The following is a 288358-nucleotide window of genomic DNA, read 5'->3' on the forward strand; positions in this document are numbered from 1 at the left end:
CAAATTTAATCTTTAATCAGGCAACCAAAGCTAATCATGAGATCTATGTTGAAACATCCTAACATGTGATTTTAGTTAAATCTCCTAGGTAGAGTAGTCCTAGCAGGCTATTGTAAATCCTTTAACAGGGTGACATTCCAAGTCAATGTTCTAAATTCCTTTATCTAGACACACTTCTAACAAGGTGTTGAAATCCTCTAACAAGATGAGACTTAGTAGTCCTTATAAGCCTTTAACAAGGTAGGCCTTTCACAGAGCAGATCATGTTTCATGGTCAAACCATTGTAATGGCCTTAATTGGCTACACTCTATTGCTGCAGTAGTGAAGATTTGTGGGCGTCATCTCCACCCTAGTTTTACCTTCTCTTTGGAGGGTTTCTAGGTAATCATATATGGTTTTAAGTGTGTGTGTTCAATTGTTTGCATGTTTTAGATACATTTACTTTTCATGTTATTTTTAGTTCATATACTACATGCATCTAATGAATGGTGAAAGTTTTAATAGTTGAAGTTTGAACTTCTAATTCACCACCCCCCACCCCCAACAAAAGTATATGTTTCCCATTTTTAATTCCAACAATTGGTATTAGAGCCAAGTTCTCAAAAGAAGAAGCTTTGCTACTTAGGGGAAAGATCCTAAAATAGAAGTCTATGAATTGGGAAAGACCATTGAGAACCAGGAGATTGAAATAAATCTCATACTACATCAACTAAATGAAGCCAGAGACACTTTGAAGAGTTCCTTGAAAAGAAGGAAAGAGATTGCCATAGCAAAAAATGACCCACAATACAAAGAGATTGACACCACAAAGCTATTTGCAAATGGTAACTCTAGTGAATTTGATGCATCAATTGTAGATCAAATGGAGAAAAATAGAGACAAGCTAAAGAAATTAGAAATCTCAAGTTGGAGCAAGAATCACAAGCTATATTGCTATGTGAAGTGATTGAAGAAAAGAAGAAAGATATAGAAGACAAGGCCATGATTGACGAAGACAAAAGAATTTTGGCAAATAGATTGGAATAAAAGTCAAAAAAGTATCCAAGATCTGAAACATGCAATTAGATACCTTGAGCCAAATGATGAATGCTCATCATGAGTTGAATTTCAAGGACATCAAGATAACTACATTCAAGTTATAGAATGAACAACTGCAGAATGACTTGAAAAGAGAAAATGAATTTGCTAAAAGTTTCAACAAGCCAAATGAAGCCATCAAATACTCTGAGAAATTACTAAAATCCCCTAGATCCAACAAAGATACATCAAGATTGGGCTACACAAGCACTAAAGAAGGAGAATCACCAAAGTAGTTGAGGAAAGGAACAACAAAGGTAAGAATTCCAAACCTACTTGTCATCATTGTGGAAAGAAAGGGCATACCTCTAATGTGTGTAGGAGCAGGAATACAAATTAGAATGCTAAGCCTAAGAACATGGTCCACTATCATAAGTGCAACAAAAAAGGTCATCAAGTATATGAATGCAAAACTAGAACCATGCATGCACCAAAATTTGAAGGATATTGCTACAACTATCAGAAGTATGGACATAGAACTTTTGAATGCAGATCTAAGTCCAAATGGTCATCAAGCAAGCCAACAAAGGTAAGAAGCTCTAGAAATTTTTATAATTGGGATTACAATACAAGATATAGCTATCACTATTGTCAGAAATATGGACATGTACATGAAAACTACATTAGGACTAACTTCAGTGGTAACTACAAGAGGTGGTTGAGTCAAACTACATGTTTTAGCTATTTGAAGATTGGTCACATCAGTAAACATTGTCCAACTAGGTCCAAGGTGCTAAGTTGTGAATTTGATAAAGGTAAAGGCAAGGCAGATGTTGAACACATCAAGAATGAGATGAATAAGACAAAGAAGAAGAAAGATGGTTGCAGTACATCAAATGGAGAAGGGATCATGTCACCCAATGGGTCAAGTGGTCACACCTCATCAAACTAAGCAAACAAGAGGTATGTGGGACCGATACTTAAAGTTTTGCATTATACATCAGTTCCAAAAGAAGTAAGTACTAAAAGGATTAATTAACATGAATAAAGATGCAAGAAGTTGTAGAAAATACAAGGTTAAATCTTCAAGTTTTTATGTTGTTTCCAAACATGAAAAATTCTTTGTGTATGCCAAGTGAAATACTAGTTAGTGTCAAGCTACAAAACTAAGTTAGTTGAGGTTGAGCTTATAGTAGCTGCCAAGTGATGGTCATGTTAGTGGATGCCAAATGAGATAGAAATCATGTTGATGCCAAGTTTGAAGTTGTATAAGCATTAAGCATTAAGTGTAGAGTTTTGAAGGGTATAAGGTCAATATTCACTAATTTTTTGTCATTTCAAATTTGAGTGAATACAAGGAGAGTAGAAGGAAACTCAAAAACCAAGTTCAAAGCATTTGCATAGATTCCAACAATGATCCAACATTAGTTCATCAAATTTCCAAGGTATTCCTCATAAGCCGAGTCACACAGTTTGAAATTTGTATAAACCTAGCTTGTCAAATGGCATCCAGTTCAAGGAATGTAGAGGGTCAAGAAGTTTTAAATGTTCAATTAGTTAGCAATGAAGTGAATCAACTAGATTTTAGAGCAATTCTAGATGTTGTATACAAACAAGACCCATTATGTGCACTTTCCATGATTCCCTTGAAAGTCATAATGGTCCAAGACATTAGAAAATGCTACAACTACAAGTAGGAGCAATAGGTGACATGGAAATAAGACAAGCCTATGACAAATTGTGTGAAAATGGCATTCTAAAAGAAGAATTTAAGATTGTTGAAAGGAAGGGTTTGACCTATGCCCTAGATTTTCTACAGTGTTCAAAATAGAATGGATCAAGATAGTGTTGAGAAGAATACATGATGGATGCTTATGGCTGGAAGATGGTCCCATCAAAATTTCAAACAAAATAGTCCATAGGGTAATTGTTTTTCCAACCCTAGATTGGCCAAAGACTCTGTGAAGCGATTCAAAGGAGATCATTGAGAAAAATGCAAGAGCAAAATGGAACAAATGTGGAATCACTATTGATACTATCACAGACCCACTACTTGACTTTGCCATAGGGGTAATTTCTCATAAGTTTTATCAATCAAGCAAACTGAATAGTGTACCCTGCATTGTAATAGATTTGGGCTACAAAATTGTAAAAAGAGATCATACCTATGATCTAGTTGAACTATAATTGCAACAAATAATGGAAAACCTAGGTGCATAAGAAAAACCAAGAGTGCACAGTGTGAGTTTGGAGCAATCCTAATTTGCATATTTTTCTATGTTCAGGACACATTCCCATCTTTTAGCAAGGTGAGTTGGAAGACAAACAAATTAGTTGTAGTTCAAGTCAATGAGTATATTGAGCAAATGGGAGATAACTTTCAGACTATCATGACCAGCTATTTTGAAGACTTCAAGAAGTCTATGAAATAGAGGATGAGAATACTAGTTTCTTTGTGTAGTGCCTGCCCCTAGTTCGCATTTTTGCTATCATGGTCAAACTCTATTAGACTAGTTTTGTGTTGATATTTAGTAGCATTGTTTTGATACTATCAGATATTGTGCTATGGATTCAATTTATTTGTGATGAGATTATTTAGACTTTGCATTTCATGTATGCATGATGCTTATTACATTATTTCAGTTATTGATGATGATTAGTTAGATGGTTTATTATCACACGTGTTTTCTTATGGATACTTACCCCATACTTGCATTTGTATGGTGTGCATGTTGTTCTCTTTATGTATGGCATTTCTGATATGGTTAAGGAAGGGAGTCGCAGTCACCTGCTAGTCAAGATCTACACAATGCACCACTTATTGCCATTGCCTGTTTAGCTTAGCATATATAAATTGTATGTACATCCATGGATTTTATGCAGGTTGCAAGTACCAGATATCGACTTCCTTGAATTTTTAGGATGAGCATACCCTATCGCACTATCTCAATGGTAAGAGAGGGGAGATAAATTCTCAAGTCCAAATCCTAAACCCTTAAATCATTTGTCCTAGAGAGCTAGGACAAGTATCTAGATATTTTACCTTCTGAATGTGTCGAATGACATAATTCGTGATTTTTAACCCTTTAGACTGATTTTGTATGGATTTTTCTATGATGGGTTTTCATATTTTATCTTGGAGGTCTATGGTGAATTTTCTATTAATTAATTCTAAAACTAAAGGATTTAATTAATAATTTAATTATTATGGAAAAATTAATATAATAGCATGATCTCTAGATATTTTGATTTTAATTAATTAGATGGGAATTAATTGAGAAAAAGAATTAAATAAAAGAAATTAAAATTTATAATAATAATAATAATAATAATAATAATAGAAATAAAAAAAGAATTAAAATAAAAGTTATAAATATACCTAGGAGTAAACACACCTTTTGATTTCACGTATGTCAACAACACAGGAGTTAGCACACAAATTAAGCACATGGTGTCTACAACCTTGTGATTCATCCAGAAGGTTGGAAAAGACTCATGCTTAGTTGTTAACACCTTCTGGTTGTTTCTAGAGACATTCTAGGTGCTTCCTGAGAGTTCTTTATATTCAAGCACTCCTAGAAGCTTAGGGAGCGTGTTTTGGAGGACTCGGGAATGTTGGAGAAGGAAAGAGCTTGCTCTGCAGTTTCTGAGGAGAAGTGATTTAGTATCAGTGTCCAGGTAGACACTCATGATTTTTGCATATGTCATTTTTGCCCCTTGTACTTCATGTCTTCTTCATGTCTTCTAAATACTTTATGAGGATTCCATGTGTGAATGTTCTAGTGTTTTAATCTTGTCATGGATATCTAATTTTCGATGTGAGAAAACCCCCTCATGTGTAGATCTGATGAAATTATGAAACTAGGGTTAAAATGTTTATGGGCAAGCCTATTAGAAGAATTAATTAAGGATATGTTGCATACATACCTCAGAATTGATTTTGATCTCGATGTATATTTATACATATGATTAAGGAGTTAATTATTAATTTTTGAATGAAATTCCATTTACTATACATATATATATATATATATACATATATATATATACATATATATATACATACATATATACATACATATATACATACATACATATATATATACATACATATGTATATATATATATACATATGTATATATATATACATATGTATATATATATATATATATATGTATATATATATATATCTATATGTATATATATATATATATGTATGTATGTATATATGTATGTATATATATATATATATATATGTATACATATGTATATATATACATATATACATATATATGTATATACATACATATGTATATACATATATATATGTATATACATATATATGTATATATGTATATATATACATATGTATACATATATATGTATATATATACATATGTATGTATATACATATATATATGTATATACATATATATATATATACATATATCTATATCTATACATATATATAAATATAAATATTTGATTGAAAATGAAAATTGGAAAGTGATATATACAAAGAATCATTTTCTTTATAAAAAAAAATTTACAAGAAAATAAATTTTGGAGGTGGGACGAATCGTACCCCCCCCAACCTATACTTTGGCGATATTACAAGTGCATGGTACTCGCAGGTACCTGCACATCACAGAGTACCTGTGAATGGGGTGGCTCCCTTTAAATTAGCTGCACACCATTATACTGCGCGGGCAAGGAATAGTGCCAGTCAGCGGTTTTGATAAATGGCAAGCAACTTATCAAACTCATAATGAATGGGGTCATATATCATACTTATCCCCCCACTGACTTTGACGTCAGTTCATAATGATGGGTTGCAAGGTACCTGCGTAAGCAGTGTACCCGCGATGGTATTTGGTATCAAATTTTTACATTTTGCAAATGTTTTAATATTAACAATAACATTATTAATAAAGATTTCAATAAAACAATATTATTTAAGGATTTCTGATAACTAATAAATATTTGTATTAATATAAATTAATAAATAAATCATTAAATTAATATTATTAGGGGCATTTTGAGATAGGAGATTATTAATTAATTTAATTAAAATTTACTTAATTATGATTGATTAACAATGAAAGACATTTAGTAAGGAATAATTTATTGTTATATCAAATGAAAACCAATAAGTGTTACTTCTCTGAATATTTTGAGAAAATTTGACTTCAATCAAAAAAGGATAATTTCGTGCATATCGCTATATTTTCATAGTGGTTAATTAGATTATTATTTATTTATTTAATTCAAGGAATACGCTTCTTGGTATCAATGGTTTTCTTTTGATTGTTTTAAAATAGCAGAGGGATAGTCCTACGTTAATTCAAAGAGATAAATGGGTTGATCTAAAGATTAAAGGAAGAATCTTATATACTTAATATCGAAAATTGAAACCTCCAAACTTGATTCAACTATGTAATTTTAGCAAACCAAAACATGTGCTTGCATTTTGTGTTTTCTCTATGCTATCTATTTTGGGTTTTTGGGTTGGCTAGTTGTTGACCAGTTAGGATGTCTACCAGAGGCTTGGGGGTTATGATTGTGATGTCATGATGATGTCTTTTGATCTTGATTCTTTATAAACCCAACCATGGTAATATGATGGTATGCTCTATGAGATGTTTGTATTTACTGATTGTTATTGCTCATCAGTCTTCTTGAGTGAAGCTGAGTTATATGTATCTGAGATACTTGACTTAACCATTTTTGAGTCATCGATTAGTTATCCTTGGATTACTTTCCAGTCACCATGATGGGACTGAAGTGTTGATTTATTTCTTGATGATGTCATGTTGTGACATGTTTTGACTAAACCATTTTGGAGTCTTTGATCAGTGTTACTTAAGATACTTTTTGGTTGCTTGTTGAGAACCAAGGATTATTATGATTATTAGTGATACCTTCAGTTGCCAATAGAGAACTATTGTGGTAATGATTGTCTATGGATGCTTTTATTTTTCTCATGGAGATTTGATGCTCTTATTGTGGATTATCTTTTGGTATTTTTTCAGTCGCTTGTATAGGACTATGATGATTTTGTGATTTATGATTCCATGATCTTAGGGTAGGTTATCTACTTGCAGTGTCAGGAAGTGGCTTGCAATGGGGGTCAGGGCCCTAAGAGGCTACCAAGGTAACTCATTGTAAGTTGTTTTAATAAGTGAAAACATTACACCTAATACTAACTTAAAGAACCTAATAAGATAATTGTGTGTTCTCACCCATGCCTTGAGTGCTAGTACAGACTAGGATGGGAGTAGAGAGAATGCTTGGTTGTGACCTTGCATTCTGTAGTATGCCTCATCAGTATGAGAGAATACTAGTGGCTGCATAAGGATCACTAGAGGGTTGGGGTCTATTGGGAGACTACTAGGGTAACTCTAGCGTGATCCATGTGATGACACTTTCTTGCTTGCATAGTAGGTTTCTTACATGTCTTTATTGTGCCTCTGGGAGTAGATGTCAGTTTGTGATTGGAACCTTTGAGTTAGTATACTTTTAGGATTCCTGGACTTAGAGATTATTTGTGTTATGTGATTTGATAACTTGTTTGGGACTTGAGATTATCTCCTCAGCATGGTGGGAGTGGACCATTTAGGTTCCATGCAGTTGGGTGGTAGTGTTTTTTCACTCTTATCATTTGAGATCCATCTTAGACACTGTGGCTGATGCATTCTTTGTTGGCATCTATCTTCATTCTATTCATGGATTATGATGGTGGACACATATCCTTATATTGATGATTTGTATATGTTATATGATGTTATCTTATGCTTTATTTTGCATGTTAGATTTCTTTCTGCATATGATGTAGTATGTTTTTAGGAGTGACATTCCTACTTGATATTACTGATGATCTATTCAGTGATTTGGAATGTTACACATAGAGGGATGGCTAGGACCCACGATGGTCTAATGATGCTATTTACAATTGGGAGGAACCCTGCGCTTAGATAATTATGTTTGTGATAAATGGTTAACTTTTATGATGGATGTTTATATCTTCTATGATGATGTACCATGTATGGTATTTGGTTCCATTTACTTTGTTGCGTAATGGATTAGAATTAGCATGATGATGTACTTAATTCTCACATATGTATATTCTTTTAAAGCCTTTCATACCCTGTGGCATGTACAGTGGATGATCAAGCAATCGGGAATGTAATTTTAGAACATTACACTTTTCATTATTATTTCATGTGGATGTGGTATGAGATGGAATTAATATTAGTTGATTTAGATGTAATTCAATGTTAAGGGATCCTTAAGGAATATAACCTATTATGTATGTTATGTATACTTCCAGTTAAATGTTGTCATTGCTTCCATTACTATGTTATGAATGGTTTTACTGTCATGTTTTAAAAAAAAAAAATGCTACCAAACTTAGTGAAACTTTAGGTTAATTCTTTGAATCCCTTGGCGGGGCATTACACTTTGGTTGAGTAGTATTACAATGACATATGCTTTCTTGTTTATATTGACTATACATATGTATAGGCTTTCGTACCTAGGGTAAGATGGCTAAGACCCTTAGACTATGAGATTAATATTGATGAAGCATCAGTTGCCATCACAGAACTTCTTGCTAAAGAAGTTTATAAATCAGCTAAAAATTTTGGAAACTAATATGTTATGAAGTCTAAAGTTAGATGGAGTTGAAGATAGCCTCCACATTGAAGAAGAAAGACAAATTAGTGAAGAAAATAAAGGCCCAATTTGGTGAAGGTACAAGTTAAGAAAAACAAGATGATGAAGAGGATGAAGAGGAAGAATAGAAAAAAGCTCAAGAACCTCTTGCATTAACCCAAGGATTGGGAGAAGATAAGGATGAAGAAGAGGTTAAATGTGCCAAGGAAGAAAAGGAAACAATAGTACAAATAGAACTTAAGAAGAGAAAGGCCAAGGCATAGCCTATGGCAAAGAAAAAGGCTAAGAAGATTGCTAAGCCAAGCCTAGCAAAGCCAACAACACCAACATCTAGGGCAAGCACACAGACCACGATAGAAAAGGCCAAGGAAAATCTGAAGAATATTCTTGACCAATCCACACTACAAGCAAGATTATGTGATAATTCAGTATTGGTCAGTGTAGATGAGCTTTAGAAGGTAGTAGCTAACATCACAAGGGATAAGGTGAACACATAGGAACCACCTTTTGCCATCCCTTCAACTGCTAGTATCCAACCCTTGATTTGAACAACTAAAGATACATCTGTCAAGGTTGACACAAGTGTCAAAGAAGACACAGTTGAGTAGAGGCAAACTGCTAAAGAAGAGGAAAAGGTGATAAAAATAGAGAAAATAGGATAGATAGATACATATATACCTACAACACAAGCACAAGGTGCAAATCCAATCATTTTGATTGACTTGAGTAGATCTGAAGAGAGTAAGGATACACCAAAGGAAAAGGAGCAAGAAGCTATTCAAGCATTGGTAACATTACCAACATCAAGCACTCCTACAAAAATCTTTAAGAAGCTGAGCATAGAGGTTGTACCACTATAGATTTTAGCACCAAGTTCATGCTCTACAAAAGTTGACAAGGTAACTCACTATGGTGATGTAACTTTAGATGAAGAAATAGTGATACCTTGGTTTGATTATGCAACAATGACACTAGAAAAATAGACATGTTGCAACAAGCTTTAGAAAAGAAGAAACACCAAGAAATAATTAGAAATAAATTTAGGCAAAGGCAAGCATCACAAGACATCAAGGAAATATTCTTAGATGCAGTTAGTCTACCTGCAGTTAGCCTACCTACACCTAAAGAAACAAAGCCTCTATTGGAACAATTGTTAGAAATTGTTGAGAAGGTCAATAATGAAGATATTAACACAAGTGCAAAACTTCTTGAGTGGTTAGAGAAGAAATTTTAGAGTAAAGTAAATGAGAAAATAGCTAGTGAGATTGCACTTACTCAAGTTGCACTAACCACAAAGGTTGAAGATGTGAATAAGGTATTGGAGAATATTTTCTCATTATACACTAAACTATGTGACCCAGCACTCTTCACTCAAGAAACAAGACATAGAATTTTGAGTGGAGAGAAATCTCAATGTATCAAGTATGAAACTACCTCAAAACCCAACTTAGACTGAGAAGCATTTTCACACATTGCTTCAATCACAGAGTCAACTAGTTGTGTTAATAGCAGAAGAGGCTAATATAAGAGCCAAGTTGACACAAATTTAAGCCTCTCTCACCCCTCATATAGAAATACTCCATAAAGAGCTAGGATATGCACAAAATTTGTTAAAGAAAGATCCTCATCTTTCTACATTAGATGGACTAGCTTACCTAGCAGTCGAGCTGGCAATCCAACTCAAGTCACTGGACGTTGCATGTGACATTTGGGATGCAACTTTGAAGATAATTATGGAGGTCCATAAATCCTTTTTGGACAAATATAATCTAATTGTATAGACCCTTTGACATAAGTGTCAAAAAGGGGGAGATAAAGAGTAAAAAGAGGAGATAAACCAAAGGGGGAGAATAATGAAAAGGATAAAGGTGAATAAAGCAAAAGAGGAAGCATGAACAAAGGGGGAGCTAATAGCTAATTAGTTTTTGACCCCAGTGATATACAATGTAGAAATAAGAAATAAAGTAGAGCAGACATCTAATGACAGAGCATCGGTATTAATTTTGAAAAACTTGGTAGAGAATAGTAGAATTTGAAAATAAATGACATTATTGATTAAACCTAGTGAAACAAATTAGAGAATCCACACTAGCCCAAGTAATGCTAGAATTGTCAAAAGGGTAGATTATCAAAGCCAACAAGAAATGTGGTGGAAGGTTTGCAGCAAAATACAAGTCATTCAACACTCTTCAGAAAAATATTAAAGATGTTGTGAAGAAATCAACACAAATGTGGAAATTGATTTATGGATTGACAACTATTAAAGAAGGATAAGAAGATCCCTTTGAGGTAAGAAATAATGGTGATGATAATAATGATAAGGAGGATGACAAGGAGAAAGAAAAAGAAAAGGATAATACTGAGGAGGAGACACAAAAGAAAGATGAAGACATGGCTACAGCTGAAGAGTAGCAGGAAGAAAAAAGTGTGCAAGACACACAATTCCAAGTATGAGCCCTCCTCATGACACTAGTATACCTATAGAAACCATAACTGTTAAGGATGTTCCTAATAGTTCAGCTCAAAACATCAATTCTTTAACTGTAGAAGATCTGAAGAATATTCTTGACCAATCCACACTACAAGCAAGATTATGTGATAATTCAATATTGGTCAGTGTAGATGAGCTTTAGAAGGTAGTAGCTAACATAACAAGGGATAAGGTGAACACATAGGAACCACCTTTTGCCATCCCTTCAACTGCTAGTATTCAACCCTTGATTTAAACAACTAAAGATACATCTGTCAAGGTTGACACAAGTGTCAAAGAAGACACAGTTGAGTAGAGGCAAACTGCTAAAGAAGAGGAAAAGGTGATAAAAATAGAGAAAATAGGATAGATAGATACATATATACGTACAACACAAGCACAAGGTGAAAATCCAATCATTGTGATTGACTTGAGTAGATCTGAAGAGAGTAAGGATACACCAAAGGAAAAGGAGCAAGAAGCTATTCAAGCATTGGTAACATTACCAACATCAAGCACTCCTACAAAAATCTTTAAGAAGCTGAGCATAGAGGTTGTACCACTGTAGATTTTAGCACCAAGTTCATGCTCTACAAAAGTTGACAAGGTAACTCACTATGGTGATGTAACTTTAGATGAAGAAATAGTGATACCTTGGTTTGATTATGCAACAATGACACTAGAAAAAATAAACATGTTGCAACAAGCTTTAGAAAAGAAGAAACACCAAGAAATAATTAGAAATAAATTTAGGCAAAGGCAAGCATCACAAGACATCAAGGAAATATTCTTAGATGCAGTTAGCCTACCTACACCTGAAGAAACAAAGCCTCTATTGAAACAATTGTTAGAAATTGTTGAGAAGGTCAATAATGAAGATATTAACACAAGTGCAAAACTTCTTGAGTGGTTAGAGAATAAATTTTAGAGTAAAGTAAATGAGAAAATAGCTAGTGAGATTGCACTTACTCAAGTTGCACTAACCACAAAGGTTGAAGATGTGAATAAGGTACTGGAGAATATTTTCTCATTATACACTAAACTATGTGACCCAGCACTCTTCACTCAAGAAACAAGACATAGAATTTTGAGTGGAGAGAAATCTCAATGTATCAAGTATGAAACTACCTCAAAACCCAGCTTAGAGTGAGAAGCATTTTCACACATTGCTTCAATCACAGAGTCAACTAGTTGTGTTAATAGAAGAAGAGGCTAATATAAGAGCCAAGTTGACACAAATTTAAGCCTCTCTCACCCCTCATATAGAAATACTCCATAAAGAGCTAGGATATGCACAAACTTTGTTAAAGAAAGCTCCTCATCTTTCTACATTAGATGGACTAGTTTACCTAGCAGTCGAGCTAGCAATCCAACTCAAGTCACTGGACGCTGCATGTGACATTTGGGATGCAACTTTGAAGATAATTATGGAGGTCCATAAATCCTTTTTGGACAAATATACTCTAATTGTATAGACCCTTTGACATAAGTGTCAAAAAGGGGGAGATAAAGAGTAAAAAGAGGAGATAAACCAAAGGGGGAGAATAATGAAAAGGATAAAGGTGAATAAAGCAAAAGAGGAAGCATGAACAAAGGGGGAGCTAATAGCTAATTAGTTTTTGACCCCAGTGATATACAATGTAGAAATAAGAAATAAAGTAGATCAGACATCTAATGACAGAGCATCAGTTGCAAATACATTGAAGGAAAAGAGTATCAATCAGCAGAGACAAACCCACTCTGAATGGAGAATAGATTTTTGATACAAAATAGGAAAATTAACTCGAGGGGGTTATAAATTTTGAGGTACATAAGTTATTGCAAAATTTTGAAAATTTTGAAGTTTTTTATATAAGCCAAGTTGTGAATATGTTATACTCAAGAAGATTAGATTGATTATGTATAGTTAAGTGTTTTTGACAATCATGTCAAAGGGGGAGATTGTTGATCTTAGATTGGTTTTGACAATTGAGTGTCAACACACTTAAGACATTTACTTAGTTTATGTTGAACTAGTAATGCATGTTTAGTATAATATGTTAATACAAGACCATGTTGAGTTGCAATGAGTATTGAGTCACTCATGTGATGAGCAGTCGAAGTGTTGAGTGAACAGTAGATGCTAAGCAGCTCAAGTGTTGAGTGAACAGTAGATGCCAAGCAGTTTAGATAACGAGTTAGAAATAGAATTATAGTATGTGTCAAGCATCCATAACTTCAAGTGTTGAGTAACACAGATTGGACATATTTGTTTTTTATTGCACAAAAAACTATGTAAACCATTTTCAAGCCAACATAAGGATAGATTTAGATTCCTTAAAGATAAGGACAAATCTATTTGCAGAATCCCTATGTGTTTGCATGTAGCCAATTGGAAAATAGGAAGGATTAAGTGGCAAAAAGAATGAAACTCAGCTATAGATTCATACCTAGCCCTAAGCCACCAAAGTCTTTATAAGGAAGATGAAACCCCAAACAATAAAAATGAGTTGAGAGAGTGCAAGAGATCATGTTACAAGAGGTAACAAGGGGTGAATGATTGAATTTGTTTACAGAGCATTCAAGGTGACTTAGCAATGAGAGTAAATTGCAAAATCAATTGGAGGAGAACAAGAATAGAAGGATACAACAATTGTTATGTTAGATCAAAGAGGATCAAGAAGGACACTATACGGATTTGATCTTTAATTAGGCAACTAGAGCCAATCACAAGATCTATGCTGAAACATCCTTATAGGTGATTTTAGTTAAATCTCCTAGGTGGAGTAGTCCTAATAGGTTGTTGTAAATCCTTTAATAGGGTGACATTTCAAGTGGATGATCTGAAGTCCTTTAGCTAGGCACACTTCTAATAGGTTGTTGAAATCATCTAACAAGGTGGGACTTAATAGTCCTTGTAAGCCTTTAACAGGGCAGCCCTTCACAGGGTAGATCATATTTCATGGTCAAACCATTATAACCTTAATTGGCTACACTTTATTGCTGCAGTAGTGAAGATTTGTGGGTGTCATCCCCACCCCAATTTTACCTTCTCTTTGGATGGTTTCTAGGTAATCATATCTGGTCTTAAGTGTGTGTGTTCAATTGTTTACATGTTTTCGATACATTTACTTTTCATGTTATTTTTAGTTCATATACTACATGCATCTAATGAATGGTGAAAGTTTGAATAGTTGACGTTTAAACTTTTGATTCATCCCCCCCTCTTAGAAGTATATGTTTCTCATTTGTAATTCCAACATTGTACATCAAATGTACCTTATCTCATAAGTTGACAAAATATTTGGATAGTAAGATTCAACGAAAGCTAAGTGAGTTGGAAGCTTTAACTAGTCAAATATAGCAACCCTCTTGCAAAGTTGATGAGTTTGAAGGACAAGTTGTCAATGTTCACATAGACATCAGAAGATTGCAACTTGAAAAAGAGAATGTTTTGAGAAGACTATTAGAATTCAAAGAGTTTATTGCTCTGAAGATATCAGCCACTAAGAGATAGTTGGAGGAATGTGTCAAAGCAAAGGACACTTGTTCCAATTTCACGTACTTTGACCTTAATGTAGTTGAGATTGCATCATATGCCTTATGTACAATGCTCACTATTGTCAAAGTAGAAAAGGACACATAGGAGAAAGGTATGAATACTCTGAAGGAAAACTTTGATGATTGTATGAAGATAATAGCATCTTGAGGCAACAAGATAGAAATTGTGATAGTTTTTTTAAGTATTTTTAATAGTAGATAGACAGCACTTTTTGACATTTTTTTGGACATTCTAACCTTTGTCATTGATGTCAAAGGGTGAGAAGTTATAGAAGAAAATTTTAGTAAGTTGTGTATATAGTAAACATATCAAAAGGGGGAGCATTTGTAATATGAATTATATGTAATAGATGATAAGTATTGAAAGTTTTGATAAAGTTTTTATTACTTAGCCAACTTTCCTTATTTTATTGTCATCAATGCCAAAGGGGGAGATTGTTGACAATTGGCTATATGTAGTGATGTAATTTTTGTCATTAATGGAAATGCATGATGTACATGTTGTAGAAAACCTCGTAAATAAAGATACTTAGCCTTTGGTACTCAAAAAATTGTCTAAGTATGAAACTGGTTTATAGAAACGTATCATTTTGATGTATAATTTATTTATATGATGTTATTTGCGAAAGAGAGGTTATATGGAGATAGTATACATGTTGATAATGATGTGTATAACCTCAAACATCAGTATAGATAGTATGGAAAAGAGTTATGTAAGATTTACAGAATAGCAAAAGTAAAGGTAAAGGAATTATTTTGTTTACAAAATAATTACTTGACCAATTAGGGCCAACATCCTAGATGTTTTACTCTAAGTTGGAAAAGTATATTTTGGTCTTAGCTAACCAAAAAAAAAATTGTGAAAAGGCATGGTATTTATGCAAAAACATCTTGCAAGATTATTGGGAAGTGATTTTGTAAGTAATATGCAAAAGTTGTATATGTGAAGTTTTGTATCATATGCAAAAAAAAAAATTGATAACCTGATTTTGTGATCCAAGATCGAGATGAGGTCAAAGATTAGCTAAAAGAAGGTACAACATCCATACTTCTATATTCAAGGAACTTTAGTTACTTGTTTGGGCAGTGAACTCTTCTTGCAAACATTGTACCACAACTCCTAATAGGATTGGAATCTCTTAACAGGGATTCAAAGTCTCCTAATAGGGACTCACATGTATTGAATGAGTTTATAGACTCCTAACAGGGTCCATAGTCTAGCAAGGAACATTTATATTAGTACATCATCTAGTGTGTATCATCCCCACCAAGGTTTTCCCTTGGCCAAGGTTTCCCTAGTTAAGAAAATATGGTATTATGAGTTCTCTCAATGCATGTTTACTTTTACTGTTTAGAATTACTTGTTTACTTTCTTAAGCATGGTTCAAAGTAATAATTAATATCTACTTAGAGAAAAAAAAATTATAATATTGATTTTCCCCCTCCCCTAGTATTCCCTATTTCTAACATTTCTTTTGTGGCTCAGCAACTGGAGTGTGGGAAGCCCTAGTTCTCTATCTAGTTACCCTTGGTGGGGTGGGAGTAAGCTTGGTTACCATCTTCTTTAGATTTCTCTTCACCTTTGGGTCAACTACAATAATTTATTTTCCTTTGTTTGTCTTGGACTTGACAACTACTAGTGCTTTGCCTTGATGCTCTTCTTCTTCTTTATCTTCATCTTCCTTACTACTCAAATCCTCTCCTTTTCCTTGTCATATCATCAATGGTGCATCACCAAGTTTACCTTCTAAGTCTTGAATAATTTTCTTCCTTTTCCTATCCATTTTAGGAACCTTTGATTGCATCATCATTTTAATCTTTGTTGTCTCATATGTGTCGAAAGGTTTAGCATTCTTGTCTATCTCCTTAGCTAACAGTGTTGTCATAGTAGTTGATAATTCATCAATATTCACCTCATATTGGAGAGGTCTTAACCATGTCACTCTTGGAATCATGGCTTGAACTTAAGTACAGTTTTTGTCAACTAGAAAACACAATTGATCATGAAATTGGTCTACTACCAACTTAGGTATTATAAATGTATTATTCATTTTCTATTTGAATTTGTCAAAAATAACCATCCATAGTTGTTTCAAAATTTTCACCTATCTGGCTAGTAAAATCACTGATGTGTTGGGTTATCGACCTTTTTTTTCCCATGCAATATCTCCAATGATTGGGAAAAAAATTTGTACATGAAAGAAAATGCAAACAATTAGGGAATCAAAATTACAAGAGTTGTTCTTTGCCTTCCTTATTGCACCTAGGTTCTCTGCAAGTTGATTTAGCTAAAGCTTTGCCAAATTGTAGTTGTGATCCTTTTTCACTACCTTATATCTCATGTTAAATGCAATGTAATGCCCTACTCAGGAACCCAAAAGAAATAAACCTAATATGTTACAAAGTTTACTGAACTGTTTTTTTTGAAGTTTAAACAACATCAAAGTAACAATAATGCAGAAGCAATATATACATACACATCAAACACACATAAGCAATTAAAAATACAATTTCAATTCCTGAAGGGTTCCTTCATGTTGAGTCACATTTAAGAAAGTTTTATTAATAAGTTTAAGTCTCAATTACAATGTACATAATCATAAAATGAATAAACAGATACATAGTCATATAAGCAAATGCATGAGTATGACTAATAATATGGAACCACTTCTAATGAATAACATTCATTGCACATGTCACAAGGTATGTGAAAATAGATACAAGTACATCAATATACAATACAATATCTCATAGGATCTCAAAACACATGATACATAGATACATCAAATGAATAGAAGTCTTCAAGATAAGAGGAAGAATGATAATGGTACCACTATATCAAGGAGCATCCAACATCTATCAATTTGAGGGGGGCCCAACTGGTAATAATACACTACCTCTTGACCATGTGATTGTCTAGTCAGGCTCCCACTCCACCATGCAAGGAAGATAATGTACAATCCACACACAGATAATCAAATCATAAAATAATCTTAGGCAAGGAATCCTGATAGCCAAAACTACCTCAAGGGTAACATAAACTACTCAAGAAGAAGAGATAGTCAAAATTGAAGGGACACTCATTCCAATACTAATGTCTCATACCAAGTCACCTTACAAATACCAAGACCAAAAATATACAACCACCTTGAAATCAATGTCAAGTGTCACAAGCACAATGAACAAAAAATAACAACTATTATCAATAAAAGTAAACTACCAATCACTAACTCCAACAATAAAAACACCACTAGTGAATAACTAATCATTCATTAATAAAAGTTAATTGTCAACAATAAATGACATCCAATCAATGAGTAACAATTCACAGATAATACACCATCAAAAGTAATATCCAACAAGTACAACACTAGAGGAAATATATATAAAAAGCCATGAAGGAGACTTAGGTTACATATTATGGAGTGTCATCACATGAGTCAACTCTAAGGTTACCTTAGCAGTCTCTCAAGACCCTAGCCCCATAGTGACTCTATGTGGAACTAGGATATGCTCTCATGAAGATAAGGAAACTAGTCATACCTCTCAAGGTATCATCTCCATCTCATCCTTAGTCTATACAAGCACTCAAGGCATGGATGAGGAAAAATCTCTATCTTTTCAATGTATCTCAAGGAAAAGGGCTAGGAAAGATATTTTAATTACTATGTTATCACTTGTTAGACAACTTACAATGAGTTACCCTAGTAGTCACTTTGGGCCCCAGCCCCCATTGTAATCCACTCCCATAGACATGCACCTAGACTACCTTCCCAAAAATCACAAACCACAATAGTGTACCATACCACAAGAGTACAATATTGGTCGAATTTGGTTCCTTAATAGGCAACGCAAAAAATAACATTGGTTCTCAAAACTCAAGTTCTCATAAATGCTTAGTAGTATAAAGCTCATAAAATGTAAATCTCAATTCAAATCATAAAGTTCATCACAACATCCAGTCAAATAATCATAAAAGAAATCTCAAAAATGCCTCTAGTACACATCCTAACTTGGCCAACTAAACAACCCACAAAGAAAAACTATCAAAAAAATAAACATCACAAGACTATAAATAGAATATTAGAAAACACATAATTTTCAGCCACATGATTTAATTTCACCAATTTCTCTTGTTTAGTTTAGGTCATAAGGATGTGTTTAGAAATAAAGTAAGAATATACATGTTAATATAAATTGTTATGCAAATATACTTATTAAAGGCTTATTTGGTAACCCTAGTTCTATAATGAAGGACATCGACATTCTTAAACATAAAATGGTGTTGTTGAACAAAGAAATGGAGCATCTTAGGAAGATGGCTAGAGGGGAAAGAACATTAGGTCAGCATATTGACAAGCTCTCGGAGGTCATAGTTAATGCGGAAGAAGTGAAAAATATGATGCATAAGATTCCTGTATTGGAAACCAAGCAGAAGGTGATGGATAAGGACATTAGCAGTATCCAAGGGAAGGTGTCTAAATTTGAAACCAGGCTGGGTAACATGGATAAACAACTCAAACAAGTAGGGGATAACATAACCAGCTTCCTGAAAAAGAATGAGGTAGATAAAAGTTAGGTTTCTCCCCTAGGGGTAGACTCTCAAGGTCCTAGCAAGCATACTCAGGCCAATTCAAAGAAGATGGAGGAAACCACTAAGAAGGACGAGGTGAATGTTGTTGCTGAGACTATGCATTCTCTAGTGGACCAGGTTGTGCATCTGATTAATACTCCTTAGCTGATCAGTTGTTGTTCCTTAGCTAGTCTTTTGCTATCTTTTCCAACAATGTTGTCTATGACCTCTTTTTGTTTTTTGAGGTCTGTTTCATGTTGTTTGTTTGTTCTCTTTTCTTGATACTTTCTTAATACTCTGCTGATGTAAGGTTTCGGGTCCTTTAAAACCTGTTTTTACTTAATCAAAAAATGAATTTATATTATTAGATTACATGCTAATATCAATTTTATTTCTAAAATATTAATTTGACTTCTATTTAAGTCTAATATTAATATTTACTTTTCCTTTAATTCATAATGCAACTAGAGATAAAATTATAAATTTAATTTAATTATTTACAATTTCTCTCATAAAGTCAAATAGTTATTAACTAAATGATTACAAAGTGAACTCTAACACAACTTCTCTTAAAATATAATAAAATTCTAAATATTTATTTATTAACTTCCCTCTTGCATTAATAATTATAAAATCATTTATATGCAACTAAGAGTTTAATTAGACTTAAATAATCACTAATACTAACATTCACTTTAACTAAAGGAATAATATTTATTTAATTTTAAAAAAATTATTTTTTTTATTTTTTTTAAATAAATAAATCTAAAAAATTAAATTATATGAAATAAAAATACACATGCAATTAGTATTTTTGCATGTCTTTGATCTCTCAAATCATGCAAGTATACTATACTTAGTTTTTCTATTTTTAGCATATTTGTTTTCACATGCATGTAACCATACTATACTTAGCTTTCTATTTTTAGCATATTTGTTTTCACATGCATGTAACCATGTTATACTTTGCTTTCTATTTTTAACATATTTATTTTCACATGCATGTAGCCATACTATACTTAGTTTTTATTTTTAGTATATTTATTTTCACATGTATGTATACGTTTAGTTACAATGTGTTTGTCTCTTAATTAATCTTTTGTTTTCTAAATAAATATTGTAATTAAATTATTTTAGATGTAAGAAGAATATTCTATATTTATAAAATTCCTTATAATCACATCGTTCTAATGGAAAAATTAAAGTTGAAACCTAACTATTCCATTTGTTATTTTCTTCCAATTTTCTGTAATCAAATTTTCTCTATATAAAAAAGGGGTTTAAAAGAATACAGTCATAATAATTTTCTACAATTTTTCTATAATTTTCCTCAGTTAAGTTTTCTTTTTTCAAATATACAACATAATTATTTATTCAACAATCACTATAGTAAATTAATAAGCAATATGCAAACACCTAGGAAGACACGAAGTAAACAAATCTTTCAATAAAATTCTACAATGGGTTTTCAAACCCTACCTCAAAACCATAGCTAAAATCTGAGACAATCTATGAATGCATGCAAATCCAAACCCTCCAAAACTCTCAACAATTCTTTTGATCCAATTCTGAATTTTGCTACCCAAAATCTCAAAACCACAGCTAAAATCTGAGACAATCTATGAATGCATGCAAATCGAAACCCTCTAAAACTCTCGTCAATTTTTTTCATCCAATTTTGAATTTTGCTCCGAAAACCCATGTAATTGCAAAATAAGCTATAGATCTTTGATAAAGAGTTCTCCCCTAAATTGGGGCTCTGATTGTGCAATCATAGGAGGAAACTCACTGATCAATTACTCTTTATTACTTTATTACTGTTTACCTTTTCATGCACAACTCTTTTGGGTGACCACACATTAGAGAACACACTATTCTTGGCCAAGGCCCTTAGAAGTCATAGGGCGACAACTATATTACAAAAATATCTTAATTTAAATAATTAGCTTTCTCTCTTTAATTAATTTTCAAATCATTTTTAATAATATATGTAAGAATTTAATTAATAACATTATTTAGAGTTTATTATTAAAATAAAACTCCTAAATAATTATCATTAAATTAAATAAATATAACTATGCCACAATTAGAGCTATAACTTAATCTTTAAATTTCATTCTTTTATATTTTATTTTCTTCTAATTTATTATTTAGTGCAAGCACTAATTAAAGCATAGTTTATTATTTAAATTAATAATAATAATCAAAGCTCACTGTTTAAGTGCAACACTAATTTAATTATTATTAAATAAATAATTATAATAAAGTAATATTAAATATTTAATACTTTAATATTTTAATTCTCTTTTTGTCTGACTTCTTAAATTAAACTTTAAAATTAAATCCTTTAAATTGAAGTATATATTTAATTAATTTATAATTAATTAAATATCATCATGTTCTAATTTCTCTTTCACCAATATTCTAAATCAAGACTTTTAGATTAAAACACATATTTAATTAGTTAAATATTCTCATGCTTTAATATTTTCTTTTTAATCAAATAATACTTAATTATATGATTAACCCAAATATTATAATTAAATCATTTACTAAATAAATCACATACCGAAATCCACATAAAAGAAACATCACCAAAATAGACCGAAACTAAAAATCAAACAACACAGACAAAGATAAACTCACAGGTTTTAAAAAGGGTGAAAAGTCAGTTTTTGAGTCCTCCTTAGAAGACAAGTATTTAGGCTATGCCTAGGATTGAACTTGAACATTATCTCCCCATTCTTACCATTGAGTTATTGTGGTAGGGCATGCTCATCCTGGTAATTCAGGGAAGTCAATGCCCAGTACTTACATTCTACATAAAAGACAAGCATGTACATGTATATAAATATATCTAAACGAAACAAGCAATGGCAGGGAGTGGTACATCGTGTAGATCCCAACTAGCAAGTGACTACAACTCCCTCCCTTAACCACATCAAACATGACAAGCAGAAAGATAAAACAGACACACACACCATACACATGCAAGTATGGGGTAAGTACCATAATAATTATAAGTCAAACATAAAATGCTCAGATAAAATAATGCATCATTACAAATATGAAGTAATCATCATTAAAGCATCATATGACATTGTTATGAAAGGAATCACATTTATTAACTATGAATCATTAAAGCATCATTAATGCACTAGTAACCATAATTATTAAACAACACATGAAATATACTCAACTAAGTAATCATCATTGATATATCTCTAGTCCAAGTTATGAAATGATATCCTTGAAACTAATACATCCATGAAATAGGCATAAAAGAGTTTAGTAAATATAATGGAAAAGCAAACTATAGGTGGGCACTACACAACACACAACATGTTATTTAGTCAGCTCAACTTGTAGAACTTGTGTGTAATGACTCTTATAGTGAACTCAATCACATATTCTTCAATGTTATTGATTTACATTCCCCTACCATTCCATTTCTCCTTTGTATCTGTAGATGCTCAAAAATGGTTCGCATCTACAACCTCATCACTTCTTCATACTAATTTGTCCCATTTTCTCATTCTACTAACTTTGATCTTTTGGCCAGATTGACCATATTTTGTCATTTATATCCCCTTTCACATCAATTTCATATCAACTCGAAATCATATCAAATCAACTCGGAATCATATCAAATCAACTCGAAATCACCCCAAATCAACTCGGAATCACCCCAAATCAACCCAGAATCACTCGAAACCAATCCTAATCAACCCGAAACATATCAAACATCCCAAATCAATCATCATTTATCTACTCCTAGGCATTTTTATGGCTTTCAGTGCCTTGGAAACCTATCAACTTATCAATCTTATCAATCTGACATTAGTACTATCATGGCTCTCAGTGCTAGGTCAAACTATCATTCATGTCATTCAATATTTTACATTTTTGAGGCTTTCAATGTCAGATCATGGCATCATTAACCATTTTAATAATATTGACAGTTTCCATCAATGTTATTATGATCAAACCTTATCAATCAATTTCAATCCTGTAGCATTTACAATGTCGGTTAAATGTTACATATCAACCAATTCATGTCATGTGTCCTTGGCATGTTATCAACTTCAATCAATCAATTTGACCATGGCTTTGGTCTACCTTTTCATTATCTTATTCCATATCCATCATTGTCACATTTTCGTCAAAGGATACGGTCGCATTCATTTAATCAATTTGGCCAATTATCTACTAATTTTCTCTATAGGATTAAATAACCCATAATTTAATCCTATTCTTTCTAATTATTCTTCCTAATTATCATCCTCAATTAATTAATTTTATTAATTAATTGGTTTATTATTTGCAAACCATGAAAATTCTTAATTTCCTAAGTTCCATTCTCCATCATTAATTCCATTTTCTACTAATTCATATTTTGTGGAATAAGAGGATTTTTTATTCAAATATTCCATCATCATGACACTTGGATATGACACCTCGTGGATTCTCCTTTGACACTTGGCTGAGACTTGTCATAATCAAATATTCTTATTCTCTTACGCATGTCTCTATTTGGCTTCTTTGTCATAGATTCTTGGCTTTAAGTGGGTTGAGGTGTCTTATGACGCGTCATAGATTCTCTTCCACATTTAGCCAAGTTTGAATTGCATCTGTCATAGAATATCACAATTGGCATATTTTGTCATATGTTTCATGGATTCTCAAAGGAATCTCTTGCCACATTGCATATCTATGGGTGACAAATCCAATGCCCTCACTCTGAGTGTTGATTATAAATTGGACACTCTTTCTCTCATTTTTGGTCCTTGTCTTCTTGAAGTCTTGGAAGCCTTTAGATCCTAATTTATTTTAGATTTCTCATTCCATCTCTCACATTCAAATTACAACTTCAAGTATTCTCATGGCATTATCCACATCATAGACTTTTGCTTCAATCTTGTGTGCACTATAGAAAAATTGGAGCTACAATCATTTGGAGAAGAAAGAAGGACATGGGAGCTACAAATAGAAAAGGGAGTTTTTTATTGTGTTTGCTTTCTTTTTCTTAGTTTGGCTTTCATGGTAGACTAGTGGATGCTAATATATGTTGATTGAGTTTGTGATTTGCTCATAGTATGTTATGCATTTAACCCATTTTTCTAGTCCTACAGTATCATCTTCAATTGCATCTTTTACATGGCATCCAATAGTTTTAACCCTATCTCTAATAGGATATCTTCTAACATGTTGCACAACTACCTTGGTGATCTTTATTGGTTCATTCTCAAGCCATAAATTCATATCATAAATATAACTCAAAACAATCTTTCTCCATTCCACTTTTAAATTCCTCATACAATCTAGGGCATGTGTTAACCCTTTCTTAGCCACTACCTTTTATTCATCTTTTAGTTTTTCATTTTCCTATAATATATCATATGCATTCCCTATCTTGAAGTCTCCAATTTCTCCTATCTTGCACATATAACATGACCTCACATCATGTACCATTATTACTACCAGTCGAATCAAAGATAATGCACCTGAGGAATTGCCTTTCAATGTAACATCTAGATATTCCTTGAACTTCAATAGAAGGCATGCTTCATTGATTTCCAATTGGTTGTTGCTTCCCTTCAGCATAGATTTCTTCTCACATGTAGATGCAGAGGATGTCATTTCTCAACTTAGGGTTTGAACTTAAAATTCCTGCACAACTTGGTGAACTACAACTTCCTCACACATCTCAACAATTGTTGATAACACACTTTGAATCTCTTTGTAATCTTTGTTAAAAGCTCACTAGATACTTGAATTCACTTTATACTCTAAAAACTCGATTGCTTGGTGCTCAAAATGACTTTGAAATTTCACTATATACCTTATAAATTTGATTTTAGGGCCTAATAAATACTATGTACAAATAATAGATGACATACAATTATCTTGGCCAACTCTATGAAATTCAGCACTTATATTACCACTCCTTTTTCTTGGTCATTACCTTGACTCGGTTCATACTATATTTTTACTCATCACTCCAATCTCCACTTGGTCATATAGTAGCATGGTCCATGCTACAACTCAATCATGCAAAATTTTCAACTTAGAACCAAAAAATATTTCTTCTTTCAAACTTTAGATTTGTCCTTATGCATATTCTACCATGTGAATTTGGACTTACATGCATATAGTATTAGGAACTAATGTATGATATATCAATTTGAAGCATAGTTACATATATGCCTTATCATTTAGTTTGAGGTGAGGGAATTGCCTAATCAATTGGATTCAATAATCACAACTTCACCATTAGAACTATTGCTTCTATCAAACTCCTTCCTCCACCTTTGATTCATTTCATTTCTTACTTCTTCAACATTGACCTTTTTCTTTGCATTGTTCACTTCAACATTGGGTGTTGATGCTCGGTTCATACATTCCTTTCTTAGGTGATTGACCTTATGACAGTAGAAACATACTGGTCCAAAATTTCTCCAATTTTGAAATCTTCCTCAGAGATGTATCTTGGCACAATTTGCTATGATATGTCCATATTTTTCATAATATTGACAATTTACCCAAGTATTGCAATCCCATTTTACGGTATATCCTTTCTTAGGTTCTTTTCCTTGACCTTTAGGTGTCTAATTGTTCTTTTCTTTAGATCTACAATCTTGTGCCTTGTGACCATACTTTTGAAATGTGTAGCAGTAACATTCAAATCTAGAAGTAGTTGGTGTCTCATTGACCTTTGTTCTACGCTCATGTGCTTGATGACCTTGTTTATTGTATTTAAAGCAATTAGAATTGAATTTGGGTTTAGGGTTTGACTTACCAACCTTTCTCCTACTAATATTTTTTGCATGACCTAGTTTTATAGAGTGATAGCATGTAGGCTTCTTGTTCTTTAGTTGTCCATTCACATTCCTTAATTCTCCTTGCTCAGCAACTAGTAGGAACTTTGCATAGCCTATTCCAGAGGTTTGATGAGGTCTCCTTGGTGCATTCATCTATTCATTAAGAAATCTCATATCCTCTTTAGGTTTGTTCAACCTCTCAAAAAATTCATTTCCAGCTTTCAACTCATTCACTGATCTATCATTCTCAAATTTTTGATTTGCAATCTCCAACTCCTTTCTTTCAATCTCATGATTTGCACTTAGTAACTAATTGATCATGTCAAATTGATTATGGGTCAGCTTCTGTACATATTTTATCCTTTCATCAAGTCTTGTAGCCATCTATCTTTTGTTTTCACCGTTCATTGCTTTGTCTTCTTTAGCCTTTTCTTTATCTCCCTCCACCTTTTTGTTTTGTTCGGTCACTTCACATGTATCTCATGTTCTCTTTGCAATAATCTTGGCTTCTTCATTCAAAATATTGTTCCTCTCCAATAGATCTGCTATCATTGTATCAAATTGACTAGAACTTCATCAAATAGTTCTTCAATAGTATCTTCTTTGTATTGGGTGCCATTTTGTTGTATTTCCATCTCTTTTCTTCTTTTCAAGGATTGTCTTAATGTCTCCCTTGCATCCTTGACTTGTTTGTATGCAATTTGAACATCAATCTTCTGATTCTCAATGATCTTTTCTAGTTTGTATGGTTCCATCTTCAATATCTTTAACTCCCAAGTGGTTAAACTTCTACTAAGAGTACACTACTCTAATACCAATTGTTGGAAATCTAATAGGGAAAGTATGATACTGAGAGGAGGGGGAATCAAAATCTATAAAACTTTTCACACTTCAAACATGCAACAAATTTGATATCTTTACATAAACCCTCATTTGATCATTAACCTTACATCAATGTAATCATTCACATCAACATAATGTTAAATCTAACTTCTAATTGCATGAATGAAAACTCATAAACACATAATATATGAAAATGCAGATTTGGTGATGCAAAAACCCTCCGAGGCAAAGGTAAAACTGCTATGGGGATGACACCCAAAAAATCTTTACTAGTGCAGCAATAAAGTGTGTCTATTAAGGCTAAAATATTTGTTGGAATTACAATGGGAAAGGTAAACTTCTAAGGGGGGGGCGAATCAGTAGTTTAAACTTTAACCCATAAAAAATTCACCACACATCCATCTCATACATTTAATAAGTAAATTGAAATACCATGTAAATCATGTAAATAAGTAAGCATTCACACATATATGAAACCAGATATGATTACCCAGAAACTCTCCAATGAGAAGGTAAAACTAGGGTGGGGATGACACCCACAAATCTTCACTACTATAGGATAAAGTGTATCCAATGAAGGTTGTAATGTTTGATCATGAGACATGATCTACCCTATGAAAGGTTTGCCTTGTTAAAGGCTTACAAATACTATTAGATCTTACCCTATTAAAGGATTTCAACACCATATTAGAAGCATGTCTTGTTAAAGGACTTTAACCCACAATTAAGTAAGCATCTTGTTAGAGGATTCCAATATAGCCTATTAGGACTACTTTGTTAGGAGATTTAACTAATTTACCTATTAGAATATCTTAGCATTGATCCTACAGTTAGAACTTTGTTGCTTGATGATAGATCACCTCTAAACTGATGTATTCTTGATCCTTTCTTGATCAGATGTCTCTCTATTGTATATTATTCCCTTTCTTTAATTTTGCAATGAAATTTCACTTCACAATATCTTAGCCACCTTGAATGCTCTATTTACACATGAAAACTTCTCTCTTCACTCCTTCCACACACATATGAAGTTTAGGTTTGTCCTTGTTAAGAAAATCTAGGTGACTTAGGGTTAGGTATGAATCAACGGCTGTGATTCATACATTTTTTCACTTAAAATTTCCCTTTTTCTGATTGGATGCATGTAACTCATAGGGATTCCAACTTAAGATTCATCTTTATCTCCAAAAATGGTTTACATAGTAGTTTGTACCATTTTAAACAACTATGACAAAACTGTCTTACTCGGCATCTAAAGTCTCTGATGCTCGGCATATACTATTTTCGATAATGTGACTCGGCATCTGAATGACTCAGCACCCACTACTTAGCTCCTATATCACTCAACATACACTATCTACTCAACACTTGAGTGACTCGACACTTGAGTGACTTGGCACATGAGTGACTCGGCACTCACTGTGGACTTGACATGCTCTATCTAATATATGTCGTGCTCGACATGTACTACTTGTTCGGCATGAACTAAGTAAATGATTTAAGTTTATACACACTCATTAGTGAAAACCAATCTAAGATCAATAATCTCCCCCTTTGAAATGAGTGTCAAAAAAACTTGGTCATGCATTAATATCCTAATTCTTAGGAGCATAACATATCTTTTATTTGGCTTATGTACAAAACTTCAAATTTTTAAAATTTTGTAACAACTTATACCTTCTCAAAAACTTATAATCCCCCTAAGTTGTTAGATCTGATCCTATAATCAAAATCATCTTACTCCTGCTGAGTAGATATGTCTCAATTGATACTCTTTCATATTTCATGCTATCTATGTTGTTCAGTGATACTCTTTCATGCTCTTATGCTAACTTTCTCCCCCTTTGGTGAGTTCTCTTTCTCCTCCTTTTTACTATCTCCCCCTTTATTTTATATCTCCCACTTTTTGACACTAATGTCAATGGGATATACATTGATGGTGTGTTTTTTCAAGAAAGATTTATGGACCTCTAGTATAATCTTAAGAGTTGCATCCCAATTTTCACAAGCCACATCCAAAGACTTAATTTGGATAGCCATCTTGGCAGCAAGGTGAACTAGGCCATCTAATGTATAAATATTGGGGTCTTTCATCATAAGAGTTTTTGCATAGCCTAACTCCTTGTACAAAATTTCCAAGTGTGGGGTTAATGTGTTTTGGATGTTGATTAGTTTGGCCCTTATGTTGGCTTCTTCTATAGATAATGTTGCTAACTGACTCTAGGCTTACAAAGCTCTAAAATGATTCTCACCTTGAGCTAGATTCATAGGAAATTTTGCACCTAATGAATTAACTTGACTTTCCAATCTCAAAATGTGGCTCCTTGTTTCTTGTGTGAAGATTGTGGGGTTGTACAATTTGGTGTACAGTGAGAAAATATTCTCAAGTACCTTCTTCACACTCTCTACCTTAGTTGCCAATGCAACTTGTGTAAATGTTATGTCACCTAATATTTTCTCATTTACTTTACTTTGAAATTTCTTTTTAGACCATTCTAATAATTTTGCATTTGTATCAAGGTTTGCATCACTTACCTTTTTCACTAAATTTTCTCATTATTCAATAAGTGGCTTGGTTTCATCTAGAGTAGGCAGATTCAATGCATCTAGAAAGATGTCTTTAATATCAAGCAATGCTTGCTTCTACCTATGCTCCCTTCTGAGTAGTTCCTAATGCTTCTTTCTAGCTAGGCTTTCTTGTAGTATGCCCATCTTCTCTATTTTCATTGTGGCATAATCATATTTTGGTAAAATAATTTCTTCATCAAGGATTACATCTCCATATTGTATTACCTCTATTGCCTTTGATGAACTTGGACTCGGCACTAAGAATTGCAAGGGTGTTACATCTATGCTCAGCTTCTGAAGAGTGTGATTCAAAGGAGTTCCAAATTTTGGAAAAGTTATCAAGGCTTGAATTGCTACTTGTTCCTTCACCTTGGTTGTCAACTCGGTCTCTTCAAACTTGTCCTTTTCTACCACAATACCTTGAATTGCACCTTGAACTTGTGTTGGAGGTGTAGATAAGTCTATTTGACCTATTTGACTCTATGTATTAGTCATGGCTTGAGTTTCCACTGTGTCCTTTTCAAGTGTATCAACCTTTTTTGGTGTAGCTTCTGGTACTTTATCTAAAGGTTGTAAATGAGTGACTTGAGGGGTGATGGTAGGTGGTTCTTATGTTTGCACCTCTTCCCTAGTAGTGTCAATCATTGATTTCTAAATTTCATCTACACTCACTAACATAGAATTATCACACAATTTAGGTTGTAGTGTCGATTGATCAAGTATGTTTTTCAAATCTTCCTCTATTAGGGAATTGATGTTTTGAGTAGTGAGATCGGAAACATCCTTTATTTTTATTGTTTCAGTGTTTCCATTTGATATTTGTTGATGGCTAACATTAGACAATTGTGTATCTCGTACACTCTGTTCTTCTTGCTGCTCTACCTTAGCTATTGCCTATTCATCTAAATTCATTTCTATACCTCCCTCAACTATTTTTTCATTGTTGTGATCTTCTTCATCATCTTTAACCTCAATAGGATCATGTTCTCCTTCTTTTATTGTAGCTAACCCATCTATAATTTTCCACATTTGTGTTGTCTTCTTTACAAAATCTTCAATATTATTCTACAATACATTGAAGGCTCTATATTTTGGGACAAATCTAACAGCATATTTCTTTACTACTTTAGCAATTTGTGCCTTGCTAAGTTTAGGCATAACTTGAGCAAGTGATGTCTCCCTAATCTATCTTTCTAGGTTCAAACAATAATGCTATTTCTGCTCCACTCTTTCATATAAACTTTTAGGCATAGAGTTTGCAACCTCTAGAGGGGATTTCTTAAAATTTTCCATCATGGCATATATTTCCTCCTCCACTTGATTCTTTTCAAGTTTTCCAAGATTATCAAAACCAATGTGAAAAAATCCTGATAAATCTACACTATTTCTAACATTCTCACAGAGATTATCTAAAACTAAAGTTGGATTGTGATGCACCACTTGGAATTGGCTATTTTCATCAAATTCTATTCTTTCCTCATCAGATTCAGCTTGAGCAATGTACTTTCTCCTTGGTCTTTTCAATGATCCTCCTTCCTACTCTATAGATTTGGCTTTCTCTTTAGCCTTTTTGTGGAGTGACACGTGCACTAGCCCTTGTGGTACATGTTGTAGGTTTGGGTTGGCTTGGTTTAACAGTCTTCTTGGATCTTGTCACTGGTTGAGCCTTAGCCTTTCTCTTCTTCTTATCAATAGGAGTAGGTGCTTCCTTAGCTTATTCTTCCTCAACACCTTCTGTAACTTCTATCTCTTCCTCTTCCTAATCTTCTCCTATTCCCTATGTTAATGCAAGTGGTGCTTGGATCTGACTATCTTCTTCCTCTTCATCCTCTTCCTCTTTATTCTCTTCTTGCTCGGTATCTTCACCAAATTTAGCTTTTAGTTTCTTTACCAATTTTTCCTTCTTCTTGATGATAGAAGAAGTATTTAGTTCCATGGTAATCTTAGATTTGACCATCTCATAATTACCAAATGCTTTGGCATTTTTTTCTATCTCTTCTACAAGTAATGCAGTTATTGTTGTAGAGGCCTCATTTACATTTATTTCATAGCCTAATGGCCTTAGCCATCTTACCCTTGGAGTTGCTCCTTGAAAAAATGTAAAATCAACATCAACTAGGAAACAAACATCATCATAATGTTTTTCCACTAATGATACTTGAATACTCAATCTTTTCTTCATAGATTGCTTGAAGTCGTCAAAGTAACTTGTCATTACTAACTCAAAACTCTCACCTAGTTGTTCAATGAACTCTCCTATTTGTACTACCACTAACTATTTGTACTACCACTAACCTATTTGTTTTCCATGCCATAGTGTCAAATGTAGGAAATGTGTTTTGAACATAAAAAAGATACATATCGAGATACATCCAAATTTTTGCTAAGCACTCTTTGTTCTCCTTATTGCTCCTAGGTTTTCAATAAATTGCTATAGTTGTAGCTCAACAAGATCATATGTGTGATCCTTCTTCACTATCTTGTAACCCACATCCACTACAATATAGGGAACACTATTCAATCTGCTTGATTAGTAAAACTTATGTGCATTTACCCTTACTACAAAGCATATCAATGGATCTGTAATGGTGTATATTGTCATTCCTCTCTTATTCCACACAGCTCTTGTATTCTTCTCAATAATTACTTTTGAATTGCTCCTCAAAGTCTTAGGCTAATCTAGAGTTGGATACCCTATTACCCCATGGATTATTCTTTTAGTTATTTTGACAGACCCATTATCTAGCCAAAGTGAACTATCATGAATCCTACTAAATACAATCCTAATCCAATCAATTTTGAAAATATTTAAGAAATTTAGGGCACAAGTTAACCCTTTCTTTTCTACAATTTTAAATTCTTCCCTTAATGCCCCATTTTCACAAAGTTTATCATATGCTTCTCTGATCTCTATGTCTCCAATACTCCCAATCTTATAGTTGTAATATTTTCTAACATCTTGAACCATTAAAACTTTCAGTGGTATCATGGATAATGCACTGAAGGGATACTGTTTGTATGCAATGTCTGGTATGGCTTTAAAAATTAGTTATTTGACCTCATTGATAACTAATTGAACATTCAAAACCTCTTTACCCTCTACACCCTTTGAACTCAATGTCATTTTATAAAACTAGGGTTTACAAGATTTTCAAATAGTGTAGCTTAGCACATGATAAATACCTTGCAAAATCTGACAAAATGGTGTTGGATCATTGATCAAATCTTTTGCAATTTCTTTGGATGTATTTCAAGATTCCCTTTTGCTCTTCTTACTCTTTCTTAATTTTGAAATGACGTAAAATGAGTTAAAATTGATCAAATACCCCTTCAAAGTACTATAATTAATTTTGAGTGCTTACACAATTGTAAGCTCAGCATTAACCAATTTTAGGCTCACTCAACATCAACTAATCTTTTCATTCATTCAGAAACCATTACAAGCCTAGCAACAACTAGCTAGTTTGTTAGCTTGGCATCCTCTAGCATTTCACTCAATAGTCATAGGGAACTTTTCATGCTTGATAGTAACATGAAAAACTTTAAGATTTTTCTTTGATTCCTAATAACATCTTGCATCTTTTTTCATGCTAATATAAACTTTTCATAACTAAATCTTTTGGAACTAATGTATGATATAACCTTTGAATATCAGTCCCACATACCTCTAGATTGTTTAATTTGATGAGGTGTGATAACCTGACCCATTGGGTGAATTGATCCCTTTTCCACATGATGTGTTGCAATCCTCCTTTTTCTTTCATGTCTTGCTCATTTCATTTATGAAATTTTCAACATCTCCCTTGCTTTTTCCTTTATTGAACTCATAACTTGGTGCCTTTGACCTTGTTGGACAATATTGACTGATGTGACCAATCTTCAAATAGCTAAAACATGTGGTTTGACTCAACCACCTTTTGTAGTCACTTCTAAAGTGTGTCCTAATGTAGTGCAAGGCAGGAGAATCACCAAAGAAGATGTCCTAGCCCCCATAAAATAACCACATAGTGGAAATAGAATAACAATGAAGAAATAATGCAAGATCTGATACCAAATTACAACTCTTTATTTATAAAATAACTGTTACATGCAATGTGTTGGGCTATAAGGCCTTCCCGGTTATAGCCAAATACAAAGAAAGTAATAGTTCTACAAAATCCCTCAAGATCCAATCCAAACACTAGCTAGTCTAGATCCACACTCTGGTAGAAACCCCCAAGGAAGATCTCAAATTGTGCTCTCAAGCCCACCAAGCAATCTCCTTGTTTTCCAAGCCGCAACTACTAGCTCTTCTCCAAATTCGCTCCTCTACCACCTCCTATTCTTCATGATGGATGAATAATGGCTAAAGACTTCCCCACAACCCATACTTATACCAATCTAAGCCACAAGCTGGCCCAGAACACAAATTAAATAAAAATACATAAATTAAATGCTACAAGTTGGCCTACAACAACAATTAAATGCCTAAAATTGATATTTGAGTAAAATCATGATATCTCCTAGCTTTGATTGAATTAAAACTCACACTTCAAACCATAGTTAGTACTCTAGGCCCTCTTCAATCTTTCAAATTTTCATCCTCTAACTCATTGTGGAAAATTAGTTACATGGCCTACAACAGGCATCAGAAAACATATCTCTAGAAGCAAGGTAACTAGACCATGTTGAGCAACCATAGACCATGCTGAGCAACCATAGACCATGCCGAGTTCTTTGACCATGTCAAGCAACCATAGACCATGCCGAGAAACCAAAGACCATGTTGATTTTGCAAAGCATGTCGAGCACTAGTCCTTCTTCAACTGAGTACTAGTCAAAGCACCCTCCAAAGCAACTATCGAGCCTCCTCCCATGAAATCCAAAGTAGTCACCAAGAAAACCCAAGATGCTCCTGCATCAAACTCCCTAGGTAAATAGAATAGTGTGTCCCACACTTTGATGCCCAAAGAAAGATCAACAACCAACTTCATCTTCACCAAAGGCTTCCACTCCAACAAGGACAATAAAACTAATTTGTACATCATCTACACCTATATCATTCTATCAAACACTAGAATCTCAACCATCTGATCAGCATGCTCACACCCAAGAAAAAATTGAACACAATGCTTCAACAGCAAACTTTCATCCACATTAGCAACTTGTGAATCCATACTAGCAGCAACAAACCCCATATTAGTAGCAAAAAACTCCACATTAGCAGCAACATGTAGATCTCCATCAACACATGCCAAACTCACAATACCAACAATCTCATTACTCACAACAAGATGCTCTACAATACATAACTCACCACCAATAACAACTAGATCATCCACAACCAAGCACTCTAAAATTTCCATGTCTAACTTAGCCAACTAATCATGAAAACCAACCTTTGTCTTAGCATCAACAAGGATAGGAATATCTTTAGCAACAACCTCCAACTACTCTACAAGTTCTATATCAGACTCCATAATCTAATCACAAAACCAACCTCTTCCACCTCAACCTTGTTATGTGATCTTCTCTCTCTAACAAGTCCCTTAATTAGCCAAACAACTCTCTTTCAGATCAGTACACTCCAACTTCACAAACATCCACAAAATCCCTTCATCACCCCATCCTTAACTTGATCAACCAAGCTACCTTCAAACCAAGTAGACATCTCAGAAAACCTCCTCTCCACCACATCATAGAGATTCACAATCATCTCAAGGTCCAATCCTCTTGGAGCCATCTTCCAAGATCTTTGTAAACCCTTTGAAACAAATCATTTCTATGCTCCTTGTGATAAAACTAGATTGTTTGCAAGTCAAATCATAACCAGCTACCTCAGACAAATAATTAGGAACCAAATCACAAGTCCAAGACCACAAATCTGCAATCCACAAACTCTCCACGATCATGCCTCAACAAGATCAGTCTTCCATCTTCACATCCATTGATCCATCTGCAAGCTCTTAATAATAGCAATTCAAAACCATAATTTTACACCTTGAAACCAAGAGATATAGGACTCTAGAAAGAACAATACACCACCAGATCAAGATATATGCATATCAACATCTCCAACCCAACTCCTAGTGCAAACTACCTCAACTTTGGCAATATATCTACACACTCAAGAACAACTATGCTCTAATACCATCTAATGCAATGTAGGGTAGGAGAATCCCCAAAGGAGATGTCCTAACCCCAAGTGAATGACCACACAGTGGAAATAGAATAAAAATGATGAAACAATGCAAGATCTAATACCAAATTACAACTCTTTATTTATAAAATAACTATTACATGTAATGTATCGGGCTGTAAGGCCTTCTCGATTATGGCTGTAAGGCCTTCTCGATTATGGCCAAATACAAAACAAGTAATAATTCTAAAAGATACCTCAAGATCCAATCCAAATACTAGCTAGTCTAGATCCACACTCTAGTAGAAACCCCCAAGGAAGATCTCAACTTGTGCTCGCAAGCCCACCAAGCAATCTCCTTGTTTTCTAAGCTGCAGCTACTAGCTCTTCTCCAAATTCGCTTCTCTACCACCTCCTCTTCTCCACAATGGATGAATAATGACTAAAGACTTCTCCACAACCCCTACTTATACCAATCTAAGCCACAAGTTGGCCCAAAACACAAATTAAATACAAATACATAAATTAAATGCCACAAGTCAGCTTGTAACAGCAATTAAATGCCCAAAATTGATATCTGAGTAAAATCATGAAATATCCTAGCTCAAATTGAATTAAAACTCGTGCATAGAATCATATTTATTTCTCTAGGCCCTCTTCAATCCCTAAAATTTTCATTCTCTAACACATTGTGGAAAATTAGTTATGTGGTCTACAATAGGCACTAGAAAACATATCTCTAGAAGCAATGTAACCAGACCATACTGAGCAACCATAGACCATGTCGAGCAACCATAGACCATGTCGAGCAACCAAATACCATGCTAAGTTCCCAAACCATGTTGAGAAACCATAGAACATGCCAAGAAACCAAAGACAATGTTGAGTTCCCAAAGCATATCAAGCACCAGTCCTTCTTCGACTGAGTACCAGTCCAAGCACCCTACAAAGCAACTATCGAGCCTCCTCCCATGAACTCCAAAGAAGTCACCAAGAAAACCCAAGATGCACTTGCCTTATGTTCTAATACAATTCTCAGAAACATGTCCATACTCTTAATAATAGTGACAGCTATACCTTGTATTATAATTCCAATTATAAGAGTTGTCATTGTTCTTTACCTTTGTTTGTGTGTTTAATGAGCACATGGGTTTAGGTCTATACTCAAAAGCTCTATGTCCATACTTCTGACAACTATAACAACATCCTTAAAATCTTTGAGTGTGCATGGTCCTATTTCTACATTCATGTGCCTAATGACCTTGTTTGTTTCACTTATGATAGTGAACCATGCTCTTATGCTTGACATTCTGATTTGCAGTCTTGCTCCTACACACATTAGCAATATGTCCTTGTTGAAATTATAGTCATGTTTGTTATTAGTGGCATACACTTAGTCATATTATAAGTTCATGCCAAGAATTCTAGTTTCTATTGAGTCGTTTGGATAGATTTCAGTTTATGTCGAGTAGTTACTACTATGGTATTGACCAACAGTATAAATTGAGCATCTTAGTGTATTTCAAGTTTGCCAGTGCAAACCAAGTTGTGTAGTGCTTACCAATTTTTTAGTTGATTTGATGTGAGACTAGTGTTAACCATGTGATTTATTTTATACCAAGCTCAAAGTGATAGCATTGACCGAGCTATGTAGTGTGAATCAAGTGATTTAGTTTATATGTCGAGTTTCACAGTATTCCCTGAGTCACTAGTGCAAACCAAGTTCAAGACTACTTGGAAGTGATTAGTATGGATTGAGCTTCTATGTCTACTAAGTTCATGACAATGTTGAGTATTGATAGTGGATGTCAAGTATTAGAACCTCACCAAGTCAGTCTTCATAACCCGAGTTTCTACACTTTGGCCAACTTTGTAATATTTGTGTAAACTTGTATTGTGGCCGACATTGTAACTATGTAATTAGATTGGTATATATGTATTGTATTGTATCACCTCAAAATAATCAAAGAGAAGTAATGTAATCATTAAAAGAAGAGAAAAAGAGTGAATTACAAAGGCTATAGTAGTATATTTATCTATCACAAGAAGGTGATTTGTACACACAGAGGAATCTCATTCAACAAACCAAGTTATAGATCAGAGATAAGCTACTGCTTCATCTTAATAAGTGGATTAGTCAAATCTTTTAACAAGGTAGACCTAACAGTCTTGTGTAAATCTTTTTACCAAGTGCATACTTCATTGTATGTTTGTAAATCCTTTTGCAAGGTGGACCTAGCAATCCTTATTGCTCTTAACAGGGTAGATCATTAGAAGTGATCATTGTAAGCCTTAATAGGCCAAATTTATACTACAGTACTAAAGCTTGTGGGTATCATCCCCACCCTAGTTTTACTTTCTATTTGGAAGGATTTTGGGTCACCAAAATTGAGTGTTAAAAGTGTTATATATGCTCTAGTGTTTTCAGTTTCTCATGCATGCAATTAGATTAGAATATACATGAAGGATTAATTGCTAATTAAGGATCAAGTTTTATAAATTACTAATTCACCCCTCCCCTCTTAGTAACTTAGCCTATCATAATATTTCCAAAAATTGGTATTAGAGCATTGTGGTTCTTAGATAAAAGTTTAACAGCTTGAGAAAAGGCAATGTAGGTATTTAGACTTCATAAGGCTATTAACAATGAGAAGCTAGATTTGGAACTGGCTATTAGAAAACTCAAGAAAGAAAAAGAGAAACTCTCTCAATTCATGAAAAGAAGAAAAGATCTTGCAATCTAGATGAATGATCCACTCTACATTGAAGAAATAATTGAAGACATCCATTCAAGTGATTCAAATGAAGCTGATGAAGCAATCAAATAACTATTGGAAAAAAAAGTACTCTTTAAGAAGAAGTTAGAAAAGTAAGAAGAGAGCAATAAATTTAGTCAGTAAGACTGTGTGAAGTCATGGAAGAGAAAAACAAGATAAGAGAAGAGATAGAAGGTAAGAACAATGAAATTTAGCACCTATTTCTTGAGCAAGTAGACTTCATTGATTACCTCACCAATGCAAATGAAGAAATTATGAATCTAGGATCGAAAAATGAAAGATTGCAGAATGATCTAAACATTGAAACACAAAGCAATGAAAAAATGATGAAATCTCAAGCAGACATGAATCAGTTGAATGAGCAAAGTCATTATAGACAAAAAGGAAAAGTAGGAATTGGATATGCAGAAGAAGGTGAATTGTACAAGCAAGGAGCTCAAAAGAATAAACCTACTTGCAGTTGCTATGGTAAGATAGGTCATACATCAAACAAATGTTGGAGCAATGGGAAAGCAAAATTCAATGGGAAATGCTACAATTGTAATCAGCATGGTCATAGGGCAAATGAATTCAAAGAAAAACCTAAATTTGAAGGTAAATGTCATAAATGTAAGAAGCATGGGCACAAGTCATTAGAATGCAAAACTAAGATATTGAATCCAACAGAACAAATTGTAAAAGTTATATTTGGTTAGGACTACAAAACTTGGTGCAGATTTCATTACTGTGGAGAATTTGGACACATTGGAATGAATTGTGAAAAACATCACTTGAGGAAAAGAGATACTACCAAAAGATGTTTCATTTGTATAGAACTTGGTCATCTTGCCAAGAACTGTATGAATACTGGAAGAATTGAAGATGAAAACAAGGAAAAAGTTGATAACATCAGCAAGTAGATGAAACAACAATGGATTCCAAAGTCTATCGAGAATGCAAGTCTGAGCAATGATGATCAAGTCACTCAAGAATTGGGTTACTCCACCCTTTCCACCTGATTTCTCAAAGAACTAGAACTAGGATACTAAAGAGGACATCTAATATTAGTTCTCGTTGATAGGATGAAAGATCCATATCAATATTTTGGATGCAAAGGGATCACTAAGTAAGAAATGGTAGTCATCACCAAGTTACTATTCTTGTTGAGCGAGGTCAGGTTACAGACTCTATCGAGCAAGGTCAAGAGTAACTAAGCTTTATGGAGTTACCAAATCATGGAAGACTCTACCAAGTATTCAATGCAAGTGAAGTGGAGGACAATCTATCACTTGAGAAAACATTTGTACCAAGCATTTATGATAAAATTTGATAAAAAGGGTGAAAACAAAGTCATTTCTCACTATGAATTTTTGAGAGCTATTTGTGCAGATCAATCTTTCAAGAAATCAAGCAATCTGAGCAACTTATGACTGAAATTTTTCATATTTTCTCAAACCCTACTGAGTGAAGATGGCATCCACCAGCAGCAAAGTGAAAAGAGGTTCAGACATGTTGGTTTGTGGTGTAGAATGGAAAGAACTGGATTTCAAGTTAACTCTTGCAGTTGTGGAAACCCTAGATCCAAATGGAGCCCAATCACAAATCCCTCCCAAGGTATTGTTAGTTAATGATATCCATTCAAATTTCAAATGTGTAATTCAAGATATTGGTACACTAGAGATGGATGAATAAATTTGAAGGAGTTATGTATTGATGGTGTGTTGAAACTTGGGCATCAACATCTTAGGCAAAAGGTTTAACTCACATTCCTCAAATGCCATGGGATTTCCAAGTAAAATGGATAAGATTTATCCTTAGTTGTGTGCATAACAATCAGCTATGGTTGGAGGAATCAATTTTGATAACTAAGAAGATGATCCATAGGATCACTGGTCTCCCAATGTTGGCAAAAGCTAAAATGACTAAAACCCTAGGTTGGGTTAAACTAGAGAAGAAAACCCTAGCCGAGTGGGATGGAAGGGGAATAAGATAAGTGGTGTCACTAACATGGAACTGAAGTTCAATATTCATTTCATTGCCCATAAAATCTATAGTTTGAGTAGATTGAATACTGCATCCTTCAAAGCAGTTGATTTGGCATATAAGGTAGTCAAGAATAACCTTTCCCTTGACCTTGTCGAGTTATTGTTGAACTAGTTCAACAAAAACATGGAGAGCATCAGGACTTCAAAAAATAATCAATGTAAGTTTGGTTCACTCTTGACATGTTTATTTTTCTATGTTAATAAGTTCTTCCCATCAAAAGGTAATATTGTTTGGAGAAAAGATGTACCAATCCTTTATTAGATTAATGAGTACATTGTTGAAATGGGAGAAAACTGTGCAAGTCTCATGCACAATTATTCTAATGCATTTAAGGAGAAAATGTATAATAGATTTTGGATTCCAAGGTAATTAGTTGAGGATTATAAAGATGATTTTTTTTTCATGGTAGATAGTAACAAGGTGTATATTCAAGTAGTTAGGCCAAGAATTGCATGGGTAAAACCTTTACGATATGAGGTGAATATTGATGAAACCAAAGACATAATTGAGGTATTAATAAATGAGCCAGTGGATCCCAAGGCTAATTACTTTGGCACCTGTGATGAGGCAAAGGCCAAGATAGAACTAGAAATAAAGCTTCCTCAGGTAGTTAACAAGGGCAAGAAGAGGATTGCCAAACTAAAAACTAGTTCTACTCTTCTGTTAACTAAAGGAAAGGGTGAGGATAAAGAGGTAGAGGATGAAGAAAAGTTAGAAGAAGAAGAGCCACTAAAGAAGAAGGGTAAGGTAATCATTACCAAGCCTCCTAAGACATCCACTAGTGTGTTCACAAGAAGATCATCAAGGAAGAAAATAGATAAAGGAGGAGACATAATCTTCAAGAGGTCTCCACCCACATTTGATGAAAGAATGAAAGAATTTGAATTAGGTTTTAGAATTACAAACTTCAAAGCACTAAAATATGAGACTAGGACTACTAATGAGTAGAAGCATATAGAAGATATATTGATATCCAAGATGGGTAAGTGAAAATACTAACCTGATTAGCTTACTTGGCAGATTCCTAATGCTTTGATGGAAAAGATTAAACCAAGATGGGATCATGCAATGCAAAATGCAAAAGATATATATGAGCAGACCTTAAGGAAACTCATGCCAAATTTGAATGAAAAGGAGGTGAAAGAATCTTTGAAGAAAAATGAAGAAAAGTTAACTTTAAGATTCAATACTTGTCTTATTCTATTGAAAGAAATTGAGCATGTTGTGAAGAATGCTACAAACACGTGGAAGAATGTTTATCACCTTCACAAATAGAGTGATTTTGTTGTTAGTATAAGTGATAAGGATGATGATGATCGGGAGGAGAAAGATGAAGAGAAATATGATGAAGAGGCAACTCATTTTCATAGTATAGATGATGAAGAGGAACAATGGCAGGAAGCTAAAGAGGAAAATGTGCAAGATACTAAGGAGACTGACCCAATAAAGATTGTTACAAAATTCATAGCCTCACTTCCTCATTCTCTCAGCGTAGAGATAGTCTCAATAGGATTGATTATGACCAACATTGAAAGCACAACCACTTAGTCAATCTCTACACCAATCCAGCTCAGCACTTCATTGATAGTAGTGCCAAGCACTTCATCTTCTGAGTTGCAAGCTCTTCCCTCTACATTAGTTTTGGCTACATTAGGTATTCCTACTACTAGTATTTCAATGAGTGCAAGATCCATTTTTGCAGCAAGTCCTACTATTTCAACAATTGTTTCCATTCCTAGTACATGACCAATAAGTGCAAGGATAGTTGAGACCAAGCCTCAATCGATCACAAAAATTTTGGGTAAAAGCAAAGAAAAGGAAGATGATGAAGATCTTGATTAGGAGATTGTCATTGTTAAATGGGACATCTCAAATCTAAATCAAGATCATATGCAAATTTTTGGAGAACTACTTCAAAAGAAAGCCAAGTAGAAAAGGCTAAGATAGGAAGGAAATAAGGAGTTTGAGATAATTGAGGATGCTAAGAATATTCTAGCACAGGCTCTAGGTATAGAGGTTGATACTTCTCAACCAATTTTGTATCAGTTGGTAGAGGCAGTCCAAAAATATAATGAAGATTTGGATGGATAGGACAAATTACTAGAGAAAGCTGAGAAAAAGTTAGAGAATAAAATTTTAGAGCTTATTGCTCAAGAAATTGTCATTCATCAAGTAGAACTATCTATTATTTTCATCTCTCTAGAGACCTCTTGCATTAATGTATCTTTACTTTTTGGTAAGCTATGTGATACATCAATTTTCACAAAATAAATAAGAGATAAATTATCAAAGACTGATGAGGATCTTAAGGCAAGTACACAACAATTGCAGCTTGACCTAATTTCTACTTATGCCCACTTTAATAAGATCAGATTTCTGATAGATATGCAAGCAAAATTGCTCAGAGAAGAAGCGAGAATTAGATCAAATTTGATAGATATTCAAGATATGATTCTTCCTAACATGGATGCACTCTAGAAGCACATTGTACATTCAAAAATGCTCATCCATGACAATAACTTCTCCATTGCAAACCACATGATTGAATTGGAAGTAGAAGTGCAGATTGCATTGCACACATGCAAGGTCTTGCAAGAGAATTGGGACAAGACTTTGGCACTCATCCTGAAGGTAGATTCAAACTTCTTGTCACATTTTGGCATTTCTATGTAAATGAATAGCATAAAACTTTGGCATTAATGTCAAAAAGGTTGAGAAGCTATAAGAAGATATAAGGGGGAGAAGATTGGATAAGGTGTAAGGAGAAAGGGGAAAAAAATTGAAAGAAAATTGCAGATTGTAGAGAAGATGTATATTGTATGTATAGTATATTGTAAATTATGTATGGGGGACCATTACTATATACAAAAATATATCTCTTGCAAAACCAATTTTGAAAAATCTCAAAAACAGTAACCTCTACCGAGTTGGAGACACAAGATGATGGATAAAAATGTTGTTGAACATTCTTGAATTTAGTTTTGATTGATAAGTGTTTTTGTCACTAATGCCAAAGGGGGAGATTTTTGACATTCTAGTCATTTTGTTATTAGTAACATACACTTAGTTAGATTGTAAGTTCATACCAAGCATTCTAGTTGCTACCGAGTCCTTTGGATAGATTTTAGTTTATGTCAAGTAGTTACTATTATGGTGTTGATCAGCAGTGTAAACCAAGCATCTCAATGTATGCCAAGTTTACTAAACTTATTGTGTAGTGCTTACCAAGTTCATAGTTGATATGATGCAAGTCTAGTATTAACCAAGCTACTCAATGTTAACCAAGTGACTTAGTTTATATTGAGCTCAAAGTGATAACATTGACTGAGCTATGCAGTGTGAATCAAGAGATTCAATTTATATGCCGAGTTTCATAGTATTCACCAAGTTACCAATGTAGACCAAGTTCAAGACTACTTGGAAGTGATTAGTATGGATCGAGTTTCTATGTCTACTAAGTGGATGACAATGTCGAGCATTCACAATGGATGCCAAGTATCAGAACCTCATTCAGTCAGTCTTTAGAACCCAAGTCTCTACACTTTGGCCAACTTTATAATATTTTTGTAAACTTGTATTGTGGCTAACTTTGTAATTGTTTAATTGGATTGGTATATATGTAATGTATTGCATCACATCCAAATAATCGAAGAGAAGTAATGTAATCATCAAAGAAGACTAGAAGAGTGAATTACAAAGGCTAAAGTAGTATAAGGAGCAACAAAGATTTATCTATCATAGCAAGGTGATTTGTACACACAGAGGAATCTCATTCAACAAACCAAGTTATAGATCAGAGATCAGACACTACTTCATCCTAACAGGTGGATTGGTCAAATCCTTTTGTTGACATTAAGTCAAGTTTGTTATTAGTGACAACACTTATTCAGATTTTGTATGGTTACCAAGCTCATTGAATAGACTACAGTGTTTTCCATGTAATTTAGTAGCCACCAAGCTTTACAGTTCTTATCGAGCAGTTCAGTGGTTACCAAGATTTTTAGTTTCTACTGAGCCATCAGTTCATGTGAAGCAAAGTTAGTGTTAACGAAGAAAATGTGATGATTAGTGTTTACCAAGTACAGTCATGGTAAATGAGTAATTCAGTTTCTACCAAGTTATACAATACCTACTGAGTCACCAGTGCAGACCAAGTTTGAGACTACTCTAAGATGATTAGTATGGACTGAGCTTCTACTTCTACTGAATGCATGATGATGTTGAGTAATGATAGTGGACACCATGTATCATAACTTCACCAAGTCAGTCTTCAGAACCTGAGTGTCTTCATCTAAGTTGACTTTGTAATATTGGTGTTAACTTGTAAATTGGCCGACTTTGTAATTTTGTAAATTGGATTGATATATATATATATATATATATATATATATATATATGTAATGTATTGTATCATATCCACATAGATAGATGTATGTATGCATAAATGAAAAGTGAGAGTGAAGAATATAAGAAGCATGTGAATGTGAATCAGCAACTAGTGTATTGTAAGGCCATATCAGCAAAGGAGCAGCAAAGTCATATCTATCACATAAAAGTGATCAGTACTTCAAAGAATCTCTATCAAAAAATTAGTTGTAAGTCAAAGATCTATTGTTTTATTCTAACATGTGAACCAGTCCAAAATCCTCTAACAAGGTAGACTTAACAGTATTTTGTCAAATCTCTTTATCGAGTGCATACTTCATTGTATGTTTGCAAATCCTCTAACAAGGTGGACCTAGCATTCCTAATTGCTCCTAATAGGGAAGATCATCAGAAGTGATCATTGTAAGCCTTAATAGGCCAACTTTATGTTGCAATATATAAGTTTTGTGTGTATCATTCCCACCCTAGTTTTACTTTCTATTTGGAAGGTTTCTAGGTCACCAAATCACTGTGTTCATATACCATGAATATTTATGTTTTCAGTTTCTCATGCATGCAGTTAGATTTGATTTCATGAATTAAATGATTACTGGATTATTTCAATTAAGATCTGAATAGGATAAAAATTTATGGTTACTGATTCACCCCTCCCCTCTCAGTAACCTAGCATAGTCTTGAATATTTCCAACAATTGGTATCAGAGCATTGTGGTTCTCAAGATAAAGCTTGACAGCTTGAGCAAAGATCAAGGAAAATGTAGATATTTAGACTTGATAAAGAAATTGACAATGAAAAGATAGATCTAGAAGTGGCCATTGCACAACTCAAGAAAGCTAAGGAGCAACTCTCCCAATCCCTGAAAAGAATGAAGGAACTTGCAAATCAAATGAATGATCACTAGTACATTCAAGAAAAGATTGAAGATCTTTTTCCTTCAAGCAAATCAGATGAAGAAAATGATGCAATCAAAGAACTCTTAGAGAAGAATGGTTCCCTATAAGAAGAAATAAGAAAGCTTAAAAGAGAAGAAGAAATTCAGTCAGTAAGACTATGTGAAATCTTGGAGCAAGGGAACAAGATGAAAGAAGAATTGGATGGAAGAAACAATGAGATCCAAAACCAATCCCTTCAGCATGAAGATCTTATAGATCAAATCTCCACTACAAATGAAGAAATCATGAGTCAAAGACATATCAATGAAAGATTAAGGAATGGTCTAAATTCAGAAAGACAAATCAATGAAAGAATAAGAAGTGAGCTGAGATCTGAAAAGAAAATCAATGAAAGATTGAAAAATGATCTAAACACTAAAAATAAAGTCAATGAGAGAATGATGAAATCCCAAGTAGACATGAATCAATTGAATGAGTAGAATCTCTATAGACAAAAAGGTAACGTAGGAATTGGATCCAAAGAAGAAGGTGAATCCTCCAAAAAAGGTGCTCAAAGGAATCAGAAACCTACCTGCAATCACTGTGGTAAGATAGGTCATACATCAAACAAATGTTTGAGTAATGGAAAAGAAAAATTCAATGGTAAATGTTACAATTGCAATCAGCATGGTCACAAGGCTAATGAATGTAGAGAGAAACCAAAATTTGAAGGCAAATGTCACAATTGCAAGAAATAAGGTCACAAGGCATCAAATTGCAGAACCAAGTCATACAATCTAGTAGAGCAAATTGCGAAAGTAATATTTGGTTAGGACTATAACACATAGTGCAGATGTCATTAATATGGAGAGTATGGATAGATTAGCATGAACTATGTTAAACATCACACAAGGAAGAGAGATACCACCATAAGATGTTTCACTTGTATAGAACTTGGTCATCTAGCCAAGAATTGCATGAATATAAGTAGAATTGAAGATGAAAAGAAAGAAAAAGTAGATAACATCATAAATCAAATGAGGTAGCAATGGATTCCTAAATCCACCAAGGAAGTTAGTCCAAGAAATGATGGTCATGTCACTCAAGAAGTGGGTGACTCCACCATTTCCAACTAAGTTCTTAAGTAAGAACTGGAACTGTGTTATCATGATCACATCTAAACAATTCCAAAATTGAAAGGAAGCAAAGATCCAAATCAGTATTCAAGATATAAGAGGATAACAAAAGATCAGTATTAGTTATCACTAAGTAAGGTTGGGTCATGGACTCTACCGAGCAAGGTTGGGAGTAACTAGTCACACATGTTTGGCTACCAAGTTATGAAGTATTCATCGAGCAATCCGAATAGATAGTGGATGATAGCCTGTTGCACATAATGATGTCATCATAGCTACTTTTGTATTGAGCATTAATGGAAAATTTTTATCAAAATGCAAGAAATTGAATTCATTTTTCACCAAAATCTTAAAGTCTTGTTGTGATCAAGCAATTGTAGAGCAATCAAGTGATTACAAGTGAAATTTGCAATAAAATTCTTTGAAGTTTTCCATAACCTACCAAGTAGTCATGGCAACATCAAGCAATAGTAGCAAGGTAAAGAAATGGTTAGAAATGTTGGTCTGAGGAGTCAAATGGAAACCACAAGATTTCAAGCTTGTACGAGCAATTGCAAAAACCCTTGATCCAAGTGGAGCACAATTGTAGATCCCTCCTAAGGTACTACTCATTAATGATATCCAAACTCATTTTAAGTGTGCATTTTAAGAAATTGGAACCCTAGAGATGGTTGATTCTCTAGGAAAATTGTGTGTGAATGGTGTTCATAAACCCAAGCATAAGCACTTGGAAGATAAGGGTTTAACCCACATTCCCCACCTACCCCAAAGTTTCCAAATCAAATGGATCAAATACATCCTAAGCTAAGTTCATAGTGGTCAATTATGGCTTGAGCAACTAGTTTTGATCACTAAGAAGATGATTTATCATGTGAAGACCAAGGTTGAAGATGATTGAGACTATTATTAACTTAAAAAATACTGCATTGGTAGCATAATTTGTATATTGTATGCATCTCAACCTAGGAAAGCCTTTAAGAGTATTTTTTAAAAAATTCTCTCCAAAGCCAAAGCTACTAAAACCCTAGGTCAGGTGGAGTTAGAGAAGAAAACCCTAGCCAAATGGGATGGCAGAGGCATGAAGATTAGTAGTGTAACAGATGCATAACTAAAATTTGGCATATATGTGATAGCTCACAAGATATACAATTCTAGTTGTCTAAATAGTGTGTCATGTGAAGTAGTAGACTTGGCATTCAAAGTCATGAAGAATAATCTATCATATGATCTTGCAGACTTATTACTGAGATAGTTCAACAAAAACATGGAAAGTATAAGGAAATCCAAGAACAATCCTTGTAAATTTAGTTCATTGTTGACATGTCTATTTTTCTATGTTCAAAAGTTTTTCTCTTCTAAAGGTACAGTTGTATGGAGAAAGGATGTGTCAATTTTGTATCAGATTAATGAGTATATTGCAAAAATGAGTGAGAACTTTGTTAGAATAATGGATAACTACTTTGATGTCTTCAAGGAGAAAATGAATAATAGATTCAGGATTCCCAAGAAATTGGTTGAAGATTACCAAGATGATGTTTGTTTCATGGTAGACAGTGATAAAGTCTACATTTAGGTAGTTAAACCAAGAGTTGTATGGGTAAAACCTCTTCCCTATGAGGTGAATATTGATGAAGCAAAAGACATAATTAAAGCCTTGATGAATGAACCTATTGATCCAAAGGCACCACACTTTGGAACATATGATGAGGCCAAGGCTACAATAGAACTTGAAATCAAGCTTTCACGAGCAGTTAACAAAGGCAAGAGGAGAATAGCAAAACTCAAATCCTAGACACCTCTTTTGTTGACCAAAGGTAAAGGAGAAGATGATGATGATGAAGCAAAGGATGAAGAAGAATTAGAAAAGGAAGAAGAGCCAATGAAGAAAAAAGGCAAGGTAATCATCACCGAGCCACCCAAGGCATCCACTGCAATGTTTACCAGAAGATCTAGAAAGAAAGGTAGTGAAGTTGTGTTTAGTAAGCCTCCTCTCACCTTCCAAGAAATATTGAAATAGATGGAAGAAGGTGCAGGCATAACCAAATTCAAATCATTAAATTATGAGACCAAGACAAAGGCTGAGAAGAAGCAGATTGAAGAATTGGTGCTAACCAAGATGGGAAAATGGAAGTATTCCCCTAATCAAATAGCCTCCTAGATTTCTAATGATCTATTAGAGAGATTAAAGCCAAGATGGAACTCAACCATGCAAAAAAAAAAAAAAGATATCTATGAACAAACCCTAAGGCAGTTGTTACTGAGCATTACCAATGCTGAGGTAAAAGAGTCTATGAAGAAAAATGAAGACAAGATGACTCTTAAATTAAATACTTGTTTAATTTTGTTAAAAGATATAGAGCATGTAGTCAAGAATTCTATAGGTATGTGGAAGAATATTTATCACTTGCATAAACAAAGTGAATTTCTAGTAGAAGTCAAGGATGATGACAGTGATGATGAAGAAGAAGGAACAAACTTTGAGACAATATAGTTTGACAATGAAGAAGTTGAAGAAGATAAAGAGGAAGAAGCTACCAAGGAAGTCAAAGAAGATGATGAGGAGACTGATCCTATGAAGATAGCAGTAGCAGTCATTGTCTCACTTCCTCATTCTCCAAGAAAATTAGTAGCTACATCAAGTTTGGAGTCAGCTTCAGCAAGTCTGATTTTCACCACAATAGATACATCAAATGTCCAATCACTCTTCACTCCCTTATAACTCAACACATCACCAATTGAAGTGTCTACCACTTCATCTATGGAGCTAAGGCCTCCCTCTTCTTCAGTTCCCAAGTCAACATCATCAACAATGAGTATAGCATGTTCTACAATTTTGTGTTCTTCAGTAGTAAGTATAGTTTTGAGTTATACAATTTTGGATTCTATAGCTTTGAATACATCTATAAGTATATCAGTTTTGGATTCAGTAAGCATTCCAGTCAGTATTCCATCTGTTGGTACTATCTCAATTTTTACTACTAGTCCTACTATCTCTACTATTATTTCTATTCTAGATTCTAAGGTAGTATGTACAAAGGTAGTTGAACCCAAGGCTCAACCATATATAAGACTTTTGAGTGGAAAGGAGATAGAGGAGGATATTAATCTAGATCAGGAGATTAATATTCTAAAGTGGGAATTTGATAATGCCACTATAGATCAAATGCAAATAGCTAGTCAACTCCTCCATAAGAAAGCAAAACAAAAGAAATTGAGAGGAAAGAGACATAGAATATAATATCAGAGAGAGAGCTAAGAATATTTTGACTGAGACAATAGGTGTTGAAGTTGATACTTCTCAACACATTTTGTTTCAATTAGAAGAGGTAGTCCAGAAGTTTAATGAGGACTCTAGTCGTTAAGAAAAATTGATTGAGAAAGTAGAGAAGAAATTTGATAATAAAGTGCTTGAGCCCATTGCTTGGCAAATTGCTATTCAGCAAGTGGATCTTTCCTCAATTTTGACCAATCTTGAAAACTCTTGCACAAATATAACATCACTTTTTGGAAAATTATGCAATATTACCAAGTTCACAAAGGAAATAAAGAGAAAACTGACAAAGATTGATGATGATCTAAAGGCTAGTACATAGTAGTTGAAACTTGACCCTAGTTCAAGCTCTGCACATCATATGAAAATCAGATTCTTGTTAGATATTTACGTAGAATTGTTGAGAGAAGAAGCAAGGATCCGGTCTTCACTGATAGATATTCAAAATATGATCCTTCCCATCATGGACACAATGTAGAAGCACATTGTTTACTCAAAAATATTGATCCATGACAATAGCTTCTCAATTGCAGATCACATGGTAGAACTCTCTGCAAAAGTTCAAATTGATCTACATACGTGCAAAGTTTTGCAAGAAAATTAGGATAAGACTTTAGCACTCATACTTAAGGTATATTCTAAGTTTCTTTCTTATATTGGTGTCTTTGTATGAATAAGTTTTGAATAAATCTTTGGCATTATTGTCAAAAAGGGGGAGAAATAGAATATATATATGAGAGACAGCATGTATATATACTTAGTATGTATATTATATGGGGGAGAATCATGCAAAGGAAAGGAAAGGAAAGTATATACTTACAAAGACAAATTTTGAAAAATCTCAAAAACAGTATACCAGTATCGAGCTAGTATCACACTGTATATAAGTTTTGGCTAATAAGTGTTTTTGTCACTAATTCTAAAGGGGGAGATTGTTGACATTAATTCAAGTTTTTTATTAGTGACAACACTTATTCAGATTCTATATGGTTACCGAGCTCATTGAACAGTCTACTATGTTTGCCATGTAATTTAATAGCCACCAAGCTTTATAGTTCTTACCGAGTAGTTCAGTGGTTACCAAGCTTCGTAGTTTCTACTGAGCCATCAGTTCATGTGAAGCAAAGTTAGTGTTAACTGAGAAAATGTGATGATTAGTGTTTACTAAGTATAGTCATGGTAAATGAGTAATTCAGTTTCTACCAAGTTACACAATATCTACCGAGTCACCAGTGCAAATCGAGTTCAAAACTAAGTTCTGAGATGATCAGTATGGACTAAGCTTCTACTTTCACCGAATGCATGATGATGCCGAGTAATGATAGTGGACATCATGTATCAAAACTTCACCTAGTCAGTCTTCAGAACCCGAGTGTCTTCATCTGAGTTGACTTTGTAATATTGGTGTTAACTTGTATATTGGTCAACTTTATAATTTTGTAAATTAAATTGATATATATGTATTGTATTGTATCATATCCACATAGATAGATGTATGTATGCATAAATGAATAGTGAGAGTAAAGAAAATAAGAAGCATGTGAATGTGAATCAGCAGCTAGTGTATTGTAAGGCCATATAAGCAAAGGAGCAGCAGAGTCATATTTATCACATAAAGGTGATTAGTACTTCAAATAATCTCTATCAGCAAATCAGTTGTAAGTCAGAGATCTACTATTTCATTCTAACGAGTGAACCAGTCCAAAATCCTCTAACAAGGTAGACTTAACAATCTTTTGTCAAATCTTTTTACCGAGTGCATACTTCATTGTATGTTTGCAAATCCTCTAACAAGGTGGACCTAGCAATCCTAATTACTCCTGACAGGGCAAATCATCAGAAGTGATCATTGTAAGCCTTAACAAGCCAACTTTATATTGCAATATTGAAGTTTTGTGGATATCATCCTCACCTAAGTTTTACTTTCTATTTGGAAGGTTTCTAGGTCACCAAATCATTATGTTTATATGCCATGAATATTTATGTTTTCAGTTTCTCATGCATGCAATTAGATTTGATTTCATGAATTAAATGATTACTGGATTATTGCAATTAAGATTTGGATAAAATTTTATGGTTACTGATTCACCCCTCCCCTCTTAGTAACCTAGCATAGTCTTGAATATTTCCAACACCTTTAACAAGGTAGACCTAATAGTCTTGTGTAAATCTCTTTACCGAGTGCATACTTCATTGTATGTTTGTAAATCCTTTTGCAAGGTGGACCTAGCAGTCCTTATTGCTCCTAACATGGTAGATCATTAGAAGTGATCATTATAAGCCTTAATAGGCCAACTTTATACTACAGTACTAAAGCTTGTGGCTATCATCCCCACCCCTGTTTTACTTTCTATTTGGAAGGTTTCTGAGCCACCAAAATTGTGTGTCAAAAGTGTTATACATGCTTTAATGTTTTAGTTTCTCATGCATGCAATTAGATCAAAATATACATGAAGGATTAATTGTTAATTAAGGATAAAGTTTTATAAGTTATTGATTCACCCCTCCCCTCTCAGTAACTTAGCCTGTCATAATATTTCTAGCAGTCCTTTGTTACCACAATTATGATAGGTAGGTTTGGAATTCTTACATTTGTTGCTCCTTTCTTCAACACTTTTGAATGACTCTCCTTCTTCAATACTTGTGTATCCCAGTCCATATGTATCATTATTGGATCTAGGGGATCTCAATAATCACTCAAAGTATTTGATGGATTTACTTGGTTTATTGAAACTTTCAACAAATTCTTTTCCCTTTTTAGATCATTATTCAATTTCTCATTCTGCAACTTCAATGTTGTTATCTCAATGTTCTTGACATTTAGCTCATAGTTGGCATTCATCATTTGACTCTAGGTATCCAATTGCATGTTAGAAATCTTAGTTAGCTCTAATGATTTCTCTTTCATTCTATTGATCAAAACTCTTTTTTCATCTCCAATCATGACTTTGCCTTCCATAGCTTTCTTTCTCTATTTAGTCATCTCACATAGTAGTATGGCTTGTGATTCTTTCTCTAACTTGAGATTTTTGATTTCTTTAGCTTGGGCTCTATTCTTTTCTATTAGATCTACAACTAATGCATCAAATTTATTAGAGTCTCCATTAGAAAATAGCTTGGTAGTGTCCATCTCTTTGTATTGTGTGTCATTCTCCTCAATAGCAATTTCCTTCCTTCTCTTCAAATATTTCTTTAAATATTTTCTTGCTTCATTCAGTTGATGTAGAATGACTTGTATTTCAATTCCTTGATTCTCAATGATCTTTCCCAACTTGTAGACTTCCATTTCCAAGATCTTTTCTCAAAGCGGCAAAGATCCTCTTTCAAATAACAAGGCTCTGATACCAATTGTTGGAATTACAATAGGAAAGGTAAACTTCTGGGGGGGGGGGTTGAATCAGTAGTTTAAACTTTGACCCATAAAACATTCACCACACATCCATCTCATACATTTAATAAGTAAACTAAAATAACATGTAAAACATGTACATCTAAATCATGTAAATAAGTAAGCATTCACACATATATTACACTAGATATGATTACCCAGAAACTCTCCAATGAGAAGGTAAAACTAGGGTGGGCATGACACTCACAAATCTTTACTATTGTAGTAATAAAGTGTATCCAATGAAGGTTATAATGTTTGACATGAGACATGATCTACCTTGTGAAAGGTTTACACTGTTAAAGGCTTACAAAGACTATTAGGTCTTACCTTGTTAAATGATTTCAATACCCTATTAGAAGTGTGCCTTGTTAAAGGACTTTAACTCACAATTAAGTAAGAACCTTGTTAGAGGATTTTAATATAGCCTGTTAGGACTACTCTATTAGGAGATTTAACTGATTTGCCTATTAGAATGTCTCAGCATTGATCCTACGGTTAGCACTTTGTTGCTTAGTGATAGATCACCTCTAAACTAATGTATTCTTGATCCATTCTTGATTAGATGTCTCTCTAATGTATACTATTCGCTTCTTCTATTCTCCTTTAACTGATTTTGTAATGCAATTTCACTTCACAATACCTTAGCCACCTTGAAAGCTCTATTTGCACATGCAAACTTCTCTCTTCACTCCTTTCACACACATATGATGTTTAGGGTTTGTCCCCTTTAAGAAGATCTAAGTGACTTAGGGTTAGGTATGAATCAATGGTTGTGATTCATCCATTTTTTTGCTTAAACCTTCCCTTTTTCTAATTGGATGCATGTAATTCATAGGGATTTCAACTTAAGGTTTATCCTTATCTCCAAAATATTGTAATTCAATCTTTAAGTTGGCTAAAGAATAGTTTACATAGTAGTTTGTACCATTACAAACAACTATGACAAAATTGTCTTACTCGACATCTGAAATATCTGATACTCAGCATATACTATTTTCTATTCTATGACTTGACATCTGAATGACTCGGTATCCACTACTTACTCATCTCTTGTATCACTTGGCATACACTGTCTACTCGACACTTGAGTGACTTAGCACATGAGTAACTCGACACTCACTATAGACTTGGCATGTTGTATCTTATACATGTTGTGCTCAGCATGTACTACTTATTTTACCTTAATCTAAAACATAGCTAATTTACATGAGACATGTGATGAGGTCAATGAGGTTAAATGAATGGGGTAAAATTAGTTAAGGTATGAGACAAATTTATTTAAATGAATTAATGGTAGTTGTAGAATAATTAGGACATGAATTATATAGTTACAAAATTGTATAATAGAGGAATACATCAATTACTCAATCAAATAAATTGTTAGAATTCTTTAGAATAACTAAGAGGGGGGAGGGTGAATCAGTTATTCAAGGTCCAAATGCCCTAATAATACCTTTTCACAACTTATAATGAATCCATACACTTTTCATCCATCCAAACTTAAATCAATCATCTTAGCAAATTACAGTAAATCAATATGCAGCAATAAAACATGCAAGATCAACACATGACACAATGATTTACGTGGAAACCCAATTTGGAAAAAACCACCAGTAACATGCTACTTGATTTTCACTCTTCTAAAGTGATGCCCTATTAAAAGCCTGCCCTGTTAAAGGCTTACAACACAATGTTAAATGTTACCTTGTTAGAGGATTTCACCATACTGCTAGGAATGGGCCTGATCAAAGGACTTTAGAACATTCACTTGGAATGTCACCTTGTTAAAGGATTTACAACTTGGCTATTAAACCAACCTAAGTCCATAGGATTTAAACTATCTGTTACAATTGCTAAAAAGTAACAATAATGTCTTTTTTTATTTGATACAACTTACAACATACTTTGCAGATTTCATATCACTCTTCAGTTCAGTCCTTTTGCTTGGCTTTAATCACTTCAGCTCGAACAGCTTGACATCTCAAGCTTCATCTCCTTGAGTCTTCTTACTCATCATACCAATGCAATCATATTTGTGGTCATCTGTTGAAGCAGAGTAAATGTGCTCTCTTTCTCTTTAGCATCTCCTTCAGCAATTATGAATTCATGCTTGACCTCCTCTCTCTCTTATTGCTTCGTGACCTTATGACTCCTTAAATAGAAATCTGATTTTCCTTTGCTGCTCGATTCTCCCTTTCCAATTTTAAGGTTTCAAATGGATTAGGTAGGATACAATGTATCTACTCCATATCTTCCTCTTATCTAGAAACTTTGTCTAGAGTCTATTTGTAATCTCCAAAAATGTTCTACATGGTGTTCTGTGCCACTAGCTCATCATTTTTATCTTCCATTTCATTCACAAACTTCTAGATAACAACCTTGTCGGCTTAGATCTGGAGAATCTTTGATTTTCAAAATAATGCAGCAACTCGGCATTATTGGTTTACTAATGTTCGGCACCTCTGTGTTACTCGACACTTGTATTTGCTCGACACTTGATTTTGCTCGGCACTTGATTCTGCTCGGCACTTGTATTTGCTCGGCATCTGAAGTTCACTCAGCACTTGAAGTTGAACTTGCTCGGCTTCAACTAGGAATCTATTTGGCACCTACTAGCTTGCTCGGCTCCCTCTCTCTAATGAACTTAGTTGGGCTTTACAAAAGACTTAACTAAAACCTTACATCTTTGATATGTTTTAGTGTGCCCATTCTCCGTGTCTTAGAGTATGTCATCAGTACACTATTTCATCAATGACTTAGTTGATCCTTGTACTTCATTACAATATCATAACTTCAACCTTTGTCTAGGTGTTCTAGTTAGATCTTATTGATTGCCTCCTCCTTGTCAATCAACCAATTAATAGTATTTGGATCACTAAAGCAATTGTCATTCCTACAACTAGCAAGTTTGACATCAATGACAAAACATTGATTGAGAACATTCTTTACCAGTTCCATATGATCATTTCCAACAATCTCCCTCATGATCTTTTCAATCATTTCCAAAAATCTCCCTCTTTGGCATTGATGGCAAACCAAACTGATCAATTGATCAACTTAGTTACCACCAAGATTGTATACGTTGTCTACTACTTTTCTTAGTTGTTGCATCCTTACTACTGATCTCTTATATCTCCCTCTTGCTTTATATTGATCAATTTTCTGTATATTTCTCCCTCTTTGACATAAATGCCAAAGATGTAACATCTTTATCATGCAAAATATAAACTTTGGCTTCTTGATGTCTTCTCGCTCTGTCACCATGCTTGTGACTGATTTGGAGTTTCTGTTCTTGCTATCATCCTCTGCATCATTCTTCTGATATTTCAATGATTTATTCTTGTTGATGCAGGGCATCATCCTTATTATCTTATACTGCTTGAGTTAGGGGTATTACCCCCAACTTGCCTCTAAGATATTCATAAGCATCCTTGGGCAATGGTTTGGTGAAGATATCTGCAATTTATTCCTTTGTGTGAATGTATTCCAACTTCACTTGTTTGTCTTCTACCAATTCTCTAACATAGTGATACTTTATTGCAATATGTTTGGGTTTTGCATGCATTACTAGATTTTTGGATATGTTTATAGCACTTGTATTATCACAATACAATATCACAGATTTTGTTACCTCTTCTTTCATTCCTTTCAATAGATGTGTGAGCCACACAATGTTTGTGCAATTGACTGTTGCTGCCACATATTTTGATTCTGCAGTGGACTAGGATGTGCATGTTTGTTTCTTGCTAGTCCAAGTAACTAGCCTTTTGCCTAAAAATAATGCACCTCCACTTGTGTTTTTTTTGTCATCAATGTTGCCTCCCCAATCTGCATCTGTATATGCATTGAGCTCAAACTTTCCATTCTTTTTGTAGTATAGACCAAAGTTATCATTTCCTTTAAGATATCTCATTATTCTTTTTACTACTATGAGATGATTTTCTTTGGGATTATAAGAGAATCTAGCCACTATTCCAACTGCTAATGCTATGTCTGGTCTGCTATGTACAACATATTGTAGTTTTCCAATCATGGATATGTACATTGTTTGATTGACTTCAGCTGATTCATCATTTTTGGATAGCTTATTTCCTATTGCCATTGGTGTGCTGACTGGTTTGGACTCCTCCAATCCAAACATTTTAAGAATCTCTTTGATGTACTTTGATTGTGTCACAAATATGCCATGTTTTAGTTGATGTACTTGCAATCCAACAAAAAATTTGATCTCTCCAAACATAGACATCTCAAATTCATGTTTCATTTTGTCAGCAAAGCCTTTGCAAAGCACTTCCTTTCCTCCAAACACTCTGTCATCTACAAAGATTTCAGATACAATAATATCCTTACCTTCTTCTGATTTGATGTACATGTTGTTATCATCAGTTCTTTCAAATCCTATTTGTACTAGATACTTGTGAAGTCTCTCATACCATGCTCTAGGTGCTTGTTTCAAACCATAGAGTGCTTTATGTAGCTTACAAACCATATCCCTGTTGTTCTCATCAACAAATCCCTCTAGTTGTTCAATGTAGACTTCTTCTTCTAGTATACCATTTTAAAAAGTAGACTTTACATCCATCTCATAGACTTTGAAATCTTTATATGCAGCATATGCAAGTAGAGTTCTTACTCCTTCCATTCTAACAACAGGGGCAAATGTTTCCCCATAGTCTAATCCTTCTTCTTGAGCATAACCCTTGCATACTAGTCTAGCTTTGTTTCTAGTAATCTCACCATTTTCATCTAGCTTGTTTCTAAATACCCACTTGGTGCCAATCACATTCTTGTCAACTGGTCTAGGAACCAAACTTCAAGTTTTGTTCTTCTTTATTTGATCAATCTCTTCTTCCATAGCTTTATACCAGTCATCATCTTGTAATGCACCATATACTGTCTTAGGCTTAGATTTTCTAATCAGACATGATTCATGTCTTAGACTATTCCTTGTCATTGGTCTTGCATCTTTGTCACCAATTATCTGTTCAGCAGGGTGATGTCTTTTTACATATTTGGATAATCTTGGTTCTGTTCTTGTTTCCATGGTTGATCTTTCTGATTCAGGGTCACTATGTACAGAGTTGTCAGGTTTTTCTTCTTCTATTTCATGTGTACTGACTTCAATATTAGATTGTACATTTCCTTCATTCTGCAACTTGGCTTCTGAATGCAACTCGGCATTCACTGGTTGTGACTTAGCTGAAACTGAAATTTGTTGTTGAGTTTCAATTTGATTGACATCATCCTCGTCAACCGTCATTGCTTCATAAGAATACACAAAGGTTTTGTATTCATTCATTCTTTTTGATTCATTAGCTTGGACTTCTGTGTGCTCATCAAAGTTTACATTTGCACTTTCCACAATTTTGCTAGTGTTAGTATTCAAACACTTGTATGCCTTACTTCTAGTGGAGTAACTAAGAAATATGCCTTCATCACTTTTTACATCAAATTTTCCATTTCTGGCATCTTTCAAAATAAAGCATTTGCAACAAAATACTTTAAAATGTTTTACATTAGGTGAGTGACCATACCATAATTCAAAAAGTGTTGTATTTGTACCTTTCTTGACTTGTACTCGGTTTAGTGTATGAACAGCTACACTTACAACTTCTCTCCAGTATTTTAGAGCAACAGTTTTTTCCATCATTAATGTTCTGGCACAGTCAATCATAGATCTATTTCTTCTTTCAGAAATTCCATTCTGTGGGGGAGTTCTAGGAGTTGACGTTTGTCTTTTGATTCCTTTGTCGTTACAAAATATCTCGAATTCATTTGATGTGAATTCACCACCTCTGTCTGATCTTAGGCATTTCAAGCTCTTTCCTGTTTCCTTTTCAACTCTAGCCACATACCACTTAAACATTTGAAAAGCATCATATTTTTGTTTTAAGAACATAATAGTCATCATCCTTGAATAGTCATCAACAAACGACATTATATACTTATCTCCTCTATAGCTTTGTACTTCCATTGGACCACATAAGTCAGTATGAACTAACTCAAGTACTTTTTTAGATGTATAGTTTTTGCTTTTGAAACTTGACTTTGTCATCTTTCTTAGCTGACATTGTTTGCACATGATATTATTAGGCTTCTTCAATTTTGGTAAACCTCTGACTTTCTTCATTTTACTGATATTGACCAGATTGTCAAAATTGACATGACATAGCCTTCTATGCCATAACCATTCATCATCAAATTTTGCAACAAAACAAGAAACATCATCCATATCAAGGTAAAATAGATTACTCCTTGTTTGATCTCCTTTTCCTATCAGTTTACCATCAGTATCATAGATTTTTGCAATCTTGTTTCCAAGTTCTACTTTGCATCCTATATTGCCTAACTGTGAGACACTTAGTAAATTGTAGTTTAATCCTTCAACATAGTATGCATTATCACATGAAATTTGTTCTGTAAGCTTTATGGAACCTTTGCCTTTTATTTGACATGGAGCATCATTACCAAATCTAACACTATTTCTATCATACTGAGTAAAGTTAACAAACTTACTTTTGTCTCATGTCATGTGATGTGAGCATCCACTGTCTATGATCCATCTGTCATTTTTGTTCATACATGTTACCAGTGCTATAGGCTCTTCTTCATCAGATTGGTCCTTCATGGCTACATAAACAACTTCATCATCATTATCATCAGAATTCTCTTCAACAATATAACACTTCTTGCCTTTGTCTTTGTAATCTCTCTTTTCATCTTCTCTTTTGTACTTGTACTTGTTGCCTTCCTTATAATCCTTTTCCTGTGTACATCTTGTAGCAATGTGTCCTACTTCATTGCAATTGAAACAAATTATAGGCATCTTACCTTTGAATTTTCCTTTACCTCTGTGAAATCTCCTAGCTAGCAAAGCTTCCAATTGTTCCACATCTTCCTCATCAGTGCTACTGTCACTAGATACATATTTCATTTTTCTTCCTTTCTTTGATTTCACCTATTCAGCATCTTTCAGTGATAGCTTGGCCTTGAAAGTAGATTCAACGTTCTCAAGTTTGTAGTTGTCAAAGTTAGATAACTCAAATGTAGTGAGTCTACCCACTATACCTTCAAAACTTAGATTGTTTCCTGGTACACATCTTAGTTCTTGTATTGCTAATACTCTAATAGCATAGATAGGGAGCAAGGTTCTTAAGAACTTACTATTAACAATATCTTCATTCAATTGACCATTCAAACATCTTATTGCACTTACCACTTCCTTTATTATTGCGCCATACTGAGCAACATTCTCATTTTCCTCCATTTTCATATCATCAAACTTTCCTCTGAGGCTTTCTCTTTTTGCTCTTTGGACATTCTAATCTCCTCCATAGATGTCTGATACGGCTTTCCACATTTTGAATGCAGTGTCACATCCTTTGATATCATCAAATTTAGCATAGTTGAGTGCAGAGGCAATCTCCAACATTATCTAATTGTGTTCCTGTATGTTTTTCAAATCTTCTACAGTAAGAGTGCCGATTGGATCAACATGTTCAATAACAATTGAATTTTGGGCATAGTCTCCTATGGATCCAAGATGTAGCTTCATCAAACTTTTCCATGCAACAAAGTTGTCCTTGTTGAGCTTGGGAACTTCTCTCTTAGGCATTTTGATCTTTTCTGCTTATAGTCCCTTTTAAATTGAATTAGTAGTTTAGCTCTGATACCAATTGTTAGAAGGGGGGGGAGGGGTGAATCAGTTATTCAAGGTCCAAATGCTCTAATAATACCTTTTCACAACTTATAATGAATCCATACACTTTTCATCCATCCAAACTTAAATCAATCATCTTAGCAAATTACAGTAAATCAATATGCAGCAATAAAACATGCAAGATCAACACATGACACAATGATTTACATGGAAACCCAATTTGGGAAAAACCACTAGTAACATGCTACTTGATTTTCACTCTTCTAAAGTGATGCCATGTTAAAAGCCTGCCCTGTTAAAGGCTTACAACACACTGTTAAATGTGACCTTGTTAGAGGATTTCACCATACTGCTAGGAATGAGCCTGATCAAAGGAATTTAGAACATTCACTTGGAATGTCACCCTGTTAAAGGATTTACAACTTGGCTATTAAACCAACCTAAGTCCATAGGATTTAAACTATTTGTTACAATTGCTAGAAAGTAACAATAATGTCTTTTTGATTTGATACAACTTACAACATACTTTGTAGATTTCAGATCACTCTTCAGTTTAGTCCTTTTGCTTGGCTTTAATCACTTTAGCTCTAACAGCTTGACATCTCAAGCTTCATCTCCTTGAGTCTTCTTACTCATCATACCAATGCAATCATATTTGTGGTCATCTGTTGAAGCAGAGTAAATGTGCTCTCTTTCTCTTTAGCATCTCTTCAAAAATTATGCTTTCATGCTTGACCTCCTGTCTCTCTTATTGCTTCATGACCTTATGACTCCTTAAATAGAAATTTGATTTTCCTTTGCCGCTCGATTCTCCCTTTCCAATTTTAGGGTTTCAAATGGATTAGGTAGGATACAATGTATCTACCCCATATCTTGCTCTTATCTAGAAACTTTGTCTAGAGTCCAGTTGTAATCTCCAAAAATGTTCTACATGGTGTTCTATGCCACCAGCTCATCATTTTTATCTTCTATTTAATTCACAGACTTCTAGATAACAACCTTGTCAGCTTAGATCTGGCGAATCTTCAATTTTCAAAATAATGCAGCAACTCAGCATTATTGGTTTACTGATGTTTGGCACCTCTGTGTTACTCGGCACTTGTATTTGCTCGGCACTTGATTCTGCTCGACACTTGATTCTGCTCGACACTTGTATTTGCTCGGCATCTGAAGTTCACTCAACACTTGAAGTTGAACTTGCTCGGCTTCAGCTAAGAATCTATTTGGCACCTACTAGCTTGCTCAGCTCCCTCTCTCTAATGAACTTAGTTGGGCTTTACAAAAGACTTAGCTAAAACCTTACATCTTTAATATGTTTCAGTGTGCCCATTCTCTGTGTCTTAGAGTGTGTCATCAGTATACTATTTCATCAATGACTTAGCTGATCCTTGTACTTCATTACAATATCATAACTTAAACCTTTCTCTAGGTGTTCTAGTTACATCTTATTGATTGCCTCCTCCTTGTTAATCAACCAATTGATAGTATTTGGATCACTAAAGCAATTGTCATTCTTGCAAGTAGCAAGTTTGACATCAATGACAAAACAATGATTGAGAACATTCTTTACCAGTTCCATATGATCATTTCCAACAATCTCCCTCATGATCTTTTCAATCATTTCCAACATAAATGAGTGTTTTATTGCATTGATTTAATGTGCCCAATTTTACATGTATATACAACCATATCACAAAAAGTTATATTTTTAGTTTTATATTTCTATTGACAACCAATAAATGATTTTTTTAAATATTTAATTATAATGACACATATTGTACATGTGGTTGTATGTTGAAATTACATAGGACATATGAATTGGGTAGTTTTTAATTAAATATATTGATCTTGACTATGAAATAGTTCTTTTGATCAATATAAATCAATTATGACCACCTTTTGTTCACTGCCATATATAGAAAGAAAGAGATACAGGTACAGGAACACCTAGGATAGGCTAGAAGAAACCCTAAGTCTCCTAGGTCTTTTTGGCTTATAAGTGGCTCTAGCCAAGTCACTAATAAATATGGATAAAATAAGTGTCCTATTGATGTGTTTAGGTTTTTGGGATGTCAAATAGGTGATTTGGAAAGAAGTTGTCAACTTTTCACATGAAATTGCCAAAATTGTCAAAAAGTTGCTAAGCTGCAACTAGGTATATAACTTGGATCTTGGAGCCTCCAAATGGTCTATTTTGACCATAATTCATCGAGTTGGGAGGTCCAAGATAAGTTAGTGGGGAAAATGCAAAATGTTGTCAAAGTTGTCATTGATAATATTACAATTTTGTAATATTGTCATGACAACATTTCTTGAAAAGTTGCAAAATGACCTTAGGTGGTTATGGAACAGTTGAGGCTCATGGCATTATAGGATATAAGGACATCTAGGACATGTTCTGAGTGTCATTCATCCATTTTGGTGAACTTGAATAGTAAAGAAACAAAAATTTGTGCATATTTTATCACAATTTATCTTGCAAGGTGAGCATTTTGATTTTGATGGATCGATCATTAGTTCTATGTATGGTAGTTAGTTACAGTAATGTAAATACTTTCTTTTCATGCTTTCTTAGGATCATTTATTTCCATTTGCATTAGTTTTAAAAATTCTTCATATTCTAGCTAGTTCATTGGTTTGATCAGGATAAGGAAGCCTAAAATGCCTCTCATAAAATGCCACAGTGGAATCATCATGACCTATTGGGATATGGGAGGGCACTCAATTTATAGTGTACATACCAAGTTTGGTGGCCTAAAAAGTTAATTTGCTATTTTTTGCATCTTTCCCTAGGTGAGGCAGGAAGCACCCAACTAGGAGCAAGACGTAGAACAATGAGCTTGAATGTGGATGGATGGATTGGTAAATGTGAAACCTTAATGTTGAGCTATAGAATGGTCATGTTAGACATTGTGGGTGGATTAGTCAGTGTGGTTGATACAACATCATTCATGAACAAGAGTAAAAACCCCTAATTATTGCTATCCTTAATGAATTGGGTCAATTTGGTGTTAGGATTGTACAAACACCTAGGGCACCCAAAGCCTAAAAAATCTTGAAGAGTTCCCAAAAGGGTATCTAGAGTGGTGATTTGTTTGAGGTGTCCTTAAGGATTTTTTGAAGAAAACAAGCCAATGTAAGGATATAAAGACATTAGACAAAACTAAACTTGTGGCATCAAAGAATATAAGGACATCCATGGAATGTTCCAAGTGTTGGTCATTCATTTTGGTGATTCTAAATGGTAACATAATAAAAATTTGTGCATATTTTATCACAATTTATCTTGTAAGTTGATCATTTTGATTTTGATGGATTGATCATCATTTTTGTGTATGGTCGTTAGTTAGATTAATTTAAATACTTTCTTTGTGTTCTTTCTTAGAATCATTTTTTACCATTTGCAATAGTGTTAAAATTTCTTCATATTCTCGCTAATTCACTGGTTTGACTAGGATAAGGAAGCCTAAGATGCCTCTCCCATAAAATTCCATTATGGAATCATCACAATATATTGGGATATGGGAGGGCACTCAATGTATAGTGTACATACCAAGTTTGGTGGCCTAAAAAGTCAGCTTGCTATTTTTTGCATCTTGCCCTAGGTGAGGCAGGAAGACTAGGAGCAAGACACAGAACAATGAGCTTGAATGTGGATGGATGGATTAGTAAATGTGAAACCTTAATTTTGAAATGTAGAATGGTCATGTTAGACATTGTGGGTAGATCAGTCACTATGGTTGAGACCACGTCATTCATGAACATAGTAAAAACCTCTAATTGCTTCTATCATTTGATGAATTGGGTCAATTTGGTGTTAGGATTGTACAAACACCTAGGTAACCCAAAGCCTAAAAAATCATGAAGAGTTCCTAGAAAGGTATCTAGAGTGGTGGTTTGTTTGAGGGGTCCTTAAGAAAGTTTTGGAGAAAACAAGCCAAAAATAGATTTGGAGACCTAATTGGCTAGTAGATCTTGAAGCCCTATTTTATAGGGATTTGAAGAGATCAAGTAGAAGCAAAGGGGTAGAGGCAAAAAAACCTATCCAATATTGTTGAAAATAAGAACTCTAAGACCCATCCATCCATGAGAATGTTGAACTTGGAATTGTGAAGACTTGGAGTGGCTTGAGGGTATAAAGCCTATAGAATTACTAAGGAATCAAACTTGATGGAGAATTTCTTGTGAATAGGATAATATAATTGAATTTCCTAAGGTAGAGAGTGTCTAGAGTGACCCCTAGGAACTCTAGAAGAGGACCTAGTATAGAATTATAAGAGAGGGTCTAGTTGAGAACCCTAAGATCTGAGTTTTCTTGGAATCTCCCCATTAGATACACATGTTATAATGTAGTACTTATATGGAACGAGGGGATTCATTTTGGTAACCACTCATCACATCTTATTAAAAATTATTGAATAGACATAACATGATTACACATTGACCTAATAGTTAATGTGACACTTAATGAAATTTTCTTACCTAATTTTGTATATAACTATTGTTATTGCAATAGAATTAGTTTCATGATTTAGAGTGTGGCATTTTCATTTTTAAAGAGTTTTCTTTAATTATACTGTTGTGTTATAGTTGTAATAGTTTTGTAAGTTGAACATATATTACATGTGTGATTTTGTCATTGAAAATATTTTGAAACCATTAAAACTATTTAGATCTAGGTTTCAAAATATTTTCTTTCCTCACAAATTTTTGTAGGAAGTTTTTTCACACCTATCTTGCTTGCAATTGTGTGATTTCTTTGCATTCTACCTTATCACCACAACACAATCTCACACAATAATGTGTATGATTAATTACACATACAAAGATGAGGGCCAATAAAGGAGTTGATGAATCCTTAACTAGTCTAAAAACAAGATGAATAAGGTGTGTATGATTAATTTAGATAAATAAAAATATTTATGAACACATATAGACAGATGCAAGGACTAACAATATTCCAATTATTGGCTAATTCTTATATTATCACATTATCATAAATAGGCCAACCCATCAAACTATCCATTAGAAGTTCCAAACTAGTGATACACAAATATCCATGACTCTATTATAAATTTATTTATCGTAAAAGTAAATATCATATTTCACAAAACTGTTGAAAATAATTGATCAATTGTATATTGTCTTTGATGCTACACAAGATGTCATATATTTACTAGTCAGTGTCTACCAAGCTCACTTGGGCAATGAAGACAGTTTCTTGTGTCTGTCAAGCATTCTAGTGTTTACCAAGTTCAGAAGACAATGTCTACCGAGTTTACTTGGGCACCTAAGAGAAGTTCATAAAAGTTTAGTGTTAACCAAGCTCACTCGGTTAACAAAGGAAACTTGAATGGAACTAGTGTTAACTAAGGTCACTCGATTATCAAAGGAAGTTTACGAAGATGCAATGTTAATTGAGTTCACTTAGTTATCATAGGAAAATCATTTCAGAGTTAGTGTCTACCGAGCTGGGTCGGTTAACAAAGGATTTTCTTATTTTTGCATATTGAGTTTAATAGATTTGTTTGTGGTTCTATCTAACTAAAGATATGATTATTTATTATTCTAAAGTGTATACAAACCAACTTGACAATGTATATGATGTAAGTATAAGGTCAAGTTGAGGATTGAAAATGTGTGAATGTTTGGAAGATAAGAAGATGCTTAGAGGAAGTGAAGTGGAAGGATAAGTAGAATATCCTTGTTGGGAAGAAAAGATTAATCTGATCAGGAAGGATCAAGTATTCAAGCTAGAATTGAGATCTAAAATCAGATATACAATTGCATCAGCAATCAAGTTGTATCATTGTTACTCTCTAACCATTGTATTAGTGTATCGAATCTCTTAATAGAGTTAGCCTAATAGCTATTTGTAAATCTTCTAACAAAGTGGAATTTCTAGATTGAAGTGTCTAAAGACCTCTAACAAGGCCACTCCTAATAGAGTGATTAAATCCTCTAATAGGGTCACACTTAATAGTGTGTTTTGTAACCTTTAACAATGTTGGCTCCTAATAAGGCTCACTTCAAGAGAGTGAAAAATAGTAACTAGTTGCAATTGGTGGTTTTTCCCAAATTGAGTTTCCATGTTAAATCTTGGTGTCACTTGTATTCATGCTATTTCTTTTATATGTATTCTAAGTAATAGTTGTTATTACAGTGCTTCCTGAGTTACAACATATTGTTAGTGTTAACAGAGTGCCTGTATGTTAACCACATGACAATAGTTTCAACAGAGTTAATGTTTTGTACTAACATTTAGGGATCTGGGATTTATTTTTAAGGTAATTAATTCACCCCTCCCCTCTTAGTTACTCCTCTTATATTTCCAACAATTAGTATTAGAGCTTTTGGTGCTTGTAGAAAAGGTTTCAAGAACCTAAGCTAAAGATCAAGATCTCTTACAGAAGAGAGATTCCCAAGTTGAACAAAGATAACTTCAAAGCATGGTAGGAACTTATGAAGCTACATCTAGCAACCATCAATGATTCAATTCTGAAATATTTGAATACCCAGTATAAATCTCCTACTGAAACTTTGACTATGGAGGAGATAATTGAAAAGAAAATTTTTAACATTATGATGATTGATATTTCATCGACTCTTAACTATGCTGAATTTGATGAGGTCAAAGGATGTGCTACTGCTCATGAGTTGTGGACAAAGCTTAAAGATATCTATGGAGGTGATGATAATGTGAGAATAGTTGAGGCAGAAAGCTTAAGAGGTCAGTTTGATTAGATGAAGATGAGGTAAGATGAAAACATTGCAAAATATGTTGAGAGAATCAAAGCTAGTGTACTTGTGCAATCAAAGCTTCTACAGGAAAAATTGATGATGTAATAGTGGTCAGCAAGGTACTCATAACCCTTCTTCCTATCTATGCAATTAGAGTATCAACTATTCAAGAAATAAGATGTGATCCAAATAATGAGATAACCTTGGATGCTCTAGAGGGAAGGTTGACAACATTTGAGTTTGATAACTATGATAATTATGTTACTAGTTCTAGCAATCTTGAGTCTGCATTTGAAGCTAAGTTGTCACTCAAGAAGAAAGATGCAAAGTCTAAAGGCAAACAATCTAAAAATGAAGAGGAAGATGGTTTTGACAGTGATCTTGAAGCCATTGAAGCCCTACTTACAAGAAGATATCCCAAAGTCAAAGGAAAGTACAAAGGTAAAATTCCTCTAATATGTTTTTCTTGTGAAGAAGTTGGTCACATTGCTACAAGTTGTCTAGACAAAGAAGACATAGATGAAAAGAAGAACAAGTACAAAGGAAAGAAGGATTTCAAAAACTACAAAGACTACAAGGATAAAGGTAAGAAGTCTTATTTCATGGCTAAAGATTCTGGTTGTAGTGGTGATGATGAAAGGGTTTATATTGTTGTAAAAGATGAATACGATGATGATGAAGATTAGATGGCACTTATTTCTCATGTTAGAAAAAATGATACATGGATTATTGATAGTGGTTATTCTCATTATTGATAAGTTTGAACATATGGAACACTATGATGGTGGAAGTGTAAGATTTGGAAATAATGAACCATGTTTCATAAAAAGGAAAAGGTTGTATTTCACTAACCAATGAACTCAAATGTGACAATGCTCATTGGGTTGAAGGATTGAAGCATAATCTACTGAGTGTGGCTTAGTTGAATTGGATTCAAGGTAGAATTCATGAATGGAAAGGCCAAGTTTCTAGATGGAAAAGGAAATCTAGTTGGGTCTGGTAACCAAACAAAAGGTAACTTATTCTACCTAGATCTAAGTGAAAGTTCATGTTTCATTTCTCAAGTAGAAGAAAGTTGGTTATGGTATAAAAGGTTGTGTCATGTGAATTTTGATAACCTGATCAAGATAAGCAAAAATAAAAGAGTGAGAGGTATTCCTAATTTGAGGAAACCTGATATGGGCCTATGCAAAAATTGTCAAATTGGTAAGATGGGCAAGACAAGTTTCAAGAGAAAGAACTATCATTTTGAAGAGCTCTTGGAGCGAGTTCATACAAACCTTTATGGACCTATTGGCATAGAGAGCTACAATAGCTCATAGATAAGTATTTTATTTTATTTGTTCATGATTATTCTAGGTTGATGATAGTAATGTATTTGAAAGATAAGTCTGAAGCTTTTAAAAAATTCAAGTGGTATCTAGCTAGAGTAGATAAGGAAACATGAAAGAAGCTAAAAATGTCTGAGATTAGATAGAGGAGGAGAATTCATTAGAAATGAAATCAACGAACTTTGCACTGAGAAAGGAATCAAAAGTCAAGAGTTCACACCTGGTACACCTTAGTAGAATGGTATAGAAGAAAGATGGAACATATCAATTATGGATTGTGCAAGAATTCTGATGATAAAAAATAACGTTGCAATCAAATATTGGAAGGAAGCAATCAGTACAACAATTCATACCCTAAATAGAGTACAGTTAAAGAAACACTCCAATCAGACTCCTTATGAACTATGGTATGCTACAAACCTAATGTAAGTTACTTGAAAGTATTTGATAGAAAAATGCTATATCTTAAAAGAGACTAGGAAAGGTAAATTTGATGTCAAAAGTGATGAAGGAATATTGCTAGGATACCCCAACATAAGTGAAGTATAGAAATGTTTGAATCTAACTATTCATACGATCATAGAAAGTGCACATGTGAAGATTGGCGAGTTTATAGAAAAGAGTGAAGAAGAGAGCAATAAAGAACCTGAAGACTAGATAAAGTTTATCTACTTTGAACCTGATACATTGCCTAATCCAATTGGAAGTCAACAGACTTCACCTCCCGAGTCCCCAAAATCTCTTGAAGCACCCAGGTTGCAGCGAGTGCAACACAAGTCATAGTCTGAAGGACTTGATTTGTAGTCAAAAGCTATCGAGTTGCAACCAATGCAACCCTAATCTGAGTCTGAAGGACCCAAGTCATAGATAGTGGGACCTGAGCATGATAAAGAAGATCATGGTGAGGTAAGTGGAACAAGCTCTAAATCCAAAGTACTTGTACTTGCAAGATATGTCAGAAGGCACCATGCACTTGAGAAAATCATTGGAGATAAGTCAAATGGTACAATGACAAGGAAAAAATTAAAAGGTACATGTTTTCTTACTAAATTTGAACCTAGAACAGTTAAAGTTTCTTTGGATAATGAAAGTTAGATCAAAGCAATGAAGTAAGAGATAAAATAGATAGAAAGGAATAAGACTTGGACTCTTGTTCCTAGACCCGAGGATAAAAATGTAATTGGCACTAAGTGGGTGTTCAGAATTAAGCTGAATGAAGATGGAGAAGTTTCAAGGAATAAAGCAAGGTTAATCTACAAAGGTTATTCTCAAGAGGAAGGTATTGATTAGGGTGAAGCTTTTGCTCTTGTTGCAAGATTAGAAGGTGTTAGGACCTTACTTTATTATCTTGCATATAAAGGATTTAAAGTATATTAGATGGATGTGAAGTCTACATTCCTGAATGGAATTCTAGAAGAAGAAGTCTACATAGAACAACCTGAAGGTTTTGTAGATCCTAGCAAAAAGGATAAGATTTGTAAACTACACAAAGAATTATATGGTCTCAAACAAGCAGCCAGATGGTATGAAAGACTTCATAATTATTCAATGAAGATTGATTTTCAAAGGACAAATGATAACAACAACCTATACATTAAAGACAAACTAGACAAGAAGATTGTGTTGGCAAAAATCTTTGTGGATGATATATTATTCACTAGAAATGATGATTTGTGCAAATCTTTTTCATAGGAAATGAGTACAAAATTTGAACACCTATGTCTACTAGACATAAGCTTTCCAAAAATGATGATTCCAAGGTGGTAGATCATACCACATACAGATAAATGATTGGTAAACTTCAGTATGTAGTACATATTAGGCCTGATATTGCTCTTGCAGTTGGTATGGTGGCAAGATTTTCGGGTAATCCTAAAGAAAATCATATGATGGCAATAAAGAGAATCATGAGGTATCTAAAGTGTATTGAAGATTATAGATTATGGTACAAGAAAGGAGGCAACTTTGAATATAAAGCCTTCATTGATGTTGATTGGGCAGGAAGTGTTGATGACAGGAAGAGCACTAGTGGTGGAGAATTCTTTCTTGGTAAGAGACTAGTGTCTTAGATTGTAAGTAAAAAGAAAAATTGCATCTTTTTGTCTACAATAGAGACATAATATGTTGTAGTAATAGTTAATTGTTCCAATATTGTTTGGTTAAAACAACTGTTGGCAGGTACGAAGGTAGAAATAAAGGATCTAGTGGTTATCTTATGTGATAAGTGATAACACTAGTGTAATCAATATATCAAAGAATCTTGTGATGCATACCAAGACCAAGAACATGGCAATAAAATATCATTTTCTGAGAGAATTGGTGCAAGACAAAAAGGTGAGATTGGAATATGTGAATACTAAAGAACAAATTGGAGACATATTCACCAAGCCATTACCTAAGGATGCATTTTTGTATCTAAGAGGTAAGCTAGGGGTTATTTTCCTAGCTGAAGCTCACTAAATGAAGTTTAGTGATGCATCGACCAAAACATGTTGAAGATGTGTCGAGTTGATGCAATAATGAAAGGGAAGACTGCATATGAATTTGTACATCAAGTACATTGGAATTCACTAAATATTGTCTTTGGCATAAAATGTTGAAGAGGGAAATTATACTGTCATATTACAAGAAATTTGTGTAAAGATGTCAAAGAGGGAGAACTTGGTCTGATATCAAAGAAGGAGAGTTTGCTATCAGAAGAAGATTTTTATGAAGAATAAACTTGGAGAGTTTTCTCACAGAGGGAGAAACTAAAATTAGAGGGAGAGATTAAAGTCAGAGGGAGTTCACACTAATAGAGGGAGTTCTCATGGATGAGAATCAAAATGAAACTAAGGATATTATCCTTACTTTTATTTCACTCTAAAATTTCATTGTTGTATTGTCATCAATGTCAAAGAGGGAGATTGTTGAAAATAATTGATCAATTGTATGTTGTCATTGATGTTACACAAAATGTCATATCTTTACTAGTTAGTGTTTATCGAGCTCACTCGGTCGATGAAGATAGTTTCTTGTGTCTATCGAGCATTCCAATGTTTACCAAGTTCAAAAGACAGTGTCTACTGAGTTCACTCGGGCACCTAAGAGAAGTTCATAGAAGTTCAGTGTTAACCAAGCTCACTCGATTAGCAAAGGAATGTTGGATTGAACTAGTGTTAACTGAGCTCAATTGGTTACCAAAGGAAGTTTGTGAAGATGCAGTATTAACCAAGTTCACTTGGTTATCGTAGGAAAATCATTTTAGAGTTAATGTGTACCGAGTTGGGTCAACTAACACATGATTTTCTTGTTTTGGCATATTGAGTTTAATAGATTTGTTTGTTAGTTCTAGTCGACTGCAGAGATTAATATTAATTATTCTAAAGCGTATTCAAGTTGACTTGACAAAGTATATCATATAAGTATAAGGTTGAGGATTGAAAATGTGTGAATGTGTGGAAGATAAGAAGATGCTTAGAGGAAGTGAGTTGGAAGGATAAGTAGAATATCCTTGTTGGGTGACAAAGATTAATCTGATCAGGAAGGATCAAGTATTTGAGCTAGAATTGAGATCTGAAATCAACAATACAACTACATCAGTATTAGGTCATATCATTGTTACTCTTTAACCATTGTAGCAATGTATCAAATCTCTTAACAGAGTTAGCCTATTGACTATTTGTAAATCCTCTAACAAGGTGGCATTTCTAGATTGAGGTGTCTAAAGACCTCTAACAAGGCCACTCCTAACAAATGATTAGATCCTCTAACAGGGTCACACCTAATAGTGTGTTTTGTAACCTTTAACAAGGTTGGCTCCTAACAGGGCTCACTTTAGAAGAGTGAAAAGCAGTAACTAGTAGCAATTGGTAGTTTTTCCCAAATTGGGTTTCCACGTTAAATCTTGGTGTCACTTGTGTTCATGCTATTTCTTTTATGTGTATGCAACTAAGTTAATTAAGGTTAATCACACTTAACATCTTAAGATCTGCATGTTCAATATTTGCCGAGGAACAATTGTTATTATAGTACTTGCCGAGTTACAACATATTGTTAGTGTTAATCGAGTGCCTGTATGTTTACTGCATGACAACAGTTTCAACAGAGTTTATGTTTTGTACTGACATCTAAGGGATCTAGGATTTATTTTTATGGTAACTGATTCACCCCTCCCCTCTTAGTTACTCCTCTTATATTTCCAACAAAAACATATACAAAAAAGTGGAAATTTACACAAACCTTCTTCAAATGTTTGAAATTGGTTGAGTGGAGCACACATTATGCAATTTTTTGTGAAACTTGTTTATACGCAATCAAAGTTGAAACATAATTCTGAGTTTGTTTGTGAACTCACTAAACTTTCAGATGTTGACTAATGTGACTAAGACATCAATCATTAATTCATAATCAACATAAGATTGTTGTCACATATTAGATGAGAATAGTTTTGCAAAAAGAATTTTGAATTTTTTTGTAGACCTATTTTCATTGTTATAAATGCAAGAATCTTTCATGATATTGACTGATTACATTGAAAATTCAAGATTATAAATTCACATTGAAAAATGAAAATTCTAAATTAACAAGTGAATATTGCTAAAATTTCAAGAGATACTTAGAAGTTGAAAACACCATTTAAACAAAAATCTTATACATTTTTTTTAGTTTTAGTAGATTTCCAAACATTCTTTATGATATAGAATACGAGCTAGCTTGTATATTTTCCCACACAATATTAAGTTTGAAATTTAGGGATTCATTTTGTATGTGATTTTTTATTGGTTACATGTTAACACTAGAAATAATGAATGAATGGATGGATAATTTTTAATAATGTCCATGAAAAAAAGTAATATAAGAAACCAATGAACACAACAATTAACACAATTTCAAGTTCTCCATAACATCATTTTTATGAATAAATGGATTTTATTAATAATGCTCATGAGACTAAGTAATATAAGAGATCAATTAACAGATTTTCAAGTTCTTCATTGTATCATTTTTGCTATTATAAATCTCAGTAGATGAAATTATCACTTTTCTAAGACCTTGACACCATTCACACATTAAAAGATAAAGTGACATTATATCTAGTCACTTCTTTAGTACAAAATAAAATGAAAATCCTTTAAATCACTTCTTCACTACAAAATAAATGCAAATCCTTTCAATCACCTCTTTATTGTATTTATCATTGGCAATATATTGTATTTGTCGTAGGCAATACACTATTACAATCACTTGCTCTTAACCCATAATTAATATTTTCTATTTCAACCAATTGAATTTAAGCATTTTTGGTTTTATTTTTACTTTTATAAATTTGTAATGTTTGGATGCCAAATTTGTAATTTTTTAAAGTTATTTAAATTATTTTACATTAACTTGATTGGTTCATATATTTTGTGTCTTATAGGAGCAAAATTCTAGGAAGCACTATCCGTATTCTAGGGTAAAATTTTAGGATTCATAATCAATTACAATTAGCCTTCAATAAAACTTGGCCGAAAAAACATTACATTTAGAATTAAATTAAGGATGGAAATAAATTGAGGAAGGTTCAATAAATATTATGAAAGATAAAATATAGTTTTGATTTTTTACCTTTCTTTTTCGAATAATTTAAAGTGAAAAATTAAAACTATATTTTATCTTTCACTACTTTAACTTCAATAAAATTAATTACGAGTCAAGATCAACTACAATTAGGCTTCACTTTTCATTTTCTAATTTAATTTTATTAATTTTATTGAACTTTCCATCCTTAGTTTAATTCTAAATGTAATGTTTATTTTGGCCAAGTTTTATTGAACCCTAATTGTTGTTGATCTTGACTCGTAAGTTTAAATGATTAGGGTTCGATCAGGGATAACATTTAATTAAAATTATTATCAAGGTTATGTTTTTTTAAACTATACAAATTGGAAAGAATATGTCTAACACTATTTAAGTTGGACTTAAAAACTAAGTGGGAAACCAAATTTTCTTTAATATTTATGACTAAAAATAAAATGGATTTAGAAATAAAAATTAGAAAATATAAAAATAATTCTAAAAAATCAGATTTAAGACTGTGCATATTGTCTATTAAGAAAACAAAGGCTTTTTTCCTAAACTTTGAAATTGATAAACAATTATTTTCCTTAAAAATCACATGTAACACACTATAATTCTTACTTTGTACTATATTTGTATAAAACAAATTAAACTACGAACCTAGTCTACATCAAACAAAACACTGATTAGAGTAGTAATTAAAAAATAATAGTAAATTTTCCATTTTCATTTTTAGAATTGTTTATTTTACCTACTCATATAATGATCACATTTTCTAATACATATTATTTTTTTAGCAATACTAATTTATTGATTTCAATTATTCTAGTTTTTTCATTTTTTGAAATACAAAACTAAAAATGGACAATTATAAAAGAAGAAGAAAAGAAAGTGAAAAATAAAAGAAGATAAAAGACTTACACCAAACTACCATACCACTCAAAATCTAAAACGATCCAAATCAATAATAGATTTTAAAAAGGCTTTGTAATTAATATATTTCCATTTCTAACTATTAAGATATCTTACAAACAAGAACAATTAAGAATGTCTAGTCTTAAGTACAAATAGATTCTATAAAGCTATCTGAAACACTTACACTTGAAAAGAGATTTTAGAAGAGCCAAAATATATTAACTACACTTTACTAAATCACAAGAAATAACAATTTCTTTTCAATTATTCTTCTCATGTTCAAGAGTTGTTGTGCAACCCTAATGGACTCATTAGCTGACAACTATACAATTTGAGGTCGATTATTGCATTGTACATATTTAAAATGGTCTTTTCTTAAAGCCCTGGATGTACTTGAATTTGGAATTTGTGTAATATATTGTTGTTTGAATAGATGTAAACTCCAGTGATTGTTATGCATTATAAAATTATCACTTTTTGCAAATTATAGAGGGATTAGACTGCAAAGAAGTTTAGTAATAATTTTTTTAGTTTTCGTCAAGGCGGAATACTTATGCATTCATGTCAATCCAAATATGACATTAAGACTCACCAATCAAATCCAAGAATTTAAAAGATTATATGAGATTTTAAATGTTTATATCTTTTTCTAATTTTCCATTAATTTATAAATCACATTTTTCATCCATTCTATTGGTCCATACTATTTTTGGTGGGGGAGAAAATTAATTTTCTTCAACAAAAAATATAAATATTTTCTAACAACTTTATCTTGCATTAATGAATGTATTAATTATAACTTTATCTTTTCCATATTTGTGACAAGTTGATAGATTTTATTTTTCCAATTATTTTATCTTCCACCTCACACAAAATGTCTTATTTTAAATATATTTATTATTAGTTTTACATTGATGTTTATTTTTTACTATTTAATATAACTTGTTCCTAAAACTTCATGTAATGCATAAATTCAAACTTTATATATATATATATATATATATATATATATATATATATATATATATATATATATATAATTTCAATATGTTATATCTTTGTATTTGAATTTCTAATTCTTTTTAAACTTTTCTTTTTTTATTAAAAGTAGTTAAATTATTACTATTATTTTACTTTTATAAAAATAAATTAAACAATATTATCTTTTAATTATATTTTATAATAGTGTTCAGTGTTACAATTTTTAAATTATATTATTTATTATTATTAATATTTTTTATTTAAACAATTTATCATTTAGTTTAAATACATTTAAAATTTAAATATATATTTTAATATTAAATTAATCATTATATTCTATATGAAAAAACATACTAAAAAATAACCACAAAATATAAATAATTCAATTCTAAAAGATATATAAATTATTATTAGGTTTTTATAAACTATGTATTAAAATAAAATAGTTATATTTTATTTCTTATTTATTATATCATATTTATTCATCAACATTAAATTTATATGTATTACATCTATTTATTATTTACAAATGTACATATTAAATTATATAGATATTATTTCATAATTAAAAATTACTTAATTTTATGAAAAAATTGGAAATACAAAACATTAAATAGTAAACCTTCTCTAATTGTTTAAAATTAAACAATTAGTTTTACTTATAAAATATTTTTATAATCCAATACATTTCATTTTTCTTATAAAAATGTGAGTTTTAATATAAAAATTAAATTCTTAGTTTCATTAATTAAAATATAATATATTTTAATTTTTTATTATAACCATGATTTTATTTTGACTATTTATTTTACTAAGAAAAATAATTATATTTAATTATTTTTCTCTCACACACAACTTATGTTGGTATCACTCTATCTTACTATTTTATCTCTCTTCCTCTTCGTCTCTATTATCTATCCTCTTTTCCTTTGCATATATGTTTATGTTATTATTGTTGTATACTACTATTTATCTATATCTATATCTTTATCCTAGTTTTTGTCCAATGCTAATGATTAAATAAAAATAGCGTGAGTTCCATTTGATAATCAAGATGAGAATAATACATAGTTGGGAGAGTTGTTCCAACTACTTATGGTTGTCTAGTAGCATGCATGGTATGCTTAAACATATAATGTGATACTCCAAATGCTTCATCACTCTTCAAGTTCTATAATTCAAATATTGGTATGGATATCTTTCCTCATTGCACATAATTTAAGTTGTCAATGTAGAAGGTGCAAATTTGTCTAAAGCTTATGTATTGATCAGAGGATGATATTAAGTACTTAATGCCATATTAGGGACTTTGGCCTCTTATTCTTGGGCTTAAATGTCCAAAGATATAATAATATAGCACGAGAACTTAACAACAAAATATAAGCCATCCTATCAGACCACAAGCGCATTTCTAGGACAAGAATTTAACAACAAAATATGAGCAATCCTATCAGATCACAAGTGCATTTCTGGGCAAAAATTAATGCATTCATAATGTTAATTTAGGTTCTCACTCATCTACACCTCTACAACCATTATTCGTTAGGTAGGAACTATGACGCATTGCGTCTCTTGTTTATTTTTAGAATTCAGATATATGGTCTTGATATCTTGCATATTTGAATATAATTATTTTTTTAATAGCTAGTATAAATATTAAAATTACATATTTACAAAAAAGGAATGGACATATTGTAATAGTAGCACTATACTTATATGGTAAATTTTATATTATAATTTTTATATATTAAAAACTATTATTTATTATGTAAAATTCTATCTAAAAATGTTAAATATTAATATTAAAATATTAATTATTTATACTAAACATTATCAAGTTTTTAACTTTACTATTCTATTTAATTAAACTTATGCCACTACGTGGTAGTTGTTACAAAGTTTCAAAGTGGTCAAGAAAGGAAGTCACTATCTTCCATCTAAACTATAAAATTGACCAATTTATAAAAAATCGAAAATATTATAGATTTGTATTTGATCTTCATGATTTACATAGTTTGTAGTCAAAAACAAAAAGTCACTACGTCTTTGTCACTCTAGGAAAAAAAGAAGTTTAACTTTGTTTTGTCTTTGATACTTCTTTGATAGAGATTAGCTTGTACCGTTAAACCATCTCATCCCTTTTTTATTTATTGGATTTAAGAAAAAAAAGAGAAAATATCAACAAAAGACTTTTCAAAAGATAGACAATAAAAGTTTAAGAAGTTGTTTTATAGTGTACCAATATAACTGTTATTCTTTGTAACTTTACCTTAATTCCATATTAAAATTTTTTTTTTTAAAGAAAAATTTCATATACTATAATCACAAGCACGTGCGAAGACTATTAAAGATGCCCAAAAACACAATAATATCTAATTGTATTTTCCTGTCCATCAAAATTAAACGGGAAAGTTATCCACACGATCGTCGGACTGGTCACTAAATCGGTCGGCAGATCGTACTATTTCTTTACATTTGAGTCAGACCAATTTTGTCATTTCATTTACTTAGCTTTCATTTGGAGGGCACTGAAGTTCTGCAACGTAAAAACTAGATGACAGAAACAGTCTTTAATGGGGCCTTTTAAACCAATTAAAGTGGTTTACGCTCAGCTTCCGATTTTATTTTCTATTTAGTTAAATCGCCTTCGATCATTTTCAGTTACATACGAGGTAATTGTTATAGATTGATTACTAGTTTTAAATCTTCTGTATTAGCGTATATGGACTCTGTTCGCGACCTTCTCTTCTTTGACCAAACTCGCTTCAATTTATGTTGGTACAGTGTAAATGCTTTTGTAAAATTTTCGTTGAATAAGTTGACCTGAACTGCCGTTTGGGTGCGATTTGGGTTTTTAGGATAGTCCGAGAAAGAGCACAAATGGTTTACTTTTCCTCTCCCACTTGATATTTGGTTCAACATTGAATTTTGGGACCGAGATCAGCAATTTCTGTGCAAGAACTCCTTTTGAAACGTCCTCGTTTGCTCTGAAGCTGTGACGGGAGTTTTGCAGCGGGCAATATGAAAAAGAAGGATGTTAAGCAGTTGAAGCTATCTGTGCCTGCACAGGAGACTTCTATGTCAGAATTCTTGTATGTATAATCTGCAATTTAATTTATTTCATGTATTGATAAGAGCTAGTTGTTGCTTCAATTATGTATCTTTAGAAGAATTCTTCTGGAATGTCTGTGATAGAAACTAGTTTACATCAACGTTTTGGGACATCATCATGAAGAAGGTGCGACTAGAAAATACTAATGCAATCTACTTTCTAGCTAAGGTTTTCCATAAACCTCTTTTAATAGTTTTACCGACTGTCGGAGCTTAAGCACGCAAATATCCAAGAATAGCTTTTCCGTGCACAATCCCTTGCACACACAAGTTTTGCAGTATTAAATGTCAATGTTATTGCTACCCGACATACCAGTTTAGTGTATAATTAGACACCCCCTTATGGAAGCATTTCACAAGGGCATTGTTTTCCACTTACCTTATATGTTTTGTTCTAATGAGGTGTACAGCCCTACCCCACTCTAAAATTTTAACCTGTGCCCTCCATTTCAGAGTACGCAGGCTTTCACCACTAGGTCAACTCATATTTTACATGCTAAAGAGTCATATCATGCTGCCTGCAGAGAATACATTAGACGGCAACGTTTTTTGTTCTTGGGGATGAAAGAAAATGTTTACGTTTTAAAAAGAGAAATTATGTACCAAAAAATAGGTCACAGACGGACAGAAGAAAATATTTCCGTTTAAGTGTGTGTAAAATTTGGTTACAGGTTGGTACAAATAGGTCTTGGTCTCCTGTCAGTGACAATAAGCTTGAAAATATATTCTGGGCTTACGTAGAACAAGCCTTCCCTGTTTTAACCTATCTCCAGATCAAAATCAAGAATCCCTGGAAAGGAAAGAAAGCAAAACTTGAAATTAATCTGGAAACAAAGTTCACGTAGGCGTAATTTTTGACCTCATTTGCACCGTTGTGGCATCTAGGATGGGTTTTCATTAGGATGCCTATTCCTTTGCTTTTCCAAGCCACTGCACTATTTTCATTTCTGAGATTCGGGAAAAAAAATACAAAATAACAAGTTCTTATGGTTATAGAAGAAGCTTGAGAATGGGAGGTCAAAGCTTATTTTGATAGATTTTCATCCTTAATAATAATTTATTGTGTTTCTTGATGGTATGTATTTGACTCCAAGAAATATGGGCAAATGGAAAAGCTTTAGCGGAAAAGCTAATTCAATACTATTGTATGCTGAAAACAGACACACTCAAAGCAGTTTATCTAATAACAGGAGAATACAGGAACCAGAAGACAGTATTGCAATTTTACTGGATAGAAAATGTTTTGCACATTGCAGTCACACATTGTGGAACTTCACCCTACACTTTTGCATGACAACTGTCTCTAAATAGTAAAATATATCATGGTTTGTGTCCTATAAGACTGCAACCTAATTTAGACCCCTCTTTCACTTTCTTCATCAAGAATGTGATATTCTTGGCAACAGCTTAAGTGAGTGCAAATGCCACTAAAGGATCTGATGAACTTTCCATAGAATCTTGTCATCCCATGGAACTTTTGGCCCGTGTCTCTCTCTTCTTTGTTTTGGCCACTCAATGATCATCTAGACCTTGTCAAGATCCACAAACATGATAACTTTACTGGTGAATATTCGCCAAATGGTGAATTTAACTCATTGGGGACCATGAATTTGGCAAAAGAAATTGCACTTTTGGGGTGGCGATGTCGCCCGCACTTTATGAAAATTATGCTTAGACCAATCGCCAATAATGATACATAATTATTTTTATTTTGGTGATGACTTCGCCAACAGAATCTAATCTTTCAAATGGTAAATTAAATATTTTCACCTACAATTTTCGAGGCTTGTCTTATTCGATGGTCACATTCGCCAATATGTGGTAAAACTTTAAGTTAGGTTATATGTTAAGTACATATAGTTGACATGTGTCTCTATTCCGGAGACTTTCCAAGTAAGTTTTTATCCTTTTATTCTTTGGCCCTAAATAGATTTGATTGTGGACATGTGTCATTATTCTGGACATTTTCTCTAAAACTTGTTTTCCTTTAACATTTTGGGCTGAAATAGGATTCATACCGTTGATTTAGGATCATCTAATGGGTATTAAATGTTGTTTTTCTAGGATCATTTCTGTAAATGTAGTACCATTGCCAATGTGATTGATGTCTTCCAAATGCAGATTTGAAGACTCATAAATATGAGAGGAGGAGACATGTCTCTATAGTTAATCATCATTAGTTAATAAATAACTATATGTATAACTCATCTTTAAGCATATATGTAATATTAATATATTAACCATATATGTAATATATTATTATATAGTAATATATAATGTATAATATATATTATATTACATATATAATATATGTTATATTACATAATATGTATATTATATATATAAGATATTTATCTTAAAGATGATTTACCATCAACAAGGTATCTTATGATAAAATCAATCCGACAGAAGCTACAACCTTAACATTAAAATGGGTTATTGTGTTTTAGATATAAAAATATGGTTTCTAGGTATTTGTACTTTTGGTTGTGGGTTTATTCAATAATTAAAGATTCGCTAGGGTTTTACAAAATTTTTGCACGACAGAAACAAAATCGCCAATAAAATTAAATTTTTTCCTAGTTTGAAAAAAAATCTCCAGCAGAAATTAATTTTTCCCCCTAAAATAATGTTGGATTCACTAAGATTTTATACTTTTTTCCAAAGTGGGGTTCATAAAGTTATCCCTGTTACAAACCTCAAGTTGGTCCGCTTCTTCCTTACAAAGCTACATTGCTTTAGGTTGATGTGTAGGTCGGATTAATGACTATAAATCTACGAGAGATGGTTTCAGAACCTTATACATCAACTTCATAAATGTGCTTTGGGTGTTCCTTAACTCAAAATGGGATACTCTATCCCCTATTGGGACTCAACTTGATTTACTCTATAAGCCCAACTAGGGTTTTGATTTCACTTGGAAACGACAAATTAGTTAGTCTCTGTAATGTTCCGTACTAAGCAGTTGCCAATTCCCAATGATTAACATACATCACTGTGCATTTAGTTCGAGTTGAACTAAGAAACAGTAATGATTCATAATACATTCAATAGTTGGCATACTTAAGTCCCCATTCGTTTCTTCTCTCCTAAACATCAACCTTAAGAAGGATGGGGAATTGCTTGTCATTGGGGTGCTAGGAATCAATCTACAAGCAGGCTCTCTCAAAGTATTGGGAATGTATGTTCACCCCCGTCTAGGGACTTTCCCTTAAGGCATTGTAAATACATGTTCTTACCCATCTTGGGACTCACCTATCTTGTGAGGAATTACTCCGCCTCTTTCTGACAAAACCAGCCTATCGATTACTCATTACAGACACACACATATACCATAAGAGTTCCTTAAATTGAAGTTTAAGGGTTTCTTAAATTGAACTTTTGAGAGTATTTTGAGGATGGGACATGTGATGGAATATTTAGTAAGCTGGCTCTATCTTTGAGAATTCGCTTGATTTTTTCAGCACCGAATTGAGCAATTGGACTCTACATGGTGAAGAAATAAAATATAATCATATCTAGTTTTACATATATTCTGGCTGCTTTACACTTTCCGCATTTACCATCATTATGGAACCATTGATAAGGTTGTTGGCAATGAAGTTGGCATCATTAAGCCCTTATGGTCAACAATCCCTTGTAGTTGACAACTTATCAGAACATTGGCACTTGCAGGGTGCTTTGCAATAATTTTTTCCAACGGGCCAGTTTTTGCAATCTTTTCATGAATCTGAGATGAATTACTTTGTTTCCTTCCAAGAACTGTGATTGATTAGTTTGGGCCATTTTATAATTTGGGTCTTTTCTACCCCCTTGTGACTTACATGATGTCCATGGCCATCTTGTCTACTTGGTGATGTCACCAAGTTGAAAAGAAGGCCATTTGCATAGGTGAGATGGGCAACTAACTCATCAACAATCTCCCTTGATTCAATGTTGATGGTCCTTTCAAGGGGCTCATTCCTTTTGATCTCTTTTATAGTAGTGGATAGTTTCTTCCTCTGAAGAAGTTTGAGCTGGTTGAAGGAGAAAGGATGTAAACAGTGCAAGCACAGACTGACAACTGCATCTGTAAATGGTCTTCCAGAAACTTTTCTTTGAAAATAATATGTATATGACATGTCCATGAACACCACATCCACCATGTCTGCTTCCATTTGCTCATCTACAAAATCAAAAGATTGAACCAATGGAGTTCCTAAGTTGCTGAATTGTGGAACATTTCTAGGCGTTTCTGGGTACGAAATGTACTGGAATCTGATGTTCAAACAAATATCCTGTGGGTACAAACCTGGGATTTTTGTTTTTAAGTCCCAAAATGTTTAGTGTTTCTAGTTTGATTTTTTAGATATTTCTAAGATCTAGACTGCTGATTAGCGAACTCTGAACTTATCTATCATGAGATTCTGGCTGGAACTTTATAATACAGAAACCTGATTTTAAATTAGAATGATACGTTTCAAAATTTGAAATTTGAAATTGTTTTGTTTAGCATATGTACATGTATATGACATTCTAAACTTAATTCTAAGATAGAGAGATAGATAGATAGATAGTACATACATATACATACACATACATACATACATACATGTATTTGTATGAATGTACTAGAAATGTACCCTACTCCCTACAAAAAATTCTACTGTACCAGCATTTTGCACCCACCTACCCATACCCTGTTCCCATTCTCGATTCAGCAACTTTGTGGAGTTCAAAACAAACAAATGCAAATGAAAGATTAGAGTCAAAAGAAACAACCTAAATATCTTTGAACCTTTGTTGCAGGGAGCATATTTCTAACCCCCCAGGACATGTTTCCTGTACCAGAAATGCATGCAGAGACATGCGTGCTTACAGGAAATGTCCCGGCCTTGCTTCCTTAAGTTTTATTTTGATGTTACGATAAGAGGATCTTGGTTGATGGTAGTGTTAAGTTAGGTTTGGATATATTTTATCCTCTAAAGAGATGTGCCAGCCGGGAAACATTAAGCAAGCACTGTGATGTTTTTCGAAACTTCTTGGATAGGTGATTTTCTTGTAGCATTCCAATATTTTGGAAAATCTTCTCTTGCATTTATATATTAGAAATGTTTAATGCAAAATAGATGCGGTATATCTTTGTTACCATTCTTGAGCCCTCACATACATTTCGCTGCAGAATTCCATTACCTCCACATCCAATTATAATACTTTTTGTTGGTTGCATTGATAGGCTTCACTGTTTTGTGCATGCATGTAGATTGGGTGTCCTGATTGGTCCATGACTTTTCTGTAGTTGCAGGTTTTGTAATTTAATTAATCTCAATATTGTCCAAATCCTTTCATTTAATTCTGAACTCGTCACTTTTCCTTTTATGCTCTTTATTCAGCTGCAGAGCCAGTAATTTGGCTCTTTGGCAAGCCTGTCAATATTATTCACTGCTTGTGTTAGAATATGCAGGATACTCTTCCAATCAGAGACACAGGTTCTTTGTTATAGGCCTTTCTGGTTTACAGGTATTCTTTATGATATTGATTCATCATTCAAGAAAACCTTAAAATAATGACCTCATATTGCATAAATAGATGGGATCTTCCAATTAACTTTAGTATTAAAATAATTGGATTGGGGACAATCTTAATTGTCAGGGATCATTGACACAGAAACTCTGGTGTCAGTTAAATAATATATCTACTAGCACAAGGAAACTTTTCACAACCACTTGCACCAATCAAACAAGACGTGTATTGAGAAAGGGAAGTCATTGCTCGAGTCTTGATGTATCGAAATCATGTAAGAAGGTTGAGGTGTTACTCTATTGTGTAAAACTGTTTGAAACCAAATATATCAGTTAGCAAACCAATTTCTATTGTTATGTGTCTCAAAAAATAAGAAAAATTGGTTGAAGAGGCTATCCTCTGATTTTTTTGTCTGAAAAATCTTACCTTTTTAATAGTGCTTTTATTCCAAGATAAAAACAGTTATGGACAATCTGCAATGAGTATTGAGGATACAATTTTGGCCTCTTACCATTTTACATTCTTGTTTATGCTTTTATTCTTTTGTTTTCATGTTTGCATCTTTGGGTAAAGGTTAGCTATTATCAAGGAATAAATTCGGCATATATTTTTAAAGACATTTTGAGACTAGTATTTTCAACTTGATTTCCATTGTCCATTAGTGTGAAAAGCTATTGTATATCAGGGTATTCTTCCATAGCTTGTGGCAATCATTATCTAATATATGTATGTTAGTTTGATCTTTCTATTTATGATCATGGACAATGAAACTAGGCAAGTTTTTGTCCAATGTTTATTTACTGTTAATTGATTGTCTATGAAATGCCAATTTGGTACAATGGTATTTGGGTTCATGTTACATATTTAATTACAGTAATGATTAATGTTCTTATTAATCTTTTGGGTATTGAATAGGACTGCAAGTGGTACATTTCAGGATGGTGACCTGCTTTTAAATACGCAGGGTTTACGGCTTGTTACACAAGAAAATGTTGTGAGTGGTACTTACTTTAAAATAGATTCTAGGGGTTTTAGAGGTATGCATTTCAATGACCATAATTTGGTTTGGCTGAACATTTATGTTGTTGTTCCATTATATGATTGACTTGGCACATTGAGGCAGCGATAATTCTATACCAGTGAGATTGCAATAAGATGTCTGCTTTGTTTTCATGTTATTGTTTAAATATATGACAAAAACATTTCCCATCATGAGCAATCTCTAATTTTATGTCTCCTTTTTTGTTGAACATTTTTTTTGATATTTATTATACTTCCTTAAAAGAGCTAAATATCAAAAAGATAATGAAAAGATGAAAAAAAGTTCCATTACAAGACACTAACTTTATACAGTATATTTCACTTTGACTGATCACTTGGAATTTGATGAGCCCATAAATGAGTTACACAAGTAGGGATAGTCACCTATCTAGCATAGTCAGATATCAAGTCAGTCAGAACCCAGTACCTTGAAGAGTAAAGTGGAGTAGTGCACAATATACTAGGGTGGTCAGTTGTAATGGATAAGATACCTTAGTACACTAGGTGATCAATAAATATGGATCTAGGCTAGGATGAGATGAAGCCTGCTGCAGTTGAACCTATTACTATGTGATAGGTTCAACTATGGCCAATCTTGTTGGCCATAGACTGAGTTACTAGTTCTGGTATGGCTACAATGAACTGATACGGTGATATGACAAGTCCTTTTCCGTGGGTCTGGGTATGAGATTATATATATATATATATATATATGTTCAAAATCATAAATTATAAGAACAGTGATACTCATAAGTGTCAATAAATAGAATATTTAAATAACTCATATTTATAATTTGCAACTATGAAAATACAAGTCTCAAAATGTCATTACACAATGAAAATTCAAAATTACAATCAATTATAATAGTGTTCATATTATTTTTCATCAAGAGCATCAAGGTCAACAGTTCGTTCAATTTCATTTGAACCACAATAATCATAGTACTACTCCCACAAGTGCATCATGTGCAAAAGTTACCTCAAGGTTGTGTAGGTGCTTGAGAAACAGGAAACTCCAGGGTGAAGCACCAACTTTAGAATTGGGGTATGGTGTGCCAAAGGTTGGTTGAAACCATAGATTGATTTGATGGAGCTTGATATTGTTATGGTAAATCAATGTTGTATTTAACAAAGGAGATGAAAGCTCCTTATATAGATTTACAAAGACAAATCTGCCGTTTACGCCCTCATGGCTAAAAGACTTGCAGATCATGTAAAATCCTCCACCTGGAATATTGATTTAGGTGCCTGCCACCACTTCACTCATTGCCAGGATTGGTTCATAGCTTTCCAACCTTTCTCAGTTTCAGTTATTTTCGGAGGAGGAGAAGAGTACACCGTTGCCAGTAGAGGCAACATACAGATTTAGTCAAAAGGAAGGAAATTGATTTTCCTTGATGTGTACTATGTTCCAAGCATGGAACTAAATCTTCTCTCCATTAGTCAAAATCGGAGACATTCTCATTGGCTTGATGTGACCTCTAGTTCATACAGTGCAATATCATTGATCGGGAAATTCAACCCATGATTGCTATTGGTGTTGAAGATCTTGGTCTGTATAGACTTGTTGATTTTGGGGATTCTCAGGAGCTTTCTATGGTAGCCCATCGCTCCTCTATCAATACCCTCTGGCAGTAGTGGTATGGGCACTATCTCTTTGTTTGTTTAGGAAGATCTTGTCATTGGATTGCCGATAATTCAGACCTAGAATCTTGGAGTTTGTAGAGCATGTCAGGTTGGGAAGCAACATCACACTCTAACCGTTTTTTTAATTAAAGCTTGTTCAATACAAATATATTTCTTAACGTATACTATGTTTTGATTATTAATGGTTTTTGTTATATTAACCAATTTCCTACTTAATTATGATATGAGTATAGATACTGACAAATAAACATTAATCAATATTAATAATATTAAACAATATAATATTAGATCTAATATGAATAAATATTATGATCGATAATGCTAATCGATATGTAATTTTAATCAAACCAATAATTTTGATAGATAACTAATAATATTGATCAATATAACCAATTTGATACTAATCTATAATATAAATTAAGAAAAGTATATTAATGAGTAATTAACAATATTGAGCGTCAAAACAACAAGATCACCAAAATGGTCCGGTCTATGCGTGAACACGATCAGGTTCTACATAAATTTGGGGCTGAAGTTTTCCACATTGTCATCTATCTTCTCAATTGCTTTCCTACAGTGGATGTCAAGACGCAATCTTTGGAAGAAGCCTAGTTAGGCTGTCAGCCCAAAATTAATCATCTCAATGTTCTTGGCTTTACCATATTTATCTAGATCCCTAATGTTAAATGCACAAAGTTAGATACCAAGAGCCATAAAGTCATGCTTACTGGCTACAATGATAATCACACGACCTACTACCTAGTTGACATCGAGACTAATCATCTCATTTTCAATCGTGACGTGGTATTTGATAAGGAATGAGGGCCATTTCAGCTCTCTCCTCCCGTTGTTACGAAATTGAAGGATCGGTCTCTCCAAGCTCAAGACTTGGATATTTGTCTACCATTAGGTCCACTTGATGGGAGGGCTTCAACTAAGGAGGCTCTAACTGTTCCCATTCGTGGCTCTCCACCAATTCCCCCTCTTGTAGACTCACTTAGACATGTAACCACATCACTTGACTTTTCTCAGTTTTCACCTAATCTTTTGTTTGATGATGACGATCCCATTGCACCTCCTACTTTTGATGTTAGCACTTCAACTCTCCGACTGAAATGATGGGCTAAGATGATTGGTGATCTTCATGGTGATGAACTCATCAAGGGTAGAACTGCTCGAAAGAAGAGCAAACTTTCTGACTCTGAAAATTTTGCTTTCATGGCCAATATCCAGAGTATGATGAATCTCAAACATATATAGAGGAAATAGGGATACATGTGTGGGAAAAAGCTATACAGATTGAACATCATAGCCCATTGAAAAATAACACTTAGGCTGTGTCGGATCTTGTTCTTGGAAAGAAACCCATTAGATGCTAATGGGTCTACCAAGTCAAATACAAAGCTCATGGTACTTTAGATAAGTACAAGGATCGTTTGTTGGTAATGGCTTCTCTTAGCGGGTAGGAATTGATTATGAAAATACCTTTGATCCCACTGTAGAGATCAACATCATCAGATTAGTCCTCGCCATGGTGGCTCAATGTGACTGGAAGGTCCATTAAACGGACATGAAGAGTGCTTTCCTCAATGGTGAGTTATAGGAAGAAGTGTACATGGCACAACATCTTGGATTCTGTTGGTGTTTTAAAATGTCGTGATTCAAAAACCCAATGATGAGAACAGAATACATCTAGGGGCAGCTACTTCCCATCTACAACATACCCATTCAAACATCGGGGCCAACTATAAGGCTATATCCTTTTTCTACTTCAGGCTTTGCAAAACCTAGGCAGGTGTACCTTAGATTCATTCATATGGTACCAGTGCTAAAGCATACACTTGAATCTAACAAAGCAGATAATACCCTTAATCTTCTAACACTTATACAAACAATCATGGATATGAAATAGCTAATGACATAACACATGAATTTGACAAGCTAAGTGGGGGTAACTCTTTTCAGCTCTTAAACATTTTGATTATAAATTTGATTTCAGCATAACCAAGACATGGACAACACAACACATCGATCCTATAGCTGATCAATGCCTTATCTATTGGGCAATTCCACAAATCACTGACATACATCCTTGGAAATCATTGAAACATTTCATGTATTAGGACTTCCAGATCTATCCATTCACCTTGTGAATTAGACATTTGCATCTCTTTGAATCTCATACTCAACTTATCCCTTCATGAAATCTGCAACCCCATTATGGTAAATCAAGCATTTACATGACTCCTTGAATCATAAGCAAAACATACCACAACATACAACCTAAAACAGATCGCAACTGGACTTGTGCTCTTTGTTCGCAAATCATAGAAGATTACTAACAGCATGAATAGGAGACAAGAAATCGGACTGAAGATTAACTTGCTGTCACAATTTTATTCATTTCTTTGAAACAAATACATAAAGGATGCATGAAAACAACTTCTGAAAATGCTGAATAAACTAGAACTATTTGTACTCATTACTTGTTGTTACATGAGAGAAATGCCGAAGAATGGTGGAATCACAGTCATGACAGAAATTTCAACGTAACTAGAACCATCCTTGTGGTATCACATCAGTGAAAAATGTCTAAGAACTGGAACCAACATGTGGTATCACAGTCGTGAAAGAAATTTCAACCAAACTAGAACCATCCTTGTGTTATCATAGCTATGAAAAATGTCCAAGAACTAGAACCAACATGTGGTATCACAGTCGTGAAAGAAATTTCAACCAAACTAGAACCATCCTTGTGGTATCGCAGCAGCGAAAAATGTCCAAGAACTGGAACCCCTTCCTCCACATCTTGGAAATCCTTATAAAGAGAAGGATTGCAACAAGCTTCAGATGGGAGGACACATGTCAAAATTATACAAATACAGAGATATTTCTATATTGTTACATTACAAACATTCTCTACATTCAGATAAAACTAGGAAGGTAGTTGCAAAGTTGGCAGCAGGTAATTATTGCAGGAGTATTCAACTTAATTCTGTTTGTCTTCTACTGCCCTTAATCATGTAAATCTCTAACTACTTTCTACCAATAGAGTATCTGATTTTATTTGAATATCTCACTGCTTTACTCTCCTTGAAAATCCGATCACCATTAAAATTGTGCAGCGTGAGCATCAACTCATCCATCTGTTCGGTGCTGACCTGTGCCTTGTTCTGTTGATGCACTTTAATATTGAAACCCCTCGTATTCTCGTAAGTTGAGAAACTGGTCTTTACGACCTCATGATTACAACCCTATCACAACATCAAAAGCTTTTCTCTAATTGCTCTTGCAATCTCACGATCTACCTTCTTACATCCGATCTTACAGGCCATCGTAAGTCATTATCTTTACCTTCCCGAACATACGATTGGCCTCTCGGAGCATGCCACGTGGCACCCTTTGACTGGTCATATTCACCACCTTTCTTACTACATCATCAGGTTATCGTACATGTCGTCTTCTCGCGACTTCGTGGCCCTAACTCGTGACCACACTTTAACTCTAGTGACCTTGTGACAAACCACCTTTCATGTCGTCGCACCTGATTATCCTGACCACGGGTTAAGAGCTGTGACCATGCGATTCCTTGCTTTCGCACTGTCGGAGCTGCATTTGCTAACTGCCAGTTTGCCTTGCAACCACGCGAACAAACGTTCTCTATGTGCTCTTATCATTTTCACATAAACCACAAACCTTTGAACCCTTAAGGTCCCCACCATGCGAACACAACCAATCGCCCCTTCATAACTCAAAAGTCATTAACTGTCAAATTGCCCGTGAAGCTGTGATTGCTTCGTCCTTAATTGTTAGGATACCTGTTCGCACGATCACAACTTAAATTGTTACTGCATTTTAAACCCCTGCGACGGCGGAATGAACATTTCTTCTGATTGCCAGATGCTTTTTGCAGCTTTGTAGCTTGCAATCTTTCTTCATGGCTCAATTGTGTGACCATGCGATAGCCTTTTAATTTGATCACTTTCTCCATTATCATCGTTTTGCAACTGAATGTGCTTATTGACCATATTGACCTGCGATTCACTATGCTTGAGCTACGATGATGCGTAGCCTTGAACATTAACTGCCTTGAATCCATTTCGCAAGCTCGCAACTTAATCTTTAACTCAACCATTAAGCCTTGCAAACATGCAGTGACAATGCTTCGATTTTTCGTTGCTCAGACCTTAGGTTGTCCTTAACTCTGTGTGAAGATGCGATGAGTCAAACTTTAATCGCATTGATCACTATTTGCACATTCGCAACTTAAGAACCCTTCAATGTTTTCTAACTTGCGATTGCGTGATGACCACTTAAGTTGACTGCTACTGCCTTTAGCATCATCGCGACTTAAAATCCCTGAGCCAAAATTAGGCCATGACGATGCGACTTCATTGGATTGCTCCCTCGCAACCACAGAACTTGAACTGCAGCTAAACCCTGTGATAATGCAATTTTAGGCTTTCGCCATTTGCAACCATAAACTTGGGTCACCTTTAACCACTTGCGACCTTGCGATAACTGTAAAACTTAACTGTTGCTGCCGCCTTTAATCGGGCCCACTAATACATGTCTTTACTTCGAATCCTTGCTTTGTTTAAACTTTGCACGACTTCAGAATGGGGGATACGCCCATCGTCGATCTTAACATGATCAACGGTTAATGCAAATTGTAAAATTTCTGCTATAGATCTAGTTAGGAATTGAAACAAACATACAGGAAAAAAAATACGGAAGAAATACAGAGCTACCGAGAATAAAAAATGTATTGATTACATTGTATTCTCCATAAAAAATCATTACACTATTGCATGATTTATATAACAAATCAATGCATAAACTTAGGAATCTAAAACTAGTGCTTAACCGTTTGAAGGAGCAATTGTGATAAAATTAACCCACTTGTCTTTGAGTTTAAACATGCAAAGAAGACTAGAGACTGTGGTATCACCGTTCAAACTGGAGCTCACCGCTAAAAACGTTGAGTTAGAATTAATAACATCAACAACCCCCCTTAATTCTAACTAAGGAATATAGATGTAAATTGAAAGAAATGAGATAAGAGGGAAAATCTACAAACCCCCCCTTTAAAATCTACAGAGAGAAATTCTTCTGTGACATGAAAAATATTATGGATATCTGTCAAATCATAACCGCCAAAGTGCTGAATGAAGAACCTCCTTTGAAACCAAGATGAAGATGAAGATCAATCTGCATGAGTGCCCCTAATAACACTACTCGAACAATGAACATATGACAAACAAAGGCAAAACATCTGTCAATTAAATCGAAGCTACAGTAGACAATAATTTGCATAGTTCCCCCAGACAATGGATAGATGACGAACATAGGCAAAACATCTACCATTGAATGATGCAGCTGACACACGAGTCTATACGAGTGACCCTAACGACACTACTCAATCATGCATGAACAAGTTGCTGATTGAAAATACAGGCGTCAATTGTCTACAAATCTAATCAACTATGGAAGCAAAGGAAGAATTCACACCAAGAGGCATGATAGATCCACAAAAACAATGCATCACTAGAAAGAAAATAATGGCAAGATCCATGCAAAGAGAGTATGATCTTGACCTATCTCTGAATCAGGTCTAACCTTTGATGCCGTAACATTTCGATGTAAGCCTTTGCTTGTGGGCCTAAGTAGAATTGTGTGGCATCTGCTCGAAATAATTGAATGGCATGATAAAGACAGACGCTGAAAATTCCATCTTGGAAAACTCGATCTTCAATACTTGCAAACAAAAAAAAACATTTCTTTTCCTAGTAGCCTTAGCTCTGATACCATGTCGAAGTTGATGAAAGATCAACCACACAACTCCCAAGAATCACTTGCATGCAAACACCTGTCACAAATAGAGAGAAGCGAAAAAGCTATGGAGGCTGAAATTACCAGATCCATAGATGAGACATTCCTGATGAGCAAAAAGAGAAATTGCTATTATCAAAAGTGAATGAATAAATTACAAAGAGAGATCGTCCTTATAAAGGAGATCAAAACCCTAAAAAGGTCTAACCTGGGTTGCCTAATAATAATTAATAAATGAATTAATTATTATATGCCTAAAGTTTAGCTTAAGTGAACTAGAGTTAATTAAGAAATATCTAATTACTCTAACACAAATAACTTTCGAAGGGTTAGGAATTTCAAAAGAACAGGCGGGCTGACCTAGGGCAAACCTAGTGTAAAAAAGGAATCACGTGCAAGGTTAAAGGATTTTCATGGGAATATTAAAAGAATGGGCAAAAAACATGTAATAAAGGGTTTTTTGAAAGGTATTCTAGGGCTTTATTTAATAACTTTCTCGTGCATATTTGAAAACGCGAATAATGTTAACCCATTTTCAGGAACCTAGGGCACAAAGAACACTATGGCAACAATAATTAGGGGTTTTTTATGAGGAATGACAAATTTTCAGAAACCCTAAGCAGTTGACACCAAAATTCTTCCTGATTTTCACAAGATTTCACAATTTTTTTGGGTTGGGTAAAAAATCAGGCCAACAGATTCAAGGTTTTTGTTAAAGAACACTGGATATTCAAAAATTGTAAGATCCCTTTCCTACTAAGCAAAGTCACATCATCAAATGTGCGAGAAATGCAGAATTCAAAAGATGAAACCTAGTTGACTATTCAACCCTTCAAGTAATTAAACCATAACTAGGAGTAACAAGTAGTTATCCATTTCATTAGCCAAAAATCAAGATAAACAATAATACTTATTAATTAAGCAATTAGAATGTCAATTCAATGAAGTTGACCTACACATCATACATCCATGACATAACAATAAAATCCATATGTTTGATTGTACAATATACCAATGGATGCATTAGTACATAATTACATCCCATCAAAATGATTAATTACATCAATGACATCATATAAGATGATTTTATACATTACATCACTTGAAAGTGCAAAACAAGTTGCCTCAAACATGTGTCCATCTGCAAGTCCCGGTTTGCACAGCCATCGGACATTGTCCATTTGCTATTTGAGACGGGAGTGTGGCCTAGGTGCTTTAACCATGCCAACCGCAAAGTGTTTAGCTCCCCCCGGGTTGTCCTTGACACGGAGAATGTCCCAACCCTGGCACGAGAAGCCTAGCAACTCGCAACAAGAGGATCAGATGGATCTGGTGTGGCTGTGAAACATACTACTTTCCACATATGTCTAAGTAGCCTAATCACGGAATGTGGTAGGGAAAATAACATAACAACATATCTACACATATGCATAAAAAAAATTGCTTTAGCCAAAGCACTTTAAGATCTATATTTAATTGATAGAAAGAAACAAAACATACTATATCCATTTCTAATCAGAACTGGCAGATAGAAAGAAACAGAGCATATTGTATCCATTTCTATCCTTCCCCAATAGCCACAGTACACCCAACATAAAGGAGTCTAAAAAGCATTCAAATGAAAATCAAGGAGTATGTATTCAATTTAAGTTCAGAATTTTGAATTGAATGGTTTCATATGCACTATCTACACATAGGCATGTGATTCACATGATTATTGTAAACATGAGCACTTATGTAATTTAGCAATAGGCATTCTTATATACGAGCCTACACATGAGCATACACATCATGACTCATTTGCTGGAATAAGGGCACAATTTAATCTCTATGTTGTACACACAAATCATATTTTGTTTGCCAAGTTTGCAAGGCTGCGCATTTATAATGAAGTCGACAACAATTATACAACAATATATTTGATTCATTACAAGTATTCAATCACTCAGGAATGAACTAATGCCTTAGCCCGTGATCAACATAACTAAGTTTTGGTTCATTAACTACAAAATGAAGCATTCCGGCTGTAGCTTAGAGCCTAGCATTCTCTGTACATACAACAAGGAGAAAAACATCTGTTATAAGTTATAACAATCTCTATGTTCTCACCATATCAAGTTTTACATAATCGGTTTGGTATTGCATTTTTAACTTAAAATTCAAATTTAAAATCCAACACTTGATCTTCTATTCAAAATGTCTCCTATCATATTTCTTAGAAATTTATATACTTAGAATTTTTCATTGATTACAGTGGGGTGTGAATTGGTGATCATTTAAACATCGAAATCCATTGTTATATGTCGCACGTAACGCTTGTTTACACTCGCATGGATCAAGAATTGGAATACATCTATTTATGTTGCCAAGGATTAATAACAACTGTTTATATATGTAGCCCTCAACAGAACAAGACATGCACTCACATTCAATTTGTTAGGTGTTAAAAAATTCTAATACTTAATCTAGCTCATTACTCTTGCACATAGAATGTAAGAAGTCATTTCACCTATTCCTTACAGATATACCAATGAATTCCAAGATAAATGTTGTAACATCTAGTACTTCGAGTTAACACTGCTTTAAACATGCCAACTCTAGGAATCATTCAAAGGTGGTTTGCGGCATTTATTGGCATTAGCTTTACAAACATAACCTGGTCCAAGTTTCCTAAGAACGCGAGTCGAGGCATCTATAAAGGGAGAACCAGCTCAACTAGATCAGGAGGTGTTAATGTTTCAGTTTCTCAACTTCTTGAAGGGCTCTTGTTTAGTACCATATGGTGTTTGAGTGTATCGGCAAAACAAACATCCTACAATTATAACCTCTGCGGCATAATTTATCATTTCAAGGAAAGATGTACACACTCTTACTAAGGGGATCCCAATTATGATATTTAAGGTTTAATGATAATGTGCAGTCCAATTGACCCAGTTATGAACCGACATGTAGAGGAGACGATAAAAATGGATTGGAGGCAAGAAGGAACAATCGTATACGGTATGCAGTTAACTTAGTTGAACATCTTGTCAAGTTTTTGCAGTTTGCATAGATGTTATTGGGTGAGGCTGCGGTTTTAGATTACTACTCATTGAATATTCTGGCGGCATTTCCTTAATAACACTCGTAGTAACTAGAAAGACTTCTATATGGAAACTTGTTGTCCACAGCTTAACCAAATGCCCATAGTTTTTGGAATGGCTGGTTTTGTCAAGGAAAAGGTGGAGCAAACAATGAACGCGAGGACTCCATTTTAAACGAGGATAACTCTATTTCGAACAAAGATGTTTTTAGTTGAGGTTCAGAACGATTTCACTCAGAGGTTGGACTGCTAGGAGCTCATTTCTCTACTTCCCCAATATATTGGAGATTAATATTAACACAAATAGGGTTCAACCATAAGTCGTCTCTTAATGAATTTCAATGCTTATCAAATTGGCATATATTGCACAACAGATTAAAGAATATATTCAAGTAAGGATTTATCAGTATTTAACACATTTCCTTACAAACTGCTTAGAACGTAGTAAGCTACCAAAGACAAAGAGGAACCTGGTAGTTTATGCTCGCTTTCCAAGCTTGGTCGCTCTTTTTCCTAGTTCTTAACTGCCTTCCTGCTTCGTTCTTGCTTCCAGTTCTCCTCCCATTCCATATCCCTTTCCCCAAGATTTATAACTGTTACAATAGTCGTAATCCCCAATTCATAACTGACCTAATTACTTTTTCCTCTTTGGTAAATTAAAATTATATTTGTATTGATTTAACTCGATTTTGCCAATATCATGTAACTAAAGAAATAAGTTCTTTTAATGAAATGGAATATAAGTAACTAGTTCACATGCACAACAATTTATCTTCAAATTTGATTAGTCAAATTAAGAATGTCCCATTTTCTACTAGCAAGTGATTTATGTAACATTTCCTCATTGATTGCCACACACAATATCCAGTTAATTAGTTATATCAATCAACATTGATATGTGTTATCTCTATTTCAATACATATTACCATTTATTGGTTAGGGAAGAAACACAACACAATTTAATCAAAATTTAGAATAAATGGTGTGTGGGCTGCTTGGATATTTGACCATCCCCTTCCAAGGAGCTAAACTCCTCTATCTCAACCACACTCTCGTCTCGACATCCCTGCAACCACTCAGACACTCAAACAAGGATTGAGTCTGTGCATCGAATATTAATACACATAATTCATAATAATTGCTAATGAAATTTTAATCATTCCCATTAATTACCAATATCATGATTAGATAATGTCAAAGACATAAAAGCACTAGTCATTAACATAACATCCATGCATCATTTAGATTCATCAATTAACGAATTAAAAAGTATCTTAAATATTTTCATCAATTAACGAGAAATTAAGAGTAGTTAATTATTTAGCTTAATTAAGATCTATAACATGGTTTGATCTAGTCAAAGGTTGACAAAATCGCCACATAGGCAACATATCAGAAACATCAAAAGACGGGGTGTGACAACTGCTAAGAACACTCTTAGGCATGGTACATAAAAATTGATAAGTACCTCACAGATCAGGGTTTCCAAAGGAGTCCTTCTATTCCAAATCTGTTTGTCAAGACTACTGGCAGTGATATCACCATTTTGGTTTTATATGTTGATGATCAGATTATCATTGGCAGTTCTAAATCATTGATTCAGGGAATGAAACATAATCCTTGTCAGTCTTTTGACATGACCAACCTTGGACTTCTCCACTACTGTCTAGGTGTTGAGATTTGACAACAGTCACATGACATCTTCATCTCTCTGTCTAAGTGTGTAACGGCTCTACTGGACAAATTTAGAATGTGGGATTGTAAATCTGCATCTACACCTATGGAGCTTGGTCTTAAGTTATTAGCCAAATTTAGTTCTCTTGTTGAGAATGAATCTGCATTTAGATAACTAGTAGGTAGTTTGATCCATCTCACCACCACTAGACTTGATCTCAACTTTGTAGCGAGTTATACATTTCGCTTAATGACAACTCCCACCTCATATCATTCGGCTGTAGCGAAGCACATCTTGCGCTATGTCAAGGGAACTCTTGACTTTGGTATCCTCTATGGACAAACCAAAGATGCTCGACTTATTGGTTTACACAAACTGGGATCAAGAGGTTCATTTGATGACGAAAAGTCTACATCCAGGTACGTCTTCAGTTTGGGGAACATGTGCTATTAATTGGACCGGTAAGAAGCAGCAAGCTGTATCTCTTTCTTTAATAGAAGTTGAATATCCGAGAATAGTCAAAGCAATTTTTTCTTCGTAGGATGCTTTCCCACATCCATATGCCTTAGGACGAATTGGACATGTCTCTTCATGGCTTATTCTCAATCTAAATAAGAGGTTGTTGCCATTTGGAAATCACATACTGGACATTATGGCAGTGCTATTACATCTGCAACGGTCCAAAGAAAAACAACATGATATCGGAGCCAACCTGCAAATGTAATTTGCATATTGATAATGTGGAATGCACATAATTGTTTGTGGAGGAATCAATTAAATACATCAAGATTTGTGACAGAACATTGCATCAACAATACAAAGATTTCAGTGCTGAGATTGATTTGAATGGAATTCTAGAGAGATATCTTTACTAATGTCAACCAATAACCTTTGTCATGAAGAAAACAAACCATGGGAATGTTATAAAGCTTATCATGGAATATAACAGGAAAAAGGACAAACTCGTGGAAGCAAGGAATGCAGTCGTAGTTTAGTCTGAAATAAATTAAAAATACAGAAAATCGATGATTGAGGATAACGACTCAAACATTAGCAGTTGACACAACATTAGTGAAGTAAATGTATGATCTGAACAATTAATATCAGAGGTGATCAGCATGGTGGTATGATTAGGTTAATAATTGATTCTGAAAGGAACCATTTTATATATTATAGACAGTGAGCAGGTCTTAGTATTGATTAAAGGAAATTCCAGAGTTCTGATAAATAAAAACCATTTGATAGACCTCCTGTCAGATATTTGGAATCTCTATTTAACGATCAGATTGTATCCATCTATGGACATAATAATACCAGTAACTATCAGCACTTGTTCATTTCGAATATCTAATTAGAATTTTTTAATGTCAGCACACATGCATGGATAAGTCGTACCTATTAGTATTGCCAACTATGGAATCTCTGGAAAGATCTTAGACTCATAATTGAGTTAGTTGGGAGGAGAACGACACTTACATACTTGAGGGGGAATAATTACTATCACTGGCATTACACTACAAAATTTGATCAGTGATGAACACGTGATAATCATATATGAAAACAGATAAAAAGGAGTCCTAAATTATGACAATGGGCAATAACAAATGTGCGAATCAGCTTAGTGTCATCAACATAGATCAGTCCATTTCTATTCAATGATAAATATTAATTTGAGCATGATCTCATGGTATATCATCTATGACATCTGGTGTTTAGTCGGAAAGTTTTTATGTAAGTGCCTTAGTAATCACATGACTTCATTATAAATAGAGACAACAATCAAGTAATTTCATCATGGACAACAGAAGTCAAAGATGACCTTGCTGCCACTTAGTGAATGGTCAAACCAGGGATCAGACACTGACTGGCCGGAAAGTAGAAGATGAAAAATCGAGAGTTTGAAAAGGTCAGAAAATACAATTTTCAAAAGGGAGACATAAAGGTAAGCTAGTAATATATTATGTTTCTTTGATATTTATATATTCTAATTCCCTTGTACTATCAGTATGTTAATATAAATGATAGGTATTTAAATTATGAAAAATAATTATCATGTTAATGTGTTATTTAAATATAATAATGATATGTGCAATTTAAACTCTTTTGATATTATCATCAAATAATATGTTTAAAATATAGATTAAAATATATATATTGAGGATTGAATATATGCATATATGTTCAAGCATATATTTGAGTTAGATATTTATCTATATTTTATTGGAATGATCTTATATAATTATGGGAAATTATTTATTATTCTTGGGTATTATTGTAGTCTTTCTCATTCTTATCTGAATACATACTATAAGAGCTATGTGCCTTGATCTTTTCTTTCGAGAATGTTATTGCAGGAAGAGGGAGTTTGACACATTCGTTTGAAGGAGCAGATAGAGAATATGTTTCAGTTGATCTTTGAAGATCTTGATCATACCAGTTTCAGAGGGAGTATGACACTTCATCAAAGGCAACTTTGGTTGAGGAGCTTATATGATTGATTTGCAGAGGGAGTTCAAAAGTCCCTGTGTGTGACTATACGACCTTAATGGGCCTATCCCTTGTGTGCATCACAAGGAAGTGATGACTTCCAAATGATGTCACTTGTATTTGCAGTTCTTATTGAAAGCTGACGATCTTGCAATACCTTAATTTTCTATTCTGATGGATAACTTACGATGTCTATGCAGACCATAATGGATTATACTTTGCATGGTGGATGTTTATATGGTAAGCATTATGAGAATGTGTGTGCACATACCTTATAAACATTTTTTTTTAGTACATGGTGAATGTTATGTATATCGATATTTTGGAAGACCATTACACAAAGTACTTAGTGAACATCATGCGTCTTGATGTTCTAGAAGGCCATTACTCAAAGAGTACTTGGTGAATATCACACGACTTGATGTTTTGGAAGGCCATCACTCACAATATTTGGTGAGTATCTTGCACCTCAACATTTTGGAAGGTCATTACTTAAAGAGTATTTAGTGAATATCATTGATATTCTAGGAGGTCGATACTCATGATATCAGATGTGATATCAAACATTGTTGAGTAATTGGTGAATATCATATATTCTAGGAGACCAATACTTAAGATATCAGATGTGATATCAAACCTTATTGCGTATTTGGTGAATATCATATGTTGATATTTAGGGAGACCAATACTCTTGATTTCAAATGTAATATCACAATGATAGATATTTTCTGATCAAAGATATCCTTAATCTTGCTAACTTGATATTACTTTGAGGTAATACATGTGTTTATCCCCCCTAGCTAAGAGGGAGTGTTGATGTTTGGTAGCTTCTGTTGGATAAACTTATATATAATTATATATGAGATATAATTTATATATATAAGTTTATTATTATATTAAAAATATATATGATTAAATTTTTATTATATTAATTATCTAATTAACAAATAGACATGTCCCATGAATGAGACATGTCTTTTCATGGCTTATTCTCAATTTAAATAAGACGTTGCTGCCATTTGGAAAACATGTACTGGACATTATGGCAGTGCTATTACATATGTATCGTTCCTAAGAAAAACAACACTTCAATGGTCATAGTCTAACTACCATGTAGAAGATTGTACATGTCTTGTGGTCCTAAATTCTTCAAAACATTTTGCTGCTGCTGAAACCCTCTTTGGATCTGCAAAATGTTAATGACCAAGAAGTCATCTGATTTGATGTTGGGTAACAAAGGTATTATCCCTATAGGTAGAGACACAGAGGAAATTGAAACTATAATTTTGAGAAAAAATTGGCGAACGCTACAAACTATTGCTGATGAGCAGGATGCCCCAAAATAGACTACAAGATACTATGATTTGAAGTTAATAGAAAAAATCGTAAAACATCAAAACAAAAATCCTTGACAAAAAAAACTCACGTGAACTTCATGAATTACAGGAAACAAAATTGTTTTTTGAGGTTAAAAAATTAATCAACACCGAAAAATAGAATCTAAGACATGGACTAGAGTATTCAAAACTTTGTTTTTAAGGAAAAACAATAAAACCCAACAAATTTTTTTTGAAAAAAATTATTTAAAACCCAACAGATAATTTTTCGTGGAAGAAGTTATTTAAACCCAATATGATATTTTTGAGGAAAAAATTATTAAAATGCAAGAACTTTTTGAAGTGAAAAAATTATGAAAATCCATCAGAGAAACCTTCATGTGGCAAAACACGAGATTTTTGCGTGGTAAAACAACACATGCAAGTACATGCAAGCAACATGCAAGAACACGTGACTTGCATGCAAGTACATGCAACGTTTGAAAATTAGAGACTTTTGCTTAAACTAGAAAATCATGCAATCAAAACCCTCCATCAGACTTGCAATTTTCAGCAGCAATCTTCGAAGGCAAATCACAAACTTTCATATAATACCTCCAATGCCTTTTATTTTAAAAAGTCAAAAATAAATTTTTGGAAAAAAAGTAGATTAGAAGAGCGTCAAATTTTTCTTTAAAAAATTGCCGAATTTAATGAAATCCCATCAACCCACTCTGATACCATGTTATGGTAAATCAATGTTGCATTAAATAAAGGAGGCCAGATTTCTAACCTTGGTTGGGCTTTTGTTCAAAAGGAGGTCTGATTTCCGACCTGTCTTGGGCTTTCCTAATAAAATCAGTTTACTTAGCTTTGGAAATGAATATTAGATATTTGCCATATTTTGGATTTCCTTTCAATGCTAATCAGATTTCCCATCCTCGAGTTACAAATGTTAATTGAAGCTTGGATGATTGTTTGCACAAGTGCATGGCGATCAGATTGAGTTGCTTGAATGTTTGACAATTTCATTGATAACAACTAGACCAAGCCTTTCCCTCAAGCCTCTTCATTGATTGTTAGTTGAACTTAACTTTCCTGTGATTTTGTCTAGAGGGAGGTCAGGTTTACTACCTCTCTTGGGCTTTTACCAAGGTTGCATGGGTACGTGGGTACGGGAACGGGAACGGGTACAGGAGCGGGTACGGGTACGCATATTTTTCAAAATAGGGGACGGGGGTACGTGTGTAAGCCTAATTTTTTCTATATAATTAATATTTTATAGAAAATATAAAAATCAAAATATCTGTCATGAGTCATGACATTGAGCATTCAAAACAAGAAATTTGAAAATATAAGCCATAAGTCAAATATATATATATATATATATATGCTATTGCTGAATGTTTAAAGTATTTTTCATAATTGGGGATGGAGGTACTTGGGTATGTCAAACTTAAAAATTACGCTTTTATATTTATAAAAAATCTGATTTTATGAGTCATGACGATGGTTTTTCAAAACAAGAACAGTGATAAAGTTTGCAAATGTAATGTACTGTTTTCAGTTTCAGATTTGCTATATGTTTGAAATAATAATACATGATAAATGCTTAGATGTATAACAAAGAAGGCAGACTTTAAACATGAACAAGAAGATCCTAAACCATATGACAATGACATATTGCAAATGATAAACTTTTAACTTGAACAGTGATAAAGTTTATTGTTAATGAGTATCAAAGTTTCAAACTGATTTGGTATTGAATTAAGTTTGATAAACAACAAGCTAATACAAAAACAAAAAACCAAAAAAAAAAAATCAGAATCTTAATCAAGGTCCTTAGCTATGATGCTCTCCACCGAGTACCCGGTACGTGGGATACGTGTACCCGGTACTTGGGTACGTGGGTACGAGTACCAGGGGTGTGGGTACGAGTACCCATGCAACCTTGGCTTTTACATTAAGAATTTTTTTTTCACTGTGTTGGAAACAATCAGATTTTCATAAGATATTTCCTTTGCTCAACTAGGTTGGAAACCATGTCGTAGTTGGGATTGTACACTTGCTATGATTTAGCTCTGTTCTTCCAGGTCGAGATCTTAAAACTTGTTGGGACAAATTCTCATAAGCTGCTCTTGATGCTGGACTAAAATTAAGCTCTTCTTAGGAATCCATTTCTCAATTCAGTTTGAAATTGGGATGTTAGGACAAAGTTGGCCCTCTGCTGGGTGGCAATTTGCCACACATTGGGAAAAATTTGTCTTCTCAATCAGGTCAGAAATCAGGTGTTTGTTAGAAATTTGTTCACACACTAACTTGTAATCATCAAATTTATTGAGAATTCCTCTCAAGGCTGAGGGAAAATCCGCATGTTCTTGGTATTTTCTTTGCAATGTAAACCAGATGTGAGCAATTGATTGGAATTTCCACCAAACTTGATCTACATTTGTGGAAATTCGATCAAAACAAAGACTAGCCTTGGCAATCCACTTGTGCAACCCCATCTTGCAGGTCAAAATCTCATGACTAATCAGACAAACCACTCAATAGAATTGAAAATCTACGAAGTACTTAGATCATGGCTTGACAATTGAAACCTTTTACTCACTCGGATTTCCTGTCTTGCAACGAGGAATTGACTTGCATCTCAATTGTGCTCAAACTTTTAGCCTTATCAACCTCTGAAACTTTAACTTGTTGCCACACTAAGAATAAACTAACAAACTACTAACCTACCAAGCAAAATATGGTGTCCCATATGCGATGGAGCAATTGTGTGAAAAGGTTACCACACCTTCCAAATTACATCTCCTCATAACACAAACAAATCGTATCTCTCCTTGTATACTTGTCAACCTTATTTAATCACACCTCTTCATGATAGATTGTTATGGCCTTAACCACACCTCTCCATCATAAATTGATTCCCTTAACTCAATTGCACTCCTCTCTTATTGCTGGTCAACTTAATTGTCCTTATACGCTTTGTCTGATTGTTATTATTAAATCCTCTCAATTGCTGGGGATTAGATATAGTATGCAATTATAACTCTATTTTATTGACTAATCGTTAATAGTCTCTAATGAATCTTATCAATTTTGCATCAATAATAAGTTATACCATCTCCCTCCATATGATCATTCCATTTGGTGTTGATTGTGCTCTTTTGGCATAAATTTTCATTGACGACAATCCCTTTTTAGCAATAGTCAATAATAATCGTTGTTCATCTTATCAATGACTCCTCATGCACAATGGAATGCAGTGGCATTAATGCCTTTGATGCTCTTTTAGTATGCTTTCCAAATAATTGATTTGATGAGTTTGTTAGTTGGTAGATACAAATACTGAGCTTCTGTGAATACTAGGTAATTTGGAGCCATGACTGTCAAGGAAAGTGACCAGCGATATGGAGGTCCTCTACTGTAACATCCCTTTTTTCCAGCCTTAAATAACAACTATCATATCGTTGAACACAGCTACTTTTTCATATTCATGAGCATGAGAAGGCAGTTATAACAACTATTTTTCATGTTCATATGAAAGAGATCAACAGTTTTAACAGATTAACTGAATTACCTTAACTAACAATTGAAAGAGCATTCATATATGTATATATATCATAGCTAACCATTACTTAATGGAAAGAGAGATCATTTTCTACTAATAAAGATACATTACTTTTCATAATTACATCATGAAGTTCTACAACTACTTTACATATTCAGAGGGAAGAGAATCAATGCTACAACAGAATAATCAGAAAGAAAATAACTGATTAAACAATATTAAGCATCTAACATTTCTTCAACCTGAAATTGCAAATTCATAAAAGTAAAATATTTGAATACAGATCATATCTTCAATACTCGTTACTACAAGATATTTGAATGCAGATCATATCTTTGTTTTGTGCAAGCCTTGGCATTTGGTGGAGAGGAGAAGCATTCTCAGGGGCTTAATCTCCCAACTGTAGACCCTTAAGTATCTCCACACAATCTCAACTGAGAAAGGCCCTCCCTACCTCGGGATTAGGCATGGGACACTGCTGTCTTGCCACTGAGCGTCCTAGTGTTGAGTGTCAACCCACCGCTCGACTAGACACCAAGAATTGTACCATTGGTTCACCATGAGCTGTCTTAGTGTTTGTTTTGTCTATCATTTGTTTATTTTCTTTTAATTTCTTCTATTATCTTGCAGGTATATCCCACTATTCATTTTCTATCAACCCACACTCTTCATCTTGACCTTGCTGCTCATCTTGGATGAATTCTGATGTGGTTGCCCATAACATCGATCAATCTTTGTTTATCACAATTACAACTCTCTGCCCAGTACGGGCTTGTAACAGACATTTATAAAGTAGTTCTCTAAGTTTTCATAACAGTTGCTTGATTCTATAAGAGTGCCTTACTTTATTTCAAAGGCATATGGTAAATGCCCCTGTATAAGTTTGCATTGGATTGGGATCCTTTCAATTTAAATCAAGATTCTAGAAAAAAATATGTTCTCACAGAAGCAGGGGAGAATTCAGACTTCTTATGCATTACTCAATCAGATGAATGAGAAAATGGCAGTTCATATGATGAATTCAATGCTTAATCACGGCACTATAAAAACAACGATAGCTGGTGCATAGAAATTTCAAAGAAAAAGTGCGTGGCTAAATGCTGCTATAGATGGTAGAATGCAGAGGGAGTAAGCCGAAGGTAAGTCAAGAAGAGTCTGCTTGGTATCCAACCATCTCATATAATGACTTGTCTCTTGCAAAAATGCATGCTCGGTTATGAGCAAGAAGAAAAGGTGGCATCAAAATAAGTTACGCTCAAGAACCTTAACAAGGTGGCTGATAAAGTAATGGCTCCATAAAATAGGCTGCTGAAAATGTAATGGGTCGATGGCACAAATAATAATTATACAATATTGCCAAGAGTTGCAATTAATAATTAAAACATTGACATAGGTTGGAAATAAGAATAACTTTATAAAACGTTGACATAAGGATGAAAATAATAATTAGGTCATTGACATGAGGTGGAAATAAGAATTTTACTCTTTATATTTTATTATGTTGATACCCCTACTATATAAATTGCAATTGTTCTTAGTTCGTTTTGTGCTCAAGTGAATAATTTTATTATTTTATTAAAGGTGTTGACCCGGTTAGCTCATGGTCGTCCAAAGTATACTCTTGGCTTGCCTAGCTGTTTACCCTTAGCCACGGTGGTTCAAGACTCATACCTATTTTGCCTAGTGATAGGTGGTGCCCCCTGATAGAACTCTAAATTTAGGCAAAATTTAGAGTCTCAAATACCATGGCACATGGAGAATCTTCAGATCTTACCCACTATTTATATTGGAACAATATACGAAAAGTCATCATACAGGAAAAAAAACAGAGGGTTAAGTAATTGCAGTAATAATTTTGAAAGAGTAATAAAACAAACAATATGGTATTATGCAAAAGGATGAGAAGCTTAAAAAAAAAGAGTGCTGAAGACACTTCCAAATGTTTATTTTTGCAAAAAGAAATTAATTTTGACAGCAATTGACAGGATGAATACACATCAGAGGGTCATGTGGTATATTTAACATGCTCAATGATGGTTGCAGAAATATATAATTGATGGGAAGTTGCTATTGATGTCAAAATGTTGTCAGATAATGTTGTGAGAAGTTCATTGACGTCAAATGTACAGGATTGGTAGAATGTGTATTGTCAGGATTATTGCCATCATTAATAGCAGACCAAGAGTTCTGAAATGAATGGATAGCCTTGGATCAATAGCAACTTAGAAAGACATCAATCTTAGTGTATTCCTGGTTGAAGTAAACGTGAATAGACAACTGCAGAAACAACATTAGATCTTCAGGTATTAACACCCATATGTATAACATCCAGAAGAAAATTGATAACTATAAAGAGCTTTGATATGTTCAAAGACAAAAGCAAACCTGTAGATGGAATAAATATGTTTGAAATTATACAAGCAGCAGTATGAAAAATCAGAACCGGAAGAGTTGTTATTCAAATCTATAGATGCCATTTGTAAATTCAGCGATGCTATTCTACAACTTGTGCATATTAGAGTTTAACAGCAGAAATAGTGATCTTTTTCTCACAGCAATCACAGGATTAACCATTCATATTCAGGAAAGCTTGCAGTTAAAATAAAATTCAATAAGACGTGAATGAAAGCACTCAGAAGATTTGATTTTAAATTTCACATAACTATAGTGAGAAGTAAAAATAAATTGCCGTGATTGGAGGATTGGAGAGTTAACGGCAGGTAGAAGAAAAAGCACCAGCAAATTTGTAATCGGCAATCATTAAATTGATGAAAATCATTCATGGCAATATTTTGGACATTCTGCAGTATCGAGATTGTGCCAATCTCAGATGAGTATGTGCAATTGATTTAACTACAAAATATAAACAAATACCATCGTGTAAGGACAAAAAGTATATATACATGGCAAGCAGGAACTCGCATCTAGACTATTATCGAATGGAATGGAGCATATAGATAACATTCATATATGTGTCTCAGGCTGTGAACTGGGATGAAGATCAAATAAGGCTCCCACGGCATTTAAAGGACAAAATTACACAAATACTATCATAATTATCTGGATGGTAATTAAAAAGGAAAATATATAGTAGTATGGAAGGATAATTAAATGTTGGTCAGGTGCAAAAGTTCGAACACTTAGCAGGAGTTGTGAACCTTAAAACAGCATCTTGCCTATATGCAATGGACAGTACTCGAAACCTCTTCATTGGAATAAACATGAAGTACGTCTTTGTCATCGTTGACGTGTTTTTAATGCTTTGATTACCTGAATGGACGCTACATTTCATAAACAAGTGGAAAATGAAAAGGTCTCGATTGTAATTAGTTATTAAAAAGATTGCAGCGGAGAGACACATTTGTTCACTCCTGTCCCCTTTGTGGATATAAAAACATAAGCATTGCAAACAAAGAAGAAAAAGACATTCCAAAGAAGAGATATTTATATAAGCGATGGCAATACTTTAAACCTCTTCACTGGGATAAACATGAAGTACGCCTTTGTCATTGTTGATGTTGTTTACCGCATAGGTTAATTAAGAAATGCACATAGATAATAGACACGAACAACATAACTCTTTAGATTATTCGCATATGCCAGAACATTACATTATGCTTGATAAGATAAGATAGAAGATGAGATACAATGATCCCAGACGGGATATAAATACTATCCACCGAATCTTTCCGAAGGAGTCCGTTGGCCACAAACATTATGTCCGCTACAAACTATTTACCCGTCGGCTACAGAGTACAAAAACACCGACGACAATCACTCCGTCGGCTACAAAAACACCGACGACAATCCAGTTGGCTGACACCATCCCCCCCAAAAAGAAAAGTCTTCTCCTGATGACTAACAAAATATATTAACGGACTGATTACAACAAGATAAATTTGCTTCTGACACATCATTTTCACCTTCGTCCCATGCCTGTAGCCTCTGCTAACACAATACTGCCTCCTTAAGCTGACCTTGATAGCCACCTATGCTGCTTTCTTTGTTTTCAACTCCTCTGTATCCTGAGCCAAGTGTCACTGCACTGCCTCCAACTGGATGATCAGCTCCTCCCGAGCTCTCCATGCATCCATTAAGACAACTTCACGCCAAACACCTACTCCAAGTGCCACCTCTGACACACATTGTCCATGCCTGTAGCAGCTCCAGGTCTCATCAACTGGTCACACTTCCCACGATTGATATCCACAACGATTGGGGGTCTAGGGGCAACGCCCCCGGCGGGGTTGAGGGGCAGTGCCCCCGCGGGGTCCTGGGGTAGTGCCGCAGGTGCGCTCCCTGTCGCAATACAGGGCAGGGTTGAGGGGCAGTGCCCCTCACCGCCAAGACCAAATCCGCACTTCGAACCTCATACAAAAATGCACGGAACACACTATTTCTGGCAATCACTAAGACTTCCCCTTCCCTTTGGCATTATCAGTTACTCATTCTGAACAATTTGAATCTGTCATATTTTTTTTTTTTTAATAGAAAGCTTCTTGCCACCTTCCCCTGCCAAACTCAACACACCTTCGAAGCATAGAGTGTAACCTTGTAAGAGGTTCATGGAATAAACCACCTGCGGAAAGACTGTGATGGGAATGACCTGCAGGGACAATTGATGCCCGCGGAAGGAAGACGCCTATAGAAGGAAAGATGCCGGTGGAAAGGTGAAGAGAAATGCTGGAATGAAGAACTCCGCTGAAGACAACAAAAACAAAGGGGGGTCTACGGGATAACATAACACCTGCAGGAACTGTGGCCTTCTCCAAACATGCCCACGGAAGACTTCCCACGGAATGCAAGACCAATGTACAACAACAGTCCTATTCGCGGACGGTCAAAAGCATCCACGGAAAATAGAAAAAAAAAACCCTCTACGGAAAGATGAAAAACGGCTATTCCACGAGAAAAACTCCGGACTCATCTGCATAGGTTAATTAAGAAATGCACACAGATAATGGACACGAACAACAAAACTCTTTAGATTATTCACATATGCCAGAACATTACATTATGCTTGATAAGATAAGATAGAAGATGAGATACAATGATCCCAGATGGGATATAAATACTATCTGCCGAACCTTCTTGAAGGAGTCCGTCGGCCACAAACATTATGTGCGCTACAAACTATTTACCCGTCGGCTACAGAATACAGAAACACCGACGACAATCACTCCGTCGGCTACAGAAACACCGACGACAATCTAGTCGGCTGACAGATGTGTTTCTAAGGCTTTGATTACCTGAATGGATGCTACATTTCATAAACAAGTGGAAAATTAAAAGGTCTCGATTGTAATTAGTTATTAAAAAAATTGTAGCGGAGAGACACGTTTGTTGTAATGTCCCCGTTTTGGAGGTAATTTGATTTAATTAATTAAATTAATTATGTTGTCCAAAATAATGAATATTTTATGAGGATGACTAATTAATTATTTTAATTAAATAAATAAGTGGTATTAAGTTAATTATTTATAAAGTTATCAAATAAATAAATATAAAAAGGTAACTTTATATTTAATTAATTTAATAAAGTGACTTGAATTATAAAATATCTTATAAAGTCGCTTAATAAATAAAATAAAATAATGTTCTAGAAGTTTCTAGTGAAAGTGGAGAAAAAGAATAAATAGGCATCCTGGGCTTCATTCTCACCATCCAAATTTGTCGTTGTTGATGTTGATGTTTGATGGTTGTGGACCCTAGGGTTTCTGTAGTTGTCTTTGGCCTTTGAGAACGAAAACTCTCAATTGATGCGCAATTTTGAGGGTGTGAAATATCACTTGAATTATTGCAGTTGGGAGAAAGTTACTTTAGACTTTCTATTTGAGCTCCATTGTTAAAACTTAGTGGCCTTTGGCCAAGTTTTTTTGTATGATTCAATTTAGGGCTTTGAGGAGACATTTTGGTGTTAAGTCTTCCGCAATTTTGGCATGAAGGAGTTTGATTGCATGCTCAGATTTTTATACCAGTCATTTCCGGAATTTCTGTCTTCATATCATCTTGTGTGAGAGGTTCGATTTTGCTCATAGACACTTTATCTTGGGACAATTTCATCTAGGAGTGGAGGCGCTTCATATTAGAGGTCTAGGCGATCTTGTTGGAGGCTTTGGTGGCAACCAAGAGGCTGCATATTATTTTATATCTGCCATTGCTTCAGAAACAGGGGCGGCAGCATAGGTGGCTCGATTTGGGTTCATGAGGTCTTCATCTTTTGAGATAATGCTTGCTTCACCATTGGAGACTCAAGTCAACTTCAAGCTACAAGTTCCTTGAGGATTTCATGCTATCTACGTGTCATTTAGATGCATTTTATAGAGCTGCTGTAGGTAGACGATGTAATCAGACTTTGGCATTTTCAGTTGGGTCATGTTGTAAGTTAAGAGTCTTGGCATTTCCATGAAAACTTGTGTAGGCAATTGCATTTCAATAAGACATCATCTTTGGGAAGTCTCACATAGTTGTAATGTTCATTTGAATGTGATATGAAGATGTATGCCAACTATTTGACAAATTGTCAATGGCTGTAGATGTTCTTATCAACATATAGATTGCATACCAACTGTTTGCTAAAATTATCAGTTGGCTGTATGTGCATGTTTTGCATTTAGAAGTCATATATGAGCATTGTTAAAGATGAAATTGAGTCATTGATGCTTCTAGGTTAGAGTTTATGCATTGTAGTTTGATTTCTGAGCGTTTGGAGTACTTTGGTTTCTTCTACAAGCATTTATATCAGTCTGATCACATAAACCAGCAAGCTGAGAGGTTGCAAGTGAATTGTTTGACGATATTCCTTGAGTTCCTTATCAGCATTTTGAGATTAGATTTGAGTAGAGTCATTACATTTGTTCACTCCCATTCCCTTTGTGGATATAAAAACATAAGCACCGCAAACAAAGAAGAAAAAGACATTCCAAAGAAGAGATATTCATATATTCATTTGTACGGAGGGATAAGGAGCAGAATATGACTTTGTAATACATTCTAATATTATATTTCAATGATTTATAAAAGCTTGTTGCTTTTTGATTCTTTAAATGACATGGAGAATTGAATTGTAGTTGATTGGTCCTTTATAATCATTTTTTTAATTCTATAAACAATTATAAGTAGACGAGGTCACTTATGGCATTTTAAGCTTAATCATCACAGATATTGTGAAATATTTAATTGTTTCCACATCTGTGTCTAATTTGTCTCTCCGACTTAAGGAGTTAAATTGCAATCTGGGCTAGTTTAAAAGTGCGTATATATATATTTGATTCGTCACCTCTTGATTATTAAACTATTTATAGTTCATATGCATAGACCATTATAAAGTTGTATGTTATAATTTTCATTGTAGTTGACTCTATTGTCTGAATAAGCTAAAGCACTGGTCTTTTTATTATTGAAGTCAGAAAATTTATAACTTCGTTCTTACAAACCTCAAATCCATTGTTAAAAACTTTATACAAAACATTCATTTCAAACTATCACATAACTCCATATTAATCGAGTTCAAAGACCTTGCTAGTCGGAGAACTCTAAAGCTTAAATTTGCTATAGAAAAATCTTGAATCAAGCAATCAGCGTTTGAGGTAAAGGTCTACCTGCCTAGGTGTAGTGGAGCCTAAAGTGTAGGGGAATCAAGGCGATTCTTGTTCGTTGGCCAGAACTGATTGCTTAATTCCGTTGTAGAATTGGCAAGCTCGTGGATTTCCAATCTACTGTTTTGGGAACCAACACCTCTGTGCCCAATTCTTTCTTTGGCAATGCTTCCCCTCCTTTGCCGCGTTCCTGCAATTGAAAATTTATCATGGTAACAGCATATTGCTCATCATTTTACGAAGTCGAAATTATCATAGTATATGATCATATTAGCCATCCATTTCCAATTCATATATCATCATAACCAAAGTAATGAGAATTAGAAACGGATCGGAATCGGCAAGGCCGAATTGAATTGTGAATCAGCCATGAATTGGCTATGAATCGGCAAATTTAAAAAAACCCTTTAAATTTAGAGATTTTAACAATTTAAAACTTATTCCATGCACCTTTTATTGAATATAACTTTAAACACACTATGACATCATCAAATAGAAGTTAACATTCAGGTGATTTAGGCAATTTCATGGCGATTCTTCAGATCATAGAATGACTCCAAATGCTGTTGCAGATTACATGCAGCTTCCACGACGATGCAGAAATATCCCACACTAGAGTGCGTATATTAGACAAAAGGTAAGCACCCAAGAAATGGCACACAGTCCTCTCATTATAGCCGCCCAAAACTCAGATGAATTACGCCACAAGTAGAAGAGTAATGGTGTGAAACTGTAGATGATTAAGTGCCCCAACAACAGTCAAAAGCCACATCCAGAATACAGATTTAAACACCCAGTTTGGGTGCTATTAATTACAGCCCTGTAGGATAATTTTACCCTCCGAATATGCACCTCAATCCTCTAAAATAATCACCTAGAATTGCTTAATACCACAACACTAAAATACTGAATAGATGCTTGAATATGCACATGTTTCAACAACAAATTTCGAGTGAATAAACCCTCAATGGGAGCAAATATACTTGACACTAGATTATAACAATAAAATTCAGAGATAAGAAATTTTCTTTGCAATTGTGTATGAAATGTACGATCTCCAACAAAAACCAAATGCCGATTCATGGAGCCAATTCAAGTGATTTTTTCCATGAATCACATGAGAAAAAATCGGCTGATCTGAATCACGACTCATGAAAAATCGCCCAAGTTGAATTGAATCGCCAAACTGGCGATTTCATGGCAATTCTCGGAACTCTGATCATAACAATTGACCAATATTCCATTTTTCCATGAAATCATAATGAATAGCCAACACTCCATTTTCACATGAAACCATAATGAATAACTAATTTAACAAATCACTCAACTTTGCATGAAGCCTCAATAGCTATAAAGGAACATTTGAAGTTGAGCCAAAAATTGGGATTTAACATCTGCATTCATCATTTATTGATGAAAATTTATGGTCACAAATGAAGAATGATTTTTCTCTTATTTCTATAATTGATAAATTCTTTGCATGTTTCATGTAGTGTAACATTGACGCTTGGGTATGTTGGGATGATTTCCAGAACAAAGGGACAACAAGCCTCAATTCCAGCCTATGTACCTCGGGGACGTGTACCCGGCCAAAAAAACTCATGTTTCTGAGATGGGGACGGGGGGATGGGTAGGGGACGTCCCCTAGTCATCCCCAAAACTTGCAAATCAAAAGGGGACATCTCCAAAACTCGGGGACTTCTGGGAAAGAAAAAGCCATCCCCGATATGGAAAGGGGACGTCCAGAAGTCCCCTAACCATACTGGGGACAACTAGCTGTCCCCGTTTTTTGTGAAGCTTGAAATTCTCTTTTAAAACAAAAAGCTTTATTTTGTTTGTCCTTACTTGGTTGTCTACTGGGCTCTACCTCTCCAAATGCCCTTAAAGGTCAAAACAGACCACATTGTGGTTGTTTTGTCATTTGTTTGGTTTTTCTTGTGAAGTTGGAGTGTGTTGTAGCTGCTTGGGGTTTTCATTTTGCAAGAAGAGGTGATTTTTTTGCTTCAAAGAGTTTTCTATATTTTGTTTTCTATGTTGAACTTGAACATGATGATGAAATTTTATGATAGCCCTATAGCCTTTGAGCATATTTAGATTTCCAGATTTTTATGATATTGTTCACTGCTAAAATTATATTTAAATATTTTTGTTCACATATTGATATGCATATTGACAATTAAGTACTGAAATTGGTTATTATTTCTTGGATGGCATTCAAATGGTGTATGTTAAGGTTTTATAATGTTTAACTGACATGCTTTGTGCTTAGTTTCATATAAATGACATGTATATTTACAATTTTCAGTGTATATTTTAAAATTTCCCTATATATATAGCCCTCCCCATTTGCCGTACCCCCTCGTCCCCAAAATCACCAAAAAAATTTGCCATCTCGGAAACCCGTCCCATCGTTCCCTGCCGTTCCCGTCCCGGAAACTGAGGGGGACATAGAAATTTCAGCACAAAGGAGGGACGACAACAAGGGCAAGATGGGGTGCAACTCTTAACCAGCTCAGCATAAATGCTCCAATCAGCCTTAGATAGCTTGAAGAAGAAGTAAGTTTAGTATAACTACTGCCACAAATTTGGTCACTTGATAAAGGGCTCTTAAAATCAGCTTTCTTTGAACAGTGTGAGCAGGGAGGGTCTTGGGGGGTGTTGTATACTATACATATAAAACTTGAAATGATGTTTCAATATAACATACCAAAAAATACATCAACATAGAAAAATTGCAACATGAACTAGAACTATTGGACATTCAACATAGCAACATAGTAGATATCCCTGCTTACATTGTTAAGAAGAAAGTTGATTCTAAGAGCTTATTATCAAGGGACCAAATTTGTGGCAGTAGTTATATTGAACTTTCTTCTTCTTCAAGCTATCTAAGGCTGAGTAGAGCATTTCTGCTGAATTGGTTGAGATTTGCCTTTATCCATGTGAAAGGATTTGGCTGCAAAGGCTTTGTTCAGAGGAGGATTAAGTGGCATTGCTACCAAACTATTGTTTCCAATGGTCTTGTTGCAAAAGTTTGGTGCACAAGTCTAAAAACTATAACTCAACTATACATATAAAACTTGAAATGCTGGTTATGAAATGATGTTTCAGTGTAACATACCAAATTGAAATACTTGAACATAGAAAAACTGCAACACGAACTAGAACCATTGAACTTTCAACATAGCAACATAGTAGGTATCCAATAGTTACATTCAAAAATCAAAATTCAAATAGAAATTCAAGTACCCATTTTGGTGGCGGAATGACAAAGATCGGGGTACTTGAGTGCTCCAAGTACTTGGTGTGGTGATGGGCACAAAAAGGTTCTGGTGGGGAGGGGTTGCAAGTCATTGGATTTCACTGGTTTCATGAAGGTGCCAGATGGAAAATCGTGATGTCTTACAAGTAAGACGGTTTTCTATAATGTCCACAATGAACTGGAAGTGAATTATTTAAATAAATTTATTGAGTGGTCTCACATCTAAATACTATCATAAGGACTATTTTAACTAATTAATTTAATTATAAAATAAAGAAACAAAATAATAAATAAAATTATATCGGCCTATTGTAACGTTCCAGATTCTTCTTAGAGCCCTTTATGAGGAGGTGGTTGGTATTGTAGGCAATCATCATGGAGCTATGTTTTCTCGTTTACTTGTGATTCCAATTGGAATTGAGTTCTTGTTTACAATTTTGAAGGTGCAAGACCCCCCCTAGTCTACAATTGTAGTTTCAGTGGTTAGCAACCACCCTAGTTTGCTGCTTGGAGTCTGCTCATTTACACAAGTTTGTTAAGTCTTCACTTGAAGGCTAATTCGATGTAACTTGAGAAATATCTTTATAATCTAAAGCACAAATTGTTTATTCTTTGCGACTCATTCTAGTTGATGGCATGTGCTTTGTGGTAAGTTTTATTCATCAACAATGGTATATTTGGCATTTGTGAACCATATAGTTGAATCATGTCAATTGAGATTGTTGAGTGCCGAAGTAAACCAAATTTTGAGTGTTGAAAGTTGAGTGCCATAGGGTATTGAGTGCTGAAGGGTGCCAAGTGCTAAATGATGTTGAGTGCAAAGGTTGCTGGAGGTTGTTGAGTGCTGAAGGATGCAAGTGCCAAAGGGTGTCGAGTGTCCGAGGATGTCGAGTATTGAAGGCTGCTAAATGTTGAAGGGGGCTGATGGGTGAGTACCTGAGGGTACCAATTGCTAAAGGGTGGTGAAGAATGTTGAAGGATGAGTCCTAAAGATTGAGTAGCAATACCTAGTATGTTTTTCCATACAGGTGTGTAGTTGGAGTGTTGACAGACCATTGTACTATTGTGATAGTAAAGAGTGGAAGGGCTATCTCTGCATTTCAGTGCTAAGTTTATGATTGGTACATTATAGTGGTATCAAAGTCGGTGGTCTTGCCAACCTATTGGGAATCATTAGATGCAGGTGAGGAGATCCTAATCATTGGATAGGATGGGGGAGTCAAACACGAAGATAATAACATTGTTATGAGAGTTAGCAAGAGGACAACTTAGTGAGACTTTCACAAAAGGACAACGACAAATTGGTGTAACACTTTGACTCTTGGTAGAAGGAAGGTCAAATGGAAATCATAATGGAAACAATGATAATTCTGTTGATTAGAGGTCCCATACAAAGCATTCTGACACATGTCCATTGATGCCAACGTTTCCTCAGAGGACTGAACAATGCAAAGAACAATAGAATACCTTGTTCAAGTTGCAAGATTAGTTGAGACAAGATTGGTTAGATGTCGAATTTGGAACATGAGTGCTCTTGAGGGACTACATAGAATTACAAATGAGTTATTCTAAGAGCCATGACCATCACAATAATGACATCAAGTAGAGGATCAACAAATTGAACTTATCTACTTTTGATGGGCTTGGAGAGACATTAGCAAGAGCATGGGTGTAAAAGGTAGATACCTATTTTTAGCTGAATCCGATGTCCACAGATGAGGCAATCAAAGTTGCATCCCTACACTTGGAAGGAATTGCTCACAAATGGGAGCATCGGGATGGTCTCACTTGGTCATGATTGGGTCACTTCATGTGCCGATTTTACAGAGAGACTCATTAATCACTCTGATGGGAAGGATCTAAAACTCAATCTTAACACAATTAAGTAAGACCAAACCAATGGAGAATTACATCTTATAATAATGAAGGCTATTAGTGTTGGTTACTAGCATTTTCAAGAGGAGATGTGTAGTATTCTTCATGGATTGATTGATGGAACCCTCAAAGGGTTGGGTCAAAGGTTTCAACCCCAATACCCTCATGACAATGATCAAGAAGGATGCGACATAGCTACATCATGCTATTCTTCCAAGATTCGCACGCATCCCTAACCATCTCTCTCTGAAGGACAATGAGCCATTTCAGAAGAAGCCTTTGATGGATGAGGCCACTTGTCAAGAGCTCTGGAGGAAGAAGCTTTTTTCGCTAGCAAGGAGTCTTGGGAATCAGGTCACCGTTGTCTTGGCAAGGGAAGATTCATTACATTGGGATGGAACCTGATGATGAGGAAGAAAGCAAAGAACCCAAAGTGCAAGAAGAAGAGACTAATCATGCAGAGAGGATTGCCACACTTATGCGAAAGGGAGATTCCATTGCTACACTTTCTAATGCAGGAGCATCTTGTGTTCTTTAGCAAGCTTGCATCGACCAAAAATATTTCCAGTTTTCCTGTACCGGTCTGTTGTTCATGGGACAGCCCTTGCTGTTTGTGTTCTTCCTTCCCGCACAATTGGTTACTTAATGAATACCTATCAGGAAACCGTCTCCTATGTTTGCGGAACATAATTCCATCTTGTTGAAGAGTTCTTCCTTTCTCCAGGCGTGTTCCTTCCTGACACATTGAGTAGTGTGTGGTTTTTGGCTTCTTTAAGGTTCGTGTAATTTCAGGGCTTTTTGTGGCCTTGCGGACATCTTCTTGGATCACCTGTTGACCTATCTTGGTGCCCGCAGATGTTAGTCTTCTTTTTTGTGCTGTCACTGACTTCCCCTTTGGGGCAGGACCTATACTTCGTAATAATTGTATTTGTCAGGCCGACTATGGTCTTGATGACTATAATTGAGATCTAGGACGAGATTAGGCAGAATGAGGAAAGTTAGAAGAAATATAGAAGTATTTTGGCTCAGTAAGCCCGAGCTTCCAAGCTCGCTGATTGTAATTCTGATGTTTATGGCTGCAACCAAGTAGGCCTTATGCCTCGCAAATTGTAATGAATTGTCTCAATATATCTGCATTGGAATCAAGTGATTGTTGTTCTTCCATACCTTTTTGGTTGTTCTTCCGTGTGTAACTCTAGCAAGGTGGTTGGTGAGTGCTCCCTTGGTTATTTTAAAGAAACTAATATGAAATTTATTAGAGGAAATTATAATTATAATTATAATTATATATATTTGATATATTTTATAAATCATATTAAAACTGTTCACTTATATTATTCACATTAATGCTGACTTATATTCCAACTGAACCAAATGAAATTTGCTCGAACAATTATAGATCAAAGGAATTCATGTTAGTGGGGTTGATTAAGAGAAGGGTTATGTGGAGCCATGTCCATGGAGTGATATGTCTGTACGTAATTTGAAGGCATGTCCTTCCGTGGACATGACTCCACAGGTCCACTGAGATCCAAATGTAAGTTCTCAGGTCGAAGAGATTGAAGACACCGCAACACATATATATTCAGTCTTGAAGTGTCTTCTTCGAGCTCAACAATATTAACATTGACACCAGTCTTAGGTTGCAAAAGTACTGCGCAGTCAGTACTCATATGGAGAATCAGGAAAATATTTAAATAATTTGAACAGGATAATATCTGAGATATATTATCAGAAGTTTATCAATAATAAAATTAAATTCCATCCACAAATAAATCTGATAAATTTCACAAAATTTTTTCATTAAGGCTATTGTCTGATTATGCATCAGAGACCAATTTGGAATGATGCAGTTGTTTTGCTTAATTTTCCACACTGTCAGAATGACCTCAAGTCCTACAGATGCAAATAAAGGAGAATGGAAAATAGAAAATTATGGTTAGCAAAATCTTACATCCTTTAGTTCAAATAAAATGCATCTTAGGTTAGTTTAAATATAACTATGACTACATTCACCTAAATGGGTATTTGTAAATAACAAAACAGCTTAACATACGTATAATTTAGATGTTATACATATATGCAAAGTTCTAATATTGGATTCTGAATTGATCTCTAAATATGTAAAGAGTTTCCTTTTTGTACTGGTATATTGTGTTGTAAAGGTTGAATGTAGTGATCAGCTTCAACTGACTAGTGTCAAATTGTGCATGAAGCATATATGGTGCAACTGTGCATATCAAGATTTTTTAATCTTGGGGAATCTAATAACTTTTAATTGATGTAATATAGAACTGCAGCTTGCACACCTTACTCTTAAGGTTTTGTTTTGCGTATCCATTCTCACCTTCTAGGGGTAGCTGCATGCAATGGCTAATTGTGGAATGTGTTTGAGGATGTCATGTGCTCGATCAACAGTTCTTGTTTTTTAGTCTCTTTACAACTGTTATTGCTGTTGACTTATTTTATTTCAGTGTTATATTTGTAGCGTCCTGAAACAATGAATTTAAGTCGTTTTATTCCCTGATTCAATTGCTGCTATTTTCTTATGTATGGAATTTGGGATTTTATTTGAAACGTTCTTTCTGTTTCTTTATCACGGTATTTCCAATCCTTCATGATATTGTTGCTGACTGTAAATTTTGTTTTTTTTTTTGGAAAATTTGGCCCAGCCATCTTCATTAGAGCCTCTGGATAACCAAATCACTTTGGCTGATTTAGAAACAGTGAAGGTCATTGGCAAAGGAAGTGGTGGAGTTGTTCAGCTTGTTCAGCATAAGTGGACTAGTAAAGTGTTTGCCTTAAAGGTAAGCGTTTATCATGCACACAAGACTTCTTATTTGGTGTTGTGATGGAGTGCTCTTGAAAATAATTATCAGCCTTTTAACCTGTTTTATGGATATAAACATAACATAAAGTAAGATTGTTATAATACACGACGCAAACCTTCATCAACCCTTCCTTATAAATAACATCAAATCAAATAAACAAGGAAAAAGACTCCCGGATATGGAAGACAGATAAAAATCCAAGCATTACATTGCATGCAAAGATAAACAAAACGGTGCGTTTGGGCTGCAAATCCAAACATTAGTTTATACACAAGAGCAAACTTATAAGAACAAGTGAAAAGGGCAAAGTGAATGTATAATGAAATTGCTGACTCATATGAAAGGTTCAGTGCTTAAAAATTCTCAGCTTATTCTTCAAAAAGTTTAATAAAATGAGCACCAGAATGATAATGGATTTTCTCTTCAACTTGACTTTTAACAATGCTAATCACTGAATCACAGGAAAACAATTACAAGTCAGTACATTGTAGAATGTACAACAATTCTTTGTATGTATTGCTAATTCACCTTCTTTATATATGTAAATATAATTATTTCTTTAAATAATTTTCCAGCCACTTTGTTGCCACCGTATTCTGCTAATGGTCACTATTATTCTCATCTAATTTTGGCACTAAGACCATTTTAATCTTTATATTCATTGCATTTGGAAAGAGGGTTTAGCTTTTCTGTTTGTCCTATTATTACTAAAGTTTGTAAATTTTGGAATATACAAAGGGGTGTTTTAGACTTTTATGAACCATGTTATCTAAAGTTTGTCTTGGTTTGATATTTTTATGGGTTATATATTGGAGTCTGAAAACTTAGAAGTATAAGTTATGTTAGAAAGGTATGTAACAAAACTACTCAAGATTGACCTGGAATGGAACACCACTTCACAAAGTTGTTTCTGAAATTTAACCCATGAGGGTTTAGGTAGACTATATTAGTAAACTATATTAAAAATGCATTATAAAAAGACAAAATTCACAATAATGCACAAATTTGATGTGGTTCACCCAATGCAGGTTACACCCACAGAGACAACCATCCACTTTCTTTTTATTATCCAATGAAGAGAAAATTACAATATGATGATATTCTCTTTCTACAACTATTGATTTGTCAAGCCTTTTTGGCTCTGTTACCGGATTCATGTATCTAGGCCATGTATCACATTCAGATTTGAATTGGATCTGGATTCGCGAACTGATTCGTGCTGGATTTGCACAGGGTCCGGAGTTGATCCTTTGGGCACATTCGGATCAGCAGATCGTCTGGATTTGACCTTGTGGGTTCATTTTGATCCACGGTTCCGGACGGACCCAAAGGGTCAAATCCGGACACTATGCAAATCTAGCACGAATCGGTTACGAATCCATGCTGACCTAGGGGAATCTGATACAAATCCACATGGATCCCGAGGGACCTGCATGCCAAACTTGGAAGTACACACAAATCCATATATAATACATATACATACATACATATATGATACATATACAGACATACACACACACACACACACACACACACATATATTTATTTATTTATTTACACACACACACACACACACACACATATATATATATATATTTATTTATTTACACACACACACAAATCCATACGAATCACAATGGAATTTCTTTTCATGAATCCATGAGTCAATGGGAATTTTTTTTCACAAATCCACATGTCATAATGGCAATTTTGTTTCATGAATCCACGAATTGGATTTTCGTACCTAATCCCGTCCCCGAACTGATTCAACAACTTAGCTTTTTGGTGGTTTACAAGGGTCAATTTGCATACCAAAATAACAGCCGTCTCCTTTATTGAACAATGAGCAATTTTCGCTTTGGGCTGCCCCTAGCAACCCTGACTGGAGGCATTGCCCTGAGATCCCTATAGTAGGTCCCATCCTCAGGCATCCATTAGGCTCTGCAAGAGGGCCTTTGCTCCCTTGCACTCGTCTTTTTTGTGTGGAGGGGGAGTGACTAACAAAGTCACCAAAATTTAAGCCTAGCAACATGATCAATTACCACATACCAACAATCTCCTACTTGGAGATTGATTCTAAAGGAAGATTCCTGCACCTACCTGCACCTATAGTTTCCCCTGGATTGACACTCTTGGACTTGGGTTTCTTTACATTCCTACTATTATCATACTTGAAGACCGACAAAAACTAAACAGGAAATCAATTCTGTAGAGTCATTACTTTGTTAACACATCTGTATGATTTTGGCTAGTGTATATCTTTTCCAACTGCAATTGTCCATCCTCTAAATTGATCATATGAAGATGAAACTTGAGCTGTATATATATTTAGTCTTAGAATGAATGGCTGATTTCTTTGCAAGATGAATGTCTCTTTGACTATAACTGTACAACTTGCTGTTCTCCTATGACTTTCCCAATTTCTCTAAACCTTTGTGTAGGAGAAATCAACCTCCCAAGATCCACGAACAACTATAAACCTTCTTGGAATGTGTACCAAACCATATATGCTAACCTAAAGAAAATAGAAAAATAAAATTTCTCTTGCGACTGAAAGAAATATGCTTTAACAACATAACTGAGTAACTGTTTTCCAAATCCCATGAAAATGAATATGAAATGTTTTAACTAACTAAAAAGGAAGCTAACAACTAATTCACATGAATCAGATGTTAAATATCATATTCTGTTACTATAACTCTATATAGAGTTCAATAAGTAATGTAACATGTTCTTCCATAGAAATGACTATCATTAAATTACTATGAGATGTAAACAATAGAATAAATTACTAAACTACAATACATAGAACCTGAAGTTGTTGGTTCAATCTTTTCTATGCTTCTTTAGCTTCCAAAGATGTAACAACCTGCCTTGTTCTGTTATTTTAATGTCTATTTCTTCCTGTAATTTTGTCAAACAATTGTCTTGCAACTAAATTTCTTATAGGTTTCAGCTTGATGTTGATCAATGGTTTCTCAAGATTGTTTGTGTTTTATATGAGATGCAAATAGGAGGCAACATAGAAACATATGTAACTAATAACAATGACCATTCATTTATTTCTTGTTTCAGATTATCAGGAAATTACAACTACCATAACAATCATATCTTCTCATTAAACTCAACTCATTATATCAACTATAAAGTTCAATGATGGTCCATACCCATTGCGGTTACAACAATGTTAATAGTTCTGAAATTGCTACAGTAACTTGCAGCTACAGTGATCCGGACTGCGACAGTAACTTGCTGCTACAGTACCGTGCTACAGTGATTTGGATTGCTACAGTAACTCGCTGCTACAGTGATTCTAACTGCTACAGTAACTCGCTGCTATAGTGATTCAGACTGCTACAGTAACTCGCTGCTACAGTGATTCCGATTGCTATAGTAACTTGCTGCTACAGTGATTCGAACTGCTATAGTAACTTGCTGCTACAGTGATTCGGATTGCTGCAGTAACTCGCTGGTACAGTACCGCGTGACAGGAACTTGCTGTTACCATGTTGAATCTCAAGACCATATCTTTCAATGGCGTCAAGATTTCCAGCTTGAAGGGATTTCGTCCTTCAAACTATTGAGATATAATCTCCAGAATATTACCCAATTCCTTTTGATATTTCCAAGTATGCTAAAAAGAAGGTCTTCCATTTCTTTTATAGTGTTGTTACAAGAGCTCAATCCTTAGTTTTCTCAATGTGGGATAAAACATAACTCCTTTTATGTAACTTATGTCTCCAATGTGTTATAAAATAAAGGGGACTCTTTTAATTTAAATATTTCTCACAAACTATAGTCTATGCATTAATAAAGTTAAATATTTAAATTTAACTTTATAAAATAGTTTTATCAATGCATAACAAATCTTATCAATGATAAACAAGTCTTCTTGTCGATTTTAAACAATTACCGTCGACATACCACTGCCACTGGATGTCCGACCATATCCAAGATGACTTACTATAAATAGTAAGTATGCCCAAAGTTGCCTCAAACCCCTCAAGAAGACTTGCAATTGAAACTATCTAGGCCAAATGGCCTCTAAGTCCCTTTAATGTTTTGGTTAGCCTACGGGACTGTGGGGAAATAGGCTAACGACAACATCATGCTATGAATGCTAAAAAGGGGACATTACAGTCCGCCCTTCCCAAAATTGCTTGTCCTCAAGCAATTTCAACTCTGGATGCTGTAATATCTGCTCATTTTCCCAAGTAGCATCCTCCACTGGTAGATTCCTCCACTTGACCAAGTACTCCTTGATGATCCGCTTGCGAAGCAGCTTCTCCCTGGAGTCTAGTATAGCCTCAGGAACCAAGATAAGCTTTCCCTCATCATCAAGAGGTGGCAATACTACTGAAGGCACCACATTGTGGCCCAATGCCTTCTTAAGGCGTGACACATGGAACACATTATGCACTTTATTGTCTGCAGACAACTCCAACTCATAAGCTACTTCGCCCACTCTCCTGATTACTTTGAATGGTCCATAGTAGCGTGTTTTCAATTTCTCTGCTCCACTCTTCTTGAGAGAGGACTATCTATACGATTGTAACATGAGGTACACCATGTCTCCTACCTCGAAAGACCTCTCAACCCTGTGCTGATCAGCATATTGCTTCTGCTGATTTTGTGCCTTTTGCAAATATTCCTTCAAGGATCGCATAATGTCCTGACACTTCTGCAAAATATCCTTGGGCTTAGGCACCCTACTGTCCCCAAATAGCAAATCCAGAAAATTAGGAGCATCATACCCGTACAATGCCATGAAAGGGGACATTTGAATAGACATATGGAAAGAGGTATTATAGTAGTACTCCTCTAGATGTAGCCACTTCACCCAAGCCTTCTGCTCTCTTGCAATGTAGTTTCCAAGGGACCCCTCAACCCATTTATTCACTATCTTTGTCTGCCCATCAGTTTGGGGGTGGTAACTAGTACTCGGAGTTAGCTCTGTTCCACACAACCTGAACAACTCCTGCCAAAAGTGGCTCATAAACTTACTATCCCTGTCGCTGACTATGCTCCGTGGCATTCCATGTAGTCTAAATACCTCTCGAAAGAATAGCTCTGATGTCTGTATTGCTGAATATGTGGACGAAATCGCAAAGAAATGCGAAAATTTCGTCAATCTGTCTACCACAACAAAAATACAATCCCGACCCTGTGCCTTTGGAAGGCCTGTGATAAAATCCATGGAAATGCTATCCCACTTCTTCTCTGGTATAGGTAGGGGCTATGGTAAACCGCTTGGAAAGGAATGTTCCTGTTTGTTCTGCTGACACATTGGGCGCTCCCTAACGAATTGTAGCACTTCTGACTTAAGCCCCTTCCAAGTGAAGTGCTCTCTCACCTGCCGATATGTCTTAAGAAATCCTGGATGTCCTGCTAATGGTGAATCATGAAATGCTGTCAAGATCTTCTGCTTCATGGCAGACCCAGGTACCAAATAAATCCTTCCCTTGTAAATGATCAAATCATTTACAACAGTGTATCGACTATCTTGAATAGCTCCTTCAATAACACTAGATGCCCAACTATCCTTGGCATACTCTGCCAAGATCAACTCTCTCCAATCATCCATGACTATCCCAACAAGCAACAAATGGGGCCTTCTGGATAAAGCATCTGTGACAATATTTTTCTTCCCTTTGACATAGACTAGGTCAAAATCATAGGCCTGTAACTTACTCACCCATTTCTGTTGCTTGTCATTAAGATCCTTTTGTCCAAGGAAATGTTTCAAGCTGTTATGATTTGTTTTTACTGTGAGTCGGTTCCTTGCTAAGTGTTGCCTGAACTTAGCTAGCGCGTGCATGATTGCTAGCATTTCTTTGTCATAGATGCTGGAAGTTCTCTCAACACCTCGTAATTTCCTGCTCTCATATGCGATGGGATGTTTGTCCTGCATGAGGACAACTCCTACGTCCTCTCCCGAGGCATCACATTGTAGCTCAAAAGGCCTGGTGAAATTTGGAATGGCTAAAACAAGACATGTACTCATCAGCTCCTTGAACCTGTCAAAACAATCTTGAGCCCTTTCTGACCACTTGAAACTGTCTCTCTGTGTCAAATCTGTAAGTGGTGCTGCTATCTGTGAAAATCCCTTCACAAATCTGCGGTAGAACCCGCAAAGCCCAAGAAATCCCTTGAGTTGTGAAGCGTTCCTCGGCGGTGGTCAATCCAGAATGGCCCTGATCTTGTTTGGGTCAACCCGAACACTTCCTGCACTAATAATATGCCCTAGATAGAGCAACTCTGTCATCCCGAACTCGCATTTACTCATCTTGGCTTATAATGACTCCCTCTTTAGAATGCTGAGCACTGCATCAATATGCTTCAAATGTTCCTCCCAAGTACGGCTATATATCAGTATATCATAAAAAAAAATCAACACAAACTTCCTCAACTGATCTCTGAATACTCTATTCATACAGGGCTGGAAAGTGGCAGGGGCATTAGTCAACCCAAAGGGCATGACTAAGAACTCAAAATGTTCGTAGTGGCATCTAAAAGCTGTCTTCTCCACATCCACCTCTCTAACCCGTATCTGGTGGTAGCCAGATCTCAAATCAATCTTAGAGAAGTAGCATGCACCATGCAATTCATCAATAAGCTCATTGATGCGCGGAATAGGGTATCGGTTCTTGATTGTCTTCTTGTTTAGCTCCCTATAATCAATGCACATCCTCATTGTACCATCCTTCTTCTTCACCAATACTATTCAAGAAGCGAAAGGACTCTTGCTTGGTCGTATGTGCCCCATGTCATTCAACTCTTTGATTTCCTTTTCTATTTAATCCTTATATCTCTTTGGATGGCGGTAGGGTGTGATGATGACTGGCTTAGCCCCTTCCTCTAACTCAATAACATGCTCGATTCCCCTATCCGGGGGTCTCCCTGGAGGTATCTCACCAAACACGTTACTATATTTGGTTATTATTTTTTGTACATCAGGTGGATACTCCTATTTATGCTGCTCTGTCACCTCAGGCATTACTCTGAACTCTGTTGTCCACTGCACCTGGTCGTGTCTGAAGAAATTCTGGATCCGCTTGAGTGACACCACTCGAAGTCTCCCATCTGACAAACCTCTGAGCACTATCTTCTTACCATTTGCCTCAAACCTCATTTCCATTTTCTGGAGGTTAAATGTAAACTCTGCCAGAGATTTCATCCAATTCATCCCAAGCATCATATCCTGATCACCAATGTTGACAACAAAGAAATCTCCCACCATGTCATAATCTCCCAAACGAAGTTGCAAGTTGGAGATTTTCTTGGTACAGTCGATTTTGAAGCCATCGGCAACCATCACCTTAAATCCCCTATGCTCTTCTGTATGTAGCCCTCTGCGTGACACAAACTTCTCATCAATGAAGTTATGTGTTGCCCTTGTATCAATGAGTGCCACAAATCTTTGTCCATCCAAAGTTCCCCCAACTCTGAAAGTGATGACCTCCTGTATACTGGATAACTGAGCTATCGTGCTATCACTGTGTGCTTCCTCATGTGAAAAATTATCATCTCCATCTGATTCTGATGACTGCTCTGAATCTCCATCCACTGACTCTTCGGCTGAAAAGTACTCCATCTGCTTAGCTTTTGCTTTCAATGGACACTTATGTGACAAATCCCAAGGCTCCCAGCAATGAAAACAAAGCTTCTTCTTCCTGAGATCATTAAGTGTCTCATTGTCCAACCTCTTACTTTCCTTCTTAGGTGGCTGAGCCTCTCTATGAAAAGGTTTACTGTCCTTATCTTTCCTCGGAGGGAAACTCTTTGCCTGGAATTTATTTTTAGAAGCTGAAGAGGAATCCATGTCATGAGCTTTCTTAATGGCTTCCTGCAAAGTGGGAGGGTTGAGAGCTTTAATCCACCCTCTCAACAGATCAGCTAACCCATCCATAAATAGAACTAGTATCCTTCGTTCAGATATATCTGTTACTAACACTGCAAGTTTCTGAAACTCTGAAATGTATGTTTCCAATGATCCCCCCATTGTTTAAGCTGAGCTAACTCCTTGAAATGGAGTTCTGGATCCTTCCTATGAAAACGTTCAATCAGTCTCTCTGTAAACTCCACATATGAGGTAATGTGTGCATGACCCATAGTGACCATACCATGATGCCACCACTCGTGTGCTAATCCATCCAGATGAATTGCTGCATACTTAATAGCTTCTTCCTCAGGCATAGGGTTCAATTGAAAGTATGGTTCAAGCTTTTGAACCCAAGCTCTTGCTGTGGACTTCCCCGAGCCATCATAATATGGTAATTGAAGTTTCCCTACTTTCTTTCGTAGCTCATAGCTCTGGTTCCTGTCATGTCTGCGTGGCATATTTTTCATCCGCACATCCATATACTCCCTAAAGGTAATTGCAGCAGTAAAATTTGAACCTCCAGCTTCCCAATCTCTTCTCAATTGGTCCTGTATATCAGCGATTTGGGGCTTTGGTACGGGCTGCTCTGGGGCTCTAGGAGGAAATGTAGGAATCATGGGCCTTGAACTCACTGTCCTAGCTTGCTGGGGTGCATGATCGAAATTGTTCCCAACTTGTTCACCTCCATTATGTGTCCCATCCTGATTATTCCCATTCTGATTGTTACCATTTTGATTATTACCATTCTGATTATTTCCTCCACCCACGTTAGCATTCAACCCCATTTGACGAGCCATCATCTGCATCATAAGCTCCAATCTCTGATTTTGTTCTTGTGCCCTTTGTTCTGCTAGTCGCTGTCCCTGTGCCAAGGTCTCTAATAACTGTAAGAATCTTTCCTCTCCAGGATCCCGAACATTCCTGTCTCCTATATTGCCAATAACCTGTTCACCTGTATCAATATGATCCTCTAGATTTCCCTGTTCCTCTTGTCCTATGTTTAGACGAGCCCTGATTCTTCTTAAATTATAGTGATGAGTTAAAGGTTGAACACTCCAATCTGTCATATCACCACCTGTTCATTGTGTTTGTACCCACTAGGATGGCAAGATAAACAAGCTCTGATACCACTATGACAACCTGCCTTGTTCTGTTATTTTAATGTCTATTTCTTCCTGTAATTTTGTCAAACAATTGTCTTCAACTAAATTTCTTATAGTTTTCAGCTTGATGTTGATCAATGGTTTCTCAAGATTGTTTGTGTTTCATATGAGATGCAAATAGGAGGCAACATAGAAACATATGTAGCTAATAACAATGACCATTCATTTATTTCTTGTTTCAGATTATCAGGAAATTACAACTACCATAACAATCATATCTTCTCATTAAACTCAACGCATTATATCAACTATAAAGTTCAATGATGGTCCATACCCATTGCAGTTACAACAGTGTTAATAGTTTTGAAACTGCTACAGTGATCCGGACTGCTACAGTAACTTGCTACTACAGTACCATGCTACAGTGATTCGGATTGCTACAGTAACTCGCTGCTATAGTGATTCAGATTGCTACAGTAACTCGCTGCTACAGTGATTCCGATTGCTATAGTAACTCGCTGCTACAGTGAGTCGAACTGCTATAGTAACTCGTTGCTACAGTGATTCGGACTGCTGCAGTAACTCTCTGGTACAGTATTGCGTGACAGGAACTTGCTGTTACCATGTTGAATCTCAAGACCATATCTTTCAATGGCGTCAAGATTTCCAGCTTGAAGGGATTTCATCCTTCAAACTAGTGAGATATAATCTCCAGAATATTATCCAATTTCTTTTGATATTTCCAAGTATGTTAAAAAGAAGCTCTTCCATTTCTTTTATAGTGTTCTCACAAGAGCTCAATCTTTCATTTTCTCAATGTGGGATAAAACATAACTCCCTTTATGTAACTTATGTCTCCAATGTGTTATAAAATAAAGGGGACTCTTTTAATTTAAATATTTCTCACAAATTATAGTCTATGCATTAATAAAGTTAAATATTTAAATTTAACTTTATAAAATAGCTTTATCAATGCATAACAAATCTTATCAATGATAAACAAGTCTTCTTGTTGATTTTAAACAATTACCATCGACATACCATTGCCACTGGATGTCCGACCATATCCAAGATGACTTACTATAAATAGTAAGTATGCCCAAAGTTGCCTCAAAACCCCTCAGGAAGACCTGCAACTGAAACTATCTAGGCCAAATGGCCTCTAAGTCCCTTTAATGTCCCGGTTAGCCTATGGGACTGTGGGGAAATAGGCTAATGACAACATCATGCTATGAATGCTAAAAAGGGGACATTACAAAAGACCTTAGGGAAAAACAATATCATCAGGGTTTTTTCCCACCCCATCTTTGATCTTACAATTGTGACCTAACAATCACCCACACAATGTCCTCATGGAGGTGGTCCGATCCTTCCCAAGGGCATGTGAACATGGTTTTAATTTTCTTGCCATGGGAGACTTGGTGTAGAACCCACAACCACCTTAGGTAGCCAACCTATAGACATCTTCACTTATCATGGTGACCTTTTTAGCTAGACATTTCCCTATTGGTTCTGGTAGTACCACCTTGCTTAAATTTTAAAGGTACAAGCACAATTTTCTGTGTAAGCAATGTCACCACTAGACTCATTAGGAGTCATAAAGAGCTCTTAATTCACATATCCTATCCTGATGGACTCGTTTGTATGAAATCATGTTTTCTCAACATCTTGGTCATTACATATTATCCTGCCCACTAGGCTGACTAATTTTGTTTATATGATTCAAGTGGACAAGAAATCAGTTGGTATTTTGCTGTCCTGCAGGCATGCAGACCCAAGATTTCACCCAAATAGGTAAGTCCTAAGGATAGAAGTATAATATGACTCATAGATTATGTTCAGTGATCACTATTATAAAAATATGACCAGATTTATATGAAATTGATGATGTGCAAGCCCAGCCTCAAGAGAGGTTAGACTATCATGCCATAGTTTTATGGTTCATTTAGGATCTTCTTGTAAGCAAATTATGCAATTCATCCAACAACTCATCAATCTTTAGAATGGGATATCTATTTTTAATTGTTTTTTGTTCAACACACGGTAGTCCACACACATGCGCATCGTCCTGTCCTCTTTTTTGATCACTACCATTGATGACACGAAGGGGCTAGAACTGGGACAGATCCATCCTTTCTGCAACAGTTCCTGAATAGTTTTTTTGATCTCATCTTTGAATTTCTTGGGATGGCGGTAGGGTGTGGTTATGATCAGCTTGGCTCCAGTTTTTAACTCGATAGTATGTTCAAACCCTAGATGAGGCGGTATGCGAGGAGGAATGTCAATAAAAACTTTATCATGTTTACTCAAAATATTCTAGAGATCATCATCCTAGGGAGGTGTTCATTGCCTTTTATAGGTTTCGCCGAAACAAAACAATGTGCAGCCCACACAACGTCATCACGCCGAAAAATTGTCTCCATATGATGTGCAGAAACTTCCTTCGGACCTTCATTTGTCATTCCACGGAGAACAACCTTCTTTTCATCAACAACAAAAGTGAAGTCCATCCGTTTGAAACTCTGAGTGTATTCATCAAGTGTTTCCATCCACTGTATGCCTAGCATAACCTCCATAGCATCAAGATCCACTATGAAGAAATCCTCAGTCACTGTGTGATTCGCCATTAAGATACTTAGCTGAGGAACAAGGTGTGTGCAGGGTAGGAGAGTCCCTCTGGCAACCTTGACCTGAAATACTACGTGTGTCTCTGTAGGTAGACCTCTTCGTTTCACTAGAGAAGGGTTTATGAAGTTCAGAGTGGCTCTGCTATCCAGCATTACCATAACCCTTTGTCCTTGAAGGGTTCCCTGCACACGAAAAACCGTGCACCTTGGGCTACCGCCTAGGGCGATAGTTCCTCTGCGCCGTACCAAAGCTGCAATTCTTTCCATACAGTTCAAACTAATCTGGTTGGTTTCATTATGATGTTGGTTTTCTTCGGAGGGTATTTCTTCCTATCTGTCCTCATCATCGGACACGACCTCAATGTAATGGATCTTTCCTTTTTCGAGGCATCTGTGGCCAGGCTCCCAGGTGACCTTGCAGTTGAAGCAAAGTTTCTTTCTTCGGAGCTCCTGTCTGGTGGCTTCGTTCAATGATGGCTTCTTGGGTGGAGGTTTATTATCTTTGCCCCTTAGAAATACTAGTGGTTTGGAATGGGAATAACTTCGCGAGGATGATGCGGATGATGCTTCCATACTCCGTGCCTTCTTAATGGCCTCCGACAGGGTGGCAGGATTGAACCCTTTTACGCAACCTTTTAGTGGTTCTGTCAGTTCGTCCATGAAGAGCACTATTTGTCTTCTTTCAGAAATGTCCATGACCAAGATAGAGAGTTTCTGAAATTCCTCAATTGTTACATCCCAAATTTTTGCCCAAAAACTTTAAGTTGTTATATCATGTTAGTTCCAGTCGTTATTTAGTTTTCAAGTTCATGTGAAATTGAATCATTTAATTTTAGCCATTGCATCAATTTGATCGTGTTCATGTGAAATTGAATTAGTTAATTATAGCCGTTGTATTGATTTGATTATTAAATGAAACTAGTCAGTTAAATCTATATGTTGTGTTCATGTGAAATGGAATTAGTTAATTTTAACCGTTATGTAATGAGATTTCCTAATGATCATTTGATGATTTTGCTTAACAAATTATGAATCTTGAATTGATATTTTGGCAAGAATATTTTTTGAAAATGTTTACAAGATAAAGATTGGAGAAAGAGGGGAAGCATTACGAAATGAGGTCATCCGGAAATGGGATAATCATATGATCTAGTTATCAGGAATATCAGGTGTGATCTAAAAAGTCGCCATGGCAAGATTGTTAGGGCTTAACAATAAATTCTAAGTGGAAAATTGCATGAGCTAAAAAAAAAAAAAAAAATAATTATTAAAATAAAAACAAAATTCTTACCTAAATTGTTTTTTATTAAATAATAATATCATTTAATATTATATCGCTCTCTTGATTAAAATCACAAATAAATATTTGCAAAGTGGCACTATTATATTAGGATTTATAATACAATAATGTCACCTTGTAAATACTTAATTATAATCTAACCAAGACAATTGTATAACATTAAATAATATTAATAAAACTTTTCATTTTCACCTTTGTTCCAATGTTTCATCTTTCCAATCGATGGAATTCAAAACGCATATGAGTCTTGTAATGGCAGGAAGCCGTAAAGCGATTTCAATATCTTTAAATATGATTGTCTTGTCGTTTTCGGGACACACCAAAAGATATCTGTCTATTCTTTACTCTGCCATAGTCTTAGAACTCTTACGACTCTGCAACCCAAATTCATACATCAGAGGAAGTTTATCCGCCTTGTTACTTGAGCAATACTTCTCTGTCTCACGAATTACTATTCCCGTGAAAGCAACAAGCGACGTTAGCCAGTATTAATAACCTATCCACAGGACAGAAAGTCACGTAAGGAGATATTGTTTCCTTTCAATAATTTTGCTTATTTTCTTTCCATCTTGTGAACTTGTAAGTAGAGTCGTATTTCCTTAAACTTATCAATGAAATACTATTCGTTTCGAAGCAAGTAATCATATCGAAGAATTCTGTAAGCATTGAGCCACGTAAGAAAACATTTATACATTTTCCTTATATTATTAAGCTGAGTCGGAAGTTAATCAATATGTTCTCCAATCATTAACAAAACGAGTTGAAATATGTATACACTTGTATCTGTACTTATGTCTAATTCATAAGAAATAGCTGACTTTGAATGATGTATTGGTTTAATATAAACTTATCAGGATTAACTAATTGCCATAATGTAGAATCTCTTGAAAATAAGATTATTCCATCACCATATATACACATTAAAAACTCTGTAGATTTTTCGTGAAAAGTATTCTTCTGATTTAAAGATTAATGATCCAAATCTGAGATAAGTTCAAATCCCAAATATAGAAGAAACCCATAGGCTGCAAAACTAGAATATTGTGAGTACATGCATGTTGAAATTAATGGTTCAGGCACTAAAGATACACTGGCTTGATGGCTTGTTAATGGTGAGGAGGTGTAGATGAATCTGTTAAAGAAAACAAGAATAAAAAGAATCAGTAACCAAGCAATTTCAAATAATCTAATAACTTTAGCTCATGCAAAATCCACTTTCGAAGTTAGTTGTCAAGCTTGAGTGGTGGAGATCGGGTTAAAAACCCACATCATGAAATCCTTGGCCAGGGTGATAAAAAGACATACTTGCCACAACAAATTGATCGTGTTGTTGTCCTGATGCTTCAGTTATTCTTCTGAATAGCTGTTGGGACCTCAACCCACCTAAATACTCCGATGGGTAGATCAATGAACATGCCGTGCTCGACTTCGGGGTAGGGAGGGCCGTTCTATTAACTTAGAACTTGTAGGGATAAGTAAAAAGGTCCGCGGTTGGGAGGTTAAGCTTATGATAATGCTTCTCCTCTCACCAAAGTCAGAGCTTGAACAACCAATCAGAAAGATTTTCAACTAAAAAGTAAGTTTCTTCTCACTTGAAAGTATAGTAATTTTCATTTCAAAATTATAAGTTTATTTTACTTAAAGGGAAAAATATTATCCGAAAATCTAGTTAGATGTTTATTTTCATTTTTAGTTATTTATAATTAATTTAGATTTATTTTCAGTTAATTATATTAATTAAATTGACATTGTTAAACTTGTTAGAATAAAAGAGCAATGTAGATTTAACTTTTAGATTTTCAAATAGTTTTTCTTGATTTCCATGTCTTGAGAATAGGGAGTTTAAATTTGATAGATAATTGATGACATTAGTTAGTGGAAAAACCTGTTGTTACATATGGTATCAAAGCGCTGGGTTCAACACTAAACCTAGGGCACATCACCTTCCTAAAATTTACTAAAAATTGAAAAATATATAATACATGATGCTAATACGAAGAACACCTCGCAAGAAAACATGTCATCCTATTTTTCCTTACCTTATCAAGAATATGACTAAGTACGATTATTCATGCTGGTCCGAGCCTCAAGATGATGAAACATTGAGTCAAGCCATTCAATGTATGAAGAAGGAAAGAATTTGCTGGACCCCTGCCAAGAAGGTAGCATACAAGAATAAACTAATTTTGGAGTAGAACGCTTAGCATAACAATTCCCTCCTCCATTTTCATAGATCGTGGATGGTACGAGACATGTACCAGGAAGAACCAGAAGCTGAAAAGCAGAAAAAATAAATTTTAAAAAAATAAAATAAAAATAATAATAATATATATATATATATATATATTCTATGGATGTAAAACTACCTCAATAGAGGAATTTTGTAAATAATTTTTTTTTTTTTGCTTTGATGAGCAATGGAAATGAAAATTTTGCTTTGTTGAGCAATGAATCTAGTTTGTAAAAAAAATTGCTTTGTTGAGCAATGGAAATGAAAATTTTGCTTTGTCGAGCAATGAATCTATCCTTGTAATAAAAGATTGCTTTGTTGAGCAATGAGCAATGGATATAATCTTGTGAATCAAAATTTTCTTAGTTGTAAATCTTGTTATTGGCAAATAATGAGAAATTTTAGAAGTGAAAATTTTTCTTTGAGCAATGAAGAACTAAAACTATAAATTTTAATTGTGTAAATTAGCAGGTGAAAAACCTGAAATACAACATGAGTAACAATGAGAATGCAGAAAATCGAGAGATAGTGCGTGAGAATCATCAATCTTCTAACAAATTACTACTTCAAATTCTACAAGAAACACAACTAAAACTGGAAACTATGGAGAAAAGAATGAGTGAGATGGTAGCGCAAATGGAGCAACATCGTGAGGAAATGTAAGACATACCCAGAGTCGAGACAGAAGTCTCAAGTCATAATAAAACTCCCTCCCCAATACAAGATGATAAACAAAAGAAAAAGGAAATCGTGGCTGACTTAGCAACAGATATTAAGAAAATTAAACCCCCCAAGTTCTCTGGTACTGAGTCAGGAGAAGAAGCTGAGGCATGGCTGATAGAGATGGAACAATACTTCGAGATCCAAAACTTTTGAGAAACCTCAAATGCAGTTTGTGTATATATCAATTCATTGGAGAAGCAACAACTTGGTGGGGAAACACCAAGGTGGAACTAAATATTAAATCCACTGACATTACATGGGAAAAATTTGTAGACATATTTAGAACATGATTGCTGCCTCAAACTTTCTTTGATCAGAAACTCATGGAATTTCAGAATTTGAAACAAGGGGATTTGTCAGTTCATAGATACTGGGAGAAATATACCAGGCTACTTAAATACGTACCACCCTCTCAACAAGATATCAACCTAAAAGTAAGAAAGTTTATTATGGTATTGAATAACAGGATAGGGGGAGCCGTAGATGTCCTTGCATTGCGAACCATGGAAGAAGCCTTGGAAAAAGCTGTTCGACAAGAGCATAAGATTAAAAAGGATGATTCTATTCGAGACAGTAAGAGAAAGACCAATTGGAATTACGAGGGTACTGAATCTGGACCACCAAGAAAACAATTTAGGGATTTTAAGAACAATAAATCTGAAAACAAAAGCAGCGGAAACAAAAACATTCAAGGAAATTTTCATGTGGTCAAAAGTGGCAAAAATAATGAAGGAAGAGGACCACCGGGGGGTTGTTATATTTGCAAAGGGAACCACTATAGAAGACAGTGGCCTAATCTCAATTAGTCACAACGCACACCTCTGCCACAACAACAGTAAGTATTTGAGCAAAGAATACACGCAACCTTGGATAACAGACAGGCAGAGCAACAGTTAGGTCCCATTGAGACATCGGGTAAGATTTATGGAAACCCTGTAACTATACTCATTGATACCGAAGCAACTGAATGTTTTATATCACCTAGATTGTTAAGTAGATTTCCAAAAAGAACTGGTTTTATGGCAAACCCATGGATGGTTGAATATGCAAACCAGTCAAGGGCCAAGGTAGAGGAATGCCTGTTTGAAGCTCAGGTTGATTTTCCAAACTTCTCCACAGAATTGAATTTATATGTAGCTCCATTGGGGTCCTATGATATTATCATTGGAATAAATTAGCTTAGTGAACATAAGGCTAAAGTAGATTGCCTTGCCAAAACCATCAATTGTGTGGATGACAGAGGTAGACCCACAAGTATATCAGGGATCAAACATTAAATTAGAGCCCAACAGATTTCAGCAATGCAACTTAAGAGATACGGAAGGAAAGGCTGTGAAATATTTGCACTAAAAGTTGAGGATACAAGAGAAAGCACTTACGGGGATGATTATATCTATGAAGATGGAGAAATCAAGCAAAAATTAAAAGAATCATTCGAAGAAAAATATCCTTACTTGAAGAACTATCAAGATGTATTTCTTGAGGAACTTCCTGGTTTACCCCCTTCTCGGAAATTTGATTTTCCTATAGACTTAATACCGAGAGTAGAACTTGTATCCAGAGCCCCTTATAGGATGACCACCACAGAGTTAATGGAATTGTAGATTCAATTGCAGGATATGTTGGATAAGAAGATGATTTGACCTAGCGTCTCACCATGGGGAGCCCCTGTGTTATTTGTAAGAAAGAAGGATGGAACCATGAGATTGTGCATAGACTACAAAATGCTTAAAAAATTCACTATCAAAAATCGATACCCATTACCTAGGATAGATGATCTCTTTGATCAAATGAAGGGTGCGACTGTGTTTTCAAAAATTGACTTAAGATCAGGTTATCATCAACTGCAAATTAAGGAAGAAGATATACACAAAACCGCTTTTAGAACTAGGTATGGACATTATGAGTTCACAGTGTTACCATTTGGGTTAACTAATGCCCCAACAACCTTCATGAACCTAATGAATAGTATATTTCATGATTGTTTGGACAAATTTGTGTTGGTATTTATAGATGATATTCTTATATACTCTAAAAATGAAGAAGAACATCAAAGAGATTTAGAGATAGTATTACAAAGACTTAGAGAACATAAGTTATATGGAAAATTATCAAAGTGTGCCTTTTACCAGAAAGAAATACAGTATTTAGGGCATATAATTTCAGCGCAAGGCATAACAGTAGATTCATCTAAGATTAAAGCAATTGAGGACTGGCCCATACCTAGAAATGTATCTGAAGTCAAGAGTTTCATGGGGTTAGCTGGATTTTACAGGGAATTTGTCAGGAACTTCTCAAAAATAGCCTATCCCATCACATCACTTTAGAGAAAGGGGAAGAAATTTGTTTGGACAGAAAAATGTCAATCAACTTTTGAGTTTCTGAAAGAAAAATTGACTACTGCACCTATTTTAAGGGTACCTGATCCACAGAAAACATTTGTAGTAATCATTGATGCTTCAGGTGAAGGATTAGGGGGCGTGTTAATGCAAGAAGAACAAGTCATTGCCTATGAATCTAGGAAGTTGAAAAATTATGAGCAAAATTATGCATCTCATGACTTGGAATTAGCAGCCATAGTAGATGCTTTACAAATGTGGAGACATTACCTAATTGGAAAACCCTTTGAGCTCCAATCCGATCATCAAAGCTTAAAATATATTTTCACTCAACAAAATTTGAATGCAAGGCAGAGGAGATGGTTAGAATTTTTGGCAGATTATGAGTTTGATATAAGCCACATTAAGGGAAAAGAGAATAGGTGGCTGATGCTTTAAGCCGAAGAAGACATATTTCAGCAATGACTAAAATAAAATTTCAATTGAGGGATCAAATCTTACAACATTTAGAGCATGACAAATTTTATGAAGAAATCAGCATGGCCCTTATTAGAGATCCGCAACACCCCAAATATTCAGATTTTAATTTAGAAGATGATGGACTGTTGAGAGATGGTTAGAATTTTTGGCAGATTATGAGTTTGATATAAGCCACATTAAGGGAAAAGAGAATAGGTGGCTGATGCTTTAAGCCGAAGAAGACATATTTCAGCAATGACTAAAATAAAATTTCAATTGAGGGATCAAATCTTACAACATTTAGAGCATGACAAATTTTATGAAGAAATCAGCATGGCCCTTATTAGAGATCCGCAACACCCCAAATATTCAGATTTTAATTTAGAAGATGATGGACTGTTGAGATATCACCACAGAATTTATGTACCAAATCATCCTGAGTTGCGAAGATTGATTTTAGGAGAGTATCATTCAGCTCCATATTCAGGACATCCGGGGGTAACAAAAATGTTATCTGACATAAAACCCTTATACTTTTGGAAGGGAATGAAAAGAGAGATAATTGAATTTGTAGCAAGTTGTTTAGAATGTCAGAGAGTAAAGGCGGAACATAGATACCCAGCAGGATTGTTGCACCCAAATGAGGTACTTGAATGGAAATGGCAAGTAATATCCAATCTACTTTGTACAGAGATTGCCTATGACTAGGAATCGACATAACACTATTTTGGTCGTGGTTGATAGATTAACTAAGGTTGCACATTTTATTCTAGGGAATTTATCCGATGGAGCACCTGAGATAGCCCATAAATTCATAAAAGAAATATTAAAATAACATAGGGTTCCAGAGAAAATCATTTCAGATTGGGACACAAGGATAACTTCTAGATTTTGGCAAACATTATTTTCAGCCATGGGTACTAAATTGAATATAAGTTCAACTTATCATCCTGAGACAGACGGTCAGACAGAACGAGTGAATTAGGCACTAGAGGACCTTCTAAGGGTTTATTGCATGGATTGACAATATCAATGGGGAACATACTTACCTTTGATTGAATTTGCATATAATAACTCATACCAATCTTCGATCAAAATGGCTCCCTTTGAAGCCTTGTATGGTCATAAATGCAGAACCCCAATAAGCTGGAATCGATTAGAGGACAGGGTCATTGTTGGGCCAGAAATGCTACAAGAGATGGAAGAACAAGTATTTTAGATCCCCCAGAGATTGAAAGAAGCAAACAATGGGCAGAAAAGTTATGTTGATGCAAAAAGGTTACCTAGAGAATTTTCAGTAGGGGACAAAGTGTTATTAAGAGTCAAGCCTCAGAAGAGTACAATTAAGTTTGGGAAGAATGCTAAGTTGGTCCCCAGATACGTAGGACCTTTTGAAGTTTTGGAGATTGTTAACCCAGTGGCCTACAAGATTGCTTTACCTCCTGCCCTTGCCAGGATGCATAATGCCTTCCATGTGTCTTATCTTAAGAAGTTTGTTAGTCACCATGAGCACATCATTGATTGGAAATTGTTGCAGGTATGAGAGCCAGGGGTGGTAGAGGTAAAACCACGTAGAATACTTGAGGTACGTAAGTTGCGCTTATGGAATCGAGAGGTAACACAGTGCAAGGTTCAGTGGGACCAGTATTCAGAAGATAATGCTACATGGGAAGATTATCATGATATTTTTCAGAAATACCCCTACCTATTTACAAAAACTGGAAACTGAATATTTCATTTCTTTATTTTAAAATTTTGATATTATTTCATCGTGGACGATGAAAAACCTAAGGGGGTGGGTATGTTAGATCCCAAATTTTTGCCCTAAAACTTTCAGCTGTTTATAGCCATTATGTAATGAGATTTCCTAACGATCATTTGATGATTTTGCTTAGGGGCCCGTTTGGTAGCTGGAATTAGAATGGAATCGGCATTCGGAATTCTAAAAAAATTCTAATCCATTGTTTGGGTCGGCACAATCGGAATTGGAATTGGGGAGAAGTGGAATCTTGTATCCCCATTTGACCCCAAAAACAAGGATTCCAAATTCCTTCAAAATACTTGTTATTTGGAATTCCCGTTTTAATTCCCATTTTAAATCCCATTTTTTGAAAATGAGGATTTTAACTAAAGTAATATTTAATTGGGTTTGACTTCCGGATGCCCATTTGGGGCACTTTTTTTTGCACTAATTTTTGAAATTTATTTTTTTAAAATGGGGTGAAAATTTTCCGCTATTACTTGCTCATATATTTGCCACTGTTGAGTAATTTGTCAGGCTTTTTCCGCCTGATCCGCCTCAGTAGTTACTGCAAAAAGGTTTGGTGAAATAACTTTTTCACATACATTGTTTCTCAGTTAAATGAATTGTATGCAGGACAAAAACAATCTACTCTATTGATTTTTTTTTGGCGTAAAAGTGTTTCCAAGTAAGATTTCGTAAAATTTTAATATAAACATTTAGACTTTGCACCTGTGAGTTTGAATGTTGTGATGATCAAATTATTTATTGGATCTCTACAAATATATATTTTTTAATGGGATGTTTCTGACTCTTATTTCATCAATTCTTGTGATTCGGATTCATTCAACGAGACTTGAACAATATACATATTTCATATTAGTAATTATGTGAATTATAATCAATGGTATTTTTTTTATAGAGCAAGAGTCATAAAAGTTTTAGTATCCATTAGTACAATCTTGTCCTCATCCGTTATGATAATGTTTACTTCCAACATGACTTAATCTTTTTATACTTGTTAAAAATGTTTGGACTTCAACAAACCAAATAAGTATTGAATTTTTTTGCATGATGATAATGCCACAGCTGGATGATAATATTTTGCATGTTATTTTGGCTAGTATTCCAATTCCACAATGTGCAACCAAACAGAGGAAATCTGTATTCTCACAATGAATTCTTGGTCAACCAAACAGTCCCAAATTGGATTCCCTAATCATAATCTGGATTCCAAGTTCCAGAATCCCAAAGCCAACATTTCAAATGCCAATGCTTAATTTATATTCCAGCAACCAAACGGGCCCTAACAAATTATGAATCTTGAATTGATATTTTGGCAAGAATATTGTTGAAAATGTTTACAGGATAAAGACAAGAGAAAGAGGGGAAGCATTACGAAATGAGGTCATTCGGAAATGGGATAATCATATGATCTAGTTATCAGGAATATCAGGTGTGATCTAAAAAGTTGCCATGGCAAGATTGTTAGGGCTTGACAATAAATTTCTAAGTGGAAAATTGCATGAGCTAAAAATTAAAAAAAAACAATATAATTATTAAAATAAAAACAAAATTCTTACCTTTATTGTTTTTTATTAAATAATAATATCATTTAATATTATATCACTCTCTTGATTAAAATCACAAATAAATATTTGCAAAGTGGCACTATTATATTAGGATTTATAATACAATAATGTCACCTTGTAAATACTTAATTATAATCTAACCAAGACAATAGTATAACATTAAATAATATTAATAAAACTTTTCATCTTCACCTTTGTTCCAATGTTTCATCTTTCCAATCGATGAAATTCAGAACGCATGAGTCTTGTAATGGCAGGAAGCCGTAAAGCCATTTCAATATCTTTAAATATGATTGTCTTGTCGTTTTCGGGACACACCAAAAGATATCTGTCTATTCTTTACTCTGCCATAGTCTCAGAACTCTTAGGACTCTACAACCCAAATTCATACATCAGAGGAAGTTTATCCGCCTTGTTACCTGAGCAATACTTCTCTGTCTCACGAATTACTGTTCCCATGGAAGTAGCAAGCAGCGTTAGCTAGTATTAATAACCTATCCGCAGGACAGAAAGTCACGTAAGGAGATATTGTTTCCTTTCAATAAATTTGCTTAATTTCTTTCCATCTTGTGAACTTGTAAGTAGAGTCGTATTTCCTTAAACTTATCTATGAAATACTAGTCGTTTGGAAGCAAGTAATCATATCGAAGAATTCTGTGAGCTTTGAGCCACATAAGAAAACATTTATACATTTTCCTTATATTATTAAGCTGAGTTGGAAGTTAATCAATATGTTCTCCAATCATTAACAAAATGAGTTGAAATATATATACACTTGTACGTGTACTTGTATCATTAATTAAATTGACATTGTTAAACTTGTTAAAATTAAAGAGCAATCTAGATTTAACTTTAAGATTTTCAAACTGTTTTTCTTGATTTCCATGTCTTGAGAATAGGGAGTTTAAATCTGATAGATAATTGATGACATTAGTTAGTGGAAAAACCTGTTGTTACATCAATGTACTATTTCACCGATCCAGTTTGCCTCAGTTGTGCCAAATCTTTGAAATTGAGTTCCAGATATTTACCACCAAATCGATCTATCAATCTCTCAGTGAATTCCGCATAAGTATTTATTTGATCATGACCAAGTGTGATGGTGCCATGATGCCACCATTCATGTGCAACTCCTTCCAAGTGTAGTACCGCGAATTTAATTGCTTCTACTTTTGGCATAGGATTTAGCTGGAAGTAAGTATCGGCCTTCATTACCCACACTTGCGCAGATATGGAGCCAGATCCATCAAATGGAGATAGATTTACTTTACTCAACTTTCTTCTGAGATCATCGTTAAAATATCCTCAGTTTCTGCCTCCTGAATATCTCATTCTCAGATCTGCGTAATCTTTATAGGATATATCTTCCTCAAAATTCACATTCTTCTAGTCTTCTCTCAGTTGTTCTTGCATCTCTTCAAAGGTTGGTTGTTTCCTTCTGTGTGGTGCCTCCGTCCGTAGGGGAAAAGACAACATGGAAGGTCGAGAATGTGCTGGATGAGGGTTTGTTTTACTCAACACCGAATCTGCGCTGTGACTATTTTGTTCTCCAAATATTTTATTGTTTGCCAACTTCTTGAGAGTCTCTTCCATGAGTTGCTGAGTATCATTGATCTGTGCTTGATTCCTTGCAAGTTCTTTCAGTATTGCCACGAGTATGGCAGCTGTGGGTTCCGATTCGGCAACCATTCTATCAACGGAATATATTCTTGTTCTTTTCCGGCTATAAACTCTCATTCATTGTCCATAGGCTGGCAGGATCGAAGCTCTGATACCACTGTAGTGTTCCGACCCACACAACAACTCTTAACAATCTTTCTCTACGATTCTGGAGGGTAGTACGGTAAGATTGGAGTTGATGTACAGATGTCAACTGGAGGCCGTATGGTGTCTGTGTGACTGTACAGAATGATGGAGTGGAGATGGCAGCCGGCCGTACACCAAGGATGGGAAGGTCATATGACATGTAGTCACTTGTGCGGTGGATAGTGGAGTCCGTACGGTGGAAAGGCCGTAGGTGGGGAAGGGCACAATGGCAGTATGGAGGAGGGAGAAGTAGCAAAATGGCCGTACGGTGGATGCAAATAGGGCCGTATGGTGGATTCTCGAGAGTCGTACGATGTATGGTATTGGTGTCTATGTCCAATGATGTTGTGCGGATGAAGTCAGGTGTTGAATGGTGATCAAATCACTTAATACAACCAAGAAAACTCAAACAAGAAAAGGAGAGTGAACACATAAAACATTCAATTAATATTAGCAATATGATGGTGATCCGATTTGCCAAATCTGAGTGAAGAATTACAAGCGACGGAATAGGGTGAGGGTTGAATCCCACCAAAACTAGAATAGCTAAGTAAGGAAGATCTTTCACTTGCGAAATGGCGGACAACAAAGAATCCCAACTGGAATTCGCAGTACAAAGAAATAATCCAAAAAAGCATACCCTATGACTACCTACAAGCCGTGCTTAAATACCCATCGGAAAAACTTTCCGAGGGTGTACAAAGGTAGCCAACGACGACACAAACTACAGAAACAAAAACAAAAATGGGTCCAAGATATATTAAATCAATCGACCCATTAAAAATAGTTTGATTAATGATTTATTTTATAAAGGGAACATTACATAGGATATGTTGCATTCATATTTTCTAGTTTCCATTCAGTTGAGATATTGTGGACGATACTTTCCTTCTTTCTGTTGATTGCAAATTACTCTAAAAAAATTCTGCGCCATATCCTTGTGAACTGTTGGGTGTATGACACAGTCTGGGCTGATGTTTGAGTGCAGTGTAACGTGTGTCATGATTTAGATCTTGAAGTCCCGTTCCCTATGTTTGGCTAGCATTATACTCCATTTTAGGCTGAAATTACTTCTTGTGGAATATCTTGGTTTGCACTTGTTCTCTGTCATTTGAAGCTTCGTTTCTTCAGACATCTGCAACTTCTTAGATCAAGCTGGCAGCAGTAGAAAAGGTCTCTGTATTCCTATGGTTAGTCGCAGGTTGGATTTTTATTTCAGAATGTTGCATATATTTGGATTTAATGCAAAATACTATATCACTTATACTGCTTTTAAATGAGCACTTTTGAAGCTTTCCTGTACTGCATCTAAAGTTTGGGGTATGTAGATATTATTTTTTGCTTTGTTTTGAGTACAGTCTCCACAAAAGCTCTAGATTTTATTGTTTTAATTATCCTTTGTAAGATCTTCTCTATCCATATATCTGTGGAAATGAGGTAATATTTGACTGTTTCTGTTAATGTTTGCAGGCCATTCAAATGAACATTCAAGAGACTGTACGTAAACAAATCGTACAAGAGTTAAAAATAAATCAGGCCTCACAATGCCAATATGTTGTAGTGTGTCATGATGCCTTCTACAACAATGGTTTCATCTCTATAGTCCTCGAGTATATGGATGCTGGCTCTCTTGCAGATGTCATTAAGCAAGTCAAAACTTTTGCGGAGCCTTATCTTGCAGTTATTTGCAAGCAGGTCAGTTTCTGATGTATTAGTTTCTTGCTTCCAATAGACATTTTTCGTCACCTCCTTTGATATGTATCAAAATTTGTACAGGTTCTCAAGGGCTTGATATACTTGCATCATGATCGACATATTATACACAGGGATATAAAACCATCAAACCTGCTGGTTAATCACAAAGGGGAAGTGAAGATAACAGACTTTGGTGTCAGTGCAACATTAGCAAATTCTATGGGCCAACGTGATACATTTGTTGGTACCTACAATTATATGTCGGTGTGTCCTTTAACCATCCTATATGGGCAGAGTTTTACATAAATTATTAATTCTACAAAAACAGATTTTCTTATTTTGAAATTTGAAGTTCTATAAATATGACATTTTAACTATAATTGATGACTTCCTGCATCATTTCATACTTTTCAAGATGCTAATAAAAATAACTGCAAATCAATGTTATTTTTAAACTCATCAGCCAGAACGGATTAGTGGAAGTACATATGGGTATAGCAGTGATATCTGGAGCTTGGGACTGGTTGTGTTGGAATGTGCTACTGGTCATTTCCCATACTTACCTCCTGGACAAGAGGAAGGGTGGCTCAACTTTTATGAGCTTCTGGAGACAATTGTTGAGCAGCCACCACCATGTGCTTCACCTAACCAGTTTTCACCAGAATTCTGCTCATTTATCTCTGCCTGGTAAGAGTTCATTTTATTTAACCATTCTATGTTTTTTTTGGGAAAAGGTTCAACTTTAGTAGTGTTTTGTGTGGGGTCCTTTATATGAGCAAGTTTGGACTTGGTAGACTATAACAGGAGATTTTTCCTCCTAATTTAAGGCTTCGTACAAATACTTCCTTTTCTGAACATCAGCCGTTCAAAGATGAGAAAATTCCTGATGATACTTATTGCTTGCTCACCTGCTATACTAGTTGGCTTTTTAGTACATATTCCCAAATCACCCAGTGGTAAAAAATTATTATGGAAGATGAATGTTTGAATGTGTAAATGTTTGTGGATATGGTACACTGGTATGGTGGAAATTCATTTTCAGGCTAGGTCTGGGTGCATCTGTACAAGAAAACAAAAATCATAAATATTCATATATTGGCAACTCAAAAATAGTGATTAAATTCAAAATGCTACATATTATGCATATGCTAAACAAAACTGTGATAAGTATCACAAATTTAATATTCAGTATCGATTTGTCAAACTTGAATGTTGTGATAGACATTCATTGTTGAATAAGAAAATAATATAGTCAGTAATTAGTGTCATATGGGTCACCATGAAGACCACCAACACCACCAATATCATAAACATTAGATGACGTAGGTAGATTAAAATTGACTCAATTACCACATTCAATGGTTGATGAGAAACAAGCACACAATAAATGATGAATGTTCCACTTTTCCTAGAGCACGTTGTTTTTGGTTGAATGTAAGAGGGGTTTCTATGCTGTTAGTACAGGCTTGTGGTGTGTTGCACACACAAATTGCAATCGATGCATTTTTTTTTTGGGTTTTGTTTACTCACAAAGGGAACTAATTTGATAATTAGAGTAACCAATATACTAAAACATACTATGCAAGTATACCAGAAAGAAAGTAACTATCTTAATAGCATGGTAGAGAAGTATGATTTTTATTTTCAATTATAATGTTTACAATCCAGACAATGCTATCTCCAGAGAGAACACAAGTACATATATAGTGCAAGGTGGTTGGTTAAACTTAAGAGTTTCAACTGTCAACAACTGTCCACAACTAGTTTGTAATGTCCCCATTTTAGCCAGCATCGAAGTTTGAAGGCTTAGCCTATTATTGTGATCCTTGTAGGCTAATTATTGTGGATAGAAGGTCTTCTGAGGCAGTGGCTTGGCTTGGGAGGGTCTTGTCTTCTCCACAGTTCAATAAGCTATAGGTTGGTCTTTGTTCGGCTCAAATGGGACTTTGTTTGGGCTTAGTTTTGTTTATTTACTATTTGTGGTAAGTTGGATGTTGATCGAGATGGACCTTTTCTATTTTTGGAAATTGCATTTGGTCATATAGAGAAATAATAGGCATGACTCTTATTTCAGACGACATATTTAAATGATGAGTATTTTGGGAGTTATTATATTTTTAGTGGCCAAATTATTATATAATAATAAAATGGCTTATTATAAAGTTATAATTTAACTTTATAATTTCACTGAAGTTGAAGGTTGAATTATCAGTGGAAAGTGCCATTTATTAATTAGTTAAGCCAAGTCAAGTGAGAGAATCTAATGGAAGCTTCTAATTAATGTTGTGTGGTAAAGCTTTTTGAGTGAAGTTACATTTTGACAACAAAAAGGAATCTGGAGGTTATAAATACAAGCCCATTTGTTGAGAAAAACATGCTTGAATATTTATTTTCTTTTGTTGCCTTTGTGGCTTTTCTGAATTTTGATTTTGTGTGCCCTTGCTGAAGTATAAAGGTTATTCTGAGAATTACTCTTGCAAGTTGTGCTGAAGTATACAATTTGCTATTCTCCTACTGTTCAACGGTGTCTAAGGAGAATTTGCTACTGTGATTTATCTTTTGATTATCTCTTGTGAGGGATTCTGAGTTGTGAGTTTCCATCCATTGCTGATGTATAATGGATTGGATCTGAGATTGTGACATCTCCTTACTATGTCATTTGTGGCTGGGAGAAGCGTTTGTTAGTTAAGAATTTTGGGCTCAATTCTAAAAAATCTGGGAGTAATGTTTATATATTACTAGCTTGTGTATACTGGTTAGAGCTTGTTGTGCATTCTTGAAGGCTGCCATATTCTCCTGTAGCAGCATCTGGTGTTATTTTTCATGCCTGCGATCACTTTTGACGGATCAACAAACACCAATTAGGGCTTGTGTTTATCTTCAGACATGCTGCAATTGTATTGGGAGAACTCACATTGACTTTTGTGACTTGCATTTCAAGTTGAGAGCTCATGTTTTGCTGAAGTGGGGCTGCGTTCAACATCTAGAGGTTTGCAATTTGATTTTGGAACTCCACTATCCTATGTGAGGCTCATGTAGTAGACACTGGAGGCTGTAATTTGGTTTAGAATTCAATTGGATGCTCTATAACAGGTTCTATGTTTTCAATTGATATAAATAAATGAATCTACAGTTTATTACTGTGCAAAGACACTAAACGAGGAAATTGTTCTTTGGTTATTGCTAAATTAGTATCATAATTCAGCCAGTAGAACTTTTGCAAATGAGTTGGAGCTAATTAACAAGATTGCTACTTGGGAGTTTGTAGTTTGTGGATTAGTTCAGCCCATAGCAATTTTAATCATATGCTAGTATTGGAGAATGCTTGCCAAGTGTTTGACAAAATACTGGATTGTTGATTAATGAAAGAAATTGATGTTTTGTTTAAGCTATAACCAGACAGGGTTATTACATAATCATGAGTAATACACTGTTAACTAATTATTCCTTAAGTAACATGTTTATTTGCAAAACTTGACAAAATTGTTGACCCCCACCCCCCCAACCTGCCAAAAAAATATATCTTCTAGATGATGAAAAACAAAATGGGACCATGTACATTAAAAACATCACAAGGAAGAAAGGTGAAAAGATGTCCTTGGACTAGGAGAGGATGTTGGAAGAGATGTGTTTTCGGAGGTAGAGAGCCTCTGTCGGGGACATTGCACTTGCTTTGTTTAGATAATCTCAGTGCTACCAGTTCTTAACCACCAAACCTTTTCACCATCTGCATGGCTTCCATCAAGTCTTTCCTAGTTTTCTCCAACTCAGTCTTTTGCTATTCCAGCTGATCCCCCTTTGCTGCTAGGGTGGTCTTGTGGGCTATTTGGAAGAGATGTGTTTTCGGAGGTAGAGAGCCTTTGTCGGGGACTTTGCACTTGCTTTGTTCAAATAATCTCAGTGCTACCAGTTCTTGTCCACTAGACCTCTTCACCATCTGCATGTTTTTCTTTCAAGTCTTTCCTAGTTTTCTCCAACTCAACCTTGTGCTATTCCAGCTGATCCCCCTTCGCTGCTAGGGTGGTCTTGTGGGCTATGCGGTGATCCCCCTCTAAAGTGGTGAGGTTAGCCTGCTATGCAAGATGCTCCTAAGAGGTGCATAAAGGCATATAGCGCATGCCGAGTCACTTTTTCTTGGCATAGTGCAGATGCCTTCTCAATCTAGGGATTTTCCAAAGAAGTGGCTGTCTTTTTTATTTGATGAAATGTATCCCTGAAACATGTTCCCATATTGTGCAGCACAGTATAAACTCTGCCATGTTTACCCACTGCAGTGGTGCATGCTGGATGCTATGCTTCCTGCATCTCAAGAGCTTAGTAGCCATCCACCTTTTAAATCCAAAGCACTGTGTGAAATCCCTGTAGCCTTCCTGCATAAACCTCAAAACCTTCTCCACCTCGGTGACCACCAGTGGCACCAAGCCAGTATCCAACTACTGAGGAAATTTTATTTCCTCTCAAGTGACCAAGGCAATATTTTTGGACTTACAAAGTATCTTTGTACTGTACCCAAAGCATCATTGGCATTTGGTTTTGAAATTCTGATGTGCATATGTTGGGTCTCATCTCCTTGGGACTTGTTTTGAGGTTTTCATACCATCGCCAGGCCATTGCAAATGGGGAGCCCCTCTTTTTGCTTTGTAGTGGGGTAGTTGTCCCAGGGAGTCAGTTTTGTGGTAATTGTCAAGTCTTGGAATCTAAGAGGTTAGTTTGAGCAACTTTGTCTTGCTAGGGAGTCAAGTTAGTAAGGATAGGAGTGAGAGCTGGGTCAAGGTACTTAAGGATGTGGAATTGAAGTTGAGAGATTCATAATGAAATGAACTAGAACTCTTGAAAATCCTTTCTTTAGTATCAAATTTATCTTAGAAAGTCAGAAGAAGTTACAGAAAAAAGCACTAATGGAAGCATGCTGATTTTTGAAATTTTACTGGGTCTGGAATTTTTTAGGGTTTTCTGTAATCTAGAATCTCCACTATAACTCCTAGAGATGTGAGACCACTTTCAAACATCCTGACAGTCACTTATACTTAAATTTTATATCTTACATGAAACATTCCGCCCTCCAAGAAGCCAGCTGATGCTTATAAATTTTTTGACCCTTGGACTTCAGCCCAAATTCAGACCTCCTTTAGGCTCATTGAGCCCGAGAAAGGTCAGAATTCCAACCTGCATGGGGCTCCAAGACAAAGCTTTCACTTGAACACCCCTCCCTTTCCTTGTGCTTTGGATGACTTGCTTACCATTTGAGCATTAAGGAGTTTGAAAGATGTGAACAATGCATGGTGAAGATTGAAAGGATAAACAGCTGATTGGAAGGTCAATAAGTGCTGAAGATGAAATGGATTAGGACCAACTTCTTGCTGATGACGAATAGCTGTAGTGTGAAGTCAATTTGCTGATGAAGATGGATTGAAATGAAAATCAGTTTGAACATGAAAAAGTAATTTGCACTTAGCCATTTATTGGAAGGCTGAAGTTGGGTGGGCCCGAATGAGGTTGACATTCCGAACCTTGGGGCTCCTTGCCTAGTTGTTATCTCATACTCGTCCAGCCTCAAAGACAAAACCGAAATGCATGGAAGATGTTGCCATCTGCAAGGTAAAATCTGAGCTTTGAAATGACATCTTAAGGCAAGAAATCAGTGCTAGATGTTGGATGAAACTGAATTCTGAGATTAACCAAATTGAAGATGATGAAAGTGGAATGCATTTCTGAATTGAAAATTACAAGAAATGACGAAAATCTGATTGAAATTGAGTGATAAGATAAGATAAGATAATAATATTAATGTCCACGAAAAACCAACACGGTTTATGGGTCTGAGCATACAAACAAAAGAGCCGGCCAAAGTAGAAGCACCAAACGGTGATTGAGAGGAAACAAAAGCAAGAGACAAAACAAGAAAGAAGACAAGGTAAAAACTAAGGGTCCTTCCATGTCACAAAGAAATCAGTATAGAGGGGTAAGCCCGTGTACAATCCACAGTCTTAGGATGTTGTGTAGAACCGCTGTAGGACTGTCGTTGCCTGGAGAGACTGGTGTAGAGTTTGATCGATCTAGGATGAGAAGTACTGGAAGGGCTTTTTAGATCTCGTGGAGGAGACAAGGGAGAGAAAAAGGTAGTAATGAGCTGATCTGAAGTACGCCCTTGAGGTATAAAAGACTACAGGGTAATCTCTTAAAGATGGGTGGCCTCCTGAACATAAAGTGCAAGACACCGCTGATCAATATAGCTGAAGAACATCAAAAGAGAAGAACAGTCTCTAAAAAGGTAGTAAAATCTCCCTCTGATCTCATAGTAAAGAGGACATCGAAATATGAAGTGGATCTTAGTCTCCACCTTTGCCAAAGTACACAACTGACATTTTTGATCAGCCCAAGCCATATGGTGGTCGGTTTGAGCCCCGAGGCTGTGAGAACCAACTCTGAAAGAACCTAAAGAAAAGCATAAGGCATGATTCGAGCGCTGATAGAGATAAGCAGGGCGAGTAATAATACCATCCTGAATCTCAAGAAAATGCTTAGCATAGAAGGCCATCCTCGGTCGCAAACTTTGGGGTATTACTCTAGTTAGTGGTAATATACTGTCTATAAATATCCTGTCTGACATGCTCATTCAACTCTTGGCGTGAGGGGGAGAAGATGAGCAGGAGCATCCAACGAGAACTGTGAAGGAGGAAGAGGATCAATCTCAATCCCGGTCGAACCCAATAAAGAGGTGGCTTGGGCGTACCAACGACGAGACCTAGTAGAAGTGTCAGATCTCATAATCTCCATATAAGAACAGTATGTCAGATGAGAGTATCTCTGTCGGTCCACACTCATCTCCATAAGACCACGAAGCTCATGAAGAAACCAAATCAAGTCAAGAATGGCGGCAAGTTTGAGAGGATGAGCTCCAAACTCAGCCAAGACAATGCTGTGGGGGGTGAGTCTGTGACATCTTATGATACGTTGTAATAGCAACGTTTGAACCCGCTTAATAGAAGCCCAATTAGAAGTAATAAGAGAAGTCCCCCAAACAACCAAACCATAGAGAGTTGTCAGACGAACCAAGGAGTCAAAAAGGGACAACTTCGACAAAATACCCTGGAAATGATGCCTAAAGCATTGTCTTTCTAGCAAAGCCAGGGAACCCATGCCCTTACTAACTCTAGACTGAATAGCTGGTCTCAAGCTGAAGCGCGGCCCTAAGAACTTCACACCGAGATACATATAAGAGGGAGTAATCTCAACCTCCTGGCCCTGAAAGAAGAAATGAAGATGAGAGGTCTTTAAATAGTTAAAGACCATAACGAGTCTTAGACAAATTGACCACAAGTTGCCGCTGATCACAAAAAGAAGCCAGACCATCAAGGAGTCTCTATAAGCTGTCGGGAGAAGAGGCTAAGAGAACCACATCATCAACAAAGAGGAGAATGGAGATCAAGGCCTGATGCAAATGACACCCATCTCTCGGTTGGGAGGAGTTTTGAAGGAAATCCTCCAACTCATCAATATACAAACCAAATAGTGCAAGAGAAAGAGAACAACCCTGCTTCACTCTGGTGGTGCCCTAAATCGGAACAGAAAAGCCCTCTGGAGTCCAGCGCCTATTGGTTACCCTCTCATAAAGTCTCATAATAGTAGTCTGCAACATATCTGAAATCCCAATCTCATGAAGCCACTGCAATAAGGCCAACCTAGGAACATAATCGAAAGCCTTACAAAAGTCCACAAATAATAATAAACCTTCTGAGAGCGGTGTCTAGCCTCCTTAATGATAGCCCGCAGCGTGAAAACATGATCCATAGTCTAATAGTTTGCTCGAAAACTAGCCTTCCCTTTAGCTCTACAACCTTTTCTATCAAGCTCACTAGATAACATGGTTTTCAAAGTAGTGGCATAAAGTTTGACAAAAGTATGTCCGATCATAATGGTTCTATAGTTACCCGGATCAGAAGCAGGCCCAGACTTGTGAATAGGGTAAACCACGTCTAGACTAGGATTTAGGAAACTCAGTGTAAGAGTATAGGAAGGTAAGATCCAAGAACCGAAGCACCAAGTTTGAGAAGTTCTGCGTGGAAACCCTCTTCGTTTGCTGCTCTGTTGCATCTCAAATATCTGATGGCCTCAATAATACTGGAGTAGGTGAGCAAGCAGTAGTAAGGAGGTGGAGTGGATTGGAGAGGTGGTTGCCCAGGAATGTCGTAAAGCATAATGATATGGGAGGTCAGAGAGTGGTAGTCGAGTGTGGAGGACGGGGGTGAGCAATGAGGGAAAAGGGTATGCCAAAAGATCTGGGGATTTTGAATAAGTGTGGAGCATAGGGTTCTGCATTGAAAGGAGGCAAAAGAACGTTTCTTGTGGTGAAGAAAATAGAGGTATGAAAGGTGTAGATGGGTGAAGGTAGGAGACTGAGTCTCAAAGGCGATGCAAACAGAGCGATGGAAAGCTTTGCAATCAGCATCAAACCATTTATTCATAGGACAAGTATTCCGATGCTTAGCTCTAAGAGAGGGAGGGGAATGGTGGGGGATAGAAAGGAGAGCAGAATCCCAGATGGCAGAGGCAAGCGAATCAAACATGTTAGAGGCTGCAAGCGACTCATTGAAGCTAGCAGGTGTTAGAAGTCTCCTAAGGTGATAAGTAAAAAGCTCACCATCGCTCTCAAGGTAATGAAAGCGAGTAGGAAGGGAGGTAGTATCAGCTAGGCAGTGAGAGGATTGAGGGTGGGGTGAAACACAAAGAGAAATGCTAAGAAGAGCATGATTAGCTAAGGGGAGATGCGAAATGGTGAAATTGTGAATGGAAGAAGTGAAGGAATGAGAGGAAATGACATAGTCAACAACACTCGCACCACCATAGTGCGGGCAATAGGTAAAGAGGTCCGATCCAGGAAGGAAGGATAAACCGTTCAGAATCAACAACCTAGAAGACTCAGAGCTGGAGGAGGTGATAGCCATAACTTGAGAGCAGTCCAAAAGCATCCTCTAAGGTGCGCTGTAGGCCCATAGTAGTTAGATCTAACTCAGAAGTGTAGTTTGAATTAGAGCCATGATCATGCAAAGGAATCTGAAGATCCTTGGTTCAAGCGTTGAAGTCTCCAAGAATAATAATATCACCCAAAGCCTCAAACTGTGAAATACTCTCCTGAAGATCACAATAAGGATCTCCATTCTCCGGGTCATGAATGGCATAAGGAGAGGAGGTCGGAAGAAAATAACAAACAACAATAAAAATATCTCTATTAGTATTTCTGCCGACCAATTTGGACCCACATAAATTTGGCATAGGTGTCAGAGTGAACAATTGAAGTGAAATTGAAAATATCATCTTGAACCAAGCAAGCAACACCCTAGATCCGCGAACCCCACCAAAAGTCCGAACCTCATCCCTGCAAATTGACAGCGACTGATAACTAAGATAACCTGGAAGAGGGCGCATAGGGCTCTCATGAGTCTTAGTAATGGCCAAATATTTGAGGACCCCACCGCATCTTGAAAAAGACCAGGTAATGACCATAAAGAGCTATTACCATTCCACTAGTTGACAAGAAGAGAAGGGAGCTTCCTCTTGTCAGACTACTGTCGGGACTGTCATGTCAATTTGGAGGTTGTCCTCTCTACCTGACCACTAGGAGGAGAATCATGAACCACTGCTCTAAGATTCCTAATAACAGCCCATTTCCCAGTACGCCTAGCATCTGGCACAATTCCCTGAGCATGTTTGAGTTCTATAACCTGTGCCTTAGTAAGATCTTCGTCCAGATAAATTTTAGAGGGGAGAGAAAATAACTTTCTCTTCGCTCTAAGGGCACAAAACCTATCAGGAAAAGAGATGAATTTGATGAAAAGGGTGTCCCCTGTACCAAACCAGCATCTATCCAAGGTAATATTCGAGATACCAAGTTGATCAGAGAGAAAGGAATGTCCAGCAATAGCAGGGTCGGAAGTGGGTGTAAGACCACAAACACGCAAGTTGAGCTCACATGCACGCTGCACCTGCTTGTCATCAATCTTACCTTGGACAATCTTGTCTATACTCAACCTCGGGGTAGTTGTAGCTGTATTGGTGCAAAGTGAAGCCCATGATTTCACCTTCTGTTTCATTTCCGCAATTAGAGAAGAGTGTATTGTTGCCATTTCGGTTTGTTGTTCTTTGATTTTGTCTAGCCCTTCTAGCTGTTCAATGACAACCTCTATGTTGGATTTTAACCTAGCTGTTTCAGAGATGAAAGTATTTGAAAAATGTTGAATATTCAAGGTGTTCGATTCCGTGGACTAGTTGAGGTTCGCAATTTCTGCTGTCAATTTAAACACTTGTTCTTTTAGCAAGATGTTATAATTCTCAAGCTTCAAAACACGATCACATAAACGTTGGTATGTGATGGTTAATTATCGCCAATAGTCATTGTTTGGAGCCATACAAAAAGCCAAAGGCCAGCTGGATTAATAGCAAAAACCCACTAGTAGGAACAACTAGATTCACAGTAAACACTGGGGACTCACACTCATTAGCAGGAGGAACAACGAAACCCACCAGTAGGAGTAGTCAGATTGTACAGTAAGCAGGAAAAATCCATGGCCATTGAAGGAAAGATGGAAAATCGCAGAACTAGTGTCGTTTGCAATAGTCAACACAAATGAAGAAGATCGGGGGTAGTCGTCCACTGCAAGAGAATCCCGCATTCACACAACCCGTAATGAACAAGATGTCTGAAAATCCGTCCGAAAATCCGATTGAAACACAAACCTGTGAACACTCGTAACAATCACAAGTAGAATCCACCAAAAATGAGAGAAGAAAACCAGAACCTAGCATAAACGGAAGGAGGGAAGGCCAAGACGGAATGAAAACCACGTAAAACAAGAACTCTAGGCTAGTAATCTAACGCACGCAAAAGCACAAGAAACCCGTTGTGTCCGATCTCCAGTCGCGAGAGAGAAGTGAGGAACGCCAACGTACAACACAAGAAAACGAAGAAGGAAGGTCGAAAAGGTTGAACGATGGAACACAGAGGGCACACGAGCACAGAAGGAACAGGAACAGATCAGAGAAGCCATGCAGATAGGGCACCATGATACAAACAGCGGCAAGTAGTAGGTTTACCATCGCGTGAAGATGTCTTTGTGAAGAAAGCATGGAGTTGGGAGTGTTTAAGTGCATGATCGAGTATCTCCCTTCGACTTGAGCCCAAGAGAGGTTGGAATTTTGACATCCTCAGGACTCAATTTGCTCAAGTGAGGTTGGAATTCTGACTACTCTTGGGCTTCAACATCAGAACACTCAAAACCTTTGTATTCTCTCCTCCATATTTGATGTTGCAAGCTGGCCTCATGAATTTATATGTTGTTAAATGGAAATATGATTATTTGCTAATCATGAAGTTGCAGTAGTCATGATTGGTCAGATTGAAGAGGGCAAGTGATTTTATGTTTAAAATTTAATGGCTTATGGAAGAGGTTTGCCTAGTCCTAAATAGACATGCCTTCCCAATCCCAACACCTATATAAAGGCAATCACAAGACCATTTTAAATTTCAATGCAAGTAATTCAATCAAACAGACTAGATCACTACTAGGTAGAATGCTTTATATTGTTTATGCTCATAATTTTGTAAATTTAATGCAAATATCTTCTTGTTTATGCAATGTGGGAGCTGGAATCCATGAAGATGGCGAGTGAGCATGTTTTTTGAAGGTCTAAGCATGACTTAAAGTGAGTTCAAAGTGAAGACTTAAGTATCAACAAGTTGCAAGTCGTTCATCAAGGAGAAAGTGAGATGGTGTTGAAGGTTGAGGTTTCAAATGAAGACGGTCATCCGAGTTCAAGGTCATCAGAAGACTTGCAAATTTTGAAGATGGAGAAGTGAAATTGAAACAAAGTTTGCAAGATAAGAATGCCGATGCGGTGCCTATCCATTTCCAACCAATCAGAAAATTCAAGTTTGCATGTGCTAAAGATCAACCAATTATACTATACCAAATGTACATGTGGAGGGCATCTAGTGCTTCTACCTAACCTCTTTTCTGATTGGTCAATAGAAGTAATGTAATTTTTTTATTGGTCCACAAGAGGGTGCATTTTTGTAATTGGCTAGCATTAAATGTTTGTAGTTGGAAACTCTAATTAGGGTTATGTAGATTGATCTTGGTCCTTTATTGCAGTTGAACAACTAGAAGAGGCCAAGGTGTTCTCATTTGTAGCTCATTAGATTAGATTAGTTAAGAGAGACTTGAAGAAATCGTTGCTATAGTGCTATTAAAGTAATCACTAATTCATTGTTGGTCTTCATAGTTTCTACATTTCCTCACTTAGATTAGGATTTCATTTCATGTTGGTTAGAAGTCGTGTTTAGTTCAATGAAAGATATTCTGGATGCATCTTTTATTAGCTCGTTTAGATCAAATCACTAGCTGTTTTCTGATTGTAAGTTTGCCTTGCATAGTCAAATGACTTATGAGCTTTATTTTGATTATTGCTTGCACATTGATATGCATCGATGGATGGTGCTAATGAATGGTGATAGTTTGAAAATATTGCATCTACCTTAGGAGATCAGGCTTGCTTGGTTGATGTCAATAGCTAAACTAAGTCTAGTAGAGTCACAATGACATTCATCATCTCTTTCTTTATAGGGTTAGAATGGACTATCTAAACCCTTTCCCTTTGCGGTATGTTTGTTGGAAGTGGTCGAAATAGTTGATATCCATTGATTGAACTATGTAAGTCCCTTTGTGATACCCAACATATCACACCATTAAAAGTTAAGTAAAATTCCCCAACAAGAAGGAACCATGGGGTTATCTCATTTGATCACGCAATCTATTTACACTCTTTAGCATATGAGCATTTGGAATACTAAGTATTTGATTCTATATGTTGTAGTGGCATAAAAGTTTCATCAATAAGAACCATTTGAATCCTTTGGCACGAGAATGTGGGCCTTGACCTTAGTTGCAGTGGGTTGAGAGATAATGGCGATCTCATGCTCACTAAGTTGCTCATTGGGCTCGACAACCTCTTTGTTGTCTTCACCAATTCTATACACAAAGGCTCATCTTCTATTACTTTTTGTTCTCCTTCATGCTCTATCCCTCTGCTTCTCCTTTTGCTTGTACAAACTCCACTTCGCCTAAGTTGCTGAGTAATGGAAGTATACGGTGGAAGGTGTTTCTTTAAACTTCCTTAGCTAGTCAACCACCCTTGTAGCTTCACTTCCTTGTTGGGGTGATGTATTGGCAATGATATTTGTTGGAAGGCTAGCAACTGTCACATTGACACTTTGCATGCTAACATCTAGCACGGTGGTAGGTAGGGCAAACATGTTGACGATTAGCATGGTGGTGCCTAATACCAAGATGGATACGATGACTAGCATGGTGGTGGATGACATAGTGGAGGGTATGGGATTGAGATGGTGGAGACTATGACAATTGGCATAAATGTAGTTGACATAGTGGTAGCTATAGAAATTGACATGGTGACCACTCTAGGGGGTAGTGGTTGGCATTATGACAGGTATAGAAATTAACACGACAGTGATTGGCACTATGGTGACTATGTCAAGCATGGTGGTTGGCACAATGGTAGGTATGCCAAGCATGGTAGTTGGCATGATGATAGGTATGACAACTGACATAGTGGTGGGTATGACAACTAGCATAGTTGTAGTTGTCATTGTGGTAGATATGGCAATTGGTGTTGTGGCAGTTGGCAATGTATCCTCTAGTGGAACTGCTAATACATCTAGACCTGGATGACAGGTGAGGTGATTGGTACCTCTTTGTGTTGGCAGCATTCAAGGTTCTATTGGAAAAAACTTCCACCTCTAGTAGTACTTTTGGCAGAATTGCAACCTTTGGCGTGTTATTAGCAGAATTGCTACCTCTGGCTGTGCTAATACCAAGCAATTTCTCATAAGGTATTGCTAGGCTTCTGTCAAACTTTTCTTGCCAGGGTACTGCCTTGTTTCCAAACTACTTCCAAAGCACTGCTATGCTACCAAGTCACTTCTAGAATGTGCCAAGCCCTTCACCCGTACAACTACTTAATGCACATAGAGAGCCAGACATTGTATGACCAACCTCAAAGTTGTGTTGTCACAAAACTCCTTTGTACACCATATGGCCAAGTTGCTAACTATTATTTCGTTGAGAGTTTTCGTACACTGTATAGCAAAATTGGTGCCAAGTTGAGAGCTATGTAGTACAATAATGGTGGTGTAGAGTGTCATATGTTGGTTGAGAGGGTCCATATGACATACAACAAACAAACTTATAGGTAATTGCGGGGCCGAGTCCTTACACCATTTTGGAAGGGCTGTTCATCATACATAATACTTGAAATTCCAAGGAACTGATATGCGAAAAAATCTAGGATCTGGTTTGTAAGGAACACATGACCTTGTATGATAAGAGGATCCCATATGACAAGAATACTTCGCCCATGATGTTGAATATGAGCAAAAACTACAGTATCTGAGTTCTGTGACCATTGCAACATATAGAATAAAATACCAAGTATCCTATCCTCTCTTGAACAAGGAAGCCTCATATGCTAAATATTATGGCAATTGTGTGCTCAAATAAGGCAACCCCAATGTTTACATTACGGACTAGTGACTTTGTGTTGGATATAATTCAGCGAATGTGATTGATTTTCTAGTAACCTTGTAAAGTTGTAGGGACTTACACTATTCATTCATGAAATATCAACTTCCTAAGTGATGAATGATTTAGCAATGTGAGCTTTTAGACTGCTTCTAACAAAATAAAGTGCAAAAAGGATTGGGTTTACCTCTAAAATATATCAACGCAAGTGAATATTAATAATATGGAGTGAACTAAATTAGTCTTTGCTTTGCCAAGTTAAATTGTGCTAAGGAGGGTGCTATCTTCCAAAGGTGCACGTATGATTTTCAATCACTTATGCTCATCAAAACCATAACTATGCAAATCAATGAACATCAAACAATTGAAGTGAAGTACTTGCAATCAACAAGTACCATAAGGTATGAACACAACTTTCCTCATGATTCACCAACAATATCTTTTATTATCTATTCAACTAATTAACTTAAACTACTTTTACTAGAGAAAATTTGATTTGATTTGAGAAGCGAGAAACCATGCAACACTTCCAAAACAACACAAGTATTCACCACAAAACAACAATGTATTAGGAAGTATTTTAGCAACAATTTCGTCAACTCTCCTCTTTTACAAATGATTTGAGCAAAAGCCTTATATAGAGGCCTCACATAAAACAAATGACTCAATTTGATCCAAGATCAACGACCCAAACTAATATGCATAACCCTAATTAGGCTAGTTACAACTACGACTAACAAGCATTGAAATGCTACCGCATGAGAAAATTACATTGCTTTTGATCACACATCCTTTTGGGGATGGACCAATGAGAAAATTCAATGGGAGGATTACATTAAATGCATTTCACATGACAATTTGGAACAACTTGATCAGTTGAACTTGGACACAATAATTTCGAATCCTCTGATTGGTTTAAGATGAGTGAGCACCACCTCATAATGCTTATCTTGCAAGCTTTGTTTCATGTCCACTTGTTTGTCGTCCTTTTAGAAATTTACTCATTGACATGTTCTTGAACTTCTACTTGAAATAATTCATATCTTGATTTCTTGGCCTTGATCTTGTTTGCACCTTGACTTTACTTATTCCATGAGATTTGTATATTTGCATTTTGATCATGACCCTTGGTTGGGTTTCCAACAAATCTGGATAAACAACATTGATCATCACATCAATGATGCCCTCTTCTTTCATGTTGTTTTATTGTTGCCATGATTTCTCCTTTAAGCCTTGGTATTATCGATTGTGCACTTGCACTTCCATTTTCATTTTCATTTCCGATCTTAAACCTCTTTCCAGCTTGATGAGCGATTGGTGACTTTCCTTGTCAATGTTTCCTTGCTGTCCTTGATGTTGTAATCATGAAATGTTTAACTATGTTCAACTCCACACCACCTTGCTTCCTTGTCATCTTCATCTTGAAGGTCACCTTGACTGAATTTTGAGTTGTCCTTTCTTTGTGCATTCACTTGAGCATCCTCCTCATTTTCTTGCAAAATAAAAGAAAGCCTTGTGTCAAAGTAAAACATTTGTAAGAAGAAAATAATTTTAATGAAAGAATTTGTGAATTGCACCTGATTTGAATGTTTGCCTTTTAAAAACTCTTAACATTTATGTGTCAATATAGTAATATACCAATTTCTGTTTTTTGGCTCAAGTCTTGATTTCCTAGGTTTAAAACACTTTATTTTTCATCAATCATAAGCATCAAACCATTTAATTCAATCTGGATTTTACCATCACATGATCAATTTGACACTCAAACTTGACTGAAACTTTGAAAATCCTGAGTTGTTAAAGGCACAAACTTGCAACAATTCAGACTTCTTCTTATAGCTAGGAGGTATCTTGATTATCAACTTCAATCCCTCAAACTCCAGCAAGTTTGATCTTTGTTGAATGCCAAAGTTTGATTAGTTTCCCATTCCCTCTCTGTGATTTTTTGTACTTCCATCCCTATTCTGCACTTTCGAATCAGCAAAAACTTTGTAATATCACCTTTTGGCTCAAGCTTGACAAAGATACTAATCTCCTTAAGCATTTAGTTATTTGACATTTTGTCAAACAATTTGCAATCAAGTTTAAGCAATACTGAAAATGGGTCAAAAAAAATTCTACCGCCTAAGTTGATAGATAGCAAATACATATATTTCCCTTTTTGCTTGTGCTAAATATTTGTGTTCAATTCCCTTGAATTCTTTGGTAATAATGATTATTGGAAGAAGCAATGCAACGCTGAAGATTAAATCTTTTATTTCTCAAATCCGAATTTGCACAAATGACAATACCAAATGCAATTTATATAAATTGAATAGAACCTGGATAGAGTAGATCAAATGAACAATAGAATACCCAGTCGAGCTGATAATGGCAGATTGTAACTCATTTCATCATGAGCGTTCGGTAGGTAAAATGCCACAATTAATCTCTGGACCAAATTGCAGCCACCAATCACTGTTGCGTGAGCCTTATACAAAATTTTGGAGTTCTGAAATCAAATTACAGGCCTCTGGAAATGATTTGCAGGCCCTTGCTAATAATTGCAGGCTGTAAATGATACACAAACTCTGCTGTAGATTGTTATCCCAGTATACACAAATACCAAGACTTCTCAATTCGTAACTGAATTTCAAAGCCACTCCCAACACAAATAGATTGAAACCCTATCAACTTCAGAATTCCAACCACCATAACAATGAACACCAACTTCTCATAAGGAGCATGCTACAATAGAGAAGTAACAATCACTATACCTTAGCTGCAATTGCATAGATAAATCAAGGAGAATCAGTCCCCATGCAAGGTTGCCAAACCCTTATACCTCAGCAAGGGCAAAGGAAAAACAACTCAGAATTTCTTCACAGGCAGCAAAAACAAATAATTAATCGGATGCTTTACTCATCAAATGGGCTTATATTTATAATCTCCAAATGGCACAAAGTTTCCCAACTGAACTTTACTTAAGAAGCTTCCCACACACAACATTAAATTATAATAAAGTGTCATTATAAACTAATTTATTAATTGCTTTTGGCTCCGAAAATGACCTTTTCCACCATAACTTCAAATTCTGACACGTAAGGCCACTTTTTCTTGTTCCCATGATTTAAAACTTTTTGTCCCGATTCCAATGAGCTATGATACTGAGGTGGCCAACGAAGAACACCAACGAAAATAGCAACCTCAACGTTTTTAGATGAATAATAATAATAATTCACCTATCTTGCAAAAACAACTGAAGAAGCATCAGAATCGAAATCTAACAACACCAAAGTGATCTTGATGATAAAAGACGATGAATGAACCTGACGGGGTGACTTACTATAAATAGACACTCCCTCCAAGATTCTTGGAGCCCAAATTGGAAGCCCGAAATAAAAACAGAGAGCATCTTCCAACTCCTTTGACTCAACTAAGCTCATTGAAACCAACAGATTGACTTACTATAAACAGTAAGTCCCTTAAACAGAGCCAAAACACACTATAGGCTACTGGAAAGCCTATAACCACACAACTGAGACCCTCAAATCCTACTGTCAGCTCATGAGGGTTGCAATGGTGAACTGACTTGGCCAACTACAGGAACCTGCTAAAAATGGGAGCATTATAGTCCTTCCTCCCTAAGATTGCTTGTCCCCAAGCAATCCTGGAGCAAAATGGACATCACAATCCACTTGGATCCCAAAGGTAGAATTGCGTATTATCCCTGTTATGTACAAGCAATTCCTGTAGCACCAACACCCAAATAACGAGCATCAATATTAGAATCATCTCAAAACTGACCCAAGGCATTAATGAAGGTGACAACTCATTGGAACTCAACCCAACTGAAATACCAACTCTGTCCACACCTAAGTCCCCATCAAATTAACACTCACACCTAATTGCACTATGGAGATGGTAACAACCATAGGTACTTGAAACACTACCACCAACTCCAACCTTTGCCAAACTGTCCTGGGTGTGTAGATACTGCAAGGGGTCTAATTTGCAGCTATCAATCCCATCTGCAAAAGATGTTGCTAACCCATCCCATAATGGATGGCATGAAACTAGAGCCAACCCACAGTGACGTGAAACCAAATCCTCTACCTGTGGGTCAAAATAAAAGTGATGAGTAGTCCTTACAGTGTAATGTTGATAAAAACTCCCAATCTCTGTCAAGGGCTCATTAGTATCAGTCTACGAATCAAAAGATGGCTCCAATCTCTAACTCTAAACTACTGGTCAGGCAAGATCCTAGGCAATCTTCTTAGCAAACCCAACCTCGAAATCCTTGTGGGGAAGAATGATAGACAAAGTCTCTACAATCATTCCCACCAACCTCCAAACAATATGAGAGCTAGGATGGGAGTACCCTCAGACACTATATGAATCTTCTTGTACATTCGAACTGTCCAAAAGATACTCCTTGAAAGACTCTATACAGTAGAAATTATATGTGGAAGCATCAACTTGCTCCCCTGCAACCCATAGTTGATCCCTCTGAAAATGTGGTATTGCCAACTGTCTAATGTCATTAGTTGTACGAGATGAAGAAATAGATTCACTTCCAACAGTAGGAAGCAAATCAACATGAGAGCTCGACTCCACTAATACTCTTACCTCATCCATACCTATTGCACCCATATCTTGGATGGGTGTGTCCGCCACATCCTCACGTGCCTCATCCCCAACCATGGAGGAAAACTCACCACCAACCATAGTATGTAATTGAACAGGGTCTGGGGTTGGTGTCGACTATCCTCGCTCTAACTCCACGATGACTTCATCCAACTGTGACTGTGACTCTTGAAGAGCCAAGTGAGTATGCTGAAGGGATTCCACAGTCACCTCAAGCTCTTGGCTAAGCTCAACCACCTCCTCCTCTTTCCCTAACAATGTCTTATAGCAGGTGCTACCCCACTCCAAAAGGTAATCCTTGTCAGCAACCATCTGAGAGTAACTATGCTTCAAGATCCTAACAGCCTCTCGAAGCGCATGAATCTTTGCTAGGGAGACACTACTATCATCGTGCTCATCAGACACAGGAATAACACAACTAGTTATAGCTAGCATCTGACGGATAGCATCATAATGCACAAGAGCCGAAGAAATGTCACTATCTCTCACCTTCAGTTGATTGGTCACATGATGCCTCCGTAATCCTTGATTCCTATGCAAGCTCTATGTTTCACTAACTGCACTGTGATAGGAAAATGAATTTGAATTGTCCACCACAAGATTGCTTATGTGTGCTATCATTCTCGCACAATTTTGCATCCAAGATATAACTACTATGTACCTCAATCAACTCCTCATCTGAAGAAATTAAAGCCCTCGCAATATCAATATCCCCGTACGTCTTAGCTTCCACTTCAAAAGATAGATGCTATAAACATTGATCCTAGAACCCATCCAAAACCTCCTCATAGTCATTAGCTAATACGTGGCAAGGGATATCGTACCCGGTGCAACTCATAGCATCATCAAATGTATCATCCGATGTGTCCATACTAATTGCATCCACATCTCCTAATAAAGCCTCAATTGCTGACACTTGACTCTACACACATGACTCAAATGTCAGGCTGTACATCAATAATGTTGGAGCATGAACCACCATCTACTGACTCCGCTATAACACCCAAATCACCAACGTCATAGCTAGGTGACTTCGTGCATGCCTCAGTCCTACCTGAGGAAGCAACTACCTCCTGCATTGGAGCAACACTATGATAGCTCACATATAAATCTCCAATAATAATCTTGTCCTCGAGAGAGGCTGAAGTATCAATGGTAACAACTGCATCAACTATCTCTGCACTAACTGTAGCAACAGCTTTGGGATCGTCAACCTGTTGAAGCTCAGTGTCGCTATCCTTCGCTGCCACTGACACGACCACGTCCCTGTGAAATAAGTCTATCATCAATATTGCAAATTGGACTAGCAAGTGCCATACTAAATATAGGTATATTTGTATCGTGGACACCTGTCAAGGAAAACTCAAGCCTCGTTCCCGCCGACCTTCTAAAGGTAGAGATCATGTATCTCGTGGCTCTCTCAACCGTTTTAGGATTCGACAAGCTCTCTGCCAACCTCTGTTGATGAAGCTGAAATTTCTCCATACTCTCCCTCAAGGCATTTAATTTCTTGCTATCTTCCTCACTACTCTGCCAGCTCTCGGAACTACTAGGCCTCCTGTATCTATCCATAGATTTAGAAACAACAAGAGTGCTGATCACTCCAATCACAACAACAGCTCTGAAATAAATAATATTTTCCTAACCCACAGGATGACAGGAAACCGCTCTGATACCCCTGTAATATCCCCTCTTGCCTCAAGCTCGACAAAGATACTAATCTCCTTAAGCATTTAGTTATTTGACATATTGTCAAACAATTTGCAACCAAGTTTAAGCAATACTGAAAATGGATCAAAAACAAATTCTAGTGCCTAAGTTGATAGATAGCAAATACATATATTTCCTTTTTTGCTTGTGCTAAATACTTGTGTTCAATTCCCTTGAATTCTTTGGTAATAATGATTATTGGAAGAAGCAATGCAGTGCTGAAGATTAAATTTTTTATTGCTCAAATCTGAATTTGCACAAATGACAATACCAAATGCAATTTATATAAATTGAATAGAACCTGGATAGAGCAGATCAAATGAACAATAGAATACCCAATCGAGCTGCTAATGGCAGATTGCAACTCCTTTCATCCTGAGTGTTCGGTAGGTAAAATTCCTCAATTAATCTCTGGACCAAATTGCAGCCACCAATCACTGTTGCGTGAGCCTTATACAAAATTGTGGAGTTCTGACAAATTGCAGGCCTCTGGAAATGATTTGCAGGCCCTTGCTAATAATTGCAGGTTGTAAATGATACCCAAACTCTGCTGTAGATTGTCATCCCAGCATACACAGATACCAATGAAAGAGTTCTCAATTCATAACTGAATTTCAAAGCCACTCCCAACACAAATAGATTGAAACCCTATCAACTTCAGAATTCCAACCACCATAACAATGAACACCAACTTCTCATAAGCAGTATGCTACAATAGAGAAGTAACAATCATAATACCTCGGCTGCAATTGCATAGATAAATCAAGGAGAATCAGTCTCTAGGGAAGGTCACCAAACTCTTATACCTCAGCAAGGGCAAAGGAAAATCAATTCAGAATTTCTTCACAAGCAACAAAAGAAAATAATTAATCGGATGCTTTACTCATCAGATGGGCTCATATTTATAATCTCCAAATGGCACAAAGTTTCCCTAATGAACTTCACTTAAGAAGCTTCCCACAATAACATTAAAATATAATAAAGTGCCATTATAAACTAATTTATTAATTACTTTTGGCTCCAAAAATGACCTTTTCCACCATAACTTCAAATTCTGACATGTAAGGCCACTTTTTTTTGTTCCCATGATTTAAAACTTTTCATCCCAGTTCCAACGAGCTATGATATCGAGGTGACCAACGAACAACACCAACGAAAATAGCAACTTTAGCGTATTTAGATGAATAATAATTCTAATTCACCCGTCTTGCGAAAACAACTGAAGAAGCATCAAAATTGAATTTGACAACACCAAAGTAACCCTGATGATGAAAGACGATGAATGAACCTAACGGGGTGACTTACTATAAATAGACGCTCCCTCTAAGATTGCCCAAACTGGAAGCCTAAAATAAAAACAGAGAGCATCCTCCAACTCCTCTGACTCAACTGAGCTCATTGGAACCAACAGATTGACTTACTATAAATATTAAGTCCCTTAAATGGAGCCAAAACACACCATAGGCTGCTGGAAAGCCTGTAACCACACAAATGAGACCCTCAAATTCTACTGTCAGCTCACGAGGGTTGCGATGGTGAATTGACTTGGCCAACTGCAAGAACCTGCTAAAAATGGAGACATTACAAACTTGCAACAATTCACACTTCTTATAGGTACGAGGGTTTCTTGATTTTCAACATCAATCCCTCTATCTCCAACAAGTTTGATCTTTGTTGACTGCCAAAGGTTATCTAGTTTCCCACTCTCTCTCTCTGATTTTTCATACTTCCATCTCTTCTCTGCACTTTCAAATTAGCAATTGTGTTGTATTGTGATTGCGAATGAGGCATTTGGCTTCTTTTTAGGTGGGCCTTTCAAATGACATTTCCGCTAGAGGATGAACATGGCCGACAATGATTTTAATTCATTAAACACTTGCAATTCATCTAGTTATTGTCAATGACTGACCGCGATCTTGTAATTTAAACTTACCCTTCAATTTAAGACCGATTCTTTTCTTGAAGGCATTAAATTGAACTCCAAGTCTCTAGGCAGAAATCAGACTCTGCTTGGGCTTGAAGTCCCAAAATACCAGCATCAATTAGTACTTGCTCGGGGTCAAATTCAAGTTTTGAGCAGAAGTTAGTTTGTCCTTGGGTGCGAGCCCCAAATTTTGAGTGGAATTTAGCCCTTGGCTTTCACCACCATTGGGCAGAAGTAAGGGCTCTCTTGTACTCAGGCACTTGAATTGACTCCAAATTTTTCTCTAAGTGCTTGAAAAAATCTCTTTTCTTACTTTGTTCTTATTTTGCCGTGATTCAAATTACGAGTGTCAGGAAAATTTGACAATCCATATTGATATGTTATACTTCTGGATTCCGGTCACACTCTAAGATCCATCATCAGAACAATAGAGCTTAAGTAGACGATCTTTATTTCATCTCCTTATGCTCTCTTGTCCCAATGATGGATCATAGAGTGTGACCTGAAACATTGACTAGGAAATTCTCTCATAGTAAAAATCCAGAAGTATACTACCTATGATTCAAATGATGTCATCTATTATTCTGATTTCACCCATGAACAAACTTGATATCGTTTTGTGTTTCAAATACCATGGTTTTGATGTCAGTGGGGATTCTCCCTTGGCTTAGGTTTGGACCCCTAGGCAGCTTGGAAATCCGACCTTGCTTGGTCTTGGAGTCCCAAGGAGGGTTGAAATCTGACCTAGCTTGAGATTGGATCTCCGAGGAGGTTGGAAATCTAACCTTGCTTGGGCTCCTCCCAAGTTCAGTTTCCAGAAAAATGTAAAGTATTTACCAACTTTTTAACTTTGTGATTTGTCTCATCTTATATACTTGCAATTGCAAATCATTTTCATGATTTTGTTGGAATCTTGCACATGTTTTCTGAGATTTGTTTGGGAAATATTCAGCTGAGTCTGAGGCAGAGTCTCATTGACACGGCAAGCCTGACTTCCTCAGATGTGCCAAGTCTTGGTGAGTTTGGGTAAGTCTCTTGACTATGGAACCCAAAAGTGGGAACATTACTCCTAGGGTGGGGCAACATGGATGCTGCCTTATGTTTCTATCCACTTGAGACTGACTAGGGACCAGCTTGCTGGATAAGGGGGAAAGGTGGGATGGCTTGTGGATGAAGAGAGCATGGAAAGGTAGGAGATCCTGCAATGCTAATATGTAGTGGTTTAGTTTGGTTTGCATCTACCTCATGGTGATTCTTTGTGGGTGCTGTGTTTAATACATGTCATGCCCCTATGGTGACGGAGTTCATCAAACAGTTCAAGTATGGTGAAGTCCATCAATACATTGGATAAACAGACTCATAAATTTAATGATAATACCATTATTATATCAAAAATTAAAAATTGGCAGATATGATCAGTTATTCACACATTAACAAAGGTCAAATCAAAGTTGTCATTGATATTAAACATGAGAAGCAATATGGTCAGGAGTGTGTTATACACATCATGTTTCAAGTCAAATGTATGATGGCCTTTCAGCTTACGAAGAGAAAGCTCAAGGTCTTATCTTAATAGAGGAGGCTGATACAACTGGAACCAAATGATTTGACGGTGAAAGTGAGATATTGTGTGTTTATAATGAGCAGCAATGAAATAGGAATTTCTGGCGACGAATGTTTAACAATTCACAATGAGCATTAATGTTAAGAAAAATAGTGACTATATTTTGGAGAAAGTCTGCGATGTTGAACAACGATAATATTGGTTGAAGAAATATAAGCAGTGATGATGAACAGCAACTCACATTACCAAGCAGTGATTATACTTTCAAAAGATCGATGAAAGTATTAAAGAATAAAAATAGTAGATGGAGCGATTTCAGTTTTAAAAACGCTGCAATATAAGTCAGATTCATATAGAGATAAGTCAGCAATAAAATGCCATGCAAGTTAACAAAAAGAAAGGTATGAATGTTATTCCAAAAGTCAGCCATTAAATCTCTTAAGTCGGGGATTACATCAGTCAAGATATATGTTTATACTGAAGGCAACCGTGATAGTAAATAAAGTTTTTTTTTAAGGCAGTAAATGGTGGTTAATTTTAAACCATTGTACTATTCATGAAAAGCAATGATCAAGGGAAGCTGCAATGGTAAAAGATGCGTCTCTTAGTGAATAGGTATAATGGAGAGGCATAAAATATGAAGAGATAGAATAAGAAAATCAGAGGGGGATGGTGGGGGATAAGAAGCTTATAAAAAGAAAATCAGATAACAAAAATTGAATTGAGTTTTTATGAAATGAAAAGGATAAAAAAGGAGGATAGTAAAGCATGAAAGGAGTATAAAGACAATGGTGAAGCAGAAGGAATATAATTTAATTTAGAGCAGATAAACATCAGAATAAGAATTTGAGACCAAGCAGATATAAATACATATCAGCAGATCTTAAAAGAAACAACCATGCAGATATATAAGAAAGTCAGTCTATGCAGGTACTTTTGTGCTTTTAATATACAATAAAGTACACACACACACACATCAGAGAGAGAGAGAGAGAGAGAGAGAGAGAGAGAGAGAGAGAAGAGTTTGGAGCAGAATGTGAAGAGGAGATTGTGACCTCTTTACTGCATAATTGTGATCAGGTTTATAGAAGCTTTAAAGGTGGTATAAAGACTTCACTGTGAAGGGAATTGAGCAGGAGAAGGTCTTAAGATAGTTGGGAATCCTTTAATCTTGCTAGTTATGATCAGATCCCTCTTGTGCAACTTCAAGCCCGTATAGTACTTTGCACATATATCAGCATGCTCATATCTATCTTATATATAAGTAATTCATTGCAATTACATTCAATATGCATATCAGTTCCACAAACTAAGGTTTACCCAATCGGTATTGATTGATTATAGAAGCATAATGGACAAATCCAATCCTTGCAGATTATCAAGATAATTGACATTAAATTTGCCACTCTCTCAACTGGTTTAAGATTGATAGAAAGAAGACTCTTGCAATTGAAATTTTGAAGAAATCAGTCCCAATCCTTAAAGGACTAATTGCAAGACGTTACAATGTATTAAGAGTGTAATCCCACCATTTTGTGGAAGGTAGTGAACGCAACCATATCATCGGAGAAAAAAGCGCTAAGCAAATATGAAGGGACAAAAAGGGATGATAAAGAATATGTTCTCTCTCTTTAAAGGACAGTGGGGCATAGGACAACAATGCCAAGGCAAGGAAGCCCTCAACAAAAAAATGAAGTGGGGAAGAAAGACTTATGTTTCAGATGCAAACAACCATGGGAACTGGGAATAGGTGTGGGAAAACGAGTCAAGCACACATAATTGAAGAAATACTCAACAAGGAAACATGATGGGTATACCAAAGTATAGGATAACTGGATTGTTATATCTTATTGCCCTTCCAAATGTGCTCTATGTATATTTGTCTCTCCTTATTTTCCTCTTCCTTTCCTACCAAGAGGTTCAACTTCTCATATCTATACCTCTCGGAAATTGTGTCTCACCATAATTTTTTTATTTCAATTGTGCCTCTTATAATTTTGATCATAATATCATCTATTATGATGTCTTTTTCAATCCCCAATTAGATGCGTTTGAGATTCTAGATAATACAATTAAGGGATATCATTATTAGTGCGTGAGTAAAGATGGTTTCTGTAAAGCCTCGTAACAATCTCCAAATAAGCATAAATGTACAAGGATGAGAATAGTTATGGGCCATTGGATTGGAGTCTAAATGTGTTGCAGGAGAGACGATAGTCTTGTTCCATTATTCAATCCTCTCTTCAATCAACTCGATAACTAGTATGACAATAGTGAATGCCGCTATCATGAAATATTCACCGCCAAATTCCAATATTATTCTTAGGCATCCCTGCTTACAAAGGATCGATAATCTCAAGGATGCAAAGCAAAGGAAAAGTCATCGTTCTCCTTATACAGATCATGTTGTCGATCATTGTTTAGTTGTTTGTTGATCGGTTTATAGTTTGACATTAATTTTTTGCTACCTATGCACCACTTAGCAGAGTCAACAAGCCATGTCATCATTTCCAATCCCAATTCAATAACGGGGTCCACTCAAGTCAACAACTTTGCTATGTGCATGTAATGCCAGTAGTCTAGTGTGAGCCATTGCTCATAACTTTATACTTTTAACGTGATTAATATCAATATCTTTACTATTTATTATTTATTCATTGATGTTAGAATTATATTATATTATTTATTTATTTTTATATTTGAATATCATTTTCTATTTATTATATTTTATTTTATTATTATTTGTATAATAAAATCTTTTTATTCAATTATTATTTATAAATTATTGGATTTTCTTTCCAAAAGTGGGGAACATCACAATATGCCTAAGTATAGGTTATCGATAAGGCATGGGAACAAATGAGGCGTAATGAGATGGTTAATTAGCTTTAAGAGCCATTTTAGGTTGACCATAAAGGCGACTAGAGCCCTAGGAGGCCCCTACCTAGGGAGTCAAATAATCTGATTATAGTCTCTTCCCAAGGATTGAAGTAAGAATGAAGAGTGGTCACAAGATGCCGAGTTGAGTTGAGAGCTGTGCAGAGTAACCTATTTAGGACCTGGTGCAGAAATGGCTCACGACAAAGCCTCCCTTACACTAACCCTTTTTAGTTGAAAGAATTTTTATATTTCCTTTATGTACTTGCTATTTATATATGTTTGTATAGAATTTTTTTGACTCATGTCCATGTCCATCCATTGAGTGTTATTGTAATGTCGGCCAAGCTCCTTACTACTTGCGTTGGTGCCTAAATTTTGGCCCCGAGGGTTTTTAATGACAGACATAGTGAAGGAATACAAGTATACTTGTAGAACTCACTCACAATGAAAGATTGGTATGTTGGAAGCATGAATGCTGATGATATCCCTATGGGGGAATATTGTGGCTGATGATATGTTACATTCATGACTGAGTTTGTCATTGATGTCAACATAGCAATCTTCTGTGGTATCTGACAGAAGAACAACAGAAAGATCAAGTTGGTACGGATGGCTAGTTGAGTATTCTCACTATCTGAGGTTATGGGAGATACTTTTGAGTATCTAGTATATGCAGTTAACGTTGGGTGAAGATATGTTAAGTCTGGAAGAAGTTATGTAAGTTTTGGTGATGTTTGTTCTTAGATAGAGTTTATAGAGGCATGTTCTGGTAAACTTGTTATATCTCTTAGCAGAAATGTTATTCTGAGAATCGAGGTTGAGGATGTAAAGAAGACATGTTGATGATGACGAAGCTATGCTTGCTCGTCATAATATTGCGTATACAGAAAGTTATTTAAGTTGCAAGGCAAAAGATTAATGTTATCGCTAAGTGTAACGTGTTCTTAATGTGGTCCTATAATAGTTAATTGAGAAGGTATAACAACCATCTCAAGGAATTGTTTTATGGATTCAGTATAAAGGAAGGACATTTTCCTTTATCATGAGTATCAAAGAGAAGTGATTGTAAGCAGCACAAAGAGCGGAATGTGAAGTTGAGCAGAGTAGAGTGGAAGTGAAGGAAACTTCATTTTCAAGGTTTTATTGAGTGATCCGAGGTTTGATATTTGGATTCAAGGTTCATGACCTGGTCTACAAGGTCTAATAGTGATTGGTTTAGTTGACAGAACAGAGGAAAGAGGAACTTAACAGTAAATGACTTGCTTGGGCAGTGAACTCTTCTTGTAATTGAAATTGCATGTTTGGGTAGTGGGTTCATCGTGCATACATTGTACCACAGCTCCTAACAGGGTTGGAATCTCCTAACAGGGATTCATAATATTCTAACAAGGACACTATGTACTAAATGTTATAATAGATTCTTAACAGGGTCAATCCTCTAACTGGGAATATTTATATTAGTACATCATCTTGTGGGTATGATTCCCACTGGGGTTTTTTTTTGATCAAGGGTTTCCCTTGTTAACATATTTAGTGTAATTGTCTACGTGCATCTTGTTATGGTTGTTTACGTTGGTTGAATGGTTAACTTTATTTAAGGTGGATAAATGTTTTAATTATTGGATAACTGATTCATGTTTACCGTACAAGGTAAACGGTTTAATGCATGCAAACAATAGACAAGAACATGTAACACAGAAGTATTCCTTTTATTATTCGCATGTATACAAAAGATACTACAATATTCGATATGATTGGTTACAATGATGATGCTTCCAAGTCCATTACGGACGGTGTACATATACCTTCCCGAGGGGGTGACTCAACCATCACGCGCCTGTTCGGATATAATTCTACCCGTTAGTTGCAATATAGAATTTACTGACAACATCATCCCCCCCAAAAAGTAAAGTTGTTTCTCGACGACAATTACAAAAATATCCAAGACAGATTAGCAAAATAGAATACACTAACTGTGACTAACTATAACAGGATAGATCTTTTTCCGTCACACCACTTTTGCATTCATCCTGTGCTTGCACCAAACTGATATCCAAAAACACGTTGCATCTGTAGCCTCTGCTAACACAATATTGTCACCTTAGCCAATTTGACCTTGATAGCCACCTGTGCCGACTTCTCTGCTTCCAACTCCTGGGTACACTGAGCGAAGTGTTGCTCTACTGTCTTGAACTGGATGGTCAGCTCCTCCCGAGCTCTCTATGCATCTACCAAGATAGCCTCCTGTCCAACACCTACTCTGAGTGCCTCAAAGCGTAGCAACCCTCTCGAAAGGCTTGCGCCAACGCTCTCTCCACTTCTGGCAGACAAACACTCCATGCTTGCAGCAGCTCCAGGTCTCATCAATTGGTCACAGTTCCCACAGCTGATAATTGAAATGACTGGGGGTCTAGGGGGCATCGCCCCCAGCAGGGTCGAGGGGCACTCTCAAACCCACACAAAAGTCCATGGAACACACCATTTTTGTGGTTTTCTTCCAATCCCACACTCTTTCTGCCAACCGCTTATGTTTCCTTCATTACCTGTTTATGCTTGTCCCTCCAGTACCATATGTTTTCCATTCTCAATTGTTTTGATTTGTCGTCATCTTTATATATATATATATATAGAACCTCCTATTACCCTTCTTTTGTGTTTGCCGATGTACTGCAATCTGCTTCACTTCAACTGAGTCTGTATGGTGATCTCAAACTTTTGTGTTATGTTACAACCTTGCTACTAATACCGTACAGTTTATAGCTACACAATTTACTACCTTTGCAAGTAGTCTGTAACGTCACCACGAAGTATGCTAATCAAGGCCGTACAGCAATGTTTGTCTTTTATAGTTGGTCGTATTGTTTTCTTCCCAGGCCGTACAGATGGAATAATGTTCTCCCAAGTCTCTACAGTAACTCTCCTCTTGTAATCTTCTTGGCCGTACGGCGTATGACAAAACCAAGAGGTGTTTGCCCATGGTCATACGGCTTTTCCTTCTTGAAAAGTGATCTCGAATTTGCCTTCACTAAGTTTGTAGCTCCTTTTTGCCAGGCTGTACGGCTTTATATATTCTTCTTTCCTTAGTCGTATAGGTTTTATAATTCCTTCTTTGTAAATGTCGTACGACACTTCCTTTCCTGGTGATCCCCTGCTAACCATATGGTATGTCTTCTTTCTTGCTCTCCGTACTGTCTCCCTTCCAGTTTGCCTGTACGGCTGTACGGTATCTTCCCAGTGTTCAATGCTCTTTGTTTTGGCCGTACCTTTTCCTCTGCTTCTAGTGGCCGTACGACTCTCTGGTTTGGCTGTACAGTGCTTTGCATGGGCTGTATGATGCTCTCCAAGGTTACCGTATAGTGTAACAGTCTACCACATTCTACTCTCCAAGGTTCTCCTCTACTGTACAGTCTACCGCCTTCTGCTACCCTTTGAGTTCCATACAGTGATGGCTTCCTTCAGTATTTCTGTACAACCTTTCCCAATGCAACTTTCCGCCGTACGATCCAAGCTCTCTCTTTGTTGTGTGTTCGTACAATCTTCTCTCATCATACAAAATGTTGTACAAAGTTAGATGCTTCAAATGTGTTTTAGTCTTTTTATGTATAGTGCCTCTCTCCCTTTGTCCGTACGGCCATACGGTCAAGCCTCCTCTTTACACATGTCCGTATGGGAGCTTGTATGCCTTCTGTGCTTTAAATGTTCTCAAGACTGTACGCTTTGAGTCCATATTTCCTCATTACACATTAATATTTATCTCTTTGCTTCAGCTTCTAAAAAATTTAATACTCTATTCTACACTTTATTTTACATATATACACCAATATTTATTATTTTTAGACTATCTCTCAGTTGCTCATCCACGAAGGTGCACTATTTCTTTCATGATAGACTTTCAGCTTCGATCCATTCACTGCATCGGTTACTTCCTTTCTGTCAAGCGTCCATAATTCTATTGCTCTGTTATCGCCCACTTCGCGGATTTTATATGGCTTGACCCCCTTTATTTTAAATTTTCCTGATTTGATCTCGTTGCGCCCATTATACTTCAACACTAGTTGTCCCGATTGAAATCTGTTCAACTTCAAGTGCTTGTCGTGCCATGCCTTATGCCTGTTCTGTGTAACCTTTGTGGCCTATACCATGAATTCTGTCAACTGCCACTCCTTGTCCTCAATAACTGTATTCTTGATTTTAGAACCTTCACTCCGTACTACTGAAGTTTTTATTACACCCTTCCTCTTTGTTTCTTGTGCAGATCGTACAATGTGTTTTCCTTGTTGGTACCTTTCTACTAAATGTGTGGTGTGGCATAACGTTTTCTTTCTGCGCGGTCCATTCACCGTGTACCGTACGGTGGAATCTTTCCTTTTGTTGCCTTCAACTTCAACCGTAATCGCCTCGTCTCCCAAGTTCATTATTTTCACCGTAGGCTCTTCATACTTCATTAGTTTATCCTCACTGAACGTATGGGTCGGTGTCTCATCCACCTGCGCTTCTCCCTCCTTTATTTCCCTATACTCCTTCGGAAACTCATTTCCTTCTTTTTCTTCCTTGACACCCAACATGTTGTAGCTCAGGAAGGGTTCATAATCCTCCATCTGCCAATGGAAAAGGCCGTTCACCGAGTCTAGGTCCTCATCATTCGACCCACCTGTCAACTGTAGGACTCCTTCCTCATCCGGTTCCATTTGCTTCTTACCTTCGTCCTTTGCTTCTTACAAAGTTAGATGCTTCAAATGTGTTTTAGCCTTTTTATGTATAGTGCCTCTCTCCCTCTGTCTGTACGGCCGTAAGGTCAAGCCTCCTCTTTACACATGTTCGTACGGTGAGCTTGTATGCCTTCTGTGCTTTAAATGTTTTCAAGACCGTACGCTTTGAGTCCATATTTCCTCATTACACATTAATATTTATCTCTTTTCTTCAGCTTCTAAAAAATTTAATACTCTATTTTACACTTTATTTTACATATATACACCAATATTTATTATTTTTAGACTATCTCTCAGTTGCTCATCCGGTGCGCTATTTCTTTCATGATAGACTTTCAGCTTTGACCCATTCATTGCATCGGTTGCTTCCTTTCTGCCAAGCGTCCATAATTCTATTGCTCTGTTATCGCCCACTTCGCGGATTTTATATGGCTTGACCCCCTTTATTTTAAATTTGCTTGATCTGATCTCGTTGCACCCATTATACTTCAACACTAGCTGTCTTGATTGAAATCTGTTCAACTTCAAGTGCTTGTTGTGCCATGCCTTATCCCTGTTTTGTGTAACCTTCGTGGCCCATACCATGAATTCTGTCAGTTGCCACTCCTTGCCCTCAATAACTGTATTCTTGATTTTAGAACCTTCACTCCGTACTACTGAAGTTTTTATTACGCCCTTCCTCTTTGTTTCCTGTGTAGATTGTACAATGTGTTTTCCTTGTTGTCGGTACCTTTCTACTAAATGTGTGGTGTGGCATAACATTTTCTTTTTGCGCGGTCCATTCACCATGTACCGTACGGTTGAATCTTTCCTTTTGCTGCCTTCAGCTTCAACCGTAATCACCTCATCTCCCAAGTTCATTATTTTCACCGTAGGCTCTTCATACTTCATTAGTTTATCCTCACTGAACGTATGGGTCGGTGTCTCATCCACTTGCACTTCTCCCTCCTTTATTTCCCTATACTCCTTCGAAAACTCATTTCCTTCGTTTTCTTCCTTGACACCCAAAATGTTGCAGCTCGGGAAGAGTTCATAATCCTCCATTTGCCAGTGGAAAAGGCTGTTCACCGATTCTAGGTCGTCATCATTCGACCCACCTGCCAACCGTATGACTCCTTCCTCATCCGGTTCCATTTGCTTCTTACCTTCGTCCTCTCCTTTTGAATCGGACGATCCAACTTCTTCTCCCACCATTTGTGTGTTTAAATCAATAATAAATCTCCGTCCTCTGCTCTCCATTGATAGTGTATTCTTCTTCCAGTCATGTTTAATCTCTGCTTTTACGAGCCATCCTCGTCCAAGAATGGCGTCATATCCCTTTCTTTTTAGTGGGATGACTACAAAGTCGAGCAGGAACGATTGTATTCCAATAGTTACTAGTTGTGCCATCAGGATCCCTAGAGGCCTAATGCCATGTTGGTCTACAGTTAGCAGTTGGAATGTGGGTGGCCACAACGTCGGTTGGCCCAACTTCTTCCAGGCATCTTCTGGTAGGACATTTACTACCAAACCTCCGTCCACAATTGTGTCTGAGAGGATCGTCCCCAATATACCCATTTCCGCTAGATGCCTTCCTGATGTGAGGGCTAGCAGCATTGGGTTTGTTGCACTTGTTCTGCTTCTCTTCTCCTTCCTAGGTTCTTCTGGTAGTTTAGCAGCCGGAGCCATGTTTGTGAGCGTCGTTCGTAGTTGGGGCATTGTGAGGATCAGATCATTTAATTTTACTGGCACTTCAGTTTGTAATATCCGTCTTATGATGTTCTATTTTGCATAGTTCCTCATTGAGGTACCCGCAGTGTCCCCCTTCTCTGTTTGTAGTTTCTTTGTCTTGATCGTATTTCTATCTTTATTAAATGTCTTCGGCATTCATAGCACCTGGTCCTTATAGGCAACGATGCCAAATGTTTACCGTATAGGGTAAACAGTTTAATGCATGTAGACAATAGACAAGAACATGTTACATAGAAGTATTCCTTTTATTATTCACATGTATACAGAAGATACTACAATATTCGGTATGGTTGATTACAATGATGATGCTTACAAGTCCATTCCAGACGGTGTACATAGACCTTTCCAAGGGGGTGACTCAATCGTCACTTGCCCGTTCAGATACAATTCTACTCGTTAGCTACAATATAGAATTTATCGACAACAATTCCCCCCCCCCCCGCCCCTTCCCCCGAAGTTATCTTGGTATCAAAGCATCAGGTCCTTGAAGATAAAGTTTAAATACTTTGGGAGATCCATGGCAAGCATATTTAGGAAAGATAGTCCGAAGTTCGATGGAAGAAATTATGATAGCTGGAAGGAAAAGATGAAGACACATTTGTTGTGTATGGGTCTCGGGTATTGGATCTTGACAAAAACATCAAAGACAATCATTGCTGAAAAAGATTTGGAAACTTGTACCGAGGAAGAAAGAGATCTTTTTATGTGTGACATTAGAGCTAGAGAAACACTATTTACTGCACTTCTTGAAATTGAATACAATTAGGTAAAGTCACTTGTTACTTCACATTTGATTTGGAAAGCTTTGGAAACTAGTTTTGAAGGTGATGAACATTCTAAGAAATTGAGGCTACAAAGTTGGATTTGTGCATTTTAAGACGCTAAAATGATGGAAGATGAATCTATAAGAACATATGTAGGCAAAATATTAGAAATTATTGTAGGTATTAGATCTCAAGGAGGAACCAAAGAAGATGATGAGGTGATATGGAAGATACTGAAGAGCTTAACACCACCGTTTAAGTTAGTAGTTCAAATGATACAGTTGTTGATATCTTGTACCAAAGATTTCACAAACGAGACATTGCTTGGAAGACTTGAAGCAGTTGAGAATGAGTTTAGACAGTCCAGAGAATTGACCAGAACTGAAACAACTTTCAGTGCCTTGAATATTCAACTTGGTCTGTCAAGGAGCACAAGTGCTAGAGGAGATTTTGCTAGCAGTAGCAGATCTGATGAGGACAAAAAGATTGGAGGAGTAGCCCTTCTGGTAAGAAGAAAAAAGGTGGTAAGAAAAATTTTAAAATGTTGGACTTGTGATGAATATAGTCATTATGCATCTAAGTGTTCTAAAAGAGAGAAAAAGTATAAAGAAAATTTCAAACCTAGAAGAGATAGAGAGTGTTTGTATGCAAATGAAGAAGATGATTCTGATGAACAAGCAGTAAGTGCTAGTGATGATGAAATTGGATTTGTAGCTGTTAAAGAAGAAAGTGTAGAGAAAGTAGCTTTGGTGTCACAAGTTGAAAAGAAATTTGATTGGATAATTGATAGTGGTTGTTCACATCATATGACTGGTGATATGAACAAGTTTGTTGACTTGAAAAGTTAGGATGGAGGCATTGTCAGAGTTGGAAACAATGCAACTTGCCAAGTTAAAGGCATTGGATCTATAACTCTTGATGGTAAAACTAACACTGAGGATGTATATTTTGTTGATGGTTTGAAGCACAATCTTCTGAGTGTTGGACAACTGGTGGATAAAAGTTATCAGTTGCAGTTCACAAAAAAGACATGCATGATTAGAGACAAAGATAGAAAGGTAATTGGAACAAGAACCAGATCTAGAGGTAATGTATTTCAGTTGAATCCTACTGAAATGACATGTTTGGTTGCAAAGGTAGATGACAGTTGGTTATGGCATAAGAGATTTGGTCATATGAACTTTGACAGTATTGTGAAGACTAGTAGTATGTTTGCAGTTAGAGATTTGCCTAAGATTGTAAAACCTACTAACACAATTTGCAAGAATGTGTTTTGGCAAAACATAATAGAACTTCTTTTCCCTGCAAGAAGTTTACTACTATAACGAAATTGGAGATTGTAGACACAGAGCTCAGCGATCATACGAAGACTAAAGGATTCTATGGTGAAAGGTATTTCATGATTTTAGTTGATGACTTTTCTATAATGATGTGGGTTGCATTTCTTAAAGAGAAATCTGAGGCATTTGATAGGTTCAAGATATTCAAGAATGGAGTTGAGAATGAGTCAGGCATGAAAATTAAATGTTTAAGATTAGATAAAGGAGGAGAGTTTACTTCAAATGAATTTAACATGTTATGTGAAGCTAATGGAATCAAGCCAGTTATCAGCTCCAAGAACCCCTGAATAGAATGGTATAGCAGAGAGAAGAAACAGGTCAGTTACAAAAGCAGCAAGAGCTATGTTAGCAGAGAATGATGTATCCAAGATGTTTTGGAGAGAAGTTGTGAATACAACAGTCTACACTATGAACAGAGTACAGGTCAGGAAAAACACAAACAAGATCCCTTATGAACTGTGGTTTGGTCACTCACCTACAGTTAAGTATTTCATAATTTTTGGCAGTAAGTGTTGTATCAAAAGAGATGATGATATTGGTAAGTTTGATGCTAGAAGTGATGATGGTATGTTTCTTGGTTATTCATTGAAAAACAAGGCTTATAGATGTTATAATCTGAGAATTAAGACTATTATGGAAAGTGCAAATGTGAGAGTTGATGAGAAATTCAAGATACAAGAAAGAATAGTTGATTGCAATTCAGATGATGGCGTTGTTACTAAACCGGGGAATGATGAAGTATTCCTTGAGACTAACAATGATTTGTAGAATGAAGGAGAGCCAAGGCAGGAACAAAGCTCAGATACTTCAACAGAGCCAAGAGTTGAGATAACAAATCCTACTTCGGGAGAATATGACAAAGAATCATCCACTCGAGCAAATCATCGAAAACAGAGACAAAGGTGTGATGACAAGAAGCAGAGTCAATGAAGAACTATGTTTGATATCTCAAGTTGAACCTAAGAATGCAGATGAAGCATGTAAAGATGATCATTGGAAACAATCTATGAAAGAGGAATTGGATCAGATAGTAAAGAATGAGACATGGGAATTGATCCCCAGAGCAACAGACAAGAATGTGATAGGAACTAAATGGGTATTCAGGAACAAGATGAATGAACAAGGAGAAGTTGTAAGGAACAAGGCAAGATTGGTATGTAAAAGTTACTCACAGCAAGAAGGAATAGGCTATGATGAGACCTATGCTCTTGTGGCAAGAATAGAAGCAGTAAGATTATTCTTAGCACATGCAACATATAAGAAATTCAAAGTATATCAGATGGATGTCAAGTCAACATTTTTGAATGGAGAACTTGAAGAAGAGGTATACATTGAACAGCCTGAAGGTTGTCCTTTAACAGATGACAAGGACATAGTATGCAGACTGAAGAAAATATGGTATGGCTTGAAGCAAGCACCTAGAACTTGGTATGCAAGGTTGGGAAAGCATTTGACAAAGCTTGGATAGAGCAAAGGTATGGCAAATAGCAATCTCTATTGGAAAGAAATTGATGATGGATGGATGATTTTGGTAATATTTGTTGATGATATCATATTTGGAGAAAATGGTGATGAAAGTGACAAGTTTGCAGAAGAAATGAAGAAGGAATTTTAAATGAGTATGATAGGAGAAATGAAATATTTTCTAGGATTACAGATTGTGCAGAATAAAGAAGGAATTTTTATTTCTCACACTAAGTACTTGAAGAATATACTGAAAAGGTTGGGTTTGGAAACATGTAAACCTGTTGGAACACCCATGGTAACTAGACACAAGTTATCTACAAAAGATGAGACACTTACTGTTGAGCAGAAGAAGTATAGATCTATGATTGGAGGATTGCAATATTTGACTCACACAAGGCCAGATAAAGCAAATGCAGTTGGAATTATTGCAAGATTCCAAGTTGATCCCAAAGAAGCACATTATGCAATAGTTAAAAGGATATTTAGATACCTAAAAGGAACACTAGAATTCGGATTGTGGTATGATAGATCTAATGATTTCACTCTAAGTGCTTATACTGATGCTGATTGGGCAGGTAGTATGGATGATAGAAAGAGCACCAAGGGTGGAGCCTTCTTTCTTGGAGGAAGATTAGTTTCTTGGCTAAGCAAGAAGTAGGATTGTACCTCACAAAGTACAGCGGAAGCAGAATATGTTGTAGTAGCAAACAATTGTAATCAAGCTGCTTGGATGAAACAAATGCTGAAGGATATAAGGATAGAATTTAGTGAACCTATTGTCGTATATTGTGACAACACAAGCACAGTAAATATGTCTAAGAATCTAGTGCTGCATTCTAAGACTAAGCACATTTCTATCAAGTATCACATGTTGAGAGAGAAAGTTGCAGAAAAGGAAATTAGATTGGAGTATGTAAGCACTAAAGAGCAGATTGCAGATATATTCACTAACCCTCTTCCCAAAAAGACTTGAGTATTTGCGAGGTATGCTAGGGGTTATGCCCCTTCCTACATCAAAGTAGAAGATGCAAGAGTGCATCAATTCAGTGTAACAGAGCACTATTGTTTGTCTGCACTGAATGTTGATGCTTCCTGTATGGGAGAGTATCTTTGATGGACAAAGTCATCTAGGACTCTTGTTGGATGTTGTTTTTGAACAGTGTCTTTGGACACTTGAGCTAAGTAAGAATCAGTTGTTGCAGAGTTTTGATGGTTGCTAATACCTTTGACATTGATGTCAATGGGGAAGAAGTTAGTCTGGAAAACAAAAGTTAGCATGAAGAACAAGTACAACATGTTCAGAAGAAGTACAAAATGGAATGATAGTTTGATGGAAAGCACATTGAGGTATATCAATGGGGGAGAATGATTGATTAAGAGGATCTGAAGAGAAAGATTAACAGTTTTTAATTGTTGGTATTCTTGGAATTAGATTTTTTCATCTATGTTGTCATCAATGCCAAAGGGGGAGATTGTTGGAAGCATGAATGCTGATGATATCCCTATGGGGGAATACTGTAGATGATATGTTACATTCATGACTGAGTTTGTCATTGATATCAACATAGTAGTCTTCTGTGGTATCTGATAGTAGAACAACGGAAAGATCAAGTTGGTACAGATAGCTAGTTGAGTATTCTCACTATTGGAGGTTATGGGAGATACTTTTGAGTATCTAGTATATGCAGTTAACGTCGGGTGAAGAAATGTTAAGTCTAGAAGAATTTATGTAAGTTTGGTGATGTCTATTCTGAGATAGAGTTTACAGAGGCATGTTCTGGTAAACTTATTATATCTCTTAGCAAAATTGTTATTCTGAGAATCGAGGTTGAGGATGTAAAGAAGACATGTTGATGATGACGTAGCTATGCTCACTCGTCATAATGTTGCATATACGTGAAGTTATTTAAATTGCAAGGCAAAAGATTAATGTTATCGCTAAGTGTAACGTGTTCTTAATGTGGTCCTATAATAGTTAATTGAGAAGGTGTAACAGCCGACTCAGGGAATTGTTTTATGGATTTGGTATAAAGGAAGGACATTTTCCTTTATCATGAGTATCGAAGAGAAGTGATTGTAAGCAGCACGAAGAGTGGAATGCGAAGTTGAGCAGAGCATAGTGGAAGTGAAGGAAACTTCATTGCCGAGGTTTTATTGTGTGATCCGAAGTTTGATATTTGGATCCAAGGTTCGTGACTTGGTCTACAAGGTCTGACAGTGATTGGTTCGGTTGACAGAATAGAGGAAAGAGAAACCTAACAGTAAATTACTTGTTTGGGTAGTGAGCTTTTCTTGTAATTGAAATTGCATGTTTAGCAGTGGGCTCTTCTTGCATACATTGTACCACAACTCCTAACAGGGATTCAAAGTCTCCTAATGGGGACTCTATGTACTAAATGTTGTAATAGACTCCTAATAGGGTCCATCCTTTAGCAATAAATATTTATATTAGTACATATCTTGTGGGCATCATTCCCACAGGGATTTTCCCTCTAATCAAGGGTTTCCCTAGTAAACATATCTGGTGTAATTGTCTATGTGCATCTTGTTATGGTTGTTGTTTACTTTGGTTGAATGGGTAACCTTATTTAAGGTGGATAAATGTTTTAATTATTGGATAACTGATTCACCCCCCATCCCCCCCTCCCCCCCGTTCACAGTTATCTTGGTGGATTATTGTTTCTAACATGGTATACGGTGAGCATTATCGAGAAGCAATTTTGGAGAGGGGAGGACCGTCATGTCCCCTATGGTGATGGAGTTCTACCACTCTATTGTGTCGGCTTAGAGGTATAGAAAACAAATTGCCATGTCTTTGTATTTCAAAGAAACAATATTCCAATGAAAACCTTGTTCAAGAAGTTTCACATGCTTGAATCCAAACCCATATCTACACCCACTGAATCAGGATTGCAGTTTTCACCCATCTCCTAACAACAATGCAACCCTCTATTGACAGTTGATTTGAGGTGTGATTGACCTGATCCACACTAGTCCAGATTTCAGCTATGTTGTCAATTTATTTCATGGTTCACATCCTAACTCAATTTTGTGTCTCGTGGGAGAGACAAAATTGCAAAAGGATAAAGTTATAAACAGTTCAAAGTATGATGAAGTCCATCAATACATTGGATAAGCTTAATAATAAGATCATCATGAATGATATAAGATTGGCGGATATGATCACTTATTCACACATTGGCATAGGTCAAATTGAAGTTGTCATTGATATTAAACATGAGAACAATATGGTCATAAGGAGTATGTAATGTCCCCATTCCCAAGATGGATTTTAATAATAATAGAGTTTAAATACATGAAAAAATAATTAAATAAATAGTAAAATCTTATTATTTAAATAATAATACCAAAAATAGAGAAATAAATAAATGATACGATATAATTAAGAATATAAAAATAATGATATAACAAGTTATCTATTATCAACATAATCAAGAAACAAATATATTATATAATATAATTATAATAGTAATATAATAGTAATGATAGATGATAAAATAAATAATTAAAATTAAATTATGCTTTAAGCATAAACAATATAAAGATATGTATAAACAAAGGGATACAGGCCGTACCAAAAGGAGTCTATGAGATATATGTAATATGATTTGAATTCTTTCTAAAAGGATATCACCGACAGATTAGAAGAATATGTATTTATCAGATTTGAATAAAACTAAAGAGGGACATTATAATGGTATCAGAGCATGATCTTGCCATCCTGTGAAAAATAGTGAATGTAAACATATGATGAAGGAGAATAAGGAAAATTATAGATGAAAGTGGAAAACCATTGAAGTACAAGTAAGGGAGTTGGAACAAATATAGTATGCTGAATGATCACAGAGGATAGAGGATACAAATACTTCAGATATAGATTATTTCAGATATTGGATCAACAAATCAGTTGAAGCATTCAAATAGGGATTCACTGCTTCTTATAAAATATGGTCTGCCTGATATAAATTTTAATCAGCATTAGCAAAGGATACAAATTAAACTAAGAGTCCAGATTTTGGAGAGTATTTCAGATGAGAATCACTAATGATCAACATATAAATAAAGGGATAAGCAATCAGATTCAAATAAAAGAACAATATGAGGCTGGATAATTCAGGAAAATAATAAGAGAATGATATTCCTCTATATGAGATCTTAATATTATGGGCATAAAGTCTCATAATTCTGGTCTGCAGGAATTTGTGATTGAGATAGAAAATCGAAGGAACGACATTCAAATGGTAGGGATGTTAAATTCTAGGATCTCTGCAAATGTAATAATATTGCCGTTATAATTGATATGTTTCAAATGTAGATCCCAAACTCTTATAAATATAAGAGTAGGAGACATGTCTCATGAAGAGACATGTCTTTATGATTAATCATTTTTAGTTAACATATATTACAATATAACATATGATATATATATATAATATCAACATTGCATCTTAAGATTAAATCAATCCGACTGTAGCTATAATCTTAACACTCCTTTTTAGCTCAGGAGAATTTGTTATAGAGCACAATATGCTCTCAAGTATATGGAGATATATCATCTCAATGTGATATTTATGGATATCAACAAAAATCCATCAACTCACACATATATTAACATATATTAGATATGGAATTTGCTTCAATTTACTATGAGGCTAAATTTCTCAACACTCCCTCTTTTTCAAAGAGAGATTTAAAGCAATTTGATTACAAGATTTGGACACCACCTTAAGTGTGGTCTATGATAGATTTAAGTTATGGTGTCCAGCAAGATCCGGCCCGAAGAGCCATAACAACTTTCACGGTGTCCGACAAAATCCAGCTCAAAGAACTATGATAAGTTGGTTATCAAGGTGTCCGGCGAAATCCAGCCCGAAGAACCATGATAACACTTGCTCCAACACATTTTGGTGTTAGGAGATAGGTCTACTATTGATAAGATCATCACCTTTCAATAGTTACCTTCTGTTCATTATCATAACTCCCAACACTCTGGGACAACAACTTAATGTAATCTGTTATGATAACAGTTCCAACTATTGATAATATCGTCACCTTTCAATAGCTCCCTTCTAAATATATACATCAATGAAAAATTGTTACCTTTCATGACATAATCACAACAACATCATGTAGTAACTCACATGATAACCACCATGAACCAAGTCAAAGGGTGGACCCACCATAGCTGCTACTAGAGGGTGGAACAATGGTTTTCACCTCAGACTCTCTCTCATAGAGGAGAGTGCATTACAAAGAATTTCTCTTAGAACTTCTCCTCATAGAGAGATATCATCCATAAAGGATTGCATCTCAAAATTTATCCCTCTGAACATCGATCCTAAGAAGTCAGGTTTTTTGGTTACGTCCTCAAAAACTCTCTTCCCCAAGGATTCTTGTCTCCAACGTTACCTTAGAAGAAGTGTCATACTCCCTCTTCATGTAGAAGGATCTCATAATTTCAATCATCAAGGATGTTTGCTTCAAGAGCCTCGCTTCATCCATCTTGATCATCAAGGTCTTTAGAGCTATTATCATTAGATTGAGTTTGCACAATATTTGGTTGCATGTGTAGAGTATCAACCTTCTTTTTTGTTAAGAACATCCTCAAACATAAAGGAAAAGATCAAGGCAAATAACCTTTATAGTATGCATAAAATTACAAATGAGAGACTACAAAGAGTAGATAAAAGTAAAAGATAAAAATACTTATCTACACATGAAGATTCAAAAATTGTCTTTTTAGATTATCTGAGAATGGAACAAGTGGGATGGAACATTGACTATTATTCACACCACAATGTAAAATTTCCACTCATTCTTATATTGTTGAACAATTTTGTGTCAAATATGACAGCTCCTTTTTTAAATTCCAACTTGCTCTTTTCGTCCATAGAAGGTCCAAACATTCATTTAGTTTAATAGTAGAAGCAAACATGTCCTTCCACTTTATCAAACTCGTCCACAATACACCAATATCTTGATTAAGTATAATTGTGCCACATGAATGACTATACAACTCATACGTCAAGTTTCATTCATCAAGGAGAGACTCATAAATGGTTCAAATGAATTCTTAACGAATTCAGTAACATCTCACAACAACTCAAATTACCTTACAGTAACTTTTGCAAATAAAAGTGCCATCATTTAGAAGTCATCACTTCCTCATGACGTACATAGGGGGTGGGTGCATCAAAATCACAGTCACAAGGTATATTCATGAATCACAGTCCTCTTGACTGCTACAATTTATGGATCACTAGAGAATCCATCTTAATATGGTTTACTCCCTCTGAATCAATATGACTGAGATCATTGAAGGTTGACAGAATCACACTCTCTATCTTCTCCCTCTCTTTCTAGGTTGCCTCTACTGAAATGTTAGTCTGCCTTTGAATCTCAATTATTTGAGCGCCTCATCTAATGATGCTTCTGATGAAGCATCAAACTCCCTTTGAGGTTGATATCAATCCTCCTTTACCTGTAAGAACATTCTCGGAGGAAAATATCAAGGCAACTAGCTCGTATAGAAATATAAATAAGAGAGAGACAATTAGATAATATCCAAGGATAATAATAATATTAAGAATAATCAATTATTCATAATAATCACAACAATGTAATATTGTCTCTTCCCTCTAAACAATATAATTATTTTAATGTTCGAGTGACATTCTTATTTATAACTAATCATATTCAATATTTATAATTTTACTCAAATTGTGTTCTATTTTATATTCTCGTTAGCAATATTATAAAAGTCACAATATTACTAATAATTCAAATTCAAATAACTATTAACATAGTTCAAATTACCTTGACGGCGGGTCCATTTTTATGTGTTGTGCAATCTGTTACATTATTAGTGGTTGACGTGGACAACACTTATTGAGAGGTGAAGTCAAAAAAAGTACAATACGTTCTTACTCATCTCAATAACTTCATCTAGATAACTGTATGGAAGATATAGTTTATTTTCCTCGTAAATCCTTAAATCACTCAGTAAAACTTATAACTCTTGGTGGCTCCACCATCAACATGGTCGCCTTGTTTCAAGCATTCATAATAAATTCTCCATCATAAATAATACTTAGCCCCCTAAATCACAGATTTGGTGGTGCCCACGTGAAGTGTCAATCATTTAATCTTACACCATATCATACGTATCCTTCATTCCTTTTCATAGTCTGTGCACTTGCTGACTATATTATAATTAATTAGCCGATAGGCTTTCACCTGGGCGATAGCCCATCGGGAATTCCTCACGCTGCAGCTTGTGACGGCCGGGAAATTCAGTTCGCGGCTCCGGTTTCCGGCTCACTTTTTGATGAGTGGAATGGAAAGCTACTGAGCGGTGGATGACGTGGATGGGGTCTTGCACGTTGCCGACTTTGGCCGACACCGAATTTCTTGGGATGCCAACTTACATTTATCAGCAAACTGTATTCAGATCAGAGCTAAAGCTTTGCATCCATGAAACTAGATCTTACTTAGGAACAGCTTGTTACCTTCTGGGAGTAACAAGGAATGCCCGGATCTGAATATGGGTGACTGTAAACCTTGACACAAGCTCTGTTTTGAAATCAACAGCTGTAGTTTTTTCAGTGCTGTTAGGTCCAGTTTAGCTTGGGCCTTGTCATATGGAAATCAGCAGTAGAGAGGAAAGCTCAATTTCTCCCTTGGAAGTTATGCACTGCAAACTTGTTCTAAATGAATGCCCAACCTTCTGTACTACTCAAATTCTCAAGTGCATATTCCGCCACAAAAGAGAAACCATTAAACATATTTTCTGGACTTATAATTATGCACAGCAAATCTGTCATGACTCATAATAGGATGATTTCACTTCCTATCATAAAACTAACCTGGAAATCTACATTTTCATTGTGGATCCCTGTCTCTGGTCAAATAGCACTACACATTAACTATTTGGGAAGATAAGTGCTAACATATTTGGAGGGGGGATCTATGCCTCTGGTCAAATAAAAATACACATTACGTATTTGTCAAGATAAGTACTATACCCCTGTACCAAATAGCAGTACCCATCAACTACTCATGTATATGGAGTGAATTAATACCTCAGGCCAAATATCAGTACGCATCAAGTTTTTATATACGTGGAGTGAAACTCTACCCCCATACCAAATAGCAGTACACATTACTGCTTATGTATTTGAACTTTGGAATGAATCTCTATACCAGGGCCAATAGCGATACACATGAAATATCAGGTAAATGTTCATGTCTTTGAGTGAAACTATACTCCACACCAAATAGTAATACACATTAAATATATGGCAAGTTAGGCGCTTATATATCCTTGTGCTCTTTGTGTATCCCCTGCCTTTTGACATTTGATTGGAAACTTGTTTAGGCCTCATCTGGCGTGCTCTCTGTAGAACATGTTCTATTGGACAAGAATTTGTGACTGCATTTTGAGAGAGAAAATATTGCACAACAAATTGTGTGCATCAAAAATAATTTTTCAACCAAGCCCAGCAACTAAAGAATACATGTCCATCTGGAATCATCATCAAATGTGTACAGATATGTATTTTAGTCAATGAAAAGTACACATGTAAAGATAATACTATTGCTAAAACACTTATGATTCAATCAATTTAATGGAAGACAACCTTGTGGTATTTTATGTATTACCAATTTCTTAGATCACAATGTAAGCTTAATCAGACAAGGTAATTCCTCTTGTAAGTACTCAGATAGATTTCAGCATTGGCATTATTCTTATTTGCTGATCTACAGTTCATTTGGACCAGTTAGATTTTGAAATAAAAAATTTATGCAACTTGTTCCAGAATTTTAAAGCTGCTTTGCAATCCCTCACGCCTATCGGCTATACACTTGCACCCTGCCCCGGTGCAAGCGCTAGTATACGCCGTTTAGGATATAAGTTTATCTGCAGGATCGTTTCTTTGATAGCCTTTAAATCGCCATCACATTTTTGTCTATCGCTGCTCTTCCATCCTGACAACCTATATTTTTCTTTTCATAATTATATTTGCATTGAACTTTATAACTGTAGATTGATGTGTATGTCTTCCAACATTATCAGGTGCTCTTAAATAATATTATTCCCCAACTTGTGCACTCCATATCTGACGAGGAACTGTTCATTGCTGTGGATATAAACTCCATTTGAATCCTTTTGTTTATCGATGACATCTGGCACCATCAATCTTTGCATTGAATATGCTCTTGATATGAGCCCTTGTTGCATTGAAGCTTTTGTCGTATTTCTAGAAAATGGTATCTATTGCAAGTCTTAATACTTTAGTCTTGTAATTGTTTGGTAATGTCTACAGTATCACTGTGGATTCCTTTAATGGTATAAAGATCTGCACGGCATCGCTCCTTGCCATTCTAATATTCACACTTTTTCACATTAACGTTATTGATGTTGATTAATTCACTGACTTCTAACCCTTGTCATTTGACTTCTATTCATAATTGTTGCTATGTAGATATTTATTCAAATCAAATCACTACATCCTTATAATGATCTGTCCAACAGTATGGCAAACTTTGTTCTTCAATTTGTTTGTGACGTGTCTCAATCACCAGTACATTTCTTTTAATATATTTGCTATTATGTATGCAGTTTTTAGAACTTATTTGCTGTGTATTATTTGGCCTTTGTGTAAGGTCATAATAAGCATTTAAGAATGTGTTGCCTTTATTTGATTGATTGATTGGTGTATTGTTTCAGCGATGTCTCTGTTCAGGATAATCTATCTTTCAATCTCTGTTACAAGATCCTTGTACACAGCCTTCATAGTGTTTATAATACCAGTTTTCTTTGAATCTTTATTGATGTCCTCATTTCTTTTATGCTGATTAAATTGTCTGTCTTTGCAATCTCAAAGTGTTTGATGCATATTTTAGTCCTCAGACTAACTCAAGTTGCTACATGATAATATAGATGATTACAATGATTTTGATAAATCTGTTTCTTCATTCCCACTGATCAATATATATATTTTCTCTAAGACTTTTGTTAAAGATGTGTTGTCAATTTATTCAAGACTTCTGATTCTATCTGCTGCATACTGATTTTTCATGTTTTGTCATCATGATCCTATCTTTTATTTGTTGTATCCACATTGTTGTTTTCCTTTGGTACATTTGCAGTTGGCTCTGATACCATGTTAAATTCTAGGATTTCTGCAAATGTAATAATATTGCCGTTATAATTGATATGTTTCAAATGCAGATCCCAAACTCTTATAAATATAAGAGTAGGAGACGTGTCTTTATGATTAATCATTATTAGTTAATATATATCACAATATAACATATGATTTTTATATATAATATATTATATATATATATATATATATATATATATATATATATATATATAATACATATGTATATATATAATATAATATAATATATTTGTAATCATATGTGTGTGTGTATCAACATTGCATCTTAAGATTAAATCAATCCAACTATACTTGTAGCTATAATCTTAACAAGGGAAACTGCAAGGAACATAAAATATATTAGAAGGATTATCTGTACGAGGAGACTGACAAATTTAATTATGTCTGCAAATTCGTATGCCATTTTAAAATATTCTCAGACTTAGTAATAAGGGAGCATCTATAAAGTTGTCCATAGAGAGAAACGTGGAAGAAGAAGTGCTAGCAAAGAGCAACAAAGAAATACGTAGACATAATAAAGTATACAGATAAAAACCAAACACCAGTACTGATATAAATTTCAGAAAAAGGAGTTTGGGGATACGTATGATATAGATGGGTAAGGCAATGACCTTGGAAACCTTCTGAGCGTACCCGAGGAAGCCAGGATTTAAATTATAGAGAACCGGTAATATTATTCAGGAATGGATATATTAGAATGGGTATTCTAAACAGTCAGCATTAGTGAACGGATTGGAGTCTTCATTAACTATTTCCCATTTTCTTTTCTGAAATTATATGGTGACTATTATTAAGAGCTAAAAAGAAAATATACGCAGCCAACATAATACATTCAACAATTAATACAGTCAGCAATCACATATGTGGGTAAAAAGACAATCTATCAATGAGTACACATGTTGATAAATAACATCATCCATGGCATTTTGAAGTTATCATCACATGAATTGAGATAATGAATTCAGTGGAAAAAAAGTGGTTTATCTTTGTGAAATTGTTGGTCAAACCCTCCAAGCATATGAGTAAATGCAACCAGCGATTTAAACCATACATCGGGATTGTGTTTTAGAATAGATAATAATAATATTCTAGGAATAAGATGCATTGGTTTATATTAAAGTCATCCTAAGACTGTGATTAAGGAGATAATAAACAACTATAAAGGAGCAAGTTTCAGTTAGAGTTCTCACAAGGGGATTGGTCAGATTATTGTTTACTGATTAAAACAATACATTACAAAGACTATGCGACTATCACTGAGTAACTGTAATTATATTTTCAAAGGTAGCAAAGAAAAGGAAAGAATTCAACACCCACCAGTATACAAAGAATATATAATTCTGCTATGCAAGAACCCATCATTCAAGTGCAAGGAAGCTGATGAGAAATATGTATAAGAATTAGAATGAAAGGTGGGACTTGAATATGAAGATGTAGAATACTAATTATATATAGGATTAATTCACGTGTATATTTAATCATCAAGTTTTAGATACTAAAATATTCTATTAAATATATAAAAATGATAAAAATATATGTTTTAGTAACATCATCTTTGGATTGGATAAGTTTACAAGAAGATCAAATATTGAAAATTATATTATTTAGAGAGAATACAAGGTTGTTGTCTCAATTCTTCTAAACCAACTTAGGAGGGGACATTATGATGGAGGAGAAGATAACCTAAATTTTAAACCAAATAGTTTTAAGAACAAAACATGATGGAAGTTGATAGCCATGTCGAAAACATAAGAATATTATGTCAAATAAATAATAAGTACAAGGCATTTGTTGTATTTGCAAATGTAAGGGAGTATGGTATTAGTTTCAAACAATAAGCATGAAAAGAACAAGAACAACCATACAAGGATAACACTTTGGAAGTCATTGATGAGGCATATAAGACAATATCACACTCTAGAAAAGGAATATCCAAAGACATGAATGGTAACAAAAGTTTATGACATGAAAGAGGCAATAAGGATTCAAGAGGATTGTATGACACTAAGTAACTATGAGACTTGGGAAGAGATAGAGTCTCTTTCAAAAAATAAAAAATAAAAAATTATAGAGATGGATAATCCTAAAGGGATATCCATAGAGGCCTTAGGACGAGATAAAGTCTCTCCTAAGGATTGCAAAGAGGGATAGTTCTAAAGGGATATCCATAGAGGCCTTAGGGTGAGATAAAGTCTCTCCTAAGGATTAAATAGAGATGGATATGCCTAAAAGGATATCCATAGAGACCTTAGGGTGAGATAAAACCTCTCCTAAGGATTAAATAGAGATGGATCGCCTAAAAGGATATTCATAGATGCCTTAGGGTGAGATAAAGTCTCTCCCAAGGATCTTATAGAGATGGGTAATCCTAAAGGGATACCCATAGAGGCCTTAGGATGAGATAAAAGTCTCTCCTAAGGATTAAAGAGAGAGGGATAATCCTAAAAGAATATCCCTTGTGATCTAGAATGAGACAAAGTCTCTCCTAAGAATCACAGAGATGAGTACATCCTAAAGGGATACTCATAGAGGCCTTAGGGTGAGATAAAGTCTCTCCTAAGGATTGTAGAGATGGATAAATTCCAAAAGGATATATAGAGGCCAAGGGCGGGGTAAAGTCTCCCCTAAGGTTTACAAATACATAGCAAAAGAGGGCATCCATAAGATTTGTGAAGAGATAAAGTCTATGCCAAAACTTATAAGGATTACTCATCATGACTTGTCATGGGTCAAAGAAAGGCAAAGTAAGGAGTGGGAAGTACACAATATTTCAAGATAAGTTTCTCCTTTAAAATCATTCTTAGTAATTTAAATCTAATCTTGTGATATTTAAATTTATATTTATAACTATTTAATCCCAAATTAAAATCGTTGTTGCAAGACTATTGATCAAATCACAAGGATCAAATATTGAATTGCTTGAGGACAAGCAATTTTTGGAAGGGTGGACTATAATGTCCCCATTCCCAAGATGGATTTTAATAATAATAGAGTTTAAATAAAAGAATGAAAGAATAAATAGTAAAATCTTATTATTTAAATAATAATACCAAAAATAGAGAAAGAAATAAATAATATGATATAATTAAGAATATAAAAATAATGATATAACAACTTATCTATTATCAACATGATCAAGAAACAAATATATAATATAATATAATTATAATAGTAATATAATAATAATGATAGGTGATAAAATAAATAATTAAAATTAAATTATACTATAAGCATAAACAAATTAAAGATATCTATAAACAAAGGGGCACAGCCCGTACCAAAAGGAGTCTATGAAATATATATAATATGATATGAATTCTTTCTAAGAGGATATCACTGGCGGATTAGAAGAATATATATTTATCAAATTTGAATAAAACTCAATAGGGACATTATAGAGTATGTTATAGAGACCAGGATTCAAGTTAAAATGTATGATGGCCTTTCAGCTCACAAAGAGAAAGCTCCAGGCCCTATCTTTATAAAGGAGGTTGATACAATTGGAACCAAATGATTTGATGGTGAAAATGAGATTTAAAGAGTTTATAATGAGCAGCAATGAAATAAGAATTTCCAGTGATGAATGTTTAGCAATTCACAATGAGCATTGAAGTAAAGAAAAAAACAGCAATTATATTTTGGAGAAAGTAGGCTCTATTAAACAACAATAATGTTGGTTGAAGAAATATAAGCAGTGATAATGAACATTAATTCATATTGACAAGTAGCGTTTATAATTTCAAAATAATGCTGAAAGTGTTAAAAAAGAATAATAATAGATGGAGCGATCTCAGTTTTTAAAAAGGCTGCGATATAAGTCAGATTCATATAGAGACAAGTCAGCAATAAATTGCCACGTAAGTTAACAAAAAGAAAGGTACAGATGTTATTCCAAAAGTCAGCCATTGAAATCTCTAAAGGCAGCAATTGCATTAGTCAAAGATATTTGCTTATATTAAAGGTAACAGTGATAGTAAATAAAGAAAAATTACAAGGCAGTAAGCAGTGGTTAATAGTGAACTTAATACTAAACAAAGGGAGTGACCCATGAAAAGCAACAATAAAGGGAAGCTATGCTGGTATAAGATGCATCTCTTAGTGAAGAGGTATAAATTGTGAAGAAATACGGAACAAGAAAAGGAGGGGAGAAATAAAAGGTTTATAAAAAGAGAAGTGGATAATAACAATTTGAATTGAGTTTTATGAAATGGAAAGGATCAAACATAATTGTAGGAAAGCACGGAAGGAGTGTAAAGACAACTGGGAAGCAGACAGGAATATAATTAAATTTAGAGCAGATAAACAACAGAATAAGAAATTAAGACAAAGCAGATATAAATACATATTGGCAGATCCCAAAAGAAACAAATGTGCCGATATAAAAGAAAATTTATGCAGGTATGACTGTGTTTAATATACATTAAAGGACACACACATGTATACACAGAGAGAGAGATTTTCCAGATTTAATATAAGAAGGTTATTTCAGATTTGAGCAGAAGAATATGAAGAGTTTGGAGCAGATATGACTGTGTTTAATATAAATTAAAGTACACACACACATATACAGAGAGAGAGAGAGAGATTTTCCAGATTTAATATAATAAGGTTATTTCAGATTTGAGCAGAAGAATATGAAGAGTTTGGAGCAGATTGTGACCTCTTTGTGGCAGAATTGTGACCAGGTTTATAGCAGCTTAAAAGGTGGTATCAAGACTTAACTGTGAACGGAAATGAGCAGAAGTCTTAATATAGTTGAAAACCCTTTAATCTTGCTTGTCATGATCAGATCCCTCTTGTGCAACTGCAATCCCTTATAGTACATTGCACATATATCAGCATACTCAGATCTGTCTTAGATAGGTGATCCGTTGCAATTACATTCAATATACATATCAGATGTCCAAATTAAGGTTCATCCAACTGGTATTGATTGATTATAGTTCTCACCATCTTTACACAAGCATAATGGACAAATCTAATCCTTGCAGATTATTAAGATAATTGATTACATTTGCCACTCTCCCAACTGGTTTGAGTACAAGTTTGGTAGAAAGAAGACTTGCAATTGAATTTTAAAGAATGCAGTCCCAATACTGAAAGGAATAATTAGGAGACATTACAATATAGCATTTAGTGGCCGCAAATCACCTTTCACAGCACTAATAGGTAATTTATTTTGAAGCTGATCCAAACAGACATTCTTTGTTTTCTTACTTTAATCACTTATAGCCATGTTAACCATAGTCGACATGTGTTATGAAAGGCAAAAAAAAATTTAAGTTATTGAACTTCCATCTTTGAAACCTTTTGTTTTATCGACAATGTGTCTCTTTACCCGGCCATTTATAGAGCCTTGGGGAGTTCTATGTGAGCCAAGCACCTTTACTAGTTGAACAACTTATATTTTTTCTAGTCTTTTAGTAATTGATATGTTGTATTACAATTACTTGATTATGATACATGTTTGCTTGCTTATGAGGTGTGTTTGGTATATGGCAGTGTTCAAAAGGAACCACGGGATAGAATGACAGCCACAGATCTATTGGTAATAAATACTTCCTGGATATTTTTATAATTGTTGATTCAGTAGCTTTTAAGTACTTTTACATTAGCAGGCTACTGTTAGGGTATATTGTTTTGAATTAATCTACATACTATGGGAAATTGCAACTTGATTGGATGTTATCTTTTTTGTTTAAGGCAACTTGGTGGTAATTGCAACTTGATTGTATGTTTTTTTGGTAAGCTGACTTAATGTGAATTATTAACAGAATCACCCATTCATCAAGAAATATGAAGACCAAAATGTTGATCTTGCAGCTCTGATTGGCAATCTATCATCACCTGCATAGTTCTTGCATAATTCACCAAATTGAACGTTTAGTGGTTCCATAGTAAATATGGACCCAGAGGATGATACTTCCTTAATAAAACAATGTTGTAACTTCTAGTGGAGTACATCTTAATGTGCACAAATGATTACAGATATTCTGATTGTTTTTGGCACAAGCAATTATTCTACACCTTTGATATCATGCGGGTGAAGAAATTACATCATTCCCATGGTCTTTATTTATGATTCTTGGAAGAAAGTCGCACTTTTTACTAAAAAGATGGTTTCAGATTGTTATTAACATTTGCTTTTAGAGGCAAGCATGCCTGAGATGCTATAAGATAGTTATTTAAGAAATCTGGGCAAAGCCTTCCCTATTTAGTTATGGATAAATTCTTTTTCCTGTGTGCAAGATTGCTATTTTAGCTGATCCAGCAAAGGGTACTCTTCCTCTGTGCACGTTTATGTATAGTCGATACAGGCTTCAAGTCAGAGCCAACCTTCAAAATGTGAATTTTCTATGGGTGAGTGTGTTTATATGAAAATTTGCTCTGTCTTCTTTGAATGGTGCTTGAATTTATTGTTGATTTAATTCAGACATTAATTCCTGAGAATGTACTAGTAGTCTAGTATGATAGTCAACTTATGTTGCTCAATAACATTCTGATATCAGATTTATTTCTTATTTTTTGTATTTCTACGCATATTTCTTCATGCCTGAAACCTTTAACTATCAATGAAACATATTGCATAATTGCTGAAACAGTATCAAATGAAGCATGCGGCCAGCTGGGATTTTTTATGCAGGGGCATCGTCAGGAAAACTTGATTTATCATATTTGTCTAATTTGGCTTGTTAAACTTCAGTTTGAAATTAGTTTAAGGACTAGTTGCAGAAGCTGGAACAGAATGAGAGGGATAATTGGGCACAAAGAGAAGGTATGGGTAAGACAGGAGAGGCTGGAAGTTCGAGACAGTGATGTTAGAAGACCAGTGCATAACAAATGAGTGTAAGAAGCACACAAGGGACTAAGGAACTAGAGAACGATTCCTATGAATATAATGGAGGATAGAGTGTGCATAGAAGAAATAAGAAGAGGAATCAATAAATGAGGCAGTGTAAGGAAGTGAAGGAGGGGATTTGAATGTAGAAAAGGCAGGCTGCATAGGAGGCCCAACTTGGAGAAGGAAACCATTGACTGGTAATGATCGATGGTCTGAGTTTTGCAAGTTTTATATGTATGTAGCTGTATTTCTGAAGGCTATTGAGTGTCTAAGTGTAACTCTGCATAATTGCATTGTATGTTGAAGACTAATATATAAACTAGTGTTTATTTCAATTTGAATTGTTAACAGAATGTCCAAGGGATGGTAATGTTAATGACTGTATAAAGGTGCTAGCTCTTATAAGAATTGGCCATAAACAATGTACTAGTAGAACAGCTAGAAGCCCACCTCAATAGTGGGTGCAATGTACTAGCAAAAAAGAAAGTAGCCCACCTCAAGAGTGGGTAGACAGTTCAACCAAAATGTGGGGAGGAGATTGAGGTGACGAGAGAATTTTTCCTATGTTGTCAGACAATTGTCTCAACAATACTATCACTCAGACCCCCACCACAAGGGGGAGCAAGTGATGAGACTCTATTGGAAAAAATGTCAGCACAAGGAGTAGAGTGTTGAGAAAGTTGTCCATCGTCAGCTGAAGATTGGAGCAAAGCAAAATCAAAAGACATAGAAAGGTCCACATGGGCTGAGGGGGTTGCATCAACAAGAAGAGTAGAAGGATCCATAAGGACTGTAGAGGCCAAGTCAGGAGCATCATCCAAATGTGCAATAAGAGCTTCATGCAAAGGGAAATCATCATCAACTTGTGATGTGTAGTCAAAGAAGAACAAAATCGAATACAGTTAAATTTTCACTATTATCATCTAACAAAAGCCAAGACTAGTAGAGAAGCACCAATGACATTGAAACGAGAGCCTGTTATAAACAGAGAAGCACCAATTTCCAAAGCTTGTTCACAAAATCAAGTATTTTTTACTTAGAAATGCATGGGTAATTTTTAAATGAGATTCGTGCATAAATATAAATTGATATGTTGTGGTATTTTATAAAGCTATACATTTTATAATGGGCATAAAAAAAATCATTTTGATAATATTGTTGTTGGGGTTGTTTCATATGACACTTTGATCCTTGTGATCATGGGGTGGGTCTAAAACACAACATGCATGGTTGAATGCAAATGCCATTAAAATAAATCATAATAAATGTCAAGCTAAAAGTATAGATTTTTTTGCAAGAATTTGAGATCGTAATATAGTTGATAATTTAGTTTACATCTCGCACAATCAAATTCTACTCAGAGCTAATAGAAACAAACAATTATGGAATGTTTAAAAGGTAATTGTATTATTGATTCCTCATATTAGATTCTAGCGATGGGGTCATTTTGACCATTCATGTTTGGTTCACTTGTAGACCCCTAGGGGCTAGATCGAACAAAGTGACGTCCTATGCTTGCATTAGTATCTTGTGAGCAGTTTTGACCTCTTTTAATCATCTTTCATATCGGGTACATAATATTCTTCCTTTATTTTTTTAATTGTAAATTATTTATTTTTCATATATCTTAGTTTTATGTTTTCAATAGTTTTTTGGTATCCTATTAGACAATTTTACAAATCAATTGTTAGTAAATGTTAGAAAACTCTATTTAGAAAATTTTATAAATCTTTAGCTATGATACCAAGCTAGAAAATTGTTGTTAGGAAAATCACTTAGAAAACCCTAGTTAAGAAAACAAAACTAGAAAACCCTAGATAGAAAACATTTAAAAAAATGTTATTTATTTATTTATTTAGTTAGATATATTTGAAATTTTTACTTTATAAAGGTGTACAAAATATTTTGTATGTGTGTATTTAGAGTTAGATAAATGTTTGTAAGTTATTTTTTATATTGAAATGTTATATACATATGTAAGAATTTTTGTTATATATTTTTACGAACATGTACTGTTAAACTAATGTTTGAAAATATTCGTTAGAAAATGTTACAAAAGCTTATTTAGAAAATCCTAGATAGAAAATGTTATAAAGCTCTAGCTAGAAAACCCTAGTTAGAAAGTTTTAGCTAGAAAATCCTAGTTAAACAACCCTAGTTAGAAAATGTTAATTTTTTTATTTTAATAACTATACAAAAAATGTTTATTTAAAAAATTGTACTCATATATATTTTAGATGTTTAAACACAATGATTTCTTTCTAATATCTTGAATTGTTATTTACGTGTTATAGATGTTTTCATTTTGCATGTTATCATATTATCCTAGTTAGACATGTTAACATATTATCTTATGACACCTTAAGTACAAATTCTAAAACCTTATAAGATACCTAGGGCCTCTTAAGACACCTATAATCGTAAACAATATTCTTTTACATAAGACTCATTATGACATAAAACCTTATAGGACCCCTTACTAGGACTTGTTATGACATAAGACCCATTATGACATAAAATGAGCTTTAAGAGCCCTTGGTAGGACCTCTTAAACCACATAGGACCACTTAGACCCATTCATAGTGTTACCAATTTAGCCTACCTTCTAAATTGCTATGTTAAAATTGCTTATATATTGCACTATGTGTTTTAAATTGTTGATCATGCATATTATAGAATGGTTTGGATGTAGAATGTGAAGTAAAGATATCAATAAACAAGAGAAATTGAATATTTTTATTCAAGTTACAAGTACTAAAATAATACACTTTTATTGAAATATATTTTAGAACTATTTTATAAAGTACAAAATGTTCAAATTTTAGATAGTACTTGATACAATGCATTCAGATACCACACAAGTCATGGCAGCTCCTAATACAATATATGAATGAACACATTGCATAAATAAAAAAGTATTGGAAAGATAAGGGGAAAAGTCTCCATTGCCTAAATGGAAGGTCGTTGATCTGAATTTTGAAGAGGATTTGAGCCCGCATCTCCATCTTTGAATACACCTGTAAAATGTAAAGAGGGGGGTCAGTTCATATGAACTAAGCAATGGAAACCATTCCAAATATCTTTGCACTACTTAGTGTTCTTACAACATGATCATTTAGATAAATGTATTAAAAGATGCAAATGCAAGAGAAATATTTGAAAGCAAAACAAGTTTTATGATAACAAGTTTGCTCCATGTGCAGATTCAGGTATGAAGACCAAGTAAGTTGTTGAAAGAATACACATACATACAAGTGTGAAACTTTTTGACTAAAGTCATGTAGAGACAAATATTGATTAAGGAGGTTGTATAGGGGGCATACATATATTATAGATATGAGACCTTCCAATTGAATTAATAGAGTTGTAGAAGACTGGCTATTGAAGGCACATGAAAATGTGTCGTGAAACCTTTCGGCTTAATTTATAAAACTATAAAGTTTTTATTACTACAGGAAGTTTTGATTGCTACAAGTAATATGCTATGGTAAGAGCATTGCAAGGAGACAGTTCATATATTGTATTATATCCTTGAATATGAATTAAAGGATTGTTTTCAACTTTTACTTACAGGAAAGAATAGTAAGAGGGAAGCAAATTTCAGAAAATGGTACAATTACAGAAAAAAAGATTGATATTCATAATGGTAGTTCATAGATAATGAAGGAGAAATCACAGGTATATCAAGTTTATTACAGACATGGCATCTTTCAAACAAGTCCATGCAACTTGTAGGAGCAACTGAATAGAGAGGAATATGTTGCCAAAACCCAAACAATGAAATACTGAATGAAGAACTACCCAAAATTACTGAAGTAATTATCAAAGAAGCCATAGTTTTATTTGCGAATTTAACTACCAGCTATAGCAAGAATAATAAAGTTTGGAAGTGACAAAGATACAATCACATTTGCATTCAAACTCACACGGTAGTGCAACCAAATCAAGCATCCATGTGAAGGAAAATAAAGATCCCATGTTTTGATGGAATTACATAGAATTATCTTTCAATCACAGCATAGAAAGTCATAACAACATTCATAAAAAAGTTTGTCATCATTCAATGGGAAGGAAACAATCAAATGAAGTTTAAAGATCTGAATCAACATTTTTTTTGAAATAAGATTTGCAAATTTCAAATAAGAACAAGGGAATGGTGCAATTTCACTATTATGTTTCAAGGAATTTGTAAAGAATTATAAAATGGCTCTCGTACCATCAAAAGAAGATTTCATAGCAAAATACACCCAGAATGGCTGAGATCTTGGTTTGTCAAGAGAATTTTACACATTAAGGATGCTACGGTCAGACAATACCCAAAAGAAAGAGTGCAATGAGTTACTAATGAATGACTACATAAAGGAACAAAGTATGAAGTTGCAATCAGCAAGAAAATACAGTCATGTTGTGGGGCATTTTTTGGGCGACTGAGAAGGAATCAAGACAAACACCATCTAGGTTTTGTGCAAAATGGGCCAAAATAGGCCTCACGCAGGAAGACTCTTTAGGAGAGAAACAAATATATCAAAATGAATGTAAATAGGTAACGATCTATTGCAAAATGGTCTGGCTATTTTTTAAACTTTCATACTTTTTTTGGTGCTAGTTTCTTCTTAGATCAAATCAACACTAAATCAAAACAATGGAGATTCTTTATATACAAGAATTTTTAGCTCCAACAAATAAATTTAAACAACATGAGAATATCCATGAATTGTTTCAGGTAAAAGAGTAAAGCTACATGGAAATAGAGTCACTCCAACAAATACTAAAGAAAAGCATAGCTACAACAGAATCTTAGCATGGATTAAAAGACTATATAGAAAACTCTTTGTGATCCAGATCATAGCAACACTCAAGGCCACCAACAACATATCTAAATACTAGCTACGAGCAACAGATAGGGATTTATGGTTGTAAAAGACAAGCTATCACATAATGATTTAATTGAACTTCTACAACAATATTTTACCAAGGTTTGTATGGATAAAACAACAACCAAAACAATGATTCTTTATTCTTGATATGTGCAAATTCAAGCAAATACAATAGAAAAAATGATGAAGAAGTTACAACATAAACTAGCAAGGAAATGAGCCAACAAAACACTAACAATGAAGCAACAAACATACCCTTACGACAAGAGAAGCCACCCATGAAATTGTCAGTAGCAAGTCATAGTCGGCAACCAATAACATCATGGCATTCACAACAAACCAATGAAGTGTCTTGAACGAAATAACTAGAGCATTCACGACATCAACAAAGAATGAACCAGAATCATGGAAGATGTAGAGAAATTTGTAGAATGCAAATTGGAGCGACTAGGGTTTCAACAAGCCCTATTCCTTCTTTTCCCCCCTTCCATTGATCATAGAGAATGAATGAAAATGCTAAAGTTTTGTTATATTTTCCTTATGAAATTTAACACAATATATTTCGGGTCTGCATTTTGCTTGGTATAGGAGAGTGATATAAATTATTAATTGGAATAATAGTATGGGACTTATCTTTTATAGTCGATATTGTTATCTTTATTAATAATTTTTATTACTTGTTTCATTGCTATTTCATTATTATCAAATATTATTATTTTAGTTGATGAAATATTAAAACCAACTATTTAATAATAATTATTTTAAAAATGCAACAAGTAATAAAAATCCTAATCATGCTATTTTTGGACTTAAGTGTGTTCAAGAGGGAATTTGTATGTTCTAATTCCTAAATGTGAGGGATTGGAGTTTAGTAGCTATTTTTGGACTCACAGTTTAGACTCAAGATTGTAGAGTCAATTATGGGGCTATTTTTGGCATGTTATTGAGCAGTTAAGGCCAGTTTTGCATGTTGTTTATTTTGGGAGGCATTTTAATGCATTTTTGCATGGTTATTAGTAAGATTGACATACCATATTTTTAGCTTGACATTGAAATCCAACTTAGGGTTTTGTGCATGCTTTTGAGAAGATAGAGGCAGTTTTCTAGTTGGCTAACAATTGGATAGGTGGTTGAGAGCAGTTTTCAGGGGTTTCTTTACAGTTTGGATAAGTTTTGACTCATTTTTTCCATGCATATTTCTGATATCTGAATTAGGGTTTTGAGCTCTATTTATTGTACATTCACCTCATTATTAGGTATCTTCTTTTGGGTTCAGAGTTTTTGCACATTGTAAATTTTTGAGTTGATTGTAAGAGCAATTTGAAGCAGAGATTTTTCAGCATTGGTTATATAGATTCAACTATTCCTTCTCATTGATTCTTTTTGCAATATTGTGGGTTCTTTGCTTTTATGTTGTGTCCATCCTTCATTAAAGTTGTATTCTTATTGTGTGTTAGAATCTCAATACTTGTAATTGTAGGTCTTTGTTTGTGTCCTTATTCCATTTGCAAAGCAAAAGATTCTAGGTCCTTGCATAGAATCACTCTTGTATTTACATGCTTGTCTAGAAATTGTGTCTCATTTGTATCTTGGGTAAATTGGTGTTTATTATAATTGAATTTGCATACAAGTCATTGGTGTATCACCTCATTTAGGTATAAGTATCCATTATTTTCATTCACTTCTCATCCTTTATCCCACATACAATTTAGGTTTTAGGTGATCACTATTTAGGAACTAGCCTAGCTTCCAGAGATTCATCTCTCATTTTAGGACATTCCACCACTCGAGAGAGTTTCCATGTTTCAATAGGATAGCTAGATTATGCATCTCGCTATAGGCGCAATCCTGATTGACAACAAATATATATTAGGATCTATTAATACATAAAAGGATCCATTGTCGCACTTGAGAACCCTTAAAACATTTACTGGGATCCATTAATTTAACATAGGATCTCTTAGGTCCACTTATGAAACATATGACCCCATAAGGCATTCTAGGAACCCTTATCCACCCCTTACGACATGTTAAGACCCCTTAGGACCTCCAAACCCAACAATACATCTTATCATGTCTTAGGACCCATTAATATATCTTAGGTTTCTTTAATACATTCAAGGACCCATTGTTGCACTTAACACCTCTTAAGACATACCAGGATCCCTTAGGACCATTTGTGACACCTACTACTTCTTAAGACATTTCGGAACCTAATCCATCCCTTATGACATGTTAAGACACATATGACCCCCTAGGACCCCCAAGACCAATTAATGTATCTTAGCATGTCCTAGGACCCATTGATGTGTCTTAGGTTTCATTAATACCTACGAGGACCCATTGTCACATTCAAGTACCCTTAAAACATACTTGGATTCCTTTGGACCATTTATGACACCTACAACCCTTTAAGACATTCTAGGACCCTTATCCATCCCTTATGACAAGTTGACACATAAGACCCTATAAGATCCTTAAGACCCATTAATGCATCTTAGGATGTCCTAGGACCCATTGATGTAACTTAGGTTTCATTAATACATATGAGGATGCACTGTTGCACTCAACACCTCTTAAGATGTACTAGGATCTCTTAGGACCATTAGCGGCACCTACGACCTCTCAAGGCATTCGAGGACCCTTATCCACCTTTTACAACATGCTAAGAACATATGATCCCTTAAGACCCACAAACCCCATTAACGTATCTTAGGGTGTCCCATAACCCATTGATGTATCTCAGGTTCCATTAATACACACAAGGACCCATTGTTGCACTCAATACCCCTCAAGACATCCTAGGATCCATTATTGTAATGTAGGATCCCTTAAACCTACTTATGACGCATAGCACCCCTTAGGAACCCCAAGACCCATTAATGTATCTTAGAAACATTCCTAGCATCGTTTTCTTTACTATACGATGTGTACTTGTAAATTAAAAAATGTATGCCTTTAGATTTAAAAACTAGTAGCCATTATATTTTAGATTATGGATTGACTTAGAGAGTCCATCAATAGATTTGAGGAGGGGTTTTATAGAGTTATTTGTACTTCTATTTTGAGGAGTCTTGATGACCTCACCATGCATTTCATATCACATTCATCATTTTAACCACAAGTTATTGACCATATTTTTTGGCCGAGTTGAGAGTTGAGGTCTCCTATGATGTATTCATAGAGTAGGTTCAGAGCATTGTCTAAGGATGTCATGAAATGAGAGGTCCTCCCATTTTACAAGGGGAAGGCCAAGGTAAGGGGATATCAAGTTATTTGATGTGCAAATTCACAGATTGCATGTGTAATATACCCTCTATTCCTTGTAGTACATGGTTGTTATCCTAATAATGACCAAATTTCATTATATTTTTCCTAGCAATTGTACATTGGGTTCCATTTGGGGCTCAATGTCAACTATCTACATCTTTTGGGATGTTTTGGTTAGAGGTTGGATGAGGTTGTTGATTGTGATTAGTAGGGTTGATCGAGTTGCACCTTCTCATCAATAGTTGGTGGGTCGAAGGACTTTAGTAATGACACCACTGATGGTTGCTACTACTGACAGAGTTGTCATTACTTCTTAGAGAGAAAAAATTGATAGGAGAGGAAAAATCCCATCTACAACCAACAACATTATTTTGACACACTAGGTGGATATATTATGACTAGACCTTGTCGACCGAGATCGTCTTTTGAGGCATTATCTAGTACTGCAACAACACCAAGAGATGAGGGCTATAGAGTTGGAGGTCTTCCTACTTGAGGAGATATACGTGGGTTATTAGAGATCAAAGACACATGGATATGACACTTTATTTTCTAGATGATTTTCTATATTCATATTCCTACATTGCAGATTTGTAGAGGATATCGATAGAGTGCCAGAGATATCATTAGAGTTGCACCTAGCCCTACATTTTTAGTGACTTAGGACATGCCAATGGGTCATGTACATCATGGTACACAAAACTTTGCACAACACTTCACTCATCACTCTACACAACTCTACAACACATAACACTCTACACAACTCTCTACTCAACACTTAAATGCACAATGCTTTGCTTCAACTCTAGATGTAGGGATACCAGTTGGAGATGTTTGCATCACAACTAATGGACTAGTTGCTTAGTCATATCAATGTTGATGGTGATACAGGATCATATATGGATATGTTATTACATCCTTCTGATGATACACCACTCCCATCTCAGCTCCTTACGCTTTTGCAATCTTTGTTACTAAAGAGGATTGAGAAATATGGAGATGTAACTTCTGTCAATGACACCATAGTGCGCAATAATGATCCTCTTGCTCCTCAAACTGAAGTATCGCATTTAAATTTCTTTTTTACAACAATGTACACATACTAATTTTTTATCTTAAATAATAAAAATTAAGTGTAAATTCACACATTTACTGATGTTTGTACATATGTAATATCTTTGTAGGAACAATTAGTGGGGCACACTACTTCTAGTGTTGGTTAAGATTGTGTTGGCATGATAGATTTTGTGGATGAGACACTTACTAGTGCTTAGGTGACTTATAAATGTGTGTACATGTACAAGTATGCAAATTTTTATATTTTAAATAGCATTCAAAACAACATGAGACTTACAAGCTTATGTGAGCTCTTTAATTGGAAGGCCTAGAGTCATAACTTAGAACTTGACAAAGATGTTTGAGTTACTATTTAAAATTGATTTTGGAACTCGTAACCATTTCCAATGGGCCAAGTTTGTTTCCAATAACACATTTAACTATTTTGGTCACCTTCCTACCCATTTGGGAATCAAAGTCAATGTTTGGCCCACTTTACCAAATTAAGAAACTATTACAATGTCATGCCAACCTTGATAACTTTTAGACAAACTTGTGCCTATGACTAGCTTGATCACCTAATAACCTAAACAAACACTTGGGACTATAGGTCTCCACAATAAGAAGCCTAACAGTACCTTAGGACCCAATAACAACTTAGAATTTCATAAAGATCCCTATGCTAGGATTTGAACCAAGGTCTCCACAATGAGAGCTAATTGCTTCAACCAAGTTACACACACACACACACACACACACACACACACACACACACACACACACACACACACACACACACACACACACACACACACAGAGAGAGAGAGAGAGAGAGAGAGAGAGAGAGAGAGAGAGAGAGAGAGAGAGAGAGAGAGAGAGAGAGAGAGAGGAAAAAAAGATAACCAATTAATGTACAAAATTTGCAAAAGTCAATTGGTACTTCACGACCAAATGATGTTCATGAGTCTTGATCGAAAAGTCTTTCTATTTATATTTGATATTTTCAGTCTATCATACCTTCCCAAGGCATATTTATGATTCAACAACTATGTTCTTATGACATTATAATTCATATCATATTTCTATGTTGGTTACATTTATGATTTCACATTATATATGTGTTTATGATTGACATCTAGACAATTTTATTAGATGATTTTACTCTAGATGACCCGATTAAATGATTCTAGATGATTCAATTTCAATCTTAACATATCAAATCTAATTTTTCATATCTAGATCAACTAAAATGTACATATCAATTAAGTAACGCGTATATAGATTAACAATTAACTAAAATTAAGAATAAATCAAAATGCACATATCAATTAATAATCATCTAAAATTTACATATAAATCAAATAACATGTATATAGATTGAAATTAACCTATAATACACAATCTTCTTGAACAACATATAATTTATAATTCAAAATGTGCATGTTTGTCAAACAAGAAATCATATCAAACTTGAATAAGTAATTGACATTGAAATAGATGTTATCACTTTGCATGTATAAAATAACAATAAAGTAAAACACACATCATATAAATTTTGATTCAAAAAATGTATGTATATTAAACAAGTAACATCTATATTTAGATAAAACAAAATAAATTATATTGACTCTAGTAGAATCCATGTCATATATTAAAGTAGATCAAGTGCTACAAGATGAAACATATCCATGTCATGTATCAAAGTAGATCAATGCATATAAGTTCTAGAACATGACATATATCCATGTCATATGTTCAAGTAGATCAATGTAGATAAGTTTTAAAACATAAACTATATCTAGATCAATCTAGATAAGTCCTAAAACATGAAATAAATCCATGTCGTTTATTAAAGTATATAAATTTAGATCTAAGTCCTAAACCATGAAATTTATCTATCATATATCCATTCTAAATGTAGATCAAGTCCTAAAACATGAAACATACATAAGTAATATTTAGATCAATTCAAGTGGTTCAAAATGCTCATTGAGAATATTTAATATTCTCCAATGGTCCTCGCTATTTAGTCTCTACTTAAAATGTCCATATTGAGATTTAAGCGGATAGACAGAAAGGGAGATAACAATTACTAGGTGGCTATACTGAAAGACCATATTGTTAGGTTAATAATCAACAAAGTAGGTTCTATTTTGCACTATTTTGATTTGCTTGAAACATGTTCCCTCTAAAACATCTGAACTTGTGCACCACAAATGTTACAACATAATTAACATAAATTCATTATTTGTTATCTATATATTTGAAACATAAAGAATAATTTATAGATTTCTAAAGCATGCACAAACAAGTAGGGAATAACATTCCATCACTTTCTTTGGGTTCAATTAACTTCATCTTCTTTGCAGTGCTATATAATAAATAGTAATTAACTCCTACATTTTCAAGCTCAACAATCATTGTAATGACATCTCCTACACAAAAATATGAACATACATGAGATAAAATACTTCAAAAGTTTCAAACACACAAAACAAAAAATAAACAATTAAATACTTACCAATTTTTACCAATCCAAAAATATGATCATAATTAGCACAAATCAAAGGAATGCCATCAAAGTTTTCATCTTCAACTCCATCAACTCTATAAGTCAACAACATGTGACACCAAATTCCATGCACTTAGAGATCCATGTTCTTGGTTGATGTATTCGAAATAATTTTTAGCAATGTAATGACAACAAAAACACGAGAAGCCCCTAATTTATAGTGCCCAATTGTGAAAATTGGCACCCATAACTAAATGTAGAGATTGTGTCTTTTCTATTCTCTTGCAACCATGCACACTTTTTCTATCCTCACCTGAACAAATATTTAACATAAAATGAGACGAATTATGAATTTTATTTAAAAAATTTGAAGAAAGAACATGCAAAATTTAAACAAGAAAACATATATGTTATTAAAACTACGTGTGCATACCTGTTATCTCCCAAATTACTCTATAGGTTAACCCTTGACTCATTTTTGTTGACGTGCTAACCTCGTTTGATGCAAAATGTCTCTTGCACCATTCAGTAACATCATATGCATTGTTTATGTGAACTCCCTTATAATTCATTTGATACTTTTAGAGCACATTTGGTGCAAGCTCCGACACCATCATGTTCACCTTTTCCATGTCCACTATCAAATAAACTCCACACATGTATGTTTTCATTATGATGATTTCTACTAGCTGCATAAAATGGTCTGGATGATATGAAATGTGATATATGCCTATCTAACCAAACATAATCTTTATCAATATTTAAGTCTCTTTCTTTCAAATTCAATAATAGTGATATTCGTTCTCAGTGACCTGTACTTCAAATGTGCTATGAATACCATCTAAATCTAACTATGCATGAAGATAACACACTCGTTCGATAATAGTAACTTGCTCTGAGAAATGACATTCTGATTGAATGACCTTTTGATGAACAAAAGAATAGTTTTCTACAAAATCAACAACAAGTAGAATAGTTTCAAGTGAGAAATTATCTCTTAGTGTTTGATAAACATATCTTCACTTATCAAAGGGAAAAGGGCCAAATCAACATGTCTCACATATTTCTTTTATGCAATTTATTTAACTAACTACATCATCTATTTTGTCATATAAAATAGATAAGATGAAGGAGGAGCATTTTGAAAATCAAAATTATCCTCTACAAACTTGTAGAAAACTTGATAGTTGAGATCAAGTTCAATATGATAGTGTCAACAACAAGTTTCAAACACTTTTTTCCTCATCACATAATATGGTTTTAATCTTTCAAACAATGTTTGCAAAATCTTAATATAGGATTGAAAAAAAGAAGAAGACATACATTTCATGATGTGGTGTGTCCAATGAATGTTTTGTATGATGTTCATATTGATTAGCTCTAACCCCGTGTCTAATAACATCTCTAGTTTCTGATGATGTATATTATTACTTTGAAATTGTATGACCAAATTCTTCATTGTCTCCTCAATCCTATCAAAATGAGGGTCTCCACACATAATTACCCAATTTTCTTCAAAAGTGCTATCGTCCAAAAGCATTCTCCTCTTAACATATTTTGATATTGTTTTCCTACTAAAATTAATATCAGATGAAGCTGAAGATATTTATCTATTCGGGGTATAGTGTTACCTATAATGGATGTCAACATAACTCTTCTTGCGATGGTCTTATCTTTAGTTCTTCCCTACAAATCTCAAACCTCTACTAACATTTTCAATAAAATCACTTTGCATGATATAATTTTTTATGTTGTGCCCACACCAACAATTTTAACACTTCTTATAACTTTTTTTTTTTTATAAGACTAAGAGAAAGCAATTGGAAATTTAGTCATTGTTTCTCTTGCTATCTTATTCAAGATCTTTTTCATATAAAGACTTAAGGGTTTAATATTAGCAAGTGATCTCAAATTATCTATATCCATTGCAAGTAAATAATCTCTAAGTTCCTATAGTTAATTTTTTAATATAGTGTGAGCTAGTTTTATGTGTTTATCCACACCAATAGGAGAAACTGATATTGACTCTTCTCCAACTTCCACGAATTGAGCTTCTGTATTGTCTCATCTCAATCCTTCTCCAACATTCATTTGTTCAACTTGGTTTTATTCTCCTGTAGAAGCTTTTGCTTCATCTTGTAATTGTTGGTTGCGAGCTACATGCATGAAAATGAATCAAATTAAAACATTAAAGAAAATTGAAAATGGAAACATATAAAACTCGTGCACATATGAATTTATAGATGCATGCCTTAATCTTTTCTATAATAATACGCAGATGACACTTCACAATTTTTTTGTTCTCTACCAGGGGATCTTTTTCTTGCAGATTTAGTAGTGTCTTACCTTCATATTTCCCATATTTGTTCTTCAAAAAATCCCTTCAAAAAAATTGCCAAATACAGTGCACTTGCATTCCTTTTAAAATTGTTGTTTTAAATTTCTCTTCGAAAACTACAAATTTAAATTATTTTTTTATTTTTTAAAACACAAATAAATCATTAATTTATACCCAAAAAAGAAAAGAAAAACAAATGGCCAATTGGGGGGTTCGAATGAACACCCCTAGCCTAAAAATTGACCACATCAAATCTTGTCAGTTTTTGCCAAGGTGGGTTCATTCGAACCCCCGTTTACGCAAAACCTTTTGGACCCCTTCAAATGAAGGGGTGTTCATTAAAAGGGATTAACAATGTCAAATTTGGCTAAGGGCATGAAAATTCAGATATATTCTTCCCTTCAGAGGGCTCGATTGATGGCCAAATAAGACCATATTCTGAAACAAAAAAATTAAATTTTTTTTTACTGTAAACAAACTTTCCAATGACTATACTTTTAGTATATATTGTGTTTATTGCAACTTTGTATTTTTTTTGGTTATATATAGGTTGTCTACCCATTTCACAAACTCTTCAAACTCTTTGTTGGTTACTATGACAAAATATAAAATTAGAGATAGGTTTTTTTAGAATATGTATCCTGTAGATATTTGTGTTACCCTTTGATAAAGGAAAACAATTTTTTATTTATACAAATCAAGTTATATTGAACCCAAACATATGTCTAAAGTACAATTAATGTCACTTCATAAATCAATAACATATATAATTTTGAACCAAATGGAATGAAACAATCTATATCCTCTAGGTATCGATTTTACAATTCTAAGCTTGAAATAATTTTGTTAGTGTCATTTGAAAAAATTAGTTATGTCAAACTGAATAACAATCACTCTTTTAAAATGCACATTTTTATACATGAACCACTTTTCAGAGGAGAACGAAAAAGGAACAAAATCAATTAATTTTTTAAATTTATAGTTAGAAACTATAAAGAAAATGCTCAAAATTACTAGCTTAAATCATCTTAGAAATCTTTATGATTTTTTAGTAATACAAATATGAAAGTGAAGTTCTTTTTAAATATTCATTTCACTATCAAAGTTGGCCTAAAAGTGGGCACTGGTATTGTGGGACCACTCATTAATAATAATATTGTTTGATCACAAGTATACTACTCTTGTTTGTATCTTTGATACATTATACCCAATCAATAAGAATGATGGTGGCACAAAGAGACAATGCTCAACTTATATATGAATTAGCAACACAATATTCAAAGTGTAATTAAGAATGATGACAATGACAAGAGATAATGTTCAACTTATATATGCATCAATAACAAGATTATACACCATCTTACAAAGATGTTTGGTGATCACATTTATTCAAGTGTTCGAGCCTCTACTACTTGTGAAGTTACATATTTTGACCTACAAAAATTAAAGAGCCCATCTGATGATAGACAAACATCATATATAGGCCACCACACAGCAAGACGACTTAAACATCACAAACTAAGCTTCATTCTAATACTAAAAGTGTTAAATAGTCAAAGTTGACTTTTTTTTTTCAAGCTTAATTTTCTCCTTAGTGTATGATGTTTAAGAGTGGCCCCACACAACCCTAGTTATCATTTACCTAATAAAAAGATAATGCTCAACTTAACCAATAGCATGATATGATGAACCAAATCCCCAAATTTTGAGACATGAGGTTGTAATTAAGTAAGAGAGTAAACAAGAGGAATAAATACATCTAGTGGAAGCTTACATATAAAATTAATAAAATTCCATGTGAATCCCTACAAATCCCCAAATTATGAGACATGAGGTTGCGATTAAGTAGGAGAGTAAACAAGAGGAATACCTACATCTAGTGAAAGTTTACATATAATATTTATAAAATTTCATTTGTAGCCCTACATGGACAAGTGTAATGTCCTCTTTTTGAGATGAAATGGTTTGTTGTTTGGTTTAGCCTATCATTGGCCCTCATCAACTAAGTTGGTTAGAGAGTCCTAGTTGGCATTTCAATGGGTCAATTCCAATTCTAGAGGGCACGTGTGTCTAGGATTGCTTTTCATTTTGTGTACTTACTATTTATAGTAAGTGCCTATTTTAGAAAACTATGGATATCCATTTTTAGAAGTGCATCTAAACAAGTTATGTGGTCGTATTGAGATCTAATATCTTTGGTTTGGGGAGATATTTAGGGGCTTACCCATTTTAATATTAGATGTCCAGAGTTGTTAATTTTAGCAAAGTGACAATTCATGGCATATGCAATGATCCCCCTAACTTCCAGTTGGCTCAATATTTTAAATTCAGTGACACAAGTTCGTGTTGTTACATTATTAATAAAGTTGACTTTATTACTAATTTATTATTAATCAAATTATAAAGTAATAAAATAAATGGGGACTATGAGACATCATAAAGTGCATTAAGAGATTAATTTAATTGGGTGTCTAAAAATATGAGGTTTCAAATTGATATTGTAAGGCCAATTCTTAGCAAATAAATAAGTTTTTAAAGTGACTTGTTTGAGAATCTTTATGAATCGAACATCATGAGAAGAATTTAAAAGGGCATCAAGTACAGATATATTCACTATGCATATAAGATTTTGATTTGTTTCTTGGAAGTTTTGGGAATTGTGTATGAGACATGGGTTTGTGCACATCATTAACATTGGAGGGAAATAATTCTTTAATGTTTTCAACAATTGAAAATGATGAAAGAACTATTCAATTTTGTATACTAGTGATGGCTTCATTCTGGAACCATATTTGTGCCAAATTGGAGTACATTTAGAGTGTTTAGTTTCATCAATAAAGTTGATATGGATCAAGTTCACATCTATATCAATCATACAAAGTGTGCATACAAGCATTATACCATTACAATACAATGCCACACTTCGCCAAACAAAAATACTTGTCCTTTATACCAAAAAAATTGAATCAATTGGCCTTGCTACCTTAAATATTCAAAAAAAAAAATTCCACATGAGGGCTAGCCTCTAGGATTTCATCCCTACTTTGTCAAGTAATTAAAAATAATTCCTTAACCAAACACTCAATACTCTTCCAATTGCCCTATTTTGCATTGTTGTACCTATGTCGAGAAATCCTTCCAAAACTTAACATGACATTTAACTTCCTTTCATACATACTCCATGGTATTTGTACCACCTTTCACTAATCCTACATGACATAATATGCTTCAAGTAAAGCTTGTCAAATGAATCTATCTATCTGTTCCTTGTTTACCAACATTATACTTAGACAATTTCCTAAATGTACTTGCTTAAAACTTATCCTTGAATTTTTTCATCATAAAATTAGGGATATGTTTCCATAAATTAAAATCCCAACTACTTTTATCCAAATTTTCAACAATCTCTTCATTTGGCATTGATGGAAACATATGGGAAAAATTGGCTAAGTATAGAAAAACTCTCAAAAATGCAAAATTGTAAAGTGTTCACAATGACCAATACACAATTCCAAAAGTGTCGATAATTATCATTACTATTCCATCATGTTTAATTCACTATTCTCCCCCTTAGATTATACTCTAAATTTATCTTATGGCTGCCCCTTTCAACATGCATATGAAACTATACAAAATACTTAAAGTTTTCTATCTTCCTACTCCTTTGACATCAATGAAAAAGGTGAGTCAAAAACTATGTATACAAGTCAATATTTTTATATCTTGTTCTACTTCCTCAAGATGAATGGGTGCCCAAAAAATGTCACATAGTCATAAAAGTTCATCTTTAAATTGGTGAATTATGTGTTCCATGAAGTTCAGTCTGCATATGTTATGTTGACTACTCCACAACGTCGATAAGATGCTACTTTAGTTGAATTAAGATTAGTATAAGAAAATTTCTCATATGATGACTTAGCCTCCAAAAGTGTAATTTTTTTGGTACTAATTCCATCTTTGTTGTTAAGTGAACTCTAAGAAAATTGAATCTCTTTAAGGTTCTTTCTTGCTAGAAACTACATTTGGAGCAATTATTGTGTTGTCATTGATGTCAAACCTATTGGTAAGATAGAGTGTCAAACATACTAGAGAGAAATTTACTAATATTTTAGAGTCTCATATCATTTGATCAATGAAGTGGATTTTAAAATAAGAGATCATGATACAACCTAGAGAATGTTGAGTTGAGATGTGTTAAGTATCATGGAAATACAATGGGAACTTGATAAGTTAGTCCTTGACAAGATAATGTGTTGTTCAATCAAACATGAAATATAGAAGACAATTAGATGAAGCTAAGAGTTAACACAAGTCAAAAGGATAAGCTTGACCGAGTATCATTTTTGCAGTGTCAATGAAGGAGCTAAAGCAGAAGATTAAGGAACTTAAGTAGAAGCCAAACAAAATATTTCAAGCTAAGCATTAGTTATTATCAAGAAAATGTATGATGAAGTGTAGTTGTGACCAAGCATAGTAAAGGTTGAGTGAGCATGTTTATGTTGAGTGAGAAAGTATAGTGATTTCTTGTTGTGGTTTCACAATGCATGCCCCATTTCTCCTAGAAATGGGGACCCCCTAGTAATTAATTTTCTCTTTTCAGACCCTTAGTTTAGGGTTTGAGTCTTTTTGGGGCTCTATGTAGAGTCTAGGTATTGCTTGGTACCTTTCCTAAAAAAACCCAATTGTGAGATTTGAGAAATTTGGACTAGAAAGGTGATTAAGAGGTTAAGGTGTGCATATGCGCACCTATCATGGGTGCACAAGTGCACTAGATATGGAAGTGTGCATGCACACCCTTTGGAGGTGTGCAGGTGTGCACATTCCAAAGGTGTGCATGGTCCCAAGTCTATAAATACCCGGGACCACCCTTCCTTTTATTAATTTTCCCCTATAGAGAATTCATGGGTGCACCTCCACACCTATAGAGGTGCATGAAATTTTTCCCACCTGCACACAACACTTAGTCAAGGCATTATAAAGGTGCGCATGTGCACACCTTTATTTGCATCTCTAAAAAACTTAAAATAACACTAACACTTCTAAGGGAAAGGTGTGCACCTTTCATGAAAACCTAAACTAACAAACCTAGGTAATGGTGCACATATGCACACCTTAAACTTATAACTAGAACACAACTAATGGTATGCACATGCGCACCCCATCAAGGTGTGCATGTGCACACCCTTAACCCCACAGACCCTTCACATCCCTTAAGAGCACATTGCAATGTGTGCAGTAGTGCACATGCACATGTGCACACTCCATAAGGGTGCCACTGTGCACTTAACCTTTTAAAGGTTATTTAGTGCACTTAGAGCACCCACCAAGGTGCACAAGCTGCACTAAACTACATTTCAAAGCTAAATAGGGGGATTTGACTAGTTTTGTGAGGGTTTTAGGGTTTTGGGTTTGGTTTTTTAATAATTAGGGTTTTTGTTAAGGTTTAATTTTTTCTCCTCTAGACTAATGTGTGTATGTTTTGTGCAAATAATATGGTTTCATCATTATCCTCACTTACAAAGAAGATGGGTCCAAAACTAGTTGTTTTCAAGTTTCAAGGGACACCTAAGAAATCACACTCTTAAGATGCACATTCAGAGATTAGAGATATAGAATTGGGATATAAAGATGGGAATGAATACCTAGTACTTTGCAACAAGCTTAAGAAGAGGTCCCCAGTCTCAGCACTTTTAAGATCAAGCTTGGTTAATGTGACCTCATATGCCACATTAGTGCAATCTTCAAATCTTGTCATGGCCTTGGCAAAAAATTACATGTTCGAAGAAATAGTTGTGAAGAGTATAACAAGGGAGATAGTCTTGGATTTAAGACTGAGGGACATTGAGAAAGTCTTCCATCTTCCAAGAGTGGATCAATATGTGAAAATTACTTATCATCAAGCTGAAAGATGGTATAGGGAGAATGAAAAGGAAGATAAAGAGATCGTAAAATCATCATTCTTGATTGAAAGAACATCGATGGGATGAAGAGAAAGCAAGGTAGATATGACTAGAGGTTACATGAAGGATGACATCAGCTACTCCATTGTGCTTTTGAGCAGGGTTATGGGTTTACTGGTAGCTAGGCACCTGAATATTTGGATGGTACATTTCATCAAGACCATTAGAAAAACTAAAATGCCAATTGATTGGGCCATAATACTAAGTGAAAACTTATATGAGCAGTTTGTAGGAGTCAAAGCTGACCCCAAGTTTTACATGAGATCATACTTGGTGTATTTACTGGCAGCAAGGACAACTGACTATCCAAGATTATATAAGAAGGGAAGCATGCAAGATGCTAATGCTTGGCCTTATGTGATATATCACCAACTAGTAAAGAAGAAGCTCTTGGATCAGAGCAAAGAATACAAAATAGTCAATGATGCTTTCATTTTTGCAATCAATTGGTTTATTGAGAGTGATTATACCAAGAGGATGTCAGTAGCGATAGCAACAAGGATTTCAGAGATGGGTTCCTGTTACATCTAGTTCAAGACATTCACCTACCTAAGGGTAGAGGGGACAATGGTGAATCTAAAGAAACTGTCGAGATATACATCAGATAGGCTTATTTTACTAGAGATTGTGAGAGAACTCATGTTTGCATATGATAGAGTGAGGAAACAACATAAGAAGACTTGGGTATGATCCATCACTATAGGTCCATAGGAAGTTGAGAGGAAATAGGATATCATAAAATTTGATGTAGAATGGGATCAATATCCCTTGGAAGATTACAACTCTCCTCGTCCATTTTTCGATAATATTGGCAGAGTTCAACTTTTGGTAGGAAAACAATTAATTCATGAAGATGTAGTAGAAGATCATTGGATGAATGCGATAGATGACTATGATATCTAAATTAGGGACTATTGTAGGATGACTCTATATCTAGCAGGTAGCACCTTAAAGATAAAGATCCCACTTAAGGATGTCTAATAAGACACTCAAGAGGTCTTGAACCCCTTGTACAATCATGATAAGATATTTAATAGACCAATCATGAATCTAGAGGTTGATAGGGAAGAGAATGTAGATATCAATCACAAGACAAGACATATAATCTAATTGACAAAGGACTAGATCAAGAAGCCCTTTAAGCTGGACACAGTTCCTCATACTGTGATCTTTCAGGGTACAATACGTCTAGTTAAGAGAAAAGGTGCAAAAATAATAGTACCAACTTTCCTTGCGCAATCTCTAGTCAAATAAAAAATGGCATATAAGCATGATAGGGAAGTTGATTACTTCAGGGAAAAAAAAGGGAAGAATAAGAGGAAAAGAACTTGTGCAAAGAAAGATGAGCTCGAATCTAAAGAATCTCAATAAGAAGAGGTGGCTCAAGCCCAAGAGGCAGTTCAAGCACCTGTAAACCAAGAGCCTCAAAATGAAGAGGCAACTCAAACTCAGGATATTCCACAAGTGCCTCTGCTAGAACAAGAACAAGCACTAGAATAGGAAGCACAAGAGGTATCCTTACCTACACAAGAGGAACAAGCCTCTCCTTCACCTACTAAGAAAGCTAGAGTTGGACCTACTATCAAAAGGACTAGGAGGTAGAAGATACAAAGAAAGGTTATACCTATTCCTCCACTCCCAGAAACCATCCTTGAAGAGGATGAAGAGGATGAAGAAGATGAAGAAGATAATCTCCCGTTGAGTCAAAGGACATACTTAACAAGAGCTGCCCAATTAGAGAGAAGGAGTAGCTTGACCATCACACTGCCATCTATTCCCAAGCAACCTATTGAGGTTACAACTTTAGAAGATGAACAAAAATAGTAGATAGATCAACAAGAAGGGTAGAGAACATATATTTTCAACATATCTAATTTTGACTTTATGCCAATAGGGATTGAAATGGTGGGTGATAAAATATGAGATACACCCATGAACCAACCTTTAGGAGAGGATTGGAATCAATTTCCACCTCTGCGACAAGGATCTATGGGTACCTCACAAACATCATTTTAGGATTTGTCATTTTTGGACAAAGGATCAACCACTCCCCTCCCTCCTATCACTAAAGAAGAGAGAGTAGTGCTTGAAGAAGACCCTGAACCAAGACTAGCTGATGAAATATCTAAGGAAGGACAGATACCTAAAGAACCTCAACAAACTTCTTGAGATACACAGGCTAGGAATTTTGTTACAGCAGATGCAGGGACACCAAATTTAGATCTCTCATAGAAGGAGAAGAGTATGAAAAGGAGTGACAAGGGAAAAAGGCCTACTGGGAAAACCTCCTCTTCAACCAAATACTTGTTTCCTATGGGCACTTCACTAGCCTGGTTTAAGAGGGAAGTTATGGTCTGACAAAAGTGATAGCTAAACCTAAATGAAGAGAAGAGTATGGATGCAGTAGTAGAAGCCATGAAGAGGCCTGAGCCACCTACGAGTGATGTGTAATAATTGACCTTCATAATGAAGAATAGAGATTAGGACCTACTTGCTCACATATTCATTCCTCCTCCACATGATGAGACCAAAGATTTGATTCCTAAGGACTATCAGATTACAAAAGCCCTATTAGGAAAGCCCACAGTAGATACAACCAAAGTAATGATCACTATAGCCCTCAGGGAGGTGTTCATGCATTTTGATGATAATGAGAATGAATTGATAAAGCTACACAAAGAAAATGAGCTACTAAGAGGATATATGCATGGAATTACAGGTCCATTAGATCAAGACCACCTAGAGGTTACTCTCATTGCGGCACTAGAAATGAGAGATAAGGGGAGTGTCCAAGTTGATTCATTTTTGGGAGCATGTCAGAAATGGCATGATAATTTTGATCAGAAGGGTGTAGAGATAATACAGGATAATTTGAATCTGTTGCATAATGTTCATTCTAATGTGAAGGAACTGGTATCTATAGTAGACTAGGATTTTGGGCTTATGGATGAGGTACATACTTGGGGAAAAGACCTTCAAGCACTCCAAAAAATAAAAAGGTGAAAGGTATCATACACTCACAAAAGTGTATACAATAGATGAGATTGATAAACTTGAGGATTGGATTGAGAAGATAGCTACTGGAAATAAGGTCATGGAAGAACTTCATGAAGATATTTAGAAGTTAAAAGACCAGTATCAAGAGCAAATTTTGGATGCAGATATGTATTATGATGCTATTTCCTTGAGATTTTTGAAGATGAGTCAAAGATGAAGCTCAAGATAGTACAAGAAATGGTTGAATATTTTTGAAGAACTTTCGAAGAGGCTTCATTTGATAAAGATATTAGGAAAGCATTCAAGACTGAAAAGGTATTGTTGAGACTTGATGGTAGACTTGACAATTTTGTGGAAACTCGAATGGATATTAGTAACCATCGATAAATAAGTAGGCATAAATATGAGGCATTAGATTTACCAAAAGCTTCCCAAGTGATAGAGATTATAGAGAAATTCAAGAAACATCTAGATATTTCTCTGATATAAAGGGGAAGAAAATCTAAAAGCTAGAAATTTAGTTTTGACACTTGGGGGAAAATTTTGGATTTTTTGAACCTATTGCTCAGGTGCATAGGTGCGCAGGTGCGCTATTCCAAAGGTGCATTAATTTTTTTGAAGAAGTCAGAGATGCATTGGTAGTTAACTATCAATTCCAAATTTAGAGCTTTCCATGCACCAGAAACACATTCTGGAAATAGTTTAACTCCTAGAAACATTCAGAGAAGGCCAAGTTTCCATTTTGAGAGCTTCCAATGATTCCTAGATTCTCTTACAACTTCCTTCTTCTTATCTACTACTTCTTTCTTTCTTTTAAGACATGTAAAGGCTCATGCACACACTAATTGATATAAAAAAAGGTGGAGTCCTATTTTAGTAAGATTTAAAGAGTTAGTTTGTACATAATTAGATTTTTTAAATTAGTTTTAAGCATATATTTGCATAAAGAGATCTCACTATCAACACAAATTGAGGAGATGATTTCTTATGAATTGAGGAATGTAACATGTATTCCAAGTAGTTATTTTGATGCAATAATATATGCTTTTGGTGCTCTCATTCTAAGTGTAGTTATTCTTGCTAGAGTGTTCTTTTTTTGTGGATTCTTGTTCATGATAATAATGGAGCAATAGTTTTGTTGTGTTGATTTGATTGTGTGATATTTTAGTTTTTGTGTTTTTTGCATGTTGACGAATTCCATGGATGTACAGAGTTGGAGAAGAGATCACCCTATTGTTCCTACATAGCTTCTTTTCTTGCATGAGCACACTTTCCATGGCCTTGCAATTTGATAAGAAGTGAAACGTCTTTCAATTTTACTAAGTTTCCATCGAAAATTGCATCAGTTGATTTGAGGAAGCGTTGCTCCTATTTTCATTGGTTTCCTACCAAATATTTTCAATGATTTAACTCGCAGACATGTTGTTACTATGGTTTATGTCCATTAGGAATTTTTCCTTTTATGCTATTTACTTTCATCTCTTGTTACCTTATCTTTGTTATTTTTTGCTAACCCTTGGTTAAATTAGGAATTCATATAGCTACATTATAAGGTTGCATTCATTTAAAAATAGAAAATACCAAAAACATATCTTTTTTTGTGGTTAATTTTGAAATAAGCAGATTGATCATCTTATTTGAAATTGGTTTGAACCAACAAAGGCCTCTTTGTGAACAAAAATATTTATCTTCAACTAAGTAGAATCTAGCAGGTCTCAAGATCACCCATAACCTTAGAGTTGATCTTAGATCAACTTTTCAAATGAGGAGTTCAAAAGGATTCCTGCCATTAAACATCATGCAAAATGACAAATCAACATTTCTGAGCTACATAGTATTGATTGAGTTGAAGAACACAATGATCACCAAGTGACAGTAAAAGTTAAAGTTTGAGAAAGATTTGATTTTGAGGCTGACACACTTGAAATTTTGAATTAGGCAAAGTGTGTGGAAGATAAGGATTGATGAGTTGGCATATTTATTGTGCGAGGAGATTTTATTACATGATCGAAGGTAAGGATTTGATCAGAAGTTTTCTATAAGAAGGAGAACAAAAAGATGGAAGGATTTAATGAATCTAACCTAACCCTAAGACTGAAGGTGATGTTTAATAAGAAAAATATCAAAGTTACCTATTTAAAGAGGCATAGGGAATGAATTGTAAGGTTGGTTCATTTTTTATTGGTGATTTGAAGGAGAAGTGTTGAAGAAAAAACTATACAGGTGAAGTGTGAGGAGTTTTTGAAGAAATTATTACTTAAGGAGATGCCAAGTAGATCAATGATGGAGATGTGAATGAAGGCATGTCAATGAACCAACAGATGAGAAAATGGAGATCTAAATTTGTAAAACAAGTTGTAACTTATAGATCAAACCTATTGTTACATTGTAACCATTGTATTAGTCCAAAATCCTTTAATCAAGGTTACCTAATAGTCATTTTCTAAATCCTTTAATCAAGGTAAAATTCTAATAGAATGTTCTAAAATCCTCTAATAAGGCTACTCCTAAAAGGGTGATTAAATCCTTTAAAGGGGTCATATTTAATAGTGTGTTGTATAACCTTTAATAATGTTTTCTCTTAACTGAGCTCACTTCAAAAGAGTGAAAAATTGGTAGCATGTTACTTGGTGGTTTTTCTCAAATTGGGTTTCAATGTTCCTGGGGTCAAAAGTATTATTTTCATGTGTGAATGTTATTGTTTTTCATGCTATATTTTATAGTAGTTTATTTGCTAGCAGATGGCACATATAGAGACAATGAGTTAAGATATTGCATGAAATGTTAAATTGTTAATCATATGCTATAGAGACCAAATGGATATCTGAGTTTGTTTAAGCTTTTTAAAGAGTTTAAAAGTTTAATTGGTATATATGGACCTAAGGATAACTTATTCACCCCCCTCCCCTAGTTATTCTAAATCATTATAACAAGTGGGATTATAGCTCTAGTTCTTGTCAGGAAAGTTTGAAGGGACTCAAGTCAAAGATCAAGATATATAAGAGATAGATACCTAAGCTAAACATGGAGATCCTCCTAGCATGGAAAAGGCCAATTAGATTGAACTTATTTGGAATTGGAGATTCTAGATCCTACTACTTCGACAATGACTACATTGAGATGCCTAGACCTATGAAAGTTGAATAAATGAAAGGAAAACATGAGCACAACCAAATGACGATTGAACTTTTAGAAGCTCTCAGTTATGAAGAATTTGATAATGTGAAGGAATACACTACTGCTAAGAAAATATGCAAGAAGTAGGCAAAAATCTATGGTGCAGACAAGAATATGTTAAGAGCTAAGGTTAAAAGCTTAGGAGGAAAGTATGATGACATGAGAATGCAAGAAGGTGAGAATATTGCACAATATTGTAGCCAAATCAAAGAAGTGGTGAATTCTATTAGAGGATTTGAATGACATATATATAATGAGATTGTGATGAATAAGGTATTAAGAACTTTACTTCTTATATAAGCAATAATAGTATATGCAATTCAAGAACTGAGATGTACACTTGGTAATGACCTCAACTTGGATAGTCTAATTGGTAAACTTACTACATTTGAACTATCAAATTTTGGTAATTACTCCCTTGCAAGTGTTGAATCTATATTCAAAGCCCATCTAACTCTTGATGGATCTAAGAAAAATAAGAAAAGAAAGTATGTAGAAAGTGGCAGGGGATTTGATGATGACCTTGATGAAATTGAAGCATTATTGTCAAGAAGACTTCCTATAAGAAAAGGCAAATACAAAGGTAAGCCTCCTATTATCTATTTTACATGTAACAAAGTTGGTCATATTGTATCAAGATGCCTTTACAAAGATGAGAGGAAATATTTCAATTAAAAAGGAAGGACAGATGAGAGAAGCAACAAAGACAAAATAGACTACATGGAAAAATATAAAAAAATCTTGCTATATTATTGAGGAGGATGGTTCTCATAATAATTTTGATGATCATAATGAAGATGTTGGGAATTTGGCTAGGTTGGACTATTTGATGTTGTCATTTATGGAAACATATCATGTGTGTGAATAGGCCATATCATGGAGATTTACTTAGGGCGGTTATATTTAGAAAATTGTCTAAGTATCATATAGTTTATCTGGCATAATAGATAGATTTTTAATTGGTGAGTTTCACAGGAATATCACGGAAATGTTCAAAGTTAGATATGGATAATTTACATCATCATGATGATGTATGCAAGTATGCATTTCAGTATGGATAGTATGGATTAAGTTATGGATAGATTACTAGTTACATTAGTATATAGGCAGAATAGAGCAAGACAAAGAAATGGGTATTTCAGGTTAAGAAATTATTTTGTTTACAAAATAATTACTTAACTAATTAGAGACAAAATTCTATATTTTAACCTTAAGTTAGAGAAAGTTAATTTTATATTTTTTAAAGCGTATAAAGACATGAAGGTTGATTGGGAAGATAACTTGTAATTAGCAAGGTATAAAGGAAAAATTGTACATTCAAAATTATGTATGTCCGATTGTGGCATAATGTGATATTTATGTGATGACCTATGATGAAAAATCTGGTGTATGATTAGAGAAATACATTTTTTGTGAGGAGCGAATGTAGTATCATATATTGAATATATCAACAGAAGTGTAAAGAGGTTTTGTATATATGTCTTTGTATTGAAGGAACTATATTGTATATTGCATGTTTGGGTAGTGGGCTCATCTTGCATACATTTTGTATTTGTATATAACAACTCCTAATATATTTGAGGCTTCTAAAAAGTCCCAATCCTCTAACAAGGACTGATACACTATACAAATGTAATAAACTCTTCATCATATCAATATCTCTCACAAGATACTTTTTATTAGTGAATCATTTTGTGGGTACCATCCCCACTAAGTTTTCCCTTGGCTAGGGTTTCCCTAGTTAACAAAATATGGTGTTATGAGTTTCTCTATTGCATGGTTGCATTTACTATTCAACATAGCTAGTTTTCTTTTGTATGCAAGTTATAAGATTGTTAATAATATCCTATTTTGCGGTAGAGTTTGTAAAATGGTGATTCAACCCCACCCCCCACCCCCCACTCCCCTCTCAGTATTTCCTATTTCTAATAGAAGAAGTTGTTTATGCTATCATAGAATATGATTTTGGTGAAGATGAGAAAACTGTATTGATCTCACATGTGAGTAAGAATGATAGATGGATAGTTGATAGTGGTTGCTTACATCATATGATTGGTGATACATGTAAGTTTGATAAGCTACAACATTAGAATGGAAGTAGTGTTAAGTTTGGTAATGATGCACCATGTTATGTGAAAGGTAAAGGATCAATTAAATTGAATGAAAAGATCAAATGTGAAAATGAATATTGGGTTGATGGTTTGAATTATAACTTGTTAAGTGTATCACAGTTGATAAGTTCAAGTTACAAAGTTGATTTCTAGAACAAGAAGGAAAATATCTATGATGCTACTAGTGAACTAGTTGGAAGTGGAGAGAAAACAAGAGGTAACTAGTTCTATCTAGACCTATCTAAAGATACTTGTCTATTTGCACAATGTGAAAATGTTTGGTTATGGCATAAGAGGCTATATCATGTGAACTTTGATAAATTGGCAAGCATTGTTAAAATGAAAAGAGTTAGAGGGTTACCAAGACCAAGAAAACCTGATAAAGTGATGTGCAAACAAACGTTGAATGGGTCAAACGACATAGTCTAGTTTCAAGAGCAAGACCTATTCTTTTGATGTGATTTTGGGGTTGGTTCATACTAACTTATATGGTCCTATAGGAACATAGAGTTATTATGGTGATTTTTTTTTTTTTTTTTTGTTGATGATTTTTCAAGAATGATGACTATGATGCATTCCAAATTTTAAGTGGTATCTTGCTAGAGTTGAGAAAGAAATATGAAAGAGTCTAAAATGTTTGAGATTAGACAGAGGTGATGAATTCATTTTAGATGAGTTCAACCTATTCATCCTATTTAATAATGATAAACGAATCAAGAGAAAAATGAGTGCACCAAAGACACCACCACAAAATGGTATAGTTGAGAGAAGGAAAATATCAATTATGGATTGCGCAAGATCATTAATGACGAAAAAAGATGTTTCACATAAGTACTTAAGAGAGGCTATAAGCACTGCAGTCTACACTTTGAACAAAGTTCAAGTGAAGAAAGGAACAAACAAAACACCTTTTGAACTCTGGTATGGATATGCACCTAATGTGAATTATTTCAAAGTCTTTGGACGTAAATGTTATATATTGAAAGATGAAAGAAAAGATAAACGTGATGCTAAAAGTGATGAAGGAATATTCCTAGGTTATTTCACTAAGAGAAAAGCTTATAAGTGTTTAGATTCTAACACTAAAAAAATTGTGGAAAGTGCAAATGTTAGAGTTGCTGAATTTGTTGAGAAAAATGAAGAAGAATGCAAGAAAGAACTTGAAGATTACATAAAATTTGTCTATATATATTAAGGTGAAACTAGAACCTTACCCAAACCAAAAAAGGTGGTTGTCAAGGTGATGTAGAAGAGATATGTCAAGCTTTAGGGTACAAGAGTTGAGTCACATATTATGACTACCGACCAGTAGTTAGTGTATAGATGAATTGTGGGCCTCAGATCCTCACACAGACTTCAACACACTCATTACCTAAGAGATCATCCTAGAATGAATATGAGATTATTCATCTGCGAAATCTAACAGTTTGACCTGTTGCCTTCTAACTAGAAGGATTTTTCCTTTGCTCTCAGAATGAGAAGTAGGCAACCATACTTTTTTGTACGAAGGATTTATGTAGCTATATGATAGTGCAATTAATCTAGATGAAATGCAATTCTAATCTAATAACAGGAAAAACAAATTAAGCTATGTGAGTGCATTTTAATTTAGATGATATTTAATGCTAAGGAATTATGAAAGCTATGAAAGTATTAAGCAATTGAGTATCTATTTTGATAGTAATTCAATGCAATTCAATTCCCATCCCCCGTAATGAGGAATTAGAAGCCTCTTAAATAGAATTCTTGAAATCAACCAATGATCAAGATTAATTGGAATGGATGGTCAAGATAGAAGCTGAGATTTAGTTAGGATGGAAGATTCTCAGTGTAGGTGAGGTTAACTAACTCAAATCCTATGTATAATGAAGAGTTAACTGAAATTCACCTAAGCATGAGAATAAGTTGATTAAGTCAATTCCAATTCGAGAGATAGATCACTTACAATTCTCATTCCTAAACTAAAGATAAGATTTGGAAGATTATTTAATTTAATAAAATGAGATATGACTTCATAAACACATATTCTAATTAATTGAGTAATTGAACTCAATAATTAAAATAAAGACATTATCTCATTAAATTGATTATGTTTAATTCCTTCGCATGTTAGCTTAAAGAAGTAATTTAATTTAATTAAAGTATGAACACTTACAATTAAATCAAATTTAATCAATAGGTTTAATGTAGCTAATTTGATTTGATACTTAGGAATTAAATAGAGAATGTGATTGATGTAGATTAGGGTTTTCTACATCTGACAATTAGGTCAAGTAGCAATAACCAGAATAAGAATTGCCTAGTAAAATAGGACTTAGGGTTGATCAAGATAGATTAGAATTGGTTTACATGGCAATGTTCTAATTTTGGGGTATTACAATTGCCCCTCTTTGAATGAACGTGCGAGCATCATGTTTAGTTCAAAGAAATCAGAAGTTTACATTTGCCTCTCTTTGAATGAATGTGTAAACAGCATGTTCCATTCAAAGAAATCAGAAGTATGATGTGAAGATCAAGAAATGAGATTGGTTCTGAAATTAATGATACATAGAGTAATTGGTAAGCTTTTAAAGGTTATCTCCAGAATGAAACTTAACCTTAGGGAATCTAGATAGAACACCTAGATATCGAGATTGGTAAGATTTTAAAGATTATCTCCAAAATGGAGCTTAACCTTAAGAGATCTAGATAGAACACCTAGATACCTAGATTGATAAGCTTTTAGAGATTATCTCTAGAATGGATCTTAACCTTAAGGGATCTAGATAGAACACCTAGATACCTAGATTGATAAGCTTTTAAAGATTATCTCTAGAACAAAGCTCAACCTTAAGGGATCTAGATAGAACACCTAGATACCTTGATTGATAAGATTTTAAAGATTATCTCCAGAATAGAGCTTAACCTTAAGGGATCTAGATAGAACACCTAGATACCTAGATTGATAAGCTTTTAAAGATTATCTCTAGAATAGAGCTTAACCTTAGGGGGTCCAAATAAAACACCTAAATACCTAGATTCATAAGCTTTTAAAGATTATCTCTAGAATGAAGCTTAACCTTATGGGATCCAGATAGAACACCTAGATATGAGATGTGATAAGCTTTTAAAGATTATCTCCAGAATGAAACTTAACCTTAGGGGATCCAGATAGAACACTTAGATACCTAGATTGATAAGCTTTTAAAGATTATCTCCAAAATGGAGCTTAACCTTAGGGGATCTAGATAGAACACCTAGATACCGAGATGTGATAAGCTTTTAAAGATTATCTCTACAATGGAGCTTAATCTTAAGGGATCCAGATATAACACCTAGATACCTAGATGGATAAGCTTTTCTTGATTATCTCTAGAATGAAGCTTAATCTTAAGGGATCTAGATAGAACACCTAGATACCTAGATTGATAAAAGAGATAACAAGACCTATCATGAGTTATAGAATCATCCCTAGAATTAGGATTAATTCTCAGGAGTCAAGGTTTAGACTGTCCCAATACCTATCCATCAAACTTTGATAAGACTGCTATAAGATGTGATCAGCTAATCAAAAGATGAGATAGATGAGATAGATGTTAGATAGAAAAGAGACAAGATGCCCTAAGTGATGAGGACATGAGATTCAGATTGAGTTGAAATTTTGATTCAATGATGTAATCATCCTGCCCCCTCAGGAGCGAAATGGAAAGATGTGACACTAGAAATATGATATAGAATAGTAAATGGAGAGAAAGTAAAGAAATCAAAGATTTACAAGAATGTAGAAGATATCAAAATAATCAGAAGAAAAGTTGGAGCTGATTCAGAGTGATTTTGAGGTCCAAAAGACCAAGTTTGACCATAGTTTGACCATAGTTGACTTGAATTGACTTTTTCCAGAGGTTTGGAATTTTTTTGAAGAAAATTGGGATTTGAAAAGATTCCAAGATTCACAAATTATTAGAAAAATTGTATTGCACAAGTGTTTGATTGTGTCGGTCCCAATATTTTAATATGTGATTTTGAGCTGCTTAAGTGTGTCAAATTTCAAATTTGATCCCAAAAATGGATTCAGAGCAGTCAAATTTTACAGGGGTAATTTTGACAGCAATTGAAGCACTTTGAGAATTTAGGTCAAAACCTATATAAGGGCCTAAAGGGTCAATTTCAAATCATTTTCACTTTTGTCTTTTGTGGAGAAGAGAGCTCTGAGGCAAAAATGGTGGTCCCCTTGTCTACACATCGATTATTGACATTTGGTAAGTCATTGATAACATTTCTTCACATTTCAATTTTCATGCTTTTCGAGGTAGTTTAGGTCATTTTAGGTGTGTTTGAATTGTTGTCTTGTTAGTTCTCGCACGAGGATGTCTCTCCTCGCATGAAGCCAATCAGAGTTCGCAGGAAGAAGTACTAGCCTGGTACTTCATTGCATGACATTGTGGGTTTTCTTGCATGGTGGATACCCATTTGTCGCATGAAAAACCCTAATGTTGGTTCATTTTTTGCTTGGTACTTGATTGCTTCTCGTGCGAGAAAGTGTATCCTTGGAAAATATGTGCAATCTCACATGTGAACATGAGATCTCACATGAAATTCTAGTGTTAAATGCAAGTTTTAGCATGTGAAATTTGATTCTTTATTGCAATTTCATGCTTTCTTTCATCATGTTTGTTTAGTAGAGACTGATAGTTTGCCTATTATTTGTGTGTGCGTGTAGGTTACTTTTGAGGATGTTAGATTTCGATCCCATTTCCCATCATACAAAGCTTTGTTGCAGAGACTTAATGACACCGATATGGTGTACATTGATAGATTGGCTTATCATATCTTTGTTGGATTCTACTAGTGTTGGTGAATGACAACCTACTGACTGCACTAGTGGAGCATTTCCATTTGAAGATGAACACATTCCACTTGCTAGAGGGAGAGATGAAAGTGACATCGAAGGGCAACTACCAGATACTACGGATACCCTTCCATGGGCCAAGAGTAGTATATGACACAATGTCGTGGATGAGCATAGAGGTATTGAGAGTCATGTTTCAAGAGGAGTTGATAATGGGTTAAGCCATCACCTGAGATGAGCTTGTGCATAACTACCGACACACACATAGATTGGCAGTAGTTTTAGGGATATTTATCAGTTTTTTCTTGATGCCTGACAAAGGCCAGCACAAACTAGCCTATGGATGGGGAAGGATGTTGTAGATGATGTTGGAGACCTGAGAGAGATATGAGTGGGGACAGTGCATGCTCACACATATGTTCCATGAGATGCATGAGATCATATATCACGAGCAAAAAAGCATGGTTGTCAGGGTTTATGTTCTCTAGATCTGGGCTTGGGAGCACCTTCCAGTTACTAGACCCATTTTTGTTGATGAGTGATAGTTGATGGAGCCATATATTTGCAAATATAGAGGCCAACTTATCTAAATAGCTTTGGGGAAGATTAAGCAGTGGAGACGTCATCTTGATGACTTAGTGGTAGTAGTTTGGTGGCCCTAGAGAGAGACTAAGGATTGGGATGATGCACCCTGGGAGCTAGGGCACATGTTCACTTTGTGACCACTAATAGGTTGATCCATGTAGATAGTGGAGAGATTCCCATTGACTCACATGTGGCGACAGTATGGGAAGCCATAGGATATATCACAAGAGTACTACTACGCTCGGCTAGCTAGAGATTTAGACTAGGGTGATCCCTGAGATTGGATCTTAGGAGATTGATGATAGATGTGCACAACTTGGTTGTGACATAGTGGGACTACCTACTAGTGGTAGCAAACAAGGGGATGATGCCTACATATATAGACATACTTTACGAGTCATTGTTTCTTAAGGTTTACAAATCTAGTGGGGATGGCTATACCGATTAAGTCAATATAGGTACCACAGGGACCACCATAGTAGCCACAACAGGTGAGACATAGGATGCACGAGGTGCAGATCTTGGCTTAGTAGATGAGAGTAGACCTAGGTGTGGATGGTAGTGGGATAGGGCAAAGGAGCCCACGAGGGGAGATGGGGTCTCTACGAGCTATCAGAGAGATGCACAAAGGCCTTGAATAGAGGCAAAGCAACCGATAGAGAAAGCCAAGTAGGGAGATGAGGAGATACAAGAACAACCTACTGTAGGGACCCAAGATGCTCTGAGGAGACCTGAGAGCAGATTCACACAATGCAACGGTAGCTAGGAGAGCTGCAGATACATGTAGCTATGAGAGACTCCCAAATTGCTGACTGAAAGTGTGAGATCTAAGAGCTATGAGAGTAGTTATAGTGAGTGACAAAGAGATTAAAGTAGCAGCAAGATGAGATCTAGTTGTAGTCAGCCAAAGCAGCCTATTACTTTGCAACTTATGTGATGGTTGTATCAAATGAGGCCAAGTAGTTACCTCGACTTTCATAGTATGCATGAGAGTCCAAGAGTGCATGACATGTAGTGAGACCAGATATGCCTCCTCCTTTGCCACCAATGGGAGGTGAGGGGAGGTAGAGAGTTAGATTCATATGTGCTCTAATTTTGATCTGGCTTTATATTGATTGTTGTGCCAGCACCATTTTGTACCATTTTTTATTGACAGTGTTTGAGCAATGTCAATTTTTGCACTGATGTACACTTTTTGATATATATATATATATATACAATATTTTGAGTCAAGTACCATTGGCATGTGTCATCTTTCTTTCTTTATAGCTTGTTGTACATGAGATATTTATGCATTGATTATGAATGTAGATATGATGTGATGTATGAATGCAGATTTGACTTTGATGTATGAATGTAGTGTATCATGAGATTATGTATGAAATGCAAAATGTGAATGAACTAACATCTCATGCAATGTTTTTCTGTTGTTGATAGTGATAGGTATCCCATGAAGATCGATAGGATGAACCGAAGGACCAAACACTTGTGCAGCCGTGAAGAAACATGATACTTTGAGGAAGCCAACAATCCCTCATCACAAAGGATGTAAGTGAATCAATCATCAAACCATGTACTTATGCAATGCAAGCCGATACTAGATCCAATTTCTAGGCTAAGTGCAACCCTAGGTCTAGTTACCAAGCTTCGACAATTATCATCACTAAGCATATAGTGAAACCCCAAATGTTATACAATCCCCACTAACATTGCAATTATAGGAATATGAATAGGACATATAATCCTGTTTTGTTGGGATTAAATGTAAGTGTTCAAGGCACAAGTAGCCAGAATGACCAGAACATTTGTCCCTTTTAATATAGCAAGATAACATAAGGATTAGAGCACAAATGCTAGGATGACCAGGATGGTTCTTGCATGTAGATACACTAGACACATGAGATATCCTTCTTATGCTAAGTAATCAATAAGTATTATGTCTGTAATGACCCTTGCATTCATAACCTGAGATAGAAGTGTGCTAGGTATACTTACAGTGACCCGTACATTCACCTAGCAGGACAAGTATCAGTATTTATTGTAGCATAAAGAGTTCACTCTAACAAGAAAGGAGAAGAACCAACCTCACTAACGTATTCATATAAAAGGAGTCAAGGTACACATAGCCATCCAATATGAGATGGAGGCTCTTATAGTGGACACCCCTTTTATGTGGATGTTTTAGATCATTGGAACTAAACCACAAACAGAAAGCAAAGAAAAGATCATGCCCCCAATCCTCACTTCTCTAGTCAAAAGAGACATCATCGAGTTCCTCAAAGAGACATAATAAAGTGAAAGAAAAAAAAACAAAGAAAAGGTCAATGTATCAAAACAAGTTTATCATTTTGAGTTCATTTTATAAATTATAGGATTGATGTGAAGTTTCAATGTCCAAAAAATAGATGAAAGAAATCTCTTTAGTAGGGTGACAATAGTAGATAGACATTGTTAGAACAACTGGTGACTGAAGTCAAAGAGGAATGTTTAGTAAGAAGAACCTTAGTAGGAAACTGAGTGAAAATAGACAGACATAGTTAGGACAAACTAGTGATCGACGCAAGAGATTATCCATGAGAGGAATCTTGAAAAGTGACACTAGTGATAGTAGGCAGACACCGTTAGAACAACTAGTGACTGATGCAAAAAGAGATCTTCCATAAGAGGAATCTTGAAAAGTGAGACTAGCGACAGTAGGCAGATGTAGCTAGGACAAACTGGTGACTGACGCAAGAGATTATCCATGAGAGAAATCTTGAAAAGTGGCACTGTAGGGTGTTGCCCCTAAGTTATGACAAGATTCAATCCATGGATACATGAGCGAAAGCAATAGATTAAAGTAGGAAAGAAACTCTATAAGAGCTAGCAGATGCACTACAAGATATGTCATTTGAAATAAGAGGCACCTATTTACCTGATTTTCACCTTCTTGGTAGAGATTTTTTTTTGCTACCATGATGCCTATTTGCAAGGTTTTTGTCAATGACACTTTTTTTCTTTTTCAATTTTTTTTGTATTTTTGTATTTTTCTCTTTTTCTTTTTTTTGTATTTTTATATTTTTTGGATTTTTTGTGTTTTTGAATTTTTGAATTTTTTTGGGTATTACCAAGGCACCTATTGCTAGCTTTTCACCAAGGTAATGGTTTTTTTAAGGACTTTTTTGCAATTTTTTGATTTTTTAAAGGATATTTTCAAATTTAATTACAACTTTATCAGAGATTACTTGCTCTCAAGCAAGATCATATCATTTTGTTCCAGTGTCTAGCAAGGTGTAGGACGAGATGTAGTAGCAAGTTTTGGATAAGCATAGATGGACAGGCAAGGAGTATGAAGTGGTGAATGTTATCCCCAAGGAAAGTCTTCACAAGATTACCCAAGCTAGGGAAAAAAGATATAGCATTATAAGCACATGGTGTAAGGAAGGATATCACGCATATAAGAATTGATTTCATTAAATGTAGGTAATCCAAGAGAATGGACATGTCAAGAGTTTGCTAAGAACTGAGTTTTCTTCTTTCTTTTGTTGATGAAGACCAAAGGGTTAACTGAATAGGATAGCAAAGTTTGTTATGGAGGTAATGAGTGAATGACTCAAGATGAGGACATCTAAAGGATAAGTAAGATCATGATAGGATGTCATGGATGGAAGAATTCTGCATGATGTCTGTTTACCAGGTTTTCATCATGGTACTTATCCAAGGTGCCATAACAAGTGGTTTTCACCAAGGCACTTTTTCAAAATTTTCTTTTAAATTTTTTATTTATTTTTAGAAAGATCTCAAGCTTTCTCAAGTTAGATAGCATGCCTATAAGAAAGAAAAGTTATGATAAGCCAAGGTAATAGCAAGGTATGCTCAAAGATGTTGATAAGGTAATGGAAGGAAATGATAGGAAAATGAGAGGTAGCTGGAGGATATGGTTGTTGGTTTTGGAAGACTGAAACAAGCAAGGATAGCAAGTAGGCATAATATTTAGAGGATTTCATGAGAGTGGATGAGCCATTAGGCAAGATGAAAATTGACACACACCATGAAGGGTGATGGAATGATGGGGAAATCATGGAAAAAATAGATTGAGGCTTAGATATATGAGGCAATAGAGCCACTTTTGAGGAAGGTGGAGTAGAAGGTTTTGAAGTTTTGAAACCGTTTTAGGAAGATGTTGGGAAGAAGATGGGGTGGAATCCTTTGGAATATTGAATCTAAACTTTGATTTGCTTTCAATATTCAAGTCCTTCAAAAGAGACTTGGGAATCCATATAGCTTTTGATTTTTCATTAGATGCTTTGAAACACATTTCTTCAATAACAGATTTAAGAACCCACGCTTTCTTTGGTTGAGCTCTTTGAATAGTGGACTTTGCAGTCTCTTATGCATATTTTCCTTCTTAACGTTCACATGCCGATTAGAGGAGACATAGTTAACTTTTGAAGATGGATTCATGTACTTGTGTTTGAGTTGATCATCCCAATTGCTTCCAAAGGACTTGGGACTTGTGGATGAATGATGCAATTATGACTGGTTTAGATGGATAGGTGAATGTGAAGAGTTCAAGTATGTGTATCTTTTTTGATCTTGGGGTAGGATAGGAGGAACATGTAATGAGCTAAGAGTAAAAGTAGGAGATAAAGGAACATAAGGTCTCAATTATGGATGGAAGACTTGAAGGTTTTAGCTTAGATGGATAGGGACCAAGGATAGATTTAGAAAATGTGAATGGACCATTAGTAAGGATATAAGCATCTTTAGAGTGAGCAACATGACCAAAGCCATCAATAGATTTATGAGTAATTGTTATAGGAGCAATACCTTTGACAGGAGTATTTAAAGCTTAAACATAGTTTTGAAGTGAATGTAGCAAAGTAAAACAAGAGGGTGAGGGAACACTTTTCTCTTCAAAAGGAATTTTAGGTAGCATAGGAAAAGTATCCTTCTCTTGGTCTTTAATAATCTCCTTAAGGATGGTGGAAGGAATATCTTGATCTTGCTTAGTAGAGGTGCATGATATGGGAGATGGATGACTATGTGGCTCTTGAGATGGAGCCATGAGATATTGGAAAATTTGAAAGGGGATGAAGGAATCTTGGTCTTGATCAACACTTATTTCTTCATCATTTAAGTAGTCCTCTTGACATGAAACCAATTCCAAGAATGAGGGAGTATCTAAATATGTATTCGAATCTATTTTTGGAGTCTACTTAATATGTTGTTGAAGTTCAGAAGGAAAATTACTTGGAGTGGAATTCATAGGCATAGCAAGGCATGAAGACATATGATCTATGAAGGTAGTGAAAAGACTTGCAACCCAATATTTGTTGGCTTGAGTTTCTTTTAAATGCAATCCTTGAGGGTACACATAGTCAGCAGGGGGAGTAGTGAGTTCTTTTTTTGGTGAATATGTGTTGGAAAGATTGGACACTTTAGAAAGTGGTTGTATGTTGGAAGAGATAAGTGTCACATTTAAACCATTACTAGATGTGGTTTCATGATGTTGATCCTTCTTGAGAGTAGAATCTCTAGTAGATGAGAGCTAATTAAATTTTTGAATTATGCCATTATCAAAGATATCTTGGATCTTTTTTTTTAGCTCCTTACAATGTGAAGTTTTATGTAAATTATGTCTATGATAGACATAATAGTTACTCATAAAGGAAACTCCTACCAAAGTGACCTTAGGTAAAACAATGAGTTTTTCTTCAAGAAGTTCTTCCAAGGTTAATTCGTAAGATTTTACCAAAGGTATAAAATTATGCTTTGGTTTAAATTCCCAAGGTTTGTTTTCAAAGATACGTTTAGATTTCATGGGTACACTTCTTTCCAAGGGTTTGGTTTCAACATCATAAGAATTTGATGGCTCATTGTCATTAGAGGAACTAGAATAACCTTGCAAGGAGAAAGTGTTTGATGATGTGTTTTCCTCTTCTTTTAGTCTTTTAAATTGAGCACTAATTGTTTCAATTTTTTTCTTCATAATTGTGATTAGAATCCCTTCTTCCTCACTAGAAATATCAGACTGAGTGTATTTATTGCTATCCATTTTGATGTAGTATGTTTCAAGTAGTGACAGTCAAGTTTTGGAACATAAGCCCGCTATAGAAAAATGAATAACATAATATTTATAGCCATATACAATGATGAACAAAAAAATTCTAGACAAGGACCACACAAGAACGTAGCCTCAAAGTGAGATAAGAGTGTTTTATACTCGGGTACGAGTTGTCTAAATAATGGCTAGAACATCCAAGATTTATGACTATCATGACACAAAGTATGACAAACATAAAAGGATCGAATAAGATAGACAAGTGAGGAGACTAGTTCATGTGTAAATCACAAGTTTTTAACTAAGAAAGAGGTCATTTTTTTGACATTGTTTGTAGACAAAGAACTGGTAAAATATCGTAGGTAATAGACCAAACTTAGAGTGCAAATAGCTCTGACATAATACTTTGACAGTTTTAAGAAGGGATCTCGCGCAAAGATTCTCAAGAAACTGTGCAAGAAAGTGTAATGAAGAACGTGAAAACTTAGAATAGCAATTTTGGACCAAGTTTCTTGTGTGAGTACTTGTACAGGGCCGCACAAGGATGTGCTAGACTAATAAGAAAATGGGATATTGAAAAAAAGGACAAAGTTTGCAAAATCTCACATGGAGATTTGCATAGGACCATGTGAGAACTTGGATAGGGTCGTGTGAAGAAGTGCAGGCTAAAAAGGTACTCACGCAAAATTTCACCAAACTGGGTGCAAAAATAGAGACCAAACTAACAACTGAGACTAAATTTGAAGAGATTTTACAAGTTTCAAACTATTCTGGATAGATTGTTAGTTTTTTTGGCAGATTTTAGATAGACAGAAAGATGGTTTTCAATTTGTTAAACAACATTTTGGTTTTGAACAAGGAAATTTTTTTTTCAAAAAGACACGAGAAGCAAGCAATAGTCACAAATAATCCAACCAAGGACAAAGCAAGTTAGAGGGACAGGGGAGTCTTGACTTTCAGTTTTTTGATAGGTTTGGACAAGTTTAAGACTTAATAACAAACATTATATTATCCCTATAACCAAAAATGGTAGAGGAAGAAAAACCTTTATCCCACAACTTATGTGCATGCATTCACCTCACATAGCCATGTCACACCACTAGAGGACACCCATGTTTTTGGTGTATTCCAAGGGCTCAATAACATATATGTTGAATGAACACCCTTGTGGCAAGGTTCAAGCACATATACCACCTTCCAACACCCCGGTACTGTTGGAAAATGAAGATGGTGTAACTGAGAGGGGAGGGGTGAATCAGTTACCACACAAACATTTTCAAAAGTCCCAAAGATGCCTTAAACTTAGTTGCTGCTACTACAAAAATCACTGATTAAAACTTGATAGGTGTTTAGTTAATTTATGAAGCATTTACTGAAATAAGAGACTATGCAAAAGAAAGTAATCATTAACATAGTAGACACCAGATTTACGTGGAAACCCAATATGGGAAAAACCACCAGCAACTAGTCACCAATTTTCACTCTTCTGAAGTGAGCCCTGTTAGGAGCCAACCTTGTTAAAGGTTACAAAACACACTATTAGGTGTGACCCTGTTAGAGGATTTAATCACCCTGTTAGGAGTGGCCTTGTAAGAGGTCTTTTGAACAATTCAACTGAATTGCCACCCTGTTAAAGGATTTATGAAATGGCTGTTAAACCAACTCTGTTAGGAGATTTTGGAATCACTGTTACAATGGTTAGAAAGCAATAATGAATGATCTGAAAATACATGCAACTTATCTTGCTGAATACAGATCTCAGTTTTGCTCCACAAGATCCTTACTGATCAAATATATCTCTGCAGCTCCAAGATTTCCCTCTGCTCAATTCTGCTTAGGCACATGCAAGTCTCTTCCTTGCACTTCCTTGCACTTTTCGTATATTCATTTCCTCCTCTCCCTTTTTTTATCTTGAGCACCTCTTTATATATTATTCATAATACCAGGTCGGCCCAACCAACTTGTCAAAACAATTCCAAAGTCGGCTTGCCCAACCAACTTGACGAAACATATTCCAAAGTCGTCTTGAACTAAAAACAAAATTCTTCACTGGCCGACGCTGCTCGGTCAATACAGAACAAAAACTTCCTTCCTGTGTTAACCGGCAGAACTCGGTAAGAACTATAATTACTGGGAATTTTGGTAAACCTGCCACTTCCTTTGGAAACCGACTGGACTCGGTAAAAGCTGTCTTCGACTACCGAGTGAGCTCGGTGAAAACTCGGCTTTCCTTAGCTTACCGTGCGAACTCGGTTAACACTAACCGTTCGCTACAAAATTCTTTGATACCCGAGTGATCTCGGTAAGAACTAAACTTTCCTTAGCTTACCGAGTGAACTCGGTTAACACTAACCGTTTGCTACAAAATCCTTTGATACTCGAGTGATCTCGGTAAGAACTAAACTTTCCTTAGCTTACTGTGTAATATACAGGAACGCTCGGTATACACTGCAAAAGGCTTTTACTGATCGACTGAGCTCGGTAGACTTTGTAAACTATTTTTCTGGTTGATAGAACTCGGTAGACTCTGTCTGATAACTGATATGACATTTGTGTAACATCAAAGACAATACACAATTACTTAATTGTATCCAACAATCTCCCTCTTTGGCATTGATGGCAACACAACATGTCATAGCAGAAATGAAATTTGAAAGCAAGTCTACTGCAACACAACACAATTAACAATTCTCCCTCTAAGATAGAGAACTCTCCCTCTTACAGTAATCTCCCTCTATGAAGAAATTACTTAATCAAATTTCGGATTTCGGAAAAGATATGACAGTAAAACTCTCCCTCTTTGACAACACATGCCAAAGACCATCTAATTTCAAATGAATTTCATTGTACCTTTAGTACTGATTCATATGCAATATTTCCTTGATTTGCTGCATCAACTGATGATTGTTCAATTTTGTAAGAGTTGATGCATCACTAAAACTTATTTTAGTGAACTTTAGATAGGGGAATAACCCCTAACTTACCTCTGAGATACAAAAATGCATCCTTAGGTAAAGGCTTTGTGAATATGTCAGCAATCTGTTCCTTTGTATGTACATATTCCAATCTGATTTCCTTGTCCTGCACCAATTCTCTGACAAAGTGATACTTGATTGCAATGTGCTTAGTCTTAGAATGCATTACTGGATTTTTAGATATATTGATTGCACTTGTGTTATCACAAAACATGACGACTGGTTCCTTGATTTCCATCTTCATGCCTTGTAGTAATTGCTTGAACCAAACAATATTAGAATAGTTTACTGCTGCAGCAACATACTCTGCCTCTGCCGTTGATTGAGCTGTACAGTTTTGCTTTTTGCTTATCCAAGAAACCAACCTCTTTCCAAGAAAGAATGCACCTCCACTTGTGCTTTTTCTGTCGTCAAGGTTTCCTGCCCAATCAGCATCAGTAAACACTTTTAAGTCTAGGTTTCCTCCAAGTTTATACCATAATCCATAATCTTCAGTTCCTTTCAGATATCTCATTATTCTCTTGATTGCCATCATGTGATTTTCTCTTGGTTTGGCTGAAAATCTTTCCACAATTCCAACTGCAAGAGCAATATCTGGCCTAGTATGAACTACATATTGCAACTTTCCAATCATAGATCTATACAATGTCTGATCTATTTTCTTTGAATCATCTTCTTTGGTAAGTTTTAGTCCAGTACACATGGGAGTTCCAACTGGTTTACAGTCTTCTATACCAAACTTTTTCAATATCTCTTTGATATATTTTGCTTGAGTGATGTAGATGCCATTCTTGTTCTGCTGAATTTGAAGTCCCACAAAGAATTTGATTTCACTGAACATTGACATTTCAAATTCCTTGCTCATTTGTTCTGAAAATTCTTTGCAAAGATCATCATTCCCTGTAAAAATAGTATCATCTACAAATATTTCTGCCAGGACAATCTTATTTTCTGGTCCTTCCTTGATATACAAACTACTGTTATCATTATTTCTTTGAAATCCAATTTGAATAAGATAGCTATGCAATCTTTCATACCATGCTCTAGGGGCTTGTTTCAGACCATACAATGCCTTGTGCAATTTGCAAACCATGTTCTTTTTATCTGGATCAATAAAACCTTCAGGTTGTTCAATGTAGACCTCTTCATCCAGTATACCATTTAGAAATGCTGACTTGACATCCATCTGATAAACTTTAAATCCTTTGTAGGCAGCATATGCTAATAAAGTTCTAACACCTTCCAATCTAGCAACAGGAGCAAAAGTTTCTCCATAATCTATGCCTTCTTCTTGAGAATATCCTTTGCATACTAATCTAGCTTTGTTTCTTGATACTTTACCATTTTCATCCAACTTATTTCTGAAAACCCACTTTGTATCGATTACATTTTTGTCTTTAGGCCTGGGTATAAGAGTCCATGTTTTGTTCTTCTCTATCTGCTCTATTTCTTCATTCATTGCTTCAATCCAATTATCATTTTCTAATGCATCTTTGATAGTTCTAGGTTCAAAATCAGCAAGTAAACAAGTACCTTTCAACTTACTTCTTGTGATGGTTCCATCAGATTTATTTCCAATGATCTGATCTGCTGAATGATGTCTCCTGACATATTTGGCTAGAACAGGTTCTTTTTCTTTTGGATGCATTTTGTCGTTATCTTCTTGCATTTCTCCTCCTTGCTCGGTTTGGTCTGGCTCGGTATCAACTGGCATGGTATGTACCTGCTCGGTTACCTCAGGCTCGGTAATCTCTAACTCGGTATTTTTTGACTCGGTAGACGTTGGCTCGATAGATGTTTCCTGCAACTCGGTTAGTGATGACTCGGTAGAAGAAGATTTCTGATTCTCAGATGCAGTTGATATTATATCTGAATCATTGAAGACGAATCTTTTGTAATCTTCTGGTTCTTTTCTGCTTTCTTCTTCAGTCTTTTCTGCAAATTCATCAACTTTCACATGTATACACACTTGTACCCTTAGGTCTACCAAGAAATCCTCTAGTTCTCAAGCCGCAGCCCTAGCTCTTCAAAATTCACATCTACACTTCATCCCCTTCTCCAAGCTAGGATGATAACTCTACCTAAAGGCTCCACAAAACCCTTTGCTTATACCCAACTAAGCCACAAGTTGGCCCAGCTCATTACAAACTAAATTAAATCTCTTACATTAAATATAGGTCAAGCCACAAGTTGGCCACAACACAAATTAAATACCCATACAAAAATTAAATGCCAAAAGTTAGCTCACAGACAACTTAGCATGAACATAACCAAAACTAATATTGGCACTTGACACATACATGAACACTTGGCATCCACTAGAAAACTCAACACCAACAGGTTCACTTGGCACATAAAGGAACACTCAGTCAACACAAGAATGCTATAGCAACTTGGCATCCACTAGGAGCTACAATAACTTGGCATCCACTAGAGCTATAGTAACTTGACATCCACTAGAGCTATAGCTACTAAGTATCCACTAGAGCTATAGTAACTTGGCATCCACTAGAGCTACAGTAACTTGGCATCCACTAGAGCTACAATAACTTGACATCAATTGGAGCTATAGTATCTCAATATCCACTAGAGCTACAGTAACTCAACATCCATTAGAGCTATAGTAACTAGGCATCTACTAACCAGCTTGACAATAATAGAAAATTGGAAACCACTAGCACCTGGCTCCAACATGCAGGATTGTAAGAAAGCCTAGGATGCTCCTACATTAGACACCCCAGGTTCAAAAAGGTGTTCTAGAAATTGGAAGAACATCTTCTAGGATTCAACACATAAATCTCAAACTTGTTCTTCACATACATATCCTCCAAATATTCAACTTGTACACTCATTCCTTTGTTGTTTTTTTGATTCTTCACATCCATCTTAGGTGTGCTACAAGTCTTCTTTCCACACTAATTTCCAACCTTCTCAGAATCTTCCAACTCAACTTGGCTGCCAATACTTAGGTTCCTCCTACCGAGCTCTTCATTCTGCAAAAGGATCAAGGAAAACTTTCTACCACCTTTCTCAATAGTAAACACATTCTTGACACAATCATGCATAGCCCTGCAATCATACTACCAAGGTCTACTAAGCAACACATGACAACTTTTCAAGTCCACAATATCACACAGCACTTGATCCTAATACTACCCAATTTGGAAATTAACAAGACATTGGTCCCTCACTTCCAAAGCATGTTCACCTTGCAACCAAACAAGCCTATAAGGATAAGGATGTCTCACTCTCTTCAAACCAAGTTTCTAAACCATCTCCTTAGAAACAAGGTTATCAATACTACCACCATCCACAATCACCTTGCAAACTTTACCGCCAGACTTACAACAAGTCTTGAACAAACTAGTCCTCTAACAAGAATCTAATCTCCTCTCACTAACCAGTACTCATCGAGCCAAATAACTTTCTCCTTGCTCAGGCTAACTATCTTGAACTACAACCTCATTCACAATAGTAGATGTCCTACCAATCATACATTCAAAGGATCTATGCCCTTCTTTCCCACATTTGAAACAATTACCTCTAAACTCACCTCTACCTATCCTCTTGTTCTAATCATTAGGTTTTTGGTGTACTTTTAGCACTTGGTTTAGCTTGTGCCAAGCTATCCTGCTTCTCTTTCCCTCTATCATTACCTTGAATTTTCCTTTCCAACTTATCCTCTGCCTTTAGGGCATACTAATAATTATCCTCAACTAAAGAAATATTCATCATACCAACCTCATCCTGAATATTGAATCTCAAACCATTAATGTACCGAGCTACTTTTTCCTTTGAAAATTCTCTATGACCAGACTGAATAGTCAACTTGTAGAACTCCTCAGTATAATATTTCATAGACATATCTTTCTATTTTAGATTTGGTAACCTTTTAAACAACTCAAGTTCATAATCATCAAGAATAAATGTAGCCTTTAACTTATTCACTATCAATCTCCATCTAGAGATCTTAATTTCACCTTCCTCTTCTCTTTCTCTTTGCAATTCTTTCCACCAAAGAGCAGCATGTCCTTTTCAACTTAGTTTGTGCCAACCTCACTCTAAGTTTATCCTCAATATCCTCAAGCATAAAGTAGTATTACAATTCACCAATTAAATCAATCAAATCTTTTGGATTCAAAGTACTTGATAAATTAAAAACCTCCATCTTATGCTTTAGCTTCAACTGGGATCCAGGTCTAGCAAACTAACTAGCTTTAGTTCTAATAGGTCTCTCCACATGATTAGTTTTTTCCTCACCACTAGATCCAATAGCTTCAAATTGTTTAGAAACTTTCTCATAACTAAATTTAGTACCCACATGCATAGGTACACCACCTAAGCATTTGCAATTTTAGTAATCATGTCACTCTTCATCAATACAATCTCAAATCTAAACTTTGCTCTTATCTTCTTTGAGATCCTTTCTTCCAAAACATCACTAAGATCATCAATTGCATTAGGGTCTAATCTTCTTGGAGGAATCTTCCAAAATTTTAGCAAACCCTCAACAATAGATCCACCAATCCAAAAGATCAATCAGCCACAAGTTTAACCTTCTCTACAAGTCCTGGTGTAAACTGCCACAACTTTGGTGATCTATCCACACACTTAGGAAGAACCATGCTTTGATACCACCTGACATAGTGCAAGGTAGGAGAAACCCCAAAGGAGATGTCCAAACCCCTAGCAAACAACCACACAATGGAAATACAACAACAAAACAACAATAATGCAAGATATGATACCAAATCACAATTATTTATTCATAGATGTAACTGATTACATGAAATATGTCTGGTTGTAAGGCCTTCTGGGTTAGGGTCAAATACAAACAACAATTACAATAATAGTTCTACAAGATCCAAAAAGATCCACTTATAAACTCAATCCTAGCTAGTCTAGATACACAACTAGATAAGAACACCAAGAAGAATTCACACTTGTACCCTTAGGTCCACTAAAAAATCCTCTAGTTCTCAAGTTGTAGCCCTAGCTCTTCAAAAAAATTATCTACACTTCATCCCCTTCTCCAAGCTAGGATGATAACTCTACCTAAAGACTCCAAAAATCCCTTTACTTATACCCAACTAAGCCACAAGTCGGCCCAACTCATTACAAACTAAATTAAATCCTTTACATTAGGTCAAGCCACAAGTTGGCCACAACACAAATTAAATACCCATACATAAATTAAATGCCAAAAGTTGGCTCCTAGAAAACTTGGCACGAATAGAACCAAAACCAATACTAGCACTCAATACATACATGAACACTCGACATCCACTAGAAAACTTAGTACCAATAGACTCACTCAACATATGAAGGAACACTTGATCAACACAAGATTGCTATAGTAACTCAGCATCTAGTAGGAGCTACAGTATCTCGGCATCCACTAGAGTTATAGTAACTTGGCATCCACTAGAGCTACAATAACTTGACATCCATTAGAGATGTAGTAACTTGACAGCCACTAGAGCTACAATAACTTGACATCCATTAGAGCTACAGTAACTTGGCATCTACTAGAGCTACAGTAACTCGGCATCCACTAGAGCTACAATAACTCAACATCCACTAGAGCTATAGTAACTCAACATCCACTAGAGCTATAGTAACTTGGCATCCATTAGAGCTACAATAACTCAGCATCCACTAACTAGCTCAGTAGCAATAGAAAATTAGAAACCACTAGCACCTAGCTCCAACATGTAGGATTGTAAGAAAGCCTAGGATGCTCCTGCATCAATGAAGGAGTTGAAGAAAAAGATTAAGGAACTTAAGTAAAATCCAAAAAAATTAGTTCAAGTTGAGCATTAGTTATTGCAAAGAAAATATATGAAGAAGTGTAATTTTGACCAATCATAGTAATGGTTGAGCAAGCATGTTGATGGTGAGTGAGAAAGTATAGTGATTGCCGTGCTACATAGTGATGACTGAGATGAGAAAATAATGATCACTAAGTGACAACAAAAGTTAAAGTTTTAGAATGATTTGACATTGAGGCCGACAAAGTTGGAATTTTTTATTAGTCAAGGTGTGTGTGAGATAAAGAATGATGAGTTAATGTATTGAATGCATGAGGAGAGTTTGTTACATGATCAAAGGAAATGATTTGATTAGAAGTTTCTAGAAGGGGAAGGAGAACAAAAATATGGAAGGATTTGATGATTTTGACCTAACCCTAAGATCGAAGGTGATATTTAAGTAGTAAAAGATCATAATTACCTATTTAAGGAGGCATAAGGAATGGGTTGTAAGGTTGGTTCATTTTTGATTGTAGATCTTAAGGAGAAGTTGCAAAGAGAACAATAGCATAGGTGAGGAGTTTGTGAAGAAGTGATTTCTTGAGGAGATTCCAAGAAGATTAGTGATGGAGATGTGAATGAAGGTGAGTAAATGAGATAGAAAATGAGTGAATGGAGATCTAGATTTGCAAAGCTAATTTTACATTCTAACCACCATATTATTTCAAAATCCTTTAATCAAGGTTGACCTGACATTCATTTTGTAAATCCTTTAATCAAGGTGACATTCTAATCAAATGTTCTAAATTCCTTTAACAAGGCCACTCCTAATAGGGTGATTAAAATCCTTTAACATGGTTAGATTTAAAAGTGTGGTGTATAACCTTTAATAGGTTGGCTCTTCACCAAGCTCACTTCAGAAGAGTGAAAAATTGGTAGCATGTTACTTGGTGGTTTTTTCCAAATTGGGTTTCCACATTAAATCCTGGTGTCAAAAGTGTTATTTTATGTGTGGATGTTATTGTTTTTCATTCTATATTTTATAGTAGTTTATTTACTTGAAAATGACACATATAGAGACAAAGAGTTAAGATATTGCATGAAATGTTAAATTGTTGATGATATGCTATAGATATTGAGTAGATATCTAAGTTTGTTTAATTTTTTTGAAGAGTTTTAAAGTTGAATTGGTGCATCTAAACCTGACAATAACTAACTCACCCCTTCTCTCAATTATTCTAAATTATTATAACATCTCTTTTTCATGCTCTAGCATCATTGACTCATCATTTTTCTTCCCAATTTTTTGATCAATTTCAATGATCTTTGCATCATTCTTCTCTAGTTCTTCTTCCATCCTCCCGAGTTCATCCTCCTTCTCTTTGATAGATTTGGTAATGGCTTGGGTGTGCTGGTGTAGGAGCACCCTTTGACAACTCCCACCTTATCAAATTTCGGTGTGATGAACTTCTTCTAAGAAGTATGTATGATGAACTTCTTCTAAGAACTCATTTGGTGTGTTTTTCTCTAGTTTAGGCTCTTGGTCTAGGTGATTGACAATGTATTGTCATGTTGTGATTTTTTTGCTTTCTAGGTGCTTAGGGTGTTCCCAAAATATTGGAATAGTGTATTGGGGGAAGTTTGAATCCCAGGAGTTCCTTGAGAAGACCCAAAAATGGTCTTGGTGACGAAATTGCAAAAAGAGAAATAAAAAGAAATAAAAATTGCTAAGTTGCTGGTCACTTATGTAAAAGTGTTGAGCAACTTGTATTAGAAGGAAAGTTAACTCGTGTAAGTGGCTAAAACTGCCCTAACTCAACCCATACACCATGGGATATCCTATTTAAGGTTGGAAGAACCTGAACCAAGGGTTGGAAGTCATGTTTTTGCATTGCATTGTGTTGCTACAGAAAACTATGACTGGTTTTTAATACATTTTTACTGGTTTTTGGTGTTGTTTGGCAGAAAATCATGTTTTTACTGTCATTTTTTAGAATGTTCTAGTTTGTATCTTGTACATTCTCCATTATTCATGCATTAGATTAGATCTGTAAACACGTTTTGGAAGGTTTTAGTAAATTTTTTAAAAAGTAAGAGTTTGTTGTCCAGTTTTGAGTTGTCAACAATGAATGAGTTGTAGCTCTTGTTTCCATTGTGGGATTTCCATGGAAATTTTGATTCCAATATTATAGACCCTAATGTGTAACATATTGCAACCAAGGGCCCAGAAAATTTTTGCAAGCATTTGTTTGACAAAGTCGTAGGCGAGCTAGGCAATGCTCGGCTAGGAGCAAGCATCAAAGAATTTGTTCTCAAGAGCAAAGAATAAAGATTAAAGACTTTCCCTTTGGAGGGATTCAAGAGGGATATAAGAAGGTTCTTTCTTCTAGAGTTAAGTTTCTATGAGTTGAATAAGGTTTTTGAAAGTTGAGGACAACAGGCAGCCCTCCAAACCCTTCAAAACCCTCATTTTTACCATTATTGTTGTACGGCTTTTTGGTGGCCTAAAACCTCAAAAATATTTGAGTATGTAATGTATGAAACAAATTTTATTAAGGTCAGGTCTGATGAATCATTAAGGGTAATAAGTTATTAGCCCTATAAATCCGGGTGGAGGCCTAATTTGGGGCTCTTCTAGTAGCCTTTTTGTGAAGAAACCAAGAAATCGGGTATGAACCCATTATTACCATCCATTCAAGCTTGCTAAAAGTATTCCAATAGAACCTTAAAACTCATAAAAACCTTGTTTGTAATTGGTATTGCTTTGGAACCCTAGTAGACCTACATATGCATTTTGGAAGAATTGCACTCCTAGGAGGATAAGTGAGTCATGGAGCAAGATTTGATCATTTTCACCTAGTGGGAAGGTTAGGGAAGCTCAAGAGATGTTATAAGTTTTAGGAAATCCTATAGACCACATAGGTCTAGAGAAAACACTAAGATCCTATTGTTGGATGAGAAGCATAGACTAGCTAGTCTATCCTAGCCTACCCCATCAGATTGGTATAAAAGTCCACAAAGGTGTGGGTGAAAGAAAGGTCAATGTAGTCACCTAGTGAATCTAGTGATTCTAACATAATGGTAACCAATGTTGAATTGTCCAAGAAGGTAGAAGAGCAAGAAGAAGACAATAGGTCTTTGAGAGAAAGATTGGCACAACTTGAACAGTTGTTAAGCGAGGTCCAAGACACTATAGATAAAGTCAAGGAAAAGATGGAGCAAAAAGAAGAGAAGGAGGCCAAAGAAAAAGACATTGAGTTGGAAGAAGAAACTCCAACACTAGATCTTGTTTTACTAGAAGAGCCTTTCTTGAAGGCAATCAAAGCAATAAATAGTAAAGCCTTGGAAGGCATTCCTTTATTTAGTGGCAAGATGGATCCTGATCTCATCATGGAATGGATTGAAGGAATAGAGAACCATTTTGAATGTGATGGTGTCTTTGATGATTAGAAGGTTAAAGTGGCAAGGTCAAGATTGAGAGGCACTACTCTCACCTGGTGGAAATTTGTGCAAACAAAGAGGGAAAAAGAAGGAAAAGGTCCTATTACTTCCTGGAAAGGAATGGTGGCTAAAATTAAACAAGCCTACATTCCTGAAGACTATGAAATATAACTACATAGGAGGAGACAAAATCTGAGGCAAAAAGACATGGATGTGCATTCCTATACTCAAGAATTCGAAAAGTTATGCTTGAGGTCTAAGGTGGTTGAAGATGAAAGTATCCAGTTGGCAAGATATCTAAATGGACTGAAATGGTCTATTCAAGAAGAAATGAGCCTTGTCACTCCTAAAATAGTTCATCAGTGTTATCAAATGGCCTTAAAGGTGGAGGAGAAAGGAAAAAGAAAGCAAGACCGTACTTCCAAGAATAGAGGAAGAGGTAGAGATTCTAGAGGTGGTCAAAGAGGTGGTTCTAGTAGAGGTGGTGAATCAAGAAACCAAGGGGAAAGTAGACTCTTGGAACAAAGTTCTAAAATCAGCACAAGGGGATCTTTTGGTAGAGGAAGAGGATCTCAAGGAAGTAGAGGAAGAGGAGCAGGAAGGAGTAGCTCCTATTTTTCCACCATGAAGTGTTACCAATGTGGATAGCTTGGGCATCCTGCCTATAGGTGTCCTGATAAACCATCAACCTCAACTAATGAGAAAAGAGTGGCTTATGCTCAAGAAGATGGTGGAAGCTCAAGAACTAATGAAGTCAACAAACTAGAGTCATAAATGGGTGAGAAATTGATGATTAGAAAGGTGCTCATAAGGCAGCCCAATCCGAGTGAACCTAAGCAGAGGAGGGCTCTCTTTAGAGTCAGGTGTAAGATTCAAGGAAAAGTTAGTAAGGTTATAGTAGATTTTGGATCTATAGATAATATTATATCAGAGGAGGCAACAAAGAAGCTAAAACTTACAAAGGTTCCCCATACAAATCCCTATAAGGTAACTTGGTTGAATCAAGAGCAAAGTGTACTTGTTAATGAGTAGACATGGGTTAAGTTTTCTATTGGAGCCTATAAAGACAAAGTGCTTTGTGATGTCTTACCCATGGATGCATGCCATATTCTATTGGGAAGACCTTGGCAATTTGATAGGAAGGTTATCTATGATGGAGAAGAAAATGTCATTTCTTTCAAGAAAGATGGAAGGAATTTCAAAATTTAGTCCTTAATAGAGAATGAAGGGGAAGCCTCTAAGAAACCTAGTGTGTTACTTAGTATTGGCAAGGAGTTCTTGCAAGATTCACACGATGAGAAAACCATAAGATGTGCAGTTATGGTGAAACCAAAGGAAAAGGATACAAAGTTTCAGCAAATACCTCTTGAAGTGTAGCAAATTCTTGATGATTTCAAAGATATTATTTCACATGATACACCAGTAGTACTACCACCTAAAAGAGCAATCAGCCATCAAATTGATTTTGTACCTGATGCTTCTCTGCCTAACAAAGTAGCTTATAAGCTTACTCTAGATCATAATAAGGAAGTGGCAAGACAAGTGCAAGAATTATTGGATCAAGGGTTGATTAAGAAGAGAATTAGTCCATGTGTAGTCCCAGTGGTCTTAGCAGCAAAGAAAGGAGAAAAATGGAGGCTTTGTATAGATTCAAGGGCTATTAACTAGATCACTATTAGGTATAGATTCCCTATTCCAAGAATAAAGGACTTGATGGATTTTTTAGGAGGTGCTAGGTACTTTACTAAGCTGGATTTAAAGAGTGGTTATCACCATATTAGAATCAAGGAGGGTGATGAATGGAAGTCCGCTTTTAAAAAAATAGATGGGTTGTATGAATGGCTTGTGATGCCATTTGGGCTCACAAATGCCCCCAACACTTTCATGAGATTAATGAATGAGGTCTTGGAGGACTTCACAGGTAGATTTTTGGTAGTGTATCTAGATGATATACTCATCTATATCAAGACAAAAGAAGAGCACTTGGAACATGTAAGGTTGGTCTTGAAGAGACTCCAGGAAGAGTAACTAGCCATTAATTTGGAAAAGTGTGTATTCATGCAGCAAGAATTGGTTTATTTGGGCTTTGTAGTGTCCAAGGGTAATCTAAAAATGGACCCAAGCAAAGTGCAAGCAATCCTAGATTGGCCTACTCCTAGAACATGGACTGAAGTGAGAAGTTTTCATGGCCTAGCACAATTTTATAGAAATATTGTGAGGAACTTTAGTGGTATTTGTGCTCCAATACTAGACACCATCAGAAGTGGGCTAAAAAGAAAGTTCAAATGGACTAAGGCAACAGAGAAGGCATTTCAAACATTGAAACAAGAGGTAGCTACAAAACCCATTTTAATCTTACCTACATTTGATAAATTATTCACTCTTGAATGTGATGAAAGTAATGTAGCAGTAGGGGGTGTATTGAGTTAGGAAGGAGGACTTGTAGCATTTTTCAGTGAGAAACTCAATGAGGCAAAGAAGAAATATTTAGCTTATGACTTGGAGTTATATGCATTAGTACAATCTCTCAAGAAGTGGAGACATTACCTCCTACCCAAAGAATTTGTTGTCTTTACAAATAATTAGGCTTTGAGTTATATAAAAACTCAAGAGAAGCTTAGTAATAGGCATTTGAAGTGGATGGAGTATCTACAATCTTTTACATCACAATCAAACACAAGAAGGGGCAGCTCAACAAGGTAGCGGATGCCTTGAGTAGGAAGCTTTTGACTGTCTAAGAAGTGCAGCTACAAAGCATTGGAATAGAAGGTTTTAAAGATTTGTATGAAGAAGATGAAGAATTCTCCCAAGCCTACAAGGTATGCCTAGAGTTTGAGAATCATTTTCATAGTGATTTTGTAGATTATACCCTTCAAAATGGACTGCTATTTAAAGGTAATCAGCTATGTGTACCTAAGGGATCCATGAGAGAAAATCTGATTCAAGAGAAGCATAATGGTAACTTGAGTGGACATTTTGGCATAAACAAGACATGTGAGTTAGTACAAAGATACTACTTTTGGCCTAAGTTAGCAAGGGATGTACGAAGATATGTTGAGCAATGTGGAATATGTAAAAGAGCTAAAGGAGGTTCAAGCAATGTAGGACTCTATCAACCCTCACCAATTCCAAATAGGCCTTGGAAATGTGTAAGAATGGACTTTGTGGTTGGAATTCTCAAAACCAAATCAGGTATGAACAACATTTATGTTGTAGTAGACAGGTTCTCTAAAATGAGTCATTTTATTTCATGTAAGACTACTCAGGATGCAAGTTATATAGCACATCTCTTCTTCAAGGAGATAGTTCAGATTCATGGACTCCCTTTGAGTATTGTGTCTGATAGGGATAGCAAGTTCATGGGTCATTTTTGGAAAACCTTATGGAAAAGGTTGGGAACTAATCTTTCTTTCAGTTCAACATACCATCCTCAAACTGACGGTCAAATTGAGGTCATCAATAGGGTGTTTGGTAACTTGTTAAGGTGCTTAACAAAGGAGTATGGGCAGACTTGGGATCTTGTTATCTCTCAAGCTGAATATGCTTATAATGATAGTGTTAACAGGACCACAAGAAGAAGTCTTTTTGAGATAGTATATTGTAGACACCCTAGAGGAGTGAATGAGTTGAGAGATTTAGGTCCTATAGAGTTATAAAGTGGACAAGCTGAAGATTTTACCCAAACTATCAAAGAGGTTCAAGAACAAGTGAAGAAAACTATGTTGGAGTCTACTCAATGACTCAAGGCCAAAATGGATGAGAAGAGGAAAGAGGTACAGTTTCAGATTGGGGACAATGTTATGGTCCATCTTAACAAAGCCAAAACATAGCAAGGTATGCCCACTAAGCTCCAAATGTGAAGAATTGGCCCATGCAAGGTTCTAGTGAAGTATGGATAGAATGCCTACAAGGTGGACTTGCCATCAGACCTAGCTATCTCACCAGTGTTTAATGTTGTAGACCTGATCATATTTAAGAGAGAAATTAGTCAGCAAAGTACAACACCACCAAGGGTCCTACAAGACCTTGACACTAATGCAATGCCCAAGAAACAACTAGCCAAAGCAGAGAAAGTATTGGAATCCAGGGTGAAGAAAACTACGTGGCATCAAGTGTATATGGAACATCTAGTTGAACGGAAGGATCAACCTAAATTTGAAGCTACCTAGGTTGAGGAAGCACATTTCAATAAGTTTGGCATTGATCCAGCTCTTCTTGACCCCAAAGTGCCTTAGTTTGTGTTGAGGGGGGGAGTATGGTGTAGGAGCACCCTTTGAAAACTCCCACCTTATAAAATTTTGGTGTGATGAACTTCTTCTAAGAAGTATGTAGATAGAATAAGAGTTTCTAACTCATTTGGTGTGTTTTGCTCTAGTTTAGGCTCTTGGTCTAGGTGATTGGCAATGTATTGTCATGTTGTGATTTTTTTGCTTTCTAGGTGCTTAGGGTGTTCCCAAAATATTGGAATGGTGTATTGGGAGAATTTTGAAGCCTAGGAGTTCCTTGAGAAGACCCAACAATGATCTTGGTGATGGAATTGCAAAAAGAGAAAAAAAGAAATAAAAATTGCTAAGTTGCTGGTCACTTATGTAAAAGTGTTGAGCAACTTGTATTAGAAGGAAAGTTAACTTTTGTAAGTGGATAAAAATTCCCTAACTCAACCCATACACCATGGGATAGCCTATTGAAGGTTGGAAGAACCCAAACCAAGGGTTGGAATTCATGTTTTTGCATTGCATTGTGTTGCTGTAGCAAACTGTGACTAGTTTTTAATACATTTTTATTGGTTTTTGGTGTTGTTTGGCAGAAAATCACATTTTTACTGTCATTTTTTTGCATTTTATAGTTTTTATATTGTATATTATCCATTATTCATGCATTAGATTATATTTTTAAACATTTTTTGGAAGGTTTTAGTAAATTTCTTTAAAAGTAAGAGTTTGTTGTCTAGTTTTGAGTTGTCAACAATGAATGGGTTGTAGCTCTTATTTCCACTGTGCAATTTCCATGGAAATTTGGATTCCAATACTACAGACCCTAATGTGTAACATATTGCAACCAATGGCCCAAAAAATGTGTGCAAGCATTTGTTTGACAAAGCCCTAGGCGAGCTAGGTAATGCCCGGCTAGGAGCAAGCATCAAAGAATTTGTTCTGAAGAGCAAAGCATAAAGATTCAAGAATTTCCCTTCAAAGAGATTCAAGAGTGATATAAGAAGGTTATTTTTTGTAGAGGAGAAGTTTCTATGAGTTGAATAAGGTTTTTTAAAGTTGAGGACAATAGGCAACCCTCAAAACCCTCATTTTTACCATTATTGTTGTACGGCTTTTTGGTGGCCTAAAACCTCAAAATCTTTGAGTATGTAATGTATGAAATTTTTTTTATTTAGGCTAGGTCTGATGAATCCTTAAGGGTAATAAGTTTTTAGCCCTATAAATTTGGGTGGAGGCCTAATTTGGGGCTCTTCTAGTAACCTTTTTGTGAAGAAACCAAGAAATCGGGTATGAACCCATTGTTACCATCCATTCAAGCATGCTAAAAGTATTCCAATAGAACCTTAAAACTAATCAAAACCTTGGTTGGATTATGTATTACCATGGAACCCTAGTAGACCTACATATGCATTTAGGAAGAATTGCACTCCTAGGAGGATAAGTGAGTCATGGAGCAAGATTTGATCATTTTCACTTGGTGGGAAGGTTAGGGAAGGTCAAGCGATGCGCTAAGTTGAAAGAAATCCTAGATACCACATAGGTCTAGAGAAAACACCAAGATCCTATTGTTGGATGAAAAGCATAGACTAGCTAGTCTATCCTAGCCTACCCCATCATGTACATGTGTGCATTAGCACATTTTTTATATAATTCACCCTTAGAGATGCATTTCTTCATCTCTTTGGTGCAAAAATCAAGCATTGTTAGATCATTTCTAATATTTCTACATACTATATTAAATATTTAGACATAGTTCTTACTTTGAGCTTTAATATTTTTTGCTTCTTCAAGAGTTGAAAAAGTGATATCAAACTCTTCAATTATTTTCTCTACTCTCTTTTCAATTTTCTTCTTTGTGGGTTGAATAAAAATAGTAATTTGCTCTATAGTTTTTTAGTTTCTAGCTCCAAAACCTTTTGAGTATTCTGATTTAACTTTCTAAATTTTCTACTATTTTGGAGACTGAGAAAATAGATCTAGTTGAATGTACTATAAATCCATATATTATGGAATCAATCTTGTAGTATCACTTTTCATATTTTTGTATAGTGATTCAAAAGGTGATTTTGAATTACTTTTGTGCCTTTACTAGTATCCTTTACAACAGTTTGCAAGACTGTAATCTATGTTTCCTTACTGGCCTCCTCTACCTTCTTCATTATTTCTTACCTATTTTCTATGGTTGGCTCTTTCTTCTACTCTTCATTATGTCACTTCTCTACCTCTAGCTGTGAAGATTTCTCTTCCATCTATACATCTTCTTCCCTTTTTCCTTCCTCAAGATTTGATTATGTAGCTATATTTATGTCGATATGTTGCTCATCCCCTTTCCTTTGATATGGAAAACTAGAGTCTATGCTCTCAAAACTTGGTGTCATGGTGAATATACTTGAGTGAGGCCAAGTCAATAAAATTTATTTAGATGTTTTCTCAACTTGCAAAATGTCAAGGTCCTAATAACCTTCTCTTTCTTTCTCATTTTTCTTTGCCTCATCACTTTTGGAATCCTCAACATTATCGATAACCAAATTTCCAATATTGAGATCTGAATGATCCTTAAAGGGATCCTCTAATGTATCAACTATAATATATTGAACTTCATCAATATAAATTTTTTCATCTTTTTGTGTAGCTATATCCTTAGTAGACAAAATGGTGGTGTCCTCAACTTGTGTTTCTTCTACCGTGGTTTGAAAAATATTGGGTTTACTAAGCATTTGGTGTATTGCATCTTTAGTCTCTTAAATGACTTCTTCATAAAGTCATACTATAATTTGAGTAGGTCTTGATTTCTTCGTTAGAAGTGGTTCCAAGTGCTTTAAAATAATTTTTAGTGGTTCATCAGTTTCCACTATGCATAATTTATGTATGGAATTTTCCCTTATATCTTTCTCTTCTCCCACTTTGCTTTGCTTGATAGTCTCTAATATGTTGTAAAGTACTTGTGGAATGTTGCCATGAATATGAATAAACTATTACTTAAATTTAATCTTATACATAATCATTGCAATTTCAAGTTATCTCTTCTGATTTGGATCATATAGATCATAATACCCGTTCAATTGCTCCAAGTGTCCATCATTTATGATCATGTTATTCATTCTTCCTATTTCAAGCTTCCAATTTTTCTTCTTCTATCCACTACTAGACTCGGGTTAATCTTGTGGTGTAGTGATATGTCCTCTCATCTTAGATTTTTTGTTGCTACATCTTTTTATTATTCTTGATTCTTATTTCCTTTGTAAACAACTTCAATTTTATGCCTCTTAGGTCTTGGTCCTCAATCCATTTCCTTGACTCTCTTACTCTTCTTATGTGTTTCTTCCAATTTTTATATCTTTACCTTTGTTACCAAACTCACTGTAGCTTTACTTGCTACTACAAAAGGTGAACTTCTTATAGATCTTCTAGTTGATAAAAGATTGTGGTGTAGTAGACTGAATGTGTATAATCTTTACCTCATCTTTTAATTGTATTGTTGTGGTAGGAGTTATTGATTGTGCTTAATCTGAAGAAGTTGTTGTGCAAGAGTTGCATCAATTGCAAGTGGATTAACTAAAATTATTTATAATTCTCTACTAGCTTTCATTTCCATAAATATTTTCTTAGCTTCTTGAAATTAGTGTCTTGTCATACTAGAGTCTCAATCATTTAATCAAATCTTCTTCTCCACTTTCTTTTTAACACCTTTACTACATAACTAGTCTCTTACTTAACTATACTTCTCTTCATAGGTTCCCCATATAAGGCATGGTTCATCTTTCTTTGATTTTAGGATTGCTTGTGTATAATAATCCAACATTTGTTATGTCACTTCATATCCCATTGGGTCAATGTATAATAGTCTAGGCTCTACATCCGCCATGAAAATATATTCAATTTCTACCATGAAACAAATTTCATCCTTGTATTTATCTAATATTAATTTAGGAATTTTGAATATCTTCTTCATCTCAATCTAAAAAGACTTCATAATTCTTCATATATCCTATGTTATCCTCTTAGTTGGTTTCTTCCAAAAGTAATAAGTAACTAATTCTATTATACATTTATTGGTAGTCCATTCATAATTAGGTGTTCCCAAAATTTGTTTTGTTACTTGGAAGAACAAATGAATTGAAATTTTTTAATTTTTTTTTAAAGAAAAAGTGGCAAGCCACTATAATATTTTATTAAACTGATTCAAAGAGGTCAACTGGGAAAGAATTAGTAAGAAAATAAAGTCTCATCCCTATAATATACATAAAATAAGTATTTGGAGAAATAGTTATAGAGGATGAGATTATTATCTCTCACCATTACATTAGGATCAGGATATGAATCCACACAAAATTTTAACATTCATTACATACAATAGGATTATCAATATCCACGTAATATCTTCAACAAAAAGGATAAAAAATAGATATTCACATAATTATCCTAAAAATTCATCAAAGCCTCGAAGAAATTTATTGTCACTATCATGAATTCCTTCCCAAACAATCAAATTTCCACCTTTAGAAGACCCTTGCCCACTAGGATGGTACCTCCAGCCAGAACATGTGTCTGAAGTGTCATGGGAGCAATCCAAATCAGAATTAGCCTCAAAAATTGAATCCCAAATATTCTGGTCATGCAACTACAAGTTAACTGTGGCTGCATTCAAACCCATGGAGTTTGATAAATTGGAAACCCTTTGAAGGTCAATCATGGCATGTCCCACCTTCCTGACTCTCTCCACCATTTGGAATCCCATTGATCGTGAAGTAGATTTCAATGCATTTTTCAAATAGACAAAGATGTGGTTGTCTATCGACTTCTTGAGAGCATCAAAAACAACAAAAACCTCATGTTTTTGTAGAAGATGAGTATGTGAGAACAGGCTGCCAACTAATTCCATTCCATTCCATAAATCATATTTTTGCATCGCCAATATCAATTTATTACTAGCAAGGAAATGTGGATGAATTACCTTTCGGGCCAAAGCATGAAGCATCTCTAGAGACTGCATGAGGTTGATAGCATTGGAGAGGAAAAGAGAAATGAATTTGTGACGGGTAGAAAAATAGAGGCACCGCAAGGCATAAGAGCTCTTTACCAATGATGTGCCGAATAGCTCTTCAAACTGTTGTGAATGAATTATGAACATTTGGTCAATCACCACATCCGTAATATCACTAGGCAACACAACTTCCTCCAATGTCAGTGGCAACCAGATACAATTTTTTTTGGCAGAATGACACGATGTTGTTTGTGACACAACTCACAGGCCAAAGCAATGTCCCACCCATGATTCATCTTGATTCATAGTTGCAAATCAAAAAATTGGATTCTTTCATATGAGTGCAATTGGAAGATGGGGTAAATATAGGTGTCATTCCACATCCAATAAATTACAAAGTGAGAAATGTCATAAGCCATGTGAGGGCTTACAAATTACGTCCTTGCATAAGCTAGAAATAGTACCTTTGGCACTGTACCTTAATGACTCAGATTTAGCCACAAGGAGGGAATCAAGACATAATTTACAAGTTGAGTATCATCAGTACAAAGAAATTTCCCAATTTGTACTTATCAAGTCTCATCAGCATAAAGCTCTTGATAGATTCATGCAAAATAAATGTACATGAATGAAGAATGTACTCAAGCATATTAGATTGTAAATGAATATATAAATGTTTATAGTTCTAAAGTATAATGCTGACTTCACCTTAATACTGATATCCAATCCAAATCCAATCATATAATGAGTCACTTTAGATACCAAACAAGTGATGCTTGCCGAGAAAGTGGTTGGGTGGTACACAAAAATGTGACAGGCATCGAGCAATATAGTATTGAAATAGGTGCCAAGTACCTGAGCATATATGCTGAGTACACTTTGTATGCTGAGAAAGTAATAGTAGTTATCGAATCAAACTAAGCCAAATCCATATAGAAATCAAGTTTCTTTAGATGTTGAGTAAGTGGTCGGGTGTTACATAGAAATGTAACACGCACCGAGCAATATCAGATTTAAACAAGTGCCGAGCATCATGCAATACATGCCGAGGACACTATGCATGTCGAGCAAGTAATGGTAGTTACCAAATCAAGTAAGAGATGCCAAGCCAAATGAGTAGTAATGGAAACCAAGTCATGTGCCAAAGAACTTCAAGTGTCGAGTAGGTAATAATTATCGAGCAAGAGTGCTAGTGCCAAGCCATAGAAGAAAAACTACTCATTTGCTGAGCAATCCATAATACCAAATCAAGAAAGTTATGCTATCTCAATTAATGGATACCAAGTCAAATTCTAATCATGTGCCAAGTGACTTCAAGTGCCAAACAATTAGTAATTATTGAGCAAGTGTTCAGGCACCAAGCAATAGAGGAGTTGCCGAGCAACAATGCAATATGTACCAATCATTTACCAAGTAACACAATGATAGAAGATGTGCCAAACAACACAAAGTGATTATTATGTTCATGGTCTAGCTTCCATATTAGCCTAAATAAGATTTTTTAAAACATTGTGTTTCTCAATTGTGGGTAATGGATGAAATGTTGAAACAACAAACCCATCACAACCCAAATTTGATAGGTAATCTACAGCTTGATTCCCTTCTCGATAAGTATGTGAGATAAAAACATCAATACATTCATCAAGAAGTCTCCAAATTTGGTTAAGTACATATTTTAGTTTCCAAGAAATGATGCGCCTATGGATACAAGCATCAATAATGAAAGAAGAATCCCCTTCTATATGTAGTCAGTGGAAATTACCTTGCTTTGCTAATATAAGACCAGCCAATAGGGCATGTGCCTCTGCCATGTTATTTGTGTTAATAGCTAAGGGGGATACTGTGATTACCACAACCTCACCAATGAAGTTTCTAATACACGCACCAAAACCTGAAGGACCTGGATTTCCTCTAGATGCTCCATCAAAGTTCAACTTCCAAAACCCATAAGTTGGGGGTCTCCAAGTATTCTTATGAGGTAAGGAAGAGGTGGGTGGTTTACTGATTTTCCACCTATCTAGTATGAATAAGTGTTTCTAGTTTTGAACAATTTGAGAATCCCAATGAGTAATGGTCGGATTGAATTTAGTAATTTTAAAGCTGGAATTTATCACTTCCGAGATAGATCTTTCAATACCATCCAAAAAAATGTCTAATGGATGAGACTCCTTTCTAAAAAATATGTTTATTTTGTTCCCACAAAATAGCCCAAACAACCAAGGCTAGGATGCATTTACAAAGGTTTGCAAACAATGAATTTTGATAAAGAACTAGCCAAGCTTGAAAGAGATCCCAAAGATTGTTTTGCAAAGGAGTAGAATAATTTAGTTTACTCAAAACAAAACACTAGCATTGATAAGAAAATGTACATGTGACAAAAAGATGATCCATAGTTTCTTCATGTTCATCACAAAGAAAACATTTAATAGGGAGAGCAATATGTAATCTATTCAATCTATCACTAGTTAGAATCCTGTGTTTTAGTGCTAGCCATGAGAAACAACCTGCTTTAGGGAGGACAACATGATTCCTGTTAGAAATGGAAAAAGAAATCTGTAAATAAGCAATACCAGGAAAGAATCTAAGTGAGTAAATGCATGAAAATATATTACCATAAAATAGGAGAGAGAAAGATTCAAGCTCCAACACCATGAGATAAGATATTTGGAAAGGGGAAAGCAAAGAAAACCCCTTGTGACATTATGAATGAGGCATGAAAAGCCTAAGAAGAAAGAGAGAGAGAGATAGAGAGCAATGCTCATACAATAATTGAGAAGAGGAAGAAACCTCATTGTTGTTGAATGAGAGAAGAGGGTCATCTCTTAAATAGAGATGAGAGAGAGGAGTTAGAATGTAACTCCCATGTCTATGAATGCCACCATTCATATGTGTGTGAGGCCAAGTGTGAGATTCCTCTTAAGGAGGAATAATCTAAAATTAGAAATTACAATACATATTTATCCTCACATATTCCACTAGATGACAAAATAAGATGTAGTGGAAAAAGGACAAAAAAGAAATATATTAGGATACCTTGGCTTATATCCTAATATATTATAATAATAAATAAAGGAGGTCTAACCTTGGTTTATAAATACACCAAGGAAATATTAAAACTTCTAACAATTCCAATAGAAGGAAAATTCCCTAGAAGTAGGTTTATTCAAATCATTTTGTTGTAAAATTTTATACCCCTCTTTCACTGAATAGTTGCCATCCTTGGTTGGAGCCCAGAAGATCCTAACTTGGGTTTTAGAAAAGAAGACTTGCCTTGAGTTCAAATTTTTTTGAAATTGATTGATATCTTGAGGTGAAAGTGGTAATACAACTAGATCCTTCCCAAATAATTTCCATGAAAATTCAAAAAACATATTCCACATATTGATTAAGTTGGGTCCTCTAGTGATGCTCAGATACTTCAATAATGTTCAAAGAAATCCCACTCTTAGAAAGGGGAATTTGACCATTCCAAGAGTCATTCCAAAAATTAATGCTTGAGCCATTGTTGACTTCCCAAGAGATTTAATCTACTATAATTTTACATGAAGCTATCATAAAATCCCAAATAACTGAACCTTTTGGAGGATTTAAAATAGTGAGAATTCTAGAAGGATCATTATTATCTAGATATTTTTCCTGCATAATTTTGCACCACATGGACTGAGATTTATGGTACATGTGCCAAATCAATTTCCCACCAAATATTTCATTTCTTATGGAAAGATCATGTACTCCTATCCCTCCAACTTTTGGAATCCGTGATATATCTTGCAAAGAAATGAGCAAAATTTTATGAGATTCATCCATATTGCTTGACCAAAGGAAACCCTTGATCATTTTTTTTGCAAACAATGAATTTTGATAAAGAACTGACCAGGCTTGAAAGAGATCCCAAAGATTGTTTTGCAAAGGAGTGGAATAATTTAGTCTACTCAAAACAAAACACTAGCATTGATAAGAAAATGTACATGTGACAAAAAGATGATCCATAGTTTCCTCATGTTCATCACAAAGAACAAATTTAAAAGGGAGAGAAATATGTCATCTATTCAATCTATCACTAGTTAGAATCCTATGTTTTAGTGCCAACCATTGGAAATAACCTGCTTTAGGGAGGACAACAAGATTCCAACAGAAGGAAAATGCCCTGGAAGTAGGTTTATTCAAATCATTTTGTTGTAAAATTTTATACCCCTCTTTCACTGAATAGTTGCTATCCTTGGTTGGAGCCCAAAGATCCTATCTTGGGTTTCAGAATAGAAGACTTGCCTTGAGTTCAGATTTTTTTGAAATTGATTGATATCCTGAGGTGAAAGTGGTTATATAGCTAGATCCTTCCAAAATACTTTCCATGAAAATTCAAAAACATATTCCACATATTTATTAAGTTGGGTCCTCTAGCGATGCTCAGATACTTCAATAATGTTCAAAGAAATCCCACTCTAAAAAAGGGGAATTTGACCATTCCAAGAGTCATTCCAAAAATTAATGCTTAAGCCATTGTTGACTTCCCAAGAGATGTAATCTCTATAATTTTACATGAAGCTATCATTAAATCCCAAATAACCAAACCTTTTGGAGGATTTAAAATAGTGAGAATTCTAGAAGGATCATTATTATCTAGATATTTTTGCTACATAATTTTGTACCACATGGACTAAGATTTATGGTACATGTGCCAAATCAATTTCCCACCAAATGCTTCATTTCTTATGGAAAGATCATGTACTCCTACCCCTCCAACTTTTGGAATTTGTGAGATATCTTGTAAAAAAATGAGCAGAATCTTACGAGATTCATCCATATTGCCTGACCAAAGGAAACCCTTGATCATTTTTTGAATTGTAAGCAATACTTTGGGTGGGATTTTAAGGATAGTAATAAAATAAATTGGAATTTCAGCTAATATTGATTTGATTAACAATACTCTTCTAGCCAGTGACAACCATCTAACTTTCCAAGCTACAATTCTACTCTAAATACATTGAATAATCGAAGACCAATATGAGGGTTTATTTGAACCCATAAAGAAAGGAATGCCAAAATATATTGAGGGTAAGAGGTCTTTTGAAAAAACCAAAATCTATTTGATTTTGTCTGAAACCATTTTCTTAGCATTGAAAAATAGATCTTGGATTTTTGAGCATTAATGACTTGACCAGACACTATTGAATATAGATTGAGGGTATAAAGAATATGGCAAGCTTCCTGAACATTTGACAAACCAAACAAAAGTGTATCATCTGCAAAAAGGGAATGTGTGATAGATATGTTCATACTTGAAATAAGAGCTCCTTGCCATTTCTTTAGCATATGTTGATGTGAAATTGTAATGCCCCGCCTAGAGATCCTTGGAAACAAGGATGAAATACAAGCCAAGAATTTTATTTTTACAACTATGAATGCACATGACAACATCATATAGGGATCACAACGATCACAACGGAAGACTTTGCCACAATCTCGACAACTAATGAATCTCCAAACGCCACTACCAAACTGACACACGCAAACAAAGCCAACAATGACAATGTACTTGATGAGGGCAAAAGAAATAACCACTCATCAACAAAACACCAAGCTAGGGTAAAATGCAAAAACCTAAAATTTGGCTAAGCCTGAAATCCCGAAGCCTTGAAAATTGGCTAAGTTTGGATTTCTGAAGCCCTGAAATTTCCTAAAATCCATAGCTTATCTTTGAGAGGTCTGAAACCTATCTCAAAAGATTTGTCACATATGTTAAAATATATCTTAAGTATAAGAATAATTTCTTATACTTAAACGATATATTTTAAACCCCAAGAGACTAAAATAGAAACTCAAAAAATTGCATAGAACGAAAACCACCAGAATGCAAAATGCAACAACATAGGGTCGAAGAACACCCAAAAGGGTATCCAAAACAACTCACAAAAAGATCGGATCACGAAGAAAAGTGCTCGTTGATGGCACGCGTAGGTTTTTCACAAAAACTGTGACACTTTTTACTAAGGGAGGGCGACACTTCTCCTTAAGGCGTGTGACACTCTTCCAATGTCGTAAGACATATCTCAAGAAGACATGCGACACTTTTTAGCATCGTATGACATTTCTCAAGAAAGTGTACGACACTCTTCTAGTGTCATACGACATTTCTCAAGAAGGCGTGCGATACTTTACAATGTTGTACGACATAGTTTGCATGGGCATGCGATAATTTTTAAAGTGTCACACCATGCTGAACAAATGTTGCCCATAGAAACATGAAAACACTCCCAGAAGCAAAAAGGACCAAAAATAGAGCAAAGAACCTCCACACCAGGGAGTACCGAATCCACAAAGGCTTGAGGAATGAACACTCAAATGCAAGAACAACACAGAAAGGAGAACATCTATCCATCTAAACTACAACAGCAAAGAACACACTGAAATAAACATCACAGTGAATTGAACAACCAAACTAAGTGCGTGGTTCCTCCCAACCGTCAATAGCATCATAAGACCATTGTGTGTCCTAGCCATCCCCCGCGCGTAACATCCCAAGCCACCAACTAGATCGTTGATACTGTCGTAATAGGGATGTCACTACTAAAACATGCAACACTATAAGCATAAGGAAATCTAACATGCTAGTAGAAAAGCATAAGATAATCCTACAATAGATAACATCACCTATCACATGCTAAACAACAATAAGCAACATATATGCTAATACAAAAATTCACAGCATCTAATCATATGCTAAACATCATAATAAGGGAATGCGTTAAATAAAATAACATCATCTAAACATGATATACAAGCATCCCAATGAAAGTAGAAATCACAAGAAAGCATACTCCGAAACCCGAAGTACCAAGTGAAGACATCCAACAACGATCGCACTAGGACAAAAGATCATCTCTATACACCGATCCCTAGCAGTGGTGAAGGTAGCTATGCCCCCCAACCACGTGGCACCCATAGGTCCACACCCGTCGTGATGATGGAGATAATAATCCAACTAGAAACACACATAAAGAACAACATCCAAGGCTAACACTCATGCCAGATAGTATGATGGCTGAACCAAGAACCTAAGACAATGCAAGGAGTAAAGGTCCTGGTCAGACACTCAATAGGTTACTAAGTAGGGGCCGACATCCTGGAGAGTCACTTGGCATTGAAAAGCCCAAGCTTGGATCGTGTGTCCTCAAACTTAAACGGGTGCTCACACATTATGTCCTCAAACTGAATCGGGTGCTCACACATTTTACTTATCTTAAGTTTTATTAGCAATCACACATTTTATTTAGTTATCACTTGCTTAAAACTTCTTACCCTCCATCAACCTCCGGAGCCATGAACGTCGAGCTACGAGATAGAAGCCCCCTCCAGATGCTACCCTACCCTACCCATGCTCATCCTACGACAAGTGCCTATGGGCATGCATACTCTCATCCCAAACCCAATGATCATAACTTTCGGTAATACCATGGAAGATCAAGCCTCGCAAGTCACCCAACAAATGTATGTGCATGTATTCGTGTGTGGCGCACCACCATCACGAAGATCACAATACAAGGACATGAATGAGAACAAAATGCAAAGAAAACACCCAATTGCAAGCAACACGAGAAGGATGGATTCTACATGAATCCCAAAGCCAATAAAACCATACATCATAAAATCACTCAACCGGCCTCAATCCGAGAGTATGGATTCTACACGAATCCCAATGATGTGACAAGACCAAACATCATGAACTCACTCAACCGGCCTCAATCTGAGAGTATGGATTCTACACGAATCTTAGCGTTCACGAAACAAAAGCAAAGGTCTAAAAGGAACAAAAACAATAGGTATAAAATCACTCAACCGATCACAACGTTGGGAGTACAGATGCAACACGCATCCTAATGCAACAAAAAAAGTGCAAAAGTGGTATGACTAATATCCAAATGGATCATCCAAGTCCACGACCCACATTGTGCCAAGAAAACCCAAGAAAATAGGGTGACACACAAAACGAGGTAAAAACTCCCAAAATTTGGAAAACTTCAAAATTAAAACCCATTTGGCCTTTGGGTTCAAAAACCCCAAAAATCCAAAAATAAATGGAATCAGACACCATATGCAAAAACGGCCAGCATAACGGTGCAAAATCCCAAACCCTCATCCCGAAAAATAGGGAAATGTTCATACTCGCCCAACCGAGTAGAACTAGCATACAGAAATGGAGGGGAACACTAGTTCTCAGCCTCCAAACAAACAGCTACCAAAAAAAGAAACAGAAACAGAGTAGAAACAATAAAACAGGAAAGCCCTACCTCACAGCCAAAAGGGCAAAACGAGAATCTGAACCATAAAATAAATATCTCACAGAAGTAGCTGAAAATTGCAGCAATCCAAGGTTTCCCCGAGTTGGATCCAACGAGCCCAACCTCATGACGATCCCATGCCCGTAGCTCCCACAACGAACAAAATAGTAAATCCTCATGAAGAGGATTTTGGGTTTTACTCTCCAACTTTCCAATTTGAAAGTGAGAAGTGAGGAATTAAATTCCTCTTTGGATACTTATTCACTTTTTAGGTGAATCATCGATTAGGGCATTTAACTAGCCAACCTAGTTAAATCTTGAATCGACCCAAATGAAAACAGGCTATTCCTATAAATAGAAATTCATCTATGGAAAAGTTGCCAAAAATTAAAATAAATCAATTAAAAAGCCTGAAAACCCAAAAACACATAAATCTCCTTAATAACTTTCGTGACAATGCGAACCTCTAAATGCACAGACATGCTTACTGGTCTAATAACATAATGCAAATGAGTTCAAATTTAATAATCACCAAAAGGTTTAATTTAAACACTTTAATTAAGGATACATCAACCATATAAGGACAACATTGGTAACATATGAAAGGCTGAATCACTAACTCCATGTGCCACTACCAGGGATATAAATTCTGCACACTAAACAACATGATCAAGTGCAATTGCATATAATAACATAGCTAAAGCAATAAATGCATTAAATCACCTAATTTAATCATTTAATTAATTATATTAAAATAATCTAATTACATCACTCACATTCGCATAAAGCATAACAATGTAGGAATGAAGTAAATAACCATAGCATTAAATCCATCAGATAACATAATCAGAGGTATGTCCAAATACCAGATAACCAGATATCATCATAAAATACACTATCATCTCAAAATGGCATCATCATGCAATATGATTAACTGAACAACATAGTAGTCTAAAATCTATGATACTAGAATCAAGAGTAACATTTGACCCTCAGGTCATCTCAAATGTAAAACATCACATAAGAACATATATCTCTCAGATCAAAATAAAACAAGGTAAATGTTTGCAGCACATAACCAAATAATCCAACAAAAACAATCCATTCTAATTACTTAAGCATTTAATAATGATTGATTACTCTACATTAAAAAGGCATTTTAAACACATAAACAAACACAGTCATAAATATGACTAATCACTGCTACAGGAACCTAGTCCAGTGTAGCATGGTAATAGAACATAGTGCAATCTCTGCACACATCTCAAGGTAATCACGAAACAACCTCATGATACCACATTGATCTTGGTAACCATTGGCAGAAACCTTAGTGAACCATAAATCACATCATAATCTCATAGATCAGTCAAAAGCATAATCAAAGCAACTGATACAGAAACATAAATCCAAACACCTCAATGGTGTAGACCACTCAGGGTCACAATCATGATCCCATCACAACAAAAGATCAACAAGGTTGCATCCATCAAGATGACTTACAAAATTCAAATGGGAGAGGCACTATAGAAATGGTCTTGCTAAAGGCTTCAACCATAATAATAAACAAAACTTGAGATAGAGGGTCCCCTTTTCAAACCCCTTTTGTAGAAGGAAAGAAACCTGTAGGCTTACCATTAATAATCATTGAAAACCAAGCTCCCAAAATACATGCCTTAATCCATTTGCACCAATTTTTTGAAAAAACCATTTTGGAAAGTACTTGAAGCAAAAATTTCCAGCAAATTCTGTCATATGCTTTCATCATATCTAGCTTAATTACAAAGTTTGAAGATGGCTTGAGTTTATAGAATGGAGAACTTCATGTGCCACTAGAGCCCCTTCCATAGTTTCCCTTCCTGAAAAAAATCCACCTTGCTCTGGTGAAATAATATGAGGGATAAGATGTTGCATTCGAAGATATATGACTTTAGTAATAATCTTATAGGACAAGTTGCATAAAGAGATTGGCCTAAAATTTGAAAAAGTTTGGGGATCCTTAATTTTAGGGACGATAGAAATATTGGTAGTGTTAAAATATTTAAGCATGCTTTTAGATCTTCTAGATTCTTTAACAGCTACCAATAAATCCCATCCAATAATATTCCAACAACTTTCATAAAACAAGGCAGTAAAATGATCTAGACTTGGAGCTTTGTCTGGCAGAAAAGAAAAAACAACCTTACGTATTTCTTGAATAGTGAAAGGAGCCATCAGAATATCATTTTCTTGAGATGTTATCATTTTTGGAATAGATTCAAGGAGTTCATCAGCTTGTGAGATAGTAGGAGAAGGCAATACATTAGGTGCAAGAAGATTTTTGAAGAATTTGACGCCTTCATTTCTAATAAGATTTTCATTGGTAAGGAGATCGCCAGAGATAGCATCTTTGATATGAAATATTGTGCTATTAACTCTTTTTTGCTTGGCTGATATATGGAAAAATTTTGTGTTTATGTCCCCTCCCTGAAGCCATAATTCTTGAGACTTTTGTCTCCAATATGTTTCTTCTCTAGCACACAATTCCTCCCATTCTAATTGTAGATTCTTTTGATAAGAATATGTTTCTTCATTCATTCCCTTTTGAATGATCTGATTATATACTTCTTCTAGATGTTGTTTGACTACCAACTTTTGATGAAACACATTTTTAAAGACCTGCTGATTCCAAATTCTAATTTGAGACTTGACATATTTTAACTTTATCGCAAATTGATGCATTTTAAGTCCTTCCGTTGGGGCTTCATTCCACCACTGTTGAATGTTGTGTAAATTTTTTGGATGCTTGAGCCACATAATTTCAAATTTGAATGATGAATGGAAATGTTGTTCACTGCTATGTCTTTGATAATGAGGTTTAAAGATATAGGAAAATGATCAGATCTTGGCAATGTGAGAATTTCTAAGGAAATATCTGAACAACTCAACTTCCAATTAGTAGATAAGAGAAATCTGTCTAGATGAGCATCAATATTTGCAAACCCAAATCTCTTATTTGTCCAAGTAAATGATCCATTAGTTGGGTGAATATCCATAAGACTATTATTATCCACAAAAAAATTAAAGTATTGTAGAGTTTTAGGGGGGGGGAATAATACCTCTAGTTTTCTTTGATTGTGATAATAAGGCATTAAAGTAACCTCCAATAACAACTTGCTGCTAGTTTTGATTCTGAAGAGAATAAGTGATAGATTCCCATAAACATGCTTTATCCAAAGACGAAGCAAGTCCATATACATTAATAAAAATAAAAGATATATCAAATGCAGATATATGTGTCATCTGCCAATTATTTTCTTACTAGAGGAGCTATAAATTAACTGTAAAAGGATTCCAAAGAACTGTTAAACCCCCAGAAGCACCCATTCCCTGAACATGGTAAGAATTCTATTTTTTCCATTTAGCAACTATTTTATCAAAGTTACCTTGGGACAATTTGGTTTCCTACAATAAAATAATATCTTCTTGCAAAGAGTCAATGACTTGTTTGATTCTTTGCCCTTTGTTAGAGGCATTTATACCCCTGACATTCCAAGAAATGATTTTCATTGTAGACAAGGAGAACACCTTGTTCTCCTTGTCGATCTTTTGGTAACAATGAAACTATTATCCATTGTTGTTTGAATACCTATTGCAATTTCTATTTTAATTTTAGTGTCCTTTGATCCACCTCTCGCCTTAGGTGTTTTAGCATTAGGAACTATTGTAGATGGAGTTTGCAAGATTGATAAAAGTTGAACCTTCAGATTATTTTGATCTTGAATAAGGAGTCCCTCATTCTATGGAGATTGAATTTGGCCAAGTTAAAAATGGGATTCTTGAGGAATCAAAGAAGTAGACTTTTGCACTTGCTGATAAATATTAGTCTCTAACCCCCATAGAGTCTTCTACCATTAACTCTTCATTTATTGCACTAGTGGTCTAAGGAAATTGGTTAAGATATGTCTTATTATCAGATGCCTGATTTGGAATCAATTTATTCCAGAATTGAAATTCTCAAATTAGTTTATCAATTACAGGTGAATTATAGTCCTCATCTTGGATATCTTCTTCTTTTGCAATGCCAAAAATGATAGAGGTGGCAATTTTAGATACAATTTGATCACAAATAGAAGTCAATACAATAGGGGAAGGTTGTATAGTTAGGCACCAAAAAGGCCACCTTGATAATGATAGTGGGAAACTTCTTTTTTGGAGAGTGATCAAATTTAATGACTTTCAAATTACAAGTTGATGAATATCTTTCAAAGGAGATAATTTTGAACTCACATCTGTAAAGGAATCCAATGGAGATGAAGGGGCATCCAACAAAAATACTTTACTAGTCGAGCACACCCATTGAAAAAGAGCCATAGTCCAAAAAATTGTTGAAGGTAAAACATATTCAAATGATTGAATGTAATAGAATTTTGCATAAATTGGCCTACATGCATGTTCTTTGCATGCATATTGTGCAAGTAAGCTATTGTATAGTCTTGATCCCCTAATATGGAATATATAGTGTTGGACTCAAAAGTGTTACAATCCAACAAATTAATTTTCCAAGAACAAATATTTGGATCTATACAATGATCTAGACATACTTGTAAAACACCCTCTTGACCAGTTTGGCACATACTACTAAAATGATCGAGACTAGCTTGGAATTTATTGACCATAGATGAATCTTGAATCTTGACTGATTGTAACCATTTAACCCACTTAGATATGAGAGATATGGAAGTAGGAAATGATTTGTGCATATCAATTTATAGACAAACCCTAACTTCCATATCAGGGCATTCATATGGAATCAAATCATGTTTCAAGAAAATACCCAACTTGTTAGCTATAATTTCCACTATCTTAAGATCACAATATTCCAACAGAAGATAAGGAAAAGAAACCCAATAGGGAAAAAAATGGATATTTATATCTCTTGGATTAAAATTTGGTATCCACAACATGGTATATAACCCCACTCCATGACAAAACCAACCCTTTTGCTTATGAACAACATCTCTTTCTTCTTTCATATGAAAAATAGCAATAAAGAAATTGGACATTGAATCATTGTAAAAAATATCTTTAAGGCCAGACTAGGATTTGAAAGCACAATTCTTAATATCCAAGAATGATAAAGAAGAAAGAGAAAACTTACCTATGAGAGCTAATTGTCAAAGAGTAGAAATCGAGCTTTGCAACATTTGATTAGGAAAAATGATATGTAGCTGTTGTTCATGAGTAGGATTTGGAGGAACTTGATCCATGTTACTCTGAACTTTCTTTCGCCAAGTGACATGCAATTGTTGATCATGTGTAGGGTTATGAGGACCTTGATCTACATTTCTCTGAACTTTCTTTCACTAGATCTTTTTTGGAATGAAGGGGGCTCTTGAGGAAGCATTTGGAAGCATAGTTGGCCGCAAATCCATCTTCTCTTGGATCAAATTATTTTTCATTTGAGTGGGTGAACTAGGAGGAGCTCCTTCATAGATATCAAACACCTCCTATTTTTTAAAAATCTTGCGATGTTGCCTTCTTTTTGTGAAGGATTTATGGTTTTTTAAAGATTTGTACCTCATATTTTTAGATTTGTATCCCTTTGCTGGCACCATTGAGCCTAAGGTTTTTCTCTGATGGAACATGTGATCCCTCACTAGATTATTTTGAAATAAGTTTTCCTGCTCAAAATTTTTGGGAGACTAAGGCAATTGATTTTGGTAGGAGGATTCACCCTTTTCAAAATATGATGATTTAGCCCAAGTCTCTACTTTTGTAACATCTAAAACTTGAGATTTCAACTCTGACCGTTGATCATGAAAATGAGGGTTAAGGAAAAAGCATTTTGTAGGTTGAACAATTGCTTTCCTATTGAAAATTGATTTATCAATATCACTCTAACTCCATTTAGAATTTATATCTTTAAATGAGCACCTCTAAAATGGAAAAGGATTTAAAGCAGAATCGACTGGTTGAACCATTGGCGTAGAAGAAAAAATCTACATGAAATCATGATCCTGTGCTTGTTGAACAATTGGTGTGGTGGAGAAAATGGAAGAAAAACCATGAGGAACAGGATCATAACTAGTTTGCTTTCCCTAGCCTCGTTGCATGTCGCCATGCAAATTCCCCTTGCATCTGTGTTGTCATTGCTCTGCCATCCTAGTTTTATTTTGGTTGATTTGTTTCAAACCTTCTTATGAATTGAAAAAATTTCAAATCTATAAGGTTTGTATTTATCCTTCGTAATCATCCTTATGTTATCAATCAATTGTTATTTCAATATTTCACACATATTCACTTTTTCTTCTTCTACAATCATCTTATATGAAGCATGGATATGTCCAACTAATACAAAGTTTTTACTTGAAGTGTAGTTCATCTTGTATCCGATAATTTTTCTAATCAATCTTACATTGGTTTTATTGATCCGATCTAACCTTATATCTCTTCCATCCCAAGTCGATCCAGTGTTAATTCAACTAATTTCTTAAATTTTTTTCTCATCAATAGGTATATACTATGCTCATTTATTAAACCAGAAAATTTATGGATTAGATCATTGGTATTCATAATTCAGATATCTCATATCCAAATCATATCATCATGAATTATGCTTAGTATAATTCTTATCCATTCTAATTGTTTGAATTCTTCATAAAATATGTGTTGTGTTATGTTTAGTTGACTTAAGTGTTCATATCCTTTCTTGAATGTTATGTCATTATTGTAAACCTCATTCATATCCTTTTGACTATCATTATCTCCATTACAACCAAATTTGTATTGAAAGTATGCACATATATCTTGCATATGTAAAACCCTATCTAAAATTTGAGAAAATGCTCCTATGGGATCATCCCCCAAATACACAAAAGGATATTTCTTGAATTGAGATCTAGGTCTCTCTCACACATCACATACAATTGGTGTTTCCATAGCTACAATTATATTTCAAATGTAGTGCAAATAACAATATTGTGGATCGAAAAAATACCTTTCTTTGCATTTAGGGCTTCACCATAAATTGCTTGAAAATCACATCAATCGCTCATAATTGACTTCCAAATTTCTCTGTTAGATTCTTGCACTCCTTCATTGATCAAATGATGATCAAATTACTCAATTTCAACCCTAAAATCCTCATATATTAGATATGCATTAATATTTAAAGAATATTTACCAAAAAGTTATTCTTCAAACTAGTATGCTTTAATACTTCCTTGGTCTCGCATATGTACATAAATGTTTATGTGGTTTTAACTGTAGATTTAATGCATCCATTCTAAGTATCATTTCCCCATTTTAAGATAGAATTTTAATAATAATTAGATAATACAATTTTATTGAATAAATAATGGCATTAGAGTTATATTAAAACTATACTAAAATATAAAAATAAGAAATATTATTATTTAATCTATATTATCAATAAATTTTTTTTTAGTATGATATTTTAAACAATTAAAAAATAATAAAATTTCAATGAATAAATAAAGAAATAAAATTAAATACAAGAGACAATATTGTAGAAAGTATGTTAACTTTCTATATAGAATTTAATAAAAAATAATAATAAACTCAAATAAGTAAGTAAATAAGTAATATAACATAGAATAATTTAAATTAACTAAATGTAATGAAAATTCAAGAGATATTCAACAAATAGACATGACTTCTTAAAATTGTGATATAAAAGGGAGGAGAGTTTATTTTAGAGAGGGGGGAAAAGAAGAGGAGAAGATAGGAGTTTAAAAGGAAAAATGAAAGAGGAAAGTAATATGATGAAAATAAGGAAGTGGCTTTCTAAAAATGCATCAATGATATTGAAAGGATGTGAAACTTCAAAAGGGTCATAATAGTTTTGACTCTTCAAAAAAGTTGTGATTATAAAGGATTAAGACTTTTCCAAACGATTTTAGTTATGAAGTATTGTGACTTTTCAAAAGGATTATACCTATGAAGTGTTGTGACTTTTCAAAGCATTTGTATTATGAAAGGTTGTGATTCTTGGAAAAGAAGAAATAAAAAAGTGTGTTTTATCATTTCCTTATAATTAGAAAATAAAGAATTTTAGAAAGTAAGTATGGAGTTGAGATAATCTAGAAGGAATAATTCATTGAAGGGATGACTAGGGATAGAGCCACATGGATCAAGAAAAAGAAGAAGTTAAGAAAGGTATGTTTATGGATTATACTTGTTTAATCATGTTTATGAATTTATTTATATTAATGAATTGTACTTGTGGATAATTTATGCATATACATATGTATATGTAAAGGTGGAATTCATAATGGATAACACATATGACTTAATGGTTAATGGTTTAAGATCAAGAGAGTCTCTTTTTAGGGAAGACAATGATCTTGGTATGGTTAATAGATTGAGATCAAGAGAGTCCCTTTGGGAAGAGAGTGATCTTAATATGGCTATAAGAGGAGAATATTCTATAGATGTTAACATATGCATATGTGACAAGGGTCCTAGATGGAGAATGTCTTTTCCAGGAAGGACCTTAAAGGGAGACCTTCATAGAAGATGAAGAAGTAATCAAAGATCTAAGAATCCTCAAGAGGGTTATTGATATTGATGTGGAGATGTCTTTAACATTGGGTTAGGATAGAATGTAGAATAGTGAAATTTGATTTATTATTTTACAAATTCTAATATTGGTTTTGTAGGTATTCTTGTCCTAGTTAGTGGGGACACTATGTTGGAAATATAGATGGAGTAACTGAGATGGGGGGTGAATCAGTTACCACAAAAATAAATTCACAGATCCCTTAGATGTCTTAAAACTTAATTACTACTATCACTCGGTAGCCACATAGAAAAGTGCTATAACTTGGTAGATGAATTGTATATTAACTCATTACTAATCTTTAAGCATTCACAGTTATAAACATGCATGCAAAAGAAAATAACATGAACATAAGAGACACCCGATTTAATGTGGAAACTCAATATGGGAAAAACCACCAAGTAACTAGCTACCAATTTTCACTCTTCTGAAGTGAGTCCTATTAGGAGCCAACCCTGTTAAACATTACAAAACACACTGTTAGGTGTGACCTTGTTAGAGGATTTAATCACCCTGTTAGGAGTGGCCTTGCTAGAGGACTTTAGAACAATTCAGTAGAATTGTCCACCTTGTTAGAGGATACAAAAAATGGCTATTAGACCAACTCTATTAAGAGATTTAGGAATTACTGCTACAATGGTGAGAAAGTAACAATAAGTGGCTTGAATGAGATGCAACTGAACTTTGTTGATACAAATCTTTGTTTTGCTTCAATAGATCCTCTCTGATCAAATACAACTTTTCTACTTCCAAAAGATATTTTATCCTTCTTCAAAATTCACTCACACTTCCTCTTCACACAATCAATTCACTTGCATGCTCCCTCATTCATACATCCATCCATAGATTTGAAATAACAACTTGACCTTTTATTTATACATTATAGATATTCAAGTTGGCTCATTTACAAGTTAAATTTACCAATAAAAATACATCAGTCGGCTACAAACATTGCATGAAACAAATAAAATTTATTTCCCAAAATAATGAAATCCCTCATTGGCCAGCCCTGCTCAGTAAATACTGCTCCAAAAATGATTTCCAGTGTTAACCAAGTGAAGCTTGGTAAACACTGCAAACTCTACAAATCCTTTGGAGACCTAGTGAACTCAATAAGGACTTTCCTTCGCTGACCTTGTGAGTTTGGTAGAAATTGTCTTCTACCATAAAATCCTTCAGCACCCTAGTGAGCTCAGTAGAAATAGAGTTCACAGTGTAACCTCTAGAAATGCTTGGTAGACTCTGTAATTCACTTTGCTGACCATCTGAGCTCAGCAGACTTTGTCTGATAACTGATATGACATTTGTGTAACATCAAAGACAACACACAATTGAACAATTGTATCCAATAATCTCCCTCTTTGGTATTGATGGCAACACAACAAGTCATAGCAGAATGAAATTTGAAAACAAGTATTTTTCTGATAGAATGTTTTTCCCTCTTACATTTCATTCCTCAAACTCCTCAAATATAGTAATCTCCATCTGTGAAGGAATTACATAGCTTCTTTACAAATCTCAAAATTAAAATTTTAGAAAGATATGACAATATACTCTACCTCTTTGACAACACATGCCAAAGACAACACAAACCAAATGAATAGCAGTGTACCTTATGTACTAATTCATATGCAATATTTTCATGTTTATTCTGCATCAACTAAAAGATCTTCAACTTGATACCTGTTGATGCGTCACTAAAACTTCATTTTAGTGAGCTTTAGATAGGGGAATGACCCCTAACTTACCTCTTAGATAAAAAAATGCATCCTTAGGTAAAGGCTTGGTGAATATGTATGAAAGTTTTTAATAGCGGGAGAGATTTCAATATAAAGAATTATTTTATTTTTGGTATTATTGTTTGTTCTTTTGTATGGACATATTCTAATCTGATCTCCTTGTCCTGTAATAATTCTTTGATAAAGTGATACTTTATTGAAATGTGCTTGGTTTTTGAATGCATCATTGGATTTATGGATATGTTAATTGCACTTGTATTGTTACAAAACATAACAACATGTTCTTTGATTTCCTCCTTCATGCCTTCCAATAATTGTTTGAACCAAACAATATTAGAATAGTTTACTACTACTGCAACATACTCTGCTTCAACTATGGATTGGGATGTACAATTTTTCTTTTTACTAGTCCAAGAAACCAACCTCTTTCCAAGAAAGAAAGCTCCTCCACTTGTACTCTTTCTATCATCAATGTTTCCTACCCAATCTACATCAATAAACACTTTCAAATCCAGATTACCTCCAAATTTATACCATAATCCATAATCTTTAGTGCGTTTCAAGTATCTCATGATTCTTTTGATTGCCATCATGTGATTTCCTCTTGATTTTGCCAAAAATCTTGCTACAATGCCAACTACAAGGGCAATATCTAGCCTTGTATGCAGTACATACTGCAACTTTCCAATCATTGATCTATATAATGTTTGATCTACCTCCTTTGATTCATCATCCTTGGTAAGTTTCAATCTAGTACACATAGGAGTCCCAGCTAGTTTGCAGTCTTCCATACCAAAATTTTTCAGTATCTCCTTGATATATTTAGATTGAGTGATATAGAAGCCATTCTTACTTTGCTGAAATTGAAGACCAACAAAGAATTTGATCTCACCAAACATTGACATCTCAAATTTCTTGTTCGTTTGCTCTAAAAATTATTTGCAAAGATCATCATTCCCTGTGAACAAAGTATCATCCACAAATATTTCTGTCAAAACAATCTTATTATCTGGTCCTTCCTTGATATACAAGCTACTCTTATCATTAGTTCTTTGAAAACCAATCTAAATAAGATAGCTATGCAATCTTTCATACCATGCTCTAGGAGCTTGTTTTAGACCATACAATGCTTTGTGTAATTTGCAGACTATGTCCTTCTTGTCTGGATCAACAAAACCTTCAACCTGTTCAATGTAGACTTTTTCATCAAGTATACCATTGAGAAATGTTGAGTTGACATCTATCTAATAAACTTTAAATCCTTTGTATGTAGCATATGCAAGTAGGGTCCTAACACCTTCCAATCTTGCAACAGGAGCAAAAGTCTCTCCATAGTCTACTCCTTCTTCTTGAGAGTATCCTTTGCATACTAGTCTAGCTTTGTTCCTTGACACCTTACCATCTTCATTCAACTTATTTCTAAATACCCACTTAGTTCCAATCACATTTTTATCTTTAGGCCTAGGTACAAGAGTCCATGTTTTGTTTTTCTCTATCTACTCTATCTCTTCATTTATAGCCTTAATCCAAATTTCATTTTCTAATGTATCTTTGACACTTCTAGGTTCAAAATCAGCAAGTAAACAAGTACCTTTGAATTTACTTCTTGTCATAGTACCTTTAGATTTGTCTCCAACAGGGTATACTTTAAAAAACCCCTCCTTTAGAAAAGGTGTAAAAAATTGGCGAAAGGTGTAAAACACTTGACAAAAAAATTTATTTTTTGTGGCAAAAAAAAATAGTTTACAAAGAAAAAATAATAATCTCCATTAGCAAATCATTCATAGTCTCTCAAACAATGTGTAAAATCTGGGCGAATTGTGTTATTTTAAAACCACAAAAAAATTATACATTGGAGAATAAAAAATAATAATCACAACAAAATTTTAAGTTTTTGGGCGAATCATTTCATTGTATTCAAGGTTAAAAAAAAACATATGCAAAGTCAATGGCATCGAAGGTTCACAAAGGGTTTCATCAGTTTGAACTTTAATGTTACGAAGTCGCAAAAAGGAGATTGCATCATCAGAGGTTTTATTCAAGCAGTTAGTCTGTTGGTTGTCAGACAGTGAAATGTTAATTCAAGTAGTTTTCACATGTTTGCAGCGGTTAAAGGGAAAGGACTTCCGGTAGTCATGAAAAGGGAGATCGCATCATCGAAGGTTTTATGCAGGTAGTTAGTGTATTGGTTGCGAGACCGCAAAATGTTAATTCAAGCAATTTTTGCATGTTTGCAGCAGTTAAAGGGAAAGGACTTCCAGTAGTCACAAAAAGGGAGATTGCATCATCGAAGGTTTTATGCAGGCAATTAGTTTGTTGGTTGCGAGATCACGAAATGTTAATTTAGGTAGTTTTTGCATGTTCGCAATAGTGAAAGGGGAAAGATATGTCATCCTACGAAGTCGCAAAAGGTTAAGATGAAGCAGTGTTTGCCACTTCGCACCGGTTAGAAGGAAATGGGTTTTCACAACTACGACAACGCGATGTGAAACGTTTAAGTTCTAAAGCTATGATAGAAGGAGAATCTCATTAGAAGAGGATATAAGACTTATCACAAGCTCACAAGGATAAAGTGAATATTTGATTTAACTGTTACGATAGCCTGAGAAAAGAAAAAGAAGGGTTTTGCAGTTTCACGAAAAGATTTCAAGGATAAGTTAAACCAATTGCGACAGAGCATAGAACAAAGGGTTTCGCAACTCATAAGATTGTAAAATGATAATGTATTTTTGAAGCTTGAAACTTTGAAAGTACAAAAGAACAGGTTTTCAAATCTATTATCTGATTCTAGACAACTGATGAGTTGACATTCTACGAAAAATGAAATAAAGGCAGTAGTTACTACTGGTAGTGATCAATAATAGATATCCATACACATGTAAGCTTTTAAACTTTAAACCCATTAAAATTTAACAATTTAATGCCGTGGCCCATCAGGAAATTGCAAAAAACTAGAATTCTCAAGTATCTACAACTAACAAAGCAAAAAGATTCAAGAATTTGTAGTAAGATCAGAATGGTAGAAGAAGAATCATTAGTAAAGAAGGGCACTAGAGAGGGCAACAAGGTTTCATTGTCTGCCAAATTTGCAAAAGAATGGTTGAAGATTCTCCTAAATCTTCCAATGCTCAAAGTGCTAATGTCCACATGTTTAGAGATGCTTACAGCTTCTGTAGAGATGCTCAAGTACCGTACACCAATGGAACTGAATTGTTCTTGTACTTTTACAAGAATAGGGTGCAAAAGGTTCCCATCTCAAATCCATGGATGAGGAACCTGGGAAAGTTGATAATGCCAGAGGTATACGTGGATGTTGACCTTATCAAGGCACTGGTAAATGCATATAATCCAACCACTCGATCCTTTCATAGAAAGGATATGAGTGTTCTTTGTACATTAAGTAAGGATGCTTTTGTTGAAGCATTTGATTTGCAGGTTCCCATGTCAGTTCTTATTAACTTGGAAAAATTGGCAGCAACATTTGAGAAATAGAGAGATTTCTATACAACACATGCAATGTTGCAACATATCCAGAGGGAAAATCAAAACAAGATGAAAGGAGAATTCTCAAAAATGGTTACTGATTTTATACCCTTGTCATATTTGTGTGCATACTTTCAAAAAATAGTGTTTAGATCGAACAAACTATTGGGAGTAGATGGATCCATGGATGCCTCCCCAACATTGTATATGATAGCTCTAGACATTCAGGACCCACATACTAATGTGGGGTATGATTTTGGAACATTCATTGTTGATAGTATTCATCAACAGATGGTGATAGCTTAGCAAGGTGATCTTGACAATTTAAAATTTCTACATTACTCGGTGCTTATGCATCTCATCCTCTTCTACAGCGTGGGCCATGTGGATTCCAATTTCATTGAAGGTTTGGACAATTTCAGAGAGCCATTGCCTATTCAAAGATGGACAAGATTATGGCAGAGGTTCTACTCTTTTTCTAATTCCCTCTCTTTTTATAATGATTTTGTTGCAACTATTCATAGGATGTTAGGTTCAAAATTAGAAAGATTACCTAGGTTAATCAGGAAGATTATTAGACCAACTTTGTGTTTTGATGATGAGGGACCAATTGATCATGATTGGGGCAGTGCCTTTTTGTTAGCAAACTGTACAGTGATTAGAATTTTTGGTTGTTCCCAACCCCCTCATTTCTTGCCAAGATATGTACAAGAGATGGTGGGTGTAGTGGAAATTTTTTGGCAGTTGTTATCCATGAATAGAGAATATCTAGGGCCAACCATTAAAAAGGGGTCTTTTGTGTGGAGAAATTTCAAAGTAGGGAATTTTGAAATTGGTAAAGAGGCCATTGAGGAAGTTGATGCCTTCCTAAGAGAGTTAAATTTCCCCACTGCCCTCACTAGGGTTTATGACCCATATAACATTGTTACAAGTGCTCTTAAAAAAATGAGGGGTTATAATGTCATCATTAGAAGGAAAATTTGGGAAGAGGATGTCATTAGGAATGTATTGTATGAAGATGTCTGTGCTGATAGGATGCGAAAGTGGAGAGAAATCCTCTCAGTAGAGGAAGAAATGAAGAAAGTAGATCCTAATTTCTAGGGCTTCTATTCTGATTTACCCTATTTTAAACAAATTGATAAGTGTATTGAGGAGTTTGATAATATTATGGCTCAAGTTCCTCAAAATGCTAGAGATAAGGTAAACCTTTCTTCTGCAGAGGCAGATGTTGTATTGGAAATTAGTGATGAAGAAGATCAGCCTGGCCCTTCAGAATGGGATAAAGGGGGCAAGAAGAAACAAAAATTGATTGAGGTTCCAAAAAAGGCTAGAGAGAAAGCATTACAAGTGCTTTCAAAAGGAGCTAGGTATTTTGGTGATGCTAGAAAAAAGTTCTTAATTGATCAAGCTACTGAAGAGGAGAGGAGACCCAGTAGTTTAGAACTGCAATCCATGATGCTGGATGACAGAATTATACAGGCTCAAGAATTCATGAAGGATGATGATTTTATCAAGAGTGAAGAATTCAAAAGTTTTCTATATAAACTCAAACAGAATGAACTTTCTTTGCATGTAAAACCTGGAGACATAGATGAAAAAGTGACAAAAATGGTGCAGAAGCTCCAAGCCTATGATCCTAACAGTGAAAGCCTCACTGTAGAGCAGGCTAGGGAATTGGTACAAAGGAGTGGTATAATAGTTTTCCCAGGATGGAATATTAGTTCATCATTCCTTCTTGATCAAATGAGGAGACAAGAAAAATCAATCTCTTAGGAGGAGATTAATCCATTTTGTGAATTGTAGGGGGCAGGATTTAATATAGATACTAAGACAATGGCTCTTTGGAGTGTAGCTCTAGAATCACAGAAGCCTACCCTTATGGAAATTAAAGAGACACTGGCAAGTAATGCAATTTTCTAGAATGCACATTCAACTTCTTTAGATCAAATTTACAAACTCCAAAACACTGCTACTATGCTAGGCAAGAACAAGATTGATATTCTTCAAGAACAACTGGTGTAGACATATGAAAAGTACCTTGACGCCAGGAAAAGTATGAAGAGGAAATGAGAAAAACATATGTTCTGCAACACGCTTTGGAGGAATCAAAAAAGGAGAATGAAGATTTGAAAAGAGAAGAAAGGTCACTAAGAGTAAGGGAGGTACAAGACCAGAATATTCAAACTAACCAAATAGTAGAAGAACCACATCCAGTAACACATATGGATGTGGATGAGTTTGAGATTAGCAATGATGCAAAGATCAGGACAATGAAACAGTTTTTGATTCATATAATCACTACTTTAAAGAGAGCCTCTATAAATGTACGTAGTATTTATATTACTCTGCAGAGTAATGAATACCAATGCTCTAAGGCTTTATCACTATTATCTCCATTGTTTTCCCAGTGGAGGCCATACATTCAATTATTTGATAGGTTAGTTCCTTTACTCACAAAGAAAAAGGAACTACCTAAGGAGATCATTGTTCCTATAAGGAAAATGATACATCAAGTTAAAGAATTGAATTCATTCTTCATTGGTAAGATCGAAGCAGTAAGGGGAAAATTGAAAAGCATAGCATTGGGTACCCTAGATTTCATTCCAACAATTTTGAACAATGAAGGGTATGTCAAATCTTGGCAAGAGTGGTTTGACTCTTTTGATCTAATATTAGACCATCTAAGATTTATAGCATTTTAAAGAGGTGAATCAAGTGATCAAGTTGTATATGATATGATTGATATGACATACAAAATTGAAGCAGATATGAACAAAATTACTGGAGAGGATAAAGCCATCACAGGTGCAAAATGGAGTAAAAACATCAGTGAATCAGAGGTAGTTAGAAATACAGCATGGCCTATTGTGGATACAGATATTGCCATCTAGGAGGTTATAGCAAATATCAAAGCAATACCTTCAGTAGAAGATGATTAGCACAAAAGATGGTGGCCTTGGGGAATCAATTGGAGGACAAGTGTTGCAGAAGAATATCAAAGAGAAGCTGTTCATCATAATAGATTACCTTACCTTTGTAGTACATCCATTTTGGGTAATGCTGCAGTTAGAACTGGAAGACAGCCTTAATGATCACTTACCACTTGTCGCATTTTGTAATTGTTTCCCCTTTTTCTGTTAAAATGTGTCACAAAAGGTTTCAACATTATAGCAGATATCAAAGCAATCCCTTCAGTAGAAGATGATTATCACAAAAGATGGTGGCCCTAGGGAATCAATTAGAGGACAAGTGTTGCAGTAGAATATCAATTAGAAGCTGTTCATCATAATAGATTACCTTACCTTTGCGGTACATCCGTTGTGGGTAATGCTGCAGTTAGAATTGAAAGACATGCTTAATGATCACTTGCCACTTGTCACATTTTATAATTGTTTCCCCTTTTTCTGTTAAAACTTAAAATATGTCACAAAAGGTTTCAACAAATTCTAATGATTATCTTAATTGTTGTTATCTTTTGTCTTTTGTAATGAATCATTATGTAACCTTTGTAAGTCTAAAGCTTGTTGCAACTCAAGTGATATAAATATGAGTTCCCAAGGCTTAGAAATGGTCCGGTCTATTGTTATTTTTCAGATTAAGACTTAAGTATAATTTTCTTTAAGAGCAGATATTGTTCCAACTCTATGTATTTCAATTTTCCATTATGTTTTGTAGTAGTAGTTCTCTATGATGTTATGGGCTTTGCACACGTCTCTATTATCTCTTTTTTTATTATCAAACAACTAAATCAAGAGAAAGATACAAAAATAACATTGTGTCAACAATATGAATAGAGTAAAAAGTAACAAAAATCTTGAACTCAAATCAAGAGAAAG

General features: G+C 35.1%; 1 protein-coding gene across 2 annotated transcripts; it reads left to right on the plus strand.

Moving 5' to 3' along the window:
- Positions 1–79145: 79145 nt before the first annotated feature.
- Positions 79146–200903, plus strand: LOC149538479 (mitogen-activated protein kinase kinase 1-like). Of its 2 annotated transcripts, XM_089799810.1 has the most exons (9): positions 79146–79324; positions 79511–79744; positions 86181–86259; positions 121327–121461; positions 146758–146982; positions 147064–147246; positions 147446–147669; positions 200005–200050; positions 200277–200903. In XM_089799810.1, the coding sequence occupies exons 2-9, from the start codon at positions 79674–79676 to the stop codon at positions 200355–200357; spliced, it is 1044 nt and encodes a 347-aa protein (XP_089655936.1). In that variant the 5' UTR covers positions 79146–79324; positions 79511–79673; the 3' UTR covers positions 200358–200903. The 2 variants fall into 2 exon arrangements, with proteins under 2 accessions (XP_089655936.1, XP_089655937.1); XM_089799811.1 differs by lacking the exons at positions 200005–200050; positions 200277–200903 and having other exon boundaries at positions 147446–147673.
- The last annotated feature ends 87455 nt before the right edge of the window (positions 200904–288358 follow it).

Source organism: Cupressus sempervirens, chromosome 9 (genome assembly GCF_028749045.1).
Source record: "Cupressus sempervirens isolate cs-2001-9-10 chromosome 9, ASM2874904v1, whole genome shotgun sequence".
Classification (NCBI taxonomy): domain Eukaryota; kingdom Viridiplantae; phylum Streptophyta; class Pinopsida; order Cupressales; family Cupressaceae; genus Cupressus; species Cupressus sempervirens.

Bases quoted from the DNA above. Each gene is read 5' to 3' on its own strand.
- LOC149538479 (XM_089799810.1), top strand. From the start codon at position 79,674: ATGAAAAAGAAGGATGTTAAGCAGTTGAAGCTATCTGTGCCTGCACAG. The intron at 121,462-146,757 runs GTAAGCGTTTAT...TAATGTTTGCAG, and splicing joins GTAAAGTGTTTGCCTTAAAG to GCCATTCAAATGAACATTCA. The intron at 200,051-200,276 runs GTAATAAATACT...AATTATTAACAG, and splicing joins TGACAGCCACAGATCTATTG to AATCACCCATTCATCAAGAA.